The 288,358-nt window shown below is 41.5% G+C and overlaps 1 protein-coding gene across 2 annotated transcripts; it reads left to right on the top strand.

The window, feature by feature from the left end:
• Nucleotides 1-57,289: 57,289 nt before the first annotated feature.
• KHDRBS3 (KH RNA binding domain containing, signal transduction associated 3) lies at nucleotides 57,290-266,225 on the top strand. Of its 2 annotated transcripts, XR_008444117.1 has the most exons (11): nucleotides 57,290-57,710; nucleotides 123,426-123,544; nucleotides 151,036-151,152; nucleotides 156,347-156,493; nucleotides 177,951-178,090; nucleotides 205,991-206,183; nucleotides 225,605-225,687; nucleotides 259,445-259,503; nucleotides 261,799-261,948; nucleotides 263,342-263,399; nucleotides 265,573-266,225. XR_008444117.1 is itself a non-coding variant. In XM_054021074.1 (9 exons), the coding sequence occupies exons 1-9, from the start codon at nucleotides 57,623-57,625 to the stop codon at nucleotides 261,888-261,890; spliced, it is 1,038 nt and encodes a 345-aa protein (XP_053877049.1). In that variant the 5' UTR covers nucleotides 57,290-57,622; the 3' UTR covers nucleotides 261,891-262,412. The 2 variants fall into 2 exon arrangements, 1 of the variants encoding a protein (XP_053877049.1); XM_054021074.1 differs by lacking the exons at nucleotides 263,342-263,399; nucleotides 265,573-266,225 and having other exon boundaries at nucleotides 261,799-262,412.
• The last annotated feature ends 22,133 nt before the right edge of the window (nucleotides 266,226-288,358 follow it).

The following is a 288,358-nucleotide window of genomic DNA, read 5'->3' as shown; positions in this document are numbered from 1 at the left end:
GCCATGGACCCAGGGTCGCAGAATCCCACAAGAGTAGAGGGTCCAAGCCTGAGTCAAGCTGTGACCCACAGTTCAAGTCCTATTGCTTTGCAGCATAGGATGCGGCACCAGTGGGATCCAGCAAAAGAATTCCACACTCCCATGGGCTGACTTTCTTAGTTCTCTGGACAGTCAAGTTTGGAGGGAAATCAAGTTTTCTCCCACTGCACCATGAATAAAGGCCTAGCATGGGCAGCTAGGAAGTCTGGGATATGGGTGGTTGGTCTCAGGCCAGCATAATGCAGGGTAGGCACCGGAACCCAGCATTCAACAATCCTAACCTGAACTGTAGACAAGTGACTGTAGACATTCAAACCCTAGATTAACAAACCCAGGGTCTGTTAACTCAAGTGCTACTAACCCTGGGCTTATATTAAAGTGTAGACAGACCATTAGGTGCCTAAGCAATGCTCCTCTCCCCACCCTTCTCCTCGACATTTCAGTCCTGACTTGCTCAGGTAACTCCCTGCTCAGCTGGCCAGCTTCTGAAAATCCGTTTCTTAGGTGCTTAACTATCCCCAGGCCTTCCACAGGGAGCCTGGGCAGCACAGAGACACCTAACTCAGGACTGAATGTTCCATTTTGAGGCAAGTTGCCTAAGGGTTAGACGTTGCTCTGAAAGCAAAATCCCAGGTTACATTAACATGAACTAGGTGTCTTTTAGCTTGTGACGGCATTGTCCACACAGGGCAATCAGATCACAACATTTTGGTGCACTCTGCAATTCACTTCTCCCCCCTGCCACACCATAATCTGCACTGTAGAGCCACGTAGACAAGACCTTAGACTCCTAAGTCAGTTAGGCATTGCAATGCTGAGTGCAGCAGTGCCTAAATACCTATACAAATCTGGGCCTAACAGTATATGCTGCTGTCTTCTAATAAGTTATAATTTTCTTCACGATATTATACATATAGAATTCAATTTTGCACCTTTATGCAGTACCACTTTTCCTAAAAGTATTTCAAAGAGATTTATAAATATTAATCAATTCTCACAACATCCTTGAGGGGTATTATAACTAGGGCTCCGTGTCTGTCACACACGTCACAGGAGTCATGGATTCCGTGACTTTCCGCGACCTCTCTGACTTCTGCAGGGGTCAGTGTGGCAGCAGTCCTTGAATGGACGGAGCAGCTGCAGCCCACAGCCCTGGCAGCGGTCCCTAGCTGGCTGGCTGGCCGGCCGGAGAAGCCCAGGAGTGCCGCCAGCTTTTCCGCCGCCCTAGGCAGTGGAAGGTCCCGCCCCGAAATGCCGCCCCCCCCACAGAGGCGGCAGAAGGTCCCGCCCCGAAATGCCGTTCCCCCACAGAGGCGGCAGAAGGTCCTGCCGCGGAGATACCGCCGCAGTCGCCGCCCCCCAAATTGCAGTGCCCTAGGTGACCGCCTAGGTCGCCTAATGGGTTGCGCCAGCCCTGGAGAAGCCGCAGTACACAGCCCCAGTAGCAGTCCCCGGCCGGCCGGAGCTGTCGTGGTCTGCGTCGGTGGTGGCCAGCCACCCAGAGCAGCCTCAGTCTGTGGCCCCTAACAGCTGGTGCACAGGCGCCCCCCCACAGTAGCAGCTACCCCAGTATTCCCCCCCAGCAGCGTGTCCCCGCCTGCCCCAAGATTTAATCACAGGTATTTTTAGTATAAATCATGGACAGGTCACAGGCCATGAATTTTTGTTTATTGACCGTGACCTGTCCATGATTTTTACTAAAAATACCCATGACTAAATCGTAGCCTTAGTTATAACTGTAACAGGTAAACTGAGGCATAACATAGTTAATTTTTCTAAGGACATACACGAAATAAGTAGCAGAACCAGGAAAAAAAGAAACCAGGAGTCCCTATTGCCCATTTCCTGCTGTAATCATTAGACTACACTCCCTTCCTGACATAGGTACTACATTGTTCAACCACAGAACCACCCCTTTTGATTTATATTGTCATCTTCTAGAACTGCAAGTCAGCAACTAATAGGTGCACCATGGAATGAGAGCTTTAGGAATGGGTCTGTAGTGACTTTGGAAACACGTTCTTGGGTAGTGCGGTGCAGCCCCTTTCTATTTATCTAAGATTGTTTGTTGTAATTATTAAGAGCTATTATGCTAACTATATACTATATTCTAACTGCCATTTATCAAATCCCATACTTGAATGATTCAAGGCTGTATACCCAACTTCAAAGAATTACAGAAATACTGGAATTCAACAATAATATCAAGATGCTTCAGAGTTTTTATTCTGCTCAGAAGTGAATGAAGCCTTTTATATCCTATAGTTAAGGGATTCACGAAAAGTTTTTCAGACTACACACCACATTTCAGACACTCTCATAGACCCCCCCTAGGGCACTTGCAGCAATTGCTCACATGGAAAATATTGCAAAAAGATTTGTATATATTTAATTGTCTTTAATGCAATAAGAGTACAACCACTTTCTCCATTTTTGTTTAGTACATTATCTCTTTCTTCGATCTCTTCTATTTCTCCCTCTTCCCCTTCCCCCTGACCATACATCTCTACCACCTGATCCGTTTTTCCTCCCCAAGTCCTGCACATGTTTGCCTGTTGCTCCTTTCCCCTGCACATGCTTCAATGCCCTTTGGTTTCTTTCTCATTGGACACACTGTCCATCCACCTGGATCTCTTCTTCCCCCCGCTCCTCTGGAGAATACTGCCTGGCTGCTTTGTTCCTTTCCCTGCAGTGACTGACCACTGCAGTTTCTGAGAGTAACTTCTCTTGTTCCTATGTAGTAACTGTTCATAGCAGAGGCAGCTAGTTTGGCTTCTCTTCCTTCTATCCAAGTGCTTTTACAGGCTTTCATGCTCTCATTTGTGATGAAAACAGAGACACGTAAAAGAAGATGGAAACCCTTCAGATGCAGCACCATGTGACCAGCCAGCTCTTTACAAACCACCAGTATGTTTCCACAGACCAACAGTAGTCTAGAAGTTACCCTGTGGGAACTGCTAACCTGGTGGAATTCTTTAGTGTTCAATTGGTAACTAATTACAGTACTCAGAGTGTGTCCCTTGAGTACACTACAGCTTGATTTTATATAAGTATTTTCTTACAAACAGCATTTCAATATGCTTAACAGAATTACAAATGACAAGCCCCTCCAGACAACATATAGTCTTGTTATGGGTTGGGTTAACCCTCATTTAAGCTGGTGGGTGTAACAGCTGCCTTTCATTTAGGATAAATGTAAGAAGCAATTGAGGTCTGTAATAGGGCCAGCTGCTTTCTGAACACTCTCTCACGGCCAACAGTGGCTCTGCAGCACCCTGTTTCTGTGTTCCCTCCTCAGGGCTCCGTAATGAACTCCACAACACCCTGTTCTTATGGTCTAGGAACCTCCTGCTCACTGCTGCTGTTCTGCAGTCTCTGCCACAGCTTTTTCTCTATTTCTTCTTTTCTTCGGGCTTTTTTATTTTAAGAGACCAGCTGCCCTCTACCATGCCCCATAGCAAGGCAGTTAACAAGGCACAAGTAGGCTGGACCAGCTCCGTGTAAAAGGGCCCAGTCCACCATGTAACATGCTCATTTATGGAACAGATAGCTAATACAATAGGGGCCTCTGCCCAAAACACAGGCATATGCAAAGCTGGAATATGAGTTGGGCCATACATCCTGAGGGGTTCCACTATGATCTGGTAACATACTCAGGGGCAGGGGATGCATTTGCTTATACATGTGTGTATGTGTGAGAGAAACTCAGAAGCAGCAGAAATCCAAGGAGACAGCTAGAATGAGTACTAGGTGCAGGGACCTGTGGAAAAAACCCCAAGAGAGCCTTTTGATCAGAATACTGGCTGGAAAGAGGTTTGGAATTGAGAGCAGAGAAAAAACAGTCTTATTTGATTCCTACTGTGTTCAGGGAAACAAGACTTTGTGCATTCTTTGTAAATAAACAGTGTATGCTACGAACAATGATCATATAATGACACTGTATGGTGAAAAACTTTTAGCAACTTTGGAGTGCAACATTAGGGTTACCATACGTCCTCTTTTTCCCGGACATGTCCGGCTTTTTGGCACTCAAACCCCCGTCCGGGGGGAATTGCCAAAAAGCGGAACATGTCCGGGAAAATGGCGGCTCTGTTTAAGAGCCGGGCTGCCTGAACGCTACCGGCTTCGGGCAGCCCCCTGCCTCCAGACCCTGCGCCGCCGCCGGAGCCCCGGGAGGGGAAGTGCCCGGCTGGGGGCGCAGGGTCTGGAGGCAGGGGGGCTGCCCGAAGCCGGTAGCGCTCGGGCAGCCCGGCTCTTAAACAGAGTCGGGGAGGAGCAGAGCCGCGGGGGCTGGAGCCTCCAGGCGCCGGGGCTCTGTGAAACTGACCCAGTGTCAGTTACACAGAGCCCCAGCCGCTGGAGGCTCTGTTTAAGAGCCGGGCTGCCGGAGAGCTACCGGCTTCGGGCAGCCCTGTGCCTGGAGACCCTGCGCCGCCGGAGCCCGGGAGGGGAAGTGCCCGGCTGTGGGCGCAGGGTCCGGAGGCAGGGGGGCTGCCCGAAGCCGGTAGCGCTGGGGCAGCCCGGCTCTTAAACAGAGCAGGGGCGGCTGGAGCCTCCAGCCCCCGGTGCTCTGTGCAACTGACCTAGTGTCAGTTACACAGAGCCCCAGCCGCTGGAGGCTCTGTTTAAGAACTGGGCTGCCCAAGAGCTACTGGCTTTGGGCAGCCCCCTTGCCTCCGGACCCTGCGCCGGCGGTGCAGGGTCCGGAGGCACGGGGCTGCCCGAAGCCGGTAGCGCTGGGGCAGCCCGGCTCTTAAACAGAGCCTAAGAGGAGCAGAGCCTCCAGCTGCGGGGGCTCTGCTCCTCTTCGGCTCTGTGTAACTTATACAGTGTAAGTTACGCAGAGCCGCCAGAGCCCCGGAGGGGAAGTGCCCGGCTGGGGGCACAGGGACCGGAGGCATAGGGGTTGCCCAAAGCCCGAGCGCTACCGGCTTCACGGTTTGCTGGGCAGCCTCCAGAACCTGCGCCCCCGGCTGGGCGCTTCCCCTCCCGGGCACCAGCTGCGCTGGGGAAGCGCCGGCTGGGGGCGCAGGGTCTGGGGGCTGCCCGGGAAACCATGGAGCTGGTAGCACTGGGGCAGCCCTTTCTCCCTGGCTGGGAGTGGGAGGCAGGAGGGGGCGGCGTTAGGGTGGGGAAGGGGCGGAGTTGGGGCGGGGCTAGGGGTGGGGAAATGGGCGTGGCCATGGCCCGTGGAGGGTCCTCTTTTTTTATTTATGAGATATGGTAACCCTATGCAACATAGAAGTTGTTTTTCTTTCTTTAAAAAAATAAATAAGAACAGACGACCATGATAATTCTATATAACTACTGAGAGCAGGAATTGAATAAGGAGTTCTCCTATAACCCCCTTGGAAACAGGATTCAGGTGCTATGGAGCACAAACCAGAGAGATTCATACCTTACATGGACTTCTCACTCTTGCCACTGCTGTTGAACACACTGAGGTCATTTGCTCTGATCTACAGGCTTACCTTTATGAGCCAATAGAATGGAGTCAGGGAGTACTAGGTGATACTGAATAAATTCCTAAATCTGTAAGTGGCACTTTGTAATTACATCTGTGCAACGTCCTCCTTAGAGTGAGCTGTTGCCTGCCAGCAAAATACAAAGCCAGCTTTGTCCTTCAAGTAGCACTGGAGGTGCTATAACATATTAAGCCTTCATAACATGTCTGTAATTGAAGGCTTTTGATTTCCCCCCCAAAAGCTAAGTTAGCAGGAGTGTACAAAAAAGCTGCACTTACCAAAGAGAGCTGTCTTGTTAGGAAATATGTACTTACCTGCAGGGGACTAGCGAATTGAATGTGTGAGAGATGATCTCCAGGGTAAGGAAAAAGAAGTGGTTACATAAAAGGGATCACTTGTCCTCTCCCTACATATTTGAGAATTATAAGGGAGCTTCCCGTATGAGGCAGACGACAAACAAAATAAACGCTAGGACATAAAAATCTAGTGTTAGGAAACAGTGAGTAGACTGATGATGTTCAAAGAGAGACCAGTCAACATGACAACTTATCTTCTTATTAAGTCTTGTCTTAATAGTAACCTGAAGACATAGGGCCTGACTCTCAACTGCCTCAAACAATGTGTACTTATGTCCCTTTGTGCAAAGGGAGTATGAAATGCTAACGTGGGTTTAAAGGAAAGGAGACTTCTGACATACATATTTTACACCCAGCTTTGCACTCACTTTGCACAGATGTAAATGAATGAACAAGGCAGTGGAGAATCAGGTCCAATGAGTGCACTCCTGTGTTTGTGGTACTTACATACCTATATATGCAATTAATAAATATAGGTATTACATGCAAATATGTTAATACAGCATAAAAATTAAAGGTAAAAATCACAATTCCATGAACAGGAAAAAACTAGTTTTCCTATTGCATTAACTCATCTTTGTTGCATATATATATCACATTCTTTTCCTGCATTTCCATGCTATTGTAAATCTTTAGCTGTTGCTTAATATGTCATAATCAAAGGCCTACATTTTCAGAAGTCACTACTGATTAGGTGACTCGGTTTTGGGTGCCCAACATGAGACACCCGACAGACTTGATTTTCAGAAAGTGCCTCTGCCCTTGACAATCATAGCTCTTTTAGATGCCTAAAGTTGGGTACTCAAAAATCACTAGTTACTTTTGAAAATGTAAACCTAAATGTTTACAGGTTCTAGAGTTTATAGGGCCTGGATAATGTGAGGACAGTTTATCATTGTGGTAAGAAAAATTTAGGCCAAATCCTGTTATGAAAGAAATCAAGAAAAAAGACAGACATTGGCTTCAATGGGAATGTTAACGTTTGCATTTCTCAAGAGATATTCAACTGTGTAACATAAATATGACATTAGTATAGTTTCTGCATCTAGTTTCCCTGTTCGTTTTATTTTTTAAGAAAAAGGGAAAAGATAAATTACTTATTTAATAATGTTGACATTTAATTGATCCCAATGAGGCTTTGAAGTTCACAAGCCATTGAAGAAAAATAGGTGGAAGAGAAGTAAATTTCTACCTCTACAAGCTTTTGGCAAAGTTGTGTTAATTAATAAAGCAGAAGCACATCTGTTTATCTATATAATAGAATTCCAGGATTGTCACTGTGTCAATTTGAAGCCTAGAATGTCTGTTGAGTCAGTGTGGAGTGATGAAAACAGCTAAAACTATTGTTGACATCTCTTATTGTTCAGAATATCACCAGGTTGAATCATCATTGGGATTCAAGGTCTGATACTGTCCAATGTTTAAGTTCTCAGCCATTTTGCCTTTACGAATTATACCCATGAGGTCTAAAGCTACGGTAAGGCATGTATTTATGCCATGCCAAGAGTCCTAAATCATTGTGATATCAGATGTAACTATCAGTCACCCCCCTTACTCTACAGCTAATTTGCATGCAACAATTTCATTGGTTGTATGAGGCAGACTGCACAGAAGATGAATTACTTGGCCCAACTCCCACCATTCTTCAAAACCAGCCACACAACACAACCAACATACATCATATTCCCAAACATACATAGTCCCTCATTGCGGTACATACCCCTCATTTGCCACCTACACAAATCAACACAACATTCCCAGTCCAAAACAATGAGCACACAAACCAAACCCAGCACCATCCTGAAGCCTAGAATATCTGTTGAGTCCATCTGAAGTGATGGAAATAACTGCAAGCATGGTTGAGAGCTTAGAATATCAGCAGGTTCAACCATCACTGGGATTTGCAGTCTGTTACCATCCAGTTTTTAAGTACTCAGTCATTTTTGGCTTTTTTTTATACAACATTTTTCAAATTACACCGGTGCGACACCATGGACCTTCAGCTACTACTCTTGTAATAATGTCTGTACCTGACAAAATATAGAAACTTATTTTAAAATTAAATCTTAAAAACCTAAAGCCTACTGTGCATTATTACAAACTTAATTTTTTCACCCTGTTCTTGATATTAAGATAGAAGATTTTGGAAAGATTTCAGTGTGTGTGCCAAAGAGACATTCTTGCCCATGTTGTCCAAGGTGTAGCTCCTATTCTTTCCTAACCTCTCTCAGTCAACTTTCTGGGATGCCCACTTGAAACACCCTGAGTGAGTTTTAGATTGCAAGATCTCACTGTATGCTAGCCTCTATGTTTCATTATACAAACTAACAGTTTCAGCACCGTATATGTTGTGCCACCTGTATATTCATAGATACAGATAACACCCCCATGCCTGAACACATGCACTTTTAATGACAGATTTTAAAGTGCTTGGCACCTATAATCAGGGTCAAATTTTTAAAAGTGTTCAGAACATTGAGTGCTCTTTGAAAAGCTGGCCATAAACATCCCAGGGGGGAGCTTCTAGGTGCCAAACACATTTGACAAGCTGGCCTTGCTTTTGGTGTCTAAATGAGAGCTGACCTATTCTGAAAATTTGGTCTCATTTGTGGGTGTCGAGTGCTTAAAATTCTAGCACTCAGCCTTCCTTATGCATATATCCCAAACAGATTCAGGTGCTCAGATATAGCCTTAAAGAATGCAGACAGACACTCATAGCACATAGTTGATCAGTAGAAGGTTGCTGATGTCCTACCTGAACACCAGGTAGTGTTTGCATTCTTCAAAATAGCAGACAAATTTTTAAGGTGGTCAATTAATTGCAATTAACTCAAACAATTAATACAAAACAAATTAACTAAATTAAATAAATTAGTCACAATTAATTACAGCTTTAATTGTACTATTAAGCAATAATAGGATACCAATTTTAATATATTATAAATATTTTGGATGTTTTTCTACATTTTCAAATACGGGCTCTGGGAGGGAGTTTGGGTGCAGGAGGAGGCTCTGCACGTTGCCTCCGCCTGGCCCCGAGTGCTAGTTCCAGAGCTCCCATTGGCTGGGAACCATGGCCAATGGGAGCTGAGGGGGTGGTGCCTGCGGGCAGAGGCAGCGCACAGAGCTGCCTGCCACGCCTCCGCCTAGGAACAGCCGGGACAGGTTGCACTTGCAGGGAACCGCACGAGGTGAGCGTCCCCCAGATCCGGTACCCCGCACTCCCTCCCACGCCCTAACCTGCTGCCCCGAGCCCTCTCCTACACCCAAACTCTCTCCCAGAGCCTGCGCCCTGCACCCCCTCCCGCACCCAAACTCCCTCCCTCTTAGTTAACTGGCATTTTTCACTTACCAGCATTCCCCACTCCTCCAACATGCCAGATAAAACAGCTTTTACTGTATATTGATTTCAATTACAATACAGAATACAAAGTGTACAGTGCTCACTTTATATTATTTTTATTACAAATATTTGCACTGTAAAAAAGAAACAAAAGAAATCGTATTTTTCAGTTCACCTCATACAAGAACTGTAGTGAAATCTCTTTATTGTGAAAGTTCAACTTACAAATATAGAGATATTTTTAACATAACTGCACTCAAAAACAAAACAATGTAAAACTTTAGAGCCTACATGTCCACTCAGTCCTACTTCTCGTTCAGCCAATCGCTAAGACAAACAAGCTTGTTTACATTTGCTGGAGATAATGCTGCCCGCTTCTTATTTACAATGTCACCTGAAAGTGAGAACAGGCTTTCACATGACACTGTTGTAGCTGGTGTTGCAAGGTATTCAGGTGCCAGATATGCTAAACATTCACATGTCCCTTCATGCTTCGATCACCATTCCAGAGGACAAGTTCTCCTCTATAATGATCCAAAGCAGTGTGGACAAATGCTCATTCATTTTCATCATCTGAGTCAGATGCCACCAGCAGAAGGTTCATTTTCTTTTTTGGTGTTCAAGTTCTGTAGTTTCTGCATTGGAGTATTGCTTTTTTAAGACTATTGACAGCATGTTCCACACCTTGTCCTTCTCAGATTTTGGAAGGCACTTCAGATTCTTAAACCTTGGGTTGAGTGCTGTAGCTATCTTTAGAAATCTTATATTTAGCTATATCATATTGATACCTTTTGTGTTTTGTCAAATCTGCAGTGAAACTGTTCTTAAATTGAACAACATTTGCTGGGTCATCAGAGACTCAGATAACAAAATATATGGCAGAATATGAGTAAAACCAAGGAGCAGGAGACACACAATTTTCTCCTAGGACATGGGTTCTAAAGTGGTGGTCGTGATCCCTCAGGTTATTACATGGGGGTTGTGAGCTGTCAGCCTCCACCCCCAAACCCTCCTTTGACTCCAGTATTTATAATACTGTTAAATTTAAAAAAATGTGTTTTCAATTTATAAGAGGGGTTTCTGTCAGAGGCTTGCTGTGTGAAAGGGGTCACCAATACAAAAGTTTGAAAACTACTGCCCTAGGACTTCAGTTACAAATGTAATTAACATGTTATTTTAATGAGTCTCATCAGCATGGAAGCGTGTCCTCTGGAATAGTGTTCGAAGCATGAAGGGTCATAAGAATGTTTAACATATCTGGCACATAAATACCTTGCAATGCCAGCTACAACAGCCGCGAGCAGCGGCAGCAAACAGGGCGGCTAACAGGGGAGTTTGAGAGGGAGTTTGCAGGGGGAGGTAAAGGGGGAGGCAGGAGGGTGGGGTGCGTTCTGTGCTCCATTCCCCCAGTTGTCGTGGGCAGAGACCGCAGCAGCCATGAGCCAAGCAGCAGCAGCAGACAGAATGCAGATGGCGACATGTGGGAGCTGTGGTATGTATATAGTCCTAGCAGGAGACCTGGAACAAAGGTATGTGTGTATGAAGTGTCGCCTGATAGTGTTACTGGAGGAAAAGATTAAGGGGCTGCAGATGCAGGTAGATACCCTGGTGGAGTTTAGGCGGGGGTTTGAGCAGCTGATGGAGGAAAGGCAAGGGGGGGCTGAAGGAGAATGCCCTGTGGCGGAGGTAGAGGCAGAGGTAGAGGACGGTGAGAGGGGAATGGAGGGGGGAGAACATGGGAGGTGGAAGCATGTGACTGTGAGAAGTAGGCCAAGGAAAAGAAGGGCCAGTGAGGGGGGAATAGAACTCAGGAATAGGTTCGAGTGTTTGGATAGCGAGGTGGAGGGGCAGCAGGTGGCGACTGAAGGTGGAAGGGTGAGAAAGAAGAGAAGAGCAGCTAGTCCAAGAGAGAGAGGGGAGGAGTTGATGGAGACAGCACCAATTCTGGGCCCCGGGAGGATTCAGGAAGGCATAAGGGGGAGCATAAGGGAAGATAGGAACAGGCACAGGTCAGGACTAGAGGGATCGGAGACTAGATTACTAGATCGCACTGTTGCCAGGCGGCGGCAGGTGTATGTGATTGGAGACTCTTTACTGAGGAGATTGGACAGGCCTGTGACCAGGGCGGACCCAGAGAACAGAAGGGTGTGCTGTCTCCCGGGCGCAAAGATACGCGATGTGGACCTGCGGTTGAAAAGAATCCTAAAAGGAGCAGGTAAGAACCCCTTGATAATCCTTCATGTGGGAACGAATGACACGGCTAGGTTCTCGTTAGAGAGGATCAGGGGAGATTATGCCAGGCTGGGGAAGACGCTCAAGGAGATAGAGGCTCAGATTATCTTTAGTGGGATTCTGCCCGTTCCGAGGGAAGGGCAGCAAAGGGCTGATAGGATTGTGAGAATAAATAGTTGGCTAAGGGAGTGGTGCTATAAGGAGGGCTTTGGGATGTATGGCCACTGGGAGGCTTTCGGGGACAGACACCTGTTCTCGCGGGATGGGCTTCACCTGAGTAGGGAAGGAAATAGACTTCTGGGAGGGAGGCTGGCTCATCTAATCAAAAGAGCTTTAAACTAGGAAGTTTGGGGAGACGGTTGGGAGATGCACAGTTAATCTCCACGCCAGATTCCAGTATGGAAAAGGTGAGTAAAAGGAGAGGAGACATAGCCGGGGAGATGAGATTGGACATAGGAAGGACAGGGGGGACGGACACAAGGAGGCCCGCAACATATAGTGCTGCTAATGGGAGACGGGCTAAACGACATACATTAGGGTGTTTATACACCAATGCCAGAAGCCTAGGTAACAAAATGGAGGAATTGGAGCTCTTGGTCCAGGAACTGAAACCGGATATCGTAGGAATAACGGAAACGTGGTGGAATGGCAGTCACGACTGGAACACAGGTATGGAGGGATATGCGCTGTTTAGGAAAGACCGGAACAAGGGTAAAGGTGGGGGGGTGGCCTTGTATGTCAATAGTGAAATAAACTGTAAAGAAATAATAGTGGATGGATTAGATAACACAGAGTCTGTCTGGGCAATACTCACACTGGGTAATAGGACTACTAGAGCCTCTCCGGGGATAGTGCTTGGAGTGTGCTATAGACCGCCGGGATCGACCCAGGATATGGATAAGGAACTATTTAATGTGTTTAGAGAAGTAATTACTAACAGAAACTGTGTAATTATGGGGGACTTTAATTTCCCGGATATAGATTGGGGAACAAACGCTAGTAGCAATAACAGGGCTCAGATGTTCCTAGAAGTGCTTGCTGATCAATTCCTCCATCAAGTGGTAACTGAACCGACGAGGGGGGAGGCCATTTTAGATTTGATTCTAGCAAGTAGTGAGGACCTTGTTGAGGAAGTGGTAGTAGGGGACAATTTGGGCTCCAGTGATCATGAGCTAATTCGGTTTAAAATACATGGAAGGAGTAACAGAATTAAATCAAAGACTAGGGTTTATAATTTTAAAAAGGCCAATTTTAACAAACTAAGGGGACTGGTAAGGGAAGTGGATTGGGCAAACGTATTAATGGATTTAAAAGCAGAAGAAGCCTGGGATTACTTTAAGTTAAAGATGCATGAGCTGTCGGAGGCCTGTATTCCAAAAAAGGGAAAAAGATTACTAAGCAAGAGATTTAGACCGAGCTGGATGAGCGACCGACTCAAAGGGGCGATTAGGAAAAAACAGAAAGCGTTTAAAGAGTGGAAGAGGGGAGGGATCAGTAAGGAAATGTACCTAAGTGAAGTCAGAGAATGTAGAGATAGAGTGAGAAAGGCCAAAGGCCGTGTAGAGTTGGACCTAGCGAGGGGAATTAAAAGCAATAGTAAGAGGTTTTACAGCCACATAAATAGGAAGAAAGCAAAGAAAGAAGAAGTGGGACCGCTGAAGTCTATTGCCGGAGAGGAGATTAAAGACAATCTAGGCATGGCGCAATATCTTAATGAATATTTTGCATCGGTGTTTAATGAGGCCAATGAAGGTATTAGGGATACTAGCACCACTATAGAGGGGCACTCGGGATGGGGGATTACCGTATCCGAGGTAGAAACAAAACTTGAACGCCTTAATGGGGCTAAGTCGGGAGGACCGGACGATCTACATCCGAGAATATTGAAGGAATTGGCGCGGGAAATAGCAGGCCCGTTAGCGATAATATTTAATGAATCTGTAAACTCGGGGGTGGTCCCGTTAGACTGGAGAATAGCTAATGTGGTTCCTATTTTCAAGAAAGGGAAAAAAAGTGATCCGGGTAACTACAGGCCTGTTAGTCTAACATCTGTAGTGTGCAAGGTGTTAGAGAAAATTCTGAAAGAGAAACTAGTGGAGGACCTGGAGGGTAGTGGCAATTGCGATAAATTACAACATGGTTTTACGAAGGGCAGATCGTGCCAAACGAATCTGATCTCCTTCTTTGAGAAAGTAACGGATTTATTAGATAAGGGAAATGCGGTGGACCTAATATACCTGGATTTCAGTAAAGCGTTTGATACTGTACCCCATGAGGAATTATTGGTTAAACTGAAAAACATGGGGATCGATATGAAAATCCAGAAGTGGATAAGGAATTGGTTACTGGGGAGAATGCAACGGGTTGTATTAAAGGGTGAACTGTCAGGTTGGAGGGAGGTTACTAGTGGAGTGCCTCAAGGTTCGGTTTTGGGACCCATTTTATTTAATCTATTTATAACTGACCTCGGAACCGATTGCAGGAGTGGGCTGATAAAATTTGCGGATGATACGAAGGTGGGAGGCGTTGTAAATTCGGAGGAGGACAGGGATATCCTGCAGGGAGACTTGAATGAGCTTGTGAATTGGAGTATCAGAAATAAGATGAAATTTAATAGTGAAAAGTGTAAGGTGATGCATTTGGGGATGACTAATAACAATTTTAGTTACAAGATGGGGACGCATTGGTTAGAAGTTACGGAAGAGGAGAAGGACCTAGGGGTTCTTGGAGACCGCAGGATGACTATGAGTCGACAATGTGACGTGGCGGTGAAAAAAGCCAATGCTGTCTTGGGATGCATTAGGCGAGGTATATCTAGTAGGGATAAGGAGGTCCTGCTTCCGTTGTACAAGGCGCTGGTGAGACCTCATTTGGAGTACTGTGTGCAGTTCTGGTCTCCCATGTTTAAAAAAGATGAACTCAAACTGGAACGGGTGCAGAGAAGGGCCACTAGGATGATCAGAGGAATGGAAAAGCTGTTGTACGAAAGGAGACTAGAGGAGCTTGGGTTGTTTAGTCTGACAAAGCGAAGGCTGAGAGGGGATATGATTGCTATCTTTAAATATATTAGAGGGATTAATACAAGGGAGGGAGAAGAATTATTCCAGCTTAGTACTAACGTGGATACCAGAACGAATGGATACAAACTGGCCGTGGGGAAGTTCAGACTTGAAATTAGACGAAGGTTTCTGACCGTCAGAGGGGTGAAATATTGGAACGGCCTACCGAGGGAAACGGTGGGGGCGACGGACCTGTCTGGTTTTAAGATAAAGTTAGATAAGTTTATGGAGGGAATGGTTTAATGGTAAAACATAGTAGTCAAGGAAAGCCAAGCAATGGTGGGTAAATAGTATAATGGCTAACGGGGTCGGGCTGGAGACTCTTGCCTATATGCTCGGGGTCTTACTGATCGCCACATTTGGGGTCGGGAAGGAATTTTCCTCCAGGGCAGATTGGCTGAGCCTCTGGAGGTTTTTCGCCTTCCTCCGCAGCATGGGGCAGGGATCTCTAGCAGGAGGGTCTCCGCTGATTGAGGTCACTAAAAACAGGATTGGGGACTTCAACAGCAGAGTCCAGGGAAGGGGTAGGGATGGTTTTATGGCCTGCAGCATGCAGGGGTTCAGACCAGATGATCATAATGGTCCCTTCTGACCTTAAAGTCTATGAGTCTATAACAGTGCCATGCGAAGGCATCTTCTCACTTCCGGGTGACGTAAATAAGAAGCAGGCAGCATTATCTCCCATAAATGTAAAGAAATTTGTTTAGCCAATTGCTAAGACAAACAAGAAGTAGGACTGAGTGGACTTGTCGGCCCTAAACTTTTACATTGTTTTGCTTTTGAGTACAATTATGTAAAAAAATAATTCTACATTTGTAAGTTGCACTTTCACAATAAAGAGATTGCATTAGAGTACTTGTATGAGGCGAAATGAAAAATACAATTTCTTTTGTTTATCTTTTTACAGTGAAAATATTTGTAATAAAAATAATAATATAAAGTGAGCACTGTACACTTGGTATTCTGGATTGTAATTAGAAGAACAGGAGTACTTGTGGCACCTTAGAGACTAACAAATTTATTAGAGCATAAGCTTTCGTGGACTACAGCCCACTTCTTCGGATGCATATAGAATGGAACATATATTGAGGAGATATATATACACACATACAGAGAGCATAAACAGGTGGGAGTTGTCTTACCAACTCTGAGAGGCCAATTAATTAAGAGAAAAAAAAAAACTTTTGAAGTGATAATCAAGCTAGCCCAGTACAGACAGTTTGATAAGAAGTGTGAGAGTACTTACAAGGGGAGTAAGGGGCTTACATCAGGGGTTCGTTCACCTGCACATCTACCAATGTGATATATGCCATCATGTGCCAGCAATGCCCCTCTGCCATGTATATTGGCCAAACCGGACAGTCTCTACGCAAAAGAATTAATGGACACAAATCTGACATCAGGAATCAAAATACTCAAAAACCAGTGGGAGAACACTTTAACCTGTCTGGTCATTCAGTGACAGACCTGCGGGTGGCTATATTACAACAGAAAAACTTCAAAAACAGACTCCAAAGAGAGACTGCAGAGCTAGAATTGATATGCAAACTAGACACAATCAACTCCGGTTTGAATAAGGACTGGGAATGGCTGAGCCATTACAAACATTGACTCTATCTCCCCTTGTAAGTACTCTCACACTTCTTATCAAACTGTCTGTACTGGGCTAGCTTGATTATCACTTCAAAAGTTTTTTTTTCTCTTAATTAATTGGCCTCTCAGAGTTGGTAAGACAACTCCCACCTGTTTATGCTCTCTGTATGTGTGTATATATATCTCCTCAATATATGTTCCATTCTATATGCATCCGAAGAAGTGGGCTGTAGTCCACGAAAGCTTATGCTCTAATAAATTTGTTAGTCTCTAAGGTGCCACAAGTACTCCTGTTCTTCTTTTTGCGGATACAGACTAACACGGCTGTTACTCTGAAACCTGGATTGTAATTGAAATCAATATATTTGAAAATGTAGAACACATCCAAAAATCTTTAAATAAATGGGATTCTATTATTGTTTAACTGTGCCATTAAAACTTGTGGTGTTTAGATGCTGCATGTGATTATTAGAACTGGGAGCACTGGCTGTTGGGAGTCTGAAAGGACAGGAAACAGGAAGGAGGGGGGAGGAGTTGAGGAGGCTGGGAGAGTTACAGAGTGTGCAGCTACAGCTTGGAAAAGAGACTTCCACTATAAATAAAGTTCTGTTGAAGTTGTTAATACTTTGCTTGGTGGATACAACAAAACTACAATTAATCGTGACTTAATTTTTTTTAATCATTTGACACCCCTACAAATTTTGCACTACACATTGGAAAGGGAATTATTTTGTGCCCGCATTTGACTGTTTAAAGACACATCTATGTGCTCTCTTAAAATGTTTCCAGCTCAACAGGCAGAAAAAATCATATAGTAAGAGTTTCTGTGTGAGAATTCTGTGATTTAAAGACATACCAAAATTAATGTATAAAAATACTTATTATTTTTCCTATGGTTTGTCTACACCAGGCCAGTTCACTTAAATAATTTTTAAATCTCTATTACTTTATTATTATACAAATCAAAGAATGCAGCTGAAAATATATTTTTATTTATTTAGCTCTTAATTAAAAAGGAAAAATGATTCAGTACAGTCAAACAGTTTTAAATTTCAATAAGCCAGTAATGAATGACACACGAAGCCACTGGGAGGCAGTATTGTCACTTTACAAGTAGGGCTGTCAGAGCTCCAATCTCCTTCTGTCCTATGTCCTCAGAACACTGAAAAGCAGCGTGTAGTAGTACTGTATGCGGCTCAACTTCCAAATAAGCACATCAAAGTGCAGAAAATATATCACATACAGATCTTTAGAGGCTGATGTATTTGAACCTATCTTGAATGGTATTGAAAACATTTCCAATAAAAGTGATGAACCACTTCTGCAAGTGACCCAAGACTAAAACTTCTTTTTTTCTTTTTGGTACAGCATCCCCTTCATCTGTCTTATATCTAATCAGATACAACCTTGATATAATGAAAGCAGAGGTCATACTGTACAAACTGGCACTTTACGTGCTCAGAAAAGGGCTCCTTTGTAAGGGAGAAATTATGGCGTTTCTATAGAGTGATTATTCTTCCTCTAAAAGCACAAACTGCTGTGTAAAAAATAAACTGAGTTAAGTGATTTAATGTGATTCTTCTTTTGGATGACCTATTTAAATTTGTGTTTTCTTATGGTTTCAAGGCTTTACCCATCATCCCTGTTGACTACTGGCTCCTATTAAATGATAAAGAGATGTGTGTGGTGAATTTTTTAAAGTTCAAAGTCAGAAGTCCAAAATGCATTGTCTAGCTAATAGAACATGCCTTTATTATCCAACATTTCATTACTATTCTAAGTCATGTATAAATAAGGGGAAATTGTAGCAGACACACTGAGCTAGATTCAGTTTTGGAGCACAGTAAATAATCCTTCACGGGCAGGAAGATGGACTAGGTGATCTCACAGGTCTTTTCTATCTCTAACTTCTATAATTCTGAAGCCATTCACTCAAAATAATTGTGACCCTCAATCGCAGTGCTGCACTCAGAGCAGGCTCCCATTTACCAATGAAATTTTACATTTTTCTGCCAAGGTTTACCCGGTCGCTGTGAATTTGGTAAAACGCAGGAACATCTGATAGACGTAAAAATGGCAAAATGCTTTTCAAATGATGGCTTCAAATCTCTATTAACCCATATGGTCACATGAACATTTTGCTCCTCAAATTGGCCATGCCAACAGCACTTTTCCTTTTCCTCTGTTACCCACATGACAGCCTGCATTCAGACCCTTCTGCCAGGTAGAGTCAGCAGCTACAAGGCCAGAGTTCAATATCTAGGGGTTCCTTTTAACAATACAACATAGGACTCATTCAAGCCACCACCCCATAATCTGGGAAAATTAAACACCACCCCAGGCGCCTTTAAGAGGGAATACTTCCCCACTCACAACCACTGAATCTGCGTATAACAGAAGAAAACTTTTATTAGAAGGGAAAGGGAAACCAACACTAATTTGGGAAAACACCATTACCACAATTCAAAAGTATGTAACCATAAGCAAACACCCACCCAACAGTATATTGGGCAGTGTCCTTTGCCTCAGTTTCACATCTTGCAGTGTGAAAGTCCAATGAACGAATGGCCCTTTAACATGCCACTCCCCTCTCCTGCTGCTGCATCCCACTCACAATGGTTATTGCTGGTCAGCAAAGACCCAGAGTTCAGAGGTGCATTCATGCAGGTTCACCAACCACCCCTGAAAATGGGGCCGGGGGGGGAGTCCTGAGCAATGTCTCTGCTGCTGCCTCTACGACTGGCTCTCTGCCACCATTACCTCTGCTGCCACTGGCCACCTGCAGCCACCTGTGCCACAGCTGCTTGCCACTCACTGCCACTTCTGCGATGCTGTATTCTGAGGTTCCACCACTTAGCCCAGCTCATAATGATTTCAGCTCTCACTGACTTCACTAGGTAGTGGGGAACCTCACTGCTGCTCCCTCTTCATGTCACTGCACACTGTCTCTCTCCCAGTCTAAGGCTTATCCTGTAGACCTGCTCATCAGAGATTTTAGCTTTAGTAATCCCTGTACAGAAACAAGGACTGTCAAGTGAGTCCAATCAGCTCTGTCTGGAGAGGGGAGAGTCAAATGGTGTCTAGGGCTCTTTAGGCAGAGTCCACACCATACAGTAAAGGCACCTTTTCCCACCCCCTCTCATTTGCAGTGGGATTTGGCATCCCTACCACCTGCTTAGCAAGTGAGGCTCAGTTTAGGGTGACCCCCTCAGTCAGGGTGTGCTAAGTAGTTCTGCTGCCCCTTACTCATATAGTCAAGAGAACATTTCATTACCCCTGCATTCAATACGAACGTGAATTGTAACTCAAAACCAGCCCAAACTGATCACTCTGGCATAGCTGCTTTGTCTGCTGAACACCTAGGAAGAGTCGGTGCCATGCAAATACGGTCTGCTCCTGAAGTCTTTCCCCCCAGGTCATCAATAGATGTCAGGGGACAGCTCATTCAAACCCTGCTGATATCCACATAATGCATGCCTTCTGTCACATAGAGAAAGGTTCATGCACTTCCAATTATTGTTACTGGAGGTTGTGTATGCAACTCCCCACAGCACTCAAAGAAAATTAACCCATCAAGTTTTGCTGATATTATGAGAAATCAGTAAAGAACCATAATTGGACTATTTAAGGCACATCCTAGTTTTTGTATTATTTTATTTCTACATTCAGTAGAATAATTGGGGGGAGGAATAACGGCACACACCCCAAAACAAATATCCCTTTAGATTAGAGGTTTTAAAGTTAAAGCAATATGATGCATACAAAAGGTTATTTCTTTGGCGACATGTGGAAGATGGTTGGCACTGGAATCATCTAGCGAGACTCATTGGTGCTGGAACAAGTAGTGCTGGGGGTGCTGCTTCATCCCCTGGCTTGAAGTGGTTTCCATCATATAAAGGGTTGACAGTTTGGTTCAATGGCTCTCAGCACCCCCACTATACAAATTGTTCCAGCACCCCTGGTGAGACTACCAGAGAAGAAGTATGGTCCAGTGATTAGAGAGACCTAGATTCAATTGCTCGCTCTATCACGGACTGTCTGTGTGACCTTGGGCGAGTCATTCTGTGTCTCTGAGCCTAAGTCCTCCATTTGGAAAAGGACTTCTCTGCTCTCCAGGGGAGTTATAAGGCTATATACATTAAAGGGTGTGAGGTGTTCAGATACTATGGTAAAGGGGTACATACAATTACCTAAGATAAATAGATAGTCTCCAGAGAGGTCTTAAAAAAAATCAGCTGAATGATCAGAATAAAGGAAGGGCATTCAAAGCTCTAAGTCAGTGTTTCCCAAACTTGGGACACCACTTGTGTAGGGAAAGCCCCTAGCAGGCTGGGCTAGTTTGTTTACCTGCCGTGTCCGCAGGTCCGACCAATCGTGGCTCCCATTGGCCACGGTTTGCTGCTCCAGGCCAATGTGAGCTGCTAGAAGTGGTGGGGGCTGAGGGACATACTGGCCGCCGCTTCCAGCAGCTCCCATTGGCCTGGAGCAGTGAATCACGGCCAGTGGGAGCCACAATCGGCCGGACCTGCGGACACGGCAGGTAAACAAACCGGCCCGGCCCGCCAGGGGCTTTCCCTACACAAGCAGCATCCCAAGTTTGGGAAACACTGCTCTAGGTCCTTTAGTGGCCTTTTGTATCCTTAAATGCAACCCACAGCTTCAGAGAGAGGGGAAAAAGCAGATTACTTGCTTTATTTGTTTATGACAGCTGGTAAATACAAACACAGAATAATCTTTTAGTTCTATATCAGAGAGAGAATATGCAATACAAAGTACAAGCAAATATTGTGGTTGTTTGCATTTATCTTTACTAAAAATAATTTGTGTAAATGTGAATCCTAGTTACATGTGCCATTCAAAACTTGTTATAAGCAAGTCATGTGGTCAGCACTTACAAGACACGTCTACAGACTGTCCCTGCCCCAAGGAGCTTGTGGTCTAAAAGACAAACACAGATAAGACAAGATGGACTGAAAGGTTCTCTTAGAAAGTTGTGATAGTGCATGTGTGTTTTCATTCCTTAGTTTACGAGCCTTGTGGAAGAAGTCAGTTGTTAGGAGGGATAAGAATGAGGAAAAAGTGGGGTCCTCCTCAAAAGTTCCCAAAGCAGTCCTTGATGTCACAAAGTTTAAGTAGCCTTGAGGTGCATTAGTTACAGGTGCATTATAAAACTTAATTTTCCCTATACTGCCTGACATATGTGATCAAAGACAGGTTCTTGGTCCAACTCCACCAAGTACATCTATCTGCAGCTTATCAGACTGAGGTGGAAGGACATTTTTTTCTAAGTGTCTCTTTCTGTATCTGAAACCACTGATAGAGACAATCTGTGTCAATTCTTGGGAACTGCCAGGTTTGACCAACTGAAACTAATCTATTATCAGCACTGGGAACCTGGAATAACTCAAGGCTGGAGTACCGATGACTCTTCCTCTACACCAAGCTTAATCCTGTTTCCACTGAAGTCAATGGGAGTGGGATACAGCTTTTAATGAGCTCAGCCGGGAGTAGATAAACTAGATTTGTATCAGTCATTGAGAACAGTACTTCACCATGGCATTAGGGGGCACCGTGTTGCTGCAAGCGCCATCTTTCATGTGTAAATGTTTACACTTAACTAGTTGATTTACCAGAGGTCGTAATTCCATTGCGGTTCTGAAAGGTCAGAAAGGGTGCTCTGACCTCTTAGCAGCTTTCACCTATTAATTATTATTATTATTATAGTTCATACTAAGCATCTGGACAAAGTATTTCAAGAAAAAAAGCATATTGATCCTTGTCCTCATCTACTTTATTTACACCAATGAAATGTCATTCATTGCAATGGAGTTGCTTCTGATTCACACCAGTGTGACAGCACAATCACATGCACCATTTCTAACCACCACGTTCAATTAGCTAAAGTTCCTTGCATTCTTATAAAAGTACAGAACCACAATTGTTTTTGTATTAAATAAGAAAAAGGGAAAAATGGGTATTTACCATTATTGTTTGGGGGCCTCATTTTGTTTAAAACAGAACTTAGGGTACTGCTGTGTGTAGTCAGTCTCTCTTTCTCATACTCACACCTTCAAATAAAATAAATTATAATACAGAGATTGTGCACAGCATGCAAACTGGAAAATATACAAACATTCTGTTATAACTAAGCTAAGGGGACTTCCTGCCAGGTTCATTTTTTTTTTTACAAATATATATCTAAACCCCACCATTTTAATTATCCTTTGTTCCCAAGAAAAGGAGTTTTGCTTGGTGACAAGATATGTGGACTCACTATGTATATCACTTAATCTCTTTGGGCCTCAATTTACTCATCTGTAAAGTGGGTCTAACAGTATTAGCTTAGATTCAGAGGGGGTTGCAAAAATTGCTATTTGTAAAGTACTTTACATCCTAGTACAGAAGATGCTATATAATTGTTATGGCTTTTAATATTATTAGTTTCCAGTTTTAGGAATGAGCATACCATTATTTTCCTATAGCAACATCTTATTGGAAAATAATTTGAGAGCATAAGTGTTATGTCAACTCTTTTCTCTAAACAAAGCAATTTACTTTGGATGCAGGCTGCTTTGTTGTCAAAAATATGGCCACAAGTATCTTCCCAACTAGATCCAATTTCAGGATTGGGACCTACAATTATAATATACTATATTTAAAAAAAAACAGTAGTAATGGGAGGACACTGGGGAGTACTCATGTGAGTAATGGCCATAAAATCAGACCCAGTATTTTCAGTAATACTGATATGGGCTGATGAAATTACTTTAGTCAAAATAAACATACACCTCTTAAATCCAGTTCACTCAGAGCCTCAGACTTTGAGGCATCATTACAAGCATTCCCCTGCTTCCTCATCATAGTCTGCCATTTCCTACAATGTGCTCTACTACCCAGGAGACCTGGGCTTAGTGAATATATGAGTTTGTTCTCCCCACCCCTTCCTACTTTACATACTGAAAAAAAATGTCTATGGCTCAGTAGTGGACTAAATCAAATATTCTGATGGCCAGATGTGGACTATGGGTATATTTGACCCTAGTGTTGTCACAATTGGTAGAGTCATATTTGATACTAGTTTTGCCAATTAAGTGCCGCAAAGGACAGGTGAAGAAGCCTGATTTGCAATAAATAAAATAAATAAATAATGGAGTGGATTAAAGTACTCCCCACACTGCAATATAGGAATCAAGAAGTGGTATTGGACAGAGAGCTAATTTAGGCTAACATTGAACACTCTGTCTTTGAATCTATTATAAATGAGAGGATTAGAGGCCATCATAATGGGACTCCAAATGTCTTATATTAAGCACCTGCGTAAATCTTTGCAGGATGGGGATCATAGCAATCAGTTTCATTCGTGGAATATTTCTTTTCAAGTGACTACATGAAAACTTGTTTTTCCACACTCCAAGGAAGTTACCAAGGCAATACAATCCCACTAAATATCTCTGGGAGATCAGAACTTTGTCTGAAAAACTATAGAACCTCAGAGTACTGAACATGTATGAATGTATTCTTATTTTAACATTTCTATAAACACTAGCCCTATAAAGTGGACATTTTGTGATCGAAATAATCTAACGTAAAGATATTTTTCTTTAGAGATAATGTCAGTGGAACAGAACGTTTTCACTGGATAGTTGTGTCTGCTGGTAGATTAATAACAAGGCAAACATGAGGTGAAACCAAGACATTCATTTTCCAAGGGGGCTACATTTATATTATGACAACACATTGTTCCAATAACTTTGTTTCTATCATAGAACAGCATGTTTTCATATAGCCACTTTACATACTCAGGTTATGCCAAAGAACCCCCACCACGTCCTCCTCCCCAATGAGATGCAGTAGCACAGTTACTTTGTAAGAGAGCGGATCACTCACTCCACAGTTATCATTAACTCACAGAGAGCAGCATTACTACAATACTAGCAATCAGATTTTAAACTCTAAAGTCTAAAAATTCTAGTTACGATTGAACAGCAATTATAACTGTCCCCCCTGGTATCTAGAACTGGTATCAGTAAAGTCTTGTTATTTATTCGTTGTGTGTATTTGATATACAACTAATAAACTATACTAGTTAGTTTGGCATAGACACAGATTACCTAGCGTGTTTCCTTCCATAGACTGAATGAGCATAACCCTTGAAATGATGGTTTTGGTATATATTTCCAGTCACAATTTCAAATTTAACTTTGTACCAATGTCTTCCCAAATCACATAAAATGTGCTGCCTTTGTGAATATTTCAGCCAGTAACAAGGATAGTCATATAAAGCAAAAACAAAAGGGTTGACAACAAAGTCAAAATGAATTCGCTAAAAGATTCTACTGGCTATTCACTGACTTTGTTTTATAGTATCTGACCAGCACTAATCGCTCCCTTTAATGGATGAGAGAACATTCCTCTGAGCACTAGGACAATCGGCTTCACTTTTCTGAAAGAGTCTTAGGATCATCCACTCTTACAGGCACAAGATGGGGTAAAGGGTTCTCCAACAGCGCAGTAACTCCTAGTGCACTATGTTGTCCATGTGCATGCTTTGGATGAAGGCAACTCAACCTGCTATTGCAGAGGTCAAAGAGCTACCAGTTAAGCTGTACTGATAAAAAAAAATGAGCCACGGTATAAACAGACACCACACATCACTTTGTCAGGATGTTGCTGAGTGCAGCATCATTCACTCATTCAATTACTGTTAGCAAATTGTATCCTGACAGTTTTAGACAGATTCTGTGCTCTTTAAAGAGCCCCTTTATTAAAACAAATGGCATTTAAAAAATCACCTCTGTACTATACTCAAACAGAAAGCCTCTCTGCCCCTAAATAAAACACTTGTAAACCCTACAAACCCTGAACAGAGCCAAAGGGAATACTAACAGGCATTATTTCATCAGCCGAATTCAGTCTTGGTAACACATCCTCTTTTTTGCTATTAAGAGGTCCTTTTTATAAAGGGCCCCAGGCTCCTCCCCATTTCCCAGGATGCTACTGCAGAATGGTCAGTCTTCCAAAATTGCCACCTATTGGAGGAAGTACATTTCCCAGTCTCCCTCACAAAACCTCAGTGTTAAATAGAGGCAGTGGGAAACCACTAGCTTCAACCATTTCCAATTGACTATCATCAAGTCCCATGCTGTAGTATTTTAATTACAAGTGAATTCTTTTGGTTAGTTTGATTTACTCTTTTCCTTAACCTTTCTGGGGAACTGGATTCTAGGATTGAATAGAGCCAACTACAACACAAACAGGAACTGTTTAACTGTTCGCAACTCCTGGTTATGTGCTAGCAGATAAATAAAGAAAAATTGTTACGGTGGTGCTTTGTTTATAGATAACTTACCTACTCTCTACCACAGTGGCACAGGTGCCTTTACGTGCATTTATGTACTCCAACAATAGCTTCTTTTAACTCTGAAGAAAAGCAGAAGACTTTGGAAAGTCCACTAGGGACCTCTTGTAAAGATCTAATTTGCGTGGGATAGCTAAATGATAAGTGTTATAAGAAATCCTAAAATACACTGATGGAGCTCCAATTTCAGGGCTTGGGAAAAATATATCTGAGAAAACAAATGGGCTTGTTAATATGAGTGACTCTGTTTCCCTAAAACTATTTTTCTTCTCTATCCTTTCCCTCTATCTCTATTAGTCTTCCCTATTGTGTTAATACATATGCAAATGAACTGCCATTTAAAAATGTTTGGCTAAATTTAACACATGTATTACAGCTTGTAGGTTAGCATCTAAAATTTCAGATCCATTCTGAACTGCTGTCTAAAAATTAAGCTAGAAATCTCACTAGACTAGTATGTTTTTCGTGGTTTGAGTTAGACTTGAAATGACTCCAGAGTGGGCTGTTGTGGTGTCATCACTTTAGCTTGTGGATGAAAGCAGGCCATGCAGAATTGTGTGGAAATGTAAAACAAACAAACAAAAAACTTGAATAGTTTAGGGCCCTGTTCAAGTTTTAAATGAGAAGAAGATGGCTCATAAACAGGTTAGTTAAATACCAAATTAGTATACAATTTAGTCCATCTCTTTTCCTATCTCTCACAGGGTTGCTGTGAAACTTCACAATTTTAAAGTGATTTTGTATCCTTGGGTAAGGCACTATATAAATGCATTTTATTGTTCCTGAAAAGGTTGAGATGATATTTTCCTTCCAGAAAAAGAACATCACTTTTTTTCTTTTGTGAGCAAAATAATCTTGGAAAGAAAGTGCTTGGGGTCAAGATCTTGTACACTGTTCCATATGGACAAACCAGCTTGCAAGATCAGGGCCAAAGATAGTGGATAGATTTGATTTTCTCTCAATTAAAAAGAAAACAAATGCTTGTTCCTCAAATTATAGCTTTTCCTTTTCTCCCATGGCACCAACTTCTATAAAACTTACAAAGGGTGCTTTTATTTTTAAAAATCTATCTTTCAATGAATGAGTCTGAGAGCCTCTTGTTTTCATTTATTATTACCATTTTATGCATCTAATTTTGGATTATATATTTTTGCAAACAGATTTCCTAAATTCTGGCCATCTGAGGGACTTTGAAAGCAAATATTATTTCTGAGCCTCTTGTGTCCCATAATGCAGTGCACAGAAGTGTGATGAGGTTGACCCAAACATGATGGTCTTAATTATAAAGAATGTAACAATGCTGATCTCAGAGCATTTGCTTGACTCAGCTTTCTCCAAAAGCCCATAACTTTTATGGTAACTTTTCCACAAATACCTTCATTTGACCTTGACATTTACCCAGAAGTAGAAAAGACCATTAGTCTGCGACAACATTGTTACAGTGGCTCTTAAATAAGAAATCAGATATCTACCAATCACATAGGCTGAAACCAATTTAATTGGGTGATAGTGGTGCTATTAGCACCATCATAACTGATGCTGTTTCAGTGTTTATATTATAATACCATGGTATCAGTGCCTTATAAAATTCAGCTGCAAAAATTAGGTTTGGGGTAAAACTTGCCATATTACAAGGTCAAGGCCTGAAAGGTTTTTTCTGAAAAGGTTTAGTCAATTTTAAGTGAATGTGAGAAGTGTTTTTAGAGTTTCCTTGTTTTCCATTCTTATAACATTTGACTCACGCTACTTCTACAGTTCACTAATCAGAAGGCAGCACCAAGTTGTTGAAAACTGGGAGCACAAAGCTTTAATATTACAGCCTGGGCTCCCTGATCTTAAAAAGATACACCATGCTAGCACCACTGATTTGAACACCACATGTGGCAAAAAAAAAAAAAAAAAAAAAGACCTAAACCAGAACCCTGTTAAAGATCATGCTCTTTTTGGGTTTTCCAGTTTAGTTTGAACTAATATTTTTCTGATCCCGATTGAAAACACCTTTATGGATTTCAGTGTAAAAAAAAAAAATTCTTTCACATCTCATTCTGGGACAAGACTCTTAAAAGAGAAAGTTCATAGCTGAAGCTCTGTCCTTAATGTGTCTCATAATTATGCCTAAGAATTGTGCTGTATAGTGTATGCAAAATTACACTATTAGCAGATTTGTGCAGTAGCTTGGCTGCATAGTACACCTCTACCTCGATATAACGCTGTCCTCGGGAGCCAAAAAAACCTTACCGTGTTATAGGTGAAACCGCGTTATATTGAACTTGCTTTGATCCACCAGAGTACGCAGCCCCGTCCCCCCATAGCACTGCTTTACCGTGTTATATCCGAATTCGTGTTATATCGGGTCGCGTTATATTGAGGTGTATATGTAAAATCACACTATTAAAAGGTTCCTGCAGTACTTTGGCTGAGTGGTATAAAATTAAGGTATATTGTCATCCTGTATTGTTAGCCATAATTCTGAATTTTCCTACTGTAGCTGGTTTAGACCAAAGCTTTAGTTGTATATAGGGGAATGGATGGATCAGATCATGCAATCTAAGAAATCAATGGAGAATTTAGGAATGAATTTATCCTGTTGAGTGTTGGGGAATGGCATTGCAGAGGCTTTCATTTCTAGCATCCTATTCCTACAAACAACACTGTGGATAGACCTCTGTGCCTATATGCCATTCCAATAAAGTCAGTGGGGTTCCCTGTGGGTATAGGGCTCTACCCACACGGAGCATATTGCAGTCTGTGACTGAAATGAAAATCAGCAGAGTGAAAACTCCTGTGATCTTATAGACAGATACATATGTTTCCTATGCAACACTATCTTATTTTTAATTCTATAGACCCCCCCCCCCCAAAAAAAGTGCTTATCCAAATAGCTCTGGTATTCTCATACCCATTTCTAATGGGACAGGTGTGCATATCACATGATTTGCATTCTTGTGGGCAGTCTGAGTGCAACAATTAAATGGACTTGAATATAGATCTTCCCCTACCGATGGTGGTTCCATTTCAGGGTTGAAGCATATTGATGGATCAGCATGAGACAATCATGTACTTTTTCTGCCTGTGGTGTATATGTTCAGTGGATAAATAAGACTTCAATTTAGTGATGGCATTAAATTAGCCTTAAAAAGGTTTATACCTTGCTCTGTTGTAAACAGATTCGTGTTTAATTAATGAAAGGCAAAATTGAGGCATACAATTAACGTGCTCAATTTAAAAAATAATAATAATTAGCACTTTTATAGAGCCTTAACATGTTCAAAGCACTTTACAAACTTTACCTAATCCTTAACACTCCTCTGGGGATAGATAAATATTAATAAGGATCAGACACTACATTAATAAGAATAGCCTCTCTAATTAAAACAGCCAGGATAAAAAATTACAAGGATTATCAATCCTCATGCTTTAGGGTAAGAACTGATCACGCTAGACATCAATCCCGAAGTGAGCTACAAGCAGACCTCTTTTTCCCCCCACCCCTGCCCCCTTCGGGCTCTTTTTGGGTCCCAGAGTCTGCTGACATGGAGTTAATTTGCAGGATTGGGGCCTAAATGAGGTCAAGAAGAAATTTCACTCTGTGGTATATTTCTGTATAAAGTGAGACTTATGCCTTCTACTTAAACTTTCATTTATAAGACTACAGTTGACCACTGGAGCCTTATAAATATCTTCTGATACAGGAACTTTCATGTTCCAATTTGTCACTATATGAAAAACAGCATGGTTTTAGTGTTGCAATATTTAGATACTGCAAAATGAAATCAACACATTTGTTTCACACTTTGCCACCTTAATTCTTAGCTCTTAGATGTTTGTTACTACTATAAAATTATGTTTGTGCTATTTATATAGTGTAAAAATAAAGCAGAAATGTGTTTAGATATTTTTAGAATTGTGTTTCACAAGCTATTGTGGAAATCTTTCTCATACAGTATAGAAGAAAAGAGACCATAAAATTGTTATTCCTGCAACCATAATGCAGGGTCTCAAGAAGTAAAATAAGAATTTAAAAATATCATTAAAAGAGCCTAATGAGAGGTGTCATTTATAGCATTTTTATTAGTTTTACATTAGTGCTACACATTCAATTGCTAGAAAAACAAGTATAAAATAAGAGAATTGTAAATGTGTATTCTCATGCGAACAAAATATCTGTGGCGAAACACCAGACAAAAGTCACAGTAATGAATGAAAACATAAAAAGCACAGAAACTTGCAACTAGGGACCCATTTGTTCTTGGGATTGTTATGCTAATTTTTGGGACTTGCTGCAACAGCAAAGCTGGAAATCAGGATGAATGCATCAATTACTAACTACTAATGCTATAAAGATATCCTTAGTGTCTCAAGATAATTTAAAAGGCTCACTTTTTTCACTATTTTTCAAGCGTTGCACTTCTGCTTGAACTTCATAAGAGGTAAACTATTTGAAAGTCTATAAAACTTAACAGCATCTTTAAGAAAACTGCAGTTATTTCTTGGGGAAGTATTATGTTCTAATTATCTGACAACTGGCTAGTCAGATTTTTTTTTTTTTTTTTACGATCACAAAGAGTATGGGGATTTAAGATATAAGCCAATTATTTTACAATTTTTAGGGAAGCTTCTTTATTTAGTGAGATCTGATTCGATAGAATTATTAATATTTCACTCTCAAGCACAGCTCCCTGGTACTTGTTGCATACATACAAAAATATTGCTTGGAAATACTTCAGTAAAACTCGATGTATTGGTTTCAGTAGGTTATTTTTTCTCGTGACACTAATATTTTTCTTAACTCGTTTTATAGGTTTATACTCAGGTGATAGAAAATAAGCTCAGAAATGGTCACTGACTTAATAAAACTAGTTAGGACAACAGAAACTTGATTTATTCAAACTCAAAAAAAAAAAATAATGGAGAAGATCTCATCACCCAACAATGACTATAGTTTGGGCATCTTGTAATTCCATTAAGACAAGCACTAGAATATTTCTTAAAGCAGTTTCATGATAGTGGGGAAAATTCTCTCATATGGTATTCAGTGTTAATTTTATCAATATGTAGACAAAAAATTCAGCTGCTCCACTCAGGAACAGTATGATAAATTATTTTTAAAAAGACAATGCAATGATAAAGTTGCAGAGTTAAAATCAGAAAGTCAGGAGCAAAAGGAAAGGTTCCAGCAGCAATGTTAACGTGACCATATTGTATATCATGTATATTACAATACACAATTTAACATTAATACAGTAAATTACACATTCTAATGAGGTAAACAGGAATAAAAAGTACTCCATATGTGCCTGTGGATAGGGAAAATTGCTGTTGAAAACTTAGGCCCTGATCTTGAAATTATATCAACAGAGGCAGATCCTTGTGTCATAGATTCCAAGGCCAGAAGAGACCATTGCGATCATCTAATCCAATGTCCTGTATAACACAGCCATAGAACTTCCCCAAAATGATTTGTCTTCAAGAGGCCACATTGAAGTTAATGCAGGAGTGCACCTGTGTGCATCTAGTTTCAGGACTGGGGTCTTAACTCTTCCATTTCCTGATCTAGTGTGATTTTTAATTGCATTACTTTGTCATTCGGTTACCATTTTTTTTTTTGCATTTGCTTTGTTAAACTTTTATTTTAAAATATATTTCATCAGACAAAATACGATATAGAATTTTATCAGCTGTGTGTAGAGCATTTTTCTAGCAATATTACATAGATGTGTACCAAAAAAGGTTTATTTTTGTTTAACTTATAGTAGCCCTTAGGCACCATTACATTTTTTTGCCCCTTTTTGTTTTCTTTTGTATTACCAAACTCTCTCAATCTTGAGTAGACTACATTCACATTATCTTCAACATTGCACTAATGGGACTTTTCACGTGTATCAATGTTTCCAGGTTTTGGGACAAAGACAGTACCAACTTTCCCACAATCATGTCAACATATATATAAGGCCATGCCCATAGTCTATATATTTTGTACAGTATCAGAAACCATTAATCCATAATCTTAAATTTGGTACAAGGTCAGTGAAGGCTTTGCTCATCTCCATATATCCTTATGTTGTGTTTGTTAATAAATGTTGTAATTGTTTATTCCAACATTCCATATACATATGTATTACATGTGATAAGTTAAAACATTATAACTGGAGTGAGGACCAGATTAAATTTAAACACAGATACTATTATGTATTACAATATTGCCTATTGGCCCCAGCCAAAATTAGGGCCTCATTGTCCTAGGTGCTGTACAAACACACAGTGGGAGACAGCCCTGCCCCAAATGAATTCTGCTGTGAATAGACCATTAAAAATTAATTGATTAATCACACGATAAAAAATAGTCGTGATCAATTGCAGTTTTAATTGCACTGTTAAACAATAATAGAATACTATTTAAATATTTTTGGATGTTTTTCGACATTTTAAAATGATTTCAGTTACAACACAGAATACAAAGTGTACAGTGTTCACTTTATATTATTATTTTTATTACAAATATTTACACTGTAAAAAGATAAAAGAAATAGTATTTTTCAATTCACCTCATACAAGCACTATAGTGCTTTGGTGATCCAGATAAACTGATATAGAGCCTCCCTAACGCAGATACAGCATATGCTAACAGGAGGAGTTTTTCTGTCTGCATAGTAACACCGCATCCCCAAATAATATAAGCCAGGGGTCAGCAACATTTGGCCCCCAGCCCGCCAGGGTTAGCCCCGTGGTGGGCCGGGCCGGTTTGTTTACTTGCCACGTTCGCAGGTTTGGCCAATTGCAGCTCCCACTGGCCACGGTTTGCCGCTCCAGGCCAATGTGGGCTGCGAGAAGCAGCGCGGGATGAGGGATGTGCTGGCTGCGGCTTCCCGCAGCCCCCATTGGCCTGCAGCGGTGAACCACAGCCAGTGGGAGCTGCGATCGGCCGAACGTGTGGACGCAGCAGGTAAACAAACTGGCCCGGCCCACCAGGGGCTTACCCTGGAGGGCTGCGTGCCAAACGTTGCCGATCCCTGATATAAGCTATGCCGATAGAAACATTCTTCTGTTGGCATAGCTGCATTCATGCTGGGGATTTTGCTTGCAACCCTGACTGATATAGCTATTCTGAAAAAACTTTGTAGTGTTGACCTTGTCTTAGCTTGTGAATGCCCCCTGGACTGACAGCTGTGTTTGAACTCGGGACCTTCAGTGCTAAAAGCACGAAAGACAGTTCTTTCAGCTGGCAACAGTAGCAGAGTCCTAAACCTCCTATGCATTGGTCACTGGAGGGGGACTAAGACTCATACTTTCCTAATGTGGGTTACATATGCACATATATTTCAAAAATACCAGAATAAATCCCTCAATTATATCATTAATGGTTATACCATAACTATACATTTATAAAGCATAAATGACAGTCAACTGTTAATTACAACAATTACAAGAAAATATATCAAAGGCCTTCAGACGACATCATAAACCATTTTGTTTATAATACCAGTCAAAATGTACTAAACACTGTATAGATCTGTAAGAAGAAAAATGTTCCTGCCTCGAAGAGTTTATACAGTAACTCCTCACTTAAAGTCGTCCCGGCTAACGTTGTTACGGTGCTGATCAATTAGGGAACATGCTTGTTTAAAGTTGTGCAATGCTCCCTGATGTTGTTTGGCAGCCGCCGGCTTTGTTCACTGCTTGCAGAGCAGCCTGTTGGAACTGGCTGGTGGGGGCTTGGAACCAGGGTGGACCGGCAGCCCCCCTATCAGCTCCCCCCTCCCCTAAGTTCCCTGTGTGGCAGCCGCCCAGCAGGCTATCAATTGCCGGGCAGTTCCGCTGTCCCTCCCCCCTCTGCCCTGTGCTGCTCCTGCCCTCTGCCTTGGAGCTGCTCCCGGGAGCCTCCTGCTTCCTATGCAATGGGGGTGGGGTAAGAAAGGGGCTAATGTCAGGGTGTCCCCCTCCCCCCTGCTCCTGCCCCCTGCTTACCCCATCTCCATAAAGCGGGGGGGGGGACACGGCAAGGCTCAAGATGGAAGGAGCTCGCTGGCTGCAGCTGCTGTCTCAACTTGCTGATCTACTTAAAAAGGCAATGTACTTAGAATGCGGTCAGTGTACTTAAAGGGGCAATGCACATCTCTCTCTCTCTCACACACAGGGTGTGTGTCTCTGTCTGCCATGCTGTCTCCCCTCCCTCCATTTGTGCTACCTTGTAGAGTGTGAGGCTACATTAACAAGGTGTTAACCCTTGAGGGCTCAGCTGTTCAAGTTCATCATTTAGCAGTAAGGCATTCCCTGAGAAATATCCCACCCTCTGACTTCACCACCTCAACCAAGCTTCACAATCATCATTGCTGTGTACAGTATTCAATTTGTTTAAAACTTATACTGTCTGTGTGCGTGTGTATATGTATGTATATATATATGTATAGTCTTTTGTCTGGTGAAAAAAAAAATCCCTGGAACCCCCACTATTTACATTAATTCTTATGGGGAAATTGGATTCACTTAACATCGTTTCGCTTGAAATCGCATTTTTCAGGAACATAACTACAACGTTAAGCGAGGAGTTACTGTAATTTAAAAAGACAGAAAATATGCAAAGAGTGCTGGGAAAGGGGGAGAGAGTAACAATGAGAGCAGAGGACAATCAGACTAATGTTAGAACTGTCCTAATCAATGTATCAAACTTTGGTTGAATTGTTAGTCTTGAGCTGAACGATAACTGTACAAATCTATAATTAAGAAGTAGTATTTGGCTTTGAAAGTGACTTAAAATATGCTGTATATAGAGTAGTTGTAGCTGTGTTGGACCGAGGATGTTAGAGAGACAAAGTGGTGAGGTAGGATTTTTTTTTTTTTTTTACTGGACCAACTCCTGTTGGTGAGAGAGACCAGCTTTCAAGCTTCACAAAGCTCTTCTTCAGGTCTGGGAAAGGTACTTTGAGCATCACAGCTAAAAGCAAGGTGGAAAAGATTGTTTAGCATAAGTAGTTAGCACATATTCTAAGGGACCATTCAAAGTAGAGTGGCCTGCTAATACCCCTGCAGTCATAGGACAAAAAGGAGAGGGTTAGCGGGTTACAGATTGTTGTATAAGCCATAACAATCTGTAGCCCTCTAACCCTTTCTTGCACATATTATCATGACTGCTTTAAATCAGTTGAGACTACTTTAAAATATGGACTGGTAGGATATTCTGTGCTATTGTTACATTAATTGGTAACTAGAGGAAAACAGCCAGAAATCTCTAACTGCTAGTTTTTAGCATGCCACTAAAACAATTAATTCTTTATTTTCAACTTTAAGATAGCATTTTTGTTTGAATTTTGAATTAATCCATGTTTTCCAAAAATGTTTGGCCTTGTCTTTGCATGGGAAATGGAGTTAGAAGAATTGCTTCCTATTCTGGACTTTTACCACTTGTTTGAAAGGTTGTCTCCAACCATGACAGTTGTCTGGAAGAGGGGAACCTACTTCTAAGACCCAACCTCAGAAATAGGTAAGTAAAGCAACTGGAGTACATTAAAGGATCCTAAATTGGAAGGGAAAAGGTATAAGCCTTATTATTATTAAAGTTTTGTGCTTAGGTAGCATAAAGGATTCTTTGTGCAGGTCTACACTAGAAGGGCTACATCGGCGCAGCTGCATCAATGCAGCTGTAGCACATTTGGTGAAGACACTCTATGCCAATGGGAAAATGCTCTCCTGTTGGCGAGAGACGGAAGCTATGTTGGAGGGAGAGCATATCCTGCTGACATAGCGCCAGTGTGAACACAACTTAGGTCACTCTAACTTGCATCATTCGGGGATGTCTTTTTCATACTCCTGAGTGACGTAAGTTAGATCAACTTAAGTGGTAGTGTAGACCTGCCCTTTAATATCAGTTTGAAATGTCTGGGAGATAACAGTAAAGAAGTTATAATGCACCTCTTCTGCCAGGTGTTGTCAGCATCCACAAGGCCCAGATTCAAATTGGGGGTCCCTTTTAAACACTAACAAACACCACCAGCTCAAGTCCCTATCCAGAATTTCTGAGATCACTGAATATTTTCTGGGCACTCTAATAGGCAATACTTTCCCACTCACAAGCACTGAGTCTGTATATGAAACAAGGAAAAATTTAATGAGGGAAAGGGAAAACAGAATTCTATTCAGTTCTATTGGTTCTTATACTATACTTATTACTGTTGTATCTGAGCTGCTTCCAGATCAGATACTTGGTTTGTTAGTGAGTTTTTTGTTTTGTTATGTAAATATACTTGCTCCTGTGTATTTCTATTAGAGAAGGCAAGACCAAATAAATGTGCCTTAGACTTGAAGTAGAAATTTGTAACGTTTGTTATGGCCTTGGTTCTTGGAACAGTTCATTCTATAGTCTTTGACTGCCACCAGAGAAAGTTCTATCTCCTGTACACACAAGAAATTCTATAGGAAACATGCGTAGAGAGCAGAGGACAGGTTTGATATGTTCATGGTAGCCCGTATTTCTAAGATGATGTACTGCAGTGTTCTGTATTAGTTGGCGTTTCCTAAGTGCTGAAGGCTTCATGCCCAGATATACTGCATTGCTGTAGTCAAGCCGAAAAGTGACAAGGACATGAATAACTGAGTCCAGGTCTTTGTCCACTAGGATGGGACAGAATCTGTTAGCTAGCCAGCGATGGTAGAAAGCGTTACTTACAGATGCTGCTATGTGACGGCTTAGTGTCAGTGAGGAATCAAAGAGTACTCCTAGACTATAGACTGAATTGACCAACTGTGGGTGTGTATCTTCAACCAGTAGAGACTGCACCACTTGTTGGGAGCATCCTCCCAGAAAGGACTAAAACCATTTTAGTGCATTACCCTGGACCCCTGCCACCTCTCCCAGGTGAGGCAGCAGAATCTCGTGGTCAACAGTAGTTGACCATGGCTCTGCAGAGAAGTCCAGGACGATGAGAATGGATATCTGTCCTCTATCCATTGACCGGAGGAGATCATCCATCAGTACCACTAAGGCAGTTTTGATTCTGCATCCAGGCCTGAAATCAAACTGTCCTGGGTCTAAAATTTTAGTTTAATTTAGATGACCTTGCTATTGGCTTTTTGCTGACTTCTCTAAGAACTTGCTCAGGAATGGGACCTATGACACAGGGTGATAGTTGGCTGGAACTGAAGCATCCTGTGTGGGTTTCTTCTGTGTTGGTCAGACTACTGCATTTTGAAAGAGGGTGGAAAGATTCCTTCTCTGAATCAAACTGGGAAACACAGCAACAGTGTAGCTAAATGAATACGTAAATCACTTCTATTCCTTCCTTCCCTCCCTTATGGTAACTATGGCAATAGTCTGTTTATTCTGTTCCCAACTGCTAGTGAGAATGTCCTGTTTGTCAGTGGGTAGAGTAGTCCGGAGTCCTGAGATGAACTCTGGCAGACCTGTTCCAGTATCTTCGGAAGTGCTGCCTGGTCCCATTGTGAGACTCCACCATATAATCCAGCCAGCTATAGTGATTTCAACTTTATTCAGTGGTTGGGTACGAAGGGCCTCACTGAACTTCATTCAAGTCTGTAAGTGTCTTCTGTGGCTTCATTGAAGAGCTCTCTCTGCTTTGCACCCCATCAATGAACTGCCTCTGTGTCATCTCGCATCAAGGAGACACTTCCGCAACAGCTCTTGCAGTGAAATTCTCAGTCTGCGTCAACTCTTTCCACAGGAGAGGGGTATGAGAGGCATATGAGATTTTTGAGCAGAGTCCTTGCGATACAGTAGTACTGCCCAACCAAATCTGAGTTGGTGTACAGTTAGGGTGGTTCCCACAATGTCACTGAAGGAATTCTAGGTAAAAAGGTTATGTAAATAAAACTCCCTCTGTAGCTGTACTTCCCTCTGTTAACCCATACATGGGGCAGAGAGCTTCTTCATATCTAGAGCTTCAGGCTGCAGGGCTTACAAAAAGAATGAATTCATTGGAAATAATCTTAAAAAGATCTGTCTTATAGATATACTTCTAATTGGCACAAGAAAAAAAAACTTTAACAGAATACTACTCAGATTTTAACAGCTCTGTTTGCTGCTTTCATGGAAAAGACATAAACTTAAACTTTACTTGATTGAAATCCTTCTAGGAGAAAAAAAGATTTTTGTTTTAACATTTTTCAGTTTATACAGTTCTATATGATTACTACTTTGCTCTTTTTATATCTTCTATCATTTTAATAAAAATATATGGAGATAAATGCTGTTATGTTTGTGATGATATGGCTAGGACAGAGGAAATGAATGTTGGTTCCTAGTTAAGATCTGAGTCTTAAATTAAAAGTTGAAATCAGGTCATCAGTACATACAAAATCCAGGTAACAAGTTACCTATCTTAGTTTTTATTTTATATAAGTAGCTGTTGACTCTCATTTCTTCTCTCATAACCAACACTTCCCAACTCCAAATTACCAGTTTTCCTCACTCTTCTTACATTGTTCTGACCCTCCTTTGTGGTTTCTTCGGGTATGTCTACACTACGGGATTAATCCGAATTTATATAATTCGAATTTTGGAAACAGATTGTATAAAGTCAAATGTATGCGGCCACACTAAGCACATTAATTCGGCGGTGTGCGTCCATGTACCGGAGCTAGTGTCGATTTCCGGAGCGTTGCACTGTGGGTAGCTATCCCATAGTTCCCGCAGTCTCCCCCACCCATTGGAATTCTGGGTTGAGATCCCAGTGCCTGATGGGGCAAAAAACATTGTCGCAGGTGGTTCTGGGTACAGCCTCTCCCCTCCCTCCATGAAAGCAACGGCAGACAACCATTTCGCGCCTTTTTTCCTGGGTGAACACTGCAGACTCCATACCACGGCAAGCATGGAGCCCGCTCAGCTCAAGACAGCAGTCATGAACATTGTAAACACCTCGTGCGTTCTCGTGCAGTTTATGCTGAGCCAGGACCAGAAAAACAAGGCGAGGAAGCAGCGGCGACGGCAGTGCAGCGACAAGCGTGATGAGGACATGGACATGGACACAGAATTCTCTCAAACCGCGGGCCCGGTGCTTTGGAGATCATGTTGTTAATGGGGCAGGTTCTATCCGTGGGACGCCGATTCTGGGCCTGGGAAACAAGCACAGACTGGTGGGACCGCATAGTGTTGCAGGTGTGGGACGATTCCCAGTGGCTGCTAAACTTTCGCATGCGTAAGGGCACTTTCATGGAACTTTGTGACTTGCTGTCCCCTGCCCTGAAACGCCAGAATACCAAGATGAGAGCAGCCCTCATAGTTGAGAAGAGAGTGACGATAGCCCTGTGGAAGCTTGCAATGCCAGACAGCTACCGGTCAGTCGGGAATCAATTTGGAGTGGGCAAATCTACTGTGGGGGCTGCTGTGATGCAAGTAGCCAAAGCAATCACTGAGGTGCTGCTACGAAAGGTAGTGACTCTGGGAAATGTGCAGGTCATAGTGGATGGCTTTGCTGCAATGGGATTCTCTAACTGTGGTGGGGCGATAGATGGAACCCATATCCCTATCTTGGCACCGGGGCACCAGGGTACCCAGTACATAAACCACAAGGGGTACTTTTCAATGGTGCTGCAAGCACAGGTGGATCACAAGGGACGTTTCACCAACATCAACGTGGGCTGGCCGGGAAGGGTTCATGATGCTCGCGTCTTCAGGAACACTACTCTGTTTAAACGGCTGCAGCAAGGGACTTACTTTCCGGACCAGAAAATAACTGTTGGGGATGTTGAAATGCCAATAGTTATTCTTGGGGACCCAGCCTACTCCTTAATGCCATGGCTCATGAAGCCATACACAGGCAGCCTTGACAGGAGTCAGGAGCTGTTCAACTACAGGCTGAGCAAGTGCAGAATGGTGGTAGAATGTGCATTTGGCAGTTTAAAAGGTCGCTGGCGATCGTTACTGACTTGCTCAGACCACAGCCAAACCAATATCCCCAGTGTTATTTCTGCTTGCTGTGTGCTCCACAATCTCTGTGAAAGTAAGGGGGAGATGTTTATGGCGGGGTGGGAGGCTGAGGCAAATCACCTGGCTGCTGATTATGCGCGGCCAGACACCAGGGTGATTAGAAGAGCACACCAGGAAGCGCTGTGCATCAGAGAAACTTTGAAAACCAGTTTCATGACTGGCCAGGCTACAGTGTGAAAGTTCTGTTTGTTTCTCCTTCATGAAAACCCGCTCCCTTTATTGACTCATTCTCTGTAAGGAACCCACCCTCCCCCTTCCCCCAGCTTGCTTTCAAAGGAAATAAAGTCACTATCGTTTAAAAATAATTTATTCTTTATTAACTGATTATAAAAAGAGGGAGAGAACCTGTGTGGGGTTTGGGAGGAGGATCGGCGGGAAGGAAAAGGCCACTAAAAAAAGGTTAAAAAAATGACAGCCTTTTGCTTGGGCTGTCCACTGGGGTGGAATGGGAGGGTGTACGGAGCCTCCCCCCCCCCCGCGTTCTTACACGTCTGGGTGAGGAGGCTATGGAACATGGTGAGGGAGGAGGGGGGTTATACAGGGGCTGTAGCGGCACTCTGTTATCCTGCTGCCGTTCCTAAAGCTCCACCAGACGCCGGAGCATGTCTGTTTGCTCATGCAGCAGCCCCAGCATTGCATCCTGCCTCCTCTGATCTTCCTGCTACCACCTCTCATCTCGAGCGTCTCTCCTCTCCTCATGTTGGTCCCTCATGTCCTCACGTTGGTCCCTCCTCTCCTCATGTTCGCAGAAATCATGGAATCTACCTGCAGTGAAAGAGCTCATCTGAATGAGTGGAAGGACACGGTTTCAAAGTATAGGAAAGAAGCCAGTGAACATCTCGTCTCGCTTCTTCTTTTTCCGATGCCTTATCTGAGATAGCCTTCGGGACGGAGGAGGGAGGCTTGAAGAATTTGCAGCTGCTGGAGGGAGGGAAAAAAGGAGAGAATTTTTTAAAAAGATACATTTTGCAGAACAATGCTTATACTCTTTCACGGTGACCAACACTATTTACATTACATAGCACATGTGATTTCTGTGCAAGGTCGCATTTTGCCTCTTAATATTGAGTGCCTGTGGCTTTGCTGCTAGAGATCACAGATGCAGGTCCGGGCAACAGAATTCGGCTTGCATGCGGCCATGGTAAGCCATTGTCTTTCGGCTTCTGCGCCCTCCTTTCCCACATACCAAGCAAAGCCCATTGAGTGCTGCGGTTTTCCTGTTAACCTTCAGCAGCAGAAAACAAACTAACCCACCCCATCCAATTCTCTGGATGATCGCTTTATCCCTCCCCCCACCGCGTGGCTGGTATCAGGGAAGATCCCTGCAGGAACCAAACTAACACCTCCCACCCCGTCATGAATTCTCTGGGATGATCGCTTTACCCCTCCCCACACCGCGTGGCTGGTATCAGGGAAGATTCCTGCTAGCCAAACGCGAAAAGCTCTGGGCCAATTTCCCCCCCACCCCCTCGCGCTTGGCTAACTGCAGGGAAGGATTTCTTTTCAGCCACAGGCAAACAGCCCAGTAGGAATGGCCATCTCTGTCCCCTTAATTAAATTCCCGTATTTCAACCAGGTTACCATGAGCGATATCACTCTCCTGAGGATTACACAGCGAGATAAAGAATGGATGTTGCTTGAATGCCAGCAAACACCGGGACCATACGCTGCCAGGCTTTGTCATGCAATGATACCAGATTACTTGCTGCAAGCATGGCGCGGTCAAGTGTCCTACCATGGAGGACGGAATAAGGCTGCACTGCCCAGAAACCTTGTGGCAAGGCTTTTGGAGTACCTACAGGAGAGCTTCATGGAGATGTCCCTGGAAGATTTCTGCTCCATTCCGAGACATGTTAACAGACTTTTCCAGTAGCTGTACTGGCCGCGAATGCATCCCAAGTCCTCAGGGCAAAGTAATCATTAAAAAACGCTTGCTTTTAAAACAAGTTTTATATTTTAAAAGGTAAACTCACCTGAGGTCCCTTCCATGGGGTCGTGGTCTTGGATACTGGCTTGGGAGGGTTGGGAGGGTACTTCAGTCAGGCTGAGAAAAAGATCCTGGCTGTTGGGGAGAACGGAGTGCTGGATGCTCTCTGCAAGCTCGTCCTCTCCTCCTCCTCCTCTTCCCCATCCGCAGAATCCTCAGGTGTAGCTGATGAGATTATCCCGGCCTCGGAATCCATGGTCAGAGGTAGGGTAGTGGTGGCGGCCCCCCCTAGAACTGCATGCAGCTCGGTGTAGAAGCGGCATGTGCGCGGCTCTGACCCGGAGCAACCGTTTGCCTCCTTTGTTTTTCGATAGGCTTGTCTGAGCTCATTGACTTTCACGCGGCACTGATCTGAGTCCCTATCGTGGGCTCTCTCCATCATGCCCTTGGAGATTTTTTTCAAAAGTTTTGGCATTTCGTCTTTTCGAACGAAGTTCTGCTAGCACTGAATCCTCTCCCCATATAGCGATCAGATCCAGTACCTCCCGTACGGTTCATGCTGGTGCTCTTTTTCGATTATCGGCCTGCATGGTTACCTGTGCTGATGAGCTATCTGTGGTCACCTGTGCTCTCCACACTGGGCAAACAGGAAAGAAAATTCAAATGTTCGCGGGGCTTTTCCTGTCTAACTGGCCAGTGCATCCGAGTTCAGATTGCTGTCCAGAGCAGTCACAATGGTGCACTGTGGGAGTGCTCCCGGAGGCCAATACCATCGAATTGCCGCCACATTAATTCTAATTCGAAATGACAATATCGATTTTGGCGCTACTCTGCTCGTCAGGGTGGAGTACAGAAATCGATTTTAAGAGCCCTTTATTTCAAAATAAATGGCTTCGTTGTGTGGACGGGTGCAGGGTTAATTCGATTTAACGCTGCTAAATCCGAATTAAAGTCATAGTGTAGACCAGGCTTTAATCATAGAAAATTAGGGTTGGAAAAGACCTCAGGAGATCATCTAGTTCAACCCCCTGCTCAAAGCAGGATCAATCCCAACTAAATCATTCCAGCCAGGGCTTTGTCAAGCCATGCCTTAAATACCTCTAAGGATGGAGATTCCACTACTTCCCTAGATAACCTACTCCAGTGCTTCACCGCCCTCCTATTGAAATAGTTTTTTTTCTAATATCCAACCTAGACCTCCCCAACTGCAACATGAGACCATTGCTCCGTGTTCTGTCATCTGCCACCATTGAGAACAGCCTAGCTCCATCCTCTTTGGAGCCCCCTGCCCCTTCAGGGAGATGAAGGCTGCTATCAAATCCCCCCTCACTCTTCTCTTCTGCAGTCTAAATAACCCCAGTTCCCTCAGCCTCTCCTCGTAAGTCATGTGCCCCAGCCCCCAAATCATTTTCATTGCCCTCCGCTGGATTCTCTCCAATTTGTCCACATCCTTTCTGTAGTGGGAGGCCCAAAACTTGATAAACTACTTCAGATTTGGCCTCACCAGTGCCGAATAGAGGGGAATAATCACGTTCCTTAATCTGCTGGCAACGCTCCTACTAATGCAGCCCAATATGCCATTAGTCTTCTTGGCAAAAAGGGCACTCTGTGACTCATATTTAGCTTCTTGTCCACCATAAACCCTAGGTTCTTTTCTGCAGAACTGCTGCTTAGCCAGTCAGTCCCGAGCCTGTAGTAGTGCATGGGATTCTTCCGTCTTAAGTGCAGGACTCTGCACTTGTCCTTGTTGAACCTCATCAGATTTCTTTTGGCCCAATCCTCCAACTTATCTAGGTCACTTTGGACCCTATCTCTACCCTTCAGTGTATCTACCTCTCCCCCCAGCATAGTGTCATCCACGAACTTGCTGAGGGTGCAATCCATCTCATCATTCAGATCATTAATGAAGATGTTGAACAAAACCGGCCCAGAACCGACCTCTGGGACACTCCGCTTGATACCGGCTGCCAACTAGACATCGAGCCATTGATCACTACCCATTGAGCCCGATGACCTAACCAGCTTTTTATCCACCTTTTAGTCCATTCATCCAATCCATACTTTTTTAACTTGCTGGCAAGAATACTGTGGGAGACCGTATCAAAAGCTTTACTAAAGTCAAGGTATATCATGTACACCGCTTTCCCCATATTCACAGAGCCAGTTATCTTATCATAGAAAGCAATCAGGTTGGTCAGGCATGACTTTCCCTTGGTGAATCCATGTTGACTGTTCTTGATCACCATCCTCTCCTCCAAGTGCTTCAGAATGGATTCCTTGAGGACCTGCTCAATGATTTTTCCAGGGACTGAGGTGAGGCTGACCAGTTTGTAGTTCCCCAGATTCTCCTTCTTCCCTTTTTTAAAGATGGGCACTATATTTGCCTTTTTCCAGTTGTCCAGGACCTCCCACGATCACCAAGAGTTTTCAAAGATAATGGCCAATGGCTCTGCAATCACATCAGCCAACTCCCTCAGCATCCTCGGATGCATTAGATCAGGACCCATGGACTTGTGCATGTCCAGCTTTTCTAACTAGTCCTTAACCTGTTCTTTCACCACTGACGGCTGCTCACCTCCTCCCCCCATACTGTGCTGCCCAGTGCAGCAATCTGGGAGCTGTCCTGGTCTGTGAAGACCGAGGCAAAAAAAGCATTGAGTACTTCTGCTTTTTCCACATCATCTATCATTAGGTTGCCTCCCCCATTCAGTAAGGGTTCCACACTTTCCCTGACCACCTTCTTATTGCTAACATACGTGTAGAAACCCTTCTTGTTACCCTTCATATCCCTTGCTAGCTGCAACACCAATTGTGCTTTGGCCTTCCTGATTACACCCCTGCATGCTCGAGCAGTATTTTTATACTCCTCCCTAGTCATCTGTCCAAGTTTTCACTTCTTGTAAGCTTCCTTTTTGTGTTTAAGCTCACCGAAGATTTCTTTGTTAAGCTAAGCTGGTTGCCTGCCATATTTATTGTTCTTTCTGGCATCGGGATGGTTTGTTCCTGCGCCCTCAATAAGGCTTCTTTAAAATACAGCCAGCTCTCCTGGACTCCTTTCCCCCTCATATTATCCTCCCAGGGGATCCTGCCCATCCGTTCCCTAAGGGAGTCAAAGTCTGCTTTTCTGAAGTCCAGGGTCTGTATTCTGCTGCTCTCCTTTCTTCCTTTTGTCAGGATCCTGAACTTGACCATGTAATGGTCACTGCTGCCCAGGTTGACACCCACTTCTACTTCCCCTACCAATTCTTTCCTGTTTGTGAGGAGCAGGTCAAGAGGAGCATGGCTCCTAGTTGGTTCCTCCAGCACTTGCACGAGGAATTTGTTCCCAACGCCCTCCTGGATTGTCTGTGCACTGCTGTATTGCTCTCCCAGCAGATATCAAGGTGACTGAAGTCCCCCATGAGAACCAGGGCCTGTGATCTGGAAACTTCTGTTAATTGTCTGAAGAAAGTGTCGTCTATCTCATCCTCCTGGTCTGGTGGTCTATAGCAGACACCCATCACGAGATCACCCTTGTTGCTCTCACCTCTAAACTTAACCCAAAGACTCTCAACAGGCTTTTCTCCAATTTCATACTGGAGCTCTGAGCAATCATTTTGCTCTTTTACATACAGTGCAACTCCTCCACCTTTTCTCCCTCACCTGTCCTTCCTGAACAGTTTATAGCCATCCATGACACTGCTCCAGTCATGTGAGTATCCCACCAAGTCTCTGTTATTCCAATCACATCATAGTTCCTTGACTATGCCAGGACTTCCAATTCTTCCTGCTTGTTTCTCAGGCTTCTTGCGCTCGTGTACAGGCACCTAAGATAACTAGCCGATTGCATTACTTTCTAAGTATGAATCAGGAGGCCTTCCCTTTTGCACCCTCCTTCTTATATTTCCTCCCGGTATCCCACTTCCTCACTTATCTCCGGGCTTAGGTCACCATCCCCCGGCTAACATAGTTTAAAGCCCTCGTCACTAGTTTAGCAAGCCTGCCTGCGAAGATGCTATTCCCTCTCTTCATTAGGTGGCTCCCATCTCTTCCTAGCAATCCTTCTTCCTGGAACAACATCCCATGGTTGAAGAATCCAAAGCCCTCTCTCTGACACCACCTGCATAACCACACATTTACCTCCACAATTCGATGGTCCCTACCTGGGCCTTTTCCTTCAACAGGGAGGATGAACGAGAACACAACTTGCACCTCAAACTCCTTTATCCTTCTTCCCAGAGCCACGTAGTCTGCAGTGACCTGCTCAAGATCATTGTTAGCAGTATCATTGGTGCCCACGTGGAGAAGTAGGAAGGGGTAGCGGTCCGAGGTCTTGATCAGTCTCGGCCGACACTCCGTCACATTCTGAATTTTAGCTCCAGGCAAGCAGCACACTTCACGAGTCTCCTGGTCTGGATGGCAGATGGATGACTCTATCCCCCTTTGGAGGGAGTCTCCGACCACCACCATCCGTCTCCTTCTCTTGGGAGTGGTGGTCGTGGAACCCCCATCCCTAGGACAATGCATCATGTGCCTTCTGGTCGATGGGGTCTCCTCCTGATCCCTTCCCTCAGCTGACTCTTCCAAACCATTCTCCGATGTAGTACTGTGCAGAGAGTCTGAAAACCGTTTCTTACCTCTATCTGCATTGGGGATACATGAGTTCTCCTCTTTCTTCTTCTGGAGGTCATATGCTGCCAATTTTCTTCCCCATTCTGCACTGCCCTCTCTGTTTCTTCAGCATGCTGTGCCTGCAGTACCAAATGCTGACTTCTATCCAGAAAGCCTTCATTTTCTCTGATGCAATGCAGGGTTGATACTTGGTTCTCTAGTCCTTTAACCTTCTCCTCCAATATGGAGACCAGCTTGCACTTCGTACAGATGAAGTTGCTTCTATTGTCTGGGAGAAAGACAAACATGGCACATCCTGTGCAGGTCACATCAGCTGATCGCTCACTATCCATAATATCTTCCTTCTAAGAGCCTCTGAAGCTGTTGTATTTACTGCTCAGAGAAGCCTGAAAGGCAAATAAACCTCTGTGAGAACTCCCCCCAGGCAAATTCCCTATGTGTGCCTGTCCTCTGTTTGCTGCTCACTCGGTTCGCAACTGGCTGCTTTTTTATAAGGCTGCTGGCTTGAAGCAGTTATAATTGTAAGCAAAGTCAGGATGAGCGCTACCCTGACATCTGGTGGTGAATTATGGCGAGTGTGGAAAAGAACTCCAGGGGCTGATCTTGTTTGCATAGGCACACCCACCCGCCTGGCATGAGACAACAGCAACTGATAGTGGTTACTTTGGATGGGGTGGGATCCCCAGTTTCTCTGTTATTGGGGCAGGAGGAATAAAGTGTTGTTACCCTGATTATGTGAATCAAGGACAATGAAAGTGTTTTATGACAGAGTGTCTCACCATCACCTAAGTAGCACTCGCTAGACAAGGGACATGGGTTCCACAACCCAGTGAATTGAGAGAGGATGAGGATAGATATTTGTACCTGATAGTATGGGCCTCTTCCCCCCCCCCCTTTGAGGGCTTGAAACACCAATTGCACTACCTTCTCTCTCCACTGTTGAATGTCAGAGCTAACTTTGATTCCATTAGGAGTCTACTTACAGGCTGCTGAGCTGAATTCACTTTGGGCCAATGGTGCACCAGCACTGGGGCTCCCCTACTACGAGCTGAAATCACAAAAGAGCTAAAGTTATTAAGAGCTGAGATCACTGAGTGCTGTGTTACATAGTGGGGGAGACTGAAGCTATACTGCTAAGCGGCTGGCGGAGCAGTTTGCGGGGACGTCTGGAGGAGCAGCAGCGAGCGGTGCAGAGCTTTGCGGGGACGGTTGGAGCGGCCCAAGGAACGGCGAGCAGAGCCATTTGTGGGGACGGCTGGAGTGGCTCACAGGTCGGTGAGCGGAGCCATTTGCGGAGACGGCTGGAGCGGCTCACAGGTTGGTGAGCGGAGCAGCTTGTAGAGCATAGCAGTTTGTGGGACGGCAGGAAGTGGACTGGCTCGTGGTGAAGGCTGCGGCGGAACCCCACGGAGAGACGGCCGGCCTCGGATCACGTAAGGTGCCCCTTAACACCCTGCGTGCCCCCCCTTTTACTCTGGGGCTGCACTGACCAGGGACGGAGACTTTGGGGGTTGTTGGACTTTGGGGACTCTGGGTGATTTTTGGGTTGCTGGATTCAAGAACCAAAGGGAAAGGACACAGCCCAATTTGCTGGGGTGGGTCTTTTGCTCATGGTTTGTGTTATGAATCCTGTTTGTGGTGTTTTTCCAATTTAATGCTGATGTCATTTTCCTCATGTTATTAAACATTTTCTGCTACACTCAGACTCCGTGCTTGCGAGAGGGGAAGTATTGCCTCTTAGAGGCGCCCAGAGGGTGGTATGTAATTGTCCCAGGTCACTGGGTGGGGGTTCGAGCTGGTTTTGCATTGCGTTATTGAAACGGAACCCCTAGATACAGAATCTGGCCCTTGTTGCTGCCAACTTAGATGGGCAGAAGGGTTACATAATAATAATAATATATGGAGATATATCTATCTCATAGAACTGGAAGGGACCCTGAAAGATCATTGAGTCCAGCCCCCTGCCTTCACTAGCAGGACCAAGTACTGATTTTTGCCCTAGATCCCTAAGTGGCCCCCTCAAGGATTGAACTCACAACCCTGGGTTTAGCAGGCCAATGCTCAAACAACTGAGCTACCCCCCCCCATTTCTGAGTTGAGTTGAGTTGAGTTGGCCTGGCTCAAAGCCTTCTCAGTCAACCACTCAAGGCCCACCAGGAACAAAGCACTCCCAATTCACACTTTTCAAACAACCACACAGTCAAACAGTCCCTGCAACTAGCTCAAGTCAAACAAATGGTCACAGCAGACAGACACTTGGATATTCACCCCACCAGCTCACAACACAGACCCCCTAATGCAGCACTCACTATAGCTCCTCTCGAACAGTTCACCGTCACTTCTCTGAATCCATGATTAGTATGTGCATTTCTCTTTATGCTCTCAAGACCACTCTCTCAATGTACAGCTGCATAGTACAGAATCTCATAGCACTTACCATTAGGATGGGTGAATGCTTTTTTGATTTGTATTCTTTTACTTCTCAAAAATATAATTGGAAGGGTTGTTGTTGTTATTTCATCCCTTTACTATCGCTGGGAAATCCCATCAGTTAAGTTTTAACACATGCTTTTTGTAAGCATTCTTGTTACTTGTTTTTTTTCCCTGTCCTTGGCAGTTTATACTGCTTTTAATCTTGTAAGATTTTAAATAGTACTAGAATCAGGTATGGTAAGGGAGGCTGTATATTTAACACAGCTAGCCAGGCATTTATAACTTTAAAACCGTAACATGTTGAACTATTAATGTGATAGCTGTGTTACCCGTTCCTGCAACGTTACCTATTATTGTGGCAACCCATCTCTTCAATAAACTATCCAGGTAGGGTGATCAGACTTCCCGATTTTATTGGGACTGTCCCGATATTTGCTTGTTTGTCCCGCGCCCCGACCAATCTTAGGTCGGGACACTGGACAAACAAGCAAAGGCTCTGGAGCCCAGAAGGGTTCAGGCCCCCCCTGCCCCGACTCCGCCCTCTCCTTCCCCCATTGGCTCCCTCCCCAAATCCCCACCTGTTCCCCAAGCATGCCATTCCTCCTCCCTCCACAAGCGCTGGAGGGAGGCCCCGGAGAAGCAGTGGGAGCACGGGGCCAGGGTGAGTGAGAGTCCGGCCTGGCCCCGAGTGCAGGCAGGACTCAGTCGGGCGGTACCTGGAGGGAGAGTAGGGGGGCAGCCCGCGGGACCAGGCGGTGGCTGTTCTCCCCACCTGGGCAGCAGGACTCGGGAGCAGCCGCTGCTGCAGCTCCTACTGCCGCAGCTGGAGGAAGCGGCCATGACGCTCGGCAGCTACGGCTCTGGCACCCGGGCCCAAATACCCTGAGCCCGGGCCTGTTGCACACGCTGCACCTAGTCCCTGGCCAGTCGCGTCTGGGCTGGCTGTCCAACTGGTGCAATCCTGCGGGACCCGAGAGGGACGGTGGGGGCTGGGGCCTGCTGCCCCCACTCCTTTACCTCCTACACTGAGACAGATGATGAAGAGTCTGAAACATCCAAATAATTTTAAACATGTAATAATTTATATGTTCAAATGAATGGTTCTGTATTAGTGACATTAAAAGTTCAAATGTAGCCTAAAATATAGGTTTAGTAAAAATAAGTTTTAATAAAAACTAAGACTAACAGAAATGTTTGGAAAAAAATTGATGGTATTTAACTAAAACTGTTTTGCAGAGCATGCAATACAAACATTGGATTGCAACTATGGCAATAAAATCTAGTGGTGAAATTAGATTGGCAAAAAAATGGAAATTTCCTAGTCTATTTTCATTATCCAAAGCAGGAAATGCCCAAATAAATAATCTGAATATTATTTATTTAATGCTAACAATAAGATAATTTCTGTTGTATACAAAAGTACATTTCCTCCCCTCAAAATATAGAGAAAAATATTTTAAAAATTATTTCAATTATAAACGTGTATGTTTGTAATATAGATAAGAAAGTTCAGGGGAGGGAAGAGGAAGAAAAGCGAGCACTTACATTGGTGTAAGAGTTGCATCACATTTGAATTTTGGGCCTGATTTTCTATTGACCTAACCTATAACGGATTTAAAGAGCCATTGTAATAAGAGAGACTTTATACACAGCATCTCTAACAAAGCTCTGCCTTAACCATCATGTAGTATTTTTATTTATCCATCATCAACAATTACCAAGATGTGTGTAAACTGAACTTTTCTTCAATACAATTGCCTTAGACTCACTGCCTGACTCATTTGGTGATGCCACACTATAGAGAGTAAAATCTGTCACTGTCAGGGTGGTGAACGAATAGTTACCACCCAGACCAGTATTGCAAATGGAAAGAGGTTTTGGGGGGGTGACCTGGGGATATGGTCCTTTGAAATTTGTATAAACATGCAAAAATTCTTTACTATTTCGAGCTAGATATGAAAATGTGCCAGACTGCTCAGCAATATTGAGTGAATTTCACAAATACATGAGTGCAACCCTGTCATTGAACACAAAGGCAGCACAAACTGTCAGGAACACCATGCTCTGGTTGATGAGCATCAAGCAGAATAGAAGCACTTATGAAATCAGCTTTGCACTCATTGCTCTGCTTATATGTTTCATGCAGAGCAGAAACTGGAGCATCTAAATTCTGTAGAAAGCTCTTCACCTCTTTTGTGGGAGGTTTATCCTCTGCCATACATTGCACTTGGAACTAATAAAATTAGGACACTCACATCCCAAAAGAAAGGAGTGGTAGAACTGGTTACAGTACCCGGTCTTCAGTGGTTCCCCTGGGGCTCTTCCAACACCACCAGATGGCTTCATGGTTGCAAACCTCAGAATTGCCATCTTTTCCAATTTTTCGTGCAAGTCTCACTATTTTTCCTGTGGTGTTTGGCTTCTTATGATCATCTGCACTGTTCTCATGAATCATTGCTCGGATTCAAAATGGGCATCATTTTCCATCTCTTCCAACAGGACTGAAGCCACAGGCTGCTGTCAGGCTAGACTGTCACTGTTCCCACAGTGACTGCCAGTGGCAGCAAGGTTATTCATAGTAAAGAAGGATAACATCTCCCATTGTTTTTGGTGAGAGTGAAGTCAAACAGCCTTCAGGGAAGATTGCCATATTCCAGTCTATGTGGTTAGGAAAATTGTGAGGGGGACAAGTTATTAGCTGGGGGCAGGTAAGAGACTACGATGATGTACAGAATAGGGATATGGGGAGGGTGTGAGAATGTGGGGTAAACTTGGAGGACTAAAGACTGGTAGAATGTGGAGGGAGAATGCTAGTGGGGCAAAAGACTAGAAGAGAGGTGGGATAATACAAGAAGATGTATAGAACGGCTGTCTTTCCCCCTGACAACAAGAGTTAGAGGGTAAGTAGAATCCCCATCTGAGCAGGAGGCTCATCTGTTCATATGATTTTGGGATTAAATTTTGAAACTGAAATAATCATGCACAAAATGGAGGGGCGTTGCTTAACCACTAAGGGTATGTCTACACTATGAAATTAGGTCGATTTAATAGAAGTTGATTTTTTTAGAAATCGATTTGATACAGTCGATTGTGTGTGTCTCCACTAAGCACATTAAGTTGGCGGTGTGCGTCCACAGTACTGAGGCTAGCGTCAACTTTTGGAGCATTGCACTGTGGTAGCTATCCCACAGTTCCCGCAGTCTCCGCCGCCCATTGGAATTCTGTGTTGAGCTCCCAATGTCTGATGGGGCAAAAACATTGTCGCGGGTGGTTCTGGGTACATGTCGTCAGGCCCCCCTCCCTTCTTCCATGAAAGCAATGGCAAAAAATTGTTTCTCGCCTTTTTTCCTGGGTTACCCGTGCAGACGACGTACCACAGCAAGCATGGAGCCCGCTCAGCTCACTGTCACTGTATGTCTCATGGGTGCTGCTGGCAGACGTGGTACTGCAGTGCTACACAGCAGCATCCCCTTGCCTTGCCTTGCAGGCGGCAGATGGTACAATAGGACTGCTAGCCGTCGTCATCCCGTGGGTGCTCCTGGCTGACCTCAGTTAAGTTGGTTGGGGGCGCCTGGGCAGACATGGGTGCTCCTGGCCGGCCTCGGTGAGGTCGGTTGGGGATGCCTGGACAAAAATGGGAATGACTCCAGGTCATTCTCTTCTTTAAGTTTCGTCTAATGGAGATTCAGTCCTGCCTGAAATATCATGCCAGCTGGAGGCTTCTGCCTCAAGCTGCTCTCCCAGTAGGCAGCACTGTGTGGTTGTACCTACCCCAGCCTACCCCTTACTCCCATGGCTCATGAAGCCTGGACAGTAGTAAGAAGCAGTTCAGCTATAGGCTGAGCAAGTGCAGAATGGTGGTAGAATGTGCTTTGGATGTTTAAAAGCACACTGGCGCAGTTTACTGACACGGTTAGACCTCAGCGAAACCAATATTCCCATCGTTATTACTCCTTGCTATGTGCTCCACAATATCTGTGAGAGTAAGGGGGCAGGGCCGGCTTTAAGCCGATTCAGCTGAATTGGGCCCTGCGCCTAAGAAGGCCTCGCAGCTCTCCACTCCGCCCCCAGCTCACTTCCCCCTCCTCCCCTCCCCTGAATGCTCCGCCCCCTGTTCCTCCCCCTCCCCTGCTTCCCGCGAATCAGATGTTCGCGGGAAGTCTGAAAAGGGGCAGGCGGCGGCAGCAACAGGTAAGGGGGGGGGCACGAGGAGGGCTCCTGGGAGGCGTGGCGCGGCCCAGTCCAGCCCTGGCGGCTCTGGCTCCAGCCCGGCACGGGCCCTGGGGCAGCGGCCCCAGTTCCAGCCGAGCACCCCCAGTACAGCCCCACGGCTCCGGCCCCGGCCGAGCACCCCCGGACCCGCTCGGGCCCCGGGGCGCCGGCCTGGCCCCAGCCCGAACACCTCTGGCTCAGGCCCCGGCGGCTCTGGCTCAGGCCCCGGGGTGCCGGCCCCAGCCCCAGCCGAGCGGTGCCGGCCAAGCACCCCCGGCCCGGCTCGGGTCCCACGGCTCCGGCCCCGCCCGAGCACCCCCGGCCCGGCTCGGGCCCCACGGCTCCGGTCCCAGCTGAGCACCCCCGGCCCGGCTCGGGCCCTGGCCTGAGCCCCTCGGGCCCCGGCGGCTCTGGCTCGGGCCCCGGCGTGCCGGTTCGGCCCCGGGCCAAGCGGCTCCGGCCCGGACCCAAACCCCGCGACCCCAGCCTGAGCGGGGCCCGATTCCTGGGGGCGGGGCTTGCCAGCGGCAAGCCCCGCCCCCAGGAATCGGGCCCCGCTCTTGCTAAGGCCGGCCCTGTAAGGGGGAGACATTTATGGCGGGGTGGGAGGCTGAAGCAAATCGCCTGGCCGCTGATTACGCGCAGCCAGACACCAGGGTGGTTAGAAGAGCACAGCAGGGTGTGCTGTGCATCAGAGAAGCTTTGAAAACCAGTTTCATAACTGGCCAGGCTACGTTGTAAAAGTTCTGTTTGTTTCTCCTTGATGAGAAACTCTACTTCCCTGTAAGCCAACCACCATCCCCTCCCCCTTTTATCTCCGCTTGCAGAGGCAATAAAGTCATTGTTGTTTCAAATTCATGCATTCTTTATTAATTGGTCACACAAATGGGGGGATAACTGCCAAGGTAGCCTGGGAGGGGTGGGGGAAGAGGGAAGCACAGGGGTGGGGCAGTTGTAGGGGCACCCCCTAGAATGTTATGCAGCTCATCATAGAAGCGGCATATCTGAGTTCTGACCCGGAGTGGCCGTTTGCATCTCTGGTTCTTTAGTAGGCTTCATGCAGCACTGCTGCGGGTCCCTGTTATAACCTCTGTCCTTCATGCCCTTGGAGATTTTTTCAAATATTCCGGCATTTCGTCTTTTGGATCGGAGTTCGGATAGCACGGATTCGTCTCCCCATACAGTGATCAGATGCAGTACCTCCCGTTCTGTCCATGCTGGAGCTCTTTTGCAATTCTGGGACTCCATTGTCACCTGTGCTGATGAGCTCTGCATGGTCACCTGTGCTGATCAGCTCGCTACGCTGGCAAACAGGAAATGAAATTCAAAAGTTCGCGGGGCTTTTCCTCTCTACCAGGCCAGTGCATCTGAGTTGAGAACGCTGTCCAGAGCGGTCACAATGGAGCACTCTGGGATAGCTCCCAGAGGCCAATACCGTCAAATTGCATCCACACTACCCCAAATTCGACCCAGCAGGGTCAATTTCAGCGCTAATCCCCTCGTCGGGTAGGAGTACAGAAATCGATTTTAAGAGCCCTTTAAGTCGACAAAAATGGCTTCGTCGTGTGGACGGGTGCTGGGTTAAATCAATCTAACGCTTCTAAATTCGACCTAAACTCGTAGTGTAGACCAGGGCTAAGACTCAAATCAGAAGGCAGAAGAAAATTAATGATGTTTTTGTTTTTTTTAATCTGACTCGTTTTCTCTGAAGTCTTGGGGACAGTAATACTAATATCTACTGGGCTGCTCTTCCTTTCTCAGCTCTGCTTCTAGAACAGACATTTTCCCATGTCTTCTCTGGACCCTAAGAACACTGTTAGGGATTGATCTCTTGGCTTTGGCTATCCCAGGTACTATCTGTGTCTGTCTATCAAACCTTGCTATTTGGTCTTCCTCAACAGCTTTGAACAACTTAAATGTATATGTATTAGAACTGTTCTGGTTCTTTTAAAGTATTTTGTTCTAAATCCATTTGCTGACTGATTGTTCGTAACTATAAAAATGTTATTTTTATAAAACAAGCCATATACGAATGGATCTCATTAAAAGATCTGAGTATTAAGCAAAGTTAAAATAAAATCAGTCTGGTAAACTTAGGTATACATATGGGGACAACTGTCCCAAAATGGAACTACCTTAACAGTATGTTCAAAATTTCTTTTTGGCTGGATCGGAGTCCTTGCTTAATGATGGATTGCTTTTGGAACTTCTTAGCCAAATATAGATTGGTTCTGGGGTTATTGAACTAAATAGCTTTGAATCGGGTTTATTCTGTAAATCATATAAGGGATCTAATCAAGTCAAGTTTGATGACTTTGTTATTTATATACAGTAACGTAGCATGTGAAAAGGTTCACAAGAAATTCCAGTTTGTATTATATGTTGTAATATTTGATGCATATGCTTTAAAACATAATCTTTTTATATTTAGTACAAAAAAGAGCATATGAAATGCTCAGAGCTCAGTCTTAATTCTGTACTTCCTAACTTTTGAGTGCATGGTTTCTCAACCATAATATTAATATTAGTCTCTCTCTCTTTTTGTATTAATATTATACGCACATGTCTGATGTATTTATTTTGCAAAACACTTTTGAATGAAATGTACTATATAAATATAAAGTTATCTGATTATCACCATATATTTTGTATTTTTCCACTGATCTTTTAACTGTTGTTGATCACTTGTTAGCCTCTATATTGATTTTGTTTCAATAAACATAAACTTTTAAATTAAAATATTCCTCTAGCACTATGGCAGTTTCTTGTCAAGGCTTTAGCAAAATGGGTTGTCTGTGTTTCTCATGCCCACTGGGGAGCAGATTTTTTTCGCTCTCCTCTTGGGTTATCAACAAGGATTCATTGGTGAAATTCCTGAAGGCCAAGCAGGAAGCCACACAATGTCACAAAAAGTCCTGTGGCACCTTATGGACTAACAGAAGAATTGGAGCATAAGCTTTCGTGGGTGAATACCCACTTCGTCAGACACATGACGAAGTGGGTATTCACCCACGAAAGCTTATGCTGCAATACATCTGTTAGTCTATAAGGTGCCACAGGACTCTTCGTCGCTTTTTACAGATCCAGACTAACATGGTTACCCCTCTGATACTTGACAATGTCACAAAGTTACACAGATCAAGGTAAACAATCTTCTAATACAGGGGTGGGCAACCGCTGGCACATGTGCCGAAGGCGGCACCCGAGCTGATTTTCAGTGGCACTCTCATTGCCCGGGTCCTGGCCACTGGTCCGGGGGGCTCTGCATTTTAATTTAATTTTAAATGAAGCTTCTTAAACATTTCTAAAACCTTATTTACTTTACATACTACAATAGTTTAGTTATATATTGTAGACTTATAGAAGGAGACCTTCTAAAAATGTTAAAATGTATTACTGGCATCAAAACCTTAAATTAGAGTGAATAAATGAAGACTCGGCACACCACTTCTGAAAGATTGCCGACCCCTGTTCTAATATGTTTACCAACAGAAAAAACGTGGAAAGTGTAACAGGCTTGCTAGGTGATCTTGAACAACTTATTTATCCTATGTTTCCCCATCTGTACAATGATACTAAGCTATCTCCCTACATCATAGGTCTGTTGTGAGAATTATTTAGCAAACCTTTGTAAAGAGCTTTAAATCTCAGCCTGGAGAGACATGTGAGTGCTCAGTATTAAGTACAGCAAGAGAGCAGAATTTTAGTGGGGCATTTCACAACAGCCAACCACAAGTGTTTAAAAAATTATCATAAGTATCCAAAAAATCATGAGATTTAAAAAAAATTGCTTTTTTAATTGACATTCTCATTTCTGAGCTTTTAGGGTGCACTCAGGTCATATGTTGAATCTTTTCTTTGCAACCACGAAAGCTAGAAGCATGTTCTAATGGAAAGCTGTGATTCCCACAATTACTTGTCTTCAGCAGCTGGGACTTAAAATGAAATCTCAAATATTATGAGACTCCTGATACAATCAGGATGGTTGATAACAAGACTGTCTACAGGTGGGGAGGGATGAGTGAGTGGGGATAGCTACAGCTCCCAATTTTTTTATTTTTATTTTTAAATAATGGGCTTTTGGGAAATGTCAGGTGGTGACATTGGGAGGCAGAAGTGATGCTATTTCCATATTGGGCTGGGACTTCTGCATCTGGGAGGGAGGGTTAGCTGGAGCCCACCCTCCTGGAGTGGGGTGTGTGCATATGGAGGTGACTGGGGGAGAGGGGAGCTGAAGGGTGAAGAAAGATTTTGCTGTGTGTTTCGATGAGGCACGTAAACCCTCCCTCGTTTACTTTGTCCCCTCACACTCACCCAGGCCCTGCCTGGAGCGCTGGGTAAGGAAGACACCAACACCGCCTCAGGGGGCAGGAGAAGAGCCTCTAACGGTTACTCCCGCCCGCACGCGCTCCCACTCCCGGGCCGCCTAGGGAGCCAACCCAAACAAGCCGGCGCTGAAGAGAATCAGCCAATCAGAAACCGCAGAAAGTAGCTGACTGACAGGCGAGCCGACCCAATGGGAGGCATCTTAAGAGAAGGGCAGGACCATCGTTGAGGAGGGTGAACGGCACCGCCCGCTGGGAGGATCGCGGGGGCGCGGCTAAACCGCACGGGGGCGTGGTTTGAAGGGACGTGGGCGTGGCCTTTGCTTGGTGATGGGCGTGGCCTAGTGGACCCTATTTAAACCTGCTGCTCCCAGCCTCAGCCGCTGAGTCGGCGCGGAGCCGTTGCAGGTGTTGCGGCCTCGGTGGAGGCCGCTTTGGATAGCGGTTGTGCGCGCGGGTTCCTCATCCCGTGGCTGTCCCCTTCCTCCGCAGCAGGGGCGGGCTTCTGCGGTTCGGCGGGTGGGGGAGGCGGGGTCCCCCCCTTGTAGGGCGGGCGTGTGGGTCTGTGGTACCCGTTGGATGCGCTCCCGGAGCCCCGGGCAGGAGGGGGCCGGAGGGAAGCGTCGCCTCGCCGCTGCCTAAGAGGATTTTACTACGTCTCGGACTCCGCCTGGCGCCGGTGCCGCCGCCCCCTGCCGTGTGTGCAGGTCCCCCCGGCGCGCGGGAAGCGGAGATGGCCGAGAAGTACCTGCCCGAGCTGATGGCGGAGAAGGACTCGCTGGACCCGTCCTTCACCCATGCGCTGCGGCTGGTGAACCAAGGTGGGCGACCCCGGGGCAGGGGTGCTGGAGGGGGGACCCCCGAGGCGTGGGAAGGGGGTGGCCCTTAGTTGGGGACCGGGGCTCGCTGCGTCCGTGAGGCGCGGGCTGAGTTCCGGCGGGGCTGCCTGGTCCTGCTCCTCTCGGCGGCTGGCAGCCAGGTGCGGAGCCTGGTCTCTCCGGCTCCTTCGCTCCCCGCACGGGCTGCCTGCCAGGGGCACCGGCTACTGCTCCGCGGCTGCCAGGTGGAAGTTACCCCTCTGGGGTTTGGCCGCTGGGTCGCTGTCGCCCGGCGAGACACGGTCCCCAGCGGGCGTGGCGTGCACCGGAGAGAGGGTGGCTGGTGCCTTGGCACATCGCACCCCGGGGCACGCGGTGGGAGGAGACGCACCTGCCAGGGATGTAAAATCTCCGTCCAGACGCTGTCCAAGCGGGCGGGGGGTGACTTCAGCTCGGGAGCCTCTTGTGATCGCTCTCAATAGGATGTGTCTGGTACTAGGGGTGGGGAGGAAGCCGGGTCGCGTCTTTCCGTGGTGTGCTTGGGACCTGAAGCGTTGTCCCGGTCTGTTGACACTTGTGGGTTTCAATTGATCTTAATACTGATGTACATGTCTGCTAGGAGAAGGAAGCCTGACGACTTTGTGTAAAGTAACAAAAAAGAAAAAATTGGCCCCCGAGAACAATGCATAGTGTAATTCCTCGCTTTGCATCTTGGCAGAGACTGATGCAGTGAAGTTCCCTTAAATACCCAAATTATGTAAAGAGTAGGCTTTTTAGAAGGAAAATATAACCCTTTTAGTGAGCAGATAGTATAGAATTGTCAAACACACCCACTTAGCTTTTATTTGAACTAAAATTAATCACCACATTTTCCTGTTTTACATCTGTTGGATTAATGATGAGCAGATGAAGATGGTCATTTAAATTAATTACTGAAGTTTCTATTCTTGATCCATTTAGAATACATTGTTCGTGTGTGCTGTGTTTACATTCCTGATTGGGCTTGCTCTTGTGTCTAATGAACTATGTTTTCCATTGTTACCTATTGTGCAGGCTGCTGTGTGAGAATTTGAATTATACAGTGTGATCAGTGGAGTTAAGGAGGACTGGAGTTACAAAGTCAAAGAATAATAAAACAAAGTGTCATCTTCATTATTCAGCAAAATGACATCCATTTAACTAGCAGAATGAGAAGAATTGTTTAAGTTTGTATGCATAAGACATGTAGTCATGATTCCAGATTTTTCATATTGCCACTGCTATGTGAAGTGTTGCTTTGGGATTATTGGGCATACATGTCTGTTAGTTTAGACTACTAACAGTCCATGGTTAGGTTATGTATTCATATCTAGTAAGAATAGATTCAGCTGCATGTGCATCATTTATCTCAAAATAGCCTTGGCTATTCCACACAAATTGTTCTCCTGTTGAGAATGTTTGTTAATCTCTAGGAGCTGTCCAGTATGCCAGCAAAACTAAATATTATGTTCATATTTATTTTCTTCAAGAAGTGGTCTTCAAACTAAGTTTTTCCCACAGGAAGTCATGTATACCGTTGCAAGTAACTTCAGAAATTGAAAATGGCTCTTAAAGTCAATTTTATGCAAAATTTTAATTGCATAAAATTCTGCTTTAGGCAATCAGTGGTGATTGAAAAAAGTGATTTCTAAGCATCAAATAAAGTCAATTAGCAACAGTAAATTGAAAAATAATCTGTTTAAAATGGTCACTAGTATTTTCAGAAATATCTATTGCCTAAATATTAAAGAAGAAATTATAGTGTAAATTATGCAGTGTGTGTGTTCAGCTATAATTCTGGGGAAATGTCTGAATGGTGAACTGCTTTATGATGGGTAGATGACTTTAAAACATTCATAAAATGTGTGGAGGTAATATGGTACAAAATTCACGCATTGTGGTAGTCCAGATTTATTACTAAATCAATTCACTAGTTAACTTTTAAAAATGAAAATAGAGTATGCACCTTAATCTCATTGCTGAAATTATTGGAAGGCTATACTGGTATTTGCTTCATTACATTCATTGATATATATCCAAGTTACAAATGTTAAAGATTGGCATAGCTTGTCTTGCAGTGTGCTAGGAAATATTTTTCTCCTTTTAAATTTAAGGACTAACAAAGTGTTGACTAATGCACATAATCTCAATTGCAAAATGCAAATACCATGATATTTTCAGCTTGATACGCTAAAATAATGGAAAATTTGCCCCCAAAAAACAATCTTATTTGAAGGAAGTTTTTTCTTTGTAAAATGTTTCCTGTGAATTTAAGGTAAAATCATTTGAGAAGGAAAATCTTAATGTAAATCAAGTTTTCTGATACTGTGACTAAGTATCGTGGTTAAATATGTGCTTAAATTTTATTTTATCAACTGATAGAAGTTGATGATAAAACTTGCAACTATATACTATCCTCCAACATCATGAGTTATTCACTTTTCAGTTAGACTTCTGAGCAAAGATTGAGAATAGAGTATCTTCCAGATTTTATAAGTCTGTATGTGTATATAACTGATCCTTTTTCTGAAGTTATAAGGATCTTTAACTAACATGCTTAACTGTGGGTCTGAAGTTTGATGACAAAGTAAATTAACTAGAATTAATACCAAGGGGCAAGCCCTAGGTATGTTTTTATTTATTACCAGGGTCACATCTATTTCTAATCATTTTTGCTGGTACAGTAGTTTTAGTATCTATATATACCCGGTGCTCTTTTAGCTCATACCACTAAAACATGGATGGTGTTCTCAGTAGGACATTTGTTAGTATTGTATCTTATATTTATGTAGATTTTTGTTGTTTGGCTTCAGATTTAATTTCTGTGCTGTTAAATTCACAAAGACTTAGAGATGTTCTATCCATTTATCTTTTGAAATGTAAACTCCTAAAATAAAAGCATAACTACCAATTTACTGCTCCAATTTAAAATCTGGTTTATGTAACCTTAACCATTTAAAATTATCTGAGTTGATGGCCGGCCTCACAGACAGTTGTATAATCTAGTGTTTTGAAGCTGCTGCTGACTAAAACAAATGTAATATGTAGGGTATCTGCTTGTCTTAAAGTAATATAAAAAAATCCTATTATTACAGTGACTTCAGAAGTTAATAGCTCTTTAACCTATTTTTCTCAATTATAGCAGGCTATGATCTTGGTAAAATGGAAGGTTTTCTTTTGTCTACCTGAACTTATAATTTTGGTGGTTTGTACTACTTATGTTGAGAAGCTGAGTTAACTTCCCTTTCTTGCAATTGTTCAGGAATCATAATCTAAACAGGTCATTATTTTTGCTTATTTGAAAGTAATAGTTTAATTCTTACCCATTCAGTAACACTGATATTTTTTTATTTTTTTTCCCAATGGTGCAATAATCAAAATTGGGATTTGGGTTGCAAAAATGAACTATACAATAACGTAACTAGTTTAACTATTGTAAAACATTTGTAATTTTAAGTTTTGCCAAATCAACATCAAAGATTGTGTTGTCTTATGAATATGCTCCACTGTGTGGAAAGGCAAACCTGTTTTGATGGATAAAGCCAATTTACCTAAAACTTTTGGGATCACTTCTTGAGACTTACTGAGCAGCATCAGTCAATCAATATTGGAAAAATCACTAAACAAAGCTCAGAAGGGCTGAAATAAGTGCTATTTTTCAGTACATATGAGAGCACAATAATATTCACAAATGTCTTGCCATGTTGAAATTGAGTATCAAGAGGCAATTGAGAAGCTTCCCTGTGCCTGTACTTTCAATATCTGCCAATTATAGTCTCTACATGGTAATACACAATAGTATACTGAGATTTTTCTAGTGGCAGATGAAGAATCATAAACCATACAGAAACTATGTATGATTTCTTGGTCTCAAGATTTAGTTACAGAACTCTGTAAACTACAGAGCATAATGAACATTGGGATTGGGGGCGGGGGGAGTACTAAACTTTGTTTCTCTGTAGTATTTCAGAATTAATGTTTGCTTGGCAAAAAGCATTTGCTGGCATTGAGCATACTGATGGAATTGAAATGAGCACCTACGTATTTGTTGCCTACCTACCTACTCATTAACTTCATTGCTTGCTACTTTCAATTGCTATAAAGCAGTAATCTTCTCAGATTGTTTCCCCCAAAATGTGAGGCCTCCAATGGCTTTAACAGAATTTTCACAAATATAAATGGGGAAAAAAAGGTTGTTGAAGTGCTGTGTTAAACTAGTATTGGAGCAATCCACTACTGCTTAAATTTGGTAGAACAGTAGGGGTCCTTATCCAGGAGGTAATGAGAATATATTGTCGCTGTTCTGCTCTGAATCAGATCTTTATTTACTTGAGCAAAACATATTAAGCCTGTTTACTGTAATACAATTAGCTTTCTTTCTATAAACATAGTTAAGTTTGTGACAAGAGTCAGACACATAGGTGAGGTTTTCATATACTTAATAAATTGACAGTTCTGAAAGGATTAATATGTAGCTGTTAAGTATCAGGAATAAAACATTCTGGCTAGTTCTAACCTACATATAGTAGCTCTTATTCTCAAGGAAGGCCTCTGGTGCCTTTCCCATGGAGGTTAGATCACGTGGGGAGAAGCAAGGTGGTGGGAATCTCTTACCCCCAAGTAAGAGCATGCAACTCAGTTATGCATTTTTTCCATGTTTGTAGCGTTTGGGAACTGCTATTTTGATAGAGAAATGAAATACATTTTTGGATTTAGAAGCTGAAATTTTCAAGAAAAGTTTCCTAGAAATTGTTTTTTACAATCGCCATAATCAAAGGCATTAGATATAGCTTTCATCTTTAACCTTACCATGGCAATAGCTTATCACGCAGAGGGAAGTGTTGTTTAAAATCTCTGTAGCATAAGTGACTTGTCAGTCATTGTACTAAAACTTTGCGTGTAGAACAACTTTAATATGCAATGGTTACATCTGCTCCTTACCACATATGGAAACAGATTGAGTTGAAGACGGCAGCAGTAAGTTGCTACTCGTTAAAATAAAATATCTCTCTATAGCAAAGCAATGCACTTGAAGGTGTGAAGATTTATAGCAATTATTTTCTGAAGTGAGGGTGAACTTTCATAGGCTTCATAGTTGAATTTATCACCAGGTTTTTGGAATTAATTTTACATCTACTACTAGAAATACTTTCTTAAAGCTGTACAACTTGAATCTAGTGCTTTTTAGATTAGGTTGCCTAACTTGTTTTCTACCTCTAGACATGTCACTGTTGTCAAAAGTTCAACTACTTTCTTGATGTACAATTCAGTGCCCTTTATCAAGCGGGGTGTTGTGTTTGCAAGGCTGACTGTCTTTCAGATTATACATAATATATATTTGTGAATGTAAATGCTAGAGGGGCTGACATAATACCTATTGAACTATTTGGTAGTTCAGTAACTAGGGCTTGTCTAAACTACAAAATTAAGTTAACTTTATCTAATTTGACCTCTAGCCCCCAAATTAATGAAGTCGATTGTGCGTGGCCACGCCATGCTCATTGTCTCGATGGAGCAATGAGAAGCAGCACCTGCATCCATGCACAAAACAGTGCATCGTGGGTTGCTATCCCAAAGTGCAATTTGCCACAGTGTGTTTTGGGAAGTTTGTGTAATGCCTCATGAGACCAAAATATTGTTGCAGAGGAGAATGGGAACATTATGTCAGCATCCCATGATGCACCGTGCTCCCTCCCTCATATCCACAACAAACGACTCAGTGGTTTTCGTGCCTTAAAACCACTGTGCGTACGCCATAACCCCAGAAGCATGGAGCCTGCTCAGTTGTGCACTCTTACTGTGAGCATCTCAAACACCTCGCGTCTTCTCCTGCAGTATTTCCAGAGTCTAAGTCTGGCCTGCTATGTGAAACATAGCAATGTCCTGCAAGCAGTGCTGCTGTAAGCCATTTGAAAAAAACAATTCCCAGTTGCTGCTGGCAGTCCCAGAGCAGCTGCACTCTGAGCATGGTTTCTGGTCCCATGAAACAAGCACTGACTGCTGGTGGGACTGCATCTTTTGCAGGTATGGGATGACAAGCAGTGGCTGCAGAACTTTCAAATGCCCTGCAGTTCAACAACACAAAAATGAGCTGTTCTGACAGCGGAGAAACGAGAGGTGGTTGCTATTTGGAAGCTTGCAACACCAGACAGTTACCGGTCAGTGGGGAATCAATTTGGAGTAGGTAAATCAATCATGGGAGCTTCTGTGCTCCAAGTGTGTGCAGGGCCATTAGTCAGCTTCTGCTACGAAAGGTAGTGAGTCTGGGAAACGTGAAGGACATAGTGGATGGCTTTGCCATGATGGGGTTCCCTAATTGCAGTGGGGTGATAGATGGCACACATCCCCATCTTGGTATCAGACCACCTTGCCAAAGAGTACATAAACCAAAAGGGATACTTTTCAATGGTGTTGCAAGCACTGGTGGATCACAGTAGGTATTTCACCATCATCAATATAGGATGGTCGGGAAAGGCTCATGACGCATCTTTAGGAACTTGGGTCTGTTCAAAAAGCTGCAATCTGGGACTTTCTTTCCAGACCACAGAATTAACATTGGTGACATTGAAATGCTTATAGTTAGCCTGGGTCACCCAGCCTACCCCTTGCTCCCATGGCTCATAAAGCCATACACTGGCTGTCTGGACAGCAGTAAGGAACAATTCAACAATCGGCTCAGCAAGTGCAGAATGGTGGTTGAAAGTGCCTTTGGTCGTTTGAAAGGACACTAGAGAAGTTTACTAACAAGGTTGGACCTTAGTGAGGAGAACATCTCCATGGTTATAGCTGCCTGCTGTGTGCTCCATAATATCTGTGGGAGCGGGGGGGAAAAAAGGCAGTTGAGACCAATTGCATGGCAGCCATTTTTGAGCAGCCAGACACCAGGGCAATAAGAGCACAGCAAGGGCTGCTGTGTATCTGAGGCTTTGAAAAGCTGTTTCAGTAATGAGTCAGAATAATGGGAGCTGCTTGTCTGCATTATGCTTTCCCAAACCTTCACCTGGCTTGTATCACTGTACCTGTAAAGCCAACCCCCAACCCAAGCCCACTGATTCTACTCCATAAAGAACATTTATTTCTCAAATCCATTTACTTTATTTAACAAACATAAGTAAGGAGGGAGAAGAGAGAAGCTAACCATGGGGGAAAAGGGGTTGTAAAGTTGAAATGGCAGAAACATTTTCAGCTGTGTAACATACCACCACATTCCAGACCATCAAAGGTCTGTGAATGGGCGCTGCCTTTTCCTTGTACCCTTCTCCCCTCAACCCCCACGTTAAGTGAAAGGGATTATGGACATTTTGCCCATGCCTCATGGAATGCTTGGGGGAGGGTGATTCTGCACCAGGCAATGCTGGCTGTCCATCAGGGTGTGCAGAGGGACTCTACCCTCCTGCTTCTGTTCCTGCAGTTCAACCAGATGCCTCAATGTGTCTGCTTCATTCCTCATAATACAAAGCATCTTATCCTGTGCCACACATGCTTGCTCATTGGGTGCTTTCCTGCTCTCCATGTCTAGCTTCTCAGACAATGAAATCCTCCATGCTCTCAGCTCTGTCAGCAGCCCCAGAGGCATTCATTATCTCAGTGAACCTGTCCTCCCATGTTTTCTCCTCCTGAAAGCAGACTTTCGGTGATTAGGTGTTGACCTGCCAAAGGACACATTTCCAGTTGTCGGGGGGAGGAAGGTAGGTGTGGGGGAGACATAAAGGAGCCATTGTATATGAATAAAATGTTTCCATAGCAAGGCCATTTTTCATAAAAAAAACAATAAAATCCATTGTTACATTAGGTGCAAACCATAACATAATCAGAATCTATAACCGTTCACTGTGCCGTTTTGCTGTTCCAGCCGTGGGGCATATGGGGGGCCCCCCCCAGGTCACTGCACTTTTAATGAAGTTTTATGGCAGGCTCAAGTCAGGAGCGCAGGTAGCTAGTCGAACAATGGTTCTTTCCCATAGAACCATGGGAAGCTGTTTACGAATGGGGCAGGTGCAAACGTTTTCACTTCCAAATTGTGGAATCTCTCATGTGGGGCCCCAGTCCCCTATCAGCCACTTTAAATTATTTGCTGATCCATGCCAAGCACAGTAAAGGCACATTAGTGGCTGTGTGGTTTGGCAATCCAGAAGGTGGGGGGGTGGGTGGAATGGATCTACATGCCTTTATTTTCTGTGTAATAGCACTTTTAATTATGACCTCCACTGTTTTCCCCAGGCTACCCTATGTGATATCAGTCTCCTGAGGGTAACAGAGGCAGAAAGGAAGGAGATGCTGCAAGCATCTGGGTATAAACCCGCTCCCTATGCTGTGTACCGCAATGTCAGCAGAATTAATTCAGGAGTGGTGTGGGGAAAGTGTCCTACCATGGTGGAAGAGATGAGACTGCCCTGCCCAGAAAGCTTCTGCAAAGGATTGCAGAATACCTCCATGAAAGTTTCCTAGAGAGCCTGGGAATCCTCCATGGATATCTCAGTCCACATAAGCAGTCATTTTATGCATAGCTGGAGCAGCCTCTTGTAAGCAGAGAACCACAGCACCTCACTTTTTCTTCACTGTAAACATGCAATACCATCAAATGTGTGCACCTGCTAAAGTTTAACCGGACTTTTGAGTATACAATTACAATGAGAGGCATCTTCCCCAGCATCACAATCCTGCGACCCACAGAGCTCTGGGGTTAAATATTTTCTGGCTCTCGGGGAGAATGGATCCACCACTCACCTGTCTCCCATTCTCCTCCTCCTACACCACCACTATATCATTTTCTGGTATCCCTCACACCTGTGAGGTATCCACATTGCTTGTGGGGGTGCTTGTAGGGTCACCCTCACGAATCACATGCAGCTTGTTGTAGAACCAGCGTGCGTGGGGTTTAGCACCAGAACAACTGTTCACCTCCCTTGCCTTCTGGTACGCCTGGTGAAGTTTTTATTTCAATACGGCACTGCTGTGTGTCCCTCATGTAGCCCTTTTTCCCCCCCATTCCACAAGTTATCTTTGCATAGAAGTCTGCATTTCTTCTGCTGGATCCGAGCTGTGCCTGCACGGACTCTTCTCCCCACACAGTGAGTTCCACCACCTCCTGTGCAGGCCAGGCTGGAGCATGTTTGGGGCATGTAGTCTCCATGATCAGCTGTGCTTAAACTGGCATGCTCCCAATGCTGATCAAACAGGAAAGGGGAAATTTTGATTTCCCAGGGCTCTAGCAGGGGAGGGGCTGTTTCCTGTGTACCTGGCTGCAGTGCAGCCGAGTTGAGTGATCTCCAGAGGTCACAGATGAGAATTGTGGGACACCACCTGGAGGCCAATTAAGTCAAAATACACAATGCTGCGTCTGCACTACCTCAGTCGGCCCATGAAAATTGAACTAAGTGCTACGCCTCTCACAGAGGTGGATTACAGAAGTCGACATGAGAGGTGACTTAAGTCAACGTAAAGGACCCGGAAGTGTAAACAAATACATTAACAGGTCAACTTAAGGCGACTTCCTTCAACCTAACTCTGTAGTGTAGGCTAGGCTGTAAACACACAGAATGCTGAAAAAGTCAAAGAAATAAACCTCATTTATTAATTACAGCTTCAAATACCCAATTCTTTAATAGCACAATAAAATTAAATCAGTGCTACTTACTAATTTGTGGAGGAAATGAATTGAATAAAAGCCAATAGCTTACTTTATCCCCGAAGTATTTCAGGGACAAAATTTAGTTGACAAGATCTTTAGTTGAGTTTTATTTCATTGCTACTCTAAGGAATTTGTACATAAGAACCAGCAGGCCTGTTCTGTGATCAGTACCAGCTGCCCATTCAATAAAATGGATGAAAATATAGTTAATATATTAAAGGCTTCTCTCCTGAGGAAAGGTCTATTGCTGCTTTATATCTGGCCATGTCAATGGAAATCAAGAGTGGAACTGCAAACTAACAACATATGTAACTAGCTCTTGTAAATGCCTGTTGAAATATGTTAAGATCAAAGTAAAGAAATTAATACAAATAAAACCTGTTAATCACATTTCATTTGTAGTTGCTCATTACAAAAGGCATATGGGAACCTTGCCCCCTCAAAAGAAACAAACTCAACCCATACCACCCACTAAGGCTAACTGCTTGGAATAGAAGGGCTATATAAATGTAAAAGCATTGGAGAGGCAAACAAACCAAAAAAAAAAAATATTGCATCTTTCTGTAATAAGCTGGGATTTGTATTTCTATGTATATTGAAGGGAAGAGGTCCACAGATGCAAGTTCTTGACACGAGACCCTGTCTCTCATCCTACACAGTTGTTGAATTAGTTTGCAGTTCCACTCTCCATTTCCATTGACCTGGCCAGATGTCCTTAGCAGCAATAGATCTTTCCTCAGGAGAGAAGCCGTTTTTTATATATTAATTATCTTTGGGAGTAATTTTTGTTTGTGGTGACTGGGAGTGTGACCAGGTGGAGGGAAAATGATGATCTCTCCTTAAACTGTCATTCTGGGGCCACCATTTTATTACTGCATAACCTCTAATCTTTCTTTTCTTTTGATTGAGGAGGAGGGACAGCACTGACTTGTACAAGTGCTTCTTCTGAGTGGCTATCAAATTGCTTTGTAAGAGTAGATATTTTTTTAATCTAAAAATGTAGATAAGGAAAATTCCTCAGATGAGGACAGTAAGTTAATAAAATGTACCAAACCATTCATGGGCTGTATGCTTCATCAACTCAGTTGAAAATAATTGATCCATAATGAGAGAGGCTTGCTTAAGCCAATGAGTCACTCTGAGCCCTGGCCTACACTACAGGGTTTGGTTGAATTTAACCGTGTTAGGTCAATTTTTATAATGAATGAGTCTACACAAGCAACCCTGTTTGGTCTCCCTAAAGGGCTCTTAAAATCAACTTCTGTACTCCTCCCCAGTGAAGGGAGTAGTGCTAAAATCTACCTTGCTGGGTTGAATTTGGGGTAGTGCAGACCCAAATTGATGTTGTTGGCCTCCGGGAGCTATCCCAGAGTGCTCCAATGTCACCGCTTTGGACTGCACTTTCAACTCCGATGCACTAGCCAGGTACACAGGAAAAGCCTTGGGAACTTTTGAATTTCATTGCTTGTTTGGTCAGCGTGGCAAGTTCAGCAGCACAGGTGACCATACAGTCGTCTTTCTCTTCCCCTTCCTCCCCCCCCCCCCCCCCCCCGAATCACAAACTAGCTCCAGCATGGACCAAACAGGAGACCCTGGATCTGATTTCTGTATGGGGAGAAGAATCTGTGCAGGCAGAACTCTGATCAAAAAGAAGAAATGTTAATATATATGCCAAAATTGCACAGGGCATGATGGACAGAGGCTACAACAGGGACACACAGCAGTGCCGCGTGAAAGTTAGGGAGCTCAGGCAAGCCTACCAAAAGACAAAGGAGGCAAACAGTCACTCTGGGTCAGAACCCCATACATGCTGCTTCTATGATCAGCTGCATGGCATTCTGGGGGGGGGGACCCTTCCACTACTGTCCGTGGACACCTGCAAGAGGGGCGTATCTCACAACAGGGAGGATGATTTTGTGGAGGAGGATTGATGAGAATGCGCAGTAGTCAAGCAGTTAATCTGTTCTCCCTGGTAGCCAGGATCTTTTCATCACCCTGAAGCCAATACCCTCCCAAGGCAGGATCCCCGACCCTGACGGCGGAGAAGGCACCTCTGGTGAGTGCACATTAGTAACGACACTATAGGGTTTAAAAGCAATAGTGTATTAATGTTTGATTTGCCCTGAAGACCTGGAATGCATTCACAGCCAGTAAAGCTACTGGAAAAGTCTGCTAACATGTCTGGGGATGGAGTGGGAATCCTCCAGGGAAATGTCCATGAGACTCTCCTGGAGGTAGTCTGAAAGCCTTTGCAGAAGGTTTCTGGGGAGGGCTGCCTTATTTAGTCCTCCACAGTAGGACACTTTACCATGCCAAGCCAGTAGCAAGTATTCTGGAATCATTGCAGCACAAACCATGGCAGTGAATGGTCCTAGGTTTTGGTCGCATTCAAGCAGCATTGGTCTATATCTTTCTGTATGTTAGCCTCAGGAGAGTGATCTCATTCTTGGTCACCTGGTTGAAATAGGAGAACTTTTGTAAGGGAACAGTAAAAGGACCCCATTCATGCTGGGCTGTTTGCACTTGGCTAAAAGGGATCATTCCTGAGAATAGCCATGTGGCAGGGGGAGGGGTGAAAGGATCATCCCAAATAGCCATGCAAAGGGGTAGAGGGAGGTGTTGCACCTCCACCCGAAAACCGCAGACCTTCCTTTTAAATGGCAAACGCAATTGGCATTGCTTGCTATAGGAAAGGAGTGTGCTGCAGTTTGAAAACCTTCCCACATGTTATGAAGGCGTTAGAAGCCAAACCTGTGTACCCTTTGGCTTAACATGTCTGCCTGGAAACCGAATTCTGTTGCCCAGTCGTGTGTGACGTGTCACCATACCAGCAGGAGCTCAATATAAAAGGCAAAATGTGACCTTGTACCTAAAGTACATGTGCTGTCTGCTGTGAATTGATTGATTCACTGTGAAAGAGTCTCCCTTTTGTTCTCAGAAATGTATCCTCTTTAAAATTTGCTCTCCCTTTTTATCCCCCCGCAGGTGCTAATGTTTCTATGCTCCCCCTATCATCTCCATCCCTGAGGTTATCGCAGATTAGAAGGCAAAAAAAACACACTTGCAATGACATGTTTTCTGAACTCATGCAGTCCTCCTGCAGTGATAGGGCACAGCTGAATGCATGGAGGCATTCCATGGCGGAGTCCAGGAAAGCATTAAGTGAGCATGATGAGAAGAGGCAGGATACAATGCTGAGGCTAATGGGGGAGCAAACAGACATGCTCAGGCATCTGGTGGAGCTGCAGGAAAGCCAACAAGAGCACAGACCGCTGCTGCATCCACTGTACAACCACCTGCCCTCCTCCCCAAGTTCCATATCCTTCTCACCCAGATGCCCAAGATCGGGGGTGAGGGGGGGAGGAGGAGGCTCTAGGCACCCAGCCACTCCACTCCAGAGGATGGCCCAAGCAACAGAAGGCTGTCATTCAAACAGTTTTGATTTGTAGTGTGGCTAGAATAAGCAATGTGGCCTTGTCGTTCCCTCCTGGGCTACCTTGTCAGTTATCTCACTTTATTTAAAATTAATAAAGAGAATGCATGGTTTCAAAACAATAGTGACTTTATTTCCTTTGCCAGCGGTGATCAAAGGTGGTTGGCTTCCAAGGTATTAAAATCAGCAAAGGGGGTGGGTTTGTATCAAGGAGAAAACAACACAATTGTCATACCATAGCCTGGCCAGTTACAAAGCTGTTTTTCAAAGCCTCTCTGATGTGCAGCGCACCTTCCTGTGCTCTTCTAATCACCCTGGTGTCTGGCTATTCAAAATTGGCAGCCAGGCGATTTGCCTCAACCTCCCACCCCTCACTCTCTCAGATATTATGGAGCACACAGCAAGCAGTAATAACAATGGGAATATTGGTTGCGCTGAGGTCTAACCTAGTCAGCAAACAGCCCCAGCGAGCTTTTAAACCTCCAAAGACACATTCTACCACCATTCTGCACTTGCTTAGCCTATAGTTGAACTGCTCCTTACTACTGTTGAGGCTGCCTGTGTATGGCTTCATGAGCCAGGGAGCAAGGGTTAGGCTGGGTCTCCAAGGATAACTATTGGCATTTCAACATCCCCAACTGTAATTTTCTGGTCTGGTAAGTCCCTTCTTGCAGCTCAAACAGCCCAAAGTTCCTAAAGATGTGAGCGTTATGCACCTTTCCCGGCCATCCCATGATGTCGGTGAAACGTCCCTTGTGATCCACCAGTGCTTGCAGCACCATTGAGAAGTACCTCTTGCAGTTTATGTACTGGTTGGCAAATGATCCGGTGCCAAGTTAGGGTTATGCATTCCAGCTGTTGCCCCACCACTGTTAGGGAAACCCATTGCAGCAAAGCCATCCACTATGACCTGCACGTTTCCCAGAGTTGCTACCCTTGATAGCAGAACGTCAGTGATTGCATTGGCTACTTGAATCACAGCAGTCCCCACAGTAGATTTACCCCTTCCAAATTGATTCCTGACTGACTGGTTGCAGTCCAGGCATTGCAAGATTCCTCAGGGCTATCGCCACTCGCTTCTCAACTGTCAGGGCAGCTCTCATCTTGGTATTCCTACACTTCAGGGTGTGGGGAAAAGCAACTCACTGAGTTCCAGGAAAGTGGCCTTACACATGTGGAAGTTTCGCAGCCACTGGGAATCATCCCATACTCACAACACTATGTGGTACCACCAGTCTGTGCTTGTTTGCCAGGCCCCGAATCAGCGTTCCACTATATCAACCTGCCCTACTGCCGCCATGATGTCCCAATTGCCACACCCTATGCTTTCAGGAACATGCGTGTCTATGTCCTCCTCACAAGCATCCTCCTGGTGCTGCTCTTAGCCAGATTCTGCACATACTGCAGTATAATGTGTGAGGTGTTCGCTCAGCTCACTGCTGCTCTTGTGAGCATTGTAGGCTCCATGTTTGCCGTGCTATGGTGTCTGCACGGGTAACCCAGGAAAACAGGGCATGAAATGATTGTCTGCGGTTCCTTTCACGGAGGGAGGCAGGGGAGACTGACAACATGTACCCAAAACCACCCATGACAATATTTTTGCCCCATCAGGCATTGGGAGCTTAACCCAGAATTCCAATGGGCAGCGGAGACTGGGATAGCTTCCCACAGTGCACTGCTTCGTGAGTCGATGCTAGCCACAATAGTGCAGATGCACTCTGCCAACTTAATGCGCTTAGTGGGGACACAAACAATTGACTGTATAAAATCAATTTTTAAAAACCAACTTCTATAAAATCAACCTAATTTCTTAGTGTAGACATACCCTGAATAAATTGTCCTCCCCAGAACTGAATTAGAAAGTAATGTCTGTTTATTTGGGAATGGGCAATGGTTTTCTTGATGGATCTTTCAGTCTTTTGCCATTATCATTATTCCATGTGTAACCGTGCTTCTGTGGGTCACAACTGAGAATACCAAATTCAGGACAAACTGCTGAGAAATAGGGCAGACACACCCCAACCTGGTTGTTATTCCTCCATAAGATATACCAAATCAGTAACACAAGTAAACTTCTGTCTCACCACAGACTAACAAGAAGTTATAAAAGCAGTTTCCTTACATATTCCAGTCCTTGTATCTTGCCCAAAACCACTGGATTTAAAGATGAGGGGTCCTTTACAACCAGCCTTGTCAAATAAAAGGTTCTTCTGATCCCAAAGGACCAGCCACACACCCAGGTCAATATATAACTCAGATTTTGCTCCAAAATCACACTGTTGCCAATCCTTTAGTGTCTAAAATCTAAAGGTTTATTCATAAAAAGAAGAGTTAAAATAGGTTAAAGGAATCAAATACATACAATACATGCAAAGTTCTTGGCTCAAACTTGTAGCAATGATGGAATAAACTGCTGGCTTAAGTCTCTGGTTGCTTCCAAATCATTAGAAGGACCTCCGTCTCTTGGTTAGAATGCTCCCATTAGTGTAAGTCCATAGTCCAGAGGTTTGAGCAGCAAAGAGGCAAAATGAAAGTGTTTCCAGGGGCTTTTATAGCTTCTGCCATAGTGAGGGAAACTCATTGTTTCAAACAAAGCTCTCAGCACAGCTAGTGGAAAATTACAGGTAAAAGATGGGAGTTTGGAGTCATGTGGGCAAGTCACCTGTCCATGCCCAATTTTGCTTAGTCATAGCAGGAAGCCATTACCTATACTTCAGATGGAACATCCACAGGAAAGTCTATTCAGTTTAGATGGATGTCTCCCATGGTTCATTGTGAGTTTTGATGGGCCACTCAATGTGAACAGTCCCTCCAAGATGTGCTCGCTAACTACCTTGTGGACATTACCCTAGGACCAAACATTTGAAATCCAGGTATAGAGCCAATACTCAAACTTAAAATACAAAAATGATATATGCATACAAATAGAATAATCCTATTCAGCAAATCATAACCTTTCCATAGACATCTTACAAGCCACATTTTGTAAAAGATTTGTTGCACATATATAACAGTGGTTGAAACAATGATCTATATGGTCATATTTTAATCAGATACTGTCAAACCATGAAAAGGTTTATACCAAGATAGATTAGTTAGCAGATTTTATGGAAAATAGAAGTAGCTATATGACTGGACATGGTTTTCTAATAGCTTCACAAAAAACAAATAACTAAGAGCTGCTTTGGTTCTTCTTTCCCCCCCTCTCATTAGTTTATTACTGCAGTAGTAGGCAATGGGTTGCAGATACATTAGAAATCATTTACTGTTTGAATACTACTCCTCACCCACTCATATGATTTATACCTGCAATAAATAAGACTTCACTGGTTAAAACTTTCAGTAATAGGATTACTTGTGGCACCTTAGAGACTAACAAATTTATTAGAGCATAAGCTTTCGTGGACTACAGCCTACTTCTTCGGATGCATATAGAATGGAACATATAATGAGGAGATATATATACCCACATACAGAGAGCATAAACAGGTGGGAGTTGTCTTACCAACTCTGAGAGGCCAATTAATTAAGAGAAAAAAAACTTTTGAAGTGATAATCAAGCTAGCCGAGTACAGACAGTGTGATAAGAAGTGTGAGAGTACTTACAAGGGGAGATAGAGTCAACGTTTGTAATGGCTCAGCCATTCCCAGTCCTTATAAATTTGTTAGTCTCTAAGGTGCCACAAGTACTCCTGTTCTTCTTTTTGCGGATACAGACTAACACGGCTGTTACTCTGAAACTAGTAATAGGATTGGTTGGGTAGTTAGACATTTCTTGAAAAGACTGGTTTTGTGATCCCTCCCCCAATAAAACTGGGTTTTGAATAACTATATGAAACTTCTAAGAACCTCAAATGTCAAATTTGTAGACTCTGTAATTGTTCCTCTGATTTTTTTAAAGCTAACATGAGTAGAATACTTTATGTAGCAAGTAGCTAACAGGGATGCTGTAAAATACAGCTTAAGCTATTCACACTGTGCTTCACCCTGGACTCCTCTGCTCTGAAGCATGACTCCAGCCTGCAACCACTCACTGATGATCTCATCTAGTCTAAATTGACTTCTAATTCAGTTGCATACTTACTTTGGCAGTCAATGAGAGTGATCGAATATAAAGGTTTCAAATTTAAATTGATATGGTTTGTCACTTCCAGTCCTCATTAACACCAGCCGTGCAAATTAAAACTGTAACCTTCTGAGCACTTTACTGGAGAAGTCAGTAAGAAGGTCACCGAGTACTGACTGGCTGCTCTAAGCCTGGTCTTGTTTGACTTGACTTGCATGTACTCTTAAATTCTACATATGCAACCTTTTCTATGCCCTGTCTGGAATTTCCCCCCTGTACTGTGTTTTTTTTGAATTCTCAAACATTTTTGATTGTGTCCCCCTTCTTTGTATCTGTCATAGTTTACACCGCCCCCCCCCCCACCGCAAGTACATATACCGATTTTAAAAAAACAACCCGTATAAACCTCACTGCATATTAAAAACGGTAAAGCATTGATCAGGGCCGGCTCCAGGGTTTTGGCCACCCCAAGCAGCCAAAAAAAAAAAAAAAAAAGCCGCGATCGCGATCTGCGGCGGCAATTCGGCGGGGGGTCCTTCACTCCCAGGCGGAGTGAGGGACCGTCCGCCGAATTGCCGCCGAATACCTGGACCTGCCGCCCCTCTCCGGAGCGGCCGCCCCAAGCACCTGCTTGAGAAGCTGGTACCTGGAGCCGGCCCTGGCATTGATTCAGACAGAGCAAATGATCCATTGTAATAAGAGCAAAAGCAAAACTGCACTTGTGGTCGATGTTTACAATTAAATATGCACACTGCACTGTAGCAAATGGATTAGCATACTGATGGCAACAACTTTGTATAAGGCTATGCAAGCGTAACAGAAATCCGTCAAAATACACCGTGCCATCTAGAGTCTAATGCACAGCGCCATCTGAGGACTGGATATATCTGGAGGAATCCACTTTGCTAATTATTCATTGATGTGGGTTCTCATGTCACCCCCCAGAATACATTCTGTGCCCCCTCAAGGGGACCCGCACCCTAGTTTAAGAACCTCTGGTATAGAGTGATCTGGATTGCTTGGTAAGCTGTGCCCATTCAAACAAAATGTATTTTAATATAGCCAAGTGCAAAATTATACATCTAGGAACAGGGCAAGTAGCCCAAATGTACAGACTGCGTGATTACATCCTGGAAAGCAGTGACTCTTAAAAGGACTTGGGGGCAATGAGCAATCAACTAAGTAGTGTGATGTGACAAAAAGGGCTATTGTGATCCTTGGATGAATAAACAAAGGGAGTAGGAATAGGGAGGTGATTCTCTGTATACGACATTGGTGGAAAAAATACGGGAATACTGTGTAAGGTTCTGATTTTCACATTTTAAGAAGAATGTTGAAAAATGAGAGTGTACAGAAGAACCACAAAAATGAATCGTGGTCTGAAGAAAATGCCTTGCAGTGAGACTTAGAGTTCAATCTCTTTAATTTATCAAAAAGAATATTGATAGATGACTGATACAAGGGTGTAAGTACCTTCACAAGTAGAAAATATTGAGTGCTAAAGAGTCATTTAATCTGTCAGAGAAAGATAATAGGAATCAGTGTCTGGAATATGAAGCCAAACAAATTCAAATTAGAAATAAGGCACAGATTTGTAACAGGGAAGGTGATCACCCATTGGCACAAACTACCAAGGGAAGTGGTGATTCTCTATCCACTTCTATCAAGACTGTGCTTGTCTAGAATTTATGCTTTAATCAACTAGGTTATCAGGCTCAATACAAGAGTAACTGGATGATGTGTGATGGTCTTTAATATATAGACTATATGATCTTCGAGGAAAGGAGCAGGCCATGAAGACTGGGGAAGGAAGAGCAGGAAAGGAACAAATATCCATGTACTGTAACTTGTAAGAGGCTAAAACATAATTTTCTTTCCGCATTGGGGTGTCTCGCTGGTTATGTAATGCTCTGTTTATTCCTTGCATAGATTCCCCTTTCAGATCCATCCCTTTAAATAGAATTTCTTTTCATGTATGCTGTTCTCCTTGGTGCTCTCTTCCCATTGCTTGTCTTCTGTGTTTTTCAACTGCCTTCTTTCATCACATTTCTTTTTTTATGTCAAGTATAAAATTAATAGGAAACTGGGAAGTTAAGTGAGTTTTGCTTCACCTACTATTCTCCACTTCCAGTTGCTGCTATATCACTGGCTGCTTTCCATCTCTTGCATTTGATGTCTTGATCAGATTTTCAGCTTCAGCTAGCAGCTACAAGGAGCAAAGCAACAAGGCAGCAAACAAATGCCAGTCTAACATTAGCGGTTGGTAAATCTTTTACGCTCTCTTGGTGAGCATATAGGAAGTTTTTATACAACTCTTGGGAGGACTTTTCCTTTCTTGGTTTTCTTTTTATAGAGAAATTCTATCTGTGAAACCTTGGGCTAAAACCTTTTCAATAAACTCTTGCTGTTGTGTGTGCATTAATATGAAGCTTTGTATCAGTTTTCTTCTGGGTTATCTTTTTTATCCACTATGGAAGTATTGGTATGATGGAGTGACAGTGATGACTTGTGGCTGCCCATGAATCCTTTAAGATTCTATATACCCCTCAATTTCTGTGAGAATTTCTCTCATTTTAACTTATTTGAATCATACAGCAAGAGGAACTGTGAGTAGGAAAAAGACGTCTTAGAAAAATGTGGGATATGTGCATGAGTTACACACACAGCCCCTTTTTTCTTGTTTGGATGACTGCTGATACAATTAGTTCAGTACTCATGGGCTTTCTGCATTCATTCTGTGCTTTGGGATGCATCTCTTACCTCTCCCACTCAACAGCAATGCTGGTAACAATTGTCTTGGGTGATTTGGGGAAAGTTTAAAGGGGGAGGGATAGCTCAGTGGTTTGAGCATTGGCCTGATAAACCCAGGGTTGTGAGTTCAGTCCTTGAGGGGGCCATTTAGGGAATTGGGGTAAAAATCTGTCTGGGGATTGATCCTGCTTTGAGCAGGGGTTGGACTAGATGACCTCCTGAGATCCCTTCCAAACCTGATATTCCATGAATATAAAGCAGATGCTTTAGATCAGAGGTTCTCAAATTGTGGTCCGCGAGCTCCATTCAGGTGGTCCGCAGATAGTTCTCTCTAAGATGCGTGCCTGGGCAGCCACACACGAGAGAATGAAGGGCCACCCACCTTCTTAGTGGAGGCATGCAGGCATGGCTCCACTAATTAGGTGCTTGGACCTTGGAGAAGATGCACATGTAAGGTGAGGTGGTGGCTGGGGGGGAAGAGAGGGTTGTTGGGGAGGGGTCAGTGGGGTCAGAAGAGGGGGTGGGGGGAATTTGGGATGTGCAGGGCTGTGGCGGCCAAAGAAAGAGGCGACTTTCCCCAGCTCCAGGGCTGCGGCTGCTGGACAGAGACTGCCTTCCTTCCCAGCCCCAGCTTGGGGGATGCCGCGGTGGGGGAGAGAGGGCACAGCCATCGCATTAGAAAAGTAAGACTACTGATATTAAAATATGAGTTGTGTGCTTTTATTTGTAAAACAAAAATGTATTAAGGTTTTTTTATATAGCACTTTTATCCAAAGCGCTTTACAATTGTTAGCTAACAATACAAACAACATTTAGAAAGATCATTAAGTGATCCGCTGAGACGCTCAGCAATTTTCAAGTGATCCACAGAAACAAAAGTTTGAGAACCACTGCTTTAGATGTTCACAGCCAATTTATCTCCTGCTGCTTCTTCCAGATAATAATGAATCATAGAATATCAGGGTTGGAAGGGACCTCAGGAGGTCATCTAGTCCAACCCCCTGCTCAAAGCAGGACCTAATCCCCAGCTAAATCATCCCAGCCAGGGCTTTGTCAAGCCTGACCTTAAAAACCTCTAACAAAGGAGATTCCATCACCTCCCTAGGTAACCTATTCCAGTGCTTCCCCACTCTCCTAGTGAAAAAGTTTTTCCTAATATCCAACCTAAACCTCCCGCACTGCAACAGTCTAGATCCATCCTCTTTGGAACCCCCTTTCAGGTAGTTGAAAGCAGCTATCAAATCCCCCCTCATTCTTCTCTTCTGCAGACTAAATGATCCCAGTTCCCTCAGCCTCTCCTCATAAGTCATGTACTCCAGCCCCCTAATCATTTTTGTTGCCCTCCGCTAGACTCTTTTCAATTTTTCCTTATCCTTCTTGTAGTGTGGGGCCCAAAACTGGACACAGTACTCCAGATGAGTCCTCATCAATGCCGAATAGAGGGGAATGATCACGTCCCTCGATCTGCTGGCAATGCTACTACTTATACAGCCCAAAATGCCATTAGCTTTCTTGGCAACAAGGGCACACTGTTGACTCATATCCAACTTCTCGTCCACCATAACCCCTAGGTCCTTTTCTGCAGAACTGCTGCCTAGCCACTCGGTCCCTAGTCTGTAACAGTGCATGAGATTCTTCTTTCCTAAGTGCAGGACTCTGCACTTGTCCTTGTTGAACCTCATCAGATTTCTTTTGGCCCAATCCTCTAATTTGTCTAGGTTCCTCTGTATCCTATCCCTACCCTCCAGCATATCTACCACTCCTCCCAGTTTAGGGTAATCTGCAAACTTGCTGAGGGTGCAATTCACACCATCCTCCAGGTCATTAATGAAGATATTGAACAAAACCGGCCCCATTACCGACCCTTGGGGCACTTCGCTTGATACCGGCTGCCAACTAGACATGGAGCCATTGATCACTACCCGTTAAGCCCGACGATCTAGCCAGCTCTCTATCCACCTTATAGTCTAGGGATCGACAACCTTTGGCTCACGGCCTGCCAGGGTAAGCACCCTGGTGGGCCGGGCTGGTTTGTTTACCTGTAGCATCCGCAGGTTCAGTAATGGTGGCTCCCACTGGTCGCGGTTTGCCACTCCAGGCCAATGGGGGCTGCGGAAAGCAGCGTGGGCCGAGGGATGTGTTGGCCACTGCTTCACGCAGCCCCCATTGGCCTGGAGCGGCGAACTGTGGCCAGTGGGAGCCACCGTTAGCTGAACCTGCGGATGCTGCAGGTAAACAAACCGGGTGCTTACCCCGGTGGGCCGCGTGCCAAAGGTTGCCGATCCCTGTTATAGTCCATTCAACCAGCCCATACTACTTTAACTTGCTGGCAAGAATACTGTGGGAGACGGTATCAAAAGCTTTGTTAAAGTCAAGGAATAACACATCCACTGCTTTCCCTTCATCCATAGGGCCAGTTATCTCATCATAGAAGGCAATTAGGTTAGTCAGGCATGACTTGCACTCGGTGAATCCATGCTGACTGTTCCTGATCACTGTCCTCTCCTCGAAGTGCTTCAAAATTGAACATAGCTGCAAGATCAAGAAACATGTCAGAGGTGAAGGAAATATCCCAAATGCAGGAACTTCAGACTGCTTCTATAACTTTCCTTTTGCCTAAATCAGGGGTAGGCAACCTATGGCATGCGTGCCAAAGGCGGCACTCGAGCTGATTTTCAGTGGCACTCACACTGCCTGGGTCCTGGCCACCGGTCCGGGGGGCTCTGCATTTTAATTTAATTTTAAATGAAGCTTCTTAAACATTTTAAAAACCTTATTTACTTTACATACAACAATAGTTTAGTTATATATTATAGACTTGTAGAAAGAGCCCTTCTAAAAACGTTTACATTTATGACTGGCACGCGAAACCTTAAATTAGATAAATAAATGAAGATTCGGCACACCACTTCTGAAAGGTTGCTGACCCCGGCCTAAATTGTGCTAGGAGGACACATGTATTGATTAGTGATTCCTCTCCTCATTTGTATCTTGATTGCTATTCCTAGGAGTCAACTAGAGATTCTTATGGTAAGGGGAAGTGAAGCAACCACAAAAATGCAGGAGGATGATTGATATCTGGCAGCAGTATGCCACTTTAAACCCAATTTTCAGCCTATATCGAGACACAGGATTTGAAGACTGTCTGGCGTTTCCCTTTACCTCAGTTTTCCTTTGTTCTCTCTTCTTTCCATTGGTGGTAGTAAGTGTCTCCTAGCAGGACTGAAAGCTTTCATAAATGTCCGTACTCCTGCAGCACTTAGTGTCTACTGTTTAACCACCCATTGCAAACCCTCAGAAGTGTAGCTGAGGGGATCACTCAACCTGGCTACGTCAAGGGGAGAGCAGTATGTAATGTCTGCAATGATATCTTCTTTAGGGCAACTTGGTCTCAATCATGTACATCTCTACCCCGATATAACGCGACCCGGTATAACATGAATTCGAATATAACGCGGTACAGCAGCGCTCGGGGGGGTGGGGGGGGAGCTGCACACTCCGGCGGATGAAATCAAGTTCAATATAACGCGGTTTCATCTATAATGCGGTAAGATTTTTTGGCTCCCAAGGACAGCGTTATATCGGGGTAGAGGTGTATATACTAATTGCTTTCACAGTTGTTTAGACTTATCCAACATGCTTTTGGATAAAGAGTCCTCCAATATGCTCGTGGTCTTCTGCAAGAACTGTTCTTGGACACCGTCCTCCCCCCTCCCCCCCCCAAAGGCACCCATTAGGTGTTTTCAGTTCCCCTCAGAATCTAGATTTTGGACTTTGTTTGTTGTTGTTTGCTATTGGTTTAATTTTGTTCCTTCCTGGACAACTTTTTCTGAGATCATTTTTGGATATTGTCTTTCTTCAGTAGAGGAAGTATGGTAGAGCTGGTATGTAGCTAGAGTACCAGAAGCATGCCAGCTGGGGGAGCTGGCATTAAGCCTGATGAGAGACTCAGAAGGATATTGTCTACCTCCCGATGTGTGCAACAAAGGCAGAAACCCTATCAGTACTGGACAAGAGATGTAGCAGATAATTAGCAAATATAAAATTATAGGGAATTAATTTTGCCTTTAATGAGGAAATTTGGGAGCTATTATTGTGGAAGATGAAGAAAATTGTTCAGTATATTTAGAGCTTCTCTTCATGCTTAACGTGTAATAGTTTAGTGACTTTTAGGGTGAGATGTATTAAGAGAGATGATGCCGTTGGAATACTTTTGCATTCCTTCCTTTTGGCCCCCCTCCTCGAAATGTCCATTGGAGGAACATTTTTTGTCAACTTTTGAATCTGGGGGTCTTAATTTTAAATTAAAACATATGGGAGATGCTTTTCAGGTATAGGTGGCTACACTCTGTATGAATATGAAAGATGCCAAAGTTAAAACTGTGCAGACTTCATCTATAACTGGCCAATTTGAAATTTAGCGGTGTTTGTATGGCAAAACAGTTAGTCGGCCTTCTCTACCACCTTATTTCATATAGGCTAGCTAGGTATCTATCTCAATCGCTCTCATTAGAGTCAGTATCCTTGGTGGGAAGCTCAGACTTAAGGATAGAATGAGCATCCCAACTGAGACTAGACCATCTTATCTATAGAGTTGGGGTTTCCAGACATAGTTGGAGCATGTTGGTTGAAGTTAATATTGCTTCTATTTATGCTTTAGCCCTTCTGCTGATATATGACTTCATTTTCTAATGCAATCAATCCCATTTGATATTCACTGAATGAACTTTTCAACGAGAAACACTGCACCAAACTGTATGTAGTGGTGGTGGTGTTGTTTTTTTTTTTTTTAAAGATTCTAAATGTGTGACAGATGTGGCAATTTCCTGCAGTCTCCTTAAGAGACCTTACTGAATTGAGTTTTTTCTCTTCGGGGTCCATTGTATTAGATCAGTAGCCTATTTATTATTGTGGTCCAGGATTGTGCATATCTCTTGATGTGAGACCTGGAGAGTCAAAGGACTATATTGAATAATGTGCCAGACAAGAATGGACTGTTGGTACAAAAAGTATTAAGTGTTAAGTACTTTTCCTGAGGAATATCTAAGGGGAGGTGAATGCAACTTTCCTGTCTGTGGTTATGCAAAAGACCAGCCTTTTGAACCTGTGTTTTCAGGGATGGGCCTTTGTCTGTTGATCAACTGTTACATGAGGCTGAGATCAAAGGCCCAAGCTCTATAAAGGAAAGAATGAACTATTCATGGTTGTTTTGGGTTCTGAATCTGAGACAGTTGTGACCTTGTAACCATGAGGAAAACCCATTTGTGGGTTTCGAAGGACTAACACCTAACAGAGCCTGAGGTTGAAGTTGGAATCATAGAATTGTAGAAAAATATTTGTCCCATCTACTTAGTAAATCATCATCATAGAATCATAATAGAATTGTAGGACTGGAAGGGACCTCGAGAGGTCATCTAGTCCAGTCCCCTGCACTCGTGGCAGGAATAAATATTCCCTAGACCATCCCTGACAGATGTTTGTTTAAACTGTGGAATCTTCTTCATCACTGGGGATTTTTAAGAGCAACCTCCCTAGGCAATTTATTCCAGTAATTATCTACCCTGATAGGAAGTTTTTCCTAATTGGCAACCTAAACTGCCTTACTGCAATATAAGCCCATTGCTTCTTGTTCTCCTTAACCACTGAGGAGGAGACAATTTTTCTCCTTCCTCCTTGTAACAGTTTTTTACGTATTTGAAAACTATCATGTGCCCTCTCAGTCTTCTCTTCTCCAGACTAAACAAACCCATTTTTTTCAGTCTTCCCTCAGAGATCATGTTTTAGAACTTTAATCATTGTTGTTGCTCTTCTCTAGACTTCTCCAGTTTGTCCACATCTTTCCTGAAATGTGGATCCAGAACTGGACGCAATACTGCAGTTGAGGCCTAATCTGCGTGGAGTACAGCGGAAGAATTACTTCTTGTGTCTTGCTTACAATACTCCTGCTAATGCATCCCAGAATGAGGTTCACTTTTTTTGCAACAGTGTTACTGTGGACTCATATTTAGCTTGTGATCCACTATGACCCCCAGATCCCTTCTCCAATACTCCTTCCTAGGCGGTCATTTCCCATTTTGTATGTGTGCAACTGATAGTTCCTCCCTAAATGGAATACTTTGTATTTGTCTTGATTGAATTTTATGCTATTTACTTCAGACCCTTTCTCCAGTTTGTCCAGATCATTTTGAATTTTAAGTCTATGTGCCAAAGCACTCTCAACCCCTCCTAGCTTTATATCGTCTGCAAACTTTATAGGTGTACTCTCTATGCCATTCTCTAAATCATTGATGAAGATATTAAACAGAATTGGAACCAAAACTAATCCCTGTGGGATTCCACTTGATATGCCCTTCTAATTTGACTCTGAACCACTGATAACTACTCTCTGAGAGTGGTTTTGCAACCAGTCAAGCACTCATTTTATAGTAGCTCCATCTAGGTTCTGTTTCCCTAGTTTGTTTATGAGAAGGTTATGTGAAGCAGTATTAAAAACCTTACTTGAAGTCAAGATATACCACATCTACCACTCTTCCCTCTCTCCTCCCCACAAGGCTCGTTACCCTGTGAAAGAAAGCTATTGGGTTGGTTTGTCATGATTTGTTCTATGCTGACTGTTATTTATCTTCTTATTCTCTTCTGGGTGTTTACAAATTGCTTATTTATTTATTTGCTCCATTATATTTCCCGGGTGCTGAAGTTAAGTTGATAGGTCTGTAATTCCCCAAGTTGTCCTTTTTTCCATTTTTATAGATTGGCAAAATATTTGCCCTTTTCCAGTCCTCTGGAGTTTCTTCTGTTTTCTGTGACTTTTCAAAGACAATTGCTAATGACTTAGATATGTCCTCAGTCAGCTCCTTGAGTATTCTAGAATGTATTTCATCAGGCCCTGGTTTCTTGAAGACATCTAGCTTGTCTAGAAAGAATAGCCTTTGTAAGCTTTTTAGCATGTATTGTAGCTTTTTAATTATTTTTTAGTGTTTTCTATTTTATGCTTTCACCTTAAGAATAAAAGTGCTTGCTTATAAAGAGTTGTATGGTAACTTATAACTACAGGCATTTATGTTGTTGATAGCCTCTGGAGAGAAAACAAAGTGCAGATGCTGGCATGTTGAGGCAGTCTGGCTTTCTAAGGATATGTCTACACTACGAGAGTAGTTCGATTTTACTTAAAGCAAATTTGTGGAACCGATATTACAAAGTCGAATGTGTGTATCCACACTAAGGACAGTAATTCAACTTTGTGAGTCCACGCTAACGGGGCAAGCGTCGACATTGGAAATGGTGCACCGTGGGCAGCTATCCCACAGTTCCCGCAGTCCCCGCTGCCCATTGGAATTCTGGGTCAAGCCCCCAATGCCTACTGGGGCAAAAAATGTGTCGAGGGTGGTTTTGGGTAACTGTCGTCATTCAACCCTCACTCCTGCCCTTCCTCCGTGAAAGCGCCGGAGGGCAATCAGTTTGCGCACTTTTATGGTGATTGACAGCGCGGACACCACAGCATTGCGAGCATGGAGCCCGCTGCAATCATCGCTGCAGTTATGGCTGTAACCGCCCTCCCCCGCCACAAACTCACATAGCCCCCCCAGAAGAACATGAAAACCACCTCCCAGACTGACCAGGGTGCCTAGTGACTGCAATGTGTGTGTGTGTGACCTTCTGCTGAACCTGCCCCCGTGTCTGTACCCTGGTAAAGGTGACTGTCCTCTCCAATTACCAACCCCCTTCCCCCCCTTCAAACACACTCTCCTCTAAAAGAACATGACGGAAACAGTAATTAACAGAAACGTATTTTTTATTAACAACTACACAGTTAGGGGATGAAACTGGGACGGGGGCTTGGGTGAGGTGCTTTTGGAGTGAAGGAAAGGACTTATCAAATCTTTGGGAAAGAGAGCCTTCTGTTACTTGAGCAGTCTGCAGGGGTGGAGTGACTGTTTTCACGGCCCCTGCCGCCCCTCCTTCTTGGGACTTTGGGTGAGGGGGGTTAGAGATAGAATGCAGCGGGGCTCTGTCCTCCTGCCTTCGGTCCTGCAGAACATCTACAAGGCGCTGGAGCGTGTCCGTTTGCTCCCTCATTAGTCCAAGCAGCATTTGAGTCGCCTGCTGGTCTTCCTGCCGCCACCTGTCGTCCCGTTCACTGTGTGATTGCTGGTATTGCGACATGTTCTCCCTCCATTGGGTCTGCTGTGCCGCCTCGGCTCGGGAGCAGCCCATAAGTTCTGAGAACATCTCGTCCCGTGTCCTTCTCTTTCGTCGCCTGATCTGCGCCAGCCTCTGGGAGGGGGATGCCAGGGTAGGTCGGGAGACACTCGCGGCTGTGGGATGGGAAAAAGGGAGTGAATTCCTCACAAAGATACAGTTTTGCAAACAATGAATATAGTCTTTCTCTGTGAACAAGACCATGCACAGCACCTATCACATGCGCACTCAGTACAAGGTCGAATTTTCGGCCTTCCCATTGAGTGCCTGGGGTCTTGCTGTACAGATACACAAGCGGGGCCGGAAACGGAATTCGGCTAGCAGGCAGACATGGTAAGCCGTAGACTTTTGGCTGCTTAAAGCTTAATTTATAGCAGTGCCCTCCTTTCATGTTCCAAGTAATGCTCCTAGCGTTGGCCAGTTCCTACTTCCGGCAATCAGGCCAGCATGAACTCTGCCCCTGTCCCACCCCCCTTGCGGCTGTCCCCGGGAAAGATCCCTGCATGCTGCCCTGTCACGCCTCCACCACGTGGCTGTAAACAGCCGATTACAGTTCTGTAAAGGAACAGGCAATCAGTCCCAATACTAACTTTCCCCTAATTCAAAGCAGGTCACCATGAGTGATATCACTCTGATGAGGATTTCGGAGACAGAGAAAGACCGCATGCTGCGTGAATGCCAGCAAGCACCAGGACTGTATGCCGCCATGCTTTGCGAGGCAATGATCCCGGAGTACTTGCTACTAGCCTGGCGCGGAAAAGTTTCCTACTTTTCCGCGCCAGGCTAGTAGGGAGGAGGGATAGCTCAGTGGTTTGAGCATTGGCCTGCTAAACCCAGGGTTGTGAGTTCAATCCTTGAGGGGGCCACTTAGGGATCTGGGGCAAAAATCAGTACTTAGTCCTGCTAGTGAAGGCAGGGGGCTGGACTCGATGACCTTTCAGGATCCCTTCCAGTTCTAGGAGATGGGATATCTCCATTATAAAAAAAAAACATAAAAAAAAAACCAAAATACCATGGAGGACGCAATAAGGCTGCTCTCCCCAGGAACCTGATGCAAAGGCTTTCACAATACCTCCAGGAGACCTTCATGGAGATGTCCCAGGAGGATTTCTGCTCTATTCCCGGACATATTGACAGAATTTTCCAGTAGCTGCACTGGCAAGGACTAAAAACTAAAGCGCCTAGGGCAAACTAATCATGAAAAACCCATTGTTAAGATAAGCTTATGCTCTAATAAATTTGTTAGTCTCTAAGGTGCCACAAGTACTCCTGTTCTCATTGTTAAGATACCATTCCTATTCTGTTCAAAATAAATGTTTAAAACACTTACCTACTGATCCTTCCCCTGATTCACAGTCTGGGTTACCGCCTTGGGAGGGTTGGTAGGGGATCTCGGTGAGGGTGATGAAGAGATCCTGGCTGTCGGGGAAATCAATGTTGAAAGCGCTGTTGACTGCCTCGTCCTCCTCATCTCCTTCCTCATCTTCCCTGTCCGCGAACATCTCCGAGGAAGCGGCCGTCGACAATACCCCATTGTCAGAGTCCACGGACGGTGGTGAGGTAGTGGTGGCAGCTGCACCTAGAATGCAATGCAGTGCCTTGTAGAAAAGGCATGTCTGGGTCTGGGATCTGGAGCGTCCGTTTGACTCTTTGGTCTTCTGGTACCCTTGTCTCAGCTCCTTGATTTTCACGTGGCACTGCGTTGCATCCCGCCTGTATCCTCTCTCCGTCATGGCTTTTGAGATCTTCTCGTAGATCTTCGCATTCCGTTTTTTTCGATCACCGCTCCGAAAGCATGGACTCATCGCCCCACACAGCGATCAGATCCAAGACTTCCCGATCAGTCCATGCTGGGGCCCTCTTTCTATTCTGTGATTGCATGGTCACCTCTGCTGGAGAGCTCTGCATCGTTGCCAGTGCTGCTGATCTTGCCACGATGTCCAAACAGGAAATGAGATTCAAACTGGCCAGACAGGAAAAGGAATTCAAATTTTCCCGGGGCTTTTCCTGTGTGGCTGGTCAGAGCATCCGAGCTCGGACTGCTGTCCAGAGCGTCAACAGAGTGGTGCACTGTGGGATAGCTCCCGGAGCTATTAGCGTCGAATTCCATCCACACCTACCCTAATTCGACATGGCCATGTTGAATTTAGCGCTACTCCCCTCGTCGGGGAGGAGTACAGAAATCGATTTAAAGAGACCTCTATGTCGAAATAAATAGCTTTGTTGTGTGGACGGGTGCAGGGTTAATTCGAGTTAACGCTGCTAAATTCAACATAACCTCCTACTGTAGACCAGGCCTAAGAATATCACAGTGTAGGCAGGGGGACTGTGCAGCCTGGAAAACTGCTAGTCAGGAGTGGGGGAAAGAGGTTTCTGCCCAAGAGAGGTGACAGATGAAGGGAGGGGTGCCTAGAGTGGGTGCCGTTAAGGGACCATGGAGAGGTAATACAGAGTGTAGGGGGGAGGGAGGAGAGGGGAGAGGAGAAGATATGGCACCTTAAGTTGCATTAAAAAAAATCAGCAGAATTTGAACCTGCAAGGGAAATGCTTATATTGATGGTGGCACAGATCTTTCTGTGAAGTCTGCTCCTCTAGTATCTTTATTTTAAAGGGTACATATTCAGTGTTGCTCTCAAGGCAGATTCCCTACACTGCTGGGCTGTCATTGTGTGACCAGTGAGCATGGTTGGCCATAGAAAACATGGATAATAGTCCCTTTCCTATTCAAGTTCAGTGTTATGGTTTTTCAAAAACACGGCTGCCCACATTGGTTTGTAACTTATGTCAGGTTGTGGCATAATAAAACAAATGTTATTAAAGAGGGGATTATTTTCTCTGCTTCATTTTATTGGTGGCTAATCAGTTATTTGAGCCACCAATAAAATCAGTTATTAAAGTTTGGGGAATCAGGTTACTATAGTAAAAACTCTGCCCTACATGATTTGATCCTCAATCAAGCCAGTTATCCTGAAATGGAAGAAACTTTTACATGTAATTAATTGAAATCAGACCGAATGGTGAATGTAATTTGGAGCTAGGGCATGAAATTAAGAAATAGGAGCAGATGGCCCCTTCAGAAAAATAGATTAAAGAGAATAGACACTCCTGGCCAGCTACAGGGTTAATCCCTTGTCTCTTGTCAAGAGGTACTGCCAATTGCTAGTGATTATGTGAGTAGGATAGAAATTTATAGTGAGCTCTATGACTTTAATGAAAAGCAGAAAAATGACCTAGAGCTTTCCAGCTCTATCCTTTCCCCTTTCTGTCGAATTCAGGAAGATTCTGATACTTCTCCTTTTAAAAAAAAAAGACATGAATATATTAAATTAAAACAACGAATAGCCTTTTAAATACAGTGCATCTCACAAAGTACAGTGCAAAATGCATGCTGTTTTGAAAAGTGATGTGCCAAGCATTAGAGAAAAGGGAGATTGTATGAATACAGCCGTGAATGTGTATTAATTGAGAATCCCTTCCTTTAGAGTTGCCATTACAGTATATTCTTTTAAAATACACCTCTACCGCGATATAACGCGACCCGATATAACACAAATTTGGATATAACGCGGTAAAGCAGTGCTATGAGGGGGGTGGATCAAAGCAAGTTCGATATAACGCAGTTTCACCTATAATGCAGTAAGATTTTTTGGCTTCTGAGGACAGCGTTATATCGGGATAGAGGTATAGCATGTATGCCAAAACAGACACATTGAGCTTTGTATCTTTGAGGAATCTTTAAATTCCCTGTCATATTTCCAATAATTAGGGAGTGGCTATTAAACATTGGCAGCATGCCAGAATGGTGCTTCCTGAAGTACATTCTGAGGTCTTATAAGTAATGTTGGGTAATGTTAATCCCTGCTGCTTTGAGCTAGCATAGCATTGACAGTTCAGTTGTGGATTGTTTTCAGTGGCACCTCTGACTGCTTGATGGAACTAAGTCAGTCACTGGTCCTTGTGAAGAGTGTAGAGTTCTTTCCGTGATGGTGGTGAGGGTTGTGTGTGTGTAAATGTTTTAGGTATGAAGCTGTTCAGGGGAGAGTAGAACACCTGTATTTCTCATGTGCTATTTAAATGCATCCCCTGGAAGGCCACTAAAGATTTTATCTTGTACACTTCTACCCCGATATAATGCTGTCCTCGGGAGCCAAAAAATCTTTATATTATATTGGGGTAGAGGTGTATTATTTAAGGAAAAATAACAAATCATACGTTTGGATGAAGTGAGGCATTCTTATACATCAAGTCCTATGGAGCAAGTGGGGGTTAGATGTCGAACAGAGAAAAATCAACATATAACTCCTATTCTTAATTTGTTAACATGGCAACTAATTTTAAATATATAGAAACCCTTTCTTTCTTATGAAGAAACAACACTTGCAGTCCTTACACAACTGAGTATATCTTGGGAAGCTTAGTTTCTCGAGGCCTTACACGTCACACAGGCATTTGATGCTAGCCTTCGTTGCTTCTCTCTAGAACTAGTGAGCATAAGAACATCTCCCTCCAAGGAGCTGCATATTTCCAAGATACCATAGGGGCTGGAACTAGAGGTGCTAAGGGTGCTGCTGGTTTCCATTATATACAGGGTTTAGTTTGGTTCAAAGGCTCTGAGCACCCCAACTATACAAATTTGTTCCAGCACCTGTGCAAGATACCATCTGCTACATGCACTTGTTGTTTGCCATTGCTATCTTGTACCCAGTTGAGTTCTGCTTACTACTTTCACACTACCTTGAAGTGCACAAGGGAGCTTTTAATGTGCCTCAGAAGGGTCTACATGAAACAACTAGTGTGCAACATTTTAGTGCGCTTTAGAATTCACAGCCGTGTAGTGTGCATTTCTGCACTGTGTAAACAAGCCTTAAGGGAAGGAAGAAAAGAATAAAATGTGGTTTTTCAAAGATTAAATTCCCAGCAAGCAGCAGAAGTAATGCTTAGCTGTAGGTCAGAAATACATAGCTAGGTCGCCAAAGGCTACAGCAATGCAGAAAATTGCATAAAAGGAAATTTGATGTATGTTGTGGTATGGAGCAAGATGTTGGTTCACATGGTGCAAAGCATTACTTATGGTGTACAAACAATGAATTAAAATATCTGTGTGAACTGGTGGCCATGAGCCTTCTGTTAGCTGCCTTTGGTCAAAAAAGTGACCTTATTTTTAGGAAAGATATCAGCCATAAACTAGTTCCATTTGAATGCTCTTTTAATAGAAGAGCCTCTTCTGTTGATTTTTAGTGCATCTTCTATTGGTTATAATGCCTCCTTTAATTTAAAGTATATTTAGAAATTCTGCAATGTTTCTTGTGTACTTTCAAGATTAAAATAGTGTATTTCTCATCTCTTTGCATCTTTGAAGATCTCTTACAGATGTCTTCCTTAACACAAACCCTGCTAATAATTATTTTTACAAATACATGTTTAGTGTGCTCACCCACTTGCTGAATAAATGGCATTGATGGGCCCCATGGAATTCCATCCAATATTAATCGTTTGGAAGAGTGGAAGTCATGGGAAGAGCCTTTATTAAGAGGAAATCTGCAAAAAGCTGCTTCAGCAGGTATACAGAAGAGAGCTTTTTGAGAGCATGGAGGTGGAGCTGGGCTATATAGGAGTATTGCACTGTGCTTACAGTTGCTGAAATTGCAGATTATTCAGCACCTCACGCCTTTCTGCTTTGATCTCTGAGAACTTTTATGGGTAGATTTAGTCATCTTGGCACATACTTAGATTAATTTGCTTTGGTGTTGATAAAATTGAAGTTTGAACTTTTTAGGACACAACTGCCCTGCCTGTTCTGGGTGGTTTATGACATCCCAATATATGATGGTGTGTCCCCAGTATCGCCAGACTGCATTTTCTTGTGGAAGGTGCTAAAAACTATTCTAGGCAGTGCTTTCAAAAACTGCAAGGGTCATTGTCCTTGTATATTCCCTGATCTTTACTCTGTAGAAAATGGGATTTGAGATTTTTAATTGCAAACACTTTTTGGAAGTGGAATGGGAAGATACAGTTCCTTTAGGGCAGACTTGTCCCTTCTGATGTCAGAAGACGCTTGCCACCTTCACAAAGCTGGCAGCAGTAGCAAGGACAGGCATCAGAAAATGTTGTATTGCTAACCCAGAGAGAGACTAGAGGTCCCTTCAACCAAAAGACTTATCAGAACAAGGGAATCATCACTGCAAGGCCGGGAAGAAAAGCTGTGCTCAAACATTGTATGGGGTATTTCTAATGGGAATTGATATAGGGTTGCCATACGTCCTCTTTTTCCCGGACATGTCCGGCTTTTCGGCAGTCAAACCCCCGTCCGGGGGGAATTGCCAAAAAGCCGAACATGTCTGGGAAAATGGCAGCTCTGCTCCTCCCCGACTCTTCGGCTCTGTTTAAGAGCCGGGCTGCCCGAGCGCTATTGGCTTCGGGCAGCCCCGTGCCTCCAGACCCTGCGCCGCCGGAGCCCGGGAGGGGAAGTGCCCGGGTGGGGGTGCAGGGTCTGGAGGCACGGGGGCTGCCCGAAGCCGGTAGCACTCGGGCAGCCCGGCTCTTAAACAGAGCCGAAGAGGAGCAGAGCCTCCAGCCGCGGCGGCTCTGCTCCTCTTCGGCTCTGCGTAACTTACACTGTGTCAGTTACACAGAGCCGAAGAGGAGCGGAGCCGTCGCGGCTGGAGGCTCTGCTCCTCTTCGGCTCTGTTTAAGAGCCGGGCTGCCCGAGCGCTACCGGCTTCGGGCAGCCCCCCTGCCTCCGGACCCTGCGCCGCCGGAGCCTGGGAGGGGAAGTGCCCGGCTGGGGGCGCAGGGTCCGGAGGCATAGGGGCTGCCCAAAGCCCGAGCGCTACCGGCTTCACGGTTTGCTGGGCAGCTTCCAGACCCTGCGCCCCCGGCTGGGCGCTTCCCCTCCTGGGCTCCAGCTGCGCTGGGGAAGCGCCGGCTGGGGGCGCAGGGTCTGGGGGCTGCCCGGCAAACCCTGAAGCCGGTAGCACTGGGGCAGCCCTTTCCCCCTGGCTGGGAGTGGAAGGGAGGAGGGGGCGGAGTTAGGGTGGGGAAGGGGCAGAGTTGGGGCGGGGCTAGGGGTGGGGGAATGGGCAGGGCCAGGGCCCGTGGAGGGTCCTCTTTTTTTATTTATGAGATATGGTAACCCTAATTGATATTAGGCCTGACATCTATATTATCAGTGATCTGGAAGTAAAAATAAAATCAGTGTTGATCACTTGCAGATGACAACAATTGGTGGAATAACGAGAGGGTAGTTATACAACAGGCTGGATCACTTGGTAAGATGGGCCCATGTAAGCAAATGTGTTTTAATACAGTCAAATGCAAAATGATATGTCTAGGAAGCAGGGATGCAGGCCAGACCTATAGAATAGAGGATTGCATCCTTGAAACTAGTGACTCCGAAAAGGATTTAGGGGTTATAGTGAATAAGCAACTAAACATATGGTCCCATTGCAATGATGTGTGCCTGGATGACTGGCTTATCCATGGCCCTTTTGTTCTGGAAGCAGAAGCAATAGCTTTTATAGTAAAACATGGGTTTCAGTTAACACGATGGGGTGGGGACCAAGAAAAGATCATTTTTTTAACCACTCTAATTCTCTTGTGGACTTGAGGTTTCTAATAGATTCTAGCTGGAATTTCTGTCTGGTGCTGTTATATAAACTGGTCTTCCATTTGTGGAACATTCTTGGAATACTTTTCAGTATCTTCCCTGATAGAATGTTTGGGCTAATGCTGTCTTGTCAGGATGTGCACCTTACTATACCTAAAGTATTTGTATCTCAAAAAGAGGCATAGACTGGGTTCCCTTTGCCATTTTTTGTTTCTTAAAGGCAGTAATTTTCCCTCAGACCTCCAGGGACATTCCCATGGGGGCTGCATCTCATGATTTTATAAGATCTTCATCTGTTTTAGATCTTGTATCAATTATTTTGTGAAAGAGGGCCGTTTTGGTTCTCATGATGGCTAAGAGGGTGGAAGATCTGGCTGCCCTGTCCTGCTTTACTCCCTCTGTTTTTTTGGCTTTTCATTAAGAAAAGGTGATAATTAAAACCTGGGTCCTAGCCTGTATTTGGGTCCTGGAAAACAAGTAATCTTTTTCAAGTGAATAGCTGCACCCATTCTAGTAGGGCTATCACAGCTTCTTGAACAGAAAAAAATGGGGATTCCGTTGAGGAACTCTGCAACATAGACATCTTGTGCTCCTTGCACACATTCATAGTACACAACATTTTTTTTTCTTGTGGCAAGAGGGTTTAGATCAGAAGTCCAGTGACTTGTTTTCTTTCCTTGTTCCAGTATGCTGTGGGAACTGAGATTCGGGTCATATCTGGCTTATCCCATGCAATGGAACACTATTAAGAATTGCTAGGTACAATGCCAGGTAGCTGGTCAATTTTTTGTATGCTGTTGTTCATTTTTGGCTAAGATAAGTTCTTATTACTAATGTCTGGACCTACTTAAAGAACAAATGAGTTCTTTGGTGGTAATAAGAAATGTAACACATCCAGTCTGCTTCCTGTAAGTTTTTCAGCTTCCTTTCTTGTCTCCAGGATCTGATTTTTGGGAGTAATGCCCTCTTGGAAGGAAGAGAGTCAGGGTGATCCAGTGGATCGAGTGCCAGACTTCGATATCCTGACTGTATTCTGTTCTTGTTATCATGCACAAGTCAATTAACCTTCCTACCTCAGTTTCTGTATCTGTGAAATGGAGATGCCCTTTAAGATCTTCAGATGAATTTGTTGTAGTGTCAGGTAGAATATTCTCATACTTTCCTAGAACACATTAAAAACCAATTTCTAAGTTCTTATGCTATCATCTTGTTTTATGGATCAAATGAACCAAAAACAAACAAGCAAACCATGCAGAATACTGTTCTTATGTCCTTTTAAAAAAATTTGCATGCATTTCTTAAAGAATTTACAATGGTCATCTTGGTTTATTGCTCTCCTTGCATACAAATTTTGTCTTATTAACTTACACGGCTTGTGTGCACTTCTTCTGTGGCTTTCACTTTAATAAACCGGAGGTGTCATACATAAGGGCTCTGGAGTCTCTGGTGACAGTGACAGACATCAAAGGCCCCCAGAACTTGTAAACCTTTCAAAATTAGCAAACTGTGTAAGAACACTGTGAACAATAGGTCAAGCCAACACAATTAAAATGAACTACAGGAAGAAGTTGATATCTAGCTTACAGTTTATGAATAGAATTGACCTTTTACACTTTCAGGCAGCAAAGCAGTGCTATGTGGTAACACAGAATTAAGGACAGTTCAGATTATCAGATGTGATAATAAATTATATAATTTTTCCCAGTTCTGTTACTGTAATTTATATACAGCATTCAGTGTACTCGTATTGTAAAATAAATATTTTTTTCTTTAAAATGCATGCTAAAATAACTATGCTAATGGATGGAGATAATACCTATTTTGTTTATCAAACAAAATCAATAGGAAGAAAATTTGCATATGATTCTTCTTCACAAGAGTACTTTTGAGTAACAGGAAGGAAACAAACATTTTCCCACTATATTTCTCATACCAATTGGGACTTAGCTCCAGCTTTTGGGAAGGCCACAATTTTTCTCAACAGTTGTCCATTAAACATCAGCCTTTCTTTTTAGATTAAAAGTTAATTTTTGGTTTTATCAGGGAAAAATATATGAAACCTTCACAACTTTTTCCAATTTGACAATCTGACAGTGTTTGACATTTAAAAATATGCCAACATTTTAAAAATATATTTCATGAACTTCCTTGAGCAGCTTGGAACATGGCTTATGGTGTTAAATGTACAGGATAACTTCAGTCTTTAGGATCACTGATAGTGAGTACAGTTTGTAAAGCTCACTGAAGCATAAATATGCTACTTTAAGGTGTAGGAATCTGGCTGTGTGAGATTGTAAACTATTGTCTACCATACAGTTTCCAAGTATTCTCAGTCTTGACACTTAAACATCTTTCCTGAACAGTAGTAGGAGGTAGTGGGCATTTTAAAAGAAAGCATCTTACCTGACGGCAGCTGTAGCATCTGCCCCATTAAGAACAATAGCAGTTGGCAGCCATTAAACTGGCAATGGAAAAGCAAACAAAAAATCTAATCTCGGGCAATAAATATTATGTACATATACTTCCCTTGCCTGTTCGAGAGAATGGAAAAGCTCTCTTCTGGTGCGAGACATGGAAAAATAGACTTGTCTCTATTTTGACATTCTAGAATTCATGCAACGAAGCTGCTAGAGTACCAGTTCCATTACGGAGCGTTCCACTGCTATTACAACTTTTTTTGGTCAATGGATTGGTGTTCCTGAACAGTTAGACAACATTGTGATTAAAAATGCATGTGTACTGTCTATAGTATAGCATCTACTATTGCAGCTGCTGGAGCATTTAGTCTAATTTTTGTCAGTAGAAATGAACTTTGTGGTTTTTTTTGTGTGCTTTTGGTGACACTTCTGTTTTATTTATATTCTTCATTACTGCAAATAGCTATCACTAATCTACTTATTTCAGTGTTCTCTCTCTAAAAGAAATGAAGGGATCATTATACAAGATGCAGTGGACATTAATCTCTCTACCAAAAAAAGCAAGATCTCTTTTTACAGTTAGTTTGGACAAGAAAGGACTAACTTGCCTCATGATCAGTGGATATTTTCTGCTTCTACTTGCAAACTGTATACCGTACATAAAATCAACATACATTCCTGTCGACAAAAAGAACCCACATCAATCAGTGTGTAGGACAACTAGTTAATTGACAATGTTGCTTACAGGTGTGAAAACAGCACTGTTTGATTTTAAGGATATCAGGCTTAAGGCTCTGTTCTGAGATAAATCCTTTAAATTATATATCATTGCATCAAACCAGTTGCACTCGTTAAATATGTTTTCAAAATAGTCAGATTTCTTATGTAGGTAAAATTACATTTTATGGTAAATGAGGTTGGAATGAAAACATACACAACTGCTTTACCACAGAGTTTAGCTTGCTGATGCCCATTCCTCCATAATACAAATATTAAAGATTGCAGGAAATCTTCCATAAACGCTAGAAATAACTTTATCTTTCAGGAGAAATAGTTTAATCAATATAGTCCAATTATGAATAAGAAATAATCAAAGTTCATATGGCACCATTCCCTGAGAACAGGTCAGTTCAGCTTTTCAATACATAAATATATTTATATACTTAGTGTGTTCAGGCAATTTCTGAAACTCTCCCCCCACTATCTTATAAATTGTACATTTACAAGTTAGAAGACCTGTAAACGTATGTGTTTATGTAAAATAAAATTGCACTGAAGTAATATAGTATTTTCATGTACCAATATATTAAGTTACTACACAAAACAATTACTGACAGAGCAAGGAAATAGACAATCATTTGTGGCCATGTTTAACAAGTTTTTTAGTCTCTTTAAAGAGACTATCTGAACTAAATGTATTTCAATCTTCCACCTCCCCCGGTCACTACATAAATACTGTTAGATTGTAGTAAACCTATTAGGATAATATCTTAACAGTGTATTTAAAAAACACCTCTTAAACAAAAGTACTACAAGAAGTGGTGTTGTAAACAGTGTGAGAGTATATGGCTAGAGTAAAGGTTGTTATACATTAATTGTCATTTCTGATTTGTGCTTATGCTGAAAGTTTTTTGTGGTAGAACTCTTCCCCCTACAACACCCCAGTTTTTTGGTCAGGAAGTCTACCTGAAGAATCTCAAATACACTCTGACAAAACTTAAACAAAAATCTTTCATACACCTCATTTAAACTGTGAAATGTGATTTTTAGATTCCACTTTATGTAAAGAAGACAGTTTTATTGGGAATTGAAGGGCCACATAAAATACAATATTCCATAATCTTGTAAATTTGATAATTGAACTTGTTAATGAGAAGGTATGTGCTCTTACTGGATAACTTAAATATTTCTTTTGCAATAGGCAGGTTTTACCTATTTCTCCCAGAGGCTTGAATGTTCTCTGTAGTTTACACTTTAACAATAGTTGTGTAGATAATCATGCCAATGAAATATTGTTGAATTGAGGATTGACACCTGTCTGTGTGAGGATGGAGTGAGTGCCTGGCTGAATGGGAGATGAAGAGGGGAGTGAATCAAGGTGAAAGCAGGGCTGTGATCTGTGTGTGGAGTGTAGGAGGAGAAGTGCTGTGAATGACTGAGCCGCAAAATGACGCTGCTTTGGCATTTTTAACCCTGTAAATCCTCAAAAAGAACAGGAGTACTTCTGGCACCTTAGAGACTAACATTTATTTGAGCATAAGTTTTCCGATTTTAAACATATTACTACATGATATAAATACATTGTCAAATGCCTGGGTGAAAGTTATGATTGTATAAATACTATATTAAAGGTGCTTCCTAAATTTGAGACATTATATCTATCCTCTAGTAAACTCCATTTCATAGTTTTAAGTCTAGTATATGAGGTAAGCCCAGAGAATACCATAAAAATTGTGGGAAATTTCAAAAATTGCTCAGACTTTTACAACTGGCCCAAAGGCCCTAACTGGCTGCAAGCAGGTGACAGTGTCACCAATGGACTACCTGCAGCTATGCAATAAACTTGTTTCCATCCAGCATCATCCCCTACAAAGACAATATAGCTGATGATGCACTGTAAATAATGTACACCCATATAGGGCACATCTGGCATCCAAATCACACTTCACGATTGATTCAGTCTCCTTTTCTTCCCTATCAAAGGTGGAAGAAGAAAAATGGCACCTTTTCTAGTCCTGGTTTGCCAAGGACCTCATTGCCCCTCTAGTGGAGTCAAGAGAAATGGAATTGTATTCATTTGTATTACTTGGTGCCTAGAGGTTCCAATCAAAGTTGAAGCCTTATTGTACTGAGCACTGTACATATATGTAGTAAGAGACAGTCTCTTCTCTTAAGAACTTATACTCTAAACTAGGACTATAACAGCATTTAAAAGAGAACTGGATAAATTCATGGAGGTTAAGTCCATTAATGGCTATTAGCCAAGATGGGAAGGAATGGTGTCCCTAGCTTCTGTTTGTCAGAGGGTGGAGATGGATGGCAGGAGAGTGATCACTTGATCATTACCTATTAGGTTCACTCCCCTTGGGGCAGCTGGCACTGGCCACTGTCGTTAGACAGGATACTGGGCTAGATGGACCTTTGGTCTGACCCAGTACGGCCGTTCTTATGTTCTTATGTGTAGGGTTGCCAGTTTTGGTTGGCTGTATTCCTGCAGGTTTCATCACACAATATCTTTAATTAAAGATTAATCTTTTATTCCTGGAAACTCCAAGACAATCCTGGAGGGTTTTGGCAACCCTATTCTAAACAGGCACCATTATAGACAAAGAAAGGGAGAAAGGCAGAATTATCCCTGTTTTACAAGTGGGGAGCCGAGGCATGGAGATGTTAAATGCCTTACCTAAGAAGTCCACGATAGAGCTAATAACTGAACTGACATACCTTGAGTCCCAGGCCAGTGCCTTAACCACAAGCCGCTCCCCCCATGAAGTTTCTTGAGATATAAAAGGGGACAGAGCAGCAGAAATATTTTCAAGCAAATATTCTCAGTGCATAGGAGCTACCTGATTAGGCTTATTTATTATTTCTTTTCCCTTCAGTTTATATTAGGTGAGGGGTGAAGAAAGAGCACTAATATGTCACTCTAGGGGCTCTTGGCAATATGAAAAATGCAATTACAACAATTCCCATCAATTACAATTTTATCAATTCTGTCTAACCAACATTGGCTGAGCAAAATGTAAACATTGAAAATTCCCTCTCCTTTTCAGTTCTCCAAAAGGTAGAAAAAATCTACTTTTCAGTAGATCAAAATGTCACTCCCACACTTGAGCTCTGCACCTGAAACATTCTGTTGTTTTGTGGCTACTTTTGCGGGCAATTTTCTCGTTCACAAGTTGGTTTCTCAGGGAATACTTTTAATTGGTGCTCAAAGCTACATTAACAAACAAAAACTACATTTAGTTACACTTTAGGTTCCACAGGTATCAAAAAGCAAGACATGCCTGAAACTTTATCAAACTTAACAACATTTTAACGTTGATCTCATATGCTTTTATATCAACAGATCAGATCAGCGGTTCTCAAACTGTGGGTCAGGACAACCCCTTTGCTTGGGGCTGAAGGACTCATGCAGGCTCAGGCTTCAATTTCCCCCCTCCTGGGGTCACGTAGTAATTTTTGTTGTCAGAAGGGGGTCACGGTGCAATGAAATTTGAGAACCGCTGGCGATTGCTTCACATTCCATGCAACTGGAAAGTTTGTCTGCCTTAACGCTGCTGATTCACTGTTATACTTTGCATTAGAGTGCAATTTGTTTATGTATCCCTTGAAGATGGAAATGAGAATATTTAAGGTGTGTTGAAGGCAATGTGAAGATGGAAAGAAGTGAAGTCTTTCCCATTAATTTATTTCCATGATCTAAGGTTTTGGGTGGACAGAATATGTCCTTGATGCAAATTTAATTGTCACTAAACATAATTTTGTTAATTTCCTGGGTTATTTTTTTATTACAGCTTTGGTGTAACTCAAGGGATAGCTCCCCAATTCAGGGAGGAGGAGAGGTGCATTTGTCTGGAAACCACAGTGCTGAAGCTGCTCCTGACTGTTGGTTAGGCCCACTCTGCCTTCTATGCTCTCAACTGGAAGTGGGGGAGGATATCAAAAGCACAGGGGCGGACACTGTTGACCAAAATAATCTGATCTCTCTCCTGTGGATTGTCCAAGATACGTTGTTCATGTGGATTCCACTCTTAAAGAACTATAGTTACCGTGGGGATAACCATTCTATTTGGGATATTTAAAATACACTCTACAAATCACTAGAAAACATAGTATAGAGAGGAATCCAGCGTTCGTAGGGAGATGAACTGGATGACCAAATAGGCGTCTCATTTCTAGCTTCTACAGCTTTAGACAAGTTGTCAGTTCTGATGTTTTGAAATATCATGCATTATAAGAGCAGTTAAAAATTACCCCACAAAATCCTAAGGAAAGAGACAAAGTGGTCAGTGTCTATATCAGTGATAGACAAGCTTTCTATGAAAAGTCTCTCTTGTCTGCTGTTAGTTTCATTCCTTTTTAAAAGTAAAATTTACCCACTTCTCATTTGCTAGCAGACTGGTATAGAATTTGTAGTGCATTGTTGATTATTTGGTGGGGGAGGAGTAATGCTTTGAAATCTGTGATTTATGTTCCAAGTGCTGTCTTGTTTTGTTCCACTGCTGCGATGTCTCTGACTTTAGTGGACCTGGCTGTAATGAAGTATTTTTATGTAATACCTGTAGTGTTATTGCCTTGTCAGTTGAATAATTAACAATGTGCTTTATGCATATATTGCCTTCTCTTATTCACAACACTGTTTGTAAACTTAATGAGTTCTTGGTATAGTAAATATTTTTTAGATGATAGACCCATTTAAGAAAATGAGGAATAACTATTCTGTCCAGGCATATTTTCAGACATAATTGTCATGTTCCACTGAAGTTAAATTGCTATGTTCACTAAATGTAAGTATCTTCCCTGGTTTCAAACTTCTTGGACCATGTTGGTTTATAATATATCATTGGGAGGACCAAATTTATAGCTCAGTTAACAAAGATCTTTGCCTCAAAAAATGTCAGTTCCACCTCTGTTCTACTTATACGTGCCTTGATTGAAAAGACCCACACAATTACCATAAAGAAACTTCATTAACAGCCAGTTAAGACTGAGTGGGGGGTTGCCTTTGAGCAAACTCTTAAAAGCAACATAAAGTCAAGTTGAGGGATACTTTTATAACATATCTTACCGCTCTTGTATCCCATTAACCTCTCTTGCTGACAGACTGCACCCCTTCACAACTAAGAACCATATATCTCCAACATATACAAAACACAGTACAAATACCACATTCACCACACTTGCACTGGGACACACAACCCCACTGCAGACTTCACAAGGTCAATATTAGATATCAAATTGTTTAACATACTGTAGAGCGCTCATTCATCTCTCCTTCTTTAAGTGACTCAGGGAAGGAGTAGGGGAAAGGAGCATTAATTAGCCGCAACATAAAATATGCTGGATTAGCTCAAGGAGGCATAATTTACATGTATAAAAGGAGGACTCTATCTAAATGCGGCAGTAGTGCCAGAAGAGAAAATGCAATACGTAAGTAATTCAAACACTTGAGCTCTTATTGCAGAATTTAAGGAAAGTTAAAAGGGCTTCCATTTAATACCGCCTTTCAATGTATCACATACACTGTGTACTCCTGAGGGAATTCTGTGCCGAAAAAATAAAAATTCTGCACACAATATTTTAAAATTCTGGAAATTTTATTTGTTAATACATAAATGTGGAGGCTCCATCATGGCATTGGGAAGCACAGGCATCTGGCTGCATGGAGGTGGGGAATCATCCTGCAGCTCCCCCCTCCCCCTGGGATAGGGACTTGGCGGTGAGGTTGCACCTGAGCCTGACACACAGCAAGGGCTGGGTCTGCCCCAGAAACACCCTGGGGCCCGGCCACTCTGTACCAGGCACACCAGGTGTGGGCAGGCAGGCTCAGCCCAGCAGGGTCCAAGTGTGGGGGGATCCAGGTGAGAGGGTTTTGTGTGGGGCATTCTGGATGCGGGCGGCTCAGTGCGGGATATGGATGCACAGGTCTCATTGGGGTGGTCCAGGGGCGAGAGGGGGTGAACCTCATCAGGATGGGCGTTTGATGGGCCTACTTAATGGGAGAGCCCCTGCTGCTGCTGCTGAGGGAATGCTGCATGCTGGGCTCCTGCTGCACCCCACGATTCCCCTATCCCCTTCTCTTCCCCATCCCATCTCCCTGCCCCACTCCCCACTGCCCCTCCCCCTTCCTCTCCCCACTATGTGGCTAGTGTATAAACTGACTGACTTCATTAAATACATTTTAGAGCCTTCATCAAATCTAATTTAATAAAATGTAAACTTTGTTTGCAGTTTACTGCAGATATGGAAGATTTTTTTGTGTGTTTACATATTATCTGACTAATCAGCTATGTCAATATACGTATACTTAGAGCTGAATTGGACGTGGGGGAGGGGGAAACTGTTTTGTTTTCAGAAATACACTATAGTAGGCACACTTTCTTCTTCAAGTGTGGGCCCTCTTGTATTCCACTGAGGATGTGCACCATGTGTCTGGAGCCAGAGAAGCTGAAAATAGTAGTGTCCATTGGTCTGTGCGTGCACCCTGACTCGCCTCATGGTTTTGTCCAAGGGCAGGATGGACCAACAGCATCTCCAGTTCCTTCTCTCCCCTGCATGGTCTGTGTCGGATCTATTAGTGTCCGCTTGCATGTGGTGCACCTTTAAAAGAGTATAGTTGTATATATATAGTTTTTTTTAACAACAGTATTTTTGCTGTTTTTACTGTCTTAGATAGGTTTTTAGAGTAGAATTGGAACTTTGGGAGTTTTGTTTCCTTGTTAACTCCCCACAGTATCCACATGCAGGTACTGGACTATGCTGGAGGCTCAAGACTTCAAAATATGCACCTCCTGCCTGTGCTCCTTTTTGGTTGGCAACGAATATCAATGCTACCTCTATTGTTTGGGAGAAGCCCACATTGCATCGGAGTGCAGTATCTGCCAGTCCTTCCCCCAGATGTACCTGAGAAGGCTGGACTCTCTGCCTCCAGGAGCATCTCATGGAAATTGCCACGAGACCTTATTCAGACACAGGTTGGGGAATCTCCCCCTCCCCTGCTGTACATTAGCCTGAGATAGCCAAGAGTGCACCTCCGGCTATGGAGTCTGAGTCTGGCATCGGCAGTACCACCACTATGTGCCCTACACCTGGGGCCTAGCTGGGAGGTAAGGAAGCATGCACATAAGCATGGCAATATGCCCTCCTCCAAATCTAAGAAAGGGGATACTCCTTCCATGAACTCTAGTCATGGGGAGGGAGTACGCTCTAAAGCACATAAACATGAGAAGAAACCAACAAGTCGACGGAACTGCCTGTACCAGTTACCGAACTGTGCTTAACATCAGACCCCCATAAGGTGCAAGATCTGCCCACTCCGGGGAAGTCCACTGCTCTGCTACCGGTTTCAGGTATGGAAAGAGTACCCTTAACATCAGGAAGGTTGGGAAAAGCCCCAGAGCCCTAGAAAGTGTTTGCCCTGGGAGACCCCAGGTCTCCATGCCTTCTGATATCTTCCACCTCCAGGCAGGCCAGATCTCCCCCTCAGGGCATGCCACAGCCAAGGCACCCTTCCCCCCTGCTCTGATGGTCTATATGCTTCTACCGGCTCCAACGGTACTGCCAATGGAACTGCTGTTTGTGTTTTCATCTTCGGAGGAGTTGGATGAAGGGCAAGGACCTCCCAACTACAAATACTCCAAGAGGTTGTCTACATCGTGGCAATATCCTCCAGTTCAACTGACAAGGAGCCACTGGGTCTTCATGTTGTGGGGCCTGCCACAACACCCTCCAGATCTGTCATGCTGGCCTTGTTGGGGACCCTGGCCACAATAACTAACCTTGGTACACACCTGTTCTACAAGGGAAACTTTGCCTCTCTCCCTGTCTCAAATGCCCTCTAGTAGATGCTCTGAGCTGATGGAGGAAGAGCCACTCAGTCTGGTTCCACCAGTATTGCCAGGGCAGGAGTGATTCCCATCATCCTCACCAGATGCTGCAGTGGCTTCGGCGTCTCCCTTGCCCTCAGATAACTTTTGGCAATTCCAAGGTCGCATGTGTAGGGTAGCAGGTGAATTTCACATCCCCTGGAGGAGATCCAAGACACACAACATAAGCTCCTGGACATCACTCATTGGCACTGGGTAGAGTTGCTCTGTCAATCAACAATTCCATTCTCGAGCCAGCTAGAACAGTGTGACATACACTGTCCACCTGTGTGCCTACTCCCAAGGGGGCAGAAAAGTGCTTCTATATACCAGCTATGGAGTCTGAGTTTCTTTTCTCAAGTTCGTGTCCCCTCCCCCTTTACCTCCCTTTACCCCCCCATTCTCTTGTGGTACAGGCCATGAGGGAATGGTCCAGACAACAGCACCCATGCTTCACTCCAGCTGATAGAGGGCAAGTGGTTGGACATGTTAGGCCACAAAGTCTTCTCCTCAGCTAGGCTTCAGTTCAGAATTTTGAATTTTCAGGCATTTCTTGCCAAATACAATTTCCTGAATTACAACAAACTGGAGGAGTTTGCTGAAAAACTGCCACAACAAGATCAGATCCGATTCCAGGCAATCTTGGAGAAAGGGAAACTGGTGGCAAGGACAGAGTTTTAATCAGCTATAGATGCGGCAGGCACTTCATCATACTCTATGGCTATGGGCATTGTCATGAAGAGAGAATCATGGCTCCATTCCTCTGGTTTACCCAGGGAGGTACAAAATACTATTGAAGACCTACCTTGTGATGACTTCCATCTTTTTAATCAGAAAGTGGATGATTTCCTCCACATCCTAAAGGATTCAAGAGCTACACTTTGTTCCTTGGGTATTTAAATATCTGTGCTGAAGCATAAATTCTATCACCTGCCACCACAGGACTTCCCAGTTTTTCCATCAGAGGCCTTATGAACCACCACACAAATGTCAAAAGACCCAAAGTCTCACCCTCCAGGTTCATTGTCACAGCCTTCCTCCTCCCATGTGCAACCTCCACAGAAAAGATATTTCTGAGAAAGCCTAGAGAGCCGTCAACCACCTTGCTTACTGCCATACAACCCCCTCACTCCTTTTGGAGGTCATCTAGCCCTCTTTCTACCAGCTTGGGTGTAAAACAATGGACATATGGGTGCTAAATGTCATCCACCATGGATATACAATTGAGTTAATCACACTACCTCATTCACAGCTCCCCCCATCCCTCTTCAGGGCTGCTCTCATGACAGCATCCTCACCCAAGAGGTGAACTCCTTAAGACAAAGAGGAGCGATAGAGCAGGTCCCTTCAGAATACCAGGGGACAGGGTTCTAATCAACTTATTTCCTGATACCCAAAAAGAAGGGTGAGTGGAGGCCGATTCCAGACCTACACATGCTCAATGGTCACACTTGCAGCGATCATTCCATCATTAAAAAAAACAAACAAAAACACGTGATTTATGACTTTTGACATGCAAGATGTCTACTTTCACATAGATGTTTATTTGGCACACAGACGGTTTCTGAGGTCACAGTCAGTTCACACCATTTTTAGTACAGGGTTCTCCCATTTGGATTCATCACTGCTCCCAGGGTCTTAACCAAGGTTTTCTCCATTGTAGTGGCTTACATCAGGCATTATGGGGTCTTTGTATTCCCATATCTCGATGACTGGCTCCTGGTGGCACAATCTAGAGGTGAAGCTTGAGCTTCAACCTCCATGTCACTCAGCCTCCTTTTCTCCCTTGGAGTCAGCATTAATGCAAAAAACAAAAACAAAAACAAACAAACAAAAAAACACCAACAACCTTGGACCTCACACAATCCCTAGACTTCATAGGAGCCTCCATCAACTCAGTCACAGCATGGGCCTACCTACCCTTAGACAGGTTCCAGACTCTGCAAGAACTCAGAACCCTCATCGTCAGCAATCCTTTGGTTCCAGCCAGGACTTGTCTATCCGTCTTTGGCCTCGTGTACGTACGTCATCACCTTTGTTACCTCCAGAGGTGGCTGCAGATGGTTTACTCTCCCAAACATCACACCATGGACCATATGCTAATAGTCCCCTCCCTTCTCCCCCCAGAGTGCTCTCTTCCCTCCACTGCTGGACGGACCCACATCAGGTCTGCATTGGGATTCCCTTTCTCCCCCACTCCTCAGACAAAACAGTTATCACCGATGCATTCCACTTAAGTTGGGGCGTGCACATGGGAGAGCACATGACACGGAACATGGGCTCCTCAGGAATCCAGGATGCACATAAACATTCTGAAGCACTGGGCTGTAAGGAAGGCCTGCCAAGCTTTCCTCCTATTCATCCATTCCCATCATGTTCTTATCATGTCAGACACACCACCACTGTTTGCTACATCACATGAAGTCAACTACTCTATGTGCAGAATCAGTCAACCTATGAAATTGGTGCATCACTCAATGGATCCTCTTATTGGCAGCCTGTATCTTGGGGATGCAAAACATGGTTGCAGATTCTCTCAGCAGGTACTTGGCGATTGGGCACGAATGGGAACACCACAATACCATGGTATATAACATCTTCAGCTGATGGGGGACTCTGACCAGCGACCTCTTTGCTTTCCCCGTCAACAACAAATACAGTACATAGTTCTCTAGGGATATGTGTCTCTTGGATCTCCACTCTCAGGGTTTTGCCCTCATACTGCCTTGGTCAGATCAGATCAACTACGCCTTCCCGCCTCTTCCTCTCCTACCATTAGTACTCCACAAGATCAGACGAGACAGAGTGACAGTCATTCTGATCACCCCTACTGGCCCACACAATTCTGGTCTCCCAAACTGCTACGTATGTTTGCCCATCTCTCAATTCCCATTTCCCACCTTCCCCAATATGCTGTCATAACACAATGGCAAGATCAGACATCCCAGTCCACAAGCACTTTGCATGTGGTATTTGGAAGGGTATCTTCTAAAGAGCGGGAGTGTTCATCAGAAGTTCAAAATATCCTCTCCAGTTGTTACCAGGCGAAGTGGAAATGCTTCATCTACTGTACAAAAACAGGGACTTTTCCTGGAAGTGGTGGGGATTCCCCTTATCCTGGACTACCTCCATCCTTGAAGGCCTGGGATCTTGCCCTGTAGGTCCACCTAGTGGAAATTAGTGCCTTTCACACACTCCCACTCTCAACCCCTGCGTGGATACCATCTTCATATCTGTTGATTGCTAGGTTTTGGAAGGGTCTCATCAGAACCTTCCTACCCATACAACCCATTGCTCCACAGTGGGACCTCAACCTAGTTCTATCTGTATAACAAAACTGCCATTCCAACTGCTGCCATCGTGCTCTATGTCCCTCCTTTCCATGAAAGTCACCTTCCTTGTTGCTATCATTTCAGCAAGAGGGGTTATTGAGCTTGGGGCCATGATGGCAGACCCTCCTTTCACCTCTTTCCATAAAGATGGTGTCCTTGCGCCTGCACCCCAAATTTCTGCCAAAGGTCATCTCCCAGTTTCTTGTAAATCAACCCATTCACTTACCTGTGTTACCCCTCTCCCTCCCGATGCCGTACACCTTGGAAGAGGGCCGACAACTCCATTCCTTTAATGTCAGTTGGGCCTTGGCCTTTTACCTGCAGAGAATGAGACTAATCAGGAAATTCCCCAGGCTGGCTGTAGTAATAGCTGAAAGAGTTAAGTGTCAAGCAATCTCCACACAGAGAATCTCCAAGTGGATTTTGGGATGCATTACACTCTATCAGTTATAGGGACTGCTTCCACCCTCTGGGGTGAGGGCCCATTCCACAAGAGCTCAGGATTCAACCATGGCCTCCCTCCACGACATGCTGCTCCTTGACACATGTAGAGTGGCCACGTGGAGTTCAGTGCATACCTTTTGCTATGCATTACTCCTTGGTGCAAGACTCTGCAACAGATGCCGCCTTCGGCGTGGCTGTCCTCCACTCCACCCTTCCATCTTCATCCTTGCACTCTCTTCCGAATTAGGTATTGCTTGGTAATCACCCTCTGTGGACAACAATAGGGACTATCACTCAAATAAGAAGGTTGGCTACTTGAAACTGGGAGTTCTTCCAGATGTGTGGCCCCTATCTATTATCTGTATTCCACCATGTGTCCAGAACTGGACAATTTGAAAGTAATGGTGTCTGTTGGTCTGCATGTGTGCCATGGTTTCATCTTAGGTGATAAAGGGTGGGGCGGACTGACCGCGTCTCCAGTTCCTTCTCCACTGCAAATCCAAACGATCTGCAGCGGAGGCGGAGGAGGAGGAGGTGGGACTTGGAATACAGAAAGGGATCTCGCATATTGAAGCGCCTCCAGTTACAGGTAAGTAACCTCCTCTTATTACATGATTTTTTTTTTGTTTCCCACATTTCATATTTGTTTAAAAATAGTTTATAAATAATCCTTTATTCAACAGTTCTGGTTTTTTGCCCATACAATTTATACATAAATTGAAAATGTTTTTTTCTTTTGGAATTTAATTAGAATCTTTCAAATTTAAAATTCATTGTGGCTCTTACTGTGGCTTACGTTTTGTGACATACTTGTACCTAGTCAATAGGGAAAAATACAGCTTTGTCTATTTTCACATCTAGTGATAAAATAGGGAGTTAAATGCTCTTATGCCTCTTACAGAATGTATTAGTACAGTCATATTTCTGTCTCGTAGTGTGATAACGCCAGCAGGATAAATGTGAGAGACACTGAATCTTCGCACAAAGGAAATAGGTTTTATAATGAGTGCAGTCTGAACAGAACTAATCTCTTTCTTGGATCATTACTTCACCTAATCACAAAGCCTTTTTTAATTCAAATCCTTGCAGGGTTCTAATTGGTGACCTCCAGAGCCTGATAATTGTATAAGATAGCTGATCTTTTGCAGTATATCTAAATGGCCTTTGCAATTAAAAGTGAGAAATGTAGCTTAACCCTTCTGCTGATTTAGCTGAAGAGTTGACTTTGTTTTCATTATTGAGACTTTAATAATCTACACACTTTACTCCCCCCAAAACTCACTAGTTTAGGGAGATATTAACTTAAACTGCTGATTTTTTTTTCAACTTGTAGTTATGTTAAACTTGTCTGATAAACCCTTTGGGTCTTCAAAAATGTACACTGAGCTATTCACTGTATCTAATTTTTCAGGTCTTCAGTAATTTGATTTGTGGGCAGACTGATACAAAACTAGTCCAGTTAAAGAAGTATAATTCAGATATTGCATCTTGTCTGTATACTTTAATTCAAATGTCCTCAAAAATAGTTTTAATAACCTGAAACTAGATTAAAGACCATATCCATTAGTGTTCCTCCACAAATATGTTTTTATACATTGTTATAGCTTCAGTAATCTTTAAATACCCAAATATCTTATTGCTGAGGTGTATACTTTAACAGTACATGCCATCTAACTGATAATAGACTAGTTACTTTTATCTGTTTTAGGTTTACCTTTAAGTACAACTTTAAAAGTATAACTATATATATGCCTCTCATGTGACAAACAGGAGTTCACAATGCTGTGTAAAAGTGCTGCAAGTAATGTATGTAAGTAGGGGAAGTGAATGAGAATACTAAAGTGAGTTTTCTTTTTGGTTCTGTCATGGTTTGCTTCCAGTGTTCATCTTCCACATGGTTCTTAATATTAATTTGATTTGAGTTCTTCAGCTACAACGTAATTCAGTAATTTTTGTAGAACATGTTTTGTTTTCAGTTTGATCCATGTACCAGCCAGTATAAGTCAGGAAGTGCTAACAAAACACGCTTCACCATTTACATTTAATCCAAGTAGTGTTAAAAGTTCAGTTTCCTACCACTTGTGTATTGTAGAGTATTTTTCCCACTAAAGAGAGTGATTGCTGGTCTGAAAAGAAACCGTTCAGTCACCAACATAAGTGTTTTGAGTAAGGAATATTTTTAAGCAAGATCACAGTAATTAAAGACCTGTTATCTTTATTTCTGCATATCTTCCTTCCCTTAGTATCTATAGTAACTGCAGTGCTAGTTTGTATAGTAGTTCTACACATAGTTGTTATAATGTAAACTTATACCTATTTCCTTAGTATGTGATTACCGGTGCCAGGTTGGGTACCGGGATTGGTATCATATTGAAGCCCCATTCTCCTTGCTTCAAGGCCTGTCATTCATGTAACGGGTCTGTGCCAGTGAACGATCCTCATCCCAGTTGCCTTAAGGCACATTTGAGTGACAAATGTCACATTCGTAGGGAGTTCAAACTCTGTTTGAAAAAAGAACAGAGCTGCCAGACTTAAGTATCTGCTCAGAGTCTGCATTTGGTCCACCATTGGAACCCACCTGCTCTAAACGGGTACTGAGCACTTCAGAGGTTATAAGAAATGCTCCTCCTCTTCTAAGAGTCATCAGCCAGATGTACATCACCAGTGCCTAAGAAGAGATTGTGTAAGTCTCCTTAGGAATCAGTACTGGGACCTTCCAAGAGGAAGGCACCAAGTCTCAAAATGACTCGCTGATGCACCCTAAAAAGTTGCACCCTCTGGAGCAATATATGAGCCACAAAGGATTGATGACTCCAGAACCCAGGAAGGGTCCATTGATATAAATCTCTGAAGCATCAACACACCTCTTGGAACCACAGATTCAAGACCCCTTCTGGTGCTGTCGACACCCGAGGTGTTTGAGGCAGATAGGGAGTAACTTGGCTTCTCCTGCGATGCAAAAGCCTCACATGGTACTGACATTGGAACCATGTGCTCCTGCAGTCTCAATTCCAGCCCCAGAGCACTGATCAGTACTGACTGCTTCTACTCTTGTGGCACCTCTGTGGAGTGTCTAGAGGCAAGCCAGCAATGATTTTTCTAGGGCCCCCATCTCAAGACCTACAGGTTCAGCTCCTGTGTGTTCAGAGGAATCATAGAACCGTAGGACTGGAAGGCATCTTGAGAGGTTTTCTAGCCCAGTCCCCTGCACTCATGACAAGATCATCTAGACCATCCCTGACAGACGTTTGTCTAACCTGTTCTTACAAATCTCCAATGATGGAGATTCCACAACCACCCTAGGCAATTTATTACAGTGCTTAACTACCCTGACAGTAAGGACGTTTTTCATAATATCCGATCTAAACTGCCCTTGCTGCAAATTAAGCCCATTGCTTCTTGTCCTATCCTCAGAGATTAACAAGAACAATTTTTCTCCCTCGTCCTTGTAACACCCTTTTATGTACTTAAACTGTTAGCATGTCCCCCCTCAGTCTGCGCTTCTCCACACTAAACAAACCCAGTTTCTTAAATCTTCCCTCATAGGTAATGTTTTCTAGACCTTTAGTAATTTTTATTGCTCTTCTCTAGACTTTGTCCAGTTTGTCTTCATCTTTCCTGAAATGTGGCACCCAGAACTGAACACCAATACTCCAGTTGAGGCCTAACCAGCGTGGAGTAGAGTGGAAGAATTACTTCTTGTGTCTTGCTTACAACACTCCTGCTAATACATCCCAGAATAATGTTCACTTTTTTTGCAGCAGTGTTGCACTGTTAACTCATATTTAGCTTGTGATCCACTATGTCTCCCAGATCCCTTTCTGCAGTACTCCTTTCTAGGCAATCATTTCCTATTTTGTATGTGTGCAACTGGTGTTTCTTACTAAGTGGAGTACTTTGCATTTGTCCTAATTGAATTTCATCCTATTTACTTCAGACCATTTCTCCAGTTTGTCCAGATCATTTTGAATTTTAAGCCTACCCTCCAAAGCATTCTCAGCCCCTGCTAGTTTGCTATCACTGGCAAACTTTATAAGTGTGCTCTCTATGCCATTATTAAATCATTGATGGAGATATTGAACAGACCTGGAGCCAGAACTGATCCCTGCAGGACCCCCCTTGATATGCCCTTCCAGCTTGACTGGGCCACTGATAACTACTCTGAATGGTTTTCCAACTGGTTATGCACCCATCTTATAGTAGCTCCATCTAGGTTGTATTTCCCTAATTTGTTTATGAGAAGGTCATGTGAGACAGTATCAAAAGCGTTCCCCCTCTCCATAAGACTTTTTACCCTGTCAAAGAAAGCTATTAGGTTGGTTTGTCATGATTTGTTCTTGACAAATCCATGCTGAACTGTTACTTATCACCTTATTCGCTTCTAGTTGTTCGCAAATTGATTGCTTAATTATTTGCTTCATTATCTTTTTGGGTACTGAAGTTAAGCTGACAGGTCTGTAATTCCCCGGGTTGTCCTTATTTCCCTTTTAATAGATTGACACTATATTTGCCCTTTTCCAGTCCTTTGGAATCTCTCCCATCTTCCAGGACTTTTCAGAGATAATCCTAATGGCTCAGATATCTCCTCAGTCAGTTCCTTGATTATTCTAGGATGTATTTCATCAGGCCCTGGTGACTTGAAGACATCTAAGTTGTTTAAATAATTTTTAAGTTGTTCTTTCCCTATTTTAGCCTCGGATCCTACCTCATTTTCATTGGCATTCTTTAAGTTAAATGTCCAATTCCTACTAAACTTTTTGGTGAAAACTGAAACAAAAAAGTCATTTAGCACTTCTGCCATTTTTACATTTTCTGTTATTCTTTTTCTCCCCTCATTGAGTAACTGGCCTAACCTTTCCTTGGTTTTCCTCTTGCTTCTAATGTATTTGTAGAATGTTTTCTTGTTATTTTGTGTCTCTAGCTAGTTGAATCTCATTTTGTGCCTTGGCCTTTCTATTTTTGTCCCTATGCACTTGTGTTATTTGTTTATGTTTATTCTTTGTAATTTGACCTAGTTTCCACTTTTTGTAGGACTCTCTTTTGAGTTTCAGATCATTGAAGATCTCCTATTAAGGCAGGTGGTCTCTTGCCATACTTTATATCTTTCCTATGCAGTGGGACAGTTTGCTTTGTGCCCTTAATAATGTCTCATTTTTGAAAAACTGCCAACTCTCTTGAACTGTTTTTCTCCTTAGGCTTCCTTCCCATGAGATCTTATTTACCAACTCCCTGAGTTTGTTAAAGTCTGCCTTCTTGAAATCCATTCTCTTTATTGTGCTGTTTTCCTTCCTCTCATTCCTTAGAATCCTGAACAACTATATCGTTTCATGATCATTTTCCCCGAAGCTGCCTTCCACTTTCAAATTCTCAGCCAGTTCTTTCCTATTTGTCAAAATCAAATCTAGAACAGCTTCTCTCTTAGTGTCTTTCTCTCCTCTCTGAAATGAAAATTATCTCCAATATATTCCCAAAACATATTGGATAATCTGTGCCCTGCTGTTTTATTTTCCGAACAGATGTCTGGGTAGTTGAAGTCCCCTATTACCACCAAGTCCAGTGCTTTGGATGATTTTGTTTATAAAAAGTCTCATCCACCTGCTCTGCCTGGTTAGGTGGTCTGTAATAGACCCCTACCATGATATCACCCTTGTTTTTTCCCCCCTTTTATCCTTATCCAGGGACTTTCAGCAAGTCTGTCTCCTATTTCCATCTGAACTTAAGTCCAAGTGTATACATTTTTGATATATAAGGCAACACCTCCTCCCTTTTTTCCCTGCCTGTCCTTCCTGAGCAAGTTGTACCTTTTTATACCAATATTCGAGTCTTGTGTATTATCCCATCAATTCTGTGTTGTCAACTATGTCAGTTGTGTTTATTAACTAGCATTTCTGGTTATTCCTGCTTATTCCCCATACTTCTCGCATTTAGGATGCAGATATCTAATATAGTGATTTGATTTTCCCCTATGTTCTCTCTTGTCTTTCTCTTGTCGCTGCTATGACATCCCATCCTCCCCCCAGATTCTGACCCTTCTCTTTTTGACTGACTTTCCTGGGGACTTTTGTCTTCTGCTCCCATCAAACCTAGTTTAAAGCCCTCCTCACTAGGTTAGCCAGTTTGTATGCAAAGATGTTCTTCCCCTTCCATGATAGCAGTCCTTCTTCCCTGAACAATATCCTGTGGTCCAGGAAGCCGAAGTCCTCCAGGTGACACCATCTTCACTGTCAGGCATTCACCTCCAGGAAACTGACTCCTCATAGGACTTGAAAATTGGATCCATTGTGTCCTGATCTGAGCTTGCCCTACAGCCCTAGTGGAGTGCTTGTCCTCTGTAATACAGTTCACAGCCTCAGCATTTTAAGAGTCAGTAACTCTTGGAGGAGAGCAGATCCAAGAGGTTGATAAATATGTTTATTTGGGCCAGGAAGTCACATGCGCCACAATCAGAAAGGCGAACTGTCGCGCAGAAAAAAAGCTGGATGGTGCGCATTCAGTGACATCAAGGACCCTTCTAATATCTTTGTTAAAACTAACTTAAGTCCCACATTTATATTATATATATATAATATATATATATATCACTTGGGTATTAATTGTAAAGTTCTTTGGGGTCAGTGGACAGAAGATATTTTAAAAAGTACTTATTTTGTTTCTGGATCGGATCCTGAAGTGCTGAAATGTGGGACTGGACCAATTAATAGTTATAATTGTCACTCAAATTACATTTTTTTTCAGTATTTCCTTAAACTGTTGACTATCCCATACTCTCTTGTCCATTTTAGAGTGTTTAGTCAGGTCCATTGCTATAATTTGTTAACAAACTTTCAGTCATTTCCTTGTAGAAGCTCTGAATTCACACTGTTTTTTTTTTTAAAAAAAAGAGTACTAGCCCTGCTGACTTTTTACATTATGTAAAGTGCTTAGGTTTTGTGCAATAGAAGTTTGTTGAAGAGTCTTGTATTTTATGGCCACTGTACCTGTTGTTTGAAAATAATAGTGATGTGGTTTCTTTTTTCCAGGCTTGCAGATACAAAACTTGTTCTCACAATTATTTTTGTTATTCATAATTGAGCTGTAACCACAGCACCGGTAGTTTTAGAAAACCTAGACATAAGTCTCTTGTGAAGCTCACACTGATTCACATCTTACCAAGGTCCAGCAGCAAGTATTGTTATGCTTTTTCATGTAAGAGAGCAGAGTTGGCAATTGCGTGTATTCAGCATCTCATTAAGCCTAAAGACCCTTTCTGGTAACTAAGATGAATACAGCACATATATATGGTTGTTGAACAAATGTTAGAGACTGCATGAAAACTTCAGTTTATTGCTGTAAGAACATCCCTTTTAGATTAGGAGACACATTTTAGCTCTCACCCTTGCATTTGTCATGTTGAAACAAATAGTCCTCATGGTACTAGGGGTGGAAACATCTTTTGGATCTTGCTTAGGAGCTATAATATTATAAGTGAGTTGGAAAACATTGCATTGGGAATTCAGTTTTGTGCAATATTGTTTGACCAAACTGCCCACAAAAGAACAGAGTATAGCAATATCTACTTCAGATTTGAGTTTGACATTTTGGCCTCAGACTGAGGATCATGATGACAATTAAACAGATAAAGGCAGAACATCATTTTTAATATTGCTTAGACTTTTAAGTATTGCATACCATTTAAATTGGAAATAACATGTCTGACTATTGTAGTTCTCTGATAAGAAGATTAATTCTAGCTTCAGATTAAAGTTAAAGAAGTCTACTTTGCCATTATCTAATATATTCAATAATGTTATATTGTGTCATATGGGTTAATCGGCAAGCAATCATTGCTTAGCCTTCTCTGCTGTGGATAAAAAAAACACACATAATTATTCATTCAGCTGAATTCCTAGACTAATGCAAATGCTACATCTATGGCCTGAGAACATGGGATTTTAATCCCTTGGCATTATCAGAAGCCTTAATCACATGTTCATTTATTATTTCTGAACAAGGAGACTGCACTGTCATACAAAGCCGAGTAGTACAGAATGTAATCTTGGGATTAGGGAAAGGCAAATCCTCCTATCTGTTCGACCTGGAAATCTGATTGGATTTGCTCTTGGACTGGCATAGTTTTCCCCAATTAAGTTAAGCTTGATATACATGAATGATATTTGTCAAATGAGTCTTGTATATCTTATGAGTGTATACTCTGATGCTAAAACTCTTGGTGTTCATGATTTCCTGAAAGGAGTTGGGAGTGGGAAGAAATGAACAGAAAGAGAAGAAAAGATAGAGGTAAAAATAAACTGGCTCTGGCATACATAATAAAAATTTTGTCTATGTTTCTTTAGTGATACAACAGCCAACAGGACTTTTTTTTTTAATGCTCTTTCAGAATCAGATTCAATTTTATGATGTTAACATGAACTAGCACAACTCTTGGAACAGCAGTTTATTATTAATCTGTTAAAACAGAGCAATAGGAGAAGTCTTTTGTGGTTTGTTGTTTTTAGTACTAACATGGTGACTATTGGGGGAAGGTTTGCTATTACTGGAAGAAGAGTAATTCATTTTAGGAAAAAACCTGACTATGGCAATTTTAAAAGAACATCTGTTATTTACCATCAAGTTATGATTGGCCCTTTACGGGTTTACAAAATAGTTTTATTGAGGCTAAGAAAAAGCTTGAAAAACATTGGGAAAGCAGGACAGGTAGGATATGTCAAATGGCTGGTCAATAAAATGTACATTGATATGCCCTGCTCTGGACAGAAATGCTAATATTCAGACGAATCAATGAATTTATTTTTACTTATCTATGACAGATCAAAATTTATTCAAAATATGTGTCATTGGTGAATAAATACAATATCTTAAAGCTACCTGTTTTTATAGCATTTTAGGTCCCAGATAATACATATTTTTACTCTTATCAACTTAAATCTAATTTAGAAATTTAAAATATTTGAAGTAGAACTAATTACAATATAAATTACATGTCAACGAGTATTAAGTGGATTGATTGTTGTTAAAGTGAGTACTTAAGAATACTGAGTTAATATATATTCATTACTCTTAATTTTGTAGAGTAAAATCTCATTTTAAGAAAATACCATATTTTACACAGTGCTCATGATGGTAGGGAACTAATCCCAATGTCTGTTGAATAGCAAATATAGGTATTGTGAGAGCTTTTATTTTTACCTATCATCCAATGTACCTTAATCCTGTAAGCAGCTCTTGGTCAGACTGCTGATTATTTTCAGTTGTGTGATTTTTGTTGTTGTTTGCCATCAGTGTACATAAAAGCCTAGCGTGAACCAGCATTCATTGCAAAAGTAGATTTTAAAGTTTTAATACAAGTCCTTTCTGATTTGGTTTTGAACTAGTTAAATTTGCTTGTTGCCCTGGGAAAAGAAGAATAAATCTCATGTCATCTGTTCAATTGGGTGCAACAGTGCATGACTTCAGCTTTAATTAGTAGAAGAAAACAAACCTCCGTTTTTATTTGTTTATGCTGAGATGAGTAACCTTTTTAATATCAAGAAAAACATGACTGTTTACAGGGTAGCTCACCTGCAGAGATAAACGTCAGATAAGTTAGGTTTACTAGAAAATAAATTATTCTGTGAATTAAAGTATGTCTTTGAATGTGTTTCTTACATATCATCTATTAATACATAAGTTTCATAATCAGAAGTCACTGCAAATTTAACTTACTCCTGCACAGTACATGCCCAGGCGTCTCAATTTTGACTGGCGCTTTTATCTCAGTGAAACAAACAAACAAAAAAAACAAGTAGAAGTGTACATTGGATACCTTTTGTTTTACTTACCACCTATAAGCAATTTCTAGTAAAAATTGTTATGCAAAGGAGGGTAAATAATCAAATCTGAGGTTTATATATTATTTCTATTATTGTAGTTAATTTGTTTCAGTCACAGGCAATAAATGCATAGGCAAAAGATTATATTACAAACAATTAATATACAACGTGTCGTCATCTCTTTCATGAGATGTTATATCAGTAAAATGGGACCAGAGTTGAATAACTGAAGTCTTTTAAATTATAAGAAAGCTTTGGGTTTGAATCTGCAGTTTATGTATCTTTAGTATGTTGTCTTTGATGTTGCAATTAACACACATGCCACACATTTCCTCCCACTTTTTCCATATTAAATATTGCAGAATTTATTTTAATTGAGTGAACAACCTCTTAAAAAGTTTTTTAATACGCTGACCTTATTAGCTGAGTGAGATCTAATGTAGATGATTATAATGAAATTTACCTTGCTTGGAACAAGGGCATTATAGAGAGTATTACACTCGACATGTAAATCTGGAGATCAAAAGCTGTAAAAAGCAAAAGTTTTATAACTTTAAATGGATCATTAAACTTTAATCTTCCTATAACCTAAATTCCTCGTTGTTGTATGCACACTCTTGTCAATTTCACCTGAAAGTAAATTTCAAGGTAACTTTACATTTGACTCAGTTGTCAAAAATGCACTAGGTCTTTAGAAGTAAAGAGGTGGCCAATAGATATTTGTGACATCTAAAAATAGGGTTTTTGTTTTGTTTTGCATTTATTAACATTTTGGCTACTAAAATAAATTTTAAACTTTAGAGGCACACCCTACCAGAAATTTTTGTCTTCATTTGTTTATCATGTTTTTGTTTAATTTGTAAGATCACGATAAGAAATTAATATAGATAATAAGCATAAGAGTATTTATTTCCTACTTTGTGTATTTGCTATGTGAAAGTGTATTCTAAAAATAAAAAAGCACAGTGAAATTTCAGTAGCGAAGAAAAATGTGAGCTGATTAATCTATTTTAGCTGTCCCTCAAATTTTATTGCAGTGATGAACGAGAATTATTCCTTCTAATTTTTTTTTTCCTGTTAGCAGTAAAAGAGAGAAATCACTCAAACAAATTAGTCTGTGAGACTGTACCTTGAAGACGCTCTGGTTCTCTTACTAGTTTTTTAAATAATTCAGAGTTTTGCGTTGACCCAAAGCAAAAATGTGAGGAATAAACAAGACTCTGATTCTGCATGACTGATGTCATTAGAAGCTTTGCTATTTAATTCAGTGAGTGTAGGATCAAGCCTATATTGATTAAATGTTTAACAGGTCTTTTGATACATTTTCTTCCTGTTGACAAACAAAAGTTATGGTAATGTCCATCAGTTTGCAGAGGGGTTAACTGACAAAGGCCCCTGAGCCTTTAATATGACATAGGGAAGGGTGACCCTATGCCTATATGGAGCACTCTAAAATCAGCTGGGCTCTGTGTGGGCACAGGACTCCACATCTGGTTAACGTATTGCAGGATAAGGGTTTAGGGCTCTAGTACTGCAAAGATTTAAGCATATGCAAAGCTTTACATTTTGTTTGTTTTAAAGAAGACTGTGCTAAAGTAACGTGGAAAATGTAATGAGAGACCATAGATCTGGATGCGGAAATAACATCCTCAGGATGTTAAAAAACCTGAAGAGTGAATGTGTTTCTAAGCATCATCCACAGGAATGTTACCATCTGTACATTAACTTCAATCCTAGACTTTTGGACTTGGCATGTAGTTATTTGTTTTGGTATTTTGTAGCTTTAAACATTGGAAAGATTGTTTTTACTTCATCTGGAGGTTAACAGTAATGTGTTTAAGTAGATGTCAAACCTATACAGTGGAGGATATGACTCCATTACAACTCTTGTTAAAATGTATGTTGGGAATAGAAAGTGGATTATGGAGGGAGAAGAGAATTAAACTTGAAATATATACAATATTGTAATGGGGCATTCACCTCAAGTATGCCCTAGCAGCTAGGTGTGGTGCTGTAACTGTTTCCCCTACTTCTGGAGCCCCCTGTTGGTTGCCAACCTCACTAAGCATGTCTTCAGTGGTTCAGCCCTGTGGCCAAGTCACACCATCAAAATGGAGCTCTTCTGGGGTAACAAAGCATTTGCCAAACTGTCTTCACCAGGGTCTTCACCCCCTATCTTTGGGCCCTTTAAATCCAGCTCTTCTCTCATTCTTTTAATGGACCCTTGTCCCCTTCTTGGGGCTTAGGCCACTTTGCTAGTGGCTGGTGCGGGAACCTGGGTCCAGCCGCTACTTCAGGTTCCAACCCAGGCAGACACACATAATGCTTCATTTAATTAGTTGCTGTTGCAGTCTCTGGGCCTCTTCCTACCTGGTCCCTTTACCTCTACCTGTTTACCTTAGGGTTAGTGTTCTCAGGTCCTGTCACTCCCAGATTTAGTGCAAACAGCCCATCAAGCTCTTCTGTCTAGAACGGAGCACCCTCCCTTGCCCCTCTAGCCCTAGCCAGGAACTGACCAGCTAAGGCCCTGCAGCTCCTTTTAGCTGAGCTTGCTGAGTTCTGATTGGCTGCTTCCACAAGGCCTCTCTGGGCAGGCCTGGAGGACCCACCTTTGCCACTCCTTTCTAGAGCAGGGTGTAGTAGCCATACGGTCAAGGAAGGTCCAGGTACACACCATCACATATCTATTTTACAAAAAATTAAAGCTTTTTAAAGAGTTTTCAAAGCAACTGTTTTGTGCTTAAGCTACAAGATTTAAGTTTTGTTGTTAATTCACGGGTTTTATAAAATCAAATAGAAATGTTCTCATGAACTCTTGAATTTTCAGTGGATGATTTCTTTTTATTTAAAATGTTCTCTTGAAGTTTTGGAAGCTCAAACATGCAACAGCATAGGGCAAATGCGGGAGAACCCCCTAAAATGATAGTACAGACAGTTCATTGTTCAACCTGAGTAAACTATATAAAAAAGTCTCATAAATGATCCAGTGTGTAGTATAAATTATATTTTCTTAAATGTCAGTTGTAGTCCAAAGTGCTGATAGTAACAGATAACGTATTTTAAAAAAATTCCTTGACTTTTTAAAGACACCATAATAGAGGCTTAACTTAAATGTATACCCCAATTAAAAAAAAATAGTAAGAGAACCAAAAAAAGTGCCACCATGGTTAAACAACAAAGTAAAAGAAGCAGTGAGAGGCAAAAAGGCATACTTTAAAAAGTGGAAGATAAATCCTAATGAGGAAAATAGAAAAGAACATAAACTCTGGCAAATGAAGTGTAAAAATATAATTAGAAAGACCAAAAACTAATTTGTAGAACAGCTAGCCAACGACTCAAAAAGTAATAGCAATTTTTTTTTTAAATACATCAGAAGCAGAAAGCCTGCTAAACAACCAGTGGGGCCACTGGACAATCGAGATGCTAAAGGAGCACTCAAAGATGATAAGATCGTTGCGGAGAAACTAAATGAATTCTTTGCATCTGTCTTCACTGTTGAGGTTGTGAGGGAGAGTCCCAAACCTGAGTCATTCTTTTTGGGTGACAGATCTGAGGAACTGTCCCAAATTGAGGTGTCATTAGAGGAGGTTTTGGAACAAATGGATGAACTAAACAGTAATAAGAATCCAGGACCTGATGGTATTCACCCAAGAGCTCTGAAGGAACTCAAATGTGAAATTGCAGGATTACTAACTGTCATCTGTAACCTATCATTTAAATCAGCTTCTGTACCAAATGACTGGAGGATAGCTAATGTGACGCCATTTTTTCAAAAGGGCTCCAGAGCCTGTAAGCCTCTCTTCAGTACCGGGCAAATTGGTTGAAACTATCATAAAGAACAAAATTCTCAGACACATAGATGAACATAATTTGTTGGGAAATAGTCAACATGTTTTTTGTAAAGGGAAAATATGCCTCACCAATCTACTAGAATTCTTTGAGGGGTCAACAAGCATGCCGACAAAGGAGATCCAGTGGATATAGTATATTTAGATTTTCCGAAAGCCTTTGACAGGGTCCCTAACTAAAGGCTCCTAAGCAAAATAAGCAGTCATGGGATAAGAGGGAAGGTTCTCTCATGGACTGGTAACTGGTTAAAAGATAGGAAACAAAGGGTAGGAATAAATGGTCAGTTTTCAGAATGGAGAGAGGTACATAATGGTGTCCTCCAGGAATCTGTACTGGGCCCAGTCCTATTTAACATATTCATAAATGATCTGGAAAAAGGGGTAAACAGTGAGGTGGCAAAATTTGCAGATGATACAAAACTACTCAAGATAGTTAAGTCCCAGGCAGACTGCGAAGAGCTACAAAAGAATCTCACAAAACTGGGTGACTGGGCAACAAAATGGCAGATGAAATTTAATGTTGATAAATGCAAAGTCATGCACACTGGAAAACATAATCCGTACTATACATATACAATGATGGGGTCTAAATTAGCTGTTACCACCCAAGAAAGAGATCTTGGTGTCATTGTGGATAGTTTTCTGAAAACATCCACTCAATGTGCAGCGGCAGTCAAAAAAGTGAACAGAATGTTGGGAATCGTCAAGAAAGGGATAGATAATAAGACAGAAAATATCATATTGCCTCTATATAAATTCATGGTACACCCACACCTTGAATACTGCATGCAGATGTGGTCGCCCCATCTCAAGAAAAGATATATTGGAATTGGAAAAGGTTCAGAAAAGGGCAACAAAAATTATTAAGGGTATGGAACGGCTTCCGTATGAGGTGAGATTAATAAGACTGGAACTTTTCAGCTTGGAAAAGAGGCGACTAAGGGGGGATATGATAGAGGTTTATAAAATCATGAGTGGTATAAAGAAAGTAAATAAGGAAGTGTTATTTACTCCTTCTCATAATACAAGAACAAGGGGCCACCAAGTGAAATTAAAAGGTAGCAGGATTAAAACAAACACAAGAAAGTATTTTTTTCACGCAATGCACTGTGAAATTCTGGAACTCCTTGCCAGAGGGTGTCGTGAAGGCCAATACTATAACGGGGTTCAAAAGGGAGCTAGATAGATTCATGGAAGATAGGTCCATCAATGGCTATTAGCCAGGATGGGCAGGAATTGTGTCCCTAGCCTCTGTTTGCCAGAAGCTGGGATTGGGTGACAGGGCATGGATCACTTGATGATAACCTGTCTGTTCATTCCCTTTGGGGAACCTGCTGTTGGCCACGGTCAGAGGACAAGATACTGGGCTTGATGGACCTTTGGTCTGACCCAATATGGCTGTTCTTATGACTCAAATATGTAGTTGTAAATTGCAGCCTAGGAGAGAAATCAATCTGTTTTACAAGTTACACTCTGGTTTTGGAATTTATGCCGATATAAAAGTTATTCATTTACTTGAGAACATGATATCAAGTTTAAAAAAATCAGTAACAGATTTTTGTACTTTTCTTTACAGAAATTGAAAAATTCCAAAAAGGGGAAGGAAAGGAAGAAGAAAAGTATATTGATGTAGTGATAAATAAAAATATGAAGCTGGGGCAGAAAGTATTAATTCCAGTAAAACAATTCCCTAAGGTAAGTTAATTTGTCAGAAATTTAAAACTGGTTCTTTGTAAGAATGTGATAGCAAAATATATCCAGTTGTTTAAGCAACAAAAGATGGTTCCTAAACCTAAGACAGTATTATCTACTATTGCTCATGCTATTCTTAATTTATTATATATAGTTCTCATACCGGCTTCCTCACCATACTGCTCCAGATACATTTTCTGTGAACTTTAGATTTAAAGCTATACCTATGTCTACTTGTGTGAAGGGAAGACTACTTGTAACCCTCATTTCAAGCAGTAGAAAAAGGAAATATTTTTTGTAGTATATTGAAACTAGCACATAACCAAAACCTCCAGGATATTGCAACTGTTCTGTAACCTCTAATAAAAAATAAAAAAAAGAATAAAATAATACTTATAGTGACTTTAATCCATAGACCTGAAAGCAATTTTCAAAAATAGGTAAGCATTATTATACTGTTTTTTACAGGTGGGGAAACCAAGGGCACAAAAAAAATGAAGTTACTTGCCTAAGGTTGCACAATGATTAGGTGGCAGAGCTGGGATTAGAATTTGGGCCTCCTATCTCCTGGTCCTGTACATTACCCACTGGATATTGTTGCCTAGATGGTTAACAAAATGACACTAATAAATTAATATAAAATCACACAAATGTAGGGCTGGAAGAGATTTGGATAAGTTAACTAGTCCAGCTCTGTGCTCTGAGGCAGGACCAAGTCTGAGGCTGTTCTAGATTTGATTTTGACAAATAGGAAGGAACTGGTTGTGAATTTGAAAATGGAAGGCAACCTGGGTGAAAGTGATCATGAAAGAGTTCATGATTCTAAGGAATGGTATGAGGGAGAACAGCACAATAAAGAGAATGGATTTCAAGAAGGCAGACTTGAGCAAACTCAGGGAGTTGTAGGTAACATCCCATGGGAAGCAAGTCAAAGGGGAAAAACAATTGAAGACAGTTGGCAGTTTTTCAAAGAGACATTATTAAGGGCACAAAAGCCTATCTTTCCTATGCAGTGGGATAGTTTGAAGTATGGCAAGAGCCCACCCTGGCTTAACCAGGAGATCTTCAATGATCTAAAACTCAAAAAAGAGTCCTACAAAAAGTGGAAACTCGGTCAAATTACAAAGGATGAATATAAACAAATAACATAAGTATGTAGAGACAAAATTAGAAAAGCCAACGCACAAAACGAGATCAAACTAGCTAGGGACATAAAAGGTAACAAGAAAACATTCTACAAATACATTAGAAGCAAGAGGAAGACCAAGGACAGAGTAGACCCATTACGCAAAGAGGGAGAGAAAGACAATAACAGAAAATGTGGAAATGACAGAGGTGCTTAATGACTTCTTTGTTTCGGTTTTCACCAAGAAGGTTGATGGTGATTGGATGTCTAACATAATGAATGCCAGTGAAAATGATGTAGGATCAGAGTCTAAAACAGGAAAAGAACAAGTAAAAAAAATTACTTAGGCAGGTTAGATGTCTTCAAATCACCAGGGCCTGATGAAATGCATCCTAGAATACTCAAGGAACTGATTGAGGAGATATCTGAGCCATTAGAAATTATCTTTGAAAAGTCACGGAAGAAGGGAGACATTCCAGAAGACTGGAAAAGGGCAAATATAGTGTCAATCTATAAAAAGGGAAATAAGGACAACCCGGGGAATTACAGACCAGTCAACTTAACTTCTGTACCCCAAAAGATAATGGAGCAAATAATTAAGTAATTGATTTGCAAACACCTAGAAGATGATAAATAACAGTCAGCATGGATTTGTCAAGAACAAATCATGTCAAACCTGATAGCTTTCTTTGACAGGGTAACAAGCCTTGTGGATAGGGGAGAAACGGTAGGTGTGGTATATCTTGACTTTAGTAAGGCTTTTGGTACTGTCTTGCATGACCTTCTCATAAACAAGTTAGGGAAATACAACCTAAATGGAGCTACTATAAGGTGGGTGCATAACTGGGTGGAAAATCGTTCCCAGCAAGTAGTTATCAGTGGTCCAGTCATGCTGGAAGGGCATAATGAGTGGGGTCCCACAGGGATTGGTTCTGGGTCTGGTTCTGTTCAATATCTTCATCAATAATTTAGATAATGGCATAGAGAGTACACTTATAAAGTTTGCGGATGACACCAAGCTGGGAGGGGTCGCAAATGCTTTGGGGGAATAGGATTAAAATTCAAAATGATCTGGACAAACTGGAGAAATCGTCTGAAGTAAATAGGATGAAATTCAATAAGGACAAATGCAAAGGACTCCACTTAGGAAGGAACAATTAGTTGCACACATACAAAATGGGAAGTGACTGCCTAGGAAGGTGTACTGTGGAAAGGGATATGGGGTTCATAGTGGATCACAAGCTAAATGAGTCAACAGTGTAACACTGTTGCAAAAAAAAAAACATTCTGGGATGTATTAGCAGGAGTATTGTAATCAAGAGACAAGAAGTAATTCTTCTGCTCTACTCTGCGTTGATTAGGCTTCAGCTGGAGTATTGTGTCCAGTTCTGGGCGCCACATTTCAGGAAAGATGTGGAGAAATTGGAGAAAGTCCAGAGAAGAGCGACAAAAATGATTAAAGGTCTAGAAAATATGACCTCTGAGGGAAGATTGAAAAAAAAAATGGGTTTGTTTGGTCTGTAGAAGAGAAGACTGAGAGGGGACATAACAGTTTTCAAGTACGTAAAAGGTTGTTAAACGGAGAAGGAAGAGTTTCAGAGTAACAGCCGTGTTAGTCTGTATCCTCAAAAAGAAGATACTCTGTATGTGTGTATATATATCTCCTCATTATATGTTCCATTCTATATGCATCCGAAGAAGTGGGCTGTAGTCCACGAAAGCTTATGCTCTAATAAATTTGTTAGTCTCTAAGGTGCCACAAGTACTCCTGTTCTTCTTTTTTTGGAGAAGGAAGAAAAATTGTTCTTAACCTCTGAGAATAGGACAAGAAGCAATGGGCTTAAATTGCAGCAAGGGTGGTGTGGGTTGGACATTAGGAAAAACTTCCTAACCCGTCAGAGTGGTTAAGCAATGGACTAAATTGCCTAGGGAGGTTGTGGAATCTCCATCATTGGGGATTTTCAAGAGCAGGTTAGACAAACACCTGACAGGGATGGTCTAGATAATACTTAGTCCTGCTTTGGGTACAGGGGACTGGACTAGATGACCTCTCGAGGTCCCCTCCAGTTTTATGATTCTAAGTATACATAGACCATCCCTGACCAGTGTTTGCTTAACCTGTTGTTAAAAATCTTCAGTGACAGGGAAGCCTATTCCGGTGCTTAACTATTCGGATGGTTAGGAAAAAATGTCTAACATCTAACTTAAATATCCTTTACTGAAGACTAAACGAATTACTGATTATCCTTCCTTCTGTGGACACGGACAACAATTTATCACTGTTCTCTTTATAACAAACCTTAACATATTTGAAAACTTATCAGGTTCCCCATCAGTCTTCTTTTTTCAAGACTAAACATGCCCAGTTTTTTAAATCTTTCCTCATAGGTCATATTTTCTAGACCTTTAATCATTTTTGTTGCTCACATCTGGACTTTCTCCAATTTGTCAAAATCTTACTTGAGGTGTGGTGCCCAAAATGAGATACAGTTCTGAGGCCTTAGTGGTGTCGAGTAGAGCGGGACAGTTACCTCCTGGAATGATATTAGCCTTTTTGCACCTGCATCACATTGTTGGCTCACACTCAATTTGTGATCCACTCTAACCCCCCAGATCCTTTTCAACTGGCTAGCCAGTTGTTGCTCATTTTGTATTTGTGTATTTGATTTTTTCATTCTGACCTGTAGTACTCTGCATTATGGACAGTACATATTGGTTTTACTTCAAAGGTTTGAATTTCCTATTAAGATATCTATATGTAGTTAAAATCACTAAAATCCTAGGGACTGTCTGCTGATAAAGTAAAGTTGTGTCTATACAGAGAGTTAGTACATGGCAAACTGTGGTGTAAATCTACAGCGCTCTAGCATGCTGTGCAGTAACAGGTCATGTGAGCCCTGCTACCACATGATAAAAGATCTGTAGTGCACTTGGACCTGTTGCTGTTTCAGCTTTCTGCGCACTAACACTCCGTATAGAAAAGCCCTAAATGCTTTTGTCCTTAATGCATGAAATCCCCTCTCCTCCATTATTATATTTTGCTTATTATACTACATTATTTTTCTTAGACACTCTCTGTTTGTGTTCATGTTGGTATGATATGGAAAGTTGTCAGTGATTTATATTTAATATGGATTCTGATTTTTGGTGATCAAGTCTGTTATGATTGCAGATAAGATACAGAGTGCCATTTTGTTACCAGCCTAACTTTTTGAGTAGCCTGCTGAGAGAACCATTGCTTGGAGATGGTGTGATTAATGGTTTACAGCAGCAAGTGCCTAAAATAGGGTTGTTTCTGCTCAGAATAATTGAGCATAAAAGTTTTGCATCAACCCTGTTTAAAAGTTAATATAGTCCTGCCAACAGTTTTAACAAAAAGCTTTCACATTGCTGTCAGTTAATAGACTGAGCAACTCTATAGAAACTCTAGAGAAAACTCTAAGTACCTGCCACTCTAGAACTGTAAAGAAAGCAGATTGCATTTTGGGGTATTGATGGTGACTCTGCACTTTGAACCTCTCTGTCTCAGGCAAAAATGCAATTTAAGAAATACCACTCTAACAAATTATTTGGTTACTTAAACTATATTTCTACTTCTTAACTAAATCTTTTTCATGCTTTAATCAGTATGAAGTTGTTGAAGGGTGTTCTGCCCAATTCATTTACTAACCCACCCTCTCTCATTATTAAGATGTTCTCTGGACCCCTTCTAAATTATACACTCTGTTCTAGGGAAAGGAGGGGTCAAAAGTATCCCCCATTTATTCCATTTTGAGTAATGTTCTGAGCAACATATCTTAATGTTGCTCAGAACATTACTCAAAATGGAATAAATGTTGCCGTGTGCAAACATTTGCAGAGCATCCAGCTGACAGTACAGCAATCCAGTGTTAGATTCACAAAGGGACATAGGCGTTGGAATGCCTAACTTCTAGGTGCCTAAAAGATCACTGGGATTCACAAAATCTGAGTTAGGTGCTCAGGCTTTTTATACAATGAATGGAGGAAGTTAGGCACCTAAGAATGGGATTCACAAAAATCAGCATGCTAATAGCCAATGGAAGATGCTAAGGATAAGAATGTGTCCTGATCCCTGCCCCTCTCAGAGGGTTTGATGCCTAAATCTTGGCTGCAGGGAGCTGTGAACCCTTACTTTAAGTTAGGTGCTAAAGGTGTTTCTTGCAAGAAACTATGGGTAGAGGGGGAGAAGGATTTCCCTTGTAACTTTTAGCCCAGTTGTTTGGGTATTCACCTGGGATCTGGGAGATCCTGGTTCAAGTTCCCCCTCCACCTGTGGGGGATAAGAGATATTGAACAAAGATCTTCTACCTCACTGGGGAGTGCTCTAATCACTGGGCTATGGGATAATTTGATGTCTGTCTGCCTCAGTCTGGCCTCTTGTTGGAGCAGGGGGATTGGATCCCGTGTTTCACATATACAGCCATTCTCATGCATGCTGTTTGTGTGGCCTAATGATTCATTAATTATTTATCCCAAGTAGAACAGCTTCAGCGGGAGAAATTGGAGGGTGGCAGAGCAATGAAGTCCTCTTCTAGAGCTGAGATGTAGGTGTCTATGAAAACAAGATGTGAGTCATCATATATTAGACTTGGTTCAGGCTGGGCTCCCCAGTCAAAGGATAACCTGTGCCATAAAATGGGTCCCCCTAGAGCCTCTGTATTAACCATAAAACAAGTGCATGTGGTACTGGCTAAATCAACAGGTCACATTTTCTCCACACAGACTCTTCAATATTGAAACACAGAGCAGTATCTGATACTGGTACCGAGCTCCTTGGTACTGTTATCATCACTGTCCCATATGTAGGAACTGTGATGTCTGTACCAATGCCTTCCTCCTTCTCAGATAAAAGAGAGGCAAGGGCACCATAGCATGCCAGAAAAAGTAGTCCCACTGCTGCTGGGCATGTACTCCTTTTCATCTTCTATGTCTTTACAAATAAATAGTCATCTTCTGTTCATCTCCCTTCTCCTCTGTGGTTATTAGAGAGGAACTTAGGACACTGTTCTCTGAGCAGTAAAAGGCATGGGTAACTCTTCGTAAGATCCTTCTGCAAGTTAGCCTGGTTAGAGCCACCTGTCTAGATTATAATTTAGTCCAGCTGGTTCAGGCAGCCTCTACTGCTTCCTTAAGATACATACATTGCAGGATACAGGGAGATCAGTCAACATGTTCTCCAAGCCCTATTCCTTAGTTGAGGTTTCCAGATTGGATTTCCACTTTGGTAGAGCTGTCCTGCAATCCTTTTTTAAATAGGAATCCTAGCATTTACCTCCAAACTAGGGAATGTAACTGCTTGCTAGTCACCAGAAATGGGATCCCTAGGGACAATTACTTGAAAGAACTGCTACTTACTTGACAGTAACTGTTGTTCTTTGAGATGTATTGTTCTCATGGAAGCCATGACCTGTCCTTCCCTACTTCTGCAGAGCCTTGTAGCTCTGGGGGTTTTGTATTGATGAAGAAGCTAAAGGATGGTTGGTCCCAATCTGTCCTTTATGTCCTATGTGGGGGAGAGGCCCATGAGCATCCAGGGTGCAGGTGTGGCTCCAACAGATATCGCTGCCCAAAAGAACCCAATCTCATGCGCATGGGATGCATACACACCAGAAGTGGAATCCTTGTTAACAGGACATCGTGAGTTACTGTTAAGTAACTATTCTTTTCCATTTTATGAGTAAGTAGTTTGTTGAGCCAGTTCATCTTCTCAGAAACCTGACTTTGCTTTGGCATTAGAATGGATATGGGAAAAAATGGCTTCAGTCAATAATAAACCAGTTTTCTGAAGAGATTCGTCATAACTTTGGGGGCAGTTACTCCCCTTCTAAGATAAGTTGGCATTTAAAGATTGTTTCATATTGACTTTTGAGAATGACTGAGTAAATAGATATAAAACTGTGAGCAATCTACGTATTGTATTCCCTTAAGAATTAATCTAAATTATTTACCGTCAGCTGTCAGAGCCCATATTGTGGATTTATCCCCAAGTTAAATTGCTACTGTTTACTTAAAAATTACATTTCAATCTATACGCATTTTGTCTACTGTTACAAGTAACACCAAAGATTAGTAAAAAGAAGAACAGGAGTACTTGTGGCACCTTAGAGACTAACAAATTTATTAGAGCATATGCATATCTCCTCATTATATGTTCCATTCTATATGCATCCGAAGAAGTGGGCTGTAGTCCACGAAAGCTTATGCTCTAATAAATTTGTTAGTCTCTAAGGTGCCACAAGTACTCCTGTTCTTCTTTTTGCGGATACAGACTAACACGGCTGTTACTCTGAAACCAAAGATTAGTGTAACCTTTTCCTCTTTCTATCAATGTATTCATTTTGCACATTTGACATTACTTAATCTGTTTCACAAGTCAGTGTCTCCTGCATAGATATTTAACACAGACAAAAAGAGGAAGGAGAAATAAATGTGTTTTTTTTAAAACAGGAAAAGATGGTTATAAAGCGACAAAAATTGGTACAGGGAATCAGGGACAGGTGTAGTACTGGAAACTGCTTTGGAATTTTTTTAATTGATTACATCTAAAGTTGATAACATTGCTTGGAGATCTGTTGTTGTATTTAAAGCTATGGTGACCTGATACCCCAAATGAAGGGGGCTAATATTGTGTGATACAAACTGGGTGCTTGAAATGGAAAGACATTTTTGCCGTGGAAGCCTTGCATTTCTTGCAAGAGGCAGAGGAAATTCTCTCAGGGTTTTCTGGTATCAGACTGTTTAGGAACAATGACTTCCCAATGCTCAATAAACAAATTACAACCATACTCTGTTTCAGGGATCCCAAATGACAGAACCCCCTAGCAGATGACCTAATATGCCAGAAAGCTTCGTGTAGCTTTGAAATTGGCTTGTTAGAGCTTTGCAAATAGACCATTTGGTCAAGTGTTTATACCGTACTTTTACTAAGCATTTAAGCTGGATATATAGCATTCTCTGCAGATTTGTCTTGGGTGGGGATAAAGAAGGATTACTTGTCTTATTATGTATCCCCTCTACCCCGTAATTTATATGTTTAAACTTGATTTAGCATTGATATTAATTCTTTTCTAGCGGAAACTCATACAGCAGATTAAATGCCTAGGAAAGGAATGTCCTTTGTAGTCTGAACATAAATCTGGGAAAAAAAAATCTGTTTCTGATTCCTAATAAGGTCCACAGATCCAAGACATTGGGTACTTTGTTTTATACAGATTTGGAGGCAGACCATACCTGCCAGTCAGAGGCAGGGGAGGTGTGGCTCCACTTGAAAAATCCAACCTCATCTTCCTCTCCAACTGCAAGCAGACTAGCTGCTGCTGCTGCAGGAAAAGGGGGTGGGGAGAGGCTTAATCTCCAGGTTGTCAGGGCCTGCCTTTATTGAAAGAAAGGATTCCCTTTCCTCTCAGTTACTGGAACTCTGTGCCAGCATCTCGCCCATGGGGAGTGCTCATGGATGAGAAAGCTAAATGGGGAGGAGAGAGCCAGACACTGTTTCCTGCACCTCTCCTGCTGATTAAGTACCTGCATGAAGATGTGAGCCTGTTCTCTGAAGCCCCATCCCCATCTCAAGTACTCAGGCAGGGGCAAGGGTTCCTGTAACCTCAGTCCCCAAGCAGCCAAGAGAGCTCCCAGGAAGTTCTGGCAGCACCTAAACAGCAACATCCCCTAGACCTGGGGCCAGCAAGTGGTGATTCCCTCATTCCCCCCACATGGGGAGAATATAGTTTGAAGTTCAGTATTAAAGGGTCAAGGAAGTTTCCCACCCAGCTGTTGGAGCCAGTGCTCACAGTCAAGACTGTTGACTGCAGAGCAGCTGCCCAGCTCCTCCCCTGCAGGTATGGCAGTGACAGGGAGCTAAGGAAAGGCATCTGGGACAAAACAAGGAGAGTATTCTAAGTCAGGCCCAACCCTTTCATTCATTCTGCACCATGCCCCCTCCCCAGCCCTGCAATGGCTCAGGGCTACTCGCTGCCAGCAATGTCAGCCCAGCGCTGTCTCCTAGTGCAGTAAGTGGGCCAAGGGGGACTCCCTTTGAACCTCCAGGACTGGAGCCTGGTGCTTCTGGGGTGAGGTCAGCCTGTGTTCAGGCCATGTCCAGGAATTTCCCTTGAACAAAGCTTGGGAACTTGGGAATCTCTCTTCTGCACCCAGTCCAGCAACACCTTCAGTCTGAATCTTCTATTTCTCAGGATAGGAAGGTTGCTGAAAAGAGTAACCACAAGGTCCTTCCCTTCCAGGGTACTGTCATAATGGAATTACACTCTCTCCTTCTGGGGAGGAGACAGATCAAGGGTAGGTAGAAGAAAAAGGTCTTTGACATTCAGACCCTTCAGGTCTCCCCAGCATAAACCATGGGCACACAAAAAAGAGTCCCCAAGCTCTATCTTTGGAAGAATCTGATTCAGGGGATTCCTCTAGGAGGCACTCTAAGAGCCACAAAGTGGAATCTGTTTCTCCTCAGTTGCATACACCAGCAAAATGGAGCAGGACAGGTATTCTCAGCACATGGCTCCCCTGCTTATCTCCCCGGAGTGCACCAGGGCAGATGCCTCAATGCCTGTGTACCCTGTTCATTTTCACGGAGTGCAGTATGAGGTATAATAGTCAATGCTGGGGTCCTCTGCCCACCTTCCCAGAATGCAGCATGGCAAATCAGTGCAGAAAAGACCTGGCCATAAATAGGTGCTGTCTCCTCTAAGCGTGCATATCCTGCACTCCCCTCAGGGAATCTCCCTACTTAGGGGAGAAATGCCAATACTCCAGATCAGAACTAGAGACTCAGATAAAGTATTTTAAACACCAAAAGCCCACCACACACACAGGATAGACTTAGACTTTCAGGGCAGAGTGCACTGAATATTTTGAGAAATGTAAACTACAGTTATGAGGTATAAAGATGCCTTAGACAAGCTATAGCTGTATATCCCTCATGCTCTCAGAGTGAGTGTGTGTGTGTGTGTGTGTGTGTGTGTGTAAAATAGTGGGATACCTAATAGCTCTAATTTCCCAGTGTATTATTGTCACACCTAATAGTCTGGGAAAGCATCAGGCTGTCATCCTCAGCTGTCACTGTAGGTCATCAGGCCCTGCCATCCTGGTTTTTGCTTCCAGCTTCTGTTGCAGGTTGCCACATGCCTTTCTACCATCTCCACCTCCTTCCCCCATCAGCTCTGGAGTGATGAGGGATAGCAGCCCACATGTGGAAGCGCTGGCAGGCAGTAAGGGGCGTCTTTCTTTCTACTCCATGCTTCCTCCCAGGCCTCCATTTTACAGGCCAGAAGATTCCTTGGTGTGCACCCGTCAAAATTTATCCTATCATCACTGCCATAGATAAATGTGCCCTTTTCTTTGATGGTCAGGGACTCGTTTCTAACTGGGAGAGATTTTTATCTGAAAGAGTGACTGTGACAGTCTATGCCATTATGTTCACCACTTTTACAAGATTATGACAAATGTTGTACAAAGTATGCCTTGAGGTATCATTTGAAAAGTCACAATCTGCTGAACATTATTATCCTATTGAAATATGTGTAGTAATACTATATGTCAGGTTATGAGAGTCTGCTGTATATTGTTACCCAGAATTATAACATATTTCAGTAACACCTACAAACCAGTTTTTCAGAGACAGACACACTGACCCCAGCCAGATGTTAAAAAACAGAAGCTTAAATGGCCATTCTCATGTCCTCAGGAGACTGCTTGTCATCTGCACCCCAGCTGGGGTTAATCCTTGAAGAAGGGAGCGGGATATAAGAGTGAGAGATAGTAACCTCCAACTCACCTCTCCTCCCCACATCTCTCTGTTTATGACATCAGTGAATACATAAAGGACACAACTAAAGGAGGGGGGTGGTCCCAGACTGAAAGGGGACCCAGGCTGTAAAATGTACAGCAGAACATGGTGAGGAAAACCTTTTGCTTTTAATTTCATTTATCTTGTTAAGTTAGATTAGCTTGTATATTATTCTTTTATTTTGTTTTGTAACTAATCCTGATTTTTATGCATCATTACTTGTAATCACTTAAAATCTATCTTTCTGTAGTTATGAAACTTATCTTATTGTTTTATCTTAATGAGTGTGTTTGGATTAAAGTGTGTGGGGAAACACCATTAGGAATAACAAGGTTGGAGCATATATCACTTTCTTTGATGAAATGACGGACTTTCTATGAGCTTGCATTGTTTACTAGTGTGCTGGACAGTACAAGACACACATTTCTGGGGGGAAAGTCTGGACTAGGGAACTTGCTGATGTTGCTCTACAGTTTAATTCATGAGCGAGTGGTCAGAGTGCTCATGTATTTATCTGAAAGTGAATTTGCATGCTGAAGGCTGTGTGAGCAGGTCAGTAATAGCTGTTCTGACAGCAAAGCAGTGTAAAAAGCACTTCAGGTTATAAAGTTAAGGGGACGTTGCTGTTCAACAGTCCAGATTGTACCCTGGGTAATGTCACATGGCCTCCTCACTATACAGGCCCTTCACAAGCAGCTAAATCCAGGCAGCCATAATCTCAGCCCCCTCTTTATGGCATGAAATCTATCCAGGACAACAGGCCAACAAGAATAAATAAATAAAAAAGAACTGTCATCTGACATTCTAAGTGCCTCCGCAGACTTTCACAAGCAATGCTTACATGTGTGGACAGTATTGCAAGTATGGTCCCCCTCAACCTATAAATAAATTGCAAAGCCTTAGGCCTTCTTCTTGAGGAAGAGGAGGAATCTGGGTAAGCAGACAGCTGTCCTAGATCTTCTATAAATGGGAGCAGTAGGACCTGTTCCTCATTTCCAGAGACATCACTGCATATTGCTCATAGTCATGCCAAAAAAAATCCTACCAAAAACAACGCTGCAGAGCAGTTATTGACATCAATTATCTTAACAGATCTATGAAGAATTAAAAATTGAAGATAGAGACCTTAAAATCCACACTAGCTGCCATCAGCGAAGGGGACTGCATGACTTCAAGTAGATTTGAAGGGTGCCTATGTCTATATCACAACTAAGAGTCTCATAGATGCTTCCTAAACTTTCCTCTTCTTCCTTGCCCTTTTTCGTTTAGCAACAACACTGCAAGTGTTTATGAAAGTGATGGTATTGTTAATAGCAGCTCTCAGACAGAAAGATCTCTGTCTGTCCCTTCCTGGGTAACCTCCTTATTCAAGCCTCATCTAGAGTCAGTCATAAATTGTATCACCCAAACAGCAAGGATGCTGCTGAGCTATGGTTTTGTGAAAGAATCAGTTAACAGTTTCAACATATTCTCAATCTCTCTGAGTGGGAGAAGTCATTATCCTCTATAAAATTCGTTATTGCAGGAAAGACTGGAGAAGCTGAAAAATCTTACCAAATAGTCAACATCTCAAGGGGAATACCCATTCATATGCTTCTGTCTCTTCTGGGAATCAGTGGTATCCTGTGTGGATATTCATAGTGTGCCAGTGCTCACATGAAGTCACTACAGACTTACCTCTTATTCCTCCTTCAACTGTCTTATCTACCCCTCAGTGAAGGTGTCTCACCCCAAGAAGATTCTCAGGTCAATCAGGTGGTGGATGCATCCAAGTAGACTCAGGTTAGATGTTTCCAATAGGGGAACCATTCAGGATAGTCATCTCCACAAATGCAAGCCTGAGGAGAAGGGGTTCTCACCCTTTATAAAGGACTGTCCAGGGGATCTGGTCCAAACAAGAGAGGAAGCACAGCATAAACTGGCTAGAGCTCAGGGCAGTCCAGTTTGTCTCAAGGCTTTGCTCTCTCATCTGGACTGCCCTCAATGCTGATCATGATAGATAACTTCTCAGCCATATCATACGTCAACAAACAAAGGGGAACAAGGTCTGCAATCCTTGAAAGAGAAGCTCACCTCCTGATGACTTGGCCAAAGGACAATTTGCTGCCTTTGCATCCGAGGAAAAGTCAATGTTGTGGCTGACTAACTTAGTAGGCAAAAGTTAGATCATCAAAAATGGGAACTAGAGCCAGAGGAGTTGCATCCCTTGGTTAAGGAATTTAATCTCACAGCAACAGATCTGTTTGCCTCCCATATGAATCACTAGGTTTCAGTGGTATTCTCTTGACAGTGGAATCAAAGTCAAAGCAACAGACGGCTTGTTGCAAATATGGCAAAAAGAGGGACTCGTATGCCTTCCATCCCTTTTCATATCCTCACCAGAATGTTACTGAAGATCAGTAGAGAAACATCATTGGTAATTCTGGCAATGCATGATTCTCTGACTGCCTTGACATGGTACAAAGATCTCTCATCTGCTTTCCATCCAGAAGTGATGTGATCTATTACAAGGGCCAAGCATGCATCAGAATCCAGACAGAATGAACCTGGGTGTATGGTTCTTGAATAGAGCCTCTTAAGCCAAAGAGGTTATTCAGAGTGGTAATATCCACAATTCTAGATTCCAGAAATAAATTCACAACTCCACATATTCATGGTACTGGTTGAGGTTTACCCATTACCACCAAGAAGAGTCTCACGCCTCCATTTGCATTGTTACTGCAGATTCTCAAGTTTTTTCCGGATGGACTCCAGGTGATAAGCCTGACTGTTCAAACACTGAGGTCAAGTTGCTGCTTTGTCTAACATCCTTATTGCAATAGACAAGTAGTGAATTTCATCTTACCCAAATATCCAGCATTCTTCTGATGAGAGCAGTATCTCTTCTACATCCTTTTGAGATGCCTAAAGTTCCTTTGTGGGATCTTACCTGGTTCTCCATGCCATTACAGGCCTTCCATTTGAACCTGTCATGAAGGTGGCCTCTTACTTTCTAACCATTGAAATGGCCTTTCTGATTGCAGTCATGGCTATTCAGTGTCTTGAGTTGGGAGCTGGTTTTCTGAAAACTCAATATTGTACCTTGCGTAAAGCTGAAGTGATGCTCAAGATTCGACCTTGTCTTCATACCAAAGATAAACTCCACTCTCTAGAGAGCACAGGAAATTATTCTTCCATCCTTCAGCAAATCTCCATCTCACCCCAAAGAGAAAGTGTGGCTTACTTTAGGATGTCTGCTGAGCTGAAAAAGTATATATTCACCACACAGCTCAGGTCAGAAAGGCAAATGTTTTGTTTGTGTTTTATCTTGTGCCAGAGGGAAAGAAGGCTTTGGAATTCTCCATTTCCAGGTGGCTGAGATATTGTATCTCAGAATATAGGAATCAAAGAAGCATAACTGTGTTTTCTAGTATCAGAGCTCAATCTCTCAGACTTGTGGGAGCTTTATGGGCAGAAAGATCATTCTCATAAGAGGAAATGTGGAAAACAGCCACGTGGCTAACTGTTCATGCCACTTTCAAATTCTACAGTCATCATCTGATGTGGCCTTCAATAAATGGGTGCCCCTTGCTTTAGTATCCCAGTAACTATTAGAAAAGGATTATATTTAGCATCTGTACACAACTGTGTAAAGTTCCCCTGAGTAGATGCTGGTATGAAAATCCCAATGTCATGGACCTGTGGACCTCATTATGAATAAGAAAATAGGAAAATATATGTGTGTCTTAACTGAAAATTTCCTTACTTGGAGTAATGAGGTCCATGGGTCCAACCCAACCTGAATGGGCTGTTAACTGGGAAAAATATCAAATTATTAAATGGCACTCAAGTTTATCATTCGCTGAATTTCTTACTCTGCAGGAGGATTGTTCTGTTTAGTCTTAATGCCTAATTTTTCTTATTGATAGAGTGCTTAGTTTTTCAAATGCTGTGTAAATGTCTCAAATGGTGGTTTCTCAGTGGTGGAGTCACACCTCCCCTGCCTCTGACTGACAGGTTTTGGTCTGCCTTCAAGGCTGCATTCAGCAGTGCACCCAGTGTCATGGATATGTGGATCTCATTATTCCAAGAAAGGAAATGTTCAGGTAAGACACTGATACATTTTCCTATTAATGGGATGTTGTGGTAGGATAAAAAGAGATCTTTAATCCTGTGTATATATAACTAGGCACACTTTAAATTTGGGGGTTGTGTAGGAAATAAATCTGTACAATGATTAGGTTAAACTGATGCACTATATTAGTGCTGAGACTTGTTTTTCAAAATACCAATTATTGAATATATTTAACACAGAAAATTTTCAAATGGAAATGTTTCTTTTGAAGTAATGTTGTCAGTGGATAGGATTATTTTTAACTGTTCTTCATTAACCTAAAATGAACAATCTTCTTATGTTTTTTATCACTCTACATAAATGTTAAATAAAATTATCCTCCAGTTAAAGGTGACCTTCAGAGTGGGGTGAAAATGATTTGTGTTCCTTTTTGCTTCTTTATAATGTGTAGAAGAAAGGTCTGAAAGGTTTAAAAAATAATTGTCCGTATTTTTGGATTTTAATCTCGGAAATATCAGGAAAGGTCAAATCTAGTTCTCTCTGGTTTTGCTGGAAGTCTCGGAGGTCTAAAATTTACGTTGTGAATTTTTTTTTAATCTCTTAATTGTAGGGACAGGTGTTTTGTATGTTTAACCAAGACCTCTTTTTTTCTTGAGTGTTTTTCAGGCATTTAATTGAATAACAACTAAAACCAGAGTCTTTTGCCCAGATCCTCTGCTACACTGGAGCTCTGCTCAGTGTAGCTGGGTATCCGAGCACAAAGGTGGGTTTAAATCATTTTGTGTTCCCCTGTTTCACAAGGGCTCTTGAGGGGGAATTCAGTCCCCACTATAATTTAGAGTAGGGTCAAAGATGGCTTCAGCTTCTCTTACAAGAAGTTTGTACAGCACCATGCATGAGGGGCCCTGACTTTGATTTGGGCATTTGAAACTACAGCAATATAAATAATAATCCGTTATTGGTTGATTTATGCTTTGGAATATGCGGGTTCGTATCTTGTATTGAATCTCAAACAAAGAACTCTTTCCAATCGAGTGTTTCTTAGGCGTTTAACTTGAATAGGAGCTGAAACAATAGTTTAGTTTGGGAAATCAAATCCCCATTTGGGGCAAATGTTCTTTTCCCATGCTTTTATCCATTTTTAGAATCATAGAAGATTAGGGTTAGAAGAGAACTCAGGAGGTCATCTAGTCCAACCCCTGCTCAAAGCAAACTTTTGTAGGAGGTTTACTTCCTACCTTTTCTAGTTTGTAGGGTTTTTTTTCTTTTTATATGAACAGGGCAGCAAACTAGATTTAATATCTATATCTATATATAGAGAGATATATAATCTGTGTATTCTACACTTGGTCTTTGGAGAATGTTGCAGGAAGGGGTCCTTGAGACTGAATCTGGCTTGTGAACCCTATGTTAGTCAACCTTGCACTAATCTTCAACTTTTTTCAGGGTTTTAAGCTGGCTCTAGCCGTTATATCTTCAAACCATCAAAACTTTAAAGATTTGCAGCATGGATTTGACAGTTTTGAAATATGAGAGTTATAATGTATTTAGAGCTTCTCAGAGCACAGAGAGCAGTTCTTGATCTGACATAAGGGCATAGCTAACACAGTTCCTTGTTCACTAAATGATGTGTTGACTAGAAGATGTCATCTACTTAGCTTGCACATGATGACTAGCTTCTACCTTCAGGCATTTTGTAATTGAGTAGTGAAGCTAAATTATTTTTAGTTACGTGAGTTCTGGTTTGTTCTGCTTGTTTTCTCCTATGTGAATATTGCAGAGATTTGAGAGTGGTGTGTTTGAGGTGGATTTTACTTCCCTCAGGATAAAGTGTGTACTGTGTTTTGTTTTTGTTCTTTTGAGTCTAATGCCTGCTAGTTAGGAGAGCCTAGTAGTTAAAATGAGTTGGAAAAGCTTTTTGTTTTCAAAGGGAAGTGAAGTTCAGCAACTGTAATTAATTATGCATTAAAATTATTTTAATTTTGTAAATAGTATTTACTGTATAGGGTTATGTGGGAAGACTACGAAAAACAATTTTGTTTTTATAAACTACTTTTATCAAATGGCATTGAGAGAAGAATTGAAGCTAAATATTTCCTAATTGATATTTTGGATAAGTATTAAAGTTCTGTCTTCTGATTTATGTAATAAAATAAGCACTTGACATTCTGAAATACATTTCAGCATTGTTTACTATAATGAATTATCCTCCTTTATGTATGCATTGAAGATTTCTTTCTATTACTTCCTCTAATAGCTTACCTGACTCTGTGTTTCTAGCGGTTCTGTTTCTACAAAAATAGCCTTGTTTACATGTTAAATATAAGGCTACTGTTTGTAAGCAATGATGATTAACCAAAACCATTAAATCTATAAGGAGGGGATCAACTAACTAGCAGTCTGTTTAAATATATAATGTGTAGAAGACTGGAAGCTTAAGGCTATTGAAAATTTTGTAACATCTTAATAAAGAATTCGTGGAAATCCTAATTAGAGACAGATTAAGCTATCTGGTAAGATTTTATTTCACATTAATATCTAGCTAAGATTGATCCCCTCCTGAAAAAAAGATTTAATATTTTTGGTATATTATGCTTAAATGTTCATTGACTACTCCAATATTGGGTTCTTCTTCGAGTGCTTGTTCACTTCCATTCCACATTAGGTGCGTGCACAGACATCGGAAACTTTTTCCCTTAGCGAATCCCGTCGGGTCGGCAGGGGAGCCCCCAGAGTGGCACCTCCACACTGGAGCATATATACCCCTGCCGACCCGACCCCCCTTCAGTTCCTTCTTATCGTCTGTGGCGGTGTTGGAATAACTCGTCTCTCGCTTGCGAGTGATCCCTTAGCACAGTTTGTAGCAGTTATCACTAGTTAGCAGTTATCTGTAGTTAATAGTTATCAGTAGTTAGCACTTCTTAATAGTAGATAGTTAAGCTTCCTTTGTTTATGTGTCTGGAAGTCGTTTCCAGCACCATCCCTGGGCTGCGGGGCATGCTGCAGGACCAAGGGTTTAAGGCTTGTGCCACGTGGCGCAAGCCTATGCCGATCAGTGATCCCCACGACATGTCTCTCCGTTGTTTGGGGGAAGCGCACCAGACTGAGCGCTGCAAGATCTGTAAGGCCTTTAAGCCAAGAACCAAGAAAGAAAGAGACTTTCACCTCAAGCAGTTGCTCATGGAGGTCACGCTGCAAACTGCGGCCTCGGACCAGCAGGCTTCGGTGCCAGCGTCCTCGGTGTGGAGTGCCCCTGCATCAGTCTGTGATCCGGCACTGGTGGGGCACTGCAAGTATGCGGCACCGAGGCAACAGGACAAGCCCTGGCACCACTCGACCTCTCCAGTACAGTCGGAGGGGCACCCGAAAGGCGATAAAGGGTGCTCCCCACATAAGAAGGTGGCGCCTCCCAAGGGACCGAGCACTCAAAAGGGCAGTGCGGCACCAGGACATGCACCAGCACCGGTGGCTCCGGTACCGCAGGGCCTGTTGAGCCCCAGACTAAGTGGGTTGAGTGCGGAAGAAAGACTGGAGGACATCCTAGAATAGCCCTCCACGCCAGACACCTCTGAGGCAGCAAAAGACCTCATTGAGCTGTCGGCGGCAAGTTCCCTCCCTCACAAGGAGTGCCGTCCAGAGGCAAGCCGGCAGTGGTGCGCCGCTCGAGGTCACCACCCAGGCACCGCTCCCGGTGCCGGTCCCGGTCGAGCTCAGCCTCCGTGGACTGCTGGCTACCTTTGACTCAGCGGGACTTGATGGCACCGGAACTGAGCCAGCACACCGCACCGGCTCCGTTGGCGCACCACTCCCTGGCACCGTCACTAAGCCGGCACCGAGGGGATATAAGGCCGCAATCCCCGATCCCGGGAGCATCGGTACCGATCCTGGTCTCGGTCGGTGAGGAGCCGCTCTCCAGCCTCCTGACGGCACCGTGCCACGGCACTAGCTTGACATTTGAGGTTGGCGTCCTCAGACTCCGAGGTCGACTCAAGCCACTCCAGCTATGCCCACAGGATACCGGCTAGCAGGGAGCCCCAGACCACGTGGCATCCCCAATGGGGCCCGCCAGGACAACGGCCCTTTTGGACACCGTGGGCCTATCATCATCAGCAAGGAACCTCCTCTAGAGCTTCGAGGTCCGGCTATTCGGTGCATCGGTCCCAGTCCCTACGCAGGCACCCCTCCGCACCCAAGGAGGCTACAGTATCCAGGGCACCAGATGCTTCTCCGGAACACTGGCGAATGGAAGCAACACCGAGTCTGGGGCCATCCCGGGGACAATCAACCAGGCAGGGCTCGGACGTGCCCCCGGCCTATGATGAGGGGCAGGAAGAGCAGACAGAGGAAGCACAGCAGGCCCCAGACGAAGCTGTGGCGGGCACGGCGGTGTCAGGGCCTCCCCCGATTTACCAGAGGGCACATCTGGAGCTGCTCTGCAGGGTCGCCCAGAACTTAGGCCTACAGGCGGAGGAAGTGGTGGAGCAGGAGGATCCTATGGTGGACATACTAAGCCCTGAAGGCCCCTCCAGAATTGTGCTCCTGCTCATAAAGACCATTCAGTCTAACTACAAGACGGTCTGGCAAACCCCAGCCTCCAGCACACCGACGGCAAAGGGGGTAGAGAGGAAGTTCTTCGCCACTTCCAAGGGATACAATTTCCTTTTTTCTCATCCTGCCCCCTGTTCGCTGGTCGTCTCAGCCATAAATGAACGGGAGCGTCATGGCCAGCAAGTCCCGGCCCCCCAAGGCCAAGTAGGCTAAACGTTTGGAACTCTTCAGAAGGAAGGTCTACTCCTCTGGGGGCCTCCAATTACAGATTGGTAACCAGCAGGCGATCCTAAACAGGCACAATTTTAATTCCTGGGCAGCAATTTCCAAATTTAAAGACTCATTGCCCCAGGGCTCTCAGCCTGAACTCACGGACCTCATGGAAGAGGGAAAGGCAGTTGCCAAGACCTCTTTACAGGCCTCTCTGGACTCTGCAGACATAGCAGCCAGAACAGTCGCCTCAGGTGTGGTGATGAGGTGTTTGGCGTGGCTTCAGGCCTTCCGCCAGAGGTCCAGAACACCATCCAGGATCTCCCCGTTGAAGGGTCTGGCCTCTTTTCCGACCAGACAGATACCAGGTTGCATAGCCTTAAAGACTCCCGGGCAACCCTCAAGTCATTAGGCATGCACATCCTGGCAACTCAGAGGAAGCCATTAAAGCCCTAACCGTGGCAACAAGCAGGGGTTTTGAAGGTACGCTCGAGGACAGCGTACCAACCCAGTTCCCGGATCCTTCCCCATGTTTCTTGGATCGCTTGTCCCACTTCTTCCAGGCATGGTCCTGTATAACATTGGACCGTTGGGTCTTACGCATGGTACAAGTGGGTTACATGCTACAGTTCTCCTTCCTTCCTTCCAACCCAGCCCCCTTCCCTGTCCCTCTTCAGGGACCCTTCTCACAAGCAACTCCTTATGCAGGAGGTACAGTTGCTCCTAGAGGCGGGGGCAGTGGAGGAAGTCCCTTGGGAACTAAGGGGGAAGGGGTTTTACTCCTGCTATTTTCTCATCCCAAAGGCAAAGGGGGGGTCTTCGGCCCATTTTAGGCCTTCGCAGGCTCCACAAGTTCTTAGTCAAGGTCTGCTTCCACATGGTCTCCCTAGGCACTATAATCTCGTCCCTGGATCCGGGGGATTGGTACGCTGCCCTCAATATGAAAGATGCGTACTTTCACATTCCTATTCACCCCGCTCATCGGCGGTTCCTGCGGTTCACCATAAACCAGCGCCATTACCAGTTTACGGTCCTCCCCCGTATATTCACGAAATGCATGTCAGTAGTGGCAGCCTTTCTGCGAAAGAGGAGAATACGGGTATACCCATACCTTGATGATTGGCTCCTCGTGGGTCAGTCCGAAGAGGAGGTTTGCTTCCATCTGACGGTGGCCCTAGATGCATTCCGCAGGCTGGGTCTTCTCATCAACATGCCCAAGTCTTCCCTGATACCAACCCAAATGCTGGAGTTCATCGGGGCAGTGCTGGACTCGGGGCAGTGCTGGACTCGGTCCAGCATGAGCGAGCCTTCCGGAATCCAGGTTCCTGACCATCCAGTGGGTCATAGACTCGATGCTAAGATTCCCCACTACCACAGCTAGATGCTGCCTGCAGCTCCTAGGGCACATGGCAGCGTGCACTCACGTAGTCAAATACGCTCGACTACGGCTCAGGACTTTACAAGCGTGGATTGCCCGGTCGTATCGCCCCTAAACCTTGTTGTGACAGTTCCGGCCCAGGTGTTGGACTCCCTGTGCTGGTGGCCCAGTTGGCCAGTAGTATGCGAGGGTATCCCATTCGCCGCACTGCAGCCTGCTCTGACGCTGGTGACAGACACATCAGACTTCGGCTGGGGAGCTCACTTAAGGGACCTAAGGACACAGGATTTGTGGTCCAAAGCCGAGATGTCGCTCCACATCAATGTGAAGGAACTCAGGGCGGTTTGTTTAGCCTGCCAAACCTTTCACCCTACTCTAGACGGTCATAGCATGACAGTTCTGACAGACAACACCACTGCCATGTTTTATATAAACAAGCAGGGCGGAGCCCACTCCTCTCCCCTCTGCTGAGAGGCCCTTCTCCTGTGCGACTTTTGTATAGCCCGCTTCATCCATCTCGTAGCGTTGTATGTCCCGGGAGAACGAAACAAGTTAGCAGACAGCCTCAGCAGGTTATACCACATGCACGAGTGGTCGATGAGATCAGACATCTTGCAGGCAGTCTTCCAAAAGAGGGGGTTTCCCCAAATGGACCTCTTTGTCACTAAGGACAACAGCCAATGTCCGCAGTTTTGTTTGTTCCAGAACCACAGTCCGGGCTCAGTCGCAGATGCATTCGCGATCCCTTGGAGCAGGAGTCTGAAGTACGCCTTCCCTCTGCTCCCGCTCATCCACAGAGTCCTCCTCAAAGTTCGCAGGGACAAGGCAATGATAATTTTGATCTCCCCAGCTTGGCCTCGTCAGCACCGGTTTACAACCCTGTTAGGGCTGTCAGTGGCCCCCCTGATTGCCCTGCCCCTATACCGGGACCTCATCATGCAGGACCGCGGGCGCCTGCTCCACCCGGATCTGCAGTCTCTGCATCTCATGGCATGGAAGCACTCTGGCTAAACTCTATGAAGAGCCAGTGCTCTGTTCCAGTACAGCAGATTCTCCTTGGCAGTAGGAAGCCTTCCACTAGGGCAGCCTACCTAGCTAAGTGGAAAAGATTTTCTTGCTGGTGTGAGCCTAAGCAGATACAGCCACTCCAGGCCACTATTCTAGTCATCTTAGAATACCTCCTGCACCTCAAGCATCAGGGTCTCACTCCTTCCTCAATCAGAGTACATCTAGCTGCCATTTCAGCATTCCACCCGGGGGAATCCGGATGCTCTGTGTTCTCTAACCCCGTGGTGGTGCGGTTCCTCAAGGGACTGGAGAGAGTGTTCCCTTACTCACGCCCGCCGGTCCCTCCCTGGAACCTTAATCTGGTTCTTTCCAAGCTCATGGGGGCCCCCGTTCAAGCCCCTGGCCTCTTGCTCTCTCCTTCACCTCTCCTGGAACGTGGTGTTCCTGGTGGCCATTACGTCGGCGAGGAAGGTGTCTGAGTTGAGAGACCTAACCTTGGAGCCTCCTTATACAGTTTTCTCTAGGGACAAAGTGCAACTCAGGCCACACCCAAAATTCCTCTCTAAGATAGTCTCACAATTTCATATGGGACAGGACATTTGTTTGCCAGTGTTCTTTCCTAAACCACACTGGTCACCGTAGCCTGCATACTCTGGATGTCCGAAGGGCCCTGCCGTTCTATTTGGAGCGAACTAAACCTTTCCGCAAATCGACATTGTTTGTCGCCATAGCCGATAGAATGAAAGGGCTTCCAGTCTCGGCGCAACGTATATCATTGTGGATTGCGGACTGCATCCTTACTTGCTACGAGCTTGCCAAGGTTCCAGCCGCGGCGATCACAGCTGACTCGACTAGGGCACAAACATCCTCAACAGCTTTCCTGGCACACGTCCCGATCCAGGAGATCTGTAAAGCAGCCATCTAGTCATCGGTGCACACATTCACAGCCCACTGCGCAGTCAACCAGCAAGCCAGAGATGATGCGGCGGTTGGCAGGGCTGTTCTTCAATCAATTGTTCCATGATTCCTACCTCCTATGGTAAGCTTGTGAGGTACGTAATGTGGAAGGGATGTGAACAAGCACTCGAAAAGAAAAAATGGTTACCTACCTTTCGTAACTGTTGTTCTTCGAGATGTGTTGTTCACGTCCATTACACTTCCCACCCTCCTTCCCCTCTGTCGGAGTCTCCGGCAAGAAGGAACTGAAGGGTGGTCGGGTTGGCAGGGGTATATATGCACCAGCATGGAGGTGCCAATCTGGGGGCTCCCCTGCCGACCCAACGGGCGCCGCTAAGGGAAAAAGTTTCCAACATCCATGCGCGCACCTAATGTGTAATGGACGTGAACAACGCATCTCGAAAAACAACAGTTACAAAAGGTAGGTAACTGTTTTTTCTAATCTTTCTGTTAGAACTGATGTTCTAATTCTTGTTAATCATGGGATCAAAAAGGTATTATGGTCCGTGTCTGAGAAAATAACTCCTGCAATAGATTACCTATCAGTATTACCTCTCCAGACAGACACTCAGGCATATAGAAAATATAGGAATTTTTATCATTATGCTATTGTATCTCCTTTCTTTTTCTGACAAATCACAGTTGAGATCAACCTAGGTGCTTGAGCACCTTGGTATCAACAAGTGGGAGCTGCCGATAGGATGTTCTCCATAACAGCTCCTTGATCTTTGGAAATGGCTTCTGACCTCGATCTGATATTGCTTAAATCTGTTGATCATAAGTAAGGCTACATTTTAGTCACAGGTATTTGTAGTAAAAGTCACGGACATGTCATGGGCAGTAAACAAAAATTCACCAGCTATGACCTATCCATGACTTTTACTAAAAATACCAGTGACTAAAACTTGCACGGGGCTGCCCGGGGGTTGGAGCCAGCGCACAAAGCTGCCTGGCCATGCCTCCGCCTAGCATCTGAGCGAGGGGGATGTCACCGCTTCTGGGGAGCCCCCCAGGTAAGCTCTGCCCAGAGCCCGCTTCTCCCCATCCTATGCCCCAATCCCCTTCCCCCTCCCCCACCCAAACTCTGCTGGGGAGGGGAGAGGGTAGGGGCCCAAGACTGCCCCAGTGGCCAGAGCTGCCCCTGCACCAGGTGTACTGGCCGCTGCAGAAGTCATGGAAAGTCACGGAATCCGTGACTTCTGTGACTTCCGTGACAAATTGGCAGCCTTAATCATAAGTGTTCATCTTCTTAGGGAGGGTTTGTTTGGTTTTTTGGGGGGGGCGGAGGGTTGGGGAAGAGTGGCATATTCCTTCACAGATAACACTGGTCTACAATTTTTGAGAAGTCGTCTGCTTCAGAGATAAAATGTGCTATTTATTATGTATTTTGATGTGCTGAATTCAAATATGACAATTAAAACAACTGATTGGCTACTGTTTCTAAGATATTTAAGTTTTTACATTTTATGTCTATGTATATCGTGTAGATAGTAGAGTTTTAATCATAAATTGTAAACCTAGGTCTTTTCATGTGTTTATGGTTGCTTTACATGATAATATTTCACCTGTCCTGTTTATGTAACATTTTAAAAATCAGCAAAAGGGTTATCTAAATAAAATTTATTATGAAACAAAAGGCAAAAAACTATTATGTACATAGTTTAGTCCTATTCAGTGTCTACTCGGCACTTCTTGGCTTGTCTCTTGTATTCATTAAATGGAGCATCTCTTGGCACTGTCCAGCAATAGTCTGCAAGCATTGATGGGCTCCATTTGCCCTGATAGCGTTTCTCCATTGTTGCAATGTCCTGGTGAAATCGCTCGCCATGCTCGTCGCTCACTGCTTCGCAGTTCGGTGGAAAAAAATCTAGATGAGAGTGCAAAAAATGTATCTTTAGTGACATGTTGCAACCAAGGCTTTTATATGCCTTGAAAAGGATTTCCACCAACAACCTGTAGATGTCTGCCTTGTTGTTTCCGAGAAAATTTATTGCCACTAACTGGAAGGCTTTCCATGCCGTCTTTTCCTTGCCACGCAGTGCATGGTCTAATGCATCATCTCGAAGAAGTTCACGAATCTGAGGACCAACAAAGACACCTTCCTTTATCTTAGCTTCACTTAACCTTGGAAATTTTCCACGGAGGTACTTGAAAGCTGCTTGTGTTTTGTCAATGGCCTTGACAAAGTTCTTTATCAGACCCAGCTTGATGTGTAAGGATGGTAACAAAATCTTCCTTGATTCAACAAGTGGTGGATGCTGAACACTTTTCCTCCCAGGCTCCAATGACTGTCGGAGTGGCCAATCTTTCTTGATGTAGTGGGAATTTCTTGCACGACTATCCCATTCACAGAGAAAACAGCAGTACTTTGTGTATCCAGTCTGCAGACCAAGCAAGAGCGCAACAACCTTCAAATCGCCACAAAGCTGCCACTGATATTGGTCATAGTTTATGCACCTCAAAAGTTGTTTCATGTTGTCATAGGTTTCCTTCATATGGACTCCATGACCAACTGGAATTGATGGCAAAACATTGCCATTATGCAGTAAAACAGCTTTAAGACTCATCTTCGATGAATCAATGAACAGTCTCCACTCATCTGGATCGTGAACAATGTTGAGGGCTGCCATCACACCATCAATGTTGTTGCAGGCTACAAGATCACCTTCCATGAAGAAGAATGGGACAAGATCCTTTTGACGGTCACGGAACATGGAAACCCTAACATCACCTGCCAGGAGATTCCACTGCTGTAGTCTGGAGCCCAACAGCTCTGCCTTACTCTTGGGTAGTTCCAAATCCCTGACAAGGTCATTCAGTTCACCTTGTGTTATGAGGTGTGGTTCAGAGGAGGAGGATGGGAGAAAATGTGGGTCCTGTGACATGGATGGTTCAGGACCAGAAGTTTCATCCTCTTACTCTTCCTCGTCTGACTCAAGTGAGAGTGATTGTGGTGCATCAGGAACCGGCAGTCCTTCTCCGTGGGGTACTGGGCGTATAGCTGATGGAATATTTGGATAATGCACAGTCCACTTTTTCTTCTTTGACACACCTTTCCCAACTGGAGGCACCATGCAGAAGTAACAATTGCTGGTATGATCTGTTGGCTCTCTCCAAATCATTGGCACTGCAAAAGACATAGATTTCCTTTTCCTGTTCAACCACTGGTGAAGATTTGTTGCACAAGTGTTGCAGCATATGTGTGGGGCCCACCTCTTGTCCTGATCTCCAATTTTGCAGCCAAAATAAAGGTGATAGGCTTTCTTAACCATAGTGGTTATACTGCGCTTTTGTGATGCAAAAGTCACTTCACCACAAACATAGCAGAAGTTATCTGCACTGTTCACACAAGTACATTTCTAAACAGAAATGTGTCCCTTTGCAAAATCAAACACTGACAAATAAGAGAGCACGACACTGTATGATTTCTAGAGCTGATATAGGCAATTTGTTCAGCAGAGTGATGTAAGCTTCATTATGATTGCATCATCCATGACTTCTAGGAATAACATGATGCAATTCATATCATGTATGACGCAATACCGGCTTCAGATTGCATCATTCATTGTTTTGCCTGAAAAGCAAGTACTGTCCAAACCCAGTCATAGATTTATTCATAGATCCAGTCAAAGATGTATTTTAGTCATTTCTGGTTTAAATTGAGATCCCTTCCCTTTATAACTCACTTATCCTCTGCCATTCCCAAGTCAAGGGTCGTATATACTGACCCAATAGCATATCTTGAAAACTAGAGCCAATCAACAATTTTAAGCATCATTTTCATCCTCAGTGACCCAGAATTAGTAAAGTTTGACTACATTTATTTCAGAAGCATTTTGGCTGTAGAGCAGTGTAATTTTTAAGGAGCATGAGCTACTTTTTATTTTAAGAAATAAAAAGACTTGATTGGTTGCTTCTCTATATGGTTGAGCTAGCTTCTGGTTTTATTTTTATATTGAACTGGGCTTTTAGGCAGTGGCCAGAGGTACTTAGGGCTTAAGGGTTGGCATCTTTTTCTGTCCTAAATCTAAAATAATATAGTTGAACTGAACTGAGTTCTCTTTATAGTATTTGAAAGTTTTTTATATATTGATGTTTGTAGGTTTCTGTACAATGGGAGAAGTTATTGAAGTGGTGGTATCTATTCCACATATGTTTATTTAATGCTATAAAAGTTATGACCTAATATATTGTTTTGTTCGCAGCTGCATCAAAATGCTGCTTAAGCAACATTTCATACCTTGTTGGAATTTTACATGATGACAGTTCCTCAGTGCTACAATATTTTTATTTCTGAGTGGTAGCCATGTTAGTCTGTATCAGCAAAAAGAACAAGGAGTACTTGTGGCGCCTTAGAGACTAATATTTTTATTGTGTTTTTGTTGTTTCCTTACAGTTCAACTTTGTGGGAAAACTTTTGGGTCCACGTGGCAATTCACTGAAACGTTTACAGGAAGAAACATTGACAAAAATGTCTATACTGGGAAAAGGCTCCATGAGGGACAAAGCCAAGGTAAATCAAATAGCTGAAACATTTTAGTGCGTAGCATACCATGGTATGTGGCTTCCTTTAGTCTTCCCGGCACGGTTTGGGAAAGTGGAAAAAGCCCAGAAGAACCAGAAAATGAATATAAAACTAAGCATGTGTGGACCAGATTCAGATGTGGTCTGTTTTTCCATATGAACCCTCAGATTTTGCAATGAACTCTATGCAAGCGAACCTCTAAACGTGTGAAGATAGTGAAGTCAGTGGGGCTCAGCACGGGCTTGTGGGTCTGCCCACCACAAAACTCATCTCAGTATTGGGGCCCAAGTCATGAACTTTCCAGAATGTTAAATGTCTGAGGAAATAATTTAATCACAGACAGACCTAAAACTATAAAGACATGTATTTCATGATAAACAAATGTAACAGTAGAAGAGAAAAGGGGGAAGTTATTTAAAATCAAACTGTCTCAAAGAATGCAGGGAGGAAAATTAGACCACTGGCATATTGTGATGGAGTGCCTCCCAAGAAAATAATTAGATACTATGATGATGGCCTTCAGAAGTGCGTAGGTAGAAGGTGATGTCAACGACACTTAAAAGTGTGGTTGTTAGGGTTGCCTGTTAGGAAAATCTTTCTCTAATAAAAAAAAAAGCAATGTGTAAAATATTCATATTCCCACACAATATAGTTTGCATAGTCTGTTTAAATACAACTTTTGATGCACTTTATTTGCAGGGGGTTATATTATGTATAGTTTTTTATTACAGCAGCACTTTAAGATGTGTGGCTTCTTATTAGTATCTTATTTATTAAACGCACTGTGCAAATGTGCAGTAAAATACATTCTTTATCTCAAAAAGTTCAAAATTTAGCTATGTCAAAATGTAACAGATGGATGAGACAAATGGGTGTGGGGAGATGAATGAAAGGGTGAGGCCAAGTTTACTAGGAAAATATGGATTAAAATATTGGCTTACTGATTTGGTTCTGACATTTGGCAAATTTTCTTCATTCTCTGACTCTCTCCATTTTCTGATGGAGCAGATGCCATCTTGGCATTCTTTTTGTTCATTGGTTTGTGCATTTTTTTGTGGTGTACCAGTATTATAATATCAACAGATTTCCTGGGGCAAGGTTTAGCTGACTTATAATTCCCTCTCTTGGCTTTATATTGTTACAACAAAAATATTGTTGGTCTTATATGTACAAAGGTCATTTTGGTTAATTTCACAGCAAAAGCAATTTGTTTTTTGTTGTAAAGGGAAAGGCCTAAGCCAAAAGGTTCAGATCCAAAATTGTATCTCCAAGTTTGTGGGAAGGATGTCTGAATCAGGCATTTAGTTCAGGCTCATTTCTATTTTAAGAAAAAATGATATTTAGAATCTAGATATCCAGGGTCAGGGCCTGTTGTATTAATTTAGATGGAATATATGTGCCAAAAGTGTTCACATAACCCAGTCGCTGTCCAATATTAAACAGTGTTAAATAAGATGAGGAGTCTGGTATACAAAGACCTCAGCCTGCTTAGTATCATGGCAAACACACCATTAAAAATCCATGTAACCTTTATTAAAGATATAGAGAAGAAGGAAAAACAGCTAAAGCACTTAAAATATAAAGTTGTACAGTTGTATTTCAACAGGCCATTATGCTGGTACAACACTTATATACATGAATATAGCATTTTGTAATACATTTTATCATTCTTGTGTACTTACATAGCATTCATTTTTATAAGTGTACAATATGTCTTTTTAGTGATTTAGACTTGCATGATAAATTCTGTTTTTTTTAAAAATGGTATGGTTTTAGTGATTTCCTTTCTACAAAAACAATATGTTTCCCTTCTTTGGGCATAGATACAAATCCGATTTTTGTAGTAGGTCAGAAACTGATTCTCAGAGAAATGTAACTATAGAGGTGTCATTTAGTAAATGAGTGTCACATAGGGAGTTGCATTCCAAAAATATGAACACAAACACAATAAGAACAGGAGTACTTGTGGCACCTTAGAGACTAACAATAAATTCGTTAGTCTCTCAGGTGCCACAAGTACTCCTGTTCTTTTTGTGGATACAGACTAAGACAGCTGCTACTCTGAAACAAACACAATAGTTCTTCTTCATATTTGACATAGAAATGTCGCTCAAGAGTACGTTGTACTATAATTATCTTATGGATTTCACCCTTTCCTCTGAATCATCTGCTGTTGGTTGCTGTCAGATAATCATCATCCAGACATTGTCTGGCAATTCCTGTATAGTAGTATTCCTACTAATGATGCCACTAGCCAGCGGTACTAGAGTTTCATTTTCATGATCAGCAAATTCAAATGAAAAAAAAATCAAGTATGTGTGTATTCTATCACTGATAACAAAGTCTTGGAGGTCAAAAATAGGAGTTTTGCTCTCATTTCTTAGACATTCATGATGTTTAGCAATATTACATAAATTTAACAAAAGTACATACTTTTTGTTGAGTAGAGTGTTCTGAAAGATCAGCTGGTGGGATGGCAATTTTTACCTAAATTCTTTTCATGGTAGTATATTACTGAAGTCAGAATTTTTGGACCTTTTGCTGCTGATCACAACTTTCCAACCTGTCAAATAATGGTGGACTAAAGGTGGAAGATCCTTAAATCTGTTCTTGTTTTTTTGTTTTTGTTGTTGTTTGTTGTTTTTAAAGGAGGGTAAAATAATATTTACCTTGCTTTGTAAAGTATTTTAAAATCTGTGGATGAAAAGCACTAGAAGTGTTATGTGCTAAACCAATTTGTATTTAACAATCAGATTAATGACTTCAGTGTTTACAATTTTAAATATTTTGTATATTAACTGTAATACACTGCTCTCATCCAATAACCAATGGGCAGTATTGACAACGCTGAAGAGATTAAATAGTAAAGACTGATTATGAAATCTGCATTGAATTTAAGATATCTGCAAGAGGAAGATCTTAACTTCTGAGATTACATTTTTATTTTTCTTAGGTATAATTTAAAAATACAGATTACATTGTGTGCAAGGAAAAAGCATTTAGCAGTGGGTGAGTGGTTATAGACCTGATCTGAGCAATGTAGGTTGTTTTATTTCAAGGGTCTAATACATCAATTATGTTTTTCTGAAAGGTCTAATACATCCAAGCGCTGTGCACACTACTGTTATCAGCTCTGATTATTAGGTTTTAAAACCCTTTAGCCAACAAGTTTCCTAGGGATGAAATTTAGCATATGAGCGCTCTGTATGAGCAAACTTTGCTTATTGTGATTTTAAACAAACTTTGTTGAAATCTACTTAATCACATTATTAAAATTAGGCTGATTAAATCCCTTTTGTTTTGTACTTTGAACCTGATACCACCCAAAGAATCCTAGATATTGTCCATCTTTCTTCTGTTAAGTCATATAGCGTTATGCAGGATTATTCACTATCATATGTTTTCCAGTGGTATGTTCACTTTTAAATTATTCAAGAGCTTCTGCTGTTTCCCGAGGGAGACTAGTATACAGTCTAATCGTTCTCAGTTAAGTTTGTTTGTGATATCCAGCTTACATTTCTCAATTTTTAATTTAATTCATATGCTCTCACCTGTACCCTTTGGACCATGCTAAAAGACTCTTAAGCAGAAATTTCCTTTAGCATTTTGAGCAGTCTGATTTGTTAAACTAGCTTAAGAGGACTCCCCCACCCCCCTTTTTTAAAGTTCTTCTGTTAAGTCATATAGCGTTATGCAGGATTATTCACTATCATATGTTTTCCAGTGGTATGTTCACTTTTAAATTATTCAAGAGCTTCTGCTGTTTCCCGAGGGAGACTAGTATACAGTCTAATCGTTCTCAGTTAAGTTTGTTTGTGATATCCAGCTTACATTTCTCAATTTTTAATTTAATTCATATGCTCTCACCTGTACCCTTTGGACCATGCTAAAAGACTCTTAAGCAGAAATTTCCTTTAGCATTTTGAGCAGTCTGATTTGTTAAACTAGCTTAAGAGGACTCCCCCACCCCCCTTTTTTAAAGTTCTTAGCTAGAATGTTGTATTCATTGAGGGAGGTTTTTACTTTCTATTTTTGTGGTTCATTCATCATTTGTACTGACAAGCTGATGGTTAAGGCTGACAAGATTCAGCCAGCTAATTATGATGTGTTAATTTTCCTGCTCTGAACGCTCTCTCAATAATCAGATTGCTTTGCTTTTCCAACCAATTTTGCAATATTCATATATTGTGTAAATCTGACAACAAAAAGATTACCTACAATAAGCTAGAACTGATTGCCATAACTTTAACTTATAATTATGACCCAGAAGGAACAAATAAGAAAGCTTTAATCTCTCATTAAAACTACTATTTGTGGACCTATTAAAAAAGAGATGTTCGAGCACTATTCATTGCTTGTTTAAACAGAATAAATATCAGGAATAGCATACTTTTTAGAGCCTCAGATATTTGACAGAAAAACTTTCAAATCAAATTATATTGAATACTTAGATTAGCAGAATGTTTTACTGCTTGTCTAATAGCACAATGAAACCATACTTAGGCTGTTAGCAGTGCTTTTTGCGTTGGGATTTTAAAACACATTGTTGTTTTTCCAATGCTTATTAAAAAGTCATCAAAACAAATTTCAGGCATAATTATGATTTTTAAATCGATGACGTCCTTTAAGCCTCTAAGCATTTCCAGAAATTTCTGTTTCCAGAAATGTGAGCATACACAGATTGAACTGAGTGCTCATCCACTTAATGAAGATTATGCACTCTCTCCAGCCAGCGCAGAATTAGGTTGGAGCAAGAGGACTAAATAGAACAAAACCCCCAATGTTGAAACAGTAAATAGGACAAAGATTTTTTTTCCATGTTGCTCACAAATACTGAGAGTTTATTTCAATCAAGGCAAAACAATGGAAACAATTCTGTCTGTTAGAGGAACCAGTCATTGTCTCAAGGTAGAAATCTTATCTATTAATTTTCTCTTGAGTAATATATACTTCATAAAACATTCTTTGATAGGCAAAATAGCAATATTGTTAAGTTTCATTGACTTTGAGTACAGTAGAAAATATTAATTTATAATTTCCAGTTTTGTCCATTTAGTATGTGAAGCAAAAAGTGAATGAACTGTATGTACATGGCAAACATCTCAAACACAAATTCATTTTACTTTTATTGTTCTCTTTTTATGATTATATTTGTTACAGTGAAATTTTCTGTCCTTTCCAGGAAGAAGAGTTGAGAAAAAGTGGGGAAGCAAAATACTTTCACCTAAATGATGATCTGCATGTTCTAATTGAAGTATTTGCTCCACCAGCAGAGGCATATGCCAGAATGGGACATGCTTTGGAAGAAATCAAGAAGTTCCTTATCCCTGTTAGTATTGTAATCTTATACTGTTATTTACTAATTCTGCCTCTTTAATGTGCCGTCTAACCTAAACCTCTCTCTTAGGTTTTGAAGGATGTGTACCTAACTCATTTGAGAGATCATTTGCACTAGATGTGAATGAAAATCTTTAAATTGTGATATTCCCATGTAAAATAAAACATTTTAATATGTATATATTAATAGGAAGGCAGCATGATCATTAGTGGGTAGGACACTGGACTGGCAATCAGGAAACCTGGATTCTATTCCTGGCTCTGACTTCAATGTGCTGTGTGACTTTGGTCAAGTCAGACCAGCTCACTGTGCCTCAGTTTCTCCATATGTAAAACAGGGACTGATACCTTCCTTTGAAAAGCACTTTTAGATGTATGGATGAAAACCATTATATGTGAGCTAAGTTATTTATCACTGGTGATATGCCTGTTTCTCAATAACTCATCCTAATTATATTTTTGATTTAGCTACTTCTGTTTTAAAATTGAATATAATTTGGAGTTAGCTAATTATCAAAAATACATTGTCAAAACAAATTAGGTGGACATTGAATTGATTTTTAAACTTCAGTTTTATAATCAGATTTGGCAATATAGTTTTAAAGGAACTTTTGGTTTCTTAGTAGTAAAACACAAAGAGATTCAAATGGCCCTGGTAACTTGGGTTTCTTCATGTAGGCTGTTAAGGAAGTCCTTAGAAAGTATGGGAAATATGCAGACCTATGATTTTGCTTGCTTTTAGGTGGGGTAAGATGCAAGTGCGAGCAAATTTGCATTATAATTCAAAAAGTGGGAACCATAGAAAAAAGTATTCTCCAATTTCAAATGACAACTGGGTGAAGGCAAATTAGACATGGTTACCTTATCTGCAAATAAGGATACAATATTAACAGTTATAAGTAAAATGCCATAGATAATAGTAGCTAGATGATAAGAGGGTTATTTATCTAAACATTGTTCTTATTTTGCTAGATCAAATTATGTTTAAGTTAAGCTATAATCGCTTTCCGTAAACATATGCATGAACTTTAAGTTTTCAAATAATTACAAGACAAAATATTTTGAAAAAATGAGTTCCTCTCCTTTACTTGCCTGCTAAGATCTTAATTCAGGTGATGTTTTCTTTGGTACAGATGATTGTGTTATGTGTTAGAGAGTACCTGAGCTGTTGCAGGAAAACACTGAACTCTTACATCAGATCTTAGTAGATAAAGAGCCTTCTTTAAAGATACTACCCACACAGCATTCTTACTCTTGGATTTTTTTTTCCAAGTGTGAGCTCTGGGAACTTAATTTATTTGTCATCACTGAGAGTCTTCCTTGAAGTTTCATCACTTGCTATTGTTATGTATTTGATTTTGTTCTTAAGTGCAGCTGAGGCAGAGTTTGCTCCCACTTTCAGTCCTCAGCATTGAGGTTTGATACGCCTACATGGTGTCTTTTTTTTCATTGAGCCTGTTATGATAGGGATGCTACTGAAACTGTGCGTATCTAAAGTTCATAGAGAGTGTTAGTGTTCTGTGATGCATGTAGAAGACAAACTTTACAATGTGAGTGACTCACTGCCACCACATAGTGGAGATAAGCTCTTTGCCTGTCTAAGTTGATGAGCTACTCTGACAAAAGTTGGCTTCTGGTGGATGTTATGTTTAATGGTTATGATTATGAAGCTTGAAAGGAGTCATTCAAGCAGGTCTGTGTATCTCAGTAGTTCTCTCTCTTCTGGACCATTGGGGTACAAGCACAAATTCCAGTGCTCTATTGGAACTTAGAGCCACAGCAGAATACCATTACCTGGAGCAGAGTGAACATCTTAAATGTCAGAGACACACTGGTGGTGCCTGGAGTTGGGGAGGTTGTACTGTTGCTCCAGAATGGAGTGGTTTTGTTACCCCAGAATTTGACCAAGCTAATTGCAACCATATTGTGTGCATTTCAGCCACCATGAATTAATGAAATATAGAACACTACATAGTTAAGATTTAATTTGAATAAGCAGGGCTTCTGGAGGCAAGGTCAAAAGTAGCTCAGGGTTGCAGTTTTCACTAATGAGAATGGGAGGAGACTGAACAAATTGAGACTGAAATAAAATAAGTGGATGGGGACCTTGAGTTAGGGCACCTTTGATATAGAAGCTTATTATGACTAAGATTGTTAGGAATGTTTTGTTGATAAGTAGTTTGTTAAAGTTAGGAGAACTGATGACCCAGTAGGCGTCACTATGAGGTATGTGTTTTGTAAAAATTAGTTATCAAAAGACTATATAATAGAGTGTACTTTAGAGCGAGCTCTCTGAAGCTATCTTGAGAGACTTTCCTGACACCATACTCCCTGGTGGGGAAGCTACCAGCCATCACGGACCTGCTGCTAACTACTCAATACCATCTCAGATTCTGTGTAATTGCTTGGGATGTTCTAAACTTATTCCTTGTGTCTGTGTGTGCTTAAATCTAATAAATAGTAGTTTTAGATCAGAGCACCCTTACTTGTATCAATTTTTCATCAGCCGGAAGTGCTGTGTTCCCATTGATTTATTCCTGATACCACCTGGAGTGAAACAGTGAAGTTACCACTGCTTTGGGTTCTGAAAACCCTGGGTAACAGTACGTTGGTGACATACCCCGGTGGAGGCACCATGTGCAAAAAGAAATGAAAATTCAGTGTCTTTGAAATTGGTACAACTCAGCAGCAGATCCATACCTTGAAGTGCCTCTGGTGTGGAGGAGATTTGTTTTTTTGTCACGTAAGGCCTAGATGCAGCATGGATGTCACTGGGTATATGGTGCAGCATATAGTTTCCAGTTTACTTTTGTTGTCTGATCTATTGGTTAGGTATTATTTAGAGTTTGCAATTTAACACGATGTGTTATTTCGCTGGTCAACTACCTCTAGATCGGTCACAACATTAGAGTGAGGGCCCTGGTGTATCAGAGAGAGACTCGCATTTAGGGAAAACAATTTCTGATTTTGTAATAGTTTTATTAGCACAATGAGCAATATCACAAACACTACAACTCAGCAAAATAGATAATGCAGAATTCAGCATTCATGTACTCGCATCATTCTTTGTGGGGAGCCTAATAGTAGGTGAGATGACCCACAAGTTGCCCTTGGACTTGTAGGTTCCCGGAAATCTCACAAGGGTACACAGGTAGAGTACTAACTTTATAATAAGTTATGACAACACTCCCTATTCCTCATGTATATGCAATAGGGATTTCAACCTCTTTTTCTTACCTGTACTACCTCACCCTACTAATGTTGGGGTGTTCTTCTCCCATAGGTTACTAGGCCATTTACCTCAAGCTTATTAGCATGTATGTTTAGTTACCATGGCATTATTATCTGCTGATGCTTCTGATTTAAAATATTAAAAGCTGGTCCAAACAGGTATGTTGTGGTTACCTGTCAGCAGTTTAGGATCAGTTATTTAATTCAGCACTCTATCTTGTGACAACTTATGATATAGGGTCACTTACTGGTTAGTTGATTATGTCAAATCTTTAGACCTTAGGCCTCAGTTAGTTTAGCTAAACTATTGTTTGTGTTAGTACCTTACTCCATACCTATACCTTGCCTAGCATATGTCTGTATATCTATAGCAATAACTGGCGGCAGTTCGATGCTCTAAATGTGAGGTACTCCTTGGATCATCTGTTCCTCTTGGTTGGCAGTACCTTTCTGTGCGTGCCCTTCCATAGGTTTCTAAGGTGAGAGACTCTCTTTGAACTTTGGCTGTCTTCCAGTATGTTAGAGATTCTGCATCTGGCGACTCCAAAAGTTCAGACTCTATAAAGGACCTCAGCAGCGCTACAATAGCATTGTGTATACTTGTGAAATTCTTAGCTGTAATGGCAGCCTGCCTGCATGGGCTGGGAGTGCACATGGTTTCTTATCTTGATGGCCGGCTGATCAGGCACACCAGTATGGAAGGAACCACTTGGATTTATCTGTAGGTATTTATAAAGTACCTTATCACCACTGTGTCTAAACACTGTACTAAACTTGCGTCAAATCTTGACTAAATGGGAGACCACACAGCGGAACTTTGCACTTAGAGAGTTTGCTCTCTCCAAGAACAGCTACTCTTGAATATTCCAGAGATGAGAGCAATCAGTCATGCTGTCCTAAACAGATCTCGTCTAAATGAACAACCTGAACATCATGTTCTAGATAAATAAGAAGGCACCAGATTATAACCTCCCTGTGTCAGAAAGTCATACAGATAGGCCATACTCGCAAGGTATTTTGGATTGCCACTAATCCAAACATAAGAACATAATTACATTTAGTCAACAGATGATAAACCCTGTTTCTTTAATCAGGTAGTGATGGATGAAATATTCTTCGAGTGGGAGACAATGAAGGTAGATATTGTTGACTAATCTAATGAACAAGAAACTATTTGCACCTGGCACCAACAGAAGACTCTTGATAAGAAACACGATTTCCATCCACTGGCGATGAAGGTATTTCCCACTGGTACATCTGGTGCAAAGGCATTAATTAACCTCAGTGGAGAAGTTGTTCTGTGATTCTACTAGCACCTTAAGGGATGAGACTGATGCTTCTCAACTCAGCAGTGGCTGATCCTATCATGCTGAGTATGGAAAGATGAAGACTGAGAACCAGAGCAACCTTTCTCCTTTCCTCCCTAATTACATGGTTTATTTTTTTCATCGCATATTGCAAGGGATGGGATTGAACCTGGCCTGTGCTGAGCTCAGGTAGTACAAAATGACCTTTTTGTTAGATCCAGGCTCAATCCCATGTTGTCTTAAGTCCTCTTGACTTTTCAAAAGGAGTCTACTAGAAGGACTAAAAATCTACATTTTAAAAACTGAGTAGTCATTTGGGTAGCACAAGAGAGAAGCTGTCCACCTCCTAAAATCCAATCAAGTTTGTTTTTTTCAGCAGCAGTGGATAACCTAATTGAAGTTTATTTGCTACAAAGCCTAGTGTGGCTTTCTTGGCAAATTGAGCTATCACTTGTCTTTCAGGAAAAATAATTGCCTTCAGACACTCTGGTTATAACCTATAGCTTGCAAACATTCTCTTTTTTAAAATCAAATCAAACTCTGGCTTGCAACAACTGTAGATGCTGCTGCTAAGTTTGCAAGGCTCTAGAAGTTGCTAAGTAGACTATTCTGGCTTGGCTGGAAAAATAAATTGCTTACTTTTCATTCTGGTACAGAGGACTGCCTTTCAAGTAACTGACTAGTACCAAAAACCCCAGACCCAACCTCTCTGTTCTCAAGTCCTCATACATCCATGATCAAAACATTAGCAGAGAACATTAGCAGAGAGCAGAGATGATGATGTTCATCCCTAAGCATAATCAGCAATATACATCTCCATAGTTTCAACACTTTCTCCCCAGAAATTGTCTTTGTGGCTGAAATCAAGGCCTAATTCATTCCCCTCTGACTTGAGGCTTTGGACTATTGTACCAATAGTGTCTTCTCCTTCTTCTGCTCTGCTCGTGTCTTCTCATTCCCCTTCTCTTAGCAGCTGAGATCTCTTTTCTTCTTTCCCACTCAATTGCTCTGATCTCCCTCCACCCTGACTAGGAGGGCAGTATCTTTGTGCCTGTTATCACTTATCCCACTCCCAGCATTTCTTCATGTCTTTGTCAGGCAGAAAAGAAACCTGATAATGTTATCTGAGCAAGCAAAGAGTGACTATTTCATTATTTGTATTGCTGTAGCTCACAGGAGGATTCTTCTCAGTCTTTGTTGCATAATGTAAGGTATTGCCCTTCATTCTGTCTCTGCCAGCTGCGCTATTAATCATTATGCTTTATATTTTGAGGTATCATTTGAGATATCTACTCTCCAGGAGTACAGTTAATAGTGTAGATGGTATCTTATTTAAAAAAAATGAAAATCTGTATACTTGTAGTTCTGCTTCTTTGAAGATTTCAATTCACCTTTTTTACTGCACTTTCAAGAACTGACTGAAAGCTGTTTAGGAGGCAGTGGCATTGGTACAGGCTACTGCCTCTTCATTATTATTTTTTACTTTAAAGGCACTGACATTTGGAAGGATTAATATGGGAGCCTTATGCTCATCTATCAGTGCCTTGGTGGATTAAGAATGTGAATTATAATCTTCTCTTATGTTGAAAATACAAGAACCAAGAAAGAGAGTCCTGTGAAATATAATTAAAAAAACAGATTATAGATTAGTATCTTACCCTCTCAATTTGCCTTTTAAAATAAATGGACTATAGAGAACGTCCTACATACCCAAGTATACCCATGATTCTTGTTTTGTTTCCAGAATAAAGTCTCTAAAAAAATAATGATAGATTCATTGAATTAAGGCCAAAAGGGAACATTAGATCATCTAGTGAGTCTGGCCTGCATACTACAGGCCAATCTTCCCTCCCAGTTACACCTGAATTGAGCCCAATAACTTCTTCCTGAAAGGCATCCGGTCTTGATTTGAAGACATCAAGAGATGGAGAATTCCACCATTTCCCTTGTTAGTTTAGTCCAATAATTAATCACCCTAATTGTTTAAAATCTGTGCCTAATTTGAACTTGTCTGGCTTCACTTCCAGTTATAGATTCTTGTTACGCTTTTCTTTGCTACATTAAAGAACTCTTTTCTCCCTGTGAAGGTACTTATATGCTGTAATCAAGTCACCTCCCAACCTTCTTTTTGATAGCTAAACAGCTTGTGCTCTTTAAGCCTCTCACTGTAAGGCAATTCTCCAACCCAATCACTTTCTACACCCTCTCCAATGTTTCGATATCCATAAAACCATAACTGTGTACATAGTATTCCAGTATTGTCTGACCAATCCTGTACACAGAGGTAAAATAATCTCCTTTTTCCTATTCACTTCTTCTCTGTTTATACATCCAAGGATCACATTATCCCTTTTTGCCACAGCATTGCACTGGGAGTGCATGTTGAGTTACTTGTCCACTATAATCCCTAAATCCTTTTCAGTCACTGCTTTCCAGGATACAGTTCCTTATTCTGTAGCTATGGCCTGCATTCCTTGTTCCTAGTTGTACAACTTTGTATTTGGCCATATTAAAATGTATTTTGTTTGAATGGCTCAGTTTACCAAGCGATCCAGATCTTTCTGTATGATGGGAGGTCTTTGTGTCCTCTGCAAATTTTATCAACAGTAGTTTTATATTTACTTTACTACTGAAAATTTTGAAAAGCATTGGACCTGGTGTCAATCCCAACAGTGCCCCACTAGAAACATTCCCATTTGATGATGGATCTCCATTGACTACTTTGAGATCTGTCAGTTCTAAATCTATCTTGACCTGTTTCAGTGTGCTTTATTGATAATGTGTAGTGCTAATATTTTAACCTGAATATTGTGCAGTACTATAAACTGTAGTACAGCTATGCAGTTATCTTCATCAACCAAACATAATCTCAAAGAATAAAATTGGGTTTGTTTGATAAGATCTGTTTGTTTGCTGGCATTACTTATAGTCCTACTGTTTATCAACTGAATCCCATATCAGTTTTCCCATTATTTTGTCCAGGAATTATGTCAAGCTAATCAGTCTACAATTACCCATGTCAGCAGGTTATCTGAACACTTGAAATTAAATACTTCTTTCTACCTTTTCTGCATCATTATGAACAATTTTACCCTCTCTATCTAGTAATGAGCCTATACCATTGTTAGGATTTCTTTATTCCCAATATATTTTAAAAAGTAGTCCTGATTGTTCTTAGCTCTGCCAGCCACGATTTTTTCCCTGATGTCTTTAGCTTCCCTTATCAATTTTCTAACTGCAGCTTCTAATTGATACTGATTTTTTTGTTTTCCCCTTTTCACCCACTTGTTACATAATATTCTTTTGATTTCTAATTGCTGCCTTCACTTTATTAATGAACTAGGCTGGACTTTTAGCCAAAGTTGTTCTCATTTTTGATTGTAGAATCATAGCTTTTTGTCCACCTAATAAACTTGTTCGTAAAGAACTTCATATTTTAATTTACACTTCTATTTACACCTTCCTTCCCAATTCGCACAGAATTTTCCTCAGCTTGGGGAATTATCCCTTTTGGAGTTCTGTGTGTGCATGAGCGTGTGTATATGTACACACACAGAAGGTGATATTACCTAAGGTACGATCTGGACGGATTGACAACTATGTACCCTCTATTCTCCTCTCTGGGGTGCCCTTTACAGGGCTTCGCTGTGAGCGGAACTGTTCCTAGTCTGCCCCAACACAGCCTCCAGCTTGTAAATCACTTCCAGCTATACTGTATAAGTACTATAGCCAGCCAGCCATGAACTACATTACAGAGCAGCACCAGCAAATTCCAGTCCCAGACTTTCCCCCCAGAAATGTGTGTCTTGTACTGCCCAGTACCCTCCAGGACAATACAAGCTCAGGATTGTATACAAAGAAATAAAAGGTAAGAACACATAACATGCCTAACTTAACAAGCAAGTGAATTCAAATCAAAGATTTCTCTCACCACATGCTAAACAGTCTTATTGGCTGGAATCCTTTCAGCCAGGATCCCTCCTCCAGTTTAGTATTGATTTCCTTGTCCTTAGGTAGTGTTGATGCCATGAGTAGAGATGAAGGGAGCGATCATTTGGGGAGTCTGTTCCTCATGTTTATCATTTTCCTCCTCTTTGAGAATCATCTCCAGCTGGGGTTCAGGTAGGGGTCAGCACCACCATGTTGCGCGACAGACACTTGACAAAATTACCAGACTTAGTAATGGATATTGGCGGGGGGTTATGTCATTCAGTCATTCAACCTGTAAAATAGCATACATAATTTTCCACACTGAAAAACAACAACAGTAACCTAGCTAGCTAATAATAATAACAATAATAATAAATTTAACTCACTTTAGTGTTTTTTAATGTACTTCGTCGCCGCACCTACATTGAAGTCCTTTGTGCTCATTGTTGAAGTTGCAAAATGAGACCGGCATCAACCTGACAGTTCTCAAAACGATTCCTTGTGGATGTTTTGATAAAGCTCAGGTGGCTGAAGCCTCATTCACAGCAACATGTGTCAGGGCTCAGTGTCAGTAAAATAAGTGAAAGCCTTGCCAGGTAACTGTAGTCACTTTCACTTGACTTAAATAAAAGATACCATAATTTGATAACGTTATTGCCACAGCGGTCTGAGTTGAAAAGCGTCTTGACCGTGTCATCCTCACAGTACAGTGTATACTGCATTTCAACCTTGCTGGAGTCAATGTGTTTGTAGATTTTGCTGAAAGTTTTTGAATTTCTGAGAGTGGTGGCTTTTGATTGCAGGGGTATAAGTAAAGCATGTATTTCAGGAAACCTGGCCTTGAATACCTGTTCAAGTTTCTTTGTATATTAGATTAACGTTGCTTTTACCTGAGCAATCTCTGTTTCTGACGACTAGTGCTGCTCCCCACACTCCATGAGCATCTCTGTGACCTTGGCACTAAGTATAGACAGGTTGCTTGGAGATACGAAAGATTCCAGCGTAGAATCCTCATTTGAAGGTTGTTTAAGCGGCTTCAAAATGACCTTGCAGTGCTCTCCAGAGAGCAGTATGCATTGTACAGATCAGAGTTCTCTTTCTGCCATGCCAAATTCATTGCTGCGAGAAGTGGCAAAACCCGATTCAAGAAACGAAACAGATACAGAATGAATTTAGGAGACAGTAGCATGTCATAGATATTCTGGCAACCTGTTGTATAATTTAGCAGCCCATTCTTAAATGACACTCTCTCAAAGTATTGCACTAGAGAATCGCGCAGTAGCTCGAACCTCTCAACTCAGGCAGCTAAACTTAACTAACAAATTTTTTTGTAGCTAACCAGATTTTAATATTCCTCTTCATTCAGCTCACAGATCTATCTAAACTCCTTTTTTCTCGCAGCCCCACTGAAATGTCTGTGTCGCTTTGATCATATCTTCCACAAAGTCAGGTACGACTGATTCAGCGTCTCTAGCCATTAAGGCTTGGTGATGGGTCATACAGTGCTGGATGAAAAAAATCACCATAGCGATCTTTCAGTCATTTTAAAACGCTTTCACGTTGGGCTAGCGTTACAGACGCCCTGTCCAATGTAAATGCCACAGTTTTCTCCATAGGATACTTGTTTTGGTCCTTTTCCAAGCAACCAACGATGGCTGCATTCAGATTTTCAGCATTACAGCGTTCAGCTATTTCAATTAAGCTCAAAAACTCGAAGCGAATTTCACTTGTCAACATTCACAAAAGGATGGTAAATAATAAGCTGACTCTTGTGACTGTGGTCGGTACTCTCGTCACACATTAAGTTAACAAACGGAGCATTTACTGCTGCTTTAACAGTTACATTGTAAAGGTAGTCACCTAAATCCTCAGTGTTTCTTGCTACAGTCCTGGCATTGCAGTGCAGTCTTTGAAAGGGAGCACATTTTGGGTCAATTTTTTTGGCAATTTCTTTGAAGACGACGCCGGCTGTAAATGGTGGCAATTTGGCTTTTGCTAAACTGTAGGCAAGGCAAACATCATTCTGTGCATCTTTGAAATCCCAGTTAAGAAAGTTGGTCATTGACTTTACCTCTCTTCCTCTCTTTGATGCGGCCTCCTCAATGAATTTGTTCTTCTCTACACTTGAGTTGTTTGAAGCCTTGGACATTTTTTTGCACCACTTCTCAGCATGGTCGCGAGCTACAGTTGACTTGAGCTGTTTCATTACTTGGCCACATCTTGCACACTCCATAAAACAACCTGTGGGGAAAAAACTCACAACGTTGATTGAACGTAGCTAACACTTTGTCTGATTGGATAACAAAGCCTCTTGTTACGTGTCATCAAGATTCTAGAGGAACTTATTTTACGTCATTCTAATCAGTGAAGCAAAACTCTACTATCATGCTGCTACTGACACACGTAGTTTGGGAATGGGAATTCATTAACTTTCAAGATAAAGCTCAGTCTGACATGGTGAGGCAAAAATACCCCCATTTTTTAATTCTGTTTTATCAGTGCATATTCTATTTTCTGTCAATTCCAGTATGGGTTTTTTGTTAAAAAAATGAAAGTTAATATTTTTTGTAGGATGGGGTATTTAAATAAATATTTATCCTAAAACCATATATCCAGTGCATTGTTGTCACTACTTTTTTATTGTTATTGGACTTACATTTTCATGTTCATATCAAGTGTTATTTTTAAGATGTACTTAAAAAAAAAAAAACACCACAGAAACTCAGTTCAGATACATTCAGTGAAAGGCCTGATCCTGCGTCCATTGATGTTAAGGGCAAAACTCACTGAATTCAATGGCTGTAGGATCAGTATATTAAATTAACTTGAAAACTCTAATAGCATAAATTTGAACAACGGTAGAAAAAATAGTAGGAGCTACAGGAAAAACAGCACCCTGAAAAATATGGCTTGAAAATTTATTTCAACAGCTTTTCGTGGGATATTTTCAGATGTATAGAAATAATGCTACATACTGTATGTTACTGAGGGTTTATAATAATTAGGGCCTGTTCTTAAATTCCTTTTTGGGAGTTTTGCATGATTGAGCCCTTGAGAACAATTTCTTGCGGGGGCTCAAGAAGCCCACCAAACTTCATGAAATCTTTACAAGTATTTGGAGAAATGAGAAGTATTTTGACAGAGCTTCCTAGGGTTTGGCAACCCATTTTCAATATAACTGTCTTTTTTGTGACATCTCTGTTAGAATATATTTTTTTAAATGTAATGCTCATCTGCGGTAGGGGAAACAAAAGAGAAATTGAGGAATTAACTAAAATGGAGAACATTTGGATTCCACTAAGAAAAGGCAAAACCAATTTCATGTAATGTAGATCTGTATTCACAAGCTATGATCAGGAAGTACCATATTAGTAAAAGACCCTAAGAAGGGAAAACGTGTCATGGTGGGATTGATTGACCTAACATAGTGCGTACATACATACATACAGGAAACAGGCATCCGAAATGGATGCCCTATCCCCATGTCGTCTCATTTCAATATGAAACAGTTTAACACTATGTTAATCGGACTTTCCCAGTGTTCTGTATTTATTCTTTATTACAACCATCCTTTTCATACAGCTGTTGCTGAAGTACAATTCTTCCTACACACAACTCTAAGGACAGATTTTGGTCCTTACTGTGGAATAGTTACTTTCATAATGTAGGGAAAATACCCCAAACAAGTTAAGTGCAAAACTACAGGTGCTGGGAATTCATTATAAATGCAGTTCTTTAGCTTTAGTTCTGTCCTGCTTCTATAATATAGCACTAGTGGATAAGTAACACTCCCCTCCCCCCAAAAAGGGTAAATCAAAGGTTCCAGAGACAATGAGAGAAACTGAGATTGAAAATGAGAACCAGTGCCATGTAAGTTGTTGCCAGGGCTGCTCCTTGCTATAGATTTGGGCTATAATAGCATACATAGAGGCAGACATAGGGAGACCTCAAAAAGGTTGCATGAGGCTAAATTCATTGTTTATGATGCACTCAAATACTGTGTTACTGAGTTCCATGTAAGTAACTAGGGAGATGTTTCGAAAGAGAATGAAGTCCTGATACTGCAAGGTGCTGAGCAGCTGCTATGAGCTTCTGAGGGCCCTCAACAGCCATTGACTGCAGTGTGAGTTCAAGATATTCGGGACCTTTCAGGACTGGGCTAACTAACTTTACTGAAGCTGATGGCACTCAGAAATTTTATGTATCCCATGTGTAGTCAATTGTTGTGTGGATATATACGTAGGTAGATCAGTAAATTAAAGCCTACTATAGCTGTGCATGGGTTTGCTTGGAATCAAAACATCATCTGAAATAAATAAAATGCCCCGCTGCATTTTATTGGGCTTGCAATTACTAAAAACTGTTTATAAAGTTATTAAATATGGAGGAAATTCTTTTGAATTATGAGTACTTTTTAAAAATAACTACTTTTTACAGGAACAGAGGGTCCTGTGGCACCTTTGAGACTAACAGAAGTATTGGGAGCATAAGCTTTCGTGGGTAAGAACCTCACTTCTTCAGATGCAAGTAATGGAAATCTCCAGAGGCAGGTATAAATCAGTGTGGAGATAACAAGGTTAGTTCAATCAGGGAGGGTGAGGTGCTCTGTTAGCAGTTGAGGTGTGAACACCAAGGGAGGAGAAACTGCTTCTGTAGTCGGATAGCCATTCACAGTCTTTGTTTAATCCTGATCTGATGGTGTCAAATTTGCAAATCCCTTGGTGTTCACACCTCAACTGCTAGCAGAGCACCTCACCCTCCCTGATTGAACTAACCTCATTAACTCCACACTGATTTATACCTGCCTCTGGAGATTTCCATTACTTGCATCTGAAGAAGTGAGGTTCTTACCCACAAAAGCTTATGCTCTCAATACTTCTGTTAGTCTCAAAGGTGCCACAGGACCCTCTGTTGCTTTTTACAGATTCAGACTAACACGGCTACCCCTCTGATACTTTTTACAGGGTCCACAGAAAATCAAAAGTTCTATGATCTGTACAGCAGTAAAAGTTCACTAATGAAAACTATGGGCCAGATTGCTCCCGGGCCCTGCATGGATGCTCAGCTGTGTGGAGGGGGGGGGAAGGGGAAGGTACTAGAAATTCTCCTTCCCCAACTTTTGAATCTTTTTTTTGCATCAGACTTTCATGCTCTTTCCAAATATTTCTTTATGGCCCTCATTACTGCTCAATGGGTTATTATTATCCCTGTGACAGCTGGGGAACTGAGGCCTTACCCAAGGTCACACAGGAAATCAGTGGCAGGGGCAGTGCCAAGAATACAAACCTGGTCAGGAACCCCAAAGCACCTTCACTAAGACCATCCTACCTTGATGCAGTTCCTGCTCCACTTTCCCATATTCCATGCTCTGCTGACAGCGGGGCCTTGCTGGGCTGGGCCTCCTTGGGCACAAAAGGGGCTGAGGAGGAGGCAGGGTCATGGCCTGCCCACTGCTCAGATGCAGGAGGTGAGGAGCATGGCTACTACCCTGAAGGGATGGGGCTGGGGTGTTCTAACCCTGTGTGTCTGGGATTATGCTCCCATCAGGTTCAGTGTCTCCTGATATTCCCGCTGAGATGGCCCGTTCTACATACCTACCAACATGCGACAGTGGGTAAAAGCAGATACTTTTGCAAGGACCCATTTCATTACAGAGACTTGCAGTGCCAACAGTTCGAAAGAACCTTTTTCTTCTTCACCTTTTTCCAGCACCTCGGGCAGCTCCCCGTCTCCGCAAGTGGCTCCCTGTCCCTGGTGTTGCTGGCGGGGGCGAGGTGCGGCCAGGCAACTCTGCATGCACACTGCCTCCATCCACAGGCACCGCCCCCCGCAGCTCCCATTGGCTGTGGAGTAAGTGTTTGGGGAGGGGTGACAGAAGCAGCGTGCACCCTCGCGCTATCAGTGGCCGTGGGAGCCTCATGCCACCTCCCAGCCCGTTTCCTGCCTTTTTCCCTCACTCCCTCATGCCATCCTGGCTTACCCTGCCTGGCGACTAGTGACGCTGCCTCCGTCCCTCCTCCCTGAGCATTGACACCGCGGCTCCCACCAGTGCCTGCAGCAGACTGAGCTGGCAGCGTACTGCCCGGCGACTAGTGATACTGCTTCCATGGGTGACTCTGCCCTGTGACTAGTGATGCTGCCTCCCCCCCCCCCCCCGCCAAGTGCTTACTCCACAGCTCCTGGGCCAGGAACCGTGGCCAATGGGAGCTTCAAGGGGTGGCGCTTGCAGCAGACAGAGCTGGTAGTGTGCCTGCAGAGCTGCCTGGCCATGCCTCCCCTCCGCCAGCAACAACAGGGATGGGGAGCCGCTTGCAGGGAGCTGAGCTGTCCGCGGTGAGTGTCCCCCGTGCCGTGGACCTCAAATTTTTACAACAGACACTTGTGTCTGTGTACAGACACATTGCCAACCCCTGGGTTGAGGAGAAAGAAAGTCTCTGGGATGGGAACTTCTATCTTTTTTTTTGCCAACATGTACATTTCTCACTCTCACGCATTTTTCCTGATAAAGAATGGTCACTTAACCAGGTGATAGTCCATTTGATTTTGTTGACACCTGGCTGAGGTGTCGGTTTGCCTTTTGTCTTTGAGCCTGCTTTTTTAAACTTGGAATATATCTCAGTAGTGTTGTACAGTAGAATCTTATAACGTTACATACAATATTGCCATACATATTTTACCAGGACAATAATGATGAGCACATCATGAGTTTCAAATACCTCACAAGGCATACTTTGTACAAAATCCATTCTAGTTTTGTAAAAAGGATGAACATAGAGATACAGACTCTTTCACATCCCTCCCCCTAGATATTGTGACAAAGTTCCTCCTCTATCTTGGTGGGTCCTGTGCTTATTGGCGGATTTTCTTGCCTCAGAGATTCACCATGTGGGTTGGGGAACAGCCCAGAGAACTTCCCCTCTGGAAGGACCCACAGTCCAGGTCAATTGGGAGCTTTGGGGGGAACCCGGGCCCGCCCTCTACTCCGGGTCCAGCCCAGGGCCCTGTGGACTGCAGCTGTCTATAGAGCCTCCTGTAACAGCTGCATGACAGCTACAATTCCCTGGGCTACTTCCCCATGGCCTCCTCCAAACACCTTCCTTATTTTCACCACAGGACCTTCCTCCTGGTGTCTGATAACACTTGTGCGCCTCAGTCCTCCAGCAGCACACCCTCTCCCTCTCCCTTTCCCTCTTCCTCTCAGCTCCTTGCGCCTCTTGCTCCCAGCTCCTCACACTCACACCACAAACTGAAGTGAGCTCCTTTTAAAACCCAGGTGCCCTGATTAGCCTGCCTTAATTGATTCTAGCAGCTTCTTCTTAATTGGCTCCAGGTGTCCTAATTAGCCTGCCTGCCTTAACTGGTTCTAGCAGGTTCCTTTTTACTCTAGTGCAGCCCCTTCTCTGGTCACTCAGGGAACAGAAAACTACTCATCCCATCCAGTGACCAGTATATTTGCCCTCTACCAGACTCCTATACCCCACTGGTCTGGGTCTGTCACAATATATAATTACTAGTTATGACTGTCCTCTTTTTGCCTCTATTGATGTAATCTGGTAATGATCACTGGTCCCTAGGCAACCACTGCCAACTTCTAGTCTAGTGATTAATTCATCTTTATCTGTCATAATGAGATCCATAAGAGTTACCCTTGTGTTGTGTGCCATACCATTTCTGCATGAGATCGCCAGCATATTTATCCCAAATTAAAATACCAGTAATTTTTCTTTCTGCACATTAGACAAGTGCTTAAGGAGTAACTCATTCTCTTCTCTGATTTGATTCAATGATCTTTAACAGATAGCCAAACCCAAGATCAAAAATGATTGACAGTTGAAGAGACACTAGAGATGTTAGTTGTATGAAGAGAATCTATGTCTAGAGGAGAATTAATATAAAATCTGATCAAAGTTTGATTTCAAATCCTTGATTCAGAAGTATTTTCATATTAGATATGATCAAACAATTCAGTGAGCCTTTCACTCAGAAGCTAAATACCCCCAGGGAACAGTTCCTTGAGGAAACACTTTCATTAGAAATTCCAAGAGATCAGGTCAGTCTTAAATGTTCAAGATATATACCTGGCACAGAACTCCCATGGTTACAGATACAGAGATTAGTTTGAGGGGGAAAAAATTGTTCAGTCAATAATTTACTGTATTAACCAGCAGGAAAGAGCAGCACCTATTCTTTCTTTCCTCTTTTGAAAAATAAAACATTGTGGTAGACAAGGTAACTTTTAAATACAACACCACTGAAGAGTTGATAAAACAAGACGTGAACAGGATTTTTGAAGAAGGCTTCTAAGATAAACTATTTAACCACAAATTGCACAACTAATTGTTCTTCCTACACAAAGCAGACAGGTATTTGGGGCCAGCATGGTTGACAGAGCAGAGTGGTGATTCTTGTACCGTTAGTTTCATTGGAACAAAAATATTACTGATACTTTTTATTCTCTTTTTGCAGCATAAATGTAAAGTTCTTCTTTGAGTGATTGTACATGTGCAGTTCACTACTGGTGAATGTGTGCCCCCTTCACAGTGGCCGGAAATTTTCCCTCAACAATACCTGTTGGGGGCAGCTAGGGCACCTTCTGGTACTGCATGCTACATGCCATTGGCATCAGTATAAAAGGCCCATCTGACCCTTAGCCCCCTCAGTTCCTTCTTACTGCCAGTGACGGTCACTGGAACTGCTCTCCTTGCTTTTGCAAGTACTCTCAGTTGACTATATTCTGGTATTTTATTGTAAATAGTTGAGTGTTAATAATGGTCTAGAAGCTCCATGGCTAAATCCCAGAGAACAAACTTGCTTGGAACAAGTTTGATAGGTCTTACTAAAGAGTAAAAGGACCTCCATCAGGGATGCCTTTCTGTCAAAATGCTTGTCTTCACAAGGTTCACCTTCATGTGTACTGCTTCCTTCATATGTTATAAGTCTTTTGTGTTTTATTAGACTTCCATTGAGAGAGAGATTTTTCAGCTCCTATTCCCACGAGGCTGAAACATGAAGGCCTGCTAAATAACTTATTTTCCTGCCTGATAATGCTCCAATTTTTTAAAAGGAGGCCAAGCTTATACAGCTTCTATGATAGTAGCTCACCACCATCCAAAATATTTATGTCAACACAAAGCTATGTACTATCTCTCCGTTGAATGTATTTTGAATACAACCACCTGTGTATTTAGATGCTGTGAAAGATAATTCAGGGATCTGAAAACTAGGTTTCCACTTGTAACAATGGCAGAAAGGACATGTCCTCTGAGTCAAATCTTTTGTATATTCATTTCCCTTTTTCAAGGGGTTAGGAGAAGAATCTATTATGAAATTCTGTTCCTCTCCCATCCTGGCCTCTGAAATAAATCCCCATGAATTCTTCTGATTGGCTGACACCAAATTCACCAGCCCATCTCTGTTGGAGGAGGTCTATCATGGTATTGGAAATGCTAAGTATAAATAAAAGTGGACAGATGGTGATATCAGTATTTCACATGAGTTACTGCATGCTTTGTACGGGTCTCCCCCTCTATCCAGAAAAGTGGCATACCCGATCTCAAAGTCCAAAATACAATATCTCTTGTTCATAAGATCAGCAATTACAATGTCTAAATCAGACAGAGACAGAAAGGATCATAAATATATTGTCCAGAAGATGTGAGGAGGGATACAATTCATAGTGGATTTATGGATCCAGTTTGCAAATAGAAAAATGTAATTTAAAAAAAAAAGTTTAAAAATCAGTGTGTTTTATTTATCCACCTTGTTTGTAACTTTGAGGTCAGAGTATTTTTAATGAATGAGAGATTGTTTTTTTATGATTGTTCAACACTATGAGCATTTTTCCAGGGTGATGGTGCTTTATAAATATTATTTTATTAATAATAATAAGATAGATTCTATCAATCATCCAGGATTATCTAACATATATTGATCTCCAAGATAATACACTGTATGCCCATAGATGTTAGAAATACATAAGTTTTTGCTCCAAAATCTCAATATTTTTAATATGGTTGAGGTCCTTTTGGTTCCCCAAGTCCCTAAAAAAATGTCAGATTAATACCTGAAAGAGACATGCCAGCATACTCAAGTCTCCTGTGCCAGGCTACTATTCAGTTCTCTTGCTTTTCTGTGAATAGAGACCCCAAGAAGGTCAGCCTCCTTAGGATGTTGTCCAGTACTGTCCTCCATGGTTATAACATGTCAAACTGCTTAGAAGAATGGAGATAAGATAGCCAGAATGGACAACATTCATAAGGAATGCCAGTCTCCTAGGCAGGGAAGTTCACCTACTTAAAACTTATAGAAGTATCTGGCTGACAATCAGTCTCATCTTCTTAGAGATGAGAGCAGTCTGAAATGCCCCCCCACTCCCTTCTGATTTCCAGGTTAAACAGAAGATACTCTTGTATACCTTCTAACCATCTCCCAAATGTGACTGGAAAAGCATGCTATTCTCCTAAATTCTAATGGCTGCAGTTCATAAATCAGAATGTCTGTTAGTTTTAATGGAAGAATCCAGATCAGGGTCTACTGGATCAGGTCTGCTCCAGCCTAATGAATAAAGATATATTAAAAAAAAACTTACTAAAAGTCTAATCCGCCACATCCCCTAGGAGTCAAAGCTGTTTTGTCTGGGGCTTTGGCAATTTCTGGTTCAGAGATGCATATGGATAGGAGTTATATAGGGCATCCGTAACCTATGCCTTATCAAAACTCTGCAGACTAGTCACCTCTGCTTTCCTCAGTGGGGGACTTTGGCCAGTGCATCCTACTTATTGTGCTCATCCAGTGGTTCCTTAATGTTCTTCATTGTCCACCTTGTGTATAATTTGGTATTTTGTAGCTGAGGGATTCCTATATACAATTCCCATCCATCATGACTTGGCATGTCAGAAATAGACATGTTATGTTCGAATTGTCTTTCTGTACTCTGTCAATCAGAATGAAACACCACTCACCCCATGGAAATAATTGAAATGTGGGTATTAATCTAAGATTTTATTGCAGTAAAAACTTTGCTGCTTACACAAGTTTAAAGTATTAAGAGTTTACTGAAGCAGTTGCTTTAGAAAGAACAAGGTCCTGGAAATAGAACTATGTCACAGAAGGCGTCTGTGAAAGGGCACAAAAAGGTTTGTCTTTAACTATGTCTACACTTCCACTTATGTTGGCAAAACTTTTGTCTCTCGGGGTGTGAATATTCTACCCGCCTGAGCAGCATATATTACATCGGCATAAGCACTAGAGTCCACAGCGCTATAACGGCGGGAGAGCTATGTCGCCGCTTGGTGGGGGTGGATTAATTATGTCAACAGGATTACTCTCTCCCATCGGCATAGAGCGGCTACGCGAGAGATCTTATTGCATTGGTACAGCTGCATCGCTGTAAACTCTCTAGTGTAGACCTAGCCTTACTTACTTATTGGTTGTTGCAGCCTTTGTGCCTGAATGGAGGGTGAACTGCAACCTATCCTCTCTGAATTAACATCCCAAGGGTGTACAAAGATGCTTAACAGATAACATTGCTGTTTAATACCTGTGTTTCAACCAAAAGGCTGCCTTCTGGAATGAAGTATGAGGGAAAATCCAAGCCTTCTTTTGTTTAAAAAAAAAAAAAAACCCTTACAATTGAGGGGAGGCACAAAGTCTGACAGATGAGTGCCAGTGTTCTTAGAGTAGCATTAATCCTTTTGTTCGTTCAGTTTCTGTGCTTCATAGTAAAGTACATGAGGCAACATTTGATATTTCTTTGGTTGCATTCACATTGATAGATGGGATAAAATTCCACTTCCATCATGAGCTAGATTTCCTTTCTTCCTTAATTAGAATTGTAACTATTGACAGTGTTTGAATAAAACTCTTCCACTTCGGTGGAAAAGGAATAGACACAATGTAGTTGTTTCTTGAACTAAACAAGAGTGAAATGATGTGAGAACCGGCACTTATTACTGGTACATGGAGGAGCCTGTTAAAAATAGTCCGTTTTGAATACAATCTTTTTCTTGGTTTACACTAAAACTGCAATCCTTTGTTCATTTATACTAAATGGAATTTGATGATAAATTCAGCTCTGAGTTCACATTAGCTCACAACGTTTGTTTCATTCCTATATAGCATACAGGATTTGGAGGATAGTTTATAGTATTTCAAGGTCTGCATGTGTTTGAGAAATATTCTACTAATTCTGTATAAATAACTGTTATGAATTCTGCAGTCTTCCTATGAGTAGCTCTGTTGAGGAGAGCAAATAAATCTACAGTGTCCTCAGTTTACTTATACAAGTCTATTTTAGATTTTTCAAAGGAAAATATTTTCAACAGTCACTATGTTTATTATTTGGATAAAATTACTCATATATATGGAAGAAATTCATAGAATCAGAACTTAAGGATGGAAATGAACTATTGGGGCAGGTCATTTAATCTACCCTCCACCAGCACAGAATTTCTCCCTGTGGCACATGGGCCTGCAGTCAAAATGCTTTGGGCTGAAAATTCATCAGATCTGACAAGCTAAAATGAAGTGATGGGATTTTCACCACTTTGCAATGGAATGTGATTCCACCGTCGGATCTTGCCTGATACTCATTCTAAATTGTCAAGAGGCATATATAGTGTTTTAAGTACTGGTAATTTATTTTTGCTAGTCAGTAAACCCCCCACCCCTTATTTATTTATTTATTTATTTATTTATTTATTTATAATGGAAAATATGCTGGAGGTAATGGGCAACCTCGGAGAGGAAAACAGGATTTGAGCCAAAATATAATTAAAAACCTCATGTTTTATTTGAAGGTTCTAATCATATTTTAGGTTAAATTGGAGTTCCTATTGCAGCATTTTTCTGTATTGTTTCTAAAGGATTTTCAACAAAAAATTAATAAAGAATATTATGAAAAATACTTTTTTAGAAGCAGTTCTTGTGATAAGTATTTTTCTGTGTTGGTTGAATAGCTTTCCACTCCTCCCTTCTGTCTAGGACTACAATGATGAAATCAGACAGGCACAGCTTCAAGAGTTAACATATTTGAATGGTGGTTCAGAAAATGCAGAAGTTCCAGTTGTTCGTGGAAAACCACCAATACGAGCACGAGGAGTACCAGTCCCTGCTTTGGCCAGGTAGGTACTTCAAAATGCTGCACCGTTTTATTTAAACATGTACATTTCGGCTCAGTCTTGAATCAAGTCTGACTGTCCAGAGCGTATGGGAAGGTATTATGTAAGAAAAACAAGAATGGCAAAGCAACTCTGTGCCATATGATTTCTATTTACATGGGTACCAAAATGTGAGGAAATTGTCTTGGTTCTGCAGAAAGATTCACATTGGTTCATAGAATTATAGAAGATTAGGGTTAGAAGAGACCTCAGGAAGTCATCTAGTCCAAGCCCCTGCTCAAAGCAGGACCAACACCAACTAAATCATCCCAGACAGGGCTTTGTCAAGCTGGGCCTTAAAAACCTCTAAGGATGGAGATTCCACCACCTCCCTAGGGGGGAAATATGCTTCCTCTTCTATAATACTCTCCTCTGCTACAAGAACAGTTTTATGCCTTCGTTATCAACCCTCTGCATACCCATTTCTTGAAGTACAGAAGTGACAGCTCAGGTTTTTTTCCTCCAAGTCCTTTGAAACCCTAGTGTGTGTTGGGTGGTGGAGGGGGTAAAAAAAGTAGTGCAGGGCATTTACGTTATAACACAGATCTTAGTTTCTATGGAGAAACCTGTTGCTACTGTGTAAATTAAGCCATTTTCCTTCTACCTGATCTGTCATGTTTATTTACGGTAAATCCTAACTCACAGGTTAGCTTCAAAATTAAGTTCAAAATACAATCCTGAGGCTAACCTAACTCATGTAAACTGATGGTTTTTGGGGAAAAAATGTGTGGAGAACTGAGACAATCTGGAAAGATGACCAAATTATTCATCTCATTTAACAATGCAGATTGAGTCTGTCAATTTTTAAGCATTTACATGATCTAGAATGGTGGTATTCTGTATCAGAGCCTTGTTCCTTCAAGGTTATAGTTTTGTTCTCTGTTCTGGCTTATTATATTGGAGGAATGATTTGCTTTTGTACAGTTTGCTAAATTATCTATTGCAAGATACATATGGTCTACTTTGCTGTTTCAATTTAAAGATTATTCAGAGTGATAAAACTGTCTTGATGTCCCACTTCCTTAGCATTGTACATGTTATTCACCAGGATTAAGAAATCCATGCTGCTAAATCCATTCACTTTTTATTTTAAAAGAAAGGAGCCTCTACATCCCTCCATTCAGCGTGTGTAATATTTTCATTACAGTATTTTAAGTGTATATTTTAGATAGATCAATCAATGTGTTAACATGAAAATCCTTTGATAAAGGCTTAGATAACACATGTTTTTGCTGAAGTTTTAACAATGATATTTCTATTTCTATAAAATATATTTGAATTGTTATTATAAAATTAAGGTACCAGTTGCAAACATCTTGGTTATCCTGTAGATCTTTCTTGCAATATTATTCTGATTGTCAGGAATTTCCCCCTGATTTGGGTTATATCTTTCGTTCTTTTCTCCAGCTAATGTACTTCTCTAATTTTTCTTCAGATGATCTATTGATGAGTGTTCCATAGTGTTCAGATTTAGATCCACTTATATTTGCATCTGAAAGGTTTTTGTGTGCTAATTCCTACAAACATCATGTTTAGTTATTTGTAGATAACTTAGGTTTATACTTCTCATGGTCTGTCTCTACATTTCTCAGTGACATCCCTAACAAGTGCACACTAAACTTAGTTCTCATCACAAAGACTTTTGGTTCTGTCATGTGCTTTTCTACTCTACTAATATTTAGAGAGAAATTTTTCATTTACCTTAGAACACCTTTTTCTGGGATACAGAATTTGATCATTAACTTGGACTAATTTGTTTCTGTTTTTGTATTGATTCTTAAGAGATCTTTAGTTACCATTTTTCTGTAAGCTTCTATCCTTTTCAATTTGCAATCCTCCAATCTTTTTTTAATTCTTATAACAGCCATGCAATTCTGTTTAAATGTCTGCTAGATATCTCTGAGTTTGAGTTCAACTTAAAGGTGATCTGCCAAGGGAAAAAATGGAGTTTGTGTCTTCTATTCCTTTTTTGATGTATGATATAAAGAAGCCCTGAAATGAGTTCCTTTTTTTTTTTGGTTTAAGTTGTTTTAAAGTTGTGTGTGTTTGTTTTTACATTAAAAATTGAAGTCTTGTCTCAGCTGATGGCTTGAGAATCTATGAAATGGTAATATCACAGTAGTCAAGAGAATGTAAATTGAACAATTGTGAGGGCAAGAGACTTTTACTCAGACTTTCAATAAACCCTGTGTGTGAGAGAGCGCGCCTACCTGTTTAACTTGAAATGTCTAACATTTTGATTTAAGGAAGCCTTTGTTAAAGGCTTTAACATCCAGCCCCATAAATAATGATGTTTGAACAAACAAACAAGCATCCCTGAGATCTCCCAGAGGTCTTCCAACAAAAGCAGAGAAGACAAAAAATGACATTCCTGATATTTTTAAGAAAACATAGAAGCAGAAAAGTTAATGATTTAAAAAAAACACCTTTCAGTCATATACCTCATAAAAGACAAGAAGATTACAATTCCAATACTTTTAAATCCATTGTGGATATAATATCTCAAACTCTTCCTCTCCCTTCATTCAGTAACCTCTTTATGTAATATGATATAACAAACACCTTTCTGCACAGAATCTTTTTTCAATTCCTTTGCTTATGTTTCTTTTCCTATTTACAGGTTAAAATATTGGGTTTTCATTTTCTCCACATGGTGGAATTCTCTCTCCTTATAACAAGGCATAACAAGTGGGGTTCTGCAGGGGTCTGTTTTGGGACTGGCTCTGTTCAATATCGTCATTAACGACTTAGATATTGGCATAGAAAGTACGCTTATTAAGTTTGCGGATGATACCAAACTGGGAGGGATTGCAACTGCTTTGGAGGATAGGGTCATAATTCAAAATGATCTGGACAAATTGGAGAAATGGTCTGAGGTAAACAGGATGAAGTTTAACAAAGACAAATGCAAAGGGCTCCACTTAGGAAGGAAAAATTAGTTTCACACACACAGAATGGGAAGAGACTGTCTAGGAAGGAGTATGGCAGAAAGGGATCTAGGGGTTATAGTGGACCACAAGCTAAATATGAGTCAACAGTGTGATGCTGTTGCAAAAAAAGCAAACATGATTCTGGGATGTATTAACAGGTGTGTTGTGAGCAAGACACGAGAAGTCATTCTTCCACTCTACTCTGCTCTGGTTAGGCCTCAGCCGGAGTATTGTCTCCAGTTCTGGGCACCGCATTTCAAGAAAGATGTGGAGAAATTGGAGAGGGTCCAGAGAAGAGCAACAAGAATGATTAAAGGTCTTGAGAACATGACCTATGAAGGAAGGCTGAAAGAATTGGGTTTGTTTAGTTTGGAAAAGAGAAGACTGAGAGGGGACATGATAGCAGTTTTCAAGTATCTAAAAAGGTGTCATGAGGAGGAGGGAGAAAACTTGTTCACCTTAGCCTCTAAGGATAGAACAAGAAGCAATGGGCTTAAACTGCAGCAAGGCAGGTCTAGGTTGGACATTAGGAAAAAGTTCCTAACTGTCAGGGTGGTTAAACACTGGAATAAATTGCCTAGGGAGGTTGTGGAATCTCCATCTCTGGAGATATTTAAGAGTAGGTTAGATAAATGTCTATCAGGGATGGTCTAGACAGTATTTGGTCCTGCCATGCGGGCAGGGGACTGGATTCGATGATCTCTCGAGGTCCCTTCCAGTCCTAGAATCTATGAATCTTATTCACTGTTTCATTTTAAGGACATGACAGAATACCTTGTTCTTTTTCAATTTCTGTACTTTATCTATACCTGTTGTACAGTACCTGGTAATTGGTCACATTTTTATTTATTAGATGCCAACTGTGTGCTTGAGTGCTGCACAGGGAAAGATCTAATTTTTTCCTTATGGACTTTATATTCTAAATCCGGCAGACAATATAGCTTGTCAAAAGAGCCTTTTCGTACATATATAAAATTCCTGTATACACTTTATACAGAAGTTTCAGAATATAGAGATCAGTACATTTGTTATCTCTTGTAAATTGCCAGACATTATATTGTCATAAATTTATGTCAGTTAGGTTCCTTGTAACTTCCTTGACAAGAGTACTTTTTTCATAGAGCATTCTTTTGCTTAGAACTAGGACTCTCCCAGTCATCTTGCCTCTGATGTTGTATATTCTATATAGATTTTTATAGTGTGTGTGTGTGTATATTTGTGTGAGTATATATATATTTCATATTTATATATAATATATGAAAGAGAGAGATCCCTCCCTTCCTATTGTGGCTTTGTACAGAAAGCTTGCCTATCCTCCTGAGGGAGAAAAAGAGGAAATAGAAAATAAGAGTTAATTGTCACAGAAGAATTTGCCTCCCTTCCCAACTTGAGCTTTTAGGTATTCACTTTCCTTCCTTCCGTTGATCTTGAGTCTAGTGCTACTTGCTTTTTCTTGTGTTCTCCCCCCCACACACACACTTGTTTCTCTGCCTTCCTGATAATGACAGGAGGAAGGAAGCAGTACTACAAAGTGGTGGGGCTTACATTGATAAACATCCCTTACCCTTTAGATATTATACATCTATTCTGAGTATGCATCAGAAAGGAAGGGACAAAGGGACTCTGTCATCCTTCCCTTCCTCTATCCCCACACCTACCCACCTCCGGGAACCCAACAAGCTCTAAAATTTCAAAATTATTCAACGGTGAGTGGGCCAATTTCACTTCCCTACAGTTGTATTAATTCACGTGATTGTAACTAGAGCCCTGCAAATCCTTGGATGTCCACTTTATATCTGCAGATATCCACATCTGCAGATGCGGATATCAGCGGACCATTTTTGCAGATTGCAGATGAATGTGGATGTGGATTTTATATTTAAAGCCCTGTACACCTGCAGATATCCATGGATCATTTTTGCGGATCAGATGTGAATACAAATTTTGTATCCGTGCACACTCTAATTGTAACATCTCCCTTGGAATCAATATGATTTTCGGTATCTTCTTATTTAAAAATGCATGCATTAACAATGATAATATAAATTGAAGATACAATTTTTATAAGTGTGTAGTGAGTAATGTTGATAGTCTCATGGACTCTAGCTAGTGTCTCTCTCCAAGGGCCTTTTGCAAACCTGAAAACTGCATTTCTTTTTATTTATTTATTTTTCCAAGTGTAAAGTAATTAGCTTATTTTAAACTTAAAACATGACTCTTCAGAATTAATCAGATTCCTGACAAATTTCCTAACCCAAAAATATTGGAAAAATATAACTTTACTGACACTACTTCTCAATTTACCTGAATGAAGGAATTTACCTTTTGCCCTGATTCTTTTTTTTTTTTTTTTTTTTAAGCTCTTGATGTTGTTGCTAAGAGAATTGTTTTTATGACTCACCTGGTTTTCTGGTGGGGTTGAGTAATTTCACCTATGTTGAATGCTTGTACCCACCAATGATCCATTTAGCCCTTTGGTTTCTTTCTACTTATTTTGATCAAATTTGCAGTCAAAATTCTAATACTTGAGAATTCATGCAAGCAACTGATGGGAGTTACAGTAGAATATTTAATTGGGTTTTGAGGATCTCATACAAGACCACCAGAAACTACTCTGACTAATATTCCCCTGGAGAATATAAGTGGTCATTTCAAGTACTGCTTAAAGGTGGACTAGCATACAGTAACTTTTGTGCAATTGTGGTATATGAAGAAACATTGTGACTTCCAATTTTTATACTTTCTTTCCTCCTTTGGAGTATTAATATCATGTAGAAAATCTCCAAAATTATCCACCTACAATTCAGTGGCTCCAGTTCCTTGATGGAATTATGTGCTTGCAGGAGTTATGTTGGTCCTACAACAGAAAATTCCTAGAATCGTGGCGTCTAAGAATGCAGCTATTATCAAATCTTTTCACCCCATATAATGCCTTTTCTTAGCCTGCCTTATAGTGTCCTTATGTTTTGGGATAGCTTATTTGGAAAAATGAAACAAGTTTCCAATTAATATAGATAAGAAGCTCTATTCATATATGTTGTTAAAACCCTGTTACTTACCTTTGTGTGCAGACTGGGGTCCTCAAGGCTTCATTACTGCAACTCGGTCTGGGGCTAAATATAACCATCACACAAATTCTACAGCTAGTTTAGAATGCTGCAGCCTGCCTCAGTCATAATTGACATAGGATCTTGTCACTCCTATAATGTGCTCACAAAGTCCTCATTAATTTCCAGACCAAATTTAAACTCCCAGTCCTAATCTATAATACTCTGAATTAATTGGAAATTATAAAGACTGCCTTTTTGTCCACAATCCACTGAGGATTGTGTACTCCATAGGGATGTTGAAGCTTGAGAGAGAAGAGCTGTGGAGCAGTGTGTTCTCTATGGCTTTATTGCAGTTACCGGAGGATGAGAGACTGAGTATGAGCATAACTGTGTTCAGCTCAAAATGAAGGCCACCTTTTTGATCGTTTTTATTCCAGCAATGACATGTATTTAAAACAAAACAAAATGGGAAGGCAGAGATGCTAATTACCTACTTGTTTTTGGCACGTGGATAGCAAGGTGCTAAGATATCAACGTTGCTGAAGAAATGTGATGAGAGAATTAAATATTAATATATTTACTAAATGCCACCTCTGTAGTTACATTTCTCTGAGGTTCAGTTTCTGACCTACTACAAAAATAAGATTTGTGTCTGTGCCTATAGAAGAGAAACATAGTTTTTGTAGAAAGGAAATCACTAAAGCCATACTTAAAAAAAATAGAATTTATCATGTAAGTCTAAATCACTAAAGACATATTTTACATTTATAAAAATGAATGTTATGTAGCTATACAAGAATGATAAAAGGTATTACAAAATGTTATATTCATGTATATAAGGGTTGTAGGAAAAGAGTTCTATATTTGAAAAACACTATTGTCATGTAATTGTACCATTGGGCTGTGTAGGTATTGGGGGCAGTGGTACGGTTCATGGTATTTTTACCATGAATAAGTCACACAATCTTTACTAAGGGAGATGCATCCACCTATGATTGACAAGCAGATGGCCAAAAAAGAAAAGTCTCTTTCCACAACGGCTTGCTGCTCCTAACCATAGAAGAACCAGTTTCCATTCCACCTCAGAAAGGAGCTATTGTATAGCCCTTCCCCAAAGAACCTTCTTTTTAATTCAGTAGATGGAAGAAAAAAAATGTAAAATGTTGAATTAAGAGGGTCTTTGCCAGCTAATGTCTGCATTTGCCTGCTTCCAGCGATGGCATATTTTGTGCCTGAATTATGTGAGGTGAGACCTCCAGCTCAACATGCAATCCGCTGCTGAGTCTAGTAAAGTGGAGGGGAGGGATAGCTCAGTGGTTTGAGCATTGGCCTGCTAAACCCAGGGTTGTGAGTTCAATCCTAGAGGGGACCTGTCATAACTATAAAGGGAAGGGTAACAGCTCTCCTGTGTACAGTACTATAAAATCCCTCCTGGCCAGAGACTCCAAAATCCTTGTACCTGTAAAGGGTTAAGAAGCTCAGGTAACCTGGCTGACACCTGACCCAAAGGACCAATAAGGAGACAAGATACTTTCAAATCTTGGGCGGGGAGGCTTTTGTTTGTGCTCTTTGTTTGGGAAGTTGTTCGCTCTTGGGACTAAGAGGGACCAGACATCAATCCAGGCTCTCCAAATCTTTCTGAATAAGTCTCTCATATTTCAAACTTGTAAGTAAACAGCCAGCCAAGGCGTGTTAGTTTCTCTTTGTTTTCTCAACTTGTAAAGGTACCTTTTGCTAGAGTGTTTATCTCTGTTTGCCGTACTTTGAACCTAAGGCTAGAGGAGGGTCCTCTGGGCTCTTTAAGTTTGATTACCCTGTAAAGTTATTTTCCATCCTGATTTTACAGTGATGATTTTTACCTTTTTCTTTAATTAAAAGCCTTCTTTTTAAGAACCTGATTGATTTTTCCTTGTTTTTAGATCCAAGGGGGTTGGATCTTGATCCACCAGGAGTTGGTGGGAGGAAGGAGGGGGGATGGTTAATTTCTCCTTGTTTTAAGATCCAAGGGGTTTGGATCTGTATTCACCAGGGAATTGGTGAAGAGTCTCTCAAGGCTACCCAGGGAAGGGAATTAGCATCGAGAGTGGTGGCAGCGGACCAGATCTAAGCTGGTAGTTAAGCTTAGAAGTTTTCATGCAGGCCCCCACATTTGTACCCTAAAGTTCAGAGTGGGGAAGCAGCCTTGACAGGACCACCTAGGGATCAGGGGCAAAATCAGTTCTTGGTCTGCTAGTGAATGCAGGGGACTGGACTTAATGACCTTTTCGGGGTCCCTTCCAGTTCTATGGATAGGTATATCTCCATTTATTTATTTATAAAGTTAAGAAAATCTATGAGCAAAATTGATTTGAAGGGAGAGCGCAGACAAAAATGTGAATGAAAATTCGGAGCTCTTTAAGAAGAGTTAATTGGATGGCCAAAAGCCATCAAGAAAGAGAACAAAGTTAGCTAAAAGCCCATCCTGGTTCAGTAGTGAAACAAAGTCAGCAATTAGAAATAAAAAATATATATATAAAACTTGGGGGGAAAAGAGAAATAGAGAGCAATCAGTATAAATTGGAAGTTATGAAATGTAGAAAACTGATAAGGGAAGCTAAAGACAAAAGGGAAAAATCAACGACTAGCAGGGCTAAGGACAATATGGTTTTTTAAAAGTATATTAGGACAAAAGAAATCGTAAGCATAACTTAGGCCCATTACTAGATGGGAGTGGTAAAATTTTGAATATTGCAGAAAAGACAGATGGTCAAAATATTTCTGGTATCTTTTTGGAAATAAGCAGGATGATGTACTTATGTGAGGATGATGAAATATTTTTCTGGTCCATTAGTAAGAGCATGTTAAATAATATATACTAGTGATAAATATTTTTAAATGCTCAGCAGGAGACCCACATAACTTGCATCCAAAAGTCCTAAAAGAGTTGGCTGAGGATATCTGGCCTCCTGAAGTTAATTTTCAATAAATCTTGGAATGCTGGCAATTTTCAGATGACTGGAAATGTGCTAATGTTGTGTCTATATTCAAAAAGGGCAGGTTGGATGAGTCAGATAACTATAGGCCTGTTAGTGGAGTGGTAAATGATGATAATAGAGAGTGATCTAGATTGCTTGGTAAACTGTGGGCCATTCAAACTAAATGCATTTTAATACAAGTAAATACAAAGTAATACATCTAGGAACATGGAATTCAGGCCATAGCTACAAAAGGGAATGTGTGTATCCTGAAAAGCAGTGAATTTAAAAAGGATTTAGGGATCATAATGGACAAGCAATTAAACATAAGCTATGGGGAAAGAAGGATAATATGATCCTTGGATGTATAAACATGGAAATAGTGAGTAGGAATAAGGAGGTGAGTTTACTTCTGTGAATGGCAGAGGTTCTCAACATGTGGCCTGCGGGCTGCTTGTGGCCCAATTAGAGCTCAGCTGTGTGCTTTAAAAAAAATAATCAAAATTTGCTGCTTCCTGGTCCTGGGAGGGGTGGAGATGGCTGAGGAGGGAGACGGTGCCATGGAGCCCTGCTGGAGTGCTCCCTACCAGCAGGGAAGGTGAAGCAGCTCGCTGTGGTGGGGGAGGAGCTCCCACACTGCAGTGACACACTGTAGGGTTGCCAGGTTAGGTGGAGGCGCTGGATCATCAACCCACACCAGCCATGGGTGTAGTTTTGGGGGCATTGCTCCCCACCCCCATTTTCTGTGAGCACTGAGCAGGGTTTGCTCTGCTCAGCCTGTCTTGGAGGAAGGATATTCTGTCCTTCCGAAGCTATGCCAGTTCACTTAGTGCCTCCCCCAGACTGAATTGGCAGCTCCAGGATACTGCCTCCTGGGTCCAAGTACCCATCGTTGTCCTCTTCTATGTGTGCTGAGTCCTGTTTCTGTACAGTGGTGAGTGCCCGTGTGGGGCAGGGCAAGGCAGTGAAGAAGGATGAGGGATGGGATAGGGCAGGGGGAAGAGAAGGTGAGGCCTCATCTGGAATACTGTGTCCAGTTTTGGGCCCCACGCTACAAGAAGGATGTGGAAAAATTGGAGAGAGTCCAGCGGAGGGCAACAAAAATGATTAGGGATCTGGAGCACATGACTTATGAGGAGAGGCTGAGGGAACTGAAGTACTTGTGGAACCTATAGGTTCCATTCTATATGCATCCGAAGAAGTGGGCTGTAGTCCACGAAAGCTTATGCTCTAATAAATTTGTTAGTCTCTAAGGTGCCACAAGTACTCCTGTTCTTTTTGCGGATACAGACTAACACGGCTGCTACTCTGATACCTGTCATTATGCAAGGCACTGCATTTAGCCGTATGGAGTGGAAATCCATCAACCTCATGAAAAAACTCGTACAGATACAGACAGACATCATCTTCCTTTCCAAATGCAAGCAGATGGACATCATACCAAAAGGACTAAAGGTAAAAAATCCATTACAATCTACATATCACACAGACTATGCTGAGAGACTGTGTCACACACTCTCAAAGAAACTGCGAAACCACCTGATCAGCATCCTATACAGCAAACAGGGAAAGATTAAGAATGAGCTCTCAGAACTGGATACTCTCATAAGAAACCAACCTTCCACACAAACTTATGCATCCGAAGAAGTGGGCTGTAGTCCACGAAAGCTTATGCTCTAATAAATTTGTTAGTCTCTAAGGTGCCACAAGTACTCCTGTTCTTTTTTTAGGTATGGTAAGGCTCCCTTTCTTCCGCGGGCTTCTGGTAGGTTGTGGCCCCAGAAGTTTTGGCTACTAACAGTAAGGTGGCTGTGTTTCTTTTTGAAACCTGAGAGCGCAGTTGAAAACGACATCTGAAGAATGTGCTGTGCTTCTTGAAGATGATAAATTAGAGATATCTGGGGCTGTGGGAGGACTCTACATATCGATCACAGAGTATGATATCAGAATAGACCATTAGATCATGTAGTCTGACCTTCTGTAAATCCCAGGCCATTACATTTCACCCAGTTACCCCTGTATTGAGCTCAATATTTTATTTGACTAAAGCATATCTTTTTCCAGAAAGGCATCTATTCTTAATTTAAAGACGTCAAGACATGGAGAATTTACCATTTCCATGTATCGGGCATGAACACCCTTGTAACATGAACATGTAAGACATACTGATTTTCAGCTAGGAACTGCAAAAGTGGCAGCAATTCCAGAGTGTGGGCAAGGTAGAATGGCTTGGTAGGATTGGATATTTTGAACTAGGGGCATTAATTGGATAAGGAACTATTGGAAGAGCCCCTGGGTGCAGATAATCTTAGACTCATTTGAACTGACATGCATTAGAAATTATGCAGGGAAGGATTTATCCCTCTTAGTGCTTTGGGAGTGAATATGCCTCTTTGAATTAATTAAGCAAGGTTTGACTATTATGAATATAATTCATAATATTAAATAGAACACATTGACAAAACTTCTGGCTTAAAGCTATTTGTAATAATGCTGTGGCAGCTGGTAATAGTTTAACAATGGCTGTCCATATTTTATTCCCATAATGGGATTTCAATGGTTATATTAAAAGTTAGTGCATCTTTGCTATTATTTCTCATGAAAATAGCATCTTGTGATATCAGGAGAAGCTGTTCTGAGATCTCAGTTATAAATTTAATCTATAATGGTTTAACGGTACAGTTCAGTAATGCACAACAGTTTAGGCCTGGAAGTAAATAGTACATAGTCATAGGTGTCAACAATTGAGAACTATTAATAGGGATATTTGAAGGGGAAAAAATAGGGTACATTTTTAATTCATTGGAGTAAATGGATTTTTTTGTGGTACAGAACAAGTAAATTGTAAAAATTTGGACTTTCCCTCCTAAATAGACAGTTGGTATCTATTGCAGCCAACTGAAACAGAAGGGGATATTTAGGTTGGATCTATTAATTTCATTTCTCTCATTGTATGGGTAGAATATTCTTTATCCAGGCTATATGTTCCTGGTGGCAGATTCTTGCTGAGAACAGTTTCTAAAAAGAGCCAGTGCAGATTTGAAAAAGGAAGGGCAATACATATCAGGAATTGATCCTATCAAATAAAGTGTTTCAAGAAAATCAGAATAGTTCCCAAAGCTATCTGCCCCAATTAGAAAAGGGCTAAATTCCTCCAGGAGACTAAATAAAACAGGAGAAAAATATTAAATGCACCGAAAAATCTCATTTGTGAGAAGCAAATACTTCAGACAAATCAGTTTATCCTCTAGTGCATAAAGAAGCTGAGAAGAATGGGAACAAAAGAAAAGTGCATCTTGCCCCTTTTTTGCTGCTCCATAGCAATGAAAATACTCTTTTCAGCTAATGAAACGTAGACTGGGATGGACCTAATTTTATTTCATCTCTAACCCTAGTAAACAGTATAACGTGGTGCTGAGAGAGAGACTATATTTACTAAGAATGTCTTTCAAAGTGTTAGAGATACTCTTCATATAAACAGTGGGGGGAAGCAATAAGTACAAAAATAAGTCTTTATATAGTACTATTCCTTCTTTTTGTGTCCGTATCTGATTAAAGATCTTTTTGCTTTCTATTGTTCATATAATTAATGGTACTTGAATACTTTGCACTTTGAATACTACTTAGAATCCATATTGTAGCTGTCTTTCAATATTTTGTACAAAAAATCCCACTCTTCCTCTTTAATATGTTTAATGATGTCAGTTTAAAAAGTTACTGAATTGTATAAATGAGTGGAACTAGTCTGTGACCTTCAAAACAATTTTGAACCTAATACTTTTTCCCATTTTTTCATTACCCTTCAAATCTAGTAAAACAAAATGGGAAATATAATCAAGAAACGATAATATGTAAAGAATAAGCGTCCCGCAAAAATGGTTCCCAGAAGAGGTTTCTTTTCAATTAAGATAATAATGAAGATGCTGGTTTCTTCCCATTTGTCACACTTTTACATATGATGCAGTGTGATGGGTGTTAAATGACAATCCTGTATCCAGCTTATATGGTTTTATTTAAGAACATGTTCTTCTTCATGTGATGGTCCTTATTGTATTCCACTGAGGGTTTACACATGCGCGCAGAACTGGAGATTTTGAAAGTAGATAGTGACTGTTGATCCGTGTATGCACCTTGGCTCACTTCATGGTTTCACCCGAGGTGATAAAGGGTGGGATGGACCCAACCGTGTCTCCAATTCCTTCTCAGTGCCGCATGGTCTAAGTCAGAACTATTAGTGTCCTTTTGCGTGTGATGTCATCCTCTTCAACTCCTGCCTTGAGTACTCCAGAAGATCAGACGAGACTGAGTGACAGTCATCCTGATTGCCCCCTACTGGCCCAGAAAGTTCTCGTTTCCCAAACTCCTCTGTATGTCCACCCGTCCCCCAATTCCCATCCCTATTTTCCACAAGCTACTGCTGCAGCACAATGGCAGGATCTATTGCGAAGCCCAGATGCTTCACTTCAGAGCATAGTATTTGGATGGGCATCTTCTCTAGAACAGGCATGTTCATCAGAAGTATAAAACAATCTCTTGAGCAGCAGGAAAGAGTCCACGAGGCATTCCTACTGGGGCGAATGGAAACGCTTAGTCTCCTGGGTCCAACAGAATGGGTTTTCTCCAAAAGCAATGGAGATTCCCCTCTTTAAGACTATCTGTCATTGAAGACATCGGGTCTTTTATTGTACTCTCTTAAGGTACACCTGGCAACAATTAGCACCTTCCACTATCCCCAGAAGGACATTCTGTCTTTACACATACACTGATTGCTAGGTTTTGAAAAGGCCTCATCAGAACCTGTCCACCCGTTCAACCCATCACTCCCCAGTGAGACCTCTACCTTTTTGTCTCAGCATTAACAAAATCCACCATTCAACCTTGACTTTGTGCTCTCTGTCCCTCTTTTCAATGAAAGTCACCTTCCTTGTTGTTGTCGCTTTGGAGAGAAGGGTAGGTGAACTTGGGGCCATGATGGCGGACCTTTCTTTCACCACTTTCCATAAAGATAGACAACAGAGGGTCCTGTGGCACCTTTGAGACTAACAGAAGTATTGGGAGCATAAGCTTTCGTGGGTAAGAACCTCACTTCTTCAGATGCAAGACGTGAGGTTCTTACCCACGAAAGCTTATGCTCCCAATACTTCTGTTAGTCTCAAAGGTGCCACAGGACCCTCTGTTGCTTTTTACAGATTCAGACTAACACGGCTACCCCTCTGATACTTGATTCCATAAAGATAGTTTCCTTGCACCTGCATCTGAAATTTCTGCCAAAGGTTGTCTCCCAGTATGATCTCAATCATAGAATATCCATATTCTGCTGCTCTCCTTTCTTCCTTGTGTCAGGATCCTGAACTTGACCATCTCATTGTCACTGCCTCCCAGGTTCCCATCCACTTTTGCTTTCCCTACTAATTCTTCCCAGTTTTTGAGCAGCAGGTCTAGAAGAGCTCTGCCCCTAGTTGGTTCCTCCAGCACTTGCACGAGGAAATTATCCCCTACACTTTCCAAAAACTTCCTGGATTGTCTGTGCACTGCTGTATTGCTCTCCCAGCAGATATCAGGGTGATTAAAGTCTCCCATGAGAACCAGGGCCTGAGATCTAGTAACTTCTGCTAGTTGCCGGAAGAAAACCTCGTCTACCTCATCCCCCTGGTCTGGTGGTCTATTGCAGATTCCTACCACGACATCACCGTTGTTGCTCACACTTCTAAACTTAATCCAGAGACACTCAGGTTTTTCTGCAGTTTCATACCAGAGCTCTGAGCAGTCATACTCCTCTCTTACATATAATGCAACTCCCCCACCTTTTCTGCCCTGCCTGTCCTTCCTGAACAGTTTATATCCATCCATGACAGTACTCCAGTCATGTGAGTTATCCCACCAAGTCTCTGTTATTCCAATCACATCATAGTTCCTTGACTGCGCCAGGACTTCCAGTTCTCCCTGCTTGTTTTCCAGGCTTCTTGCATTTGTGTTTAGGCAATTAAGATAACTCGCTGATTGTCCCGCTTTCTCAGTATGAAGCAGGAGTCCTCCTCTCTTGCACACTCCTGCTCGTGCTTCCTCCCGGTATCCCATTTCCACACTTACCTCAGGGCTTTGGTCTCCTTCCCCCAGTGAACCTAGTTTAAAGCCCTCCTCACTAGGTTAGCCAGCCTGCTTGCGAAGATGCTCTTCCCTCTCTTTGTTAGGTGGAGCCCGTCTCTGCCTAGCATTCCTCCTTCTTGGAACACCATCCCATGGTCGAAGAATCCAAAGCCTTCTCTCCGACACCAGCTGTGTAGCCATTCGTTGACTTCCACAATTCAACGATCTCTACCCAGGCCTTTTCCCTGCACAGGGAGGATGGACGAGAACACCACTTGCGCCTCAAACTCCTTTATCCTTCTTCCCAGAGCCACGTAGTCTGCAGTGATCCGCTCAAGGTCATTCTTGGCAGTATCATTGATGCCCACGTGGAGAAGCAGGAAGGCGTAGAGATCCGAGGGCTTGATGAGTCTCGGCAGTCTGTCCATCACATTGTGAATCCTAGCTCCCGGCAAGCAGCAGACCTCTCGGTTTTCTCGGTCAGAGCGGCAGATAGATGACTCAGTCCCCTTGAGGAGGGAGTCCCCGACTACCACCACCCGCCTCCTTCTCTTGAGAGCGGTGGTCGTGGAACCCCCATCCCTAGGACAGTGCATCTCATGCCTTCCAATCGGTGGAGTCTCCTTCTGCTCCCTTCCCTCAGATGGGCCATCTAGTCCACTCTCCACATTAGTGCCTGTGGAGAGAACATGAAAACGGTTGCTCACCTGTATCTCCATTGCTGGTACATGGGCGCTCCTCTTTCTTCTTCTGGAGGTCACATGCTGCCAAATTTCTTCAGCGTCCCTCTGTCCCCTCTGTGCAGCCTGCTCCGATTCTTCAGAACGTTGTGCCCATAAAAGCATATCCTGACGTCTGTCCAGGAAATCTTCATTTTCTCTTATGCAACGCAGGCTCGATACTTGTTTCTCCAGACCTCAAACCTTCTCTTCCAATATGGAGACCAGCTTGTTCTTGGTACAGACAAAGTCGCTTCTGTCCTGTGGAAGAAAGACAAACATGGCACAACCTGTGCAGGTTACAACAGCTGAACGCTCACCTTCCATAATTTCTTCCTTCTAAGAGCTTCCTCAGCTACTGCAGCAACTCACAGAAGCCCACAAGATGAAAGCCTCAGTGGGCTCTCCCCAGGCGAACTCCCTCTGTTAGCCTCCGCTGTTCACCGCTCAGCTGGTTCGCTGCTGACTGCCTTTCTATAACAGTCAGGCCCACTCAGGGCCCACCTGGAACAAAGCACTCCCAATTTCCACTTTTCAAACAAACAATCAAGCACACGGTCAAACTGACAAACTGTCCCTGCAACGGACACTCAGATACTCACTAACACAGCCCCCCTAATGCAGCACTTAGCGTACCTCCTCTCGGACAGATCCCAGGCAAACTCCCTCTGTTAGCTTCTGCTGTTCGCCGCTCCAATCAGCCCATTCACTTACCTGCTTTCTTTCCAAAGCTGGATGCCTCGGAATAGGAACGACGACTCCACTCCCTCGATGTCCATCGGGCCTTGTCCTTCAACCTGCAGAGGACAAGACTGATCAGGAAATCTCCTCGACTGTTTGTTATAGTAGCTGAAAGTGTTATAGGTTAGGCAACCTCCACACAGAGAATCTCCAAGTGAATTGCAGGGTGCATTTTACACTCCATCAGTTATTGGGATTGCCTTAACCCTCTGGGTGTGGACCCATTCTACAAGAGCCTAGGCTTGGACCATCGCCTTCCTCCATGATGTGCCACTCCGGGACATATGTAGAGTGGCCACATGGAGTTCAGTACATACCTTTGCTATGCATTATGTCTCAGTAGCGGGTGCCTCCTTCAGCGCAACTGTCCTCTGCTCAACCATTCCATCTTCATCCTCATACCCTCTTTCTACTGAGGTACTGCTTGTTAATCATCTTCAGTGGAATACAGCACTCAAATAATAAGAGGAGGTTACTTACCTGTAATTGGAGGCTCTTCAAGCTATGTGGTCCCTATCTGTATTCCACTTCCTGCCCTCCTTCCCCTCTGCTGCAGGTCTGTTGGATTTGCAGTGGCGAAGGAACTTGAGACACTGTTGGTCAGCCCCGCCCTTTATCACCTCGGTCGAAACCCTGAGGTGAGCCAAAGGTTTTTACCCACCAAAGCTTATGCCCAAATAAATCTGTTAGTCTTTAAGGTGCCACCAGACTTCTTGTTGTTTTTTGTAAAAAACCTCTAGTTACAGGTAAGTAACCTCCTCATTCCTGAGTGCAAATTAAATAGAGAAGACAGTGAACTTTAATAAAACTTGCCTTTAAACTTCAGTCAGTAACTAAAAAACATATCCCACGGAAATAAAACCCCTTACCAATACAACATCCATCCCGAGATGAGTTTAAGAGGAGTCATTCTTTAGTCGGCCTCCAAAAGTTGTACCACTGGGTCAACCTAATAGTTAAACTACCACAAACGTAAAGAAAAAATCTTTAAAAGTAATGTTGAAGGTCTGGTTGAATTTGCAGAACTAAAGAAAATTAGGTAAATCTATTGGACTCATGTTGTGACTAGTAATTACAGGACTCTTAGAACATATATGATCAGATGTAAGGTACTGCAATAGCTGGGTACAAAAGCTAAGGATGACATTTCAGCATTAACAGTGCTTTCAGGAGTAATCCTGATATGTAATACTAATATTGTGTAATTTTTGTTCCAGTGACAAATATACTATGCTGAAATCTGAAATGCCTTTTTGGTAGGACTGTCAAGCAATTAAATAAATTAATCGTGATTAATCATGCTGTTAAACAATAATAGAATACCATTGTTTAAATATTTTTGGATGCTTTCTACATTTTCAAATATATAGATTTCAATTACAACACCGGATATAAAGTGTACAGTGCTCACTTTATATTTATTTTTATTACAATTATTTGTACTGTAAAAAACAAAAAAATAATATTTTTTCAATTCAACTCATACAAGTACTGTAATGTAATCACTTTACCATGAAAGTTGAACTTACAAATGTAAAATTATGTACAAAAAATAACTGCATTCAAAAATAAAACAATGTAAAACTTTAGAGCCTACCAGCAGAAGGTTCATTTTCTTTTTTGGTGGTTCGGGTTCTGTAGTTTCCACATCAGAGCGTTGCTCTTTTAAGACTCTGAAAGCATGCTCCACACCTCATCCCTCTCAGATTTTGGAAGGCACTTCAGATTCTTAAACCTTGGGTTGAGTGCTGTAGCTAGCTTTAGAAATCTTACATTGGTACCTTCTTTGCGTTTTGTCAAATCTGCAGAGAAAGTATTCTTAAAACGAGCAACATGTGCTGGGTCATCATTCGAGACTGCTATAACATGAAATATATGGCAGAATGTGAGTAAAACAGAGCAGGAGACATACCATTCTCCCCCAAGGAGTACAGTCAAAAATTTAATTAACACAATTTTTTAACGAGCATCGTCAGCATGGAAGCATGTCCTCTGAAATGGTGGCCGAAGCATGAAGGGGTATACGAATATTTAGCATATCTGGCACGTAAATACCTTGCAACGCCAGCTACACAAGTGCTATGCAAACGCCTTTTCTCACTTTCTGGTGACATTGTAAATAAGAAGCGGGCAACATTATCTCCTGTAAATGTAAACAAACTTGTTTGTCTTAGCGATTGGATGAACAAGAAGCAGGACTAAGTGGACCTGTAGACTCTAAAGTTTTATATTGTTTTGTTTTTGAGTGCAGTTATGTAACAAAAATACATTTGTAAGTTGCACTTTCACGATAAAGAAATTGCACTGTGGTACTTGTATGAGGTGAATTGAAAAATAATATTTTTTATATTTTTTGTTATAAATATTTACACTGTAAAAATGATCGTGAGCACTATACGCTTTGTGTTCTGTGTTGTAATAGAAATCAATATATTTGAAAATTAAAAAAAAATTCAAAAATATTTTATAAATTTCAATTGGTATTCTATTGCACAGTGCGATTAAAACTGTTATTAATAGCGATTATTTTTTTTTAATCTCGATTACTTTTTTTGAGTTAATCACGTGAGTTAACTGCGGTTAATCGACAGCCCTACTTTTTAGGTTTTTCTTGTCTCTTTAGTTAATAGGAGATGTATTTAAATAAATTCAGGCAACTATCCTCAGCATTAGAGTAAATAACAAATATGTAGAAAACGTCTTGTATTTCTGGTAAAGTGTTCTAATTTTATTTGTGGGAAAGACCCTCTTTAATTTAGGTTTTTTCTACTGTAATTCATACACTTGAGAGTTAATCAACTATCAGCTTCAGTTAGAGAACAAATAAATAGTTATTGATGATAATTGCAGTTGTTGAAATTAAGTATGTATTTCCAGAGACTCATTAGTGGTATTTGCATACTAATTCCAAATAAAATGTACCTTATTCTAACATGGTTAATTTACCTTCATGACATTATTTTATAGCTATTTGCAAATATAACATTTGTTCTGTTTTTATTTTAAAAAATAGCAGACAAATATTCAGTTTATTAGCTTCTAATATTCTTCTTAATGGACATTCAACACTATAGTTTTAAAATGTAACTTTTTATTGAAAACTTTTGGCAACAATCACATAGTCCTTGAATTCAAGAGGCAGCAGCGGTCTTACCCTTCGTGTGCTTCCAGGGGTTGTAGAGCATGACAAAGGGAGTGGAGCCTGCAGAACTAGCTGGGCATACTGAGGAGACAGGGTGTACCTATACTAAAGGAGGTGATTCACTGCTCAAAAATGGAAGAAGTAGAATAATGGAGATCCCAGTAATGGAGAACTTTCCTTGCCGCCGCTAGGAAGTTCTAGAAGAGCAAAAGACAGAATGCTGCTTCTTAGCCAGAAGACTCTAGTGGACTTCTTCAAGTTTATCAAATTCCTGGAGGTTGGTATAAAAGAATGTGCTCATGAGCAGTCCAGGGACAGCATCCTCGTAGCAAATACAGCACAATCCCTGTTCTAGCAATTGCATTGCCACTGTACTGTGAGGGTTCTCTCATCATTCATATAAGTCTGTGACTGTTAGGTTTAGTTCTCCTAAGGAGTGGCCCTAGCCATTTTGCAAGCCAGGACAGAAGATGTTTTCACATGGACCTTGTGTTCCCTCCATTGAATGGCCGAGGGGAGGAGGGAAGCTGGCTAATCAGTGTGGCGCCAACCGCCAGAAAACAAAAGAGAAACAGCTGAGCAGTAGAGTGCCACTTGGAAGAAGGCACCCAGGGTGACTGCTTTGCTTGCCCAGGCCTAGAATTGGTCTTGGCTATTAAGTATCTGGTAAAATTTACAGCCCCAGTGTGTAGGTCCATGAATAGCTATGAGCACATGCAGACTGGAGATGAAGCTAAAAAGAAAGGGAAGGTATAACAAAATCAAAAGAAATGTAATAGGGCTTGTCAAATAATATTCAGCAAAAATGTAAATGATTTTTTCTCTGGTATTTGTTGAATAATGTCTGAGTTTTTAATTCATAGTTAGATACTACTTGGCAATTATGTTGTTCTACAACTTTTGAAATGCATTTAATACATTTACCAGATATTTATCTCTGTTGTTCAGTCAGATCTAGTATTAATTACATTGTCAATCAACTGCTATTTGATAAATTTTCAAAAAACATACAAATAAAATACAGTTCACTTTAAAAAGTACATAGCCGTTTCTCTGTTTAATTGCAAGAGACTTGGTGTACCAGGGAAGAGGTGAAACAGATGTACTTCATTTTAGATATGTCATAAGGCATGCTGGCCCTTTTAAGTGAGGGTCAGGGTTCAGCTTTGCTTTGGCATGAAGGGAATAGTAGCTGCTTGTGGGTCTTTCTACAGAGAACACGTGGAGAATGAAAGGGGTTGCTGGTGGATCTTTCCAGTAAGGAGAAGAGCCAGAGCTGTTGTAGGTGCTTATGGAGAATCTGAAACTCGATGGTTAACCATGCCTGAGGAGAAGGCTTGGACATCAGGGTTGTCCTGTGTAAATGTATGCATTTTTTTCTGTTTGAGATTTGCTTAAACCAGATATTCCATGAGTGCTACTTTTTAGGGAGTCAGTAGTTTTGTTGTCATTGAACCAGACCCCAGAATCAGGAGGGGCAAGCATTGTCTGGAGTGGACTGGGGAAGCAGCTCAAGCTTACAAGTTACCATGTATTGAGTACATTTTCCTTCCTAAAGATAGCTTCTATAATTGCATTCAATAGAAAGGATGGTTTAATTGACAGGGTGCTGTGCTGGGACTCAGGTCTGGGTCCCTCCCCCCCCCCCCACCGCAAGCTTTGTGTGACTTTGGGCAAGTCGCTTAGGGAAAAGGACTTCTCTTCTTCCATCGGGATGTTGTGAAGATAGAAATCCATTAATGATTATGAAGTGCTCAGGTACTAGAATGATGAGGATTATACAAATATTATTATTTGTTTGAATTACTAGACAAATAATAATGGGGGTCATTGACCAGGACCCCATTGTGCTAAGTGCTATACAAGCACAGAACAAAAATGATGGTTCCTACCCCAAAGAGTTTACAATCTAAGACAAGAGACAACAGATGGATATAGACAGATAGATACAAGGGAACAATGAGACAGTATTGGTCAGTGTGATAAGCAGTGATAGCAGCAGTTTAACAGTTGTACACATTTTTGTAGGCCTCATGGCAAAGGAGAATTTGAAGGAGGATAATGAGGTATCTCTGCAGGTGTTTACGAGGACAGTGATTCTCAACCAGGGATATGTGAACCCCTGGGGGCACGCAGTGGTCTTCCAAGGAGTACATCAACTCATCTAAATATTTGCCTAGTTTTACAACAGGCTACATAAAAAGCACTAGTGAAGTCAGTACAAACTAAAATTTCATACAGACAGTGACTTGTTTGTACTGATCTATATACTATACACTGAAATGTAAGTGAAATATTTATATTCCAATTGATTTATTTTACAATTATAAGGTAAAAATGAGAAAGTAAGCAATTTTTCAGTAATAGTGTTCTGTGACACCTTTCTGTATTTTTATGTCTGATTTTGTAAGCAAGTCCTTTTTAATTGATGTGAAATTTGGGGGTACCCAAGACAAATCAGACTGCTGAAAGGGTACAGTAGTCTGGAAAGGTTGAGAGTCACTGGACTAGGAGCTCTTCCCAAAGGTGTGGGGTGGAATGAGAGAAAGCACAACACAGCTTTTTTGAAAATTTAATAAGGGGGCAGTGGAGACCTATGTCATAGGCTGATCAGAGGTCAGAGTCAAGGTTTTGATAGCGAATGAGACATGATAGATATGGTTGGATTAGGCCGTGAAGGGCCTTGAAAGTGAAGACAAGCAGTTTGTTTAAAGAGAGAAAGAAGAGGGAGCTGATGAAGGGATGCAAAGAGAGGTTTGCCCATGTTCAAAGAGATGGGTAGGAGAATGATCTCTGCAGCAGGATTCTGAATTGATTTGAGTGGAGCAAGATTACATTTGTCACAGCCAGAGAAAAGGATGTTAAAGTAATCAAGATGTGAGATAATGAGAGCCTGGACAAGAATTTAAACTGTGTGAGTGGTTAGGAAAATTCGTATTTTAGAGATATTATGCAGAAGCCATCTGCAAGATTGAGACATAGTCTAGATGTGAAGAACATCAGAACGGTCTTACTGGGTAAAACCAAAGGTCCATCTAGCCCAGTATCCTGTCTTCTGACAGTGGCCAGTGCCAGGTGCCCCAGAGGGAATGAACAGAACAGGTAATCATTGAGTGTTCCATCCCCCATTCCCAATGCTCCTATGCCATGTACATTGGCCAAACTGGACAGTCTCTACGCAAAAGAATGAATGAACACAAATCTGACATCAGGAATTATAACATTCAAAAACCAGTTGGAGAACACTTTAATCTCCCTGGACACTCAATAACAGACTTAAAAGTGGCAATTCTTCAACAACAAAAACTTCAAAAACAGACTCCAACAAGAAACTGCAGAACTGTAATTAATTTGCAAACTAGACACCATCAAGTTAGGCCTGAATAAAGACTGGGAGTGGATGGGTCACTACAAAAACTAATTTTCCCCTGCTGATACTCACACTTTGTCAACTGTTTGAAATGGTCCACCTTGTTTACATTGGCCTCATTAGCACTACCAACGTGATTTCCATCCCTTCTTGTCAACTGTTGAGAATAGCCCACTTCCACCTCAATTGAATTGGCTTGTTAGCACTGCCCCCCCATCCCCCACTTGGTAAGGCAACTCCCATCTTTTCATATGCTGTGTAATTATACTTCTCTGCTATATTTTCCACTTCATGCATCTGACGAAGAGGGTTTTAGCCCATGACAACTTATGCCCAAATACATTTGTTAATCTTTAAGGTGCCGCAAGGGCTCCTCATTGTAGAGGCTAGGGACACCATCCCTGCCCATCCTGGCCAACAGCCATTGATGAGCCTATCCTCCATGAATTTATCTAGTTCTTTTTTTAACCCTGTTATAGTCTTGGCCTTCACAACATCCTCAGGAAAAGAGTTCCACAGGTCGGCTGACCTAGAGAGAGGTCTGAGTCAAAGATGATATTCAGATTACGGGCCTGACTGACAGGCACGATGGTGGTATTTCAACAGTGATCAAGAAAGGAGATAGAGGGGAAAAGAGAGGAAAGATTAAGAGCTCTGTTTTAGCCATGTTGAACTTGAACTGATGGCTAGACCTCTGCAAGAAGATACCAGAGAGATAGGCCAAGATTTTATTTTTCATGGAATCCTAGAATATTAGGGTTGGAAGAGACCTCAGGAGGTCATCTAATCCAACCCCCTGCTCAAAGCAGGACCAACCTCAACTAAATCATTCCAGCAAGGTCTTTGTCAAGCTGGGCCTTAAAAACCTCTAAGGAGGTTTTTCCACCACCTCTCTAGGTAACCCATTCCAGTGTTTCATCACACTCCTAGTGAAATAGTTTTTCCGAATATTCAACTTAGACCTCCCCAACTGCAACTTGAGACCATTGCTCCTTGTTCTGTCATTTGCCACCACTGAGAACAACCTAGCTCCATCCTTTTTGGAACCTCCCTTCAGGTAGTTGAAGGTTGCTATCAAATCTCCCCTCACTCATCTCTTCTACAGACTAAATAAGCCCAGTTCCCTCAGCCTCTCCTCGTAAGTCATGTGCCCCAGCCCCCTAATCGTTTTCGTTGCCCTCTGCTGGACTCTCTCCAGTTTATCCACATTCTTTCTTATTTACATCCACATCCTTCCCCAAACTGGATGCAATACTCCAGGTGTGGCCTCACCAGTGCTGAATAGAGGGGAATAATCACTTCCCTCGATCTGCTAGCAGTGCTCCTACTAATGCAGCCTGATATGCTGTTAGCCTTCTCGGCAACAAGGGCACACTGTTGACTCATGTCCAACTTCTGATCCACTGTAATCCTCAGGTCCTTTTCTTGCTAAGCGATAATTGTGCAGAAAAGGAGGGGATTACAGTGGATGAGAAACTGGATATGAGTCAACAGCGACGGTAGTTGAATTTGTGTTTCGGATGAGATTACCCAAGAAAAAGGTATAGAGGGAGAGTTGGAGGAAGGGGACCAAAGACAAAGACCTGTAGAACCCCCATAGAAAATTGGTAGGGAGGATGGAGAGAATCCTCCAAAGGACATGCTGACATGTTTCTTTGACCATGGAATGCCGTTCTGGGAAGACGTTCTGCTGTGAAGAGATTGGGCCCACTTCACCAAGAAGAGGAAGAACATTTTTGCGCACCAGCTAGCCAACATAACGAGGATGGCTTTAAATTAGGTTCAATGGGGGTAGGTGACAAAAGCCCACAGATAAGTATAAAAAATTATCTTAACAGAGGGTTAGATGTGGGGGGGGGGAGGGACATGGAAAATTACAATAGAGTTGAAGGGAGAACAAGAAGGAAATGAGTGGGAGAATCTGATTAATGTTTTAGATGCCTATATACAAATGCAAGGAGTATGGGGAATAAACAGGAAGAACTTGATGTATTAGTACATAAGCTAAATTATGATTTAATTGTCATCACAGAGACTTGGCAAGATAAGTCTCATGACTGGAGTATTGATATAGAGGGGTATGGCTAGTTCAGAAAGGACAGGCAGGGGAAAAAGGGAGGAGTGGTTGCATTATACATAAAGAATAGATACACTTCTCATGAGGTCCACAAGGAGATGAGCGACAGACCAGTTGAGAGTCTCTGGGTAAAGATAAAAGGGTTAAAATAGGAGTGATGTCATGGTGGGGGGTCTACTCTAGACCACCAGAACAGGAAGGCAAGGTGTATGAGGCATTTGTGACAACTGTAACATTTGGTCAATTAATAAACTTTTTAAATAGGTAACTTTCTCATCAAAGAATCCTGTAGGTTTTTTTTTCCTCTCCCCATCCACCACCTCCACTTCCCTGCATGTATCTGCCTGGTCTCTTGCACCCCTGAGTACTTCTCTCTCCTGAAACTTCTGGGTCTGGCACTGCAGCTGGCTCTTGGTCTATATCTGCTGATATCTCCTGGCACTGACCCTGCTGGTGACCTCAAGCTCTTCTCCCTTTCTTTGCATCCCTTAGTGGAAAGTGCTAGGTTTGCTTTTTCTCCTTTAATGCCACTTCTGCAGGTAGTCAGACACATTACTGCAAACCCTGTAAAAGCAGCTATAAAGTAGGAGCTTCAGCTAGCAGTTAATCATACTGTTCATCCTCTTGTTCAAAATGTTTTGCCCTTTGATATTTTGATGAATTATTATGAGTAATTTCATATGTATCTGCTCTGTTATGATCAAACTTTGCACTTCTATGTTTCTCAGCCAGTGCCACAATTTTTCATACATTAATATATTCAGCAGTGATGTAAGGCAATATTAAAACAATTGTACAGTTAAGAAAAGTGAGGTGCAGAGTGGTTCTGTGGTTTAATCAAGGTTACACAGAAAGTGTGTATAGATCCCATCACCAATATGTTATCCACAAGACAAGCCTGGCCCTCCTTATTTTATATCATATCAGATGAGTCTAAACCTTTCTGCCCAAGTCAGACTTGTCTAGAATGTATTCTCTCTAATAGCCTGGTTGTAATTGCAAGGGTCACTCTTGCTTCTCTACTTCTTTTGGATGAATTACAGAGTATATTTATCTCTCTGGTAGAGAATGGAGTGTTTTGTTGATGTTACTTTAGATGTATTACAAGATGTGGGCAAGTAGATAAGTGAATCAGAATACCAAGTGCACATTTTAAATCCTTTCTGTGGAAGAAATAAGATGTTTGTCTAGGTCTTTCTGCTAGCATTTCAAAGGTCATCCATCATCGATTTTAAAACACAAACTAAGCAAAGAAGGTATAGTTTGTAAGCTAACCACTATCTTTTTTATTTTTTTTACATTTAAGAGACATACAGATTTTTATATAGGTTTTTCCTCATTTGTTTTGCTCTTGCATCATATCCTCAAATATAAATCCTATAGAACAAGAAAAGGAGTTTGACTAAAGCTTTGTGTGTAGACTAAGTACTTCTGAAGAATTGACTTGCTATCTGTATTTCACACCTATTGATTGTTTATTCAGCACAATCATAACATCTTTACCTTCAGCAACTATGTTTTTCTGTTGGATTTTATCCTACAATGGAGAAGGTTTTATTTGCCACAGAAGTGGAGCTTCTGTGTCAGCAGCTACACTTCTGTGACAAAGCTCTGGATAACTTCTCCCACCCTCATTCACTCCACTTGAACAATTAAATACATGCCAGACACTAAATCACAAAAGCTAGGAAATGAAAAGGTAAGCCACCAAGCAATGCATATCTGTACTCCTCCACACATCAGCAAACATCTTACCACTACCATAAACCACACATGTGGGCAAGTGTATTCTCTAATGTTACCACTCCTCATACCCCAAAGGCTTTATAGGTTAAAACCAGCACCTTGAATACCACCTGAATTTTATATAGCAATCTTATAAAACTCTTGAAGTAGGGATGTTATATGTTTCCCGCTTGAAGCACTGATAATCAAGTAGGTGGCTGTGTTTTGCAGGTTTAATGTGTTTCTATAGCTCTCACCACAGTACAAGTGTACAGCTATGGCTATATCTTTTAATGTAGTTTCCATAGGGCCAGAAAGGGAAGAAAATCAACTGCTGTCCCCACCTAGTCTCGCCTTTCATCATGTTCCATGAACCATGCAGAGAAGTGGATATTAGAAAACACTATTCCACTAGGAGAGTGGTGAAGCAATGGAATAGGTTACCTAGGGAGGTGGTGGAATGTCCATCCTTAGAGGTTTTTAAGGCCAGTCTTGACAAAGCCTTGGCTGGGATGATTTAGTTGGTGTTGGTCCTGCTTTGAGCAGGAGATTGGACTAGATGACCTCCTGAGGTCTCTTCCAACCCTAATATTCTATGATTCTAAGTCTTTACAGGGTCTGAAGGGAGATGGGTCTGATCTCTCTGTGCATGGATCTAAGGGATATGATGTAACCAATAATAGCTTCAAGATAATCCTTTATTTCTTGGGATGGTATTTCCACATCTCAAGTTAAATTTGTTGTGCAATTGACTGATTACTATAATTTCACTAGGAGGCTTCCACGTACACTATCAGCAGAAACCTTCACAAGACATTAGTAAAAAATCGCCTACATGCAATTTTTGCCTTTGGTAGTACTGTCATACTAAGCGTAACTGAATCAAAATGTGAAATACAAATGCCAAACTCTAAATTACCTCTTTTGTAAAGAACCTTTAAACATTCTTCTTAGCGAGCTGTAGAAGTAATCATTGGAGCAAAATTGACAAGTTACTGGGAAAAACCTTGCAGAGGGAAGACCAAGAGTAAGAATATGGTATTTAATAAAATTATCTTCTTGTTCATAGGGGCCGTGGAGGAGTGCCACCCCCAGCAGCAGGTGTACCAAGAGGGGCACCAGCTCCAAGGGGAGTACTTCCCAGTAGAGGTCCAGTCAGTCGTGGTCGTGGACTTCTAGCCCCCCGAGCAAGAGGAGTACCTCCACCTGCAGGATACCGGCCTCTGCCACCACCTCCAGCGCAGGAGACATATGGAGAATATGTAAGTGAAACCTTTCACCTACCTGTTGGTACCACCAAGCATAATCTTCATTATTCTAGTAACAGATGATTGTGAGTGTCATTTTAGAATTCAGTAGAACGTCTTTAATCTGCACTTTACTGAACCCCACGCCTGAAATCTGCACCAGATTTGGTGGTCTCTCAGCACTTTTACAAAGATTTAACAGTGTACTGGATATCATATTCTTAAATTTTAGTATCTTTACAAAATACTCTATTACATTTTGCTGTCATACCTTAACATATAAATAAATCTAACCTGCAGTTGACAAATTAATAAAATTATTCTTTTAATGAATTACCCGCTTTTTTTTTTGTTTTTACTAACCTATAACACTCAAAACTATGTAATGGGTGAGTTGTCTAGTTGTAAGTGTGAATTAATGAAGTTTTACTTAATAAGCTTTAAGAAAAATGTTAAATTTTAGGTTCCAATGCAAGTGGTTTAAAAACCATGCAGTCAGCCATATACGTCTTTTTCCTTATTTATAGGAATCACGTTGTGTTATGTTTAAGCAGTTGAAAAACTTCCATATGTTGAAAATATAATATAAAATTCTTATATGAGATTTAAAAGAATTTTGGCTCTTGAAAGCTGAGTTATAAGTCTCACATGTTCCATGAGAAAATAATGTTTTAATTTGTTTACAGTATAGGCATTAAACATTTTAAATAAAAGATAGAGGTTTGATTTCAGGCATATTCTAAATTAGTTTATTTTTAATGTAGTATTCAACAGTTGCATGGCAAAAACTGTTAAAGAACAAACTTAATTTTGACTAATACACAAAGCTAATGGTTTGAAAAAAATAGCTCATTAATCCATTAACTGTACAAATAAAAATGGGTTCAGTATTAAAGACATTACAGAAATTTGCAGGTAGGTCAAAGGATTTGTTTGTTTATGAAAAGCTTTGGCACTCTGATGATGATATATTAGGTGATATCTGAGTTCAGGTCTACAGACTGGTCTGAGGATGTGAGTGTTTTATACCTCACAAGTGACCTCCCTGTAGTGGGAGTCTCATATGGTCTTCCTTTGCTAGACACAGCATATCTGATGGATTAGATCTTCAGTCTATATCACCCTTGCCCCCCTTTTCCTCCACCCCCCCGCAAAAAAACCCTCCTTTATATCACATAATCATAAATATGTGCCTGTAGTTTCTTGTAATTTTCTTAGGCCTGTGTAAAGAAAGAGAGTTGAATGTAGGCATTGGTTTAGGATCAATTGAGTGATCAACAAAAAGGATTCTTAATAGATTAATATAGTTAATTAGCCCATATGACAAAGTATGTCCTGTTGCCATACCTGATAATACCTAACTGAAGATTGATTGTGTCAAAGAGAGCAATGAATGTATTCAGTAACTTATAATGTCTTTTAAATGTTCCTCATTAAATCTGTTCTCACAAACTATTCCAAAGGCATACTCTTCATTGCTGTTGGCAATATATGTTAGAAAATAAATTGGTGTTTGTTAATTAATATGTACCTATTGCCTTTATCTGTAGCTGTATATAGTATGGTGATGATTGGTAGGGTTGTCAATATACTGAGGTACACCTAGGTTTTAAAAGAGAATTCTTAGGAAACAATAACAAAAAAAATGAATAAGACACAAAGTAACTTTTAAATGAAATGTTCTCCAATTCTATATCATTTGTTTTACAATAGAAAATGTTTGAGCTAGAATGGAAACACCATTTAAAACCATATTTTATACAATAGAGCCTGCTGTTTCATTTTTAACATTACAATATATTCCCAGACATAAACTGTGCTATGATGAAGTTACAGTTGATTACATATCTGTAGCTCCAGGGTAAAAACATTTGAGAACTGTTCTGTTATGCCAAAACCATGATTTACAAACCCAGGAACTTCAGTGTTAAGGATAAACTTAAAAGAAATGAAAACATATTAAGGAATAGAAATGCACAGTTAAGGTGCTCAAACAGCCTTAACTCTGTCATGTAGTGACACCATGCAATATAGTTGCAATTATGTTTAGTACATTTTAGTGTTTGTAGTCCAATATTAGGTTAAATTGAAGATGTGTCACTTTTTTTTCCTCTTGGCGTTAGTGCAGATAGAAGTAAAGGTTGGTGTTTCTTAACTGTGCATTTTACACCTGACTTTGAATTGCTAATGTATCTTTTTGAGATAATTACAACATCCCTGTAATGTTTTACCCTTTATTTACTGCTATATACTTAACCTTATCTCCATCCTCTTCAAGTGATAGTCCACGTGGATTCTGCTTCTGGGTGCATATGCCCCATGTGTGAGATTAGATTCTTTTGACCAGCGATATCTGCTGGGACTGTGCCTAGGGCCTAGGTGCCCCATCATAGGGCATAAAAAACAGCAGGTCAGTCATCCCTTGGTTCCTTCTTACTGCCTGTGGCAATGAGATATAACTCCTGCAGTGTCTGATTGTCTTCAGTCCACCAGGTTTCTGTGATGACTATTATATCAATATTCTCCTTTATCATGAGGCACTCTAGTTCACCCATCTTATTATTTAGACTTCTAGCATTTATATACAAGCACTTTAAAAACTTGTCACTGTTTATTTGTCTGCCCTTTTCTGATGTGTCCAATTTTTTTTTATGTGAATGTTTCTCGTCGGATCTGGCCCTTACATTATCCTCTTCCATCCTCTCCTCCTGAGTAAAGCTTAGAGAATCTCTATCAATAGACTCTCCTCTACGAGAAGTCTCTGTCCGATCCACATGCTCCTCTGCAGCAGTTGGCTTTCCCCCATCTCCTAGTTTAAAAACTTCTCTGCAACCTTTTTAATGTTAAGTACCAGCAGTCTGAATAGTGGGTGGGGAAAGTCAGATATGTTCCCCTATAAGGAATAGTATAGATTTGGAACAGCATAAGGGCGAGAAATCGGAGGTCCTCATTTATATCGGAGGTTAGTAACACCCTAGTGTAGGCAGAACTGGATGACCCCAAGTCCTTATGGTGAAGATGTGAACACTCTACTGCTACAGATGTGCATATTATACTAGCTGTGCTGGGAAGGGAGTATGGCTGTGCCCTTGCAGTCCTTACAAGATTTTTTATAATAGACACACACAATCACCTGGGGTTGGAGATCTACTAGATGTGGATGGGAAGAAGGTCATTTCTTTTGGATGTTCAAGGAGCTTCTAGGAACTGGGACAATGTTTAACTGCCACTATCTCAAGGAGGTTAATGTGTTGGATAATGGGTCAGTTTTTAAGGGAAGGAGCTTTTGTACATTACCAGAGGATAAGAGATCAGTTACCTAAAGCAGTTATGTAACTTGCAAAGAATTTTTTTTTTAAGTGCATTGTGTCTTTTTTCTTCTTGATGCAGAAAGATTTTGCAGCAAGGCCTCGGGGTATGTCTATACTATGATAAAAAACCCATGGCACCAAGTCTCAGGACCCAGGTCAGCTGACTCAGGCTTGCGAGGTTTGGGGTGTAGAGCTATAATATTGCAGTGTATATGTTCAGGCTTGGGCTGGACCCCATCCTCTAAGACCCTCCCTTCTGAGTCTCAGAGCCCGGGTTCCAGCCCAAGCCTGAATGTCTGCATTGCAATTTTTAGACCCGCAGCCCGATCCCTGCTAGCCCAAGTCAGCTGACCCCCATCTCTGAGATATGGTGCTACATTTTTTTTATTGCAGTGTAGATGTACTCTGAGACTTTCTCGCCCTGCTCCAATTTTGTTACACTTTAGCCTGAGCCCTGCAAGCCTGAGTCAGATAACCCAGGCCAACTGTGGCCATGCCTGTGGGTCTTCTATTGCAGTGTAGACATACCGAGGGAGGTCAAAAGACAGGTTATTCATGAGTTTTTGAACAGCTTATGAGAAGGGGTGAAAGGGATGGATCTTTAAGTAAAAGCTTACTTTATCCAAAATACTAAGCCATTCTAGGTATACTTGGCTCTAGGGGGCTGGACTAGATGGCCTCTTGAGATCCCTTCCAACCTTACATTTCTGTGATTCTATAAACTTCTCTAGATAGTTGTTTTTCTCAAAAAAGGCAATCTAAAATGAAATTGTGTATATATGAGCAAGTATATACTATATACATAGTTTCAACCACAACCCTAACTACTAAATTAATTTATTGACATATATGGCCTCCAAGTGACAGACAGTCTGTTTAAGACTTGCATCTTTAGGAGGTACAGAGTTACAGAAGAGCAATCTGCACTTTCCTATAACTACAATCCAAACATGTTCTGTTCATGATTTCTTAACTGGAGGATGGCAAAAGACTTTAGCTGGAACACAGCTTCAATTAGTAAGTTAGAGTAACCTCTTTCTAAGCCACTTAATAAAGATGTTTATGCTTGTTTACTGAGGAAAAGAATATTCTCCAGAACACTGGGCCAAATTAAGCTGATAAAAAATCAAGACATTATGTGTGTGCACGTGTGTTTGTGTGCACATATGATTTAGTCAACTGACTTTATTCCATTATAATAATAAAACAGTAATTATTTCTAATAAATAGCTAATGGAATGGAGATGATTTCATATTTTTCTAGACTTCTCTCAATAAGCAGAAGATAGATATTTCATAGCAATATACCTATAACTCATTGTTTTCATACCATTTAGTTCTCTCTGAAACAATGACTGTGGTTATAGAAGTAAACTTACATGTTTACCATAATTTACTTTTCTTATAAATAATCAGGGTTTACTACCTTTTATGCCATTATTCCCTTCCCACAATATTTAAAGATTTTCTAAACCTCTTCACTAATAATTTGGAAGGGACTATACCCAAGTGCCATTGTTTTGAGAATAGATTTTAAATGTTACTGATGTTCTGATTTATAGAATTTTTAAAATGATTTATTCCAAATGAAATATTTGACTTCAAGAATTATATAAAGACTTTATATAATGATTGCATGGCAAGTGACTATTCTAAGCACTACTCGTATTTGTTGAAATGGACAGGATATACATTCAAGATAATGTTTTGTTTTTAGACCAGTGGTAATTACGGATTGGGTTTTGAATTTAAACTTAGAACCAGTGGTTCATGAGTGTAGGGAAATTCTGCACTGTAAATGAGAGAATCCCAGAAGTCCTGCAAACCACAGTCAGAGTGTTGTAATTTTATTTTAAATGTAGTCTTTCTTTAAGACCACTGTGGAAGCCAATGATTAGTTCTAAGGGTTCCTTCCAGTCTGTGAAAATTAGTGACAGAGCTTTAATTATGTGTCTGGCTATTTTATTGATGCTTTTTGTGTTAGCCTTCAGACAAGGTTTGCGCTGACGGCAGATTTTCCTAATGCAGTGCCTAATTGCATAATTTCTGACAGTTAACTAATCTCTAAGATGCTTCAATTAGCTTGGTTTCCGTAATAGGAAATTTAATTAAGATGGAGAGTATACTAGATAGAGGTTTAGGGATCCTTTCTAATTTTAAATAAAAGGTAATATTTCTACAAATCCTTTGAACTATTTTACAATTCTGGGCCAAGGTTGTTGGAGGTTTTTTTTGTTTTGTTTTGTTTTTTTTGTTTTTTTTAAGTGCCTGAAGTTAGGTTCCTATGTCCATACTTAGGCACCTAAATAAGTGACCTGATTTTCAGAATTGCTGAGTCTTCAGCAGTTTCCATTAATATAAATGTAAGCATTACCGATTTTAAAGTAACTTGCATTAAAATTATTATAAGAACACTGTTTTCATGGAGTTTTGTTTAGCCTCATTCTCATTGGCCAGCCAAACATTGGTAGTTTTCTGATTCAATCACAACAGAGTTCTAATCATGTTTTTACTGTACAGGATTTTCAAACTTAGTCTCCTGGAAAAGACTTTGACCTGCCTGTGTTTCCATGAGGAGGAGGTTATCACAATCACATTGTTTCTTTGTTCCTCCAGTTCTGCCTCTTTCCACATGAATGAACACTGTAACCCCCAGTCTTCTTCCTGTCTTGTTACAGCATATAGTGTGGCAAGAAGTTGGTTCAGCAACTGCAATTGTTTTTAGGCCTAATTTTTGCTTCTCAGCTCAAAATGAGTTTAGACCAATGAAAAAAAGGCTTACCAATTACTAGCTCCATACTTCACTGTTCACAGTATGAGCAGCTCCCACTCCCACAGCAGTAGTTCTCAGCAGATCCCTTAATGCAAGCTCCTACAGAAGTACTGTAGACTCAGTGCTGTGGGATTGCAGCATACAGAGTAGTCCATGAGATCTAGCGGCAGACCGCAGAGAAGGAGATACAGATTCAGTGAATGGTATGAGAAACTAGACCTTGGGACTGGTAAAGGATTTCAGACTCCCTCTCTCTTGTATGTCCTACTCTATTAGTTCTAAATGTGCTATCTGGCTGCCTACAGAAGGATGGAGGCCCTACTCTGCCAAATATCATCTCCTCCGATCACCCCTTGAGCAGGAGATTCCCACTTTTTCGATAGACCATTTTTTCTGTGGCATCCAATGTACTTTTTGCCGTGGTCCCCCAGTAGACATCGCAGATATGTAGGCTGTGGTTCTAATGGCTTCGGCCTGTCTCTCCTCTCTTGACCCTTCTCAGAGTGTAAACTAATTCATATTTGGGCCAGGAAAATAGGATTTTTAAAACCTCCCCACACAGTTTCTCAGGAGGACTTAAGATGCCTTATTAAACTCTTAAAAGTTGGATTTTTAAGGACTGCAACATGTCTGTGTGAGTAAAGTCCAAGGAAAAGCTTTACTTCTCCACCTGTTTGTACAGAAACTCATGACTGCCAGTGCTGTTTTGCATTTTTTAAATTGATTCATCTAAAAAAACAATAACAATAACCTCCAAACCATATTAGCTTCTCACCCAGCTTTTCCAGCAAATGGCTTGGTGTTCTCCCCCCAAAAAAGTACATTCTGTATTTATGGTATGGACACATGTCCTTCTCTTGAGTCTAATATTTCCCTCTGTGTCCAAATAAATAGAGAAGTAATGGGTGTTCTTTGAGCTCAAGATGGCTCAGTTTTCAATGGTTGCCCACTGCTATATTTCTCAATCAGCCATTTTTTGGCTTACAGATGTAAAGCTGTGTTTCTCTCCCTAACTCAGTCAAGAAAAGTTTTATGTATTACTTACATCTCAATCAAAAGTGTACTAGACTAGAGGTGGAAAAAAGAGACATGAACTCTGCAACAAAGAGCCTACGATCTAAGTGTATTTTGGCCACTAACACCCTTAATGATCAACAGAGAGTCCTGTGGCACCTTTAAGACTAACAGATGTATTGGAGCATAAGCTTTCGTGGGTGAATGCCCGCTTCGTCAGATGCATGTAATGGAAATTTCCAGGGGCAGGTATAAATATGCTGGCAAGAATCAGTCTGGAGATAACGAGGTTAGTTCAATCAGGGAGGGTGAGGTCCTCTGCTAGCAGTTGAAGTGTGAACACCAAGGGAGGAGAAACTGCTTCTGTAGTTGGCTAGCCATTCACAGTCTTTGTTTAATCCTGATCTGATGGTGTCAAATTTGCAAATGAACTGAAGCTCAGCAGTTTCTCTTTGGAGTCTGGTACTGAAGTTTTTTTGCTGTAAGATGGCTACCTTTACATCTGCTATTGTGTGGCCAGGGAGGTTGAAGTGTTCTCCTACAGGTTTTTGTATATTGCCATTCCTGATATCTGACTTGTGTCCATTTATCCTTTTACGTAGTGACTGTCCAGTTTGGCCAATGTACATAGCAGAGGGGCATTGCTGGCACATGATGGCATATGTAACATTGGTGGACGTGCAGGTGAATGAACCAGTGATGTTGTAGCTGATCTGGTTAGGTCCTGTGATGGTTCCCTCAGACAGAGACCAACACCTACAAGATCTTCACCTAGCATTCTCAAAACTACGATACCCGCACAAGGAAATAAGAAAACAAATCAACAGAGCCAGACATGTACCCGGAAGCCTCCTGCTACAAGACAAGCCCAAGAAAGAAACCAACAGAACTCCACTGGCCATCACCTACATTCCTCAGCTTAAACCTCTCCAACGCATCATCAGTGATCTACAACCCATCCTGGACAATGATCCGTCTCTTTCACAGACCTTGGGAAGCAGGCCAGTCCTCGCCCACAGACAACCTGCCAACCTTAAGCATATTCTCACCAGCAACCACACACCGCACCATAACAACTCTAACTCAGGAACCAATCCATGCAACAATCCTCAATGCCAACTCTGCCTACATATCTACACCAACAACACCATCACAGGACCTAACCAGATCAGCTACCCACGAAAGCTTATGCTCCAATACATCAGTTAGTCTTAAATGTGCCACAGGACTCTCTGCTACTTTTTACAGATCCAGACTAACACGACTACCCCTCTGATACCCTTAATGATGTGACTCAGGTTGGCCTTAGATACTGGCCAACATCCTTAGTAGTTTTGCAGTTGCATGAAGTGCTCTCTGGGTTAAACTTTAAAAATCATAGAAATATAGGGCTGGAAGGGACCTCAAGAGGTCATCTAGTCCAGCCCCCTGCACTGAGGCAGGAGCAAGTTAACCTAGACTATCCATCCCTGACAAGTGTTTGTGCAAATTGTTCTTAAAAACCCTGAATGATGGACATTCCATGACCTCCCTTGGAAACCTGTTCCACAACTAATATACCCTTATATTTAGAAAGATTTTCCTAATATCTAACCTCAATTTCCCTTGCTGCAGATTAATCCCACTACTTCTTGTCCTGTCTTCAGTGGACATGGAAACAATTAATCACCATCTTCTTTATAACAGCCCTTAACATATTTGAATAATGTTATCAGGTCCCCCCTCAGTTTTCTTTTCTCAAGACTAAACTTACCCAGTTTTTTCAACCTTTCCTTACAGGTCAGGTTTTCTAAACCTTTTATCATTTTTGTTGCTCTCCTCTAGACTTTTTCCAGTTTGTCCACATCCTTCCTAAATTGTGATGCCCAAAATTGGACACAGTACTCCAGCTGAGGCCTCACCAGTGCTGAAGTAGAGCAGGACAGTTGCTTCCCATGTCTTACATACGACAATCCTGTTAATACACCCTGGAACAATATTAGCCTTTTTCACAGCTGCATCACTCTGTTGACTTATATTCAGTTTGTGATCCATTATAACTCCCACTTCCTTTTCACCAATACTACAACCTAGCCAGTTATCCCCCATTTTGTTGTTGTGTATTTGATTTTTCCTTCCTAAAAGTGAAGCACTTTGCACTAGAATGTCATATTGTTGATTTCAGACCAATTCTCTAATTTTCAAGGTTGTTTTGAATTCTAATCCTCTCCTCCAAAGTGCATACAACCCCTGCTAGCTTGGTATCATCCAAGTTTTATAAGCATACTCTCTACTCCAATATCCAAGTCATTAATGAAAATATTGAGTAGTATCAGCCCCATGGCTGATGCCTGCGGGACCCACTAGTTATGCCCTCGCAGTTTGACAGTGAACCATTGGTAACTCTTCTTTCAACTATTAGTGACCCACCTTATAGTAATTACATCTAGACCACATTCCCCTACTTTGCTTATGAGAATGTCATGTGGGACTGACAAAAGTCTTACTGTGGGAAGGGGATGTCTTCAGAGCAGAAAATGTCTGTTCCTTCACTTCAAGGCTCCTACATTTCCAAGGGTGTGCTTAATTCTACCCACAGATTTGTCTGTGAAGTCCTCTCTCCATTTACAAGATTTTCAATCTGTGTACCTCAAGTTATCTCAACCACAATGTCTTATCTAAAAGAAGGCATAGTTCTCAGCATTTCATGGTAAAGTACTGGCTGAAGTATTCATTTCAGGAGAACACCCATTCCTTTCATAAACCAGGCAACAAGCTCAGATCTGTCTAGCTGTAATGCTTTCTGACATCCTGGGGTTGGCCCTTACATAATTTGTGGAGTTGGATTGGAAGGGAATTGATTCCTTACACACCCCAGGAACTTTCAACACTCCAAAACAAAACAAAAGTTCTTTTGCTGAAAGCGAGCAGCTATTTTTGCATTCTTTCTCCCTTCCCTTTTCCCTGTGCTCCTGTATTCATTCACTCCCAAACACTTGTGCCCTCCCCCTTAAGAAAAGAGCCAATTATTGATCTACCATTGCCCATGTTTCAAAAGTTAAGGCTATCATTTCTTTTCCCCAAGATCAGCAGGGTCAAAGAGTGAACTGGAATTACTTCATCATAAGGAAGAAGTTGAGGAGAGCTACTCTCTTCTGGATTTAAAATGGTGTAACTATTTTGTGAAACAACAGAAGTTTTGGATGAGATTCCCTCCACCACCCTATTAGCCACTGACTCAGGGGAATCACTTGATGTTTATAGAGTTGAATGGTGCTTATTTACACATCTTTGTTGCTTGAACCCATTAGAAACATTTATTCTTTGCAATGGACAGTTGCTGTTACCAATACCACTTCCTGACCTTTGTTCTTGCCTCAACTACAAGTACATTGGCCAACTGGCTAATATGAATCCGTTCCAAAGAAATGGATATTAAGTATGCTTCAGGGATGCCTTATGTGAGAAGAGCTGCCTGGTCTCGTCTCAGAAAATCTCCCATCTTGGAATTCTAAGATACTCTGCATTGAGAAGTGATTCTTTTACAGGAAATCATTCTAAAGATTGAAATTTACAGAAAATTAGCCAATAATTATTCTGTTACTTTTCCAGTTCATGATTTGACATCCAAAATACACAAAAGTTTTTAAGATGGTTGTACTACTTACAGATTAGTATTTACTTGTTTTGGGGATGTATGCAGTGCAGTACACTTTAAAATGATCTTCTGTTTATAGGAATAAAATTGGTGAAAGTAGATTTTCTAGGCTGGCCTGATAGACTAATGGCAATTAGTGTGTGCACCCCAGGTTAAGAACCACTGATTTAGAGGATACAAGATAAGAGACTGTGATTCTTTGCCTCTGATATGGTGGGAGTAACTAGTGATTCTGAAGCAAACTCTTTGGCCGTTTCTGGAGTAGCATTGATTGGCTCCAAAAGGAAACGTAGCACCTTCCTTGGCTAAACAAAAAGGTATAGAGGGAGGCAAATGTAAGTTAGAAATATCATCTTCTTTGGGGCTCAGAGGGAACTCAAAACCACCTACTACTCAAAAATGGTTTCCATGCACCAAATCAAAAAATATGAATACACTGAAGTTTCCTTAAGCAAATAGTTAAATTGTATGTGTAAATAAACTCAATACAAAATAACATGAAAGATAACATCTGTTACGAATATATTTTCTGTATATTATAATAAAATATTTAATATAACAACCCTCGTAAATAATACCTTCTTACAAAGAGAACTTTAAAGTATACAGATCTCTTGCAGCAAAGTTATCGCTTCAGTAGTTTTTTTATTGTATAATGCAGCAAAATGGTGCTGTAGGAAATCATAATACTGTAAAGCAGTAAAATTAAACTCTGCTCCCGACAACTGGAAAGGGTGAAGTGTTAAAACACAGTTTTATGGGGTGATTAAAATGCTCCATAGTGTTAGAAAGATTTTAATATTCAAGGTTCCAATAAGTAAGCATGATGAAGGTACTGTAGTATGAAGGCATTGGATGATTGTTCTGAAAACTATATTTCATTGATGGCATAATGGACAAAGCAGCACATAAAGGGATATTACTATCCACAACTATTCCTTTAGAGAATAAACCTTAAGACAATTTTTCAACAAGAAATAACCCAAGGTACACAAAAAGTTAGAAATTTGAAGAACATTAATTATTTTGTGCTTTGGCCATCAGTCACCTGATCTGAATCCAGTAGAAGGGGATATCCAACAACAACAAGGAACTGAGGCAGCTTTTTATGGACATATGGAAGGCACTATTTTCTATTTGCAAGTATCATATTGCAAAATAGTCCAAAGAAACTTTTGTGCATGATAAAATCATTTGGTGGACACAATATTTTGGAAGGAGAAAAAAACAATAGATTTTTTTCCCCTAAGACTCTTTGCACACTTTTGAGAGTGACTGAAATCAAGTACCCAATTTCATGACTTGAAAATTCTATTTAAACTATTAATTTTGTCATCCTGATATCCACTACTGCATATTTAAAATATTAACAATACATCAGACAGCAATCACAGTACAACAGCTGTTTTTAATTTTCATCTCACTGTAAGTACATAGGCCACTGTAATTCTACCTTTGAATTACATCACAAAGTCAAAGAATCATATTTTTAGGATAGATTTGTTTTTTTGAAAGTGCAAAAGCATTCCAGTGAAGCGGCAGTTCTTCGAGGGGTTCTGCATATTCCCGTTTATGGGTATAGGGCCAACTGGTGGAGCCTAACAATAGAAGCTTCTGCAGTGCCCATTAGAGTACATGTGCACCACCCTTGTACTCTCCCTCAGTGTTTCTGAATGTTCTGAGGGCAAGTCTGTGCCCTCTACCGCCTAAATTCTTTTCAACTGTTGCACCAGGGTTCTTCTCCATTTATAGTGCATTGATAGTTTATAATGGTTGTTCTTAACACAGTTTTTGGTATAAAGATAGTCTTAAACATAGTAATAAGCATAAATAGTTTAATGTAGTTTGTGAGGTTGGTGCCATGTGATGGTAGTACCACAAAAGAAGCCAGGCTTTAAAAGATGTTTCATGACCAATGGTCTTCCTGGCATTGGACGAAAACATTAGGTGTTTTAAGTGCCTGGGACAAGGCCACTCTCCTTCTGGATGTTCTGTTTGCTGGACTTTCATGCCCAGAACACACAAAGCCAGGCAGAACAGACCTCTGTGCTTTTGCTTAAAGAAGTTCTTGCCACTAAGCTATCCAGATCTGGAGGGTCATCGGATACGAAGACTAAGTGTTTCTAATCTGGTGGCTTTCTCCAGCAAGGTTAAATTGTCTAAGGCTTCCCAGTCATTGGTATCTTTGCCAGTGCCAGCTCTCAGTCCTTCAGAAAATGCTGTCAAGGCTCTGAAGGCACCATTGGTAGAAAAGGGCTGACTGCTTAGGAACCTAGACCCATTTCGGTTCCAACTGTATTGGTTCAAAAGAAGCAGCTGAGGGAGAAGGCGGTCACTGTTAGCAGTGCCAGATCCTGTATGAAAGACTTATTGGATCCATCCATTTCTGCCATAGCTTCTATGGTTCCAACTTCGAAATCCAAATTGGGCTCCGCTTCAAAGTCTGGTGCCTTTCAGGCCTGTGATGCCAGTTCCATCCTCCACTCCTGTTCAGGGACAGTCCTTAGATCCAAAGAGGATGTTAACAATGGTGGCTGAGGTGCATCTTCCTGCATCTGTGCATTCCTCAGATCCAACTGACAGGAAGTTTGTAATGAGGAAGAGGCAATCTTCTTCAGTTCTGTGGTCTACTTCTTCACTGCAAAGAGGAGAGGAGCAGAGAAGATGGTTAGTTTTTCTCCTGGAACCATCTATGCCGCTGCCTCCTCCTCCAATTCCAACAGGATCTTCAGGTAGATCTTTCTCACCTTATGTCTGTCTTCACCCTGTGGTTACGTAGCTGTGTCTGGTGTGATACATAGCAGATCTCAGGTCACATCCCATTTTAGAGGAGGCTAGAGGAAGGAAACTTGTTTTGTCCCAGGTTATGCCTCATTATGCTTTTGCTTCTCTTCCTGTGGAAATGTTTCCAGATTCTAGCTACTAAAGAGACCTTTTGGGTTCCACCACAAGAATTTTTGGGTTATCCTCCTTATAGATAGAGAGGTGATGTTTCATCCAATAAGGATCTGGTGGCTTAACAGTCTTTGGATCTATTTCCTCCAGATCCATCAGCAGCTCAGGTAGTCGTACCTGATATGCTTTCTGAAGAAGAGGATGAGGAGATACAAATGGATACTGACTTTAATCCTGATTTGTCACCAGATGAGCATGTTAGGTGTAGCTTCTGCTTCTTCCCCTTCTGAGGATGCTTTGCAATTCTATGACCTCATAGATCACATGGTAGCCACATTAAACTTACTTTTGGTGACTGCAGACGCAGCCTCCCATCCATTTGATTTTCTTGGGGCTACCTCCACCAATAGGCTGTCACTTCCTATCCTGGATGGTTTTTTTGCAGCCTCCTAATACTGTTAGGCTGACAGGAAGCAGGAGTTGACCAATTTCCAAGAAAGCAGACAAACTGTATCAGCTTCTCCATGAAGGGTTTTCTTTCTTTTATATGCATGCTGTGCCAAATTTGTTGGTTGTGGCTGCTTCCAGTAATAAGCTTAGGTCTGGCCAAACTCACTCCACTCCTGCTGATAGAGAAAAGAGAAATATTGATGCACTCTGAATCAGTGACTTGTCCTCTTTGTTATTTACTACTCTCCCAGTTTTTATGTCCTCTGCAAACCTTATCAGTGATGATTTTGTGTGTTCTACCAGCTCATTGATAAAGATGTTAAACAGCATAGGGCCAAGAACTGACCCCACTGGAAATAGACCCGCTCGATGACAATTCACCATTTACGTTTTTTGAATTCATTTAATGTGTGCCATGCTAATTTTATATTCTAGTTTCTTAATCAAAATGTCATACGGTACCAAGTCAAACCCCTTAAAGACGTCTAAGTGTATTTTGTCAACATATTACCTTTATTAACCAAACTTGTAATCTCATCAAAAAAAGATACCAAGTTAGTTTGACAGGATCTATTTTCCATAAATCCATGTTGACTTGCATTAATTACATTACCCTCCTTTAATTCGTTATTAATCAAGTCCCATATCAGCTGCTGCATTATTTTGCTCAGGATCAATGTCAGGCTCACAGGTCTATAACTACCTGTGTCATCCCATTTCTCTTTTTACAAATTGGCACAGCAATAGTTTTCTTCCAGTCTTCTGGAACTTCCTCAGTGCTCCAAGACATGTTGAAAATCAATATTAACGGCCCAGCAAGCTCCTTAGCCAGCTTTTTGAAACTCTTGGATGCAAATTGTCTGGACTTGCTGATTTTAAAATGTTTAACTTTAGTAACTTCTGTTTAACATCCTCCTGAGACGTTAGTAGAATGCTGTTTTTGACCTAGAATGCCATGCCCCCTCCCTTTCCCCCACTCAGTCATTCCTAAATAGCTTATACTCATTGATTTTAACATTCCACTCGTGCAAATCATCCCACCAGCTTTCAGTAATATGACTAAATCAACTTTATGGTCATAAATGAGAACTTCCAGTTCCTCATGTTTGTTGCCCAGGCTCCTAGTATTAATGTACAAGCAAATTAAGAATTTCTTCTCTTTGTGTCCTTTGGTTCCTTGATTAATTTTGTTCTCAGCATCTCAAAATAGAGTGGCTAATTACCAGGCAGTGATGGCCCATTATGAATTCTATCTGTGCGAAAGGATGATTTTCTTTGTTCAAGATTAAAAAAAGGCTTGTCTAATGCCATTTTGACAGAAGGACAGAACATGGCAAAGCATGTCTTTAAAGCACTGTTTGATGCATTACTCTCTTCCGGCAGAGCATTGGTGTCTGTAGTTACCTTGAGGAGGCATGCTTGGCTCGATTCCTCTTCTCTGGCAGCAGACACTAGAATTAAAGTGGAAGATGTCCCCTTCAAAGGGAATTGTCTTTTCTGCAATAAGACTAATGTAATGTTGTTTAAAGGACTCTAGAGCCACTGCTCGTTTTCTAGGTCTTTAGCCCTCAATCAGAAGACCTTCTGCTTCTTTTTTTCAATATCAGTAGAAATATTACTCTCCGTCATCTGTTTATTTTTCTACAAATCTGATGTCGGCAACTGCACCAGCAACCTCCATCTTTATTTGAGACCAAGCATAAAATGAGGCCTTTCAGATGTAGACATATGAGGCAATCTGTTCCCTCTTCATCTTCCTTTAACACCAGATCTCACATTTGATGTGAGGATTGACAGTCATGGTCCTATGAGCAAGTATCCATCTCTTCTTTTATTTGGGGACAGGCTAGCCCAATTCATCAGCAGTTCATCAGAGGCTGATTACATAGAATGTATGGGTACTAAAATTACAGACAGAGGCTGTGCTATGCAGTTTGCATGGCTGTCCCTATCCTTCCCTTTTCAGGTAACCTTCTCACAAAGTTATTCTACATATGGAAGTTCAAAAGCTGCTCCGGACAGGAGCTGTTAAAGAGGTAACCAAACATCTGTGGGGTCAGGGTTACATTCAAGATATTTCCTGGTGTCGAAAAAAAAAGGTGGGGGTTTCTGTCTAATTTTAGATTTAAGTAAATGATCCTCCCGGACATTCCGATTACGTATGTTAAACCTGGCCTCCATAACTCCTTCATTTACAATTATGGATTGGTTTGTCACTCTCTGTTTAAAGGATGCTTATTTTCATCTGTGTCCAACACAGTCATTGACAATACCTGCATTTCATGGTGTTGGGATGCCATTTCCAATACAAAGTGCTACTACTTGGCCTCTCCACAGCACCAAGAATCTTTTCAAAGTGCCTTTTCATGGTAGTGGTACATCGAAGAAAACAGGGTATTTTTGTTTACCCATATTTGGATGATTGGTGGCTAAAAGCTGCTACATCACATTTACAATCTCCCTCTTTTCGCATCTGGGTCTGCTTCTCAGTGTCATCCTATCATATCTCTGTCCAACTCAGAGAATTCTTTTTATAGGTTCTAAACTGGAGACAGTAGCAGGGAAGGCTTTTCTTCCAGAGGACAGGTTTCTACAAATAGAACAAGTGGTTTTCCAAATTTGAGCCTGCCAATCCTACAAAGTGATTGCCTTCCAAAGTCTTATGGATTCTGAATTCACTGAATTTGTAAAAAGACAAATCATGTTATTTGAGGTGTTCTGTTCAGTCCCCCTTCCATCGATCAGCACAATGTCAGATGCATCCAACAGTGGATTGGGAGCCCATTTTGAGGCTGGATTACAATCCAGAGTCACTGGTATTTTCATGAAAAGAGCTTGTTCATAACGTGTTGGTATTAAGAACTATTCGTTTGGCCTTCATATCTTTCCTTCATATAAAAGAAAAGGTTGTTCATGTATCAACAGACAATACAATCAACAGACAATACATGAACAAACCAGAGGAGTCCTCATTCTTTCCAATTATGTTGTGAAACAGTCAAATTATGGGATTTATGCATGCTTTGAGATCTATCTGGTTGTCCTGAATTTAGGAGGGGAAAGCAATGTGCTAGCAGATTGTCAGCAGGAACAGTTCTCAAATTCATGAGTGGTCCCCAAAGGATTGAGTAACATGAGACATCTTTTCCTGTTGGGATCGGCCTGATGTAGACCTGTTTGCTACAAGGATCAATAAAAAGTTTCCTCTCCTCTGTTCAAGAGCAGAGAGGGAGAGTCCTTCTACACAGGGTAAGAGTATGCCCTTCCCCCCTTTCCATTGATTCAGAAAATGGTGCAGAGGAAACGTCAGGACAGGGCAAAAATGATATTTGATTGCCACAACTTAGCCGAGACAGCAGTAGGATAAGCTTTTTCTTGAGCAACTCAGCCGATCTGACTGACAGAATATGGCAACAGACTCTCAGTCGCTGGCTGCAGGAACGGTGTGAGTGTTCCTTGAAACAGACAGTGATGGATAGACTATCACAGACACATTCTTGCTGAACTGGAGCAAGGGATTCTTTGATGCCTTTCCAACAATTCCAATGGTAATAAAAAGATACAAGATGTTCTCCAAAATCATACTAGTTCCCCTAGTTGAGCTAGACAGTATTGGTACATGAAGTTCCTTGGTCTTCAACATTCATCATCAAACCTGCTATCACAGGAAGACTATTTTCTCTATTTTACCAACCTGGAGTTACTTCATCTCCATTGCTTTGATCATAAGACATTGACTACTTCTGATGTGGAATGCTCTGTGGAAATAGAGGAGGCTCTGCTACATTCTCTAAAGCCATCTGTGTTGAATTGTTCATCTCAGAAGATGTTTTCTCAAAGGTAATCAGATAATGTGTCCATGACCCATGCCCATATAATTGATTTTGAAATATTTATTGTACTTGGTGTTTGTCTTCCCTTGTATTGTATTCTATCAAGGTACATCTATCTATAATCTTACTATATTATCTCCCAGTGGATGTTTCTATTGATTTCAGTCATCAAAAGATTCCTGAAAGGGTCTGGTGTTTTCCCATCAGAGTTGAGAACCTATTCCATCAAGGAACCTTAGTGTTGTGCTGACAAGATTGTACAGTTGGAGATCTTATGACAGTGTTCTTTATTCCACTTGACACTAAAAGCACCATTTTATTCACAATTACATCTACAAGAGAGTTACCCTGTATTTTTATCTCAAATTTATTCCAAATCTGATGTCTCAATTTCATCTGAATCAGATCATCAGTCTCCCAAGTATCTTTTCAAAGCTTCTTTCTTACCTGGGGGAACTAGGCTTGTATACCTTCTATGGCAAGAGAGGTCTTTGAGTTATTTGGGTAAAATTGAGGCCTTTAGAATGTCAACAATTTTTTAACTTCGGGGGATCAATGTGAAGGGAATGTCATTTCCAGTCAGCATCTGTTTAAATGGATTAGGCTTTGCATTGAGTCATGTTGTAAATTATCTAAGGTGTCAGTTCTTTACAGTTCTAGATTTCACTCTACCATGCATAAACGAATATCACGGGGGTACCTCTATATTCTTTTCATTATAAACATCTGGAAGGGTCCTGCCTGGACTTCTGTATAAACCTTCATACAACACTGTTCTCTCAATTTGGGATCTAGGTCTGATGCTGGTTTTGGGAGGACAGTTCTACAATTCTTGTTTAATTAGATCTCTGCCCTCCTTCATGGGGTTATGCCATTCACTAAATTCCCACAAGTGGGACTATGCAGAGGCTACTTCGAGAAGTACAAATGGTTACTTACGTTAGTAACTCTGGTTCTTAAGGGTGTTGTTTCTGCATAATTGCACTGCCTGTCAGCCTCTCTCTTCTTCAGAATTATATTCTTACAGGATTCTTGAGTTTAGGGGAAAGAACTAAGGCAACTGGATTTGCATAGCCTTTTTATAACCTTGGGTCCAAAGTTTGTTGCCACAAAAGGTCCCGAACTGACACTGCTTTCTTGAAGGTCTGTGGCTCCAGACATACCACAGGTGTGAATATGCAGAGGCAGCACCCTTGAAGAACCACAGTTACTTTGTGGTAAGTAGCCATTTTTATTCAACATGCTAGTCTCTTAAAAGTGCAAAATAGGTTGCCACCAAGATCTCAAACTTAAATCCAAAGTAACTACATAAATCTTAGATCTTAGATTTATGTTGCCTCTCAGATAGAATTGGTGTGTATTGAGTAAATTAAGATTTTATAGTTCCATGGTTTACATCTTGTTGCATGAATTTAGATTTCAGTTGATAGTGTTGTTCACATTTATAATTATTAATGTATTTCTTTCAGGTTCTGAATTGTGTTCTTTAAATTTTAACATTACTTTTCTATTATATTTTTCAGGAGTATGATGATGGATATGGCACTGCTTATGATGAGCAAGGCTACGACTCCTATGACAACAGCTATAGCACCCAGGCACAAAGGTAAGTATCAAGTCCCACTGTATTTATAGCAGAAAACTCCTACAATCAAGTAGCTAATTTTACTTTCAGTACCGATGAATTCCTTTTATATCTAATCTTAAACAGCATAAATATTATGCAAAAGGATTGTTAGCAACAATCTGCAGTCGTATATACTTCTCTGCTATCAGGTATGTATAAAAGACAAATTGCCACCAAAAGGGGTTGAAAGGAACCCAGTAAACAAGGAGAAGAGGTATTGAAAGAATGGCAGATTTTACTAGATGACATTATTCAGAAACTTGGTTGACAGTGGCATTCTAAAGTGCCTGAACTGTATGTATTTGAAAGAAAAGGAATTTTCACTCACTTTTTAGCTTGTTGGAACTTGACTTCGAAAAATTTCAAGAATCAAAGGATAACGTGTAACTTGTTCAGTACAAATAGATTTTGATAAAAGAATTTTAGGGGACTTTATATTTGATTGATTTGGTTTATTTGGTTGAGCTCATTTTGCTGACCATGCTGAGTATGCAGATATTCTGGTTTTATGTTCCTGCATTCATTATCCATGGTTATTCACTTTAAAAGATTTCTCTTACTATTTTTCTCCTGGGTAAGATGCCCTTTACAATATCTCTAAGGATAGGGAGTGTGCTGCTCAAATTGACAATATATCTCATCCACTAGTAAACAAGTTAAAGACAACTTTTACTTAAACGCATTGTAGCTTTGCAGCAAAATCTGAAAAACTAAAGAACCCTGATTTCACAACACGGTTGAGGAGGAAAAACACTTTCCCAGCTGGCAACTGAGGAATATTTTGCCATTCTGTTTGTCAGGAATGATTTAAGTCTTTGTGAGGGAAGAAAGCTCTCAAAACCAGGCAAACTGCTCAAAGTGAAAAATCAATGGAAAGTTTTAATTTCACTGTTTTCATTGAGATTGTTTTTTTATGACGTTTTTGACAACCAGAAAAGAGTAGTCTTTATTCATGGTGTCTCCCACCTGAAAAGGTTTTGTAAATTTCTAAAAACTGATGTGCACACCAGAAGCATTAAGAACTCTGGAGGACGTGTGTACCTTGCATACTACCTTTAGAAAATAGCAGCAGTTAACATGATTTTTTTAGTAAAGATACTGTTCAAAAAAGTCTTAGAATTTTTACTTTTAATATTGGCAGTTCTATTTTGCTTTGTTGCTTTTAATGTTAGTAATAGGTTTTATTTGCTGTTGCAGGCTATGCTTCCAGATAGCACAATGAAAATACTGGACTAGACTAAAACTTAAAAATGATTATTTGAATTTGTTTTTCCTTTTTGTCAGGTTTTAAACAAGACCTGTTATGAACTTTTTTTTTTATCTTTTACAAATTTTGGTGGTCCTCTGAATGGTGATGAGCAAAAATAGTTCCAGTTATGTTCACTGGACTCCAAATTTGATAAACTTTTTAAAAGAATGACTTATTCACTTGCTTATTTTGCTGTTTTTATAAACAATAGGGGTAGTTCATGGTGAAAGGGAAGGGGGTATGAATTTGCTCAATGAAATATTGCTCACACAATTCCGGCTCACATTTTTTGCAAAGATATTTCAGAATTGCATTAGCAGGCTAAAACTAATAGCTTTAACCAAACCATCTGAGCAACACAGAACAATTTTTAATCTGATGATCAAAGAGTAGCACATATTGTAATGTCATTTGTAACTACTGAGAGATGCTTGTAACACTGGAATATATCTAAATGTCTTTGGTGTTACACAAATTATGTGAAACAAAAGAGAATTGTGATGCTATAGTATCTTAATTTTTTTTATACTTTCCCTCATTATAAGGGGGAAAAAACTTGATGTATTTGAATGAAGAAGAGGTCCACATGTTTAAAATGGGTCACTTTTTGATTAACATGTAAAAGCAAGTTTTGCTTGTTTTAAGTACCCCTAAAATAATGTTAAAGCAAATATTAGGTTAATCGGCCTCTTTAAACTCAGTCAACAGTTAGGGCTACATTTTCCTTTTTTCTAGTACTGTGGGTACGTGGAATGCTTAAAAAGTTCATACTGATTTAAAAATATTGCAGATTTCAGAGATATTCTGTGTACTTAAAATGAGGAATGCCACTAGAACTGGAAATATCTCTAGAAACAGACTAAAGTTTTGAAGTGTACTCCACTGTATGTGTACTTCTACTACTCAAGGGAAATTACAGATGCTTCATCTATTTGCTGTTGTTCAGTCTTAGAATTACTGATTTGCAAAATAATGATTTTTTTTAGCGTATTTGTTGTACATCTCAGAGTAGTGGTATTTTTGGTATTCTAGGCTGAGTCCGATAGTTTTCTTATGTGAATCAAAATAGTACAGTGCTAGTTAAAGAGAATGTTCTTGCAGTGGAATGAATAGCTCACTGTCCCACCCAAGTACATCTCAAATGTGAAGTGTAGTAGTAAATTTTTGTAGTTTGTTCTCCATTTTGGGGCATCCAGTACAACTGGATAGAGCTCTCCTCTAGCACGGCACCATATGATACTTTCACATCCTCCTTACTGTCTCCCCAGGATATCTGTAGCTGATAGCGGTTGAAGGGAATGATATGACATTCAGATACCATGGTCTAAATATTGTGGGTGGATGGGTACTTGAATCTTCACTTGCCTTCATGAAAAGCTGCTCTTCCTCTCTATACAACCTAACCTCCCCTTTTCTCCAGCAACCAATATTGTAATATAGTAGCCAACCTCCAACTAGGAGACTGAAAGTGATGCCCATTTTAAGTTTTATTAATGGCATTTTGTTTGGTATTCAGATGTCATCACTGAGAATCACTTTTGCATGACTCCTGGTACCTATCAACCTTGGGTTTTATTTAAAAACCTTTCACTCTAATACCAGAGAGGAGAAGACTAAATTTGAGATTTCTCTCCAATTCTTACACATGGTATTGTCCCAGCAAGCAAGTACAATATCTGTGGGGAATGTTTCCATTTTGAATACTAAAATGTTGCATCGTCTACAAATAATTTGTTCATAGAGTAAATCCACAAATAGAGTGCATTTTGGTGGGCTTTCAAAGGAACTATCTTTGGCAGTTATGATAGTCTTCAAATAGATAACTCTGAAGTGTGCTGGTTTTAGCCAGCCAGCTCCAATGACTTCTGTGGGAGACGTGATTAAATTCCCATGCAGCACTTAACATTTAGGGGATAATATTAGATAGAAATTACACCCATACAAATTAGTAAGTCTAATTGAACAAATAATGCTAAAGCAGTCCAGTCATAGTAAGAAAGATAAAATGAGTTTGTGAAACATTATTGCTTAGCTTTTGAAAATTGAGAATAGTAAACATTTGTGAAATTGTCAGTCAGCCAGCTCCACCTAAAAACCAGAGTATAATGGAAACTGTCAAAAGCTATGAACGCTCATGGTAGATTTTCAATGCCAAGCTAAGGAAAGCAAAAAGACTAAAATTAATGTTGCCATATGCCATGCAATATAGCTTTTCTGCAGGCAGCTTTTGCATTATGCATTCAGTAATTTCTTCATGAAAGCTGCACTACATAGATACATAATAATTTAACATATACTGCTGTATATAGCACAAATGATCTGTTTAAATATAAATTGAACTGCAGAAGTTAAATACTGCTAAAACAATAACCCCCCATATTATTGTATTCATTTGTTCTTGGCACACAAGTGCCTTTTTTACCAACTTCACTCGTGTGTGTGTGTGTGTATATATATGATATTTATGAAACAAAGTTGAATTACAAATAATACTTCTCAAAACCACACATCAGGCAATAATCTTTTACTTGGATTTATGGTCAAAAGAAGTTGCTGTTTTAATGGCCTAATGTTAATACTAGAACATTTTATCATGAAAATCCACAGATTAGAATATAATAGAGGAAAAAGGAGAATTTTAACAGGGAATTATTTCAGATCTGTAGACCAGAGTTTAAACATGTTCACTCTGAAGACACATTACATTAAAATATTAAATCTCTAAAACACTACAGAAAAAATTAGGCCAATGGCCTTTATGCCTTGGAAGCTTCATACATGATCTACACAAGTGTTTGCGAAGACAATAATAGGGCAAAGGCAAACTACTGGTAATAAATCAATTGCCACTGTCAGCTCACTATTTAATGTTCTCTAGAATACATAAGATTTATCACTGAGGAATTGTAGAATAATGGTAGTATATGGAAACAAAGTCCACTAGGGAGATGTACTACATCATTCAGATTTAGCGCTGCCATCTGCTTAATAGCATTGAGATGACTACAGAGGTACTTATGATCAACCATTCATAGCAGTGACAGATGCTGCAGAGAATTAACATGCCTGAGAATGAAGTTTGTTACTAAAATTCAGATTATGTGACAAGATTGCTGAAAAAGGATATGTTTGTTACCTGTCCAACAGCACTAAAGGTTTAGTATCTACTTTAAAGTTTTCTGTCAGGAGAGAATGATTAATGCTTGCAAACAAAACAAAATGCTTAATTTTTCTCAGATTTCAAAGCTTTTAAAAATTTATAGAACTATTTCAATTTTCCCCACGTCTCCTAGAAACTTCAAAAAAAAAAGTATTTCTAGAATCGTTTGTTGATATATGTGATATGGATACAGTGATTTTTTTCCTCTTGGGTGCTATATCCATAGTATTCCAACCAGTGATGGAAGTTTGTCAAGAAAAGAGTTAATAATTTAAACTGTGAAAGCCATGGAGAGTAAACTAGTTTGCATAAACCTACATGCCATATGGTTTTCTCATAGAATCATAGCATTGGAAGGGATCTTGAGAGGTCATCTAGTCCAGTCCCCTGCACTCATGGCAAGACTAAGTATTATCTAGACCATCCCTGACAGGTGTTTGTCTAACATGCTCTTAAAAATCTCCAATGATGGAGATTCTACAACTTCCCTAAGCAATTTATTCCAGTGCTTAACTCCCTGGACAGTTAGGAAGTTTTTCCTAATGTCCAGCCGAAACCTCCCTTGCTTCAATTGAAGCCCATTGCTTCTTGTGTTATCCTCAGTGGTTAAGAACAATTTTTCTCTGTCCTTGTAACAACCTTTTATGTACCTGAAAACTGTTATGTCCCCTGTGTCTTCTCTTTTCCAGACTAAACAAACCCAATTTTTTCAATCTTCCCTCATAGGTCATGTTTTCTAGACTTTTAATTGTTTTTGTTGCTCAACTCTGGACTTTTTCCAATTTGCCCACATCTTTCCTGAAATGTGGTGCCCAGAACTGGACACAATACTCCAGTTACAGAGGGTCCTGTGGCACCTTTAAGACTAACAGAAGTATTGGGAGCATAAGCTTTCGTGGGTAAGAACCTCACTTCTTCAGATGCAGTCTTGCCCACGAAAGCTTATGCTCCCAATACTTCTGTTAGTCTTAAAGGTGCCACAGGACCCTCTGTTCCTTTTTACAGATTCAGACTAACATGGCTACCCCTCTGATACAATACTCCAGTTGAGGCCTAATCAGCGCGGAGTAGAACGGAAGAATTACTTCTAGTGTCTTGCTTACAACACTCCTGCTAATACATCACAGAATGATGTTCGCTTTTTTTGCAACAGTGTTACACTGTTGACTCATATTTAGCTTGTGATTCACTATGACCCCCCAGATCCCTTTCCGCAGTACTCCTTCCTAGGCAGTCATTTCCCATTTTATATGTGTGCAACTGATTGTTCCTTCCTAAGTGGAGTACTTGCATTTGTACTTAATGAATTTCATCCTATTTACTTCAGACCATTTCTCCAGTTCGTCCAGATCCTTTTGAACTATGCAAGTGCATGCAGGCACTGAAACATTTAGAAAATACAACTAAAATGTATTCAACGAGAAGAAATGTTAATTTACTTTTAAATTTCAAATCCTTGGATTTTGTTGTCTTAAAAGGACATAAGATGGCCAGGCATGATATTTTACCAGTTTTACAAATTTTATAAATGTAGTAGATCTTAGATCCTAGATTCCCAGTAAATGTTAATGTCTTCAAATCAGTCCTTCAAGCCACAAGGACATTTTTAAGAAAGAATGTATCATATTTTGTCTTTCACCATAATGCTTTATTTCATTCTGATGGTAGATACTACACAGATAGCAGCTACTGCTGTGTCTATACAGCATTGCATTTTGGAGAATGGACCAAACTTCATGATTTTTTTTCTTTAGATTTAGCAACTTGAAGGATCAGTTTGAAAAATAAAAAGTAACATCATCTTTAAAACAACGTAAACTAAAAAAAAATTCTGGGCCTCAGCACTTGACAGTCTCTATTGGAACGAAAGTTGTTTATAGACAAAGCAGTGTATAGTAATAATTGCTTTACCAATTAATAAAGTTATTTGCGATGCAGTATTTTACTCAATATTTGATTGTGCTTTAAATATATTTCTCAGTCTTAGAATAAGGTTAAGGAGAAAAATAAAATTAGGTAGCTGTTCATACACAACACCTTTTCTGCCATACAATTGCACCATTGCTGGAGCTGCAAAAACTATACTTAAGCTAGATGTTGAAATAAAAGGGGTAGTGTCAGCCCCAAATTTAATTGTTGGCTCAGTCTAGTTCTGTCAATGTTCTGCATTATGTTTGCGCTTGCGGGAGAGTACTCAGTTCCTCATCTGCAAAAATGGGGATGATAGCACTTCGTTACCTCACAGGACTTTTGCAGGATAATATACTAAAGATTGTGGGTTGCTCACATATTTGTAAGTGCCTAAGAGGATATGTCTTGTCTAGCAGGTGGTATGAGAATCTAAGCTGAGTAGCCACACTAAAATGTGATGCCACGCTTTAGGAAAGTGGTTCTAAAACTGTGGTCTTCCTGTGTACTTGTTATTGGAGAATTGTCTTATCATGTGCTACTGTTGTCCTTATTTCCAGCTGCTTCTACAGCTGCCAAAAGTGTTCATTGCAAATAAAAGCTTGGAGGCCTACAACAGCAGTTAAAAACAAGGAGTGGAGCCAGTCCCAACTGATTCTGTAAGCTGTAAGGGGCTACTGCTATGTAATAGGCAAGGAAATGTGACCTACTCTTGGGGACTGGAGCCACCAGTGGTATTGGAGCTGCCAGTCACCAAGGAACAACCAGGGGAACAGGTGAAAATGGAATTTCACGCATTGCCTTGCTGCCTAGGAGAGATTGGAACAAAGCAGTAGGAAAGTATGTGCAAGAGGAGAAAGGGGCATTAGTTGGCAGAGAAATGTACAGCTGTGAGGAGGAGAGAAAGAAATAGAAGAGATGGTAGGATTAGATGACATGAAGAAAAGTAGTGAATACAGTGTCAAAATAATTAAAAGCAACTAAAAATTAATGGGAAAAGTGAGTTGACAACGTTTGCAAATGATACAAAATTACTCAAGGTAGTTAAGTTCAAAGCTAAATGTGAAGAGTTACAAAGGGATCTCACTGGGTGATGGGGCAACAAAATGGCAGCTAAAATTCAGTGTTGATAAGTGCAAGTAATACACATTGGAAAACATAATCCCAACTATACATACAAAATGATGGGGCCTACTTGGCTGTTACCACTTAAGAAAGAGATCTTGGAGTCATTGTGGATAGATCTTTGAAAACATCCACTTAATGTGCAGCAGCAGTCAAAAAACAAACACACACACACACAAAACCCTAACAGAATGTTAGGAAATATTAGGAAAGGGTTAGAAAATAGACAAAAAATATCATAATTCCACTATACAAATCCATGGTATGCCCACGTCTTGAATACTGCACACAGTTTTGGTCGCCCCATCTCAAGAAAGATATATTAGAAGTAGAAAAAGTACAGAGAAGGGCAACAAAAATTATTAGGGGTATGGAACAGCTTGCGAATGAGAAGTGCTTAAAAAGACTGGGACTATTCATATTAGAGAAGAGATGACTAAGGGGGTATGATAGAGGTCTGTAAAATGGTGAATGGTGTGGAGAAGGTGAATAAGAAAGTGTTTTTTACTCCTTCCATAGCACAGGAACCAGGGGTCACCCAATGAAATTAATAGGCAGTAGGTTTAAAACAAACATAAGAAAGTACTTACTCAGACAGCCCAAATCAACCTGTGGTACTCATTGTCATGGGCTGTTGTGAAGATCAAAAGTATAAATGGATTAAAAAAAGAATTAGGTAAGTTCATGGAGGATAGGTCCATCAATGGCTATTAGCCAAGATAGTCAGGGATGCAACCCCATGCTTTGGGTGTCCCTCAACCTCTGACTGGCAGACCATGTGACTGGATTACAGGGGATGGATCACTTTAATTGCCCTATTCTGTTAATGCCCTCTGAAGAACCTGGCACCACCCACTTTTGGAAGACAGGATACTGGGCTAGATAGACCACTTGCCATTCTTACATTCTTATTTTAAACAGATTGAGTTCTTTGAATCTGTCACTTTGTTTTCTAATCCTTTAATTATTTTTGTGGGTCTTCTCTGGACCCTCTTGAATTTAAGGCCCGGCTTGACAAAGCCCTGGCTGGGATGATTTAGCTGGGAATCGGTCCTGCTTTGAGCAGGGGGTTGGACTAGATGACCTCTTGAGGTCCCTTCCAACTCTGATATTCTATGATTCTATGATTCTATGAATTGTGAGCACTGGAACTGGACACAGTGTTCCAGCAGCAGTCTCACCAGTGCCAAATACAGAGGTAAAACAACCTCTCTAATCTTCTACTGAGATTCCCCTGTTTATGCATCCCAGGATAGCATTAGCCCTTTTGGCCACAGTGTTGCACTGGGAGCTTGTGTGTGGTTCATTATCCACCATGACCCCCAAATCTTTTTCAGAGTCACTGCTTCCCAGGATAGAGTCCCCCTCATCCTGTAAGTATGACTGTCATAATAATAATAATAAATATTGCTTGCTTCAGCCCAGTTTACCAAGCAATCCATATCGCTCTGAATCATTATTTCTTCTTCTTCTTTCTTTACCACTCCCCTAATTTGTGTGTTCCCTGCAAACTTTATCAGTGATGATTTTATAGTGTGGTCCACATCTTTATAGAGAGAGTCTGGCAGACCACATTCCCACCACCACCAAATCACAGTCTTGCAGACCTCCTTCCATTCAGTTTATGACCACTTAGCATGCATATAGCAACTACAGCATTTGCTTAAATTGAAAAGTAAAGTAATATATTCCATGCGATGAAAATGTTTGAGCATCCTTGCCTTAAGCAGTAGCCTCTTCCCTCCCTCCCCCCCATCTTCATCTAGTAGATTTAGATATTAGAAATGTAAATCATCCTTTTCATTTCCCTGCTGATATAGGATTCATAGATTCATAGATTCTAGGACTGGAAGGGACCTCGAGAGATCATCGAGTCCAGTCCCCTGCCCTCATGGCAGGACCAAATACTGTCTAGACCATCCCTGATAGACATTTATCTAACCTACTCTTAAATATCTCCAGAGATGGAGATTCCACAACCTCCCTAGGCAATTTATTCCAGTGTTTAACCACCCTGACAGTTAGGAACTTTTTCCTAATGTCCAACCTAGACCTCCCTTGCTGCAGTTTAAGCCCATTGCTTCTTGTTCTATCCTTAGAGGCTAAGGTGAACAAGTTTTCTCCCTCCTCCTCATGACACCTTTTTAGATACCTGAAAACTACTATCAAGTCCCCTCTCAGTCTTCTCTTTTCCAAACTAAACAAACCCAATTCTTTCAGCCTTCCTTCATAGGTCATGTTCTCAAGACCTTTAATCATTCTTGTTGCTCTTCTCTGGACCCTCTCCAATTTCTCCACATCTTTCTTGAAATGCGGTGCCCAGAACTGGACACAGTACTCCAGTTGAGGTCTAACCAGCGCTGAGTAGAGCGGAAGAATGACTTCTCGTGTCTTGCTTACAACACACCTGTTAATACATCCCAGAATCACGTTCGCTTTTTTTGCAACAGCATCACACTGTTGACTCATATTTAGCTTGTGGTCCACTATAACCCCTAGATCCCTGTCTGCCGTACTCCTTCCTAGACAATCTCTTCCCATTCTGTGTGTGTGAAACTGATTTTTCCTTCCTAAATGGAGCACTTTTGCATTTGTCTTTGTTAAACTTCATCCTGTTTACCTCAGACCATTTCTCCAATTTGTCCAGATCATTTTGAATTATGACCCTGTCCTCCAAAGCAGTTGCAATCCCTCCCAGTTTGTTATCATCCGCAAACTTAATAAGCGTACTTTCTATGCCAATATCTAAGTCGTTAATGAAGATATTGAACAGAGCTAGTCCCAGAACAGACCCCTGCGGAACCCCACTTGTTATTCCTTTCCAGCAGGATTGGGAACCATTAATAACAACTCTCTGAGTACGGTTATCCAGCCAGTTATGCACCCACCTTATAGTAGCCCCATCTAAGTTGTATTTGCCTAGTTTATCGATAAGAATATCATGCGAGACCGTATCAAATGCCTTACTAAAGTCTAGGTATACCACATCCACAGCTTCTCCCTTATCCACAAGACTCGTTATCCTACCAAAGAAAGCTATCAGTTTGGTTTGACACGATTTGTTCTTTACAAATCCATGCTGGCTATTCCCTATCACCTTACCACCTTCCAAGTGTTTGCAGATGATTTCCTTAATTACTTGCTCCATTATCTTCCCTGGCACAGAAGTTAAACTAACTGGTCTGTAGTTTCCTGGGTTGTTTTTATTTCCCTTTTTATAGATGGGCACTATATTTGCCCTTTTCCAGTCTTCTGGAATCTCTCCCATCTTCCATGATTTTCCAAAGATAATAGCTAGAGGCTCAGATACCTCCTCTATTAGCTCCTTGAGTATTCTATGATGCATTTCTTCAGGCCCTGGTTACTTGCAGGCATCTAATTTTTCTAAGTGATTTTTAACTTGTTCTTTTTTTATTTTATCTGCTAAACCTACCCCCTTCCCACTAGCATTCACTCTGTTAGGCATTTCTTCAGACTTTTCGGTGAAGACCGAAACAAAGAAGTCGTTAAGCATCTCTGCCATTTCCAAGTTTCCTGTTACTGTTTCTCCCTCTTCACTGAGCAGTGGACCTACCCTGTCTTTGGTCTTCCTCTTGCTTCTAATGTATTGATAAAAAGTTTTCTTGTTTTCCTTTATTCCTGTAGCTCGTTTGAGCTCATTTTGTGCCTTTGCCTTTCTAATCTTGCCCCTGCATTCCTGTATTGTTTGCCTATATTCATCCTTTGAATGATCGTACCATCCGGTAAGTTTACTACCGTACTTTTCAGTCTGCTTTAAAATGTCCATACTTCATGAACTGCTCAGAGGGTGAACATTCCATTTCACTAAGGTTTATAAGATTTAAAAATTTGCTTCATTTCAGATTGGAATGAAACCTGAAAATTTTGAAATTCCCCTCTAAGGACAACTCAAAAAATGTATAAGAATGATGGGAACATTTTTATTTGATTTTGACTTTTTAAAATGTGTTATAATATACAATGCAAAATATTAAAAAAATGAAATGAAAAGTCATTTCAAACTGAACAATCAAAATGTTTCATTTAGACAGTGTCAAAACGGGATGTTTTGACACTGTTGGAAATTTCTTTTTATTTTTCCTAAATGAAATTTTGGTAAAATTGGCATGACTTTCCAAGGCATTTTTATTTCAATGGAATTGCATTTTACCTCAGAAAATTATTCTATCAAAGGTTTTTTTCCTGACCAGCTATAGTTTTCACCTCAACCATTGGAATGTCCTTAGAAACAATTTTACAACTTAATATACGTCAGGAAGATTTTTCCTGATACTCTGTACTTGAATCCATAGCTGCCACTAAGCATACAATCAGAAGAAAGTTTCTTAGGCTGGTAAGCAGCAGTGTCTTTGTATTATGGGAATTTTAATTTTAAAGTTTCATTAATGCATTGATTTGCAGATGATGGTATTTCAAAGTTGTACTAAAATTTAATTGCTGACATTTTGTTTGTGGGGCTCAATGTTTTAAATTTACATTGTTAGGCATCTTAGTAATCATGCATTTTCAGGGTGTATAAATATGGATTATATGCAAAACAGTGTCTGTTACAGCTTTTCAACGTGTAATTTTCTGCATTTTACTGCTGGTAGCAGAATATGTTTCAGTCTCTGATGTATTCAGGAATCGATCGATCCTATCTATAACAGTTTGATTTCCTGTGATAGGTTAAATGGCTAGTATCTTGCAAATTGTTGATTACGGAGCACCTGGGACACATTTATTTATTGGAAGTACATAATTTATTACAAAGCAACCCTCTAAAAGAATTATCACAAGCATACCACATATGGGCTTTGGAGGTCAGGGTGGCAGAACTGGAGGAACAAAGGGAGGCAGAGAGGTATGTTGATGAGGCTTTCCAGGACACTGTAGATTTGTCCCACCTCCAGTCAGACAGCCCCTGTGCTGTTAAGGAGATTGAAAGGCTCAGGGAAAAAGAGCAGTCAACAGAAGCAGAGGGAAACCTTCCCATAGTTGGGACCTTCCTTACGGATGATGTTGGGGTATCCTTTCGCACTGAGGTTATCTCTCCGGGGGAGGAAACTCCAGTCATTAGAAAAGGCAGGTGTTAGTAATGGGAGATTCGATCATTAGAAACATAGCTAGCTGGGTTTGTGATGACTGGGAGAACCGTATGGTGACTTGCCTGCCTGGTGCAAAGGTTGTAGCTCTCTCAAGGCATCTAGATAGTCTTGTGTGTAGTTTTGGGGAGGAGCCGGTGGTCGTGGTACATGTAGGTACCAATGACATAGGGAAGGGTAGGAGAGACATTCTGGAGGCCAAATTTAGGCTGCTAGGAAAGAGATTGAAATCCAGGACCTCTATGGTAGCATTCTCAGAAATGCTTCCTGTTCCACATGCAGGGCCAGGTAGGCAGGCAGAGCTTCAGAGTCTCAATGCGTGGATGACACTGTGGTGTAGAGAGGAGGGGTTTAGATTGATTAGGAACTGGGGAAACTTTTGGGATAGGGGGAGCCTATACAGGAAGGATGGGCTCCACCTAAACCAAAGTGGATCCATACTGCTGGCACTTAACATTAAAAAGGTTGCAGAGCAGTTTTTAAACTAAGAAATGGGGGAAAGCCTATTGCTGCAGAGGAGCACGTGGGTCAGACAGAGACTTCTCTTAGAGGAGAGCATATTGATAGAGATTCTCTAGGTTTTAGTCAGGAAGAGAGGATGGAAGAGGATAAAGTTTGGGCCAGACCAGATGAGAAACATTCACATAAAGAATCTGACACATCAGAAAAGGGCAGACCAATAAACAGTGACAAGTTTTTAAAATGTTTGTACACAAATGCTAGAAGTCTAAATAATAAGATGGGTGAATTAGAGTGCCTCATTGTAAAGGAGGATATTGATATAATAGGCATCACAGAAACCTGGTGGAGTGGAGACAATCAATGGGACACAATCATTCCGGGGTACAAAATATATCAGCAGGACAGAACAGGTCATGCCGGGGGGGCGGGGGGAGTGGCACTATATGTGAAAGATAATGTAGAATCAAATGAAGTAAAAATCTTAAATGAATCCACATGTTCCATAGAATCTCTATGGATAGTAATTCCATGCTCTAATAAGAATATAACAGTAGAAATCTATTATCGACCACGCGACCAGGACAGTGATAGTGACGATGAAATGCTAAGGGAGATTAGAGAGGCTATCAAAATAAAGAACTCAATAATAGTGGGGGATTTTAATTATCCCCATATTGACTGGGTACATGTCACCTCAGGACGAAATGCAGAGACAAAATTTCTCGATACTTTAAATGACTGCTTCTTGGAGCAGCTGGTACAGGAACCCACAAGGGGAGAGGCAATTCTCAATTTAGTCCTGAGTGGAGCGCAGGAGCTGGTCCAAGAGGTAACTATAACAGGACCGCTTGGAAATAGTGACCATAATATAATAACATTTAACATTCCTGTGGTGGGAAGAACACCTCAACAGCCCAACACTGTGACATTTAATTTCAGAAAGGGGAACTATGCAAAAAGGAGGAGGTTAGTTAAACAGAAATTAAAAGGTACAGTGACTAGAGTGAAATCCCTGCAAGCTGCATGGACACTTTTCAAAGACACCATAATAGAGGCCCAACTTAAATGTATACCCCCAAATTAAAAAACACAGTAAAAGAACTAAAATAGAGCCACTGTGGCTTAACAGCCATGTAAAAGATGCTAGCAGTGAGAGATAAAAAGGCATATTTAAAAAGTAGAACTCAAATCCTAGTGAGGTAAATAGAAAGGAGCATAAATACTGCCAAATTAAGTGTAAAAATATAATAAGAAAAGCCAAAAAGGAGTTTGAAGAACAGCTAACCAAAAACTCAAAAGGTAATAACAAAATGTTTTTTAAGTACATCAGAAGCAGGAAGCCTGCTAAACAACCAGTGGGGCCCCTAGATGATCGAGATACAAAAGGAGCACTTAAAGACGATAAAGTAATTGTGAAGAAACTAAATGAATTCTTTGCTTCAGTCTTCATGGCTGAGGATGTTAGGGAGATTTCCAAACCTGAGCCATCTTTTGTAGGTGACAAATCTGAAGAATTGTCACAGATTGAAGTGTCACTAGAGGAGATTTTGGAATTAATTAATAAACTTAACAGTAACAAGTCACCTGGACCAGATGGCATTCACCCAAGAGTTCTGAAAGAACTCAAATGTGAAATTATGGAACTATTAACTATAGTTTGTAAACTGTCCCTTAAATCGGCTTCTGTACCCAATGACTGGAAGAACGCTAATCTAACACCAATATTTAAAAGGGAAATAGAGGTGATCACTGCAATTACAGACTGGTAAGTCTAACGTCAGTACCGGACAAATTAGTTGAAACAATAGTAAAGAATAAAATTGTCAGACACCTAGAAGAACATAAATTGTTGGGCAAAAGTCAACATGGTTTCTGTAAAGGGAAATCATGTCTTACTAATCTATTGGAGTTCTTTGAAGAGGTCAACAAAATGGACAAATGGGGGATCCAGTAGACATAGTGTACTTAGATTTACAGAAAGCCTTTGCAAGGTCCCTCTCCAAAGGCTCTTACGTAAATTAAGTTGTCATGGGATAAGAGGGAAGATCCTTTCATGGATTGAGAACTGGTTAAAAGACAGGGAACAAAGGGTAGGAATAAATTGTAAATTTTCAGAACGGAGAGGGGTAACTAGTGGTGTTCCCCAAGGGTCAGTCCTAGGACCAATCCTATTCAATTTATTCATAAATGATCTGGAGAAAGGGGTAAACAGTGATGTGGAAAAGTTTGCAGACGATACCAAACTGCTCAAGATAGTTAAGACCAAAGCAGACTGAAGAACTTCAAAAAGATCTCCCAAAACTAAGTGATTGAGCAACAAAACGGCAAATGAAATTTAATGTGGAGAAATGTAAAGTAATGCACATTGGAAAAAATAACCCCAACTGTACATACAATATGATGGGGGCTAATTTAGCTACAACAAATCAGGAAAGAGATCTTGGAGTCATCGTGGATAGTTCTCTGAAGATGTCCACCCAGTGTAAAGTGATAGTCAAAAAAGCAAACAGGGTGTTAGGAATCATTCAAAAAGGCATAGAGAATAAGACGGAGAATATCTTATTGCCCTTATATAAATCCTTGGTACGCCCACATCTTGAATACTGCATACAGATGTGGTCTCCTTATCTCAAAAAAATATATACTGGCATTAGAAAAGGTTCAGAGAAGGGCAACTAAAATGATTAGGGATTTGGAACGGGTCCCCTATGAGGAGAGATTAGAGGCTAGGACTTTTCAGCTTGGAAAAGAGGAGACGAAGGGGGGATATGATAGAGGTATATAAAATCATGAGTGGTGTGGAAGAATTGAATAAGGAAAAGTTATTTACTTGTTCTCATAATATAAGAATTAGGGGCCACCAAATGAAATTAATGGGCAGCAGGTTTAAAACAAATAAAAGGAAGTTCTTCACACAGCGCACAGTCAACCTGTGGAACTCTTTGCCTGAGGAGGTTGTGAAGGCTAGGACTATAACAGAGTTCAAAAGAGAACTAGATAAATTCATAAAGGTTAAGTCCATTAATGGCTATTAGCCAGGATGGGTAAGGAATGGTGTCCTAGCCTCTGTTTGTCAGAGGGTGGAGATGGATGGCAGGAGAGCGATCACTTGATCATTACCTGTTAGGTTCACTCCCTCTGGGACACCTGACATTGGTCACTGTCGGTAGACAGGATACTGGGCTGGATGGACCTTTGGTCTGACCCAGTATGGCCATTCTTATGTTCATGGATAGTACTGTAGCTTCTAATTGAAAATGAGTCTGCTGTTTCTTGTGACTTGCTTTTAAGGGTATGTATGCACTTTGAACTTGAGGACAAATACTTGCTCTAGCTCTCGTTGAGCTAATAGCTGCAAGACGTGCTAGCCACCCTAACTCGTGCCCATATGACACCAGAGGCACTTACGCAAGGGCATTACTGTGGCTATACTACATTTTTAGCTAACTAGTTCAATGAGAGCTAGCACAAATATGTCTCCTCAACCTTGATACCACAGCCCTAACTTGAACTTTAGACGTACCCTTAATTCTTATTGTGTCTAGTCTATAAAAAGGCTATTATTTATGTAGTGCTGTCTTCCACATACAACTTTTATACTTAAAAAGTATAAGGATACTTGTTTCAATCATATAACCTTTGAAGATAATGACAAAAATTAAAATATTCACACATGCCTTTGAAATCTAAGTTCTGTTGACTTTCAATTGGACTTAGGGCCTAGATCCCCAAAGGTAGTTAGGTGTAGCATCACCTAATCCCTAGGCTGCCACCTAGTGGAATCCTCAACCCTAAGTTAGGCATCCATGCTCCCCATACAATGCATGAGGAGAGTTAGGCACTGAAGGACGGGATCCTTACAGACTAAGTGGGGAGCTGTCCAAGCTAGCTAGTAGTGAAATGCAGAGGAAAGAAATCACTTTCCTGGAGTTAAGCACCTAAGCCAGGTGAGTTGCTTAGAAAACCCATGCCTTAGCAGCCAAAATCCCAGACCTTTCTTGCAAAGAAACATCCCCCTCCCCACCCCATTTCCATTATAGACAATAGCCTAGTGGTTAGGACTCTCATCTCAGATGTGCAAGACCTGATTTCAAACCCTTGCTGTGCCAGATTTGGAGCAGGGCCTTGAATCCACATCTCTGCTGAACACCCTAACCACTAGGCTATAGTGTCAGTCACTTTTTAGTCTAATGAATAGTTAATTATTTATGTAAAGTGGAACAGTTTCAACAGGGGGAATTGAGAGGCCACCTTCCAGAATACTCAATAAACTGATGGTTTGGGCATTCACCTGGATGTTTGAGAGCTGGATTCCAAGACCTTGTTCTAAATCAAGGAGAGCAGGGATTTGAACTTGGGTTTCCCACTTCCCAGGAGCATGTCCTAACTCAGGGGTAGGCAACCTATGGCATGCGAGCTGATTTTCAGTGGCACTCACACTTCCCGAGTCCTGGCCACCGGTCCGGGGGGCTCTGCATTTTAATTTAATTTTAAATGGAGCTTCTTAAACATTTTAAAAACTTCATCTTCTTTACATACAACAACAGTGGCAGATGGACTGTGGTTTTGAGAATGGCAGTGGTGCCTAGATGATGGAGTAGGCACCTAAATACCTTTCTGTGGATCTAGCCACAGGCTTCTAAATAACTTATGTGCTTTTGAAAATTTTGCCCCAAATCTAGCAAATAATTTGAGGTTAAGAAAAGTGTTTGATGCTTTGCAAAATGATTAGTCTGCAAATTTAGTAAACATTATAAAATGTAGAGCAGTTGGAATGGTACAAAGGGATAAACTTCCAAATTATTGCATAGGAAGTTAGCAGAGACTAATGATAATGGAAGTCGTGAGGCTAACATACCATATGATATTTCAGAAAATAGGGGAAAGCGAATGAGGGGTAATCAAACAAATGGTAGTCCAAGGTGCCAATCAGGGAGCTACTAAATAAAATAAATATTAGGAGTATTTTTAGTTGGCATTAGTGATACTGAATAGACTGTTTTATAAGCCTGAAAATTCAACTGTTGGAAAAAAAAACAAAATCTAGCCTGTATGCGATAAATGATTTAAGTAATACTCTCTGAACTTTGTTTTAGGATATATCTAAAAATAAATAAAATAAATCAGTTTGGAGAACTGCTATAGATTTTTTTATTTGCTATAATTATAATACAATTACAAGAACATTACGGTCATATTTTAAGTATTCAGGAAATGCAAAAAAAAAGTTATGATTGTAAACTTAACTCATTCATATTGCACAAATTCTTCAGTTTTGCCCAGATATAGTTTTTTGAAACTCTGTCTGAATTATCACCATGCAGGTAAGGTGGAAGAGAATCAATAGGACATAAGAATTTCTCCTTTGGAGAGCTGAAATCATTAGGAAAGGATAGGTGAAGTGTAACCTCTACTTAAGAAAGATGTTAATAAGCTAGTAATCTTAAAATGTGAGATCTTCAGGACTTATACATTGCAGATATTTATAATAGTAACTAATTAAAAAAGCACTGTCGATTAAAAATATCTTTAGTTACATAAACAACTTGAACTAAATGCAAAACATTTTGACACAAAAGATAAAATAGCTGAAGTTTAGAAAACTGCCAAAGATGAATCTAGAGCAAGTAATTTTCAGTTCAACAAGTAACAGGACACTTTTTTGAAGAGAGAAATCTTGGAGTATAGCTTTTCTTTAGGCACATGAGCCCGGAACCACAAAAGGTCTTAAGTGCCTAGAAAATCACTGGAACAATAATGGGACCCACAAAGGCTAGATTAGGTGCCTAGGCTCCCTATACAATGAAAAGAAGAAATAGGCACATAAGGGTGGGATCCACAAAAGCCAGCACACTAGGCAGGGTGATCCCTAAACTAGCCAATAGGAGATGCTGACCAGAAGGGGTGTCCTAAGCCACACCCCTATCAAGGAGTTATGTGCCTGAGTCGGGGCATACTTAGTCATTGGGCCAGGGAGAGAGAGAGAATGAATGACTGTATAGACTGGGGTTAGGACACCCATGTGAGAGTTCCAGTGTCTCTGCTCCAGTGACTCTAATTCTTTGTCCAAAAGGAATATCTTCAATAGGAGAAACTGAGGGTCTCCACGGCAGAATATGGCATTGCCCAGTGGTTTGGGCACTCGCCTGAGAGCTGAGATCCCTGTGTTCAAAACCTTTCTCCCTATCAGGCAGAAGTGGGAATTGAACCTCTCTCTCCCACTGCCTGGGTGAGTGACCTAAGCACAGAGCTAAAACTTATAAGGGAGGTGCCATTACCTGCATTTCCACCTGGATTTTGAATGGGGCTGTAAGCATGCCTACCAAATTGGGCCTCTCAGGCAAGATACATGGGTGAATGTCTGTCTTTTCCTGATTTGTGGATCGCGCCGGGGCTTAGGTGTGAGAAAGGCATCCAGAAGCCTAGAGTGAGGCAGCAGCATGCACGCCCAGAAGCAGAAACTTAAGTGACGAGGGAACTTTTACAATGAAAATTTAGGCACAAGTGAATTTGCATGTCTACTGGGCTACACAGCAGCCAAGCAGTTTTCTGGATTGCAGTGGTGCCTAAAACTGGGGCTTAAAAGTCTAATTCCATTTGTGGATCTGGACTTTGGATACTGTGGTTGTGATCGCCTGGACAGTTGTTTGTGGGTAAGTTTTCAAACCATTGTGCAGAGATTGAACTATATAACTCCCACTATCAGAGGGAATTATTTGACTAAATCTCTCTCTGCACATCTCTTCAAAAATGTACTGCTTGATGTTAAAATGATTGGTTGACTTGTTATAGGAATAACAAATAATGGTTATAAGAACGGGCTTTAATGCGCCATCTGCCTATTCCTGTTCTTTGAAAGTTTGTGTGTTCCCAATAAAGTGATACTATATTAAAAGTAAAGTGTGCAATTTAACTTTCTCAACTTCAAGCACCAGATGCTGTCCTATGGAAGAAAAAAGTGCTGAATCTAGAAGTTCAGTTCAATCTCTAAATGCCACAAAAAATGCACCAGAATTTCTACCAAGACCACATTTTTTCAAAGATAAAGTAGTTTGCATATTCACATTCAACATGTTGATGGTTTTCACTAGAGCTGGGTGAAATTTTGCAGTTTTACTTTCTGACCCTTTTGAACACTTTCTTTTCGGAAATAGTCGAGTCTCTTTTTAGATGCAGTGATTCAAATAAACTTTCACTTGGGAGGAAAAAAAACAGCAAATTGGAAAGGGCTGGAGGAGTTGATATAGCTATAAAAAAAAAAAATGAAACTTCACTTATGAGCAGAGGCAGAGCTGGTTTATGTCGTCTTTGGGAAATTGTCTTTTATGGGTTGTTAGGCAAATGGTTGAAAGTCTGGGAGTTGAGAGAGAGTTAAAAACATTATATAGTTTATACACACAAAATTTACTCTCTTTTGAGCTGGGATCAGAGGGTGCAGAGAAGACCATTATATTCATCTAATAGGGGAAGTGTGTCATAGTGCCCTCAAGGGGTTTATTCGCTTTACAATAGATGGATCATGTGAGATGACAGTGTAACTCATTGCAAAAGTGCATGTTCGGTCCCTCTGTAATGGTTGGCTCACTAAAGAATAACAGGCTACTGAGTTTCTCCTTAAGTTAGCTCTAGTGGTAGAGGTCTGTGCTGTGGTGCTGTAGGTCCAAGGTTCAAACCTTGGTTTATCACTCATGCAATGCACATTAGGTACAGCTAAGTGGTGTCCAAAACTTGGCATTTCCTTTCTTTTATGAATTTGTATTGGGTACATGTTATGCTTAACCAATTTTGATGACATAGTTTCTGTTTATGGAATATTTTAATGGAGGGAAGCCTCACCAATAGCTGCAACTGCAACTTTTAGACCGTGTACAATGCCAAATAGTGATAACAAGGGGGCTAAAGTGGCCACAGCTCCTATTGCCCTGGTCAGTATTCTATTCAAAATGGATGCTGTGCAAGTGGGAATAACCTCACAATCAATTTTAGATAACATGCAAAGATGGGTAAATGGCAAAACCCACCATCCTGCACTGCCCACATAACACATGTATTATCAGAAGCTATGTGTGGATAACAGAGCAGTGTCAGCCATTATTACCCTTTAGAACAAATGACCTATTTTAGTTGTGTCTCTTCAGAGTCTAATGGAACCAGAACGGCAGATTGCTATAAGCAAAAATATTGATAGCTTGGTCGGCCTTTACAATGATCTTGTATGCTTAGCTGTTGATTCAGTAGCTCCTCATTACCTCCTTCCTGGTTTAGCTTTCTCAGGTCACCAGCATGTATAGATGTCCTGTGACTGACACACACAGTAGGAGAGAAGGCTGCTACTGAGGGAAGAATTTGGTCATGGTATGTCTTCCTCTGCAGCATGGGACACTTATAAAGCCAGTTGCCTACTGGCAGTGTGATAGGGACTAGTGTCCATCACCTCTACTTCATATGTCCTTTCTGCTGCCCTTCCCAACATTTTGTACAGCATTAATATTTTGCAGTGGGAAATAAGACTCCCAAGTAGGAGCACCTTATCTACAGCGGCTGAAGAAAAAAATGAAAGCCTTATAATGTTCACTTTCTAATATTTGTGGGCATCACTGTAGGGCAGCAGTTCTGTGGCTCTAGTCAGAAACCAAGGGAGAGCACAAATTTTAGTGCTATATTCAAAAATTTCTAAAATAGTTGCATCCAATAACAATATAGCATTTCTTCAAGATCTAACAGCCTACACTGTTAGATGTGTTTTGTGTGTATTTTGACTCACAACATTTTTAATAGCAGCATCTGATGACTGTAATTAATAGTCGAGTATTAAAAATCCTGGACTTCATATACTATGCTGAACAATAAATTTGTTAAGGCCACAATGGTTATTAAAGGCAGGACTGGTGGCACTGCCTATCACCAAGGTTGTCTGACACTTCGCATTATAAGACCCTGTTTTCAGTTCCTTATGACACTGCCAAACTTTAACAGTTTGGGTTGAAATTTTCCATGCTGAGGGTGTGTCAGGCTAAATTATTTTGAAATTTTTCAGATAAAACAGTTCATCTGTTTCCAAGAATGAGAGTAAGGAAAAATAAATTTCCATTGCAAGGCATCGATTCAGTCCCAGAGCAGGTCTATCATCAGCACTGAAGAAAGCAAGCCGGAGTCCTGTGGTAAAAATAGTATGCGATCATGTAATTCAAGACTGTGCAAATGCATATGGACATGAGCCTGAACTAAGTTTTCCAGAAGCAACCTTAATTCTCACATTTCCTAAATTTTTGAGTGCTTGACTTTGCAACCTTAATTTTTTTCAAAATGGCAAGGCCGGGGGGAATTGAGAGGGGGTTAATAGTATCTAAACTCTATTTTTAATGAGTCATGAACCAGCAGCTATCTTTGATCATCTGTACCAGTCCACATGCTTGGCTACAGTTCATCTCTGTCAGCAGATAAAGACAATATGTTGAAATATTTTCAGTGATGTCATCTTGTCTGTATGACAGGCGAGTTGGTTTAACCTGGGCAGTCATTTCTCACTCCAGCAGATGGAAAACATTGTATCTTTAACACAGAAGACATAAAAAAATGGTACCTCTCATCCGCCTGATCCTACCTTTATGACAGAACACACTACCACATATATGTCTGGTTGCAGTGTCCATAAGAGGCACTGATGATCTAGAAGAACACAAGAAGCTCCAGAAGGAACTCAACCGTAGAATGTTCAAGGCAGTAAACGAGATGTGAGGATTCCCCCAGAGGAAAATCCAGGACACATTTCTCACAATTCACTGCTGGGAAAATCTCTTAATATAAGGACCACTCACACAGGAAGATCTAACTCACTTTAGGTTTAGGACATAACTATTGAGAGGGCAAGACATGGGAAGAGGGTTTGTCAGACATCGTCGTAACAGTGGTGGCAGAACAAATAAGACAATTGTTTTGACAGGCCATTTGTTCCCTAGTTCGCTTGTTCTGTGCTATCAGTCTGTAGCAGGCCAAACAAAAGAGTCCACATACATAGAGTATGTCTACACTCCAGCATAGAGGTATACATTTCAGCTCAAGGAGACATACCTATGATCAAGACCCACTCTGATCAAGATAAGGTGCTAAAAATTGAGTGTAGCCACAGTGGTGCAAGTGGCAGTGGTAGCCCCCCCAGATACATACCTGTCCAAGATGCTAGGCCCATACTCAGGTGGCTAGCTCTTCCAGCCACTTGCACTTCTGTGGCTGCACTCTATTTTCAGCAAGTTAGCTCAGTCACTGCTAGTGCGGGTATGTCTCCTTGAGCAGGAATTTACTGGACATAACCCATAAAGCTCTTTTCAAAAACAAATTAAAAATTCCCTGCCACTGGCTTTCCTCAACTACTCTTTCTAAAGCTATCCTGACCTCTCCCCAAAGGAGTCAGCCTCAAAGCCTGTAAAAAACCAAACAACCATAGAATAACAAGCAAAAGCAACAAACAATGGATTACTTGTCACTTCTTCCACTATGCCTTGCACTAGCCCAGAACTACCAACTGGCTGTCTATGCACTACACTTCAAAGCAACCTCTAGGCACTCACTGGGAAAAAGGGCTTCCAGAATATTCTTCTCTTTGCACTCCAGTGACCAGCCCTTTCAGAGTTAACAGTCCGGGTTTCTCCCCAAACTGCGAACTGCCATTCTGAGACTACTTCCTCTCCCTCAGCAATCATGCCCCCTGTAACACGGTCTGTTAGGGAATACCTTGATATGTGGTAATACTGATCCTGGAGGATTCTTTCATCAGCCTTAAAGGGTCATTATATCCCAATTCATCAACAATAGTATATTTGTAGAGTACACCCATGTACACTATGCAAAAATATGGAATATGTTCACTGTCTGGTGTTGATGTAAATGTACTTATCCTCTGATTGTCCAGATAGCAAATATCCTTACAAGATGGGCTGGACTTGGGAATGAATGCCAGCCCTTTATAAGTCCACTCTTCTGGAGATAACTGTCACTTAGGGAACATCCAGCCATCTCCAGCAATAACAGGCTGTAGTTAAAGCCAGCAATCAAGCTGCCATTTCTCTTTGAGGCATGAGCTTGGTGCTGAAAGCCCTTACTAAACTGTTGATGAAGTGGGCATTCACCCACGAAAGCTTATGCTCCAATACCTCTGTTAGTCTTAAAGGTGCCACAGGACCCTCTGTTGCTTTTTACTAAACAGTTGTTTGTATCTGAATGAAAAATCACTCTGTAGCTATGGTCTACCAAAGTTTTATTTTTAGAAGCTGTCTGCACAGCAAAAAGAATTGGAGAACTTAGGCCCTGTTCTACACAATCTTATACACTTATAAATTCAGTTCATTAGTGACACATTTTTCACACTGCACCAGGAAAGGACAGGCTATTGTAGGTCCACATTATGTACCATGTTGTTTACTTGGATAAAACAGTTCATCCAAGTGGCTTACTTGTGTGGTGATAAGGAAGCGACAGAATCTCTCAAAGCTCACTCTCCTTGATCAGTGGTGACTTCTTAAACAGAGAAATTAGACACTACCCTCTTGGTAATATGTAAACTACTTACTTGGGTCTCACTTCACACTCTCTCTAAGCATTATAGGATTAATGTCCAGACCTCAGCAATTAGGAGCAGCATACTGAAGTCTATTGTTGGATGCTAATCCCTTCATACTGTTGTGTACATACTGCTTTGTGAGGTTCCAAGTTTTTAGGTTGGCACAGAAAATCAAAGAGAATGGGATTTTTTTCCTACCTAATAATTTAATTTTCCTTACTATATTTCAGGCTCTCCCTTCCCTTCAGCCTAAGATACTATACTTGTACTATCAAAATCCTGGTAGTTACATACACACAAACAGATGTAGATATTAGATATATGAATGTACAGAAGCATCTGGTAGATAGTTAAAATTCTAATGGCAGTCAGACTAGATTCAGAATTAAAGTTCATAGAATATCAAGGTTAGAAGGGACCTCAGGAGGTCATCTAGTCTAACCCCCTGCTCAAAGCAGGACCAATCCCCAGACGGATTTTTGCCCCAGATCTCTAAATGGCCCCCTCAAGGATTGAGCTCACAACCCTGAGTTTAGCAGGCCAATGCTTAACCCACTGAGCTATCCCTTCCCCAATTACATGAAGTTATATATTGTTGAGAAAATATGGCCTTAGTGCTTTCAAAGCTTCAGCCAACATGGGTGAGCAATATATTTATAAATAGGGCCCTACCAAATTCACAGTCCATTTTGGTCAATTTCACAGTCCAAGGATTTTAAAAAATCATAAATTTCATGATTTCAACTATTTAAATCTGAAATTTCACAGTCTTGTAATTGTAGGGGTCCTGACCCAAAAAGGAGTTATGGAAGGATCACAAGGTTATTGTAGGGGGGATTGCAGAACTGCTACCCTTACTTCTGTGCTGCTGCTGGCAGTAGTGCTGCCTTCAGAGCTGGAGAGCAGCAGCTGCTGGCTTGGATCCCAGCTCTGAAGGCAGCCTAACTTCTGCACTGCTGTTGGTGGGGAGCTGGGTGCCTGGCTCTGAAGGCAGCGCAGAAATAAGGGTGACAATACCATGCCCCTCCCCCCCTAAAATAACCTTGCAACCCCCCTGCAACCCCCTTTTAGGTCAGGTTCCAATTTGAGAAACACTGGCCTCCCCTGTGAAATCTGTCTAGTATAGGGTAAAAGCACACAAAAGACCAGATTTCATGGGGGAGACCAGATTTCACAGTCCGTGACATATTTTTCATGGCCGAGAATTTGGTAGGGCCCTATTCATAATCAGAGCAGACATCACCAAAAAAGTTTCAGAGTACTGTCTCCATCTGCTGGTAGGAAGGAGCTATTCTCAGACATCTGGGCAGCATAGAAAATCTCAGAAAGAAAATTGTCAGGAAAGAAAATTTTCGTATTTTAAAAATTATTCAGCAATACTGAAATATTGACAAAGCGGGTTTCAGATTTCCCCCTCCCATTCCAATGCTCTTGATTTAGACCATTTAAAAACAAATACAAACTTTAGGCAATCTTTGACCAGCATCTTTAAATGCTGATGCACTTGTTGCTCTAACATGTGAAAAAGATGTGCATCCAGGTTGTTTACAAATTCAGAGAATTAAACTTTTTATTTAGTTAATTATTTTATATTTTAATGCTTTTGAAAGTGTTTGAGAGTTTTGGAAACCAAAGGTCCCTTTATTCGCATAACAGGCATACCATGGGTCCTCTGCATAGGTGTAAATTATACCCGTTGTGAGGAATGTGATGGCCATAAAAATAGAAATTACTTGATTGTTTCAGCTAATGAATTAAAACATTTAATTTGAAAGGAACCTTAAGTTATAATAGAGCAGACTCTTTGTGAAATGCGCTCAGCTCTGTCAATAGTAAATATCTATAACGGGTCGGCAACCTTTCAGCAGTGGTGTGCCGAATCTTCATTTATACTCTCGAATTTAAGGCTTCGTGTTCTGGTAATACATTTTAACGCTTTTTAGAAGGTCTCTCTATAAGTCTATAATATATAACCAAACTACTGTTATATGTAAAGTAAACAAGGTTTTCAAAATGTTTCAGAAGCTTTATTTAAAATTAAATTAAAATGCAGATTTTATCAGTTTAGTGTGATCCTGGCCCTTGCTTTTCCTTGCTGAGTTTTCCAATGTCTGGCACATATTTGGATACTTTAAGCTGCACACGGGCTTCTGAGTGATCAGTTGTTAACCGACTCTGAGAGGGACAGAGGACAGATTTCATGTGTGAAAATACCTGTTCACACAGGTATGTGGATCCAAATGTTGAAAGCATTGCCAATGCAATTTTCTTCAAACAGTTAAATTTCACTGGCAGGGACGCCCAGCAGGTCAGAATAGAGGCCCCATGATCTCTCTCGGTAGCTTCAAGTGCGCTCCGCGATCCACAAACTTTGATGTCCACAATTCTGAGCTTTTTAACTGAATGAGTTGCATTTCGAAATCTTCAACACCCATCCACCAAAATACAGACAAATCCAAGTCACTTTCGTTGAACTTTTCAGGTTTAATTAAAAAAGAAAGCATTGGGCCAAATTGCTGGAAATCTTGAAATCTGTCAGAAAATTCTGATTCCAGTTCTTGCATGTACTTTCCAATCTCATCGACACTGACAGTGCAACGTGTCGATAGCTCTTTTATGTGTTGGAAGTAGCAGAAAGTAGAAGTTTGAATAACCCTAGAAAAAACTGCTAGTTTCACAACAAATGCTTTCCAGGCTTCATAAAGATCCAGAACTGTTTGCCCTGCGCCCTGGAGACAGGGGTTGAGTTCGTTCAGGTGAGCAGTGATATCAGTTAGGAACATGAGCTTACACAGCCATTTGTCATCATCCAGTTCGGGGTAGTTTTGTTCTTTTTCCGACAACAAGACCTTGATTGCCTCAAAACTGTTTACAAAGTGCACCAAAACCTTGCCACCGAATGTTGCTGTGAAGTGGGATGTCGTTATAAGCACTGTCCATCTCTTCTAGCAGTGCTTGAAATTGTCTGTGAGTCAAAGCAGATCGAGCAACAAGGAAATTCACAATTCACACCACTGTATTCATCACATTATTCAGCTCTGAATTAGAAATTTTTGCACACAGGTTTTCTTAATGGATGATACAGTGAAATTTGACTGTCGGATGGCCAATTTGATCTTCAAGTAACTTTACAAATCCCTTCTGTTTTCCAACCATGGCAGGAACACCATCTGTTGTCACACAAAATATTTTTCTGATGTCAACTCCTCATTCTTCAAAATGGTTTACAAAACTTTCCAGTATATTTTCCCCCTTTGTTGTGCCATGCAGGGGTTTTAGGCAACAAAGTTCCTCTTGGATTTCATTGGAAGCACAGTATCTTGCAACAATTGCCAAACGTGGAACGTCGTTTATATCCACGCTCTCATCAACTGCAACACTAAACACTGCTGTGTCTTTCAATGCAGTCGTCTGCTTTTCCTTAATGTTTACTGCCATTTCACTTATGCGTATCTCAACTGTTCTGGCAGAGACGGGCAGTTCTTTTATTCTAGATGTGATTGTATCTTTATTTGGCAAATCATTGAACAAAATCTCTGAACTGCTGAGAAAAACTTCTTTTATATATTCCCCATCTGTAAACGGCTTTCTGTTTTTTGCAATGCACTGTGCAATCTTGTAACTTCCCTCTGTAGCTTGATTTTTACTTACACTTAAGCTTTTAAAAACACTGCTTTGCTTCTCATAGGCTGCTACTGCCTTTTTGATTGATTCAGTCTTGTCTGCTTCATAAGAAAGGTTTTCCCGTGCTTCGTTTCAAAATGTCATCGAACACTTGATGTGCGACAGACAACACCTTCATAACAGAAAGCACAAATAGCACAGTCCTTCTTTTCAATAAATCCAAATGCATCTGTCCAAGCAGGCTGAAATGATAGGACATCTAGCTTTGCTTTCTTAGGAGCTGCCATTTTGTCAAATATTTCCTTCAACTCTCAGGGGGGAAAAAAATGGCAATAGAAGGCAGGCACAAGGTCCAAGGCAGTGTGGTCTAAGATAAGCAATTTTAAGATGGGGTGCTGAGCTGCACCCCCTCTGGCCTGGCATGCAACCCTCACTGTCCCAGCCAGGACAGTGGGCCACAGCAGGGAGGCTGAAGAGGACTGAGCCAAGGCCAGGAGCAGAGCCCAGGGTGGCCTGCTGGGACTCCAGGCCCGAAAGCAGGCTGAGCAAGGGCTGGAAACCAAGATTGGAAGCTGATATGAGTGGAGTAGGTGGCTGGTAGGCCTGAGCAGGGCTGGAGGCCTGGACCCTGTCTGCAAGGGAGCCTCCAACCGGAAGCAAGGTGAGTGGAGCTGCGCGGTAGAGACCCCTGCTGGCGAGGGGCCAGCAGCCAGAACCCCAGAGCAGTGACTGGCTCGGCCTGCGGCCACTGTGGGATTTCTGCCCCCAGTTCCTGCCAGCTGGGATCTCAGTCCGCTGCCAGCCTGGGGTTCCTTCCCCCCAGGCCAGCAGCGGGTGCTGAGTTGGACCCACGGGGACCCCGCTGGCAGGAGCCGGCAGCGGGAACTCCAGAGCGGGGCGGGCTGAGCGGCTCAGCCCGACCCCCACTCTGGGGTTTCGGCTGCAGGGTCCTGCCAGCTGGGATCTCAGCCCGCTGCTAGCCTGGGGGAAGGAACCCCAGGCCAGCAGCAGGTGCTGAGTTGAACCCGTGGCGGGACCCTAGCTGGCAGAAGCCGGCAGCCCATGCCGCGTGCCAGGAAAAATCGTCTCGCATGCCAACTTTGGCACGTATGCCGTAGGTTGCCGACCCCTGATCTATAAGTAAATATCTATAAAAGGAAAGTTATCAAAAACTAAATCTTTCGCTCCTGGATGAGACAGTTCTTCTGTAGGTGATTTTAGTACCTTCATATTTTATATGAGATGCTTCCAAAGAGGATGGATATATACTAATTAATCCAAGAAAATATGGGGTGTTAGCTTTTGAATTCAAGCATTGCTTAGAGTCTGCAGTTATAGAGGTAGAGCCCCATATTTTTCTCAAATACACAATAACCAGAAATAAAACAAAAAAACTACATATAAAATGAAAACAAAAAACAAAAAGACAAAGCTTCTTATTAACCGTGGGAGATTCAGTGGCCAGTGTCAGCACCCACAGGTACAAACAGTGAGCTAATATATCACTTTACGGAGTGCACCAGCCTGGGGAAGTGCCTGCCGGGATCACATGCATTCATGGTGCATGTGTACTGTGCGTACTGAGGCAGGGCTGGCAGGAGGATTTGGCAGCCGCATGAAGAGTGCAGGAGAGAGACAGACACCTGAGTGAGGCAGCCATTGTGGTGAGGGAGCTAGGGAGAGCGGGGGCTCAACCTCTCCTGAGCACGACCATCAAGGGAGTCATGGCACTGCATTTTCCCCTCCTTCCATGGGATGGAGTGATGAGTCCTGGCTGGGCACTAGGCATCACTGCAGAGGAGTTGGGTATTGAGACGATGGTGCCTGGACCTCAGGCAGAGGTTGGAGGAGTCGAGGCAGGCGGGGGAGGGATGTCTAAGGCTCAGAGGGGCAAGGGTTGGGGGGGCAGGTGGAGTCAGGGTTGTTGGGGGGAGAGGTATTATATTAATGTAGGTTTCAGAGTAGCAGCCGTGTTAGTCTGTATCCGCAAAAAGAACAGGAGTACTTGTGGCACCTTAGAGACTAACAAATTTATTAGAGCATAAGCTTTCGTGGACTACAGCCCACTTCTTATGTAGATGTTATAAAGAGGCCCAAGGAGTCAAAGGTGTTACCATGACCCTGTCAATGTCCAACATTAACAGTGTTAAACAAGATTCAGGATTTTGTATACAGAGCCCTCAGCCTGCTTAGAACCATTGACAAACACACCATTACAATTCCTTTTACTCTTTAATTAAAGATACAGAAAAGAGAGAAAAACAGTTAAAGCATTTAACATATAGAGTATTAAGTAAATTTTATTCTAACAACAACTCGTGTTCCCTTTCCCTTTAGCTGGAAAGAGTTTTTAAAAGGAAACCCTCCCCTCACCCTATCCCATATTGCAGTCTTTTCGGTGGTATTTAAAATGGCAATAACTGTCCTTTCTAGGGAAATGAGAAAAAGTTAGTTGAAATGGGCTGGAGCTATCGTTGTTGTTGTTATTTGAAGTCCAGTCCTGTTTTCTAGAAGACAAAGCAAGACAAACACACACAAGAGGGGAAAGAAGAGAACAGCAAAGATAGAAAATGCAGCCTCTGTCTCTGGAGCTGACTCACTTGCAGCCTCACTGCTGGAGAAACACGGGCACAGCATGTGATCTTATTAGCCATATTGAGACCTGGCAAACTCGTACCAATGTTGGGCTGTTCAGGGAATTGCATTTAGCTGCCTTTTTCTGGTCAAAGGCTCACAGCAGTGTTGCAAAATATACAGTCTTGGCCAGCTAAGCCAGACTCCTCTTAGACACAAGGAAAAGGAGAGATAGGAAAGAAAAGAAATAAGGTGGGGAAGGAAAAAGGACACATGGAGAGGGGGATGGCAAAGTCTCACTTCCCAGGCGGTGTTTGGAGACTTTGCCGGAGCCAGTGGAGTGACAATGAAATTTGGCTCCCTCTCTCTGGCCCAGCCTGGTCAGGACATTTCTCAGGATTAGGACAAAGAAGGTCAGGGGTCCAATGTGGGAGTGACAGTTGTCATGGTGAAGCTCCCTCCTTCCCCTTTTCTAGTTCTTCAGTCAGCCAGCATTTGCTTCTGTTCTTCCCTTAATTTTCCCCAAAAAGTATTTTTCTTTTAACAAAAAACAAATGGAGTGATAGGTGGAATAGCCCATTCTCTCATTATTTTGTTCATTAATTAGACCTCATATTGTTCATTGATTTCTGGTCCCAAGACTTCTCTTCTTTACCAGACATGATGTTAACTCAGTCCTTGAGTTATATCAATAGTCCTTTTTGTTTGGACTAATTTAGTCTTTTTGTGTCCCTTTTGCACCTTTTTTCCATTTGTCGTTATAAGTTAACATGACATTTTAGAAACTGTCATGTCTTACAATTAAGTTTACAATGCGTGTAAATGGGTAGGCCCAGTTATTACAACAGAGGGCAAGGGGGGGCGGATCGTGAGGGCTTGGGGATAAAACAAAATAACGCGAAATTCCCAAAAAATAAAATGAAAAAATTCTAAAAATAAAAGCATTTCACGTGGCTCCAATTATAGGAAGGCCTGTGATATATAGGTAGTCTTGCCATTTTTTATATTTGCTCCTTTCCTCAGTCCTCCCTACAACCATTTACACAAAATATGTTCACTGTGTTACAAACATTCCATTGCCCTCTTGTGTAAAATTTCATATTTGTTTATAGACTCTCAAGTTCAGACAGAAGTCAGTCATGCAAGGGCTTAGCAGCATTACTTTGTTATAGAGCCTGAGAGGAGAGGGTGCAGGGAAGAGAGAGAGAGCATTGCACTTCCTTAAGCAACTTTAAGCACTTTACATTATTATTTGACCTGATTATTAATGCTGAACAGTCTGTCAGGTAATAAAGATAAATTTTGATGTACTTATAATGCAAATAAGTGATTTTCTCCCTTCCAGTGTTTATTGGTTTTGCAGTTTACATGCCATAAAATGTGAGTCATTTTTTGTTTAATAGACATTTTAGGTCTGTGAAATGAAACACTGCAAAAGTAATTCTGACAGGATTGACAGGCACAGGGATTGGGCTCAGCTGCTATAGACCTCTAGACTTGATAACAGTCTTACAATAAATAATCTGATGCTGTGTGAAATGATAGAGAATGTCAATTTAAAGTTCTTGATTGTCAAAACTAAGATTGTTTTATCACTGAACTGTTGCAGGACAAATTTATGCTACTTTGTATGCTTCACATTTTTGTCCTTAATATACAGGTCTGTATCACGTGGGCTGACAAACCATAGATGAGAATTTTAGCTCTTATATAGGTCTTCAGAATTTTACAGTGCAGACACTAGTAGAATTTTTAGTTCAGGCAGCTTTAGACTGGCAATAACAGAGACTCATTCACTGCTCTTATTGTTTTGTATTTGCATGTCAGAATTTTTACACTTTTGGCCCAGGTATTTTCCAAATTTGACAACTCTATTTCATTACCTGTCTCAGCTCTGTAGTTCTTTCTGCAAGTTAAATGCAACTGCAATACATGTATTGTTTACTCTGTACATAAAAAGATTATGTGAGAGCCTGGCGTTTACCTCTACCTGTGAACTCCTGTTAAAACTACAAATTGCGTTGTCTTGACTTGGATTTTACTTTGTGTTAGTTAGCACTTGTTAGCCAACATAAGATAAGAACACAGCCTTTTTTCCTGGTGAAGACAAGGCTTTGGTTGTAGCAGTTTGTAATTTAGTTACTTTCCAAATAGCCATGTGTTCCACACTGGCTCTGGATTTATCTGGCTACTGGATACCAAACTACCACAATCACCCATTTTGTATTTTAAATGGTGTTTCTTATTTGTTGCTTAGTGTCCTGCAAATATCCCATAGGCCAGGGGTCAGTAACCTTTCAGAAGTGGTGTGCTGAGTCTTCATTTATTCACTCTGATTTAAGGTTTCGTGTGCCAGTAATACATTTTAACATTTTTAGGTCTCTTTCTATAAGTCTATAACAAATAACTAAACTATTTTTGTATGTAAAGTAAATAAGGTTTCTTAAATGTTTAAGAAGCTTTATTTAAAATTAAATTAAAATGCAGAGCCCCCCAGACCAGTGGCCAGGACCCGGGCAATGTGAGTGCCACTGAAAATCAGCTCGCGTGCCGCCTTGGGCACATGTGCCATAGATTGCCTACCCCTGCCGTAGGCATTTGATCACATGTAAAATATTTTTTAAAGCAATAATCATACAAAAGGTTATACATAGTTATGAACGTATGGACCATAAAAACATTGTGGGATGTTGTCCCTGTAAAATAAGCTAGGGCACCGAGCAGCTGTGCAGTGTCAAGATTTAGATGATTTTGCATGCCTTCTGGCAGAAACTTAGGCACCGACAGCATCAGGTGGCAGCTAAACAATGGTTTTTTGAATGTCACTGCCACCTAAATGAGGGACTTTGGCACCTAAAAAGGCAAAGTGCCTAAGTCCCTTGTGAATCTAGTCCATCATGATTTAAGACATGTTGCTTAACACTACATTTCTAACGGCATTACTTACGTTGTCTGTCTTTTTTTTCATACAGTGGAACAGATTACTATGATTATGGACATGGACTTAGTGAGGAAACATATGATTCTTATGGTGAGTAGCTTTGTAAGTGGAATTATCAGTGTATTTTAAAGAATTTTGAAAAAAAAACAATTTAAACCAAAAAAAAAAATGTTTATCAAGAATGCTGCAATCCTGCATCGGGATCCACTTGCATCAACTCTTGTGCTGGTCTGGAGTCCCATTGTTATAGACATTGAAGATTTATGGTTACTGAGACATATTTGTTGGTTTGTTTCGGGGGGGGGAGGGGGTTGTTGTTGTTTTTTGTAATTTTGTTTGCTATCTTTGCCATATAACAGTAAAAATAAGCACTAAGGGCTAGATTTTCCACCCTTACTCCTATTTATTACATTCCCCCAAATCAATGGGATTATTTTCAGCGTACAATAATATTTAGTGTGAGTAAGGATGGAAAAGAATTGGGCCATAAAACCTCAATTCAGCAGAGTACCTAAGCATATGCTTAATGTAAAGCATGTGCTTAAGACTCATTGAAGTCAGTGGGACTTGAGCATATGCTTAAATTCTTTGCTGAATCAGGGCTGAATTGAGCACATTGCACACTTAGTTTATGGTCTTTTGGTGTATAAATTAATTTCCAAGCTCCAGTTCTGTAAACTCAAGCAGGTAGTAATTATATAAAAGCTATAAAGTATTTTAGGTATGTAATAGACACAAGGGTACTGGAGTACTTGTATGAAGGCAAGACAGCACATAATAAAGCAAAAAGCATATGCCACGATAGGATTAATTTTTTTCAAATCAGAAGTGCAGCAGTGACAGGTTTAATTAAAGGAATCTGTTATGGATTAGAAGCATAAAGCATGTTAAAAGGCACCTTTACTTCATACCTCTGGCTAGAGATCAGAGAAATGCAGTTTTCGATCAGTCAGGAAGTTCAAAAACTCATGAATTGCCAGTGACTGGTGCAAGTGAATCATGACTGTGGTTAATGGATGTTATGACATTTTTTAGAACATAACTGAAAACCATTTCCTGGTGTATCTTTTGAAGTGCATTTTACGATGTCTCCTCCCTGAAGCAATGATGACCTCAGCTAGGATTTGTTTGTCATAAGAAACACTTTGAACATATAGGTTTGCCACATGTCATCTACGGGAATTGATGCAAGTAACTTGAGGGAAAGTAATTGATTAGATGAGTGCATCAAAAGAGGAGGTCACTTCAACCAATTTTTGCCCCTCACAGTTCTTTAAATTGGTCTCTGTGGACTGCATTGCTTAAATCATTGTATATTTCAGCATTAAAGTTAACTGTTTGACAGTAGGGGTCTGATTTCTCAGAGTATCTCACTAAGGGAAAAATCGATAGTGATAAAGCTTACAACCTGCCTAATGCAGGACACAAGATGTAACATTTTGTAGCATTACAATATTTAAGGTAAAAAAATTAAAATTTTCTCATTAAATCTTTTGTTACTTAAAACTGATAGCTTGTTATTTGTCAGGGCAAACTTGTTTACCAGAAGTTTAGTACAAAATGCTAATTGTACCTCATCATATTTCGAGATTTGCAGTAAGATTGTTAGCACCTTGGGGGGGGGACCCTGTCTTCCTATGTGTTTCTATGTCTAACACATTAGAACTCTGATTCAGTCCATTATTATTGTTACTAATACAGTTCAGTGTGTGTTGTGAAAATCTTTATTTGTGTGTTTATTCATTTTGTTGTTACAAGCGAGGCAAGCAATTTCCTTTGCTCTTTGAAGATTATTAAAAAAAAAATCCAGCTCTGTAGATCTTGCGCTTTACAGGAAATGTATTTGTTTCTGTGAAATCCACTGTTATCTGAAATGCTGTGTTAGGTTGTGTTTTCAGAAGGGAAGCCACAGGTGTTCATAGTGGAATTATGAAACTTTTCACTTGTAGCTTTCTAATTCAAAGTAATCCTAAATTGGTAGTGACCAAAAGAAGTTGGAGGGGAGGAGAGATTTGTAGCTGTTCAGTAGCCTACATAGAATGTCATGTTCTTACTCCAGGTCCTGTTAGGATAAGTACCCACAACACAATCTACCACCAAAGTTGCACTCTTCTTTGCAGCCTCATTAGAGGCCATACTGAATATCATAGGTGCCTAAACACATTCTCACCCCCAGCTAATCCCAATCAGAACTGAGGCATGGTGGAAGAGCAGTATGGGGAAGTTCACCAGTTCTTTGGTTAAATATTAGACTTCATTCGCTACAACTGTCAGTGCAAAAGCACTGAACTCGAAAATTAAACTAAAAAAATTATAAGTAAAAACAAACACTGCCACAATGATCATTAGGAAAGGTCTAATTATAATTGCTTTTCTTTGTTTCAGGGCAAGAAGAATGGACCAACTCAAGACACAAGGCACCTTCAGCAAGGACAACAAAGGGAATCTACAGAGATCAGCCATATGCCAGATACTGATTGTACTGTCTGATGTTGTGAAATATCCAATCTCCACCAGTCCTGTATACTGTTCCAAGTAATTTTTTTCTATAAACAATCCCTTTTTAGTAAATCAAAGTGCTTAAAAATTGAACGGCTGGACTGAACTTAAACTATTTTGTTGAAAGAACAACCTGGACAGAAAGATATGTAAAACAAGGATCTTTGTTATTTCCAGACTGTATTTGAAAAATAGGTGATCAAAAAAAATAACCTCTGATTAACTAGTGTTAAACAAAAACTAGGTTTACTAAATATGTTAATCCATTCTTTTAACATAAGCGTAACCTTTTATTTTAAAGGTTTTTCAGCAATTTAGTTCTTTTAGTTTTATTTTTCAACCATTTTGCTAGTTTTTTCTCTTGCAAACATGCGTAAAAAGGGAAGCAAATTACAAATGCAAATAATGTGGTATTTTGTAACTCAAGTCTTGAAATGTTCTGTAGTGTTAAGCAAAATTTACTCTTGCTTGATACTAAATAAACTTTTGAAAGAAAATCAGTGTGTGTGAGAGTAATTTTATGCTTTAGTTTATTTTATAATAAACCTTCATAAATAGTAGTAAACAGGGAGAAATTCATCTAACAATGATCAACATAAAACGCTCATACTAAACACTGTACAGCTTTTTTTTTTAAAAATGGTATAAACCTAAATGTACATTTATATACTCACGATAGATTTAAATGCTGGTTAAATATCCAAATGGTATGGATCTGCTTGAATGCCACATATAAAACAAATAATCTTGGTTAAAAATGGTTTAAAATAGCTAATGAATTTTCTGAAAAAGATGTGACTAGTTTTCATCTTGTTGAGCATTTTTTCACTAGTGCAACTTTGGAATTTTTATGAGAATTTTGGTACCTTAATGACCACCTCGCTCCGTGCTGGAAGCAATAAACACAAAGCTTTTAAAGACTTTCTGACTTGACTAATTGAGGTCGCTTTCGTCAGAGGCAGAGGATGTGTAACCCTTAAAACGGTCTTCATTTGCAAAGGTAAATAAATCAAATAAGATTTTAATCTCACTTAATTTATCTTAATATAACCAATAAAATCAGGGAGGATACAAATTAGAAAGTTTCAGTTTAGATTTTAGAAAGGCTTTAAGCTCACCTAAATTCTCATTTTAAAAAGTTTAATTTGTTTTAGTAATCTAAAAAGCCTTAGCTCAGTCAGTTTAATTTGGACAAACTATTCCCTATTAAACAAATGTAAAACCTCATAACTAGTAGTTTGTAATACCTTATTTTTCCATAAATTCTAGTAACTGAGAACAGTGCTTAAACATTACAAATGTTTTCAAAAGCTTTTCCTTGAAGATTCAGTTTGTCTTTTTAATTATAGTTTAATTTGAATTGTTTGTTTGTAGTTTATATTTTAAAGTCTTCTTCTGTATTTAGTAAACAGATCTTTTCTCTTGTCAGGAAACGCTAAACGTCTTGGGGAGCCAAGAGAACAAAAACCTAAATCTGTTGATGTTTGGTATGTACCTATTCATATATTTTAAACTCTCTGATCAATGATGTACCAGAGAAAAGCATTTTAAGGGCCTAATTCAAAACCCATTGAAACCAATGGAAAGACTGCCAATGACTTAGCGAGGCTCTGGGTTAATCCTTAAATAATCACTAAGGGCAGTGATTGTTTTGAATTCTGAAGTTACTTTAAGAGTCTGCCAAAAAGAAAAGTACCTTTTTTCAGGCAGTCTGACATGTAAAGCTTAATATATTGAACTGTCCCATTGTTCCCCTAGCTGTTGTTGGATTCTTTCTATTCTTCAGATTAAGAATTAACTTTGAAATATCAATTTCAGCTAACTAGGTAAAGGAGTTGCTGATCTAATAGAGGAACGTAGAAGGAAATGAGTATAATTTTATGCCATCAGTCCCCCACAGAGAACTTCAATCCTGATAGAAAGTCATGTTGACAGATTCTATCAGAGAGGTCCCAATCTATAATTTTTCTGAGAACAACTTCGTGGAGAATAGTTTGATAGGAAAAAAAATTGGTACAGGATGACTTGGTGAACCAAAATGAACATTTCTGCACAAGAAACATGTTGAATACTGGTGAAGGGGAAAGTCAAATCCCTTAAAAATGTATTTACAGAGCTTGAATCTACTGCTTGTGTGCATGTTTGCTGTGGATTACTGTTTCTAATGAGGTTAGTCAGATACTAGGTTAAAAAATAATTCACGCAGATTTATGTGCTGTGCTATAAAAAAAATGACAGAAACTAGGACAGAAACTTTTGAGGGGTTTATTTCCTACTTTGAATGGTAGTTCTAGATACTAAGCCCATAAGAAACATTTAAATTCCAGGTTAATTGATTAATAAATGGCTCCTGGAGCTTTCAGCAATTTGGTGCCTTTAATTTGCAATTTGTAGTATAAATGGAGCTATATATTTTTAAATAATGCATACATAGTTACTGTTTAACATAGTAACATTAGGAGGTCTCTTCATTTGCATATACAAAACCTGCATTTGCACATGTAAAGTTTGCTGGAACAAATTCAAGACTTAGTTTAAGATTTAGCCAAAAGGCCCCATAAGACTTGTACACGTTAAAAAGTTCAGCTGAGACTTCTATCTGCCTTGGCCAGAATAATTACAGAGATCCAAAATTAGTGAGCAAGGCTGACTCTTACAGCTGCTGCCATATCTAGGCACAATAGAGTGGGGGTATGTTGAAGCTGTCTTCTCTGAAAGTTCATAACTTTCTGGGTCAAACGCTTAATTACTACATTAACATGATTTTGTCCATATCCTCAAAATAACTTTTAAAAAAATAGTTTCAGTGTAAGAGTTAAGGTTGCATAAAAAGTCTGATGTTAATCCATATGCAATTTTTGAACCAATCAAATGAAAATTGCAGCCCTTACACACTTCAGCCCAATTTTAGTTAATAGTTCTTATTATGACTTTATCTAAATCTACACAGACTTTTACACAGAAGAACCCTTGTGAATAGTGACCATAGCATCACTATATTTTAAAAATATTTGGACAGGGAATATTTTTATAATTTATGTCCATATTTTTGATCTTTCTGCAAGGATTTGATTGCACATCTTTTTTTGTCAAAAATAAAAAATTGAAACTACATTGAAGCAGAATTTTAGACCCTTTTATAGGTTCAGTATTTGCAGTATAAATCTTTTCTCATTACTTTCTAAAATAGCACACTTTGACCTTATTTTCCTCTATTATATCTCCAGCTTTCTTTGGAATAATGGAATAACCTACCAAGGAAGGTAGTTTAGATATTAGATAATCCTGTTTCACTGTGACAAACTTAATTACTAAGAAGAGCTCATTCATTCAGTGTAGAATTTTATGTTCTCACATCTCTTGGTCAATCACTACATATCACTAGAGTCAAATCCAATAGCATAAGTGAATAATATCTTAACAATTGATTAATCATATAATTATTAATTTTTCCATATTGCACGCAGGCTTTATTGTCATCTGTGTACTAAATTTAAACAATTAGCTCCTTTTTTGCATTCTTTTCCATAAATCTACATACATTTATTGTATTTCCAATTATCAGTTTCCGCTGCCTGTAATCTGACAGTCTCCAGAGAGTCAGTAATAATTGTTTGTTTCCTGATGTACATAAACGTATTTTGTTTTCCTCTTTTCCAGGGACTTCTGTCGTGATTATTATGGACTGCTTAGACTATTATATTCACCAATGTGCCTAGTCAACGATGAAATCAGCTTTGGAATTTGAAAATGCAGTTCTGTTTCTCTTCCAGTATTTTATGTACTGTAGTACTAAAGTGTATCATATTCTATCCTTTATTTTTAACAACTGCTATAAAAGCCCTTAATTGTTTAATGACCTAACAATGTTATTTATGTAGAAGTCAATAAAGAATCTCCATTTAAATCTCCAATACAAAGCAATAATGCATCCTTATGTTCCTTCAGTGACTTTGTAATTCCTACACAACAGCTATGAGTGAACCTTGTGTGGAGTTTTATGACTAGACCCATAGTTCACTTTTGGAAGTGGTTTATCTACTGTATGTGCGTCATGGAAAAGTAAACATGAAAACAAGTGTGTTACACAGAAGCTATTGTATTGCTCATAGGCTAAGTGTAAACAGATGTGCCTGAAGCAAGACTGATTAGTAGAGAGAGAAAAACCCAATTTCAATTTCCTTCAGTAAGTTGTTTATAAAACATGAAGGTCATAATCACTGTGGACTGTATTATATTGGTTTCAGAGTGTTAGTCTGTATTAGCAGAAACAACGAGGAATCCTTGTGGCACCTGAGAGACTAACAAATGTATCTGGGCATAAGCTTTTGTGGGCTAGAACCCACTTCATCAGATGCATCAGTGCATCTGATGAAGTGGGTTCTAACCCATGAAAGCTTATGCCCAAATACATTTGTTAGTCTCTAAGGTGCCACAAGGACTCCTCGTTGTTTTTGAATTATATTGTTCATTCTCTTTCACTTACTCCATGGTATTATTGTGATTATAATTTTACATCTACAGAAGTATCTTTTCTACTCTTATAATATAAGGTCACATGTTTTCCAGTGAAAGGAATTTCAAGCTAGTTTTTATGTCTTGATAAATTTGCACTCTTGTACCTGGTAGACCTGTTTCCTCAATGCTTTTTCATTTTTATATTAGTCCTTATTGTGATAATTTGTAACATAAATAAACTTCTGGTAATTTAACCTTTTCTTACTGCAAAGTTGACTGCAAATCCAAATGCTTTCCACCCATGCTTCAGAAATTTACTTCCATCAGATGCATTTTCCTTTCTGATAGTTATTGAAACTCAACAAATTCAGCCAGTGTGCATACTGATTAATCCATTTCGATACTGAGGCCAGACTTTTCTTTTTTAGCTAAGTGTATATTTTCAAGGCAAACTATTACTTTTTTTTGCAAAATAAAGGAATATCACTAAACATAAGTGTCTTCTGTTCAAACTCCTCATCTCCATCAACGCACATTGCGATGTTTTATTACCATTTAATGGCTGTTGAAGACTGTCTTTAAGGGTTTTTATAGGGAGGTGGGAAAATTGATTTCAGATCTTAGATTATTCTTCACGTTGATTTCTTAAAGCTACCTTAAGCAAAAGGAGAATCATTTAGTTCTTTTCTCCTTTGGTGGTTTGGATGGAGCTTCAGGTGTAGTCAAAAAGGATAGTCTTCCTGTTTCTTCTTTACCACTTAGCTATATCACCGTAAAGTTTCAGTTATTCAAAATTATATTTTACATCTTCCAAGAATTTTCCCTTTTACTCTGTTTCACTCTACTACAACTGCACTGCCGTAGCTCCTTCCAGAAGACTTACAAGTGATTTAAAAATAAACAAGCCTCAAGCACTTCAAATGAAGTAGGTAATCGCTGCATAGGGATGAGTTCACATCACACCAAAATGCAGGCATCTCTGGTGTGAAATAGCAACTGTTTAACTTTTCATAGCAAACTCTACCCAGGTATGTAAGACTGGAAAATGAATACATTTCTCTGACTCTGCAGAGGGAATTTAGAGAGCAGAGGACAATTTCTTTAATTGTAATTTGGTCAGGAGGACACTGGGATTAGTCACACACTGATCTCTTACAAATAAGGTATCAGATTTTCAGTTCTAAGTCTTATCTAATTAATCTGCATCTGTAACAGCACAGCTTCCAAATATCATGGTGGGAAATGACGTTAGCACTGACTCAGAGGGAAAAGAGTCCAGTACTAAATTACCAAAGCTATTTCCAGCATCTCTGGTATTTTCTTAGTATTTCCTACATAAGTACTGGCCTGGCCTAACCTTGAGGAATCTGATCACAACACAAGATGGTCTGACTGCAGGCTATGTAATTCATATGCACACAGACAACTTGGTTAAGATTGTCCTAAATTTAATACCTATATCTACATACCAAGTAGACTTCCATATTTGTGAGACAAACTTCTTGTGTTAAATTCTGGCCCCAGAGATGGCAATGAGCATTTTGCCATTGATGTCAGTGTGGCTAGGATTTCATCCTTGGGGCTAGATCCATACATGGGATTTGGGCTCACCCTTGGAATACTTAACTTTAGATTCCCTGCTGCCTACTGGAATCCACAGCCCCAAGTTAGGTGCCAGTCTCCTTACGCAATGCATGGGGAAAGCAGGGGCCTGAGAACGGGATCCACAAAACGCCAGCATGCTGAGCTCAGAGCAGTCCAAGATTAGCCAATAGGAAATTGAAGAGAGGAGTGTAGCCTAAACCGCCACTTCCCCCTCTGGGACTTAGGTGCCTATCCCCAACTGGGATTCACTGCAGTGGACCCTCTCCTAGAGTTAGGTATGTCAGCCAAGTTGGCCATTTCTTACAAATCAAAAGGAGCAGCCACCGCTACTACTCCTCCTCTTCACCCATTAGTGCCTACGGTACTCATAGCACAGGGACTTGAATCAAGCTCTCCCACATATCAGGTAGTGTGGGGATTTGAACCTACGTTTCTTGTGTTTAGTGCAAGTGGTCTTACCACTGCGCAAAGGGGAGCACCACCTCCTCTAGCTATGTTTTGTGCCAAGCCTCATCCAATTGCTGTGATCTAGGGTGGCCTCTGAGCATGTTTACCAGATTGGGGTCTGTTGGGGAATGCCGATTTTGAGGATCCCACTGGGGCTTAGATGTGAGATGGGTGTCAGGACATAGGCAGTTGTGCACATGCCCGCTGGCCGATTTTAGGCACCGACAGGGTTAGGTGGCAGCTGTACAAGGGGGTTGAGGTTCTAAATTTTGGATTTAGGCACCTTAATCCCTTTGGGCCCAATGTGTGTTTCACAAGAGGTTATACATATGTATGGGCAGCTGCAGTGCGCTTGGTACTGCTTTAACTCTCACCAAGAGACAGAGGGCCTGAGTTGCTGTCCTGTTAACCAGTTTTATACCACATCTCAGTGGGGAAACATAAAGGTGGTATAAGAGAGTGGAGGACCTGACCATTTCTAGCAGTGGATGTTTCAGTCTCCATGTTATCTTGTCAGTAATTATGCTGGTGGTTTTTCTGAGGTGAGCATCTCCCCATTAGGGGCTGATGTTCATGATGTTTATAACAGAGCCACAAGAAACAACTCCTGGAAATTTGAGCATCATTAATAGATTTAATACTAATTTCCAGTGACAATGTGAATTAGGATAAGCCTGAAGTCATAGCTATTACTGCTTTTCAATTTGGAGCTCTGTACAGCTGAAGCAATTATATATTCAGGGGAAAAAAGGGATACAATGGATCTATGTGCAATAATAAATCAGATCGAATTTGACTTTGATAGTTGGGAGTAGATTATACTCTTTACAAGGGAAAATAAATTTAGTAAAATGAAAAATTCTTCTCTGCCCTCCTATTTCCCCCTCCTCCTTTTTTCCCCCTCTCTTTCTGTTCTGCTTAGGATCTTACACCTTGCTCTCCATTATTTTGTACTAAACTGGCTATCTTAAAATAGAAGCGCCCATGACAATGATCATCCAAGAAATTTGGCCATATGCTCAGGCAGACTTTTTGCAAACTGGGAGTTGAGAGGATATTGACAAACCCTTATTTTAAAAATGTGTAGAAACGGTAGCCGACAGCAAACATAAAACTGACTCAATATGTCGTTTTACTCTGACCTACCAAATTGTTCACTGGAAAACATTAAGAATGTATGGCACAATGACACAGTGTTAATAAACATGGCAAATTATGGAATGGGTTTAATAGACACCTCAAATCTTCTGCCAAACGCCTTGTAGGATCAAAATAAATTAGTTTAATGAAGGCTTATGCCAAAAAATTATCAGAACTCTCTTTTAGTACATTAAACAGTGAAAATTACTCTTGTCCTTTCAAAATAGAAAGTTACCATAGACTCCTTATGCTAGCTAAACAAGCTTCTGTTTTTATTTCTGCCAGTCAGAGGCAAAAATCGAACTTCAGTCAATTTGTACAGGTCAGTTTGTGCTGTTGCAAACCTGACCATTTTTTATCACAGATTGTTTTTATTATATTAATAGTACTATATAGATGTGTGGAACACAAATATAGGCTAGTGATTTTAACGGACAGTGAGATGTAATTTAGGCAAATAAAATATTTAGGGTGAAATCCGGGCCCCAATGAAGTCAATGGAAGTTTTACCATTAACTTCAATGGGGCCAGAATCTCACTCTTGAACTTAAATTACAAACTACTGTGTACAGAATAGCCCAATTAAGAGAACCTACTGACTTATTAGTAATTAACTTCCATCTCTTGCAAAGTGCTGAGTGGTCTGGTTGATAGCAGTTTGTCCTATTAGTGATGATTTGTTTGTTGAAAGAACCCCAAGTCGGTGTCTTCATTCCCAAATCTTCCTTGGGGTAATTAATTTCACATTTTTCCCTTCTGTGTTATATTGCCTCATTATCTGTTGAATTAAGAATTAAGAATTATAGTGGTAGCATCCTGTCCTGTGTTAGTAGGAGACAAGATACAGGTCTGTCGCATCTTATGCGCATTTAACATGCACGATTTCAACTTTACGCGGTCGGCAAAAAAAAAAAAAAAAGAGAGAGAGAAAAATAATAATTTTAATACTATACCTATAGTGCGGGCAATTTCACCCACCATTGAACTCAATGGGATTTTGGCTATACGCGGTTTTCACTTTACGCGCTAACCGCGAAACGGAACCCCCGCATAAGATGAGATAGACCTGTATACATGGCATCTCCTTGAGAACCATATTGGCTTCTTATGAATGATGAATAGAATGGTTCCTGGTTTAGTTACGTATTTCCCCATGGCATGACCACATGTGGCCTGCTCAACAATCCTTTTCTTATGTAAAATAGCTATTCTTGCTTAAGATCATTCATTTCTGTCTCCCATGCATGCAGCTGCTAGGGCATCAAAATATTACCTGAAGCCAGATTACCCTTTGTGGTTTTTGCTGCCGTGTTTGTATGGCAATATTTTGGTCTATTTGTTTAAGAATTCCATTCAGAGTGTCTAAATATAGAGTTCAACGCAAATGACAAGTCTAAAATGAGCTGAGTGCTACCTTGCTGTATGCATTTTGAGAATGGTCATTTGTATGTACATTCTGAGATGATGCGCCAGATTGTCAGCTTGTGAAAATTAACTTGGCTCCTCTGATGTTTCAGTTCTTTACACCTACTGAGAATTTGGCCTGAAGTATATCAAAAAGCTAATATGTTTTGAGAAGTGGTATTCCTTTGGACACTACATTTTTTCTACTGGGGGACCTCAGAAGTATTCTACCCATTAGTAAATTACAGGACAACATCTACTGATTCAGCTGACTAGCAAAAGATTGCTACTTAATAAACCGAAAGCATCTGAAGGTTGATGAAAGAGTATATTGAGGGAGGAGAGTACATGTGCCTGAGTGAGTTATTCCATTTCAGTGAACACAAGATGCATGTCAGGAACTGTGGGAAAGTTTCTTGTTGTTTTTTGTGATTGTAATTTGGACCTTAATTTTTAACTGATGACTAGCATTGTAAAACTGGTTTTGTAAAAAAAAAAACATGGTGTCTTTGAAGAAATTAAAGGAGAAAAACACCGTCATATCCTTTTCATAGGTCACTCCCCCGCCCCAAATCATTAGGTTCTAACAACCCTTGTTTACCATGGGTCTGCTCTGGAATGGAAAAAGGCTCTGCATCACAATACAAATTCCTGAGCTCTCTAGTCCCATTAGACAATGGTTTTATATATTTATTTTATTTAAATTAACAGGTTTTCTTTGGCAACCACATGATAGCTGCTCATTTTCAAAGTGTCAGCCCACTTGTTACCATCTGTCTAGTAAGATCATTTGTCAGCATTATGTGTTGGTATCAATTTTAGGTACTTATAGGGCACCCATTATCATGGTATCTGAGCACCTCACATTCTTTAATCTATTGATCATCACAACATCCCAGTGATGTTGGGAAGTACTATTACCCCCATTTTGCACATGGAGGATTGAGAGGCTCAGTGACTTGCCTAACGTCAAGGGGAGGTTTGTAGCAGTGCAGGGACTTGAACTGAAATCTTCGAAGTCCTAGGCTGGCATTTTAATCTCCTTCTCTGTAGCTCAGGGCTACATGTCGTCAGGGCCACTTGCATTAGAACAATAACTCATTCAGTATGGCGTAAGGCATACACTGAAACATTTAGAAGTGCCACAATTCAGGCCCCGTTGGAAAATCGTGGTATGAACTTCTGACTAATGTTTATCTACTTTTTAAAAAACTTATTTTGATAAGTACCTTTCGGAAGTGCCAAAAAAAAAAGTATTTGAGCGATTTGCCATTTCAGATTATACCACTGGTCCATTAGGTCTGGCGGCCAACCCCCAACAGTGTCCAATACGTGTCACATCAGACAAAAGGGAAACCCCCTCAATATACCTAGCCAATTGTGCTGTTCTGTATAGCTGAGTAAGTAATAGCCCATTTTTGGTGTGCCATTATCCCAGAGTCAGTCCTTCGAGGGAAAGCCCAGTTATGTAGGCACTAGCTGGATGCACTGCCTACTTGGTGTCCAGAGTAAATTCAGTGCTATCGTGACGTAATACTGCTGCCAATGTTAACCGGAGACTTTACACTTACACCGGGCTTATCATTTGAGGATCTCACTAACCTTCCCAAAAGGCTCTAGAAGTAAGTCAATGATAATACATTTGGACCTACTGGAAGGCAGCCAGCTCCAGGTTGGAAGTCAGAAGCTGTATTACAGTGCGCAGCAACACTGCACAAGTTCAGGACAGGAAAAGTAATTGAAATTGCAGAGGGTATTTAGGCAGGCATGATGTAATTACCTTTAATTGGATCTGGGCAATGTCCCAGCATTAACACCCTATTTGGAGAGAGTGCCATGGGCTCTCTAATGAATACAAGTTGTCAGGATCTTGGTTTCATCAAAGACCGAGAAGGGCTGATTCCCAGTTACTCTAAGGTTCATTTATGCCATTCTAGCAGCATTAAAGTAGGCAGAAATGTCTTCTTGAGATTAGCTGTTGTACAGAGGCTATTCCTGGCCAGTGTTCAGCTGGTACAAAGGCTCTGTACCAGTCTTTCTCATAGTCCCATGCCTACAGGGTGTACCAAGGGCATGTGATAGTGTGGCCAGAGTGTGCTACACTACAGCTATTCTTTGCTTCTCTGAGGACTTATGGAACAAAGCGTACGTTAGAATAGCCTTGAGGTTGCTCTAACTTACACTGACTGCCAGGCCAGTGTCTACATGGCCCTGTAATTTGGAGAGTGCAAAGGAGGCTTAAATCTACCTTTGCTCCCACCAAACCAAATCCCCAATCACAGGAATGGAGTAACTAAGAAACAGGCCCAGAGTTCAGATGACGCATGTGCAGTGCAAATCCATAATTAGCCCATGTTGTTAAATAGGCCACTTAATAGGATGTGTGTCCATGTGTCCTATCAAGAGATTACTCAAAAGACATTCAAGTCCCTTGTATGATGCAAATTTTTCAAATCCAAATTTAGGGTTTTGGAGTTGTTGTTTTTTAGAAGTTCCATTAGATTAAAGAGAATATGGGAGGGATATAATACTCTGATATAAAAACCGGAGTCTGTTATTTTCCAAAGCAGTTGAGAAGAGAGCGCAGAAAACTCGGCTCAACTTTCAAGGCGATCGAAACAGCCAAGGTCTTTCAATTAACGCTGCTGCAACCACTCTCAAGACTTGCCTTTTCAGTATTTGAAAGGATAAGCTCATTTGCATTGTTCAACTGTTTATAAACCACTCAAAAGGGATTTAAAAGGCAATGGGAAAAACTCTGACATTAGAACCTCAGGATTTTTGCATAGCCTGCAGTTTTCTGTATTGCCATTGTAATGTGACAAGTGGCTAGCACAAACGATGACTGCTAAGTTACATAAGTCCATGAACTGCTGTAGTATGCCATAAAGACAGTCAGGAGGTTAAGGCCCTGTAGTTCAACCCCAGAAATTTAAAGCTTAGTTGTCTAGTTTTGTTTTGTGTAGCACATTAACAGGAACGTGTACAGTGATTGTGAGCGTTATGCCTTGGGAAGGACAGTGGGAAAGTCCTGTAAGTGTAATAGGTCATTACTATGAATGACCTAATCAAGCTACATAGTACTCAGCAGTTAGGTAGCCATAGGCTCAAGACTCAACCAGAGAATTCCCCATCAGTAGTAGACCCAGGATGGGAAGTAATGAATAGGGCCCTACGAAATTCACGGTCCATTTTGGTCACTTTCACGGTCATAGTATTTTAAAAATCATAAATGTCATGATTTCTGCTATTTAAATCTGAAATTTCACAGTGTTGTAATTGTAGGAATCCTGCCCGAAAAAGGAGTTGGGGGGGAGGGCAAAGTTATTGGGGGGGGGGGGGGTTGCGGTACTGCTACCCTTACTTCTGCAGTGCAGAGCTGGGTAGCTGGAAAGTGGCGGCTGCTGGCCAGGGGCCCAGCTCTGAAGGCAGAGTCGCTGCCAGCAGCAACGCAGAAGTAAGGACGGCATGGTATGGTATTGCCACCTTTACTTCTGCACTGCTGCCTGCAGAGCTGGGCCCTCGGTCAGCAGCCGCCACTCTCCGGCCCCCCAGCTCTGAAGGCAGCAGCACAGAAATAAGGGTGGCATTGGATGATATTCCCACCCTTACTTCTGCGCTGCTGCTGGCAGTGGCTCTGCCTTCAGAGCCGGGCACCCGGCTAACAATCACCGCTGTCCAGCCGCCCAGCTCTGAAGGCAGCGCAGAAGTAAGGGTGGCAAAACCGTGACCCCCATAAAATAACCTTGCAACTCCCTTTTGGGTCAGCACTCCCAATTTGAGAACCACTGGTCTCCCCTGTGAAATCAATATAGCATAGGGTAAGAGCACACAAAAGGGCCCTAGTAATGAATGACAACATGGTACCAGCAGCTACGGGATGTGGCTTCCATTGGAACCTCGGGTGGGAGTGGGTGTGCAGCTGTAGAGAAAGCGGCAGACGCTGAATTTGGTACAATGATATTGTTTCTTAAGATGAGAAGCAAGCTCACCCAACAAAGCTAACTCCTGTGCAATCCCACTGAATTTAGTGCTGTGACTGTGGGCCACTATCTGCCCCAGAGTTGAATTCTGTTACCTGAAAGCTCATCGTCTGCTTTTGCATCACTCAGTGTTTCCTCCAAGAGTTCCTTTTGTATTAAGAAGTGCCACCACAGCACGCAAATGCCGTTGGTTGCATGGTTCTTTACAGCTCTACAGAAAGTTCTTGCCTTAGAGCTTACACTCCAAAGAGTTGGTGATCCCCATGTAATTCTTAGAGGACAGAGACCACCATCCAAATAGCTACAATTTTAGAAGCAAAGGAATAGGCTACAGAAGGTCTATGTAGGAGATTATTGAGGCCCACTGGCAAGTAAGTACCCACTACCCATGCTGTAATTATTCTAAGGCTAGCGGATTGTAATAATGTGATGCTGTCACTTTTAACTAGGATAAAGGATACTCTTCGGGGGCAAGGCTGCTGTTGCTTGGTTATGCTGGCAAACTCTCTGCTACTTGTTAAGATCAGCATTGGGAAGGGAGTCAGACTGTAAGACACAAAAGCAGAATGGCACCGAAGGTGACAAGAAGGGGTACTCAGTTGTAGGGATTTGTCATGGAATTATTACACCTCTCCAAGGTACGTTTGTCTAGCTATATTAGAATACTGACTATTGATCTTAGGCTACCAAGATGAGCTATATAAGAAATGTGATAAGAATAGTTCATATTCCTAAAGCACTTTGTAAAGGAGTTCCCTGAACTGCAGCCAGCTCTGGGGTGGAACACAGCAGCTGTTTACAGGTGCAAAGCAACAGTACACTGGAATCTAGGAAGAGTACAGAATACTGTATCCAATCAAAACATAATGCAGGGGATCAGAACTTCTGTTTCTAATCTTATCTATTAGGTGTCCCCTCCAACACAAGCCTGTAGAACCTTGGTTGGGTGCTGGATCAATGCTGACAAGGGGATGAGGATCACCTCCTTATTCACCTCCTGTTTCCTTCAACCTACTGGGTCCCGAGCACTGATTTTGCAATCGGATGTGATCACAGCCCAAGGTGGCATGGTGGCACAGCAATATCACTCAAGCAAAGGATAGAACTCCACTGACACTACCTGTTCAATGAATACAGGTAGGTGATCCACCACATCAGATGGCCCCTGGCCCACTAGGGCTCTATAAACAAGTGGTCGAGTCAATATGGTGTCACACGGTGCAAGTTAAACACTGAAGAGATGTGCCCTGAGACCTTGTCTCGGGTAAATATTCTGCCAAGCAGGTCCTGCAGTAAGTTACAAGAGTAGCTAAATCAGACAATAGTCCAAGTGGGATCCACACACTTTTAATGTAACAGAGTCTGTGACCTGAAGAGACAGTTCAGGTCGCAGCCTGGGAAAGACTCCAAGAAGCTTCTAACAAGATTCTTCAGGTTATAAAGTGCCAGCTGGGAGAGCCTGATTAATATGTTCCTCAGAAGGCTTAGCATTGAGCAGAACTCCAGAGCTCTGGCTCTCAGCAGTGGCCTGCACCTCACATCCAGAGACTGATCACTCCCAGGCAAGGCTGACGGCAGCCCAAAGGATCTGCACCTTGCAGCTGCTGACAAGCTGCTTAAACGGTGACTATAGAAAGGCTTTTGGTTTCTCTCCCTTCCCCCACAGTGAGGCACGTCGCTTACACATGATCTCACTTTATAGGAGAAAAACCCAAATCCGTGGCCCTGACCCTTGCAGTGAAACGCGCGTCTCAGACCCTGTCTGCTCTGTAATAGCTTTTCTATTTTTACTTCGCAGCTCTGCGTGTCTGACCTGGTTTGTAAATAGATGTTCTACAGCAATAGGCATCACCAGGTGAGGGGGAGTGGACACAATTGCTTAAGCATCTCGATTTTCTCTCCTAGCAACATGTATGTACTTGAGTTTCCACCTGCATTCACATACTGAGACACCTTGCTCAGCACAGCATCCGTGTTCAGCAAGAGCACTTAAGCATGTTCTTAACTTCAAGCTTGGGTTGGGGTTTCAGAAGTGCCCAGGTGACTTAGAGGCACAAGCCCCATTGATTTTTCAATAAGACTTGTGCTCCTCAGTCACTTAGATGCTTTCAAAAACCCCACCCGGCATACCTATGTCCCAGGGAAATCAATGGGACTTAAACATGTGCTTAAAGTTAAGCACATGCCTAAGTGCTTTCCTCAGTCGGGACTTTCCTTACTAGCCTGCACAAATTGACGTTCGCTTCATTCTCTCCCACCGCTTACATGTTACTAAATAAAAAACAACAACCCCTTCCCCAACAAACACACCCACGCTAACAAATATACGGCTTATATGCAATAAATTTTGATAAGAGAGAGATGATCCCTCTGTGTCCATCCCCCTGCCCAACGACACTGGCATTCACTGACTATAACACAAGAGTTCTCTTTTGATAAGCCAAATGGAGCACAGTGTATGTGGGCATGCCGCTAATCAAATGGCTCCTTGATAAACGGTGGCGCTTATTAATCTGCAGCTCTTTTGGTCTATTACAGATACGTCGTAGAGAGCAGGCAGCATTTTCAATTACACCCAGGCACTTATTTTTCAATGAGTTTTTTACTATTAAACCCCCCAGCCAACTGCAATTTATTATTATATATCACTCTCCTTTGAGTACCTGCAACATTTCACATTCTCTGGGCAGAACAGAGCGCCACCTTATTTCATGTATCTGTAAATGTATTGTTCCCATTAGCTCTATGTAATAGGCTTTAAAATTTAAAAAGCCTCGGCTGTATTTTAAGACAGGCTTCCTGATCCATCTGTATCTTTCAACAATGGTCAGAATTTTAAGTACCTGCCTGTATGTATTGTGGTCTGATTAGGGTAAAAGAAGCGGTTAGAGGCAAAAAGGCATCCTTTAAAACCTGGAAGTCAAATCCTAGTGAGAAAAATAGACAGGAACATAAACTTTGGCAAGTCAAGTGTAAAAGTGTAAATAGCCAAGCCAAAAAATAATTTGAAGAGCAACTACCTAAAGAAAAGGACAAAAACTAATAGTAAAAAGGGGGGGAAAGTACATCAGAATCAGGAAGCCTGCCACTGGATGTTTGTGGTACCAAAGGAGCATTCAAGGAAGATAAGGCCATTGCAGAGAAACTAAATGAATTCTTTGCATTAGTCATCACTGAAGAGGGTGTTAGGGAGATTCTCACACCTGAGCATTCTTTTTAAGTGACAAATCTGAGGAACTGTCCCAGATTGAGGTGTCCATAGAAGAGGTTTTGGAACAAATTGATAAGTTAAACAGTAATAAGTTACCAGGACCAGATGGTATTCATCCAAGAGTTCTGAAGGAACTCAAATCTAAAATTGCAGAACTACTAACTGTGGCATGTAATCTGTCACTTAAATCAGCTTCTGACTGGAGGATAGCTAATGTGATGCCAATTTTTTAAAAAGGCTCCAGAGGTGATTCTGGCAATTACAGGCCAGTAAGCCTAACTTTAGTACCAGGCAAATTGGTTGAACCTATAATAAAGGACAGAATTATCAGACACGAAGATGAACATGATTTGTTGGGGAAAAGTCACTACGGCTTGTGTAAAGGGAAATCATGCCACACCAACCTATTAGAATTCTTTGATGGGGAGTCAGCAGACATGCACAATGGGGATCTGGTGGATATAGTGTACTTGGACTTTCAGAAAGCCTTTGACAAGCTTCCTCACCAAAGGCTCTTAAGTAAAGTAAGCTGTCATGGGTAAGTGGAAAGGTCCTCTCATGGATCAGTAGCTGGTTAAAAGACAAGAAACAAAAGGTAGAATAAATGGTCAGTTTTCAGAATGAGGAGAGGTAAACAGTGGTGTCCCCAGGGTGGACAGTGGGATGGCAAGTTTGCAGACAATACAAAATTACTCAAGATAGTTAAGTTCAAAGCAGACTGTGAAGAGTTACAAAGGGAACTCACAAAACTGGATGACTAGGCAACAAAATGGCAGATGAAATTCATATTGATAAATGCAAAGTAATGAACACTGGAAAACATATTCCCAACTATACCTAAAAATAATGGGGTCTAAATTTGGGCAATTTGGGAAAAATTCAGAAATGGGAGTGTGTTGGAGTCACTTGACTCGTAGTAACCAAGGCTGGTGGATACCAGTGTGTGGCTGGGGTGTAACAAGCTGGCGACTGGAGTCTGAGCACTGAGCCAGAGCTGCTGAAGGTACAGACACTCAGTGTATGCTTGCCTGCTGGCTCCAGGCTGTGAGCCACAGCAACAGAGCATTTAAGGCACCTGGGGTTACAGGGCAGGTGGTGACACAACCCCTAACTGGTCTGGATTGCACCCCAGAACATGCCAGTCCCATGACTTTCAATAGGTCTTGAGTTTGTAACTCACCTAGGTGTGATTGAAAATCCCACCCAATCACCTATTATTTGGCAGCCCTTCCCAAAAATCAGGTAAATGCTTTCAGATTATGGATTCAGAGAGTTGACAATGCCTTTTAGTGTCATTTGTACATGCCTTGTATTCTGGCATTAGTTGTAATTAGGGCCTCTGATTTTAGGTTTTAACCGATCGACATTGATAAAACACGCCTGATACAGAAAACGTAATCTGTTGTTTATCCAATAAATGCAGGGAAAACATTGGGAATGGTTATGCAGGTCATGCGGGCTTCACCCCTTTCCCAGTGCAGTTTGTTTACCCTGCCCCCTGGCTTGTATCTAAAGGCTTGTCTACTCAGGGCAGTAATGTGGAATACGGGAGCGGAGATTATTTCTAAAATGCACTAACGTGTTGCGTATTAATTGGTCTGCGAAGATCCTGCTGGTGTGCGATAAAGGTTCCCTAGTGCGCTTCAAACTAGTGGTGTTTGAAATAGGATTATGTGCATACACAAAAAGTAAGCTCCCCCAATTTGGGGATATTTACATAGAATTCAAACATTGCTAAAATAAACCCTAATCAACAGAAGCCCTAGATATCATTGTGAAGCTGCACTTTATATATTTAACGTGTTCAAGAAAAGTTACATGACTTCAGGGTTTTTTTAATGGGATTCTTATGCTGATCAAACCTCAGCACTGGTCTCTGGATGGATCTTGGTGGGTGCAATGGGATGGAATTAGTCACCAGTGCTCATGGTTTATTTTCAAAAGCTGCCTTTTACTTCAAGGTATTTGGAGGGGGGAGGCAGGGGGCGGAGAGTGCTTTTTAAAAATTGTGGCTGCGTTTAATAAGAAATCCATGTGTGTGACTTCAGTGCCTATGAAACCTAAGGACTGCAAGTGCTGATCAGAGCCAGACAGAATGTTGTCAGGTGCCAAACCTCAACCCAGCACCAGTGAAAGTCCAGTCTTGGCCCTCTCATTAGCACAGGATGCCAATTATGCAATACAGCCATGAACAGAGGTTTTGTCATATGCATAAATGGGGCCTGAGGAGGGACCTGCAAGCCAATTTTCACCTGACACCAAATCCTAGATTTGGACCTAAGCATCCAAAGTCAAAGCCATTTTGCCACTGAATATTCCACAGGCCGGGTTATCACCGGAGCAACAGAATACTACTGAGCATCAGAACAGGGCATGCAAAGTACAATGGTGGGAAAATGAGCACCCTTTCGATCCATTCAAATCTATAGTAGATGGTTATAAATGACCTGACTTTTGTTTATCACAGTGATTTCTGGATCTAGGCAAGCGCTGCTTAGATATTCCCTCTCGTCTTTTACATTAGCTGACGAATTAATCAGCTGTATCTGAATTCCCTCATGTTAGGACCCATCACCTACTAAGTCCTCTGGCAAGATGAGTTATTTGCCTTTGGGGTTTTCCTATAACTGCACTCATCCCTGACCCCAGGCTTTGCCCTTTGAAAAGCAAATGAACCGTATTGTTCAACCGTTTAATGTCCATCTAGAGGCCAGCATTTATGAGCCTGGTTGAAGTCTCTGTTACCTCAGTGGGTTGCACAGCTCTTGATTCATATTCGGATCATTGTCCTTCTGTTTTTGGAAACAACCCAGATTATTAGCTTTGGAAAGCTCAGCTTGGACCAAATGTAGCTCCAAAACAAACGAACAAAAAAGGTAGCAGCAGTTTTGACACCAGAACTGCACTCGCTGCAGCAAAAGCAGAGTATAGGGGAACTGCGGCCATCTTTCAAGTAAGACACAAAACCAAAGACCTCACCACTTGTGGCTTTGAAAGATCCCATGGCACTTTCACAAGAACAGGGAACTTAGCTCCCATCTGTTCAGAAACTCCAACTTGGGGTCATTACTATGCATTTTTTTCTGGTGAAATTCCTGCTGCAGTTCCAACAGCAGAAGTTATTTTTCACTTCCTGTCAAACTCTTACATGGCACTGCTGTGTGCTGGTCAACAGTTGCTGCATTCCGCCCCAGGGATGGCTGCAGTTCTGCAGTGGCTGTAGCAGTTCCTGGTTCTCAAGCCTTTGAGATCCATTGGAGTGACGAGCTCTTGTCAGTCCCTAGGGCTTTAAAATTCCTTTTCTCTCCTGTCTGCAGATTGACGAGCCTTGACTTGGCTATAGGTTGGGATTATCCGCAAAATATTATATCTTCACAGATGACCAGTTCCCCAAAAGCATTTAGCAATCTCTTTTGCATGAGATTTTTATTGCTACCAAATCCCATTGTGAATGTTTGATACTAAATCCACCTCTATGTACTACAGGTCAATAGTATATGCAATTAAGTTCTTGTTGATTACAACAACTCAAATACTTATAGTTTCCCAGATGTCTTGGAAATGACTCATTCTGCCTATGCTTAGCAGTAGGGTGCCATATGTTTAATTTGAATTTGCCTTTTATTATTTTTATTTTGAAATGAAAAGGCCAGATTTTTAGATGGTGTAGCTCCGTGGACATTGGTGGAGCTATCTGGATTTCCACCAGTTGTGGATCCATCTGTCCCTTAGTGTATAATGCGCACACATTATACAACGCAAATGACTTTCTCAAACAATGTGTCTGCCAGCCAATGAGTGCAGAATTACTGCCATGACAGTCCACCGCTTGCACTTGCTATGGGATCAGGGCAATGACACAGATGGCCCATACTGAATTGGCAATGAGCAGGCACAGGGCCAGATTAACTTTTTGTGGGCCCAGCGCCAAACGTATTTGTGGGCCCCCCTTGGGAATGAAGGGGTCAGGGGCAAGAGCACAGTGGTCAGGGTGGATTTGATTTAAATCACTAGTCAGGAAGACTCGATTTAATAATGGTTTTCTACATAAAAGTGCATTCTTGTTGGTTGTTATAACCTTAAGACATATTCTTTACAACTCAGAGATAGATGTAGATTTCATTTTTAGAAGGTACACACTACACATTTTTAAACAGTGATTTATTTTGAAAACTTTTCAGATGAGTTTTACAGCTATATCAGAAAATGAATGATTGTCTGGTTATTTCTTTTACCAAAGGTAATTGAAGTAGATATTTATGAAGTCATTGGGAAGTGAACTAGCTCCAATTCAAAAGGTTAATCATTAATATTTGGAGGATTTTCTTGCCAGGCTTGTATTAGGAGAACATCACCCGACAGACATTTAAATTGTTTTATTTAACTAAAATAACAATGTTAATATTTGGAGGATTTTCTTGCCAGGCTGTATTAGGAGAACATCACCCGACAGACATTTAAATTGTTTTATTTAACTAAAATAACAATGTTAAGTATTCTGGATTTTTTCTTCAACAGCCAACATAATATTTTAACAAAAAAGCATATGTCCCTCGCTTCTCACATTTATCTCCAGACTTCTTCTCCTTGTTCAGATCTATTCCACCCCCAACAATCTTCTATGCATTGAACTTTTGGAAACTTTTCACTTTTAAAGAGAGGTAAGGGATTGACTCTGTGTACACAAATGTGCAGAGGGACAATAGAGTTGAGGTCTGTTATTTCTCACCTCTATATATTATTTTATTTTAAAACATTTTTGCTGCTAACAAGCATGTTACCTCTGGAGACACAAATCCACAGTCTGAGAACTGGAAAACTAAGCATCTCTGATGGTATCTTCTAGACTGAGCACTGAGTCCCATTGGGTAGATAGAAAGATTGACCTAAATAATCTATACAGAAGCCTGTGGAACCCCATATGTTTGGGTCCCTAATTCATGAACTATTAGAACTCATTTACAAAACTTTTCTTAAACATTACATGAATATATTGTCTCATACTATAGAATTAGAATTTATAATCCCTATTCCATGATGAGATATAATGTATCTTAATTAAAACTATCTTTAGGTAGGTGTTTTCCTCAAAAATCCGATTGAAATAAAAAAAAATCTGATTTTTTTTATTTTTTTTTAAAAAGTCATTGATTTTTATCCACTCTGAGAGTGGGGCATGGTGTGTGGGTGGGGAGGATTGGTCCCCAGCTGGAGCGAGGCAGGGGCCAGGGGCAAGATGAGTACAGTGGGGCATGGTGGGAGGATTAGTCCCTGATGACTGGAGGCAAGGCAGGGGCTGGGGGCAAAAGCACAGCGGGGCAGGAGCAAGAGTTGGTTCCTGGAGCAAGGGAGGGACGGGGGGTGGGGGGGAGGTAAACTGCAAGTGCAGCAGGGCTCAGGAGGGGTGGGGGGACCCTGTTACCCCTTCTCCCTGGTTCTAGCCCCTTCTCTTTGTCTCTCTCTGCACTGAGCTCAGGGTGGGGGTGCACTGAGCACAGAGCTGAGGGTGCAGGTCTGGGAGGGAATTAGGGTGCAGGAGCAGGCTGGGGGTTGGGGTGCAGGGTCTGGCCAGGAGCTAGGGTGAGGGAGGGGGCTCAGGGTTGGGGCAGGAGGTTGGGGTGTGGAGCACTTACCTGGGGAAGCTCCCATTTGGTGTGAGGGGTGCAGGTGGGAATGTGGGAGGGGGTGCAGGAGCTCCTGTTTGGTGTTCAGGGTGGGGGTGGGGATGTGGGCGGGGGGTGCAGGAGTCAGGGCATGGGGTGGGGTGGGGCTGGGTATGTGGGGGGGTGCAGGAGTCAGGGCAGGGGGCTGGGGGTGTGTGAGGGGGTGTAGGAGTCAGGGCAGAGGGCTGGGGGTGTGGGCTGGGGTTATGGTTGTGGGGAAGTGCTGGGAAGGGAGAGGGAGATGGAGGGGCAGGAACGCGGCATGCTTGGGGGAAGAGGCAGGGGAGGGGGAGCTTGGCTGCCGGCGGAGCCTGCCCTGCAGCAGGAGCCAACAGGACCCAGCTTCTGCCCACTGCCCCCGCAGGAGAACGCATTGGGCAGGGGCGGAGAACAGCGGGCTGGGCGGGGCCCCTTTGGACCATGAGCATGGCGCCAGTGGCGCCATGGTAAATCCGGTACTGAGCAGGCACCCTCCAGGTTGTCCCCTGCTGGCATAGGAACTGGCCCAGTGGTGAGCTGTCTGCATTATTTCACTCCTGCACTAGTTATGCCTCTTGAGTTATTTATTTTCCTTTTTGCAGATCTCACTAGACACTCAGTTACCAGAGCTGGTGGAGCGCTGCATTCAACCAAGCTATCAGGAATTCATTTCTTAGACACACACACTACTCAGCCCAGAAGATTCTTGTCAAGGGACCATCTACGCACATTGGGTTGTTCTTCCTACTCTATAATCTTCATCACCACCCTTCTGCATGAGAAGACCACCTCTGTAGCACCCAGGAACTGTCTTCGGAGGGGTAGCAACTATGTCCATAATTTTAGCTAGTTCAGCTCATGCCAAGTGGGTTATGCCTCAGAAACCAGATTTGGGAGTCTTTATGTGGTAATATTTGGCTTTGGAGGAGATTGAGGGCTTGCTACATGGGGACACTCAAGAAAGTTAATCCAAATTAACAAATTGTGACTTTAAAGTGAATTAGTTAAACCACATTTGTGGACACTCATTCCTGTGTGAACATCCATTTCCAAAGAAAGTGGCCTTTATTCAGTTGATTTTAATTCACTTTGGAAGTAGAAGCAGACAGAAGAGCAGTGCGAGAATGCCAAGGTTTCCTTCTTTGCTAATGTTGATGCTTCTTTTGCTTTTGGTCTGTGGTGGTTTATCCCACTTTCCTAGATTTGGGATTTGAAAGATTCCAAGTGAAACACAGTTAGCTGAATTCTACATGGCTTCCAGGCCAGACCCTAGCTGGACTGAGGCTATGAAATCTGCAACCAGGTTTCTATTATAGATGTTTCATCCCCTGCTAACTCCAACAGCTAGGACAAGAAACTTCCCTGTTGCGTCTCCTTCCACTCCTATTTACAACATTGGGTCCATTGTGTACCTCATCCATTTTTGGGATGTCGCTTTGGAGATTTGCCAAATAAATGTACACTTCTAAGCCCTGTTCATCTCTGGGATGAGAGGACATCATGAGTCTCTTTCAGTTGTTCTGAAAAGTTTTCAGTAATCATTTTGGATACTTATCTGAGGGAACTCTGAATAGTTTGTAATTTTCCCATCACTAGGTGTAAGAACGACCCTTGACTAGTAGCCCAATCAGTCAGAATGATACAGTGGAAATTAAAAAAGTAGAACATAATAGAACAGAGACGGTCTTGTCTTATATTTAGAGAAACTGCAATCTAGAGTCCAAAGAGAATTAAAAACAAACAAACAAACAAACAAAAAACTCTTGAGTGGAATAAATGCTCAGCTGGCGTGCACAACCAGAGACTTCCCAGGAACGACCCAGCAGCAGGAGCTCACAGGTGCCCACACTCAAAGGACACAAAGGTGCAAATGTAACATTACGAACTCCCTGGCTGATTGTGTCCCAAGGAAATGACACATTTGAGCAACTGCTGAAAACCCCAAGTTCACTTTTCCAAGTTCCAGCTTTTCTGCACCTCATGGCACTAGGAACCCGCCTGCAGCAGCTCTGATCCACCAAGAGGGGATGAAATCAGCGTGATTGCCGGTACCCTTCCTGCATAGAACATGCTGCACTGTGCCTCTGGGGCAGCATTCCCACCCGCGGAAGGCTCTGTGCCCCCCTGTTTTGGCGTTCAGGTGCCTGCCTCGGCAGCTCTTTCAGTACTCTAGTAATAGTATTTGTTACCCAGTCCTGTGTCCTTCCATCTATGTAAGGATGCTAAATGCCCTCAGTTCCCATGAGTTGAGGGCGCTCAGCTCCTTGTAGGGGGTGCTCAGAACGTCGCAGGATCGGGCAGCAGATTTTGGATGCCTCCATTTTCAGGTTTCCAATTTGGAACACCGTGCGCCAGATATTCAGAGGAGCTGAGCGCCAGCAGCTCCCGCTGATCTAAGGTGACCGGATGTCCTGATTTTATAGGGACAGTCCCAATATTCAGGGCTTTTATATATATATATATATATAGGGGCCTATTACTGCCTTGCTTCCTCTCCCAATTTTTCGCACTTGTTATCTGGTCACCCTACACTGACCTCATCTGGAGTGCTGCATGCTTGGGTCCAAAATGTGCCAAGCTGGGCACCCAACAATTGAGCTACACCAAATCAGTGGCTACTTTGGAAATGTTTTGCCCTAGTGACTGGGAGAGCCTGGCTATCCTCTAGGTACAAACCTGGTGGGCCAGGTTCTGATACCCTGACTCAGACTGAGTAGCACCTGACTCTTCAAGTGGTCCCATTGACTTCGCAGAGTGACCTACTATTCACCCTGAGTAAGGATAGCAGAAACTAGCCCTAACAGCATAAGCATTCCAGAAAAAAAAAAAGTTTAGGACATGCACTACTCTGCTACTTTCAATGAAGATCTCTGCAAAAATAATCGAAGGAGGGCTCCAGATGAAAAGGTTTCCCCCTCTTTAAAATTCCAGGCATTGTTCGTTAGTTAGCATGTTCACAGAGCCATCTGCACAAACTAATAGATATGTTGTGTTCAAGTCACGGAGAACAGCGCGGCAGAGAGAGAGAGAGCAGAATCGCTCGCTTTTCCTTTCAGTGGGACTGAAAGCTGTACTTAGCAAAGCCAATTCTTTGGGTCCTTTTAATAAAATGACAGTAATTTGACAGTAATAAACATTAGGCTGTCACTATAATGCAGCAGTTTGCAAATAACATTGACATTATCTTATGCTTGGTGTCAGGCTGTGGGGCCCCTTTATCAGCTGATTAATGGGAAAATTGGATAAAATCCTTTCAATCTGACAAAAGCAGCTAAGATTGCATTAGGATGAGGTGTCTTTTTTCCCTCTGTTCCTTTTAAACAGTGGCGCTTGTTTTGCTTGTTTGGCTGTCGGTTTTTATTTATTTATTTTAATTTAATTTGGGCTTTTATGCAAGGCTGCCACGTGTTAAACATAAATGGTTGCATCACCCAACATCCTGAAAGCCTCCAGAAGAGTCATTTTGAGTCAAAAGCAGAAGTTTTTCTTTGTTCCCTGGAAAGATCATTTCTGAAACAAATAAGGGGTTAAGAGAATCTCTAGCTTTAACTTCTGGCTTCTTCCCTTCCACAGAGCCCAGCCATTTCTACATGCTAGAGATAGCTTTACACCAATGAGCCGGCTTCCCTGACTCATTCCAGGGAATTACTAAAGCAGAAATTCACTAGTGTTCTTTTGCCATACTAAGGACTTTGCCACAGCTGCTCATTACCACAAGCCAGTCAGTCTGTCATTACAAAGTTCTGATCCCCACGTCCTCCTCAATTATCCATTTCCCCCCCTTCATTCCTTGGCCAGAGTGGGTTGGGTTTTAAAAAGAAAATAAAGACGAAGCCCAGCTCCCCTAAAATTTTGCATAGCAACATTTTGTAACATGTTGATCATATGCTGCATAATGCATGTATCTGCAAATGGGAGATGGATTTGTAAAGTGGCTTGACTTCAAAAAGGAACCGGGATACAGAAGGCTAGATGGAGAGCAGGGGCGGCAGATCTGTATAATTTTTAGTGGTGCCCAGAATGGATCCAAGTCCCGCCCCCACCCCGACAGGGAGGCTCTGGGAAGAGCTGCAGGCCCTGGGAGGGAGTTTGGATGTGAGAGGGGGTGCAGGCTTGGGAGGGAGTTGGTATGTGAGGGGGGATCAGGCTCTGGGAGGGAGTTTGGCTGCGGGCTCTGGGCTGGAACAGGGCTTTGGGATGCGAGAGGGGGTGAGGTGCTTACCTTGGGCGGCTCCCGAAAGCGACCCACACATCCCTCTGGCAGCAGCTCCTAGGCAGGGGGGCCAGGGCTCTCTGTGCGCCGCTGCCCACAGGAACCGCCCCCGCAGCTCCCATTGGCCGCAGTTCCAATGGCAGTGTCGGCGCTAGGGGCGGGGGCATCATGCGGAGAAAAACCCTCCCCCAAGGGGCCGCAGGGACATGCTGGCCGCTTCCAAGAGTGACACGCCGAGTGGAGTGAGGGTGCGCAGGAAGACACGTTAGCCCCACTTCGCTGCCAGTGGTGGTAGCGGGGGTCTGCAGGCCCTTTTAAATCCCTTTTAAATCGCCTGGGGGTG

The sequence above is a fragment of the Malaclemys terrapin genome, chromosome 2 (assembly GCF_027887155.1).
Source record: "Malaclemys terrapin pileata isolate rMalTer1 chromosome 2, rMalTer1.hap1, whole genome shotgun sequence".
In the NCBI taxonomy this organism is placed as follows: Eukaryota; Metazoa; Chordata; order Testudines; family Emydidae; genus Malaclemys; species Malaclemys terrapin.
This window is presented reverse-complemented; position numbering and strand designations above follow the sequence as displayed.

Coding starts and splice junctions, on each gene's coding strand:
- KHDRBS3 (XM_054021074.1), top strand. CDS start 57,623: ATGGCCGAGAAGTACCTGCCCGAGCTGATGGCGGAGAAGGACTCGCTG. Junction 206,184..225,604: donor AGGAGACATATGGAGAATAT/GTAAGTGAAACC, acceptor TATATTTTTCAG/GAGTATGATGATGGATATGG. Junction 225,688..259,444: donor TATAGCACCCAGGCACAAAG/GTAAGTATCAAG, acceptor TTTTTCATACAG/TGGAACAGATTACTATGATT.